The sequence below is a fragment of the Cydia pomonella genome, chromosome 1 (genome assembly GCF_033807575.1).
Source record: "Cydia pomonella isolate Wapato2018A chromosome 1, ilCydPomo1, whole genome shotgun sequence".
Classification (NCBI taxonomy): Eukaryota; Metazoa; Arthropoda; class Insecta; order Lepidoptera; family Tortricidae; genus Cydia; species Cydia pomonella.
Window position 1 is genome coordinate 19645436 of NC_084703.1, and position 288358 is coordinate 19933793.

The following is a 288358-nucleotide window of genomic DNA, read 5'->3' on the forward strand; positions in this document are numbered from 1 at the left end:
TTTTTGACGGGTTTTAAATGTCATCTCGCTGCAAGAATGAAACTCACTCGTGAAAATATTCGTGCTATGATTTTCGGCGTGGTTTAACGCAACAACAGTGCATAGATCAACTAACTTCAACTTTTAGTGATGAAGCTCCATCTAAAACTACTGTGTATCACTGGGTTAGTGAGTTCAATCGTGGACGTAGTGTGCATACGGACGAAGTTAAGGCAGGTCGCCCGAAATCGGTCGTTGTACCACAAAATATTGAGGCTGTGCGAAAACTTATAATGGACGACCGACATGTTACGTACCGCGAGATAGAGGCGACTCTGGGTATTTCTATGACTAGCATTAATAGCAAATTACATGATCATTAACTTGTAAAAAAAATTGTTCGCGTTGGATACCGCACAACTTAACTAAGGAGCAAAAAGATGCTCGCGTCGAATGGTGCAATAAAATGTTAAAAAAATATAACCGTGGTGACTCAAAGGCCGTTTATAACATCTATACAGGTGACGAATCCTGGATCTATGCATACGATCCCGAAACGAAGCAACAATCAACGGTATGGGTGTTTCAAAATGAGCCGAACCCTACGAAAGTTACTCGTGCAAAAAGTACATTGAAACAAATGGTGGCCTGCTTCTTCGGTATTAATGGCCATGTAGCTACAGTGCCACTAGAAAACCGTAAAACGGTTAATTCAGATTGATACACGACCATTTGCTTACCGGAAGTACTTGAACAAATTCGTAAAACTAACCAGCGACGAAGAATCATTCTTCATCATGACAATGCCAGCTGGCATACGTCACGCGAAACAACTCTATTTTTGGAAGGTCAAAATGTGGAATTAACGGATCATCCGCCGTACAGCCCTGACTTGGCACCCAATGATTTTTATTTATTTCCCAATATAAAAAATAAATTACGCGGTCAACGATTTTCGACCGCTGAAGATGCTGTCGACGCATTCAAACAACACGTTATGGAGGTACCTCAGGCGGAGTGGCAGAAGTGCTTCAAAAATTGGTTCACACGAATGCAAAAGTGCATAGATCATCAAGGGGAATACTTTGAAAAACAATAAAACCATTCTCAGCCATGTACGTTTGTTTGTTTTTTTGTTTCCGGATATATAAGTAGCAACCCTCGTATGTCAATGGAAACCAATTCTAGGTATAGGTAAAAAACTTAAGTTAGTCACCTGCTGTATGTAGTTGTGAAGTGTTCGAATAGACAATACATGTTTAAAAGACACACACACAAACAAAACAAATGTCTATTCGAACACGTCACAACTACATACAACAGGTGACTTACTTAAGTTTTATACCTATAGCCTCCTAAGTCCTGCGGTACCAAATTTTGTACATAATAAAACTCACCCTTCAGTCCCAGCATTAAGTAAATTACTACGAGGGCTAATCCGAAAGTTGTTAGTTGCTCCGGCTCTACTGATGCGATAAAAAATTTATTTGTACATAAACACCGATAGTACATTTTTCGGTACAAAATGTTTAGATGCCCCGCTTTCAAATTTGAATGTTCGCGGTACGGAAGGTGGATATAAGGAACGAAATCTCCATGTACCAAAAAGTGTCATCAAAAAACTTTAAACAGGTGGCGCTACAATACCTAGAGTACTTGAACAAAAAAATCAAATCATAGACAGCGCAATTCACTCCGTCAATAACGCCTAGGTTCTTAACTACTCTAGCGCTACTCTGGAGAGATTTGGAACTATTATATAGCTGACAGCTGGACACTTGCAACAGTTCTACCATAAGAGATACCACTCCTCTTAATTCCACACTCCATAGTTCGCGGGAGTATTTTGACAGTCCATAGAGTTGTCAAATACTCTTTTTAATCATTTGGCAGCTGTCAACTATCAAAGTAAACGACGTAACAGGTAAGTTTAATCTTAATAAATCTTGCGAATCTTTGTTGTTATTATTGTCGTTTTGTGAACAGTGTGTAAATTAAAGATGGAAACTTAATATAAATTGATACTTTTAAAAATTGAAAATAATTAGACGTATTGCTTGTCAGAAAAATGTTTTTGTACAATTTTTTGCACTTCCGGTCTCAATTACAAGTTTAATTTTTTTGACGATTTTAATGTTTTCTGATGTTTATTGCAGTTCTGAAAGATCAAGATATACTTGAATGTCTTGACAATTCAGAGTATGAAGACGACGATGGTGATTATATCGATGATGGTACAGATGACGATTTTGTTCCTGTTAATCGAATGGATTCCGAAACTTCCAGTAGTTCTTCATCGGAAGATGTGTTAGATATGTTGTATATCTAATCGCAATTGCTATATGTTATTTCATTAATAATGTATACTATTTCAAGTAATTTTGATCTCATTTTGAAATGCTAAATAAGTAAAATAAGCAAGATTAAAAACTAATACGTTGATTTCATAATTATGTTTAATAATGGATCTCAATATTGAATTATAAACGACTATTTTTTTTGCTAAGCGTACCAATGAAAAGGTTTTGGTTTGGTTTTCAAGTATGTTACACATTTGATTTTAATTAAGCTAAACATATTGATAAGTATGTTTTTATGAATAATTGTTAAAAACTATCATGTGATTACTGATTAAAGAAGAATGGACGGGTAATTTTATAAGAATTTATTATTTCTATTGAAGATTATGGTGAAATTTTATAGAAACATTGTTTCTAATTTAATTTTGATATAATATTATAATTAAACAAGCCTGTCTCTGATCATCTGCCTATAATTTTTCCTTACTATGTGTAAGACCCGAGATGTAACTCGAGCCCAATGTGCATTTTTTTGTACAAAAGATAGGATGATTTAATTTATGTCATCGTACTCTTTACATACCGTACCATAAAAATGATCCCAAACCTAAAACTTATCTAATTTTGATGCTATGAGGTAAAGTCTGTTCAGGACTAACAGCAAATATTTATTATGTACAAAAAAATGAACAAGAGGCCTCTAGGACTATGACGTTTAAAAAAAGCTGGGACTTAGGAGGATAGACGGTTTCATGCAGTGAACGGAAAAACATGGAATCCGCATTTGAGAACATTACCGTGCAAATTCTCGGGACAATTAGCATTTAGCACACATACACAATTACGCCTACATTTAAATAAGACGATACGTTTACAGAACCAGTAGGGCTATAATGGTCGGCTCTTTATCATTTGTCGCCATGCCTGTCACGTTCTAACAAGTATGTAAGCGCGAAAGTGATGGGCAGAGTGACAAGTGATAAAAATGGAACCATGGTTCATGGTTCCTCATGATGCCACCGCTGTAATCAAAACTGATAAACGAAATAATAGTCATCTCTATTACACTTATGTTCACAGCTAAGTGTAGATGAAATGCATATAATGTCAATAACTACCAATCGGCGACATTAATCCGCTAATAAACTTCTTGCTGTACGTACTGGCAGCTGAGAGTTCGCGGTTCATAAATTTTAATTAGAATATGACGTGGACAGTAGGGATTGCAATCCGGTCCGGCGGATCCGGTAAAATAAAATAAAAAAAACGCCTAAATACAGCACGCGCTGTGCATTTTAGATGAGGAAAAGGCGAGGGGTGAGAGGTGTGAAGTTAAACACAACAAAAAACGAATGAAAAAGTTTGAATTTAGTACGATATTTTTATATATTCATTATGACGATAAATGGGAATAGAAGAGGATTTCTTCTTCTTTCGTGTTGGTGGCACGATATGACGATTACATAAATACTGTTATAGAAGGAAAAATTCAAGGATGCAGATGCCATGGAAGGCATTTGTAATTTATGCTAAAGAGAAAGTTAATGTTGTGTCATAATGTTGTGATAGGAGATTAATAGTAAACAAATGAGCAGGATTAAGTCGGTCGTACTCTACCGACTGGACTCATCAATATGTGTGAATGAATATATGATATATTTAGTTTACTCCGATTATATATATATATATAATTATGATAAAATATTGATTCTTTACAATTTCATTCAATCTTATGCAATTTCCTTTATCTCCTGGTACATGCTACTCTACGTGTACCCAATTCTTTATTTGATCCAAGTAACTTTTCTTAGGGAGTCCCTTTCCGCGATGGTTTTCAATCCTACATTCTATTATTATTCGCATGAGATCGTCGTGTCGTGTTTTGTTCCCTATAATTTGACCAATATACGTTCCCGTAAATTAAAAAAAAAGATCAATTTTTATAATCATGCTACATTCTCGGACAAAAAATTAAAGCAAAATGATACTGGAGCACATTTAATGATTTAGGCAAGGCTAGTCATTTTCTTATTTTTCCAGTTGAGCAGTGGGACAAAAACTGATTAAGTACAATCCTTATTAGGTCAGATATGCAGTATGTCTGCTTCTGAATATGACAGCTACGGAGTACATCTAATTAAGTGCATGTCATTTCTTTTCCAAGCCGATTTCGGAGTAGGTCAGATTCGTAGCTATTTATAATAATGTGTATTTATAGATCATTAATAACATACTTGTTATATTTTATAAGAAAACAGTTTTTTTATACTATTTGAAAATGATAAGGTCTTAAAATAATCTCATCCTCGGTCTCTAAATTTTGCAGTTTTGAATTATTTGGAGAAGGAGCATTAATTAATTTATTTTTTAACATTGGTTTAGCAATATTTTATTTGCAAATCGAAATAACAGTATTATTTCACTTGATGTACAACGAATCTGACCTACTCCGAAATCGATTTAGAAAGAAAATGACGTGCACTTAATCAGCCGCATTCCGTTACTGTCACCACGGGAACATAGCGTAATAAAGTACACCCGCCATTCTGACTGTCAGGATGGCGGGTGACCTGTTTTTTGATGATAACTTTAAGTACCGTGAGGTAAAATTTTTTTTAAACGAGGTACTAAATAGTACAAATTAGGTACAAAAATATGGTAAGTATGCTTTTAATTTGATTTTATTTAGGTACACCCGCCATTATGACTCTGACTTATTTTCTTGTCATTCGATGGTTACCCAGGTTACAGTCACCTGGGTCACTGGGCTTTCAATAAACAAAATATTTTTGTAGGAGATAAGCCCTTTTCCAAAATGGGCCATCTAACAAGAATGATAATATGACTTGGTACACAAGTTCTTGTAACAAACTGTGCAACTATTGTCACCTGCCTGACGGGAATAAAGATCTTCTGAAGAAAAGTGAAGATGAAAGTTCTAGAGAGGTTTTAAAATCAACCAATCCAAGACCAAAGCAATGGTAGTAGACAGGGCAAACATACTCCCAGTTACCGACGCACTCAGCATTACGAAAAAGCGGGCTAGTTTGTATATCTTGGGTTGATAACCAGTGCCAGTGGTTGCATCGCAGAGATACGCCGCAGAGCTGGCATGGCTAAATTGGCTAAGAGTGCAATGACTAATCTCGACAAGATCTGGAAGAACAGAGGCATTCGATGTGCAACTAAAGTGCACTTGGTACGAGCTCTCGTCTTTTCAATATTCCAGTATGGTGTCGAAACGTGAAACCTCAAAAAATGTGAAGTGGCAAAGTTTGGCACTTTGAGATGTGGTATTAACGAAGACTGCATATACCTTGGACAGCTAAAAGAACAAACCCCTCCATTCCCAGAGAGCTCAATATCGCCACTCAGTTCTTCACAACATGCCATGGGTGAGCCCTTAACATTTTTCGGACATATTATGCGGTTTCAAACGCATGATGTTGAGAAACACATGAATTTAGGTCGAATGAATGGCTAACGTACTCGAGTTGGAGCATGTGTGAGATGGTCGAACGCTATGAAGAGGTCGGCTTGCGGCAGTCAGCACCGTGCATTCCACACGGCTTATGACCGCACGAAATGGGAGACAAATTGAGTGAGGAAGCAAATATATCTGACAAATTTCAAGGATACTTTAACAAAACAGACCTCCATGTTTTGTTTAAGTAACATAAGCCACCAAGTACGATAATCCATGGAAATTATAAGAAAATGGAGAGTTACAGATTGAATCGAAGGTCATTGGGACCAGGTAACCAGACTTGCATTAAGGCAAGCCAGTTACTAAGAAAATCAAGTTATTATACCTATCCTATATTCATTTACAAACCCTGTTTTACTCACAGCCTATTCAAAACTATACCTAGTTCAATCTTAGATTGCTGGTCACTAGCAATCTAAGATTGATCATATTTTCAAGAAATACCATAAAATAATGATTTTTTTAAGAAATTTGAAAGACAAGGTCACGCTGATTTCACGCTGAAAACACGCCGCCGCCGCTGATTTTTTGGAAAACGCCGCCGCCGATCATTTTTTAATCGGCGCACACATCTAAATCGGACAGACAGACGGACATGCCGAATCTATAAGGGTTCCGTTTTTTGCCATTTGGCTACTGATCAAATTAAAAATGAAAGTTTCTTAATATCAATGGATCCTTAAAATGCATAACATCATCCCTATATAATGCCTGTTGTGATCAAGAGAAATCAAAATAATATGATCCTAGCTAAACTATACGTGAAAAGTAATCCCATATTTTTTCCAGTGTTTGTTGGAACGACTAGCACATCATTTATCCGCACAATAAGGCATATTTCTTTTGTTAAAGATATAATTTGAATACTTCTTACTATGACTGTCACAACGGGCCGCCATTTGCGAACTAAATAGCTCCGCGGCACAAAGTTGACGCCCGCCCGCTTCGGCACACTGTGTGTGGGGTCATTTTGCAGAGCTAGTTCGTCATCATCTATGTTTATTATCAATCGCTGGTTTTGGAAGACTACTTGCCGCGCCGCCTTCCGTCCTCGATTACGTCTGATTCTACCCGAAACCAGAATACATTCTTAGAGGTCACGGACTGTATTAGCTATTGGGATTATTAGCATGGAAAATTATTTCTGCCACTGAAAAAATGCGCGAAATTAATGAACCAGGGGACCGCTTGATTTAGTGTGGCTCCCTTCATTACTAGGAGTACTATTTTAAATTTTACTAATAGAATTGAAAAGGAGTGGTGAATATCACTAGATGCCCAATTTCTATCGCTCGTATTTAAAATTATTTCGCAGTTTCCCACGATTTTCGAGAGCCGAAATTGAGCGCGCTCGAGATTCGAGATTCAAAAATCGGCCCCGGTGATAAATTTGTTGCGCGGCCCACGTCCGGTCTCTAATTTTTTCTAGTGGCAAAAGTGGTTGAAACAAAAAATACAAAATAATAAATTAATTTGTAATATTTGATAAAACAATCATGTAATAAAGTAGTCTAAATTCAAGTAAATATTAATTATTATCCCAATGAATAAGCGTATAAATTGTAACCGTAGGTCCATTAAATAAATAAATAGGTAAAAATCATTTATCGCATACTCTGGGTCCATAGCTTGGTTAGTACTATATAACAACAACAGAAAAAAAAAAAACAATTTAAATACAATTATTGGTTACACAGAACAAACAAACTATATAATAATAATAATAATAGAAACTTATTAACTAATATCTACGGACAGAGGCACGCACTGGAGCGTATGCTGTTGGTGCTACCCCGTACACGGCGCATTAGCGAGGCCGATCTGCTGCGCAAGATGGCGTGGAATCCTGGCACGCCTGAATTGGTTGATCTTTGGTTTAGGTTCTATCCAAAACAATTGGTAGGTACATGTTTTTATATTGACATCAATTATTATTATAGTAAAGTATACGAAATTTAGCACAGTCAAGCCATTGCTTGAACTTTAGGGCCCATATCTTGAACGGTATTAAGACTAATATTAAATAATAGTACATTATGAATATTATGATACATACAAGTGTGCTAAGTTGGTCATTAACTCACTACATACGAGGCGATATTGTGCGCGCGAGCTGCAAACGAGCGCGCAATAAGAAAGCCGATGTGTGTAATGACCATAGTACACGCATCTCATACGACGTTTTTCAACACACTTGCGAGGAAAAAATAAAACTTATAAATTAGAATAATTTTGTCAAAACAGTAAAAGTACGTACAATTTTCAAAATGGTGGCTTACAGTTTTAACATCGAATAACTGCACCAAAGCGAGCTGGGCTTGTAGGCACTTATTCACCAGTTCATTGAAGTAAGCTACCAACACGTTTTCCAATAAAGACTAAGGGTTTTTGCTGATTTTCCATTGAATAAAAGTTTCATATGCCACCAATTATTTTTCACCCGATTTTGATGGCAAAAGGCTATCGTTCTCGGCTCTTGCCTCTATTACTATTACTGGCAGCGTCAATTTTATGTGTTCTTCATTTTCAGTGCTTGAAAATGACATTTTCGTCAATATATAAACTAAAAACATGCAAAGCTATTCCAATTTTATGACAAATACGGAAAATGGCTGGCGCGTTATTTTTTTTTTACGCACGATTCCAATGCGCGCGCTAGGCAAAGGCGTGAACGAAATCGACAAACAGCCGTTTAAAAAAATGTAAAAAAGCTAATATTTTCGTATTTCTATTCGACGGATGGAGATCAAATCGATAACATGTTATGTTTACTCATTAATGAAATTTACGAGATAAAATATCCATAAAATTTTTGGTGTGATAAAACCTCTTTAAACTAACATTTGAAACATCTAATAGGTAGTTAGTTAAAAAAAAGTATTACTCGACCAAATTAAGAAGGCTCCGTTTCCATGCATATTATTAGCAATCGGTTACCTTCTTAACTCAGTCGGATAATATAATGAAAAAGCACGAGTGTTGTAATATACTGAAATAGCACGCGTGTTTAATATCTAGGATTATGAGCCAAAAATCGGTGGAATAATAACGTCGTTTAGAGCGTGTTGAAATAGTACATTACGATACAAGTGCGAAAAATAGGAAATTCGAAACGAGTGGCGATAAATTAAAACACGACCGAAGGGACTGTTTTAAATCGACACCAGTTCCCTCCGGCCGTTCTGGCAACTAAGTTTCGCAACCAGTTGTTGAAAAATAAGAAATAATCTTGTTACGCAACTAGTTGCCCAAAAAGAAAATTTATTCCTTAACCACAACTACCGTAGATGACAGTGGAGTTTAGCAACCAGTTGTCGAAAAGGAATTAAATATCTTTGTTTACAACTGGTCACCAAATAAGACTTTCTCATTTCACAGCTATTTATTATTGATAAAAAAGCGGCCAAGTGCGAGTCGGACTCGCGCATGAAGGGTTCCGTACCATAGATAAATAAATAAATTCGTACCATTTAAGACATATTAAAAAAATCTACTTACTAGATCTTGTTCAATATTTTACCACTTTGGACACACATTTTACTTTGGAAGTGTCTCTCGCGCAAACTATTCAGTATAGAAAAAAATGATATTAGGAACCTAAATATCATTTTTGAAGACCTATCCATAGATACCCCACACGTATGGGTTTGATGAAAAAAAAATTTTTTTTTTAATTTTATGACGTATTAAAAAAAAACTATTCACTAGATCTCGTTCAAATCAATTTTCGGTGGAAGTTTGCATGGTAATGTATATCATATATTTTTTTAGATTTTTCATTCTGGTATTTTAGAAGTTACAGGGGGGGGGGGGGGACACATTTTTAGGGTTCCGTAGCCAAATGGCAAAAAACGGAACCCTTATAGATTCGTCATGTCCGTCTGTCTGTCCGATTCTGTCACAGCCACTTTTTTCCGAAACTATAAAAGCTATACTGTTCAAACTTGGTAAGTAGATGTATTCTATGAACCGCATTATGATGTTTACACAAAAATAGAAAAAAAACAATAAATTTTGGAGGTTCCCCATACTTAGAACTGAAACTCAAAAAATCTTTTTTCATCAAACCAAAAATTTTTAGATTTTTCATTCTGTTATTTTAGAAGTTACGGGGGGGGGGGGGACACACTTTTTACCACTTTGGAAGTGTCTCTCGCGCAAACTATTCAGTTTAGAAAAAAATGATATTAGAAAACTCAATATCATTTTTAAAGACCTATCCATAGATACCCCACACGTATGGGTTTGATGAAAAAAGATTTTTTGGGTTTCAGTTCTAAGTATGGGGATGGGAAACCCCCAAAATTTTTTTTTCTATTTTTGTGTGAACATCTTAATGCGGTTCATAGAATACATCCACTTACTAAGTTTGAACAGTATAGCTCTTATAGTTTCGGAAAAAAGTGGCTGTGACATAATCGGACAGACAGACGGATATGACGAATCTATGATTTGTTAGACCTGTACCCCAAAAGCATAAAATTGTTGTAGTAATTCACCGAATCGCATTTCACCTTGAATGAAAAAGATATCACTGGATTTTTTTACTTGACGCACTTTTTCCCGTAGCCTTTGACATTAGTATAATTAATTTGTAGTATTTAATTTTTCGTGTAGTATGTTACCGAAGAGGCATTTCGCCGCGATCGACGTTTGTTTGGGACTCTATTTAACTTGATACGTTAATTTGATGCTTGCACTAAAATTAAGTGTTTTTTTAAACACGTTTTGTACTTGTAGGATTAAGCCTCAAGTGCTATCAAACTCATTAAAATTTTATCTATGTGACGTTGACGTTGCGTTGAATCACGTCGCCAATACAATATCGAGGTGAAATGCGACTAAAGTAATAAACGATCGAGTCACAACGCGATGTTTAAATGTACGGTCGAGGTGAAATGCGACTAAAACTTATAGCCACTAGAAAAAAAAACTATTGAGACACAATGCGAAAATTAAATATGAGATCGAGGTGAAATGCGATTCGGTGAATTACTACAACAATTTTATGCTTTTGGGGTACAGGTCTAACAAATCGAATCTATAAGGGTTCCGTTTTTTGCCATTTGGCTACGGAACCCTAAAAAATAACATGTTTGACTTATTGCTTTAAGAAGTGAGTTGTCATTGTCGCTTCGTATAATAGTAATTGAAATTGAACAAAACAGAGCAAAATGTCGAACTTCGAAACATCAAAGAAACTCTTGCAGACGCCAGAGATCGAAGGGGAGTGTATATTTCCATGCTTCAGTATCTTGAATGCTTCCGAACAGTCTTCAGACCGGTACCCAACATACTGAGGATAAATTTCTTGTGCAAGCTCAATTTTTTTATTTGACCATGATTTTATTCTTGCAAATTCTTATTCAAATAATGATTTTATTCTTGAATTCCCAACACTGTATGTAAGTACTTTTATATGTACGTTTGTTTTTGAAGCCTTGGAAACTAGCCACATTTTCTCTGACTGTCTGAGCTCTATTCTTCGTTGGTAACTGTATGTCAAACAGGAATAGATATTCTTTTTGGGCAACTAGTGGCCTAACACGATGATATTTTTTTTTTTGAGAACTGGTTACGAAACTTGGTTGCCAAAACGGCCGGAGGGCACCAGTTGCGAATTACCTATTCGCACATGTATCGTACAACGTTTTACAGTACATATGGCCCTTTAAATGTTCGACACAGTAACGTAACGTGCTAATTTTCGCACTAGTGCGGTAAAGTAGCACCATATGTACTGTAAAATATATAAATATTACTTATAGGTACATTCTTACACTATTTGACTAGTCCTACGGTAAGCTCAAGAAGGCTTGTGGTTGTAGTGTTAATAGTGTATGGTGACGCTTACGATTTGATAGTTCGTGGACTTACATATTAGTCCAGTACCTTTCGAGAAATGTGCACATGGAAGTATATTTCCTCGTTTAGTGGTCCATACCCAAAGTGACGAAAGAAACTCTATTACTATTAAATAAGTAATGCCTGGCTTAAATTTGGCTTAAGCCAACACTCTTATCAGGGGCGTAGCTACCGCCGTATATGCCGTATCAATTATACGGGGCCCTCGGGCCTCGGGGGCCCCCAACGTGCGTTTTTGTGAGAAACCTTTACCCTTCCTAAGGGCCCCCAAACAAATTTTAATACGCGGCCCCGCCAAGGCACGCTACGCCACTGACTCTTATTTTAGATTACTTAAACATTATGGTGTTAAATTGGTTTCAATTTTGTTTACTTGCTCTTGTCTATAACTAGTTAAAACATAAATCCCCGTATCAATTTTTCAAACACGGATTCACACATGCAGTTATAATTCGTAACATAAATAAAAAATATGGATTTTAACATAGAGTAAAGATATTATCAGAGGTATTTTGACTTATGACAAACTGTGACACTGGAATGGCGGATGGTTTTAAAGTGTGCGTGTAGAGTGATACCATGTAAAACATATTCTCCCTGATGTAAAAAATATTTTTAAAATAAAAAAATTGCACTGCTTTATGTTTGACAATAAATGCGTAATGTTGCATAATTACTTTGTGCAAATATTATTTAAAATAATAATATTTAGCATCGGGATGATATCAGTTCGTTTTTTTTAAATTTATACATATAACTTGCTAAGTTATACAAAAAGTACCTGGGCGACCGAGCTTTGCTCGGTTATAACTATTTATTGTAATATGGTGGTGTATAGGTGATAATCTTAACTACATTTTTTTACTAAATTAAACTTGTCTACAACAATAAAAATTAAAAAATTATATATAAACTTGAACATATAAAAAAAAAACAAAAGTTAGTCACAGGCGAGATTCGAACCCGTAACACTCGTTTAGCAGTCCTCGTCTTAACCCGCTGGACCAGACGGACAGTGGCTGGCAAGACGAAATTAGCGACCATATTCTGCGTCGAAAGAAAAACGCATGAAAACTCGAAAACACGCGTTTTCCCAAACATAAGACTCATCTAGATCGATTGTTTACCCCCAAAAACCCCCATATACCAAATTTCAGTAAAATCGTTAGAGCCGTTTCCGAGATCCCGGAAATATATATATTTATATATATACAAGAATTGCTCGTTTAAAGGTATAAGATATCGTTAAACCATAAGTTTTAAACAAAAAAAAAATGTTGCAGATCGGAAAATATGATAAATTATGATCGAAAAAGTATAAATATCGATTAAGTATTTATAAATTTATAAAAGTATAAATAGTCCTGAAATATTTTTTAATCAAATATAGACTAAATTACAAATATCTACGTAGGTATATTATAAGTCTTAACACATGCGCACCATATCTACGGACTCAAATTACTTACATGCACCGCGTGCAAACACTTATAAAATCATAATATTTAACATTAGATGAAATCAATTGTTAAAAGACATTAGAGATATCTGATTTTGAACAAAAATATAATATACATAACAAAGGTTTACTATCAAATATTAGTCATGAAAGTGTCTTTAATCTCATTATTTTCGGGAAATTACCATAGTGACTTATTTTGAAATTCGCAATCAATAATTTATCCATTTATCAAAATAATCTTTTATAAGTACACGTGATCACCCGAGGCAGAGTCAGGCCAAAAACGAGATGGCGAGACGACCTGGACTCATTTTGTGGCGACTGGTGTGAGCATGCACAAAGCCGTGACGCCCGTGACGAGTGGCGAAAGACAAGGTAGGCCTTTGCCCAGCAGTGGGACACCATGTAGGCTAATAAAATAAAATAAAGTACATAACGATTTAATAAGAAGGGCATCAATTACCCTGCTTTCGGGAAAGTACCCTATTCAACATACTGGTCATACTCCTGTTCCGCAGAAATTGAAATTGAAATATCGTGATTTTACGCACGATAACATCATAATTGATGAACTTACCTATGAAAAGTTATCCCATCTCTTTTTTCGTCCGATCTGTATAATTCTTACAACACTTGACCACGCATGTCGGCATATTTTATATTTTTCTTCCACCAATTTACTCAAATGACATGTCGATCCGACTGACGGCAAATTGGTGGATGAGGGCATAGAGATAACTGTCAATGTCTGTGTGTCACGCGTAAATACTAGGAAATTGGTGGATGATGGAATCCTAGTTGTATTTTACCGATACTCCGTCCGCAGAATTATTAGTCCAAGGATTTTAACTAATAAATATAACAAATAACATTATTGAATTATTGAGCATTAGAGATAGGGCTGTACGAATGTAACTGTACGGTAATTCTTATTTAATATTTTTCGATGCGGATCTATTATTAAGTCCTGCCCGCGTAGCAACCACACCGCCGACCACTAGTAGTACGCAGCTTATAGTCACTAGGATCGGGACTAAAATATCCACCAGTCGAAGTGGGGTCAGCAACTTTTCTTTCACCTCTTCCACGAATTCTTCTGGCAATTCCATACCCTAAAATAATATTTTGCGTTAGATCCGGGTACATTTATACTGTAGGTAGGTACTCTAGTGGATACAGTTAGTTAGTTATTTACGATAAAATGTATGTAATTATTTTTATGATCACAAGGAAAATGGGATTTTAAAGTATCATTAGCACAAGAGTACTGATTATCATGTAGACAATGACGTTTTCATTAAATGCAATAAGTACATTATTTAGTAAATCAGTGATTTTTTATTTTATTTTTTATTTGGAGATCCAACAGCTCTGACATTAACATAGAAAAATATAGTAGATACAGGAAGCCAATTATAGGAACTCGCAGGTAGTGACATAATACTAAACTAAGATTACGCACTATTGCAACCACGTATGTGAACAAAGCGAATACAAATGATACTTAATAAGGATAATGTGGGAGTTCAAAATACTAATTAACTTAGGAACATAATGAGGTCTAAGGTAAAAGTATAAATAATAAATAAGTAATTAATAGGTATTCAAGAAGGTGACAACACGCTCACTCAAAAGACTCAAAGTATTTCTGCACTAAATTACGTCTCACGCTAGGAATGCCACAGTTGAATATATCTATATCGAATTCTTTAGATAGATCATTTAGGTTACGACTGGCGCGTGGTAAAAAAGATATGTGAAGAAGTGATACGAGTATCTTGTTAAATGTCAATGTACGTAGGTTATTATGTACGTAGGCACAATATATGTATAAATGTTATACTCTTATTTAATCATAATAATAAAAAAGTGATAATTTACCTGCTCCAGCCAAAAGAGTGGTAGTAAAACATTTGGTAAGTTGTTGGTTGCGCTTATCTGTGGGATGGGCCTCAAGAACATATTAAATTGTACTCTCGCTGCTCCTCGTATTACAACACCAGTGTTCTGAAAGAAATATATATATTTTTTTAAGTATTAATTAATATATATGTTGGGATGTGCGGACTAGGGATTGCAGAATCGGTACTGTTTTGAAGAACCGGGATTTTCGGGACCAGTCACAGTCAAAAAACTTTACCTTTAAAAATCATCATGACCCAATGTATTTCCGATATTTTATTTTGGCTTGTAATTCTCACCATAAATTTAAGGAGTATTTTTTGCCTGTGCATCACCAGGAAAGGAAACGTCAGAATTGCACGCAATTAAAAACTAAGGTTTACGTTTTTTATCTACACACATTATAAACCCTCTATGATGCCTTCAAAATACGTAAATAATGGCCAACATTACGATAAACTGTTTTGTTACAACAAATTTCTTATCTGTGATAATGTTGTAATTGTTTCATAACTACATCAAAATCATAGAAATATGAGGAACAAGAACGATTGTCAAACTTCAAAAATGCTTCAAAAGTGCGACCAAAAATTAAATGCAAGTGTGTGCGTAAATTGTCTATGTGAGATCAAAAATAGTGATGTCATGTTACAACATACACATATACTAATAATCTACCGGTGTTTGACTGCTTTATCGACTACTTTTTCAAATGTTTGTTTTATGAAAAAATGTTATATGAGTATTAAATTACTACTATTAGACCCTATTAGCGCTTATAGTACCTTTAATTTTATTTATTTCTTTTCATTTGATTTTCATGTGTATACGCTGTGTACAAATATACGCTGTCTTGTGTTTCCTTGTGTTAGCGGCAAAGCCGTGGAAAAGTGGCTAAAATGTATGTAAATGTAATGTAATATACTATGTTGGAAAGTGACGTTTAAAGTTCCGCTAAACATGTAGACCTTCAAAAGTCGGTTATAAAGGTTAATATCTTAATGATGTCTTGTGAAGAAATAATTACATACTTATTAACATCCCGACGAGTTATCGAAACAGTTATATGAACATTTTGTCAAGCCCTAGCGTAAAGTAAGAGTTTAGGTTTTTAATATGATTAAATATTAGCAAACAACTGAAGAAAAACTTATAATGAACTGTATAAACCGGCTTTTTACATTTTTTATGCTGTTAATTTGACCAAAATATCGTTACGAAAACTTCGCTCGGAATATCATAATTACCTGTTAAATGAGTATTTGCCTGGGTTACTTGGCCCTATGACACTACAATCCAGCACACTACACGATACCATCTTCACTAGGTACATTACTTTATTAATAGCTTTCTTCCCTGAAAGCATCTGTTTGACATGTCTCTGGTTTGTATCGAATGATACGGAAATAGGCCCATGACTCTAGTTTGTCTCTGAATCAAAAAAAAAACTACGGAAGCGTGACATGCTTGAAAAAAGTTTCATTTACCGCCATTTGATGTACAGTTCATCTTTTAATTAGTTTTATGATTTTGTTTTGTTGTTTTTAAAGTAACTTAAGCAAAAGCACATATCCGCGAGTTCCGCCAAGAGAGCAACGTTGTTAAACTTAACTAACACAATTTTTTTTACAAAAAAGATACAGAACACTTTTTGAAAGGATCAATATTTAAAAAGATATTAAAGAGGGAAAGTTAATTAAAATCAATTCTAAGGTTCCTTTTCTTTCGTTTTTCATAAACAGTATGACCCATAGCAAAAAAATGTCTCATACATAATCAGAGATCGGACAAATTTGCGTCATTGCTCGCAATAATGTGGACATGACTCCAAAATTAATCAAATATGTAATCATTTAATTAATTTCTTACTTGACTTAAATTTTAATTCCTAGTCAATAAATACAAAATTTTGTTAAAGTATAGATTTATTAAAGAAAATAATCAGTATTTTTTCCAAATTTTCTGCAGTCATTTTTTTTTTACATCAAAAATATCCTTAAGTGGTGAAAAACTCCGCTCGCACTCCACTGATGTTAATGGGGCAAACTTAAGTAGTTTTATAGGAATATTATTATTCCAGTATAATTCAGAGTTTATTTTCTGTTCTTTGTTTAGTTTATCCCGATTTTGAGGTTATCGCCCACAACTTAGAACAGAAAATAAACTCTGAATTATACTGGAATAATAATATTCCTATAAAACTACTTAAGTTTGCCCCATTAACATCAGTGGAGTGCGAGGGGAGTTTTTCAGCACTTAAGTATATTTTTGATGTAAAAAGAAATAGACTGACTGCAGAAAATTTAAAAAAAATACTGATTATTTTCTTTAATAAATCTATACTTTAACAAACTTTTGTATTTATTGACTAGGAATTAAAATTTAAGTCAAGTAAGAAATTAATTAAATGATTACTTATTTGATTAATTTGGGAGTCATGTCCACATTATTGCGAGCAATGACGCAAATTTGTCCGATCTCTGTACATAATACATAAATTATTACCATAAAATTTTCTATAAGAAACATTTTATGTAAAACACTTCACTAGGATCCATATTTAAAAAGATACTAAAGCGGGAATATTAATAATAATCAATTTTAATGTCGCTTCTTAGTTTTTCGTAAATAATTCTTAAACGGCAGGTCATAACAAAACAGATTCTTATACATAAATAATTAACATTGCCTACAAAATAAACATTTAGAACACTTTTCTCTAGGATTAATATTTAAAAAGATACTAAAGCGGGAATATTAATAATAATCAATTTTTATTTTAAAGGGGGAAAGTAAATCACAATCAATACACGGGTCCCTATTTTTTTAGTTTTTCGTAAATAACTCTTAAATAATCTTTTTGCCTATTGCAATAAAAATGTTATCTACTGACAGGTAAATAATAATAAATAAATAAATATTATAGGACATTATTACACAAATGGACTAAGTCCCACAGTAAGCTCAATAAGGCTTGTGTTGAGGGTACTTAGACAACAATATATACAATATATAAATATTTATAAATACTTAAATACATAGAAAACACCCATGACTCAGGAACAAATATCCATGCTCATCACACGAATAAATGCCCTTACCAGGATTTGAACCCGGGACTATCAGCTTCGTAGGCAGGGTCACTACCCACTAGGCCAAACCGGTCGTCAACAGGTACATTAATGTTTTAGCTAAACTCGCAATTTTTATCTGTAAATAAATAAATAAAACTACTTATTCGTTGAAATGTTTTTTTTCACCAAGGTGTAAAAATAAAATCATGTCGTATGCAGAGAAAGCAAAATGAATACTCGTAATAATAATAATTGTTTGGCGAATTTGGCCAAAACTCACATAACATTGTTTTACTCCTTATGACCTCAGGAATGTGTAAGTAGTTAAAATCTGTCGGGTTTAATTGGCCTATGGTGTATACTCCAACTTAATAATGCAGTGGTCGAAAATTAGCTCATTGGCGGACAGAAACTAAAATATCACTACTTTTGCTTAAATAAGTTTGAACTTAAAATAGACAATATGAGCAATACAAACAAATACATTGAAGTAAGTGTACTTGAAGAATATTTTTTCGCATTTCAAGTTGGCAACTCCTATAATTGGACAGAATCTAACGCACCTACCCTAAGATGAATATATGATGGAAGTACAGTCAGTATCAAAATTAGCGTATTCGACTGTGCGTCAAATATATCTACCGTTCTCTGATAACTTATAAAATATACCTACATCTCCATATACAGAACAGTTAAACTACTAGATACCTTTGAACGCAAAATATTGAAATATATTTCTGATTGGAAAGTAATTGAGGGTGGCAGATATTTCAGGCGCGTTGTTCCATACGCAACTATTGATTCTGACTGTACATGTTACTTAATTAATAATATATCTATAAATGAACTTATAGAGGCACATACAAGAAATATAATTTATTTGTAATGATGCAATGAATTTTTTAAATGTATATTATTGAGTATTTTTCACTTTAAAAAAGCCCAACCACACTACCCACATCTCAAGAACAATAACACCATTTTTAACTGCCTCCGTCTCTACTTCAATTAAAATGGTTTAATATTGTTTTCACCACACCAACTGGTAAAGGCCCTCTTGATTGTTCAAAAACGAATGAGAAAGTTGCATTTTATCCACATGTGGGGCAAAGTAATCAGATGCAAATTTTAAATTGTTTCCGTATGTTAGCTGGTAGAATTGACTTTTAAATGATGATTTTGAATGATTATTTTTTTATTACGTTCATTTCGATTTGATTTCATTTGAATTTTTTGGTATTTCATAGTTAGTAGTTTCCTCGTGTTGGTGTGGTGAAAAATTTTGTATTTCACTCGGAGGCAAAGTTTGATTAACCCTCGTGCATTGAAACCCTCGCAACGCTCAAGATTCCACTTCTCGAACCACTCGCTACGCTCGTGGTTCAATTTTGAAATCTTTCGCTTGCTCGGGTCACAATATTAGCACGAGCGGTTAAACAACAACTTTGCCCTCTTGTAAAACAAATAACTATTTTAATACAGTTGCTCAAAAAGTGCTACTTTACGTAGCTGTTTAGCGTGCGGAAAGTTGGATTTCGCGAACTAGTGCTTTTTACTTTTCCATTTGTTCCAATTCATGACTACTTATTGATGAGTGTTAATATTAGTTTCCTTTAAAAGACGTAACCAACATAAAAACCTACTGTTAATGTAAAAATAATAAATATAAGTATATTTTCATATTTTATTACTTACCTCTTCATCATTATAACACGTTTATTTTTTAATATTGAATATTGAAAAATCGTTCTAAATAAGTTGTCTGAATGGAACGGAATAGCTGCCGAAACGCCTGTCAAAGCAGAGGCGTTTTTTCTTACTGCAAGAATGTTTTAAGTTTCCAAAGGCAACATTTGATATTGATTTCATACAATTTAAAAATACGATACACAAATAATCGTAAATAACGACACTTAGGTAATAAAAGTATAATATTTTATATTTACAATTTGTTTCTGTCTTATAGAACTTGCATAAAAAAGTACTTGGTTGTTTTTCTTATTTTTTCGCAACTGTATTAAAAAACGTCGTTCGATATACGTGCGGAAATGTCATTCTTCACTCGTCCCGAGTCTTGCCACTCGCCTACAGCTATACTTTCCGCACTAGCATCGAAATGTACTATTACTTCTATTGCTCTAATACCATGTGAGTATGAGTACTCGGTGGGTCGCGGACGTAAACAAAGGTTCGCGACTTATTTAATACTTATTGTAGAGAGAAAGATAATATCTGCCTCAGGCAATATTCTTGGTTTGTACCTACTTAATGTAATACATTCGACAGTTTAAACTACAGTTGTTGAAAAAACACACGACTTACGAGAGTATGGGAAATTTAGTTCCCTGCTGATTGCCGTCGATCAGTCCATCTATTGTGGTTGATGCAAATGGCCCTTACTCAGTTATTGTGTTACTGTACTACTTACAGGTTCTAAATCCATCCATATTCTATGCATTTCCTTGTCGGGTGTCATGCCAATTACACCGTTCCTATATGTCGGATCAGCGAACAAGAAGTGCGGATCGGTTAATACTAAGAACCCACCTGAAATAGATAGAATTTTGACGATCAGTAAAATAATACTTTAAAAGAACAGCTAGTTGCTCTAGGGCAGTGATGACCGCATGTTAATTGCAATTGACCATTAAGGTTTCGGCCAACACTGCTCTGGGTATCTGTCTAAGTATCTGGTGTATGGACTAAATATGGACATAATTTAACAATCATGTGCAGCATACGTCCAATTAGATTATTTGTGATTATTTTTAAATCCTTTTTAAGTAGTTTCTATCTTTGTTGGTAACACACAAATAGTGGACATGTTTAATGTAACATTACTTAAAAACGCATCCTTTAATTAAGTAACTTGATCTGCTAAGTTTAAATTTTCAAACATTTTAATTTAATTTAATACTTATAGGTACTTAAACCTCGCGACAAGCTTTTATGAACATATAAATTGTGTATAATGAGGTGTTGATGATTAAAATTATAAGAAAAAATTTAATTTTCTTCTTTTTAGAGCATTTAAATAAAAGCTTTTACTAAAAGATTTTTTTTACTTTTATTTTATTTTTTACTTTTTAGTTATTTTGAGTTACTCTCAACAATCCCTTTCATTTGATACCTACCCATATTGTACAAGTGCATTAAAAATAACTATTCCGCCATCTTGAATGGTCCGCCATGTTGGATTTAGAATGTCGTCAGATAATTTATCATGCATTGTCATCCAAACTAAACGTGTATACAAAATATCAGCTCAATCGGCTGAAGATATCTGCTTCAAAATTGAGTTGCAAGATTCCACTCGAAAAAATATGTGACGTTATTCTAAATCCAATATGGCGGAACATCCAAGATGGCGGAATAGTTATTTTTAATGCACTTCTACAATATGGGTATCAAATGAAAGGGATTGTTGAGAGTAACTCAAAATAACTAAAAAGTAAAAAATAAAATAAAAGTAAAAAAAATCTTTTAGTAAAAGCTTTTATTTAAATGCTCTAAAAAGAAGAAAATAAAATTTTCCTTTAAAACTTTAATCATCAACTTATAACCTCATTATACACAATTTATATGTTCATAAAAGCTTGTCGCGAGGTTTAAGTACCTATAAGTATTAAATTAAATTAAAATGATTGAAAATTTAAACTTAGCAGATCAAGTTACTTAATTAAAGAGGTACTAGTTTGTTTATACAATTAAATCGCGCGACAAGCTTATATGAACATATAAATTGTGTATAATGAGATTAATGAGGTTATAAGTTGATGATTAAAATTTTAAAGGAAAATTTTATTTTCTTCTTTTTAGAGCATTTAAACAAAAGCTTTTACTAAAAGATTTTTTTTACTTTTATTTTATTTTTCCTATATAGGGGAGAGTCGGATATATCGTACCAGTTTTTACATAAACTTGGATATTTTGTTTTTGGTGGTAGTTACAATTATGTTTTACTGTACATATAAAAGTTCAATTACTTGGCTACATTCATTATGAAGATGAGCATCCTGAGATTAAATTAACAAAGTCAAAATGCATTTCTTCGGAAGCACTGCCATCGGTACGATTTACCCGACCAGTTAGTTAAATCATACCACCCATAGTAAATTTGTATCTATGAAACGTTTTGCAAGTTTATTGCTTATTTTAGGTTTGAATAACAAATATTTATTACGGGAATCCGAAATCATCCTTACACGACTCAAAAATACTTGGCCGTTTAAATTGTACTTATGCTAGTATGCTATAGTACGATTTAAACGACTAGCAATTTTTATTAAATAATCAGTATAATAACCAAAGTATAAAAACTAGACAATTTTTAACACCTACACAGTAAACCCGTTTATATTTATAGTAATATACTTTTAATTTGGGATTTTTAACTTATCTTGACCATAAAGTTATGATATTACAAATATACATTAAAAGTTAGATCAAGTCCAACTAAAAACATATTTCTTCTCTCTTTTGTTCGATGGTAGTCTTATGCCATATCTGATTAGATTATTGCGCTTAATACCATTAGAGCACTGTTTGGTGCATTATGTGTAAATAAACTAAGTTGTTTAGTGGGAAAACTATAGGTGGTACGATTTAACCGGCGGTACGATATAGCCGACTCTCCCCTACTTACTTTACTCTTTGCTGCTATCTTTTGTTGCACAAATGTCTATGCTCATGTAGGTAAATGGAATATATAACAATCAACATACAAATGCACGCATAAGAAGTCACGGGAAACTGCTAGTGAGGGATAACAGGAATGCATCATCATCAATTCATCACTTAAAATAGGCACCAGGAGCAAGAGTTCAATATATGGATATTTGGATAATTTAAAATTAACTTTACTACCTATAGGTAGTTAGTACATTGTTAAACAACAAAGCTAAGTATGTTACCTATATTTTCATGGTTTCACCTAACGGCCTCCATGCATAATATATATGCTAATATAGCTATTGTAAAGTATTTGTAAATAAGGGCTAATCAAAAGTAGTTAAAGGATACAAGGGCAAATCATGTCAATGTCTTTTTCGAATGCACTTGCTAGTAAACGTTGTCGTTAGAGCACGCGTGCATGCTCAAAATAAATAATAAGTACCTACTAAAAGTAGGTTATTAGGTTTTTACTCCTTAAAACTCCTTCCACATCGGTACGTCAATTCCAAATTAACAAGGTTTTGTTTAAATCAGCTTAAATAATGCTAAAAACGTAAATAGGTACCTACCTAATATCCATTATGTCTGAAAACCTATTTGTAGAACCAAGATACGACTTAATGGTGTGTATAACTAGTCGATCGCAATGAGACACGAAATCTACCGGAGGTAACTTTTGTAGACACAAAAGGTAGTTTCTATAATTAATCATATTCCTTCATTAATTTGAGATTTTAATCTTAGATATTTAACATGCTGTCAAAAACAAATAGTATCACATCTATATATAGTACAAAATTGCGTTAGATCACGTTTATTGCCTACTGCTATGAGAGTAGACTTAATCTTGATTCATTATAGGGTTGCCCGAAATGATTAATAGCTAGAAGTAAAATTAAACGTAAATACGAGTATAAATTAAGATCATGTTTATACATAAGTATATACAAGGGTGAGATTACAGAGTAACAGAGGTAAACTGTTTTATATTATTTTAATTTTCTGTTGGTCCGGACTATACATATTAAGGGTTGAAATAACATCATGTCAACAGTACCCAAGTGAAAAAGTTTGGTTTAGTTTTAATTAGTCGCCCCTAGTTTACTCGTACGTATATAGATCTTTTCTGCGGGAGAAGGCTACCACGCTGCACTTCCTCCACCCTAGTGTATAAAAATAAATAGTTACAAATAGTGGTTTTGCCGGCAGTGACAGCCCTAGCAGAACCGGCCCCACTGGACCTGCGCTTGATTAACTTGCTTTCCACGGAGGTGTCTCATACACATGAATATTAATCGCGTACGTTAACTTTGGAAAATGATTGCCACGGTGAACCGAAAGGTCACCATCCATCACGCCCGATATTATGAGATACCCACCTAATACATCTAGGTAAGTTATAAGTCCATTCAAGTCGCTTATTAAATGATTTCAAATACAGAGAGGAAAATGGGGACTACGTTTGCATGGAGAAGAGGTCGTTCACTTTATACGATAAATAGTTTTAATGCTGAAAATTGCATGAATCAACATAGGTATAAACCTGAATATTTTACTATAAACAATATATCTTAATTTTTCGTTGACTTGCATGACATTTAAATGTACATCTGGTCTCCCGCGATACAGGCCTGGCCTAGTGCGTGGATTCCTGGAAACTCTGTTGTCAACCCAGTTATGCACCAACTCCTAAGAACAACTGCTATACTTTTTATGTGTCCCTTTTAATGCAATAAACATATTTTTAATTTTATCTTTACTTTTATCTTACACAGTGATTATATGCTCTTTGATTACACTGACGAACCCGCTCATAAAGCCGTTCCCATACTAAACCGACGAACATTTACTTAAGTAACATATTACTTTTGTTTGCCAAATACTGTAATACGAATAAACAGCGTGTAGATGTTTTGTATGTAATACATACGTTTAGTCGCTCTATTTTCTTTGTATTAGAATTCCTAGTGACAAAAGCTAGTACTAGACATAGATATATGTAAGGTACTTGAATGTCCGTGCCAAGTTTCACGTCATTTAAGCAAATGGTTTTAAAATGAGAGCGTAACTTGGATTTTCAAGCGGCTATGTTTGTGTGATTCTTGAGGGATAAATATGGAGGTCACTTTCTGTACGTCTATTTATTGTTTACTTTTTACATGCACCATATTATTTAACCCGACCTACTGAACGTAGTACTTACCTAATATACAAGTCAAGTACCTGGGCGACCGAGCTTTGCTCGGTTATAACTATTTATTGTAATATGGTAGTCTATAGGTGATAATCTTAACTACATTTTTTTACTAAATTAAACTTGTCTAAAACAATAAAAATTAAAAAATTATATATAAACTTGAACATATAAAAAAAAAAGCGGCCAAGTGCGAGTCGGACTCGCGCATGAAGGGTTCCGTACCATTTAAGACGTATTAAAAAAAACCTACTTGCTAGATCTTGTTCAACATTTTACCACTTTGGAACTGTCTCTCGCGCAAACTATTCAGTTAAGAAAAAAATGGTGTTAGGAACCTAAATATCATTTTTGAAGACCTATCCATAGATACCCCACACGTATGGGTTTGATGACAATTTTTTTTTTTAATTTATTGACGTATTAAAAAAAAAACTACTCACTAGATCTCGTTCAAAACCAATTTTCGGTGGAAGTTTGCATGGTAATGTATATCATATATTTTTTTTTAGATTTTTCATTCTGTTATTTTAGAAGTTACAGGGGGGGGGACACACTTTTTTTCACTTTGGAAGTGTCTCTCGCGCAAACTATTCAGCTTAGAAAAAAATGATATTAGAAACCTAAATATCATTTTTGAAGACCTATCCCTAGATACCCCACACGTATGGGTTTGATGAAAAAAAATTTTTTTTTTAATTTTTATAACGTATTAAAAAAAAACTACTTACTAGATCTCGTTCGAACCAATTTTCGGTGGAAGTTTGCATGGTAATGTACATCATATATTTTTTTTAGATTTTTCATTCTGTTATTTTAGAAGTTACAGGGGGGGGGACACACTTTTTTTCACTTTGGAAGTGTCTCTCGCGCAAACTATTCAGATTAGAAAAAAATGATATTAGAAACCTAAATATCATTTTTGAAGACCTATCCCTAGATACCCCACACGTATGGGTTTGATGAAAAAAAAAAAAAAAATTTTAATTTTTATAACGTATTAAAAAAAAACTACTTACTAGATCTCGTTCGAACCAATTTTCGGTGGAAGTTTGCATGGCAATGTATATCATATTTTTTTTTTAGATTTTTCATTCTGTTATTTTAGAAGTTACGGGGGGGGGGGGGGACACACTTTTTACCACTTTGGAAGTGTCTCTCGCGCAAACTTTTCAGTTTAGAAAAAAAATGATATTAGAAACCTCAATATCATTTTTAAAGACCTATCCATAGATACCCCACACGTATGGGTTTGATGAAAAAAGATTTTTTGAGTTTCAGTTCAAAGTATAGGGAACCCCCAAAATTTATTGTTTTTTTTTCTATTTTTGTGTAAACATCATAATGCGGTTCATAGAATACATCTACTTACCAAGTTTGAACAGTATAGCTTTTATAGTTTCGGAAAAAAGTGGCTGTGACAGAATCGGACAGACAGACGGACATGACGAATCTATAAGGGTTCCGTTTTTTGCCATTTGGCTACGGAACCCTAAAAAGTTAGTCACCGGGCGAGATTCGAACCCGTAACACTCGTTTAGCAGTCCGCGTATTAACCCGCTGGACCAGACGGACAGTGGCCGGCAACACGAAATTAGCGACCATATTCTGCATCGAAAGAAAAACGCATGAAAACTCGAAAACACGCGTTTTCCCAAACATAAGACTAATCTAGATAGATTGTATACCCCCAAAAACCCCCATATACCAAATTTCAGCGAAATCGTTAGAACCGTTTCCGAGATCACAGAAATATATATATTTATATATATACAAGAAATGCTCGTTTAAAGGTATAAGATATTTGACTTCAAACATGTAAAAATATGTATTATACTACTTTACTCGTATCATGCTCTACATGATACAACACTTATTATTATTATGTCTGTCTTTTACAAATTCTCGGGACCATGGGGTCCCGGACATTTGGAAGGCGTGCGTGGGGCCGAAGCCAACAAGTAGAGGCCCCTTGTAATAAGACAATTTACTCTAAATGTAACGTGACACCAACCGACGATTATCCCTGTTCACACTATAGCAGTGCATCCAAGGACAAGGCCCGGTTAGTGTAGGACTATTGTAAAAAAAAGGGTACCAAAATAAACCGGGCTATTGGGTTGAGTTGTAAGTGGACTGGGAACCGGGACTATGGAGAATACTATGGCATCTGCCCTGATTATATGTTTTTAAAAACACGACAAAATGGGCAGGTGGTGACTTGCCAACTCACAATATGGGTCCCCGAAAACGGCCGCTCGCACGGAGCTACAAGGGGACAACATTGCGTGAGCGGCTCAGGGTGCGGAGAGGTGTACGCCGCTTTCTACCCAGTGGCTGTAAGCAGCCACTGTGCCAACTCGCGTCTTATGCAAATTTCACTTCCACCCTGCGAGCATATAGCTCTGACACCCCACTCTGGACGGCCGGTAAAGGCAAGCCAGAGGTGAGAGTCCTGCGGCCCCTGCTCAGTGTTCACTCCAGCCGGCCAATCAAGGCAAGCCGGAGAGAGGGCCGACTCTCGGGGGTATGGGACCCAAGGGACGTCACTTCCCATTCAGCTCGCCACAAGCTGCCCTGGGGGCTTATTATTATTATTATTAAATAATAATATTAGAAGAGTTAAAAAAATTAACAAAAACGTGCCTGTTTGCCCCCATATACATAACAAGGTAATTCTGCTTGTCAAAAATTGGCGTTTGACCTTTGGGTTTAGCGTTATCACAAAATATATGTCGCAGTAAGTATATATCTTAGATCTTTCACCTCTTGTACAATCAAATCAATAAGTAACTCTGCTTCGCAAACAGGAATTGAATTTATGCTCACGAATAGGCATTATGTGCCTGAATAACAAGCTACTATCGTAATGTTAGTCCAATAAGTAAGAACCAGAAGTAGTGTGGAGTGGACGTCGCAAATGTCCACATAAATTGCTGCACACGATACGTACAAGCTACAGTCGCTACACCCTTGCCAGTCCTATCTTCTTCATTGTAGATAGTATTGTCAAATTCTTCTTCTTCTTTTAAAATAGAGCATGACGTTGTTCGATAGTTGCTTTTAGTAAAGAGATAGCTGGACTTTACTAAAAGCCACGATGGATTGCCGGATGTTGATTAAAACATGGTTAAACGCGTTTCAAGATTAGTTTTTCATTAACTGCACACTTCCGCGATAGTTCACTGCATAATAAGCTATCAATACTACACTTTGAACGACATAAATGAGCAAAACACAAAAAAATATTCTCGAAACGTCTTCGCCATCTTGAATCTCAACGAGAACCCTATTGTCAAATTGTCAGTGACTCAACTAAACAAACTGTCACTCTGTTGGCTCTGGTCAGCATTGGCTATGATAACATTAGTTACTAAAAATAACAATAGGTGATATGAATAGACTACTGTTGGGTGCTGCCTTGATTCCTTAAGGCTGCGTTTCCATCAAAGCTGTCCAAGGATGCGTAGCGAGGGATGTGTTTGACATGAACCAATATTAGCCAATATTGGCTAGTTTTTACTAACAAATACAATTTTAGAAAAGTAAAATAACCAAATATAATATAATATAGCCTGTACGTAAAATAAAAACTATACACAACACAATTTCCAGATTTGACTTGGCTAGTTTTTATTTTACGAGTACGTACAGGCTATATTATATTTGGTTATTTTACTTTTCTAAAATTGGATTTGTTAGTAAAATTAGCCTAGTCAAATATTGGAATTGAATAACGCCCCAAGTGAAATAAATGCATTGTGTAAATAATTGTCTGTTTAAATTTAAGATTAAATGTATATTTCCTATTAAGCAGCAAACATTGTGGTAATATCAAGAAACAAGAAATTGTTATATAAATTCATTTTAGAACGTTGCATATTCTTGTAACTAAAAATTTAGGATTTCAACACAGAACTTGGCATCCATATAGATCTCAATTCTTTTGTACGTGAAGACAACAATGACGCATTATCTTAATTTTATATTGAACTTGGCTCTCATTTCACATTTATGTTTTTGATGGTTTTATATTTCGTGAAACAGTAAACGACTTATACAAAAAACATCTGGCTCGAAGTCGGAACCGACATCGGCTTCGAAAGCAAGGGCCGGCGGCAGGATAGATGTAGGTAATAAGCTATTGGAAGGCATTGGAAGTTTTTTTTACAGAAATAGGTGCCCATTTTATCTGAGAGTTTATAGATTTTCGAGACAAATTTAAATTGGGTGTTTTCTTCCCTTTATACATGATAACATGTAAAATTTAGACATCAATACGATTTTTAAAAACTGTACTAGGTACCTATAAAATTACAAAGTTGGAACGCCATTGTACAGTCGGCATCAAAAGTAGGTAGATTCCTATTCTGTAACAGCTTAACAAAAAGTGACGTCTTTATATTATGTAGAACAATTAAGACTGTACATTAGCCATAATTAGCCATTAGTATGTTATATTATTTAATTGACAATTTAAATTACACCAAAGATAAATTATTCACATTTTATTATTTTTCTCATCTGGTTATGTCTGTGTTTATGATTTCTGTATGTACTAGTTAACAATAGTCTTGTAATTTATGTTGTGTTTATACTAACACTTTTATGGGCTCTGTCTGAAATAAACGATTTAATAATAATAATTTATAGAACCAAACGCGTCATCATGGGGAAAGGTAAATATATACATTCTGTCGGACGTGTTCTTCATTTTCTCACGAACGACGATTCATTTAAAAACACCGTCTGTAAGTATGTAAACACGACACGACTTTGTAAATAAAAAGTTCTTTATAAATTATTAAAGGTATTTTTGGTTCAATTATACAAAACTAAGAACCAATTAAGTCATGTATTGTATTAATTTCACTTATCTATTCTGCAGCGAGAGCACGCGGTATACTAATATCACTTTATCCTGAATTCCTGAGCACCATTGCGCTTCCAGGGCGTCGCTGGGGACGTGGTGCCGTCCGCAAAAATACGTCTTCTGTAAACACTGTCGCTTTGAGTGGTAAACCTAAGCGCTATTAACTTCGGTTGTTTTGGCTTCAAGTATAAATCAAATATAGCATTTCGTTGCGAATCTTGCGTGTCCCTGCTAGAGTCTGCAGCACTTTTAGAAGCTAAGGTTCTCCAATGCCTGGAACTACTGCTGGTTGTTGTGTTTGTATTAGTGACACTTCTCGGAGTAGTACTAAAAGTAATTGGCATTTTTAAATTGCTTGTTGTGAAACTGTTCCGAGACGTGGCTTTGTTTCGAGGTTTATTTGTATACGCGGTCGTGGTTCTACTACGACCTGTGAATGTATTTGGAGTTGTGGTCGTAATCAAACTTGTGATATTATCATGGGCTGACCTGTTTTTACTTGGCATTATAGTACTTGCAGATATTATGGCCCTTGCAGAAAAAGTCCTGCTGGTTGCAAAAGTTTTAAAACCGCCTTTAGGGATTAAAGTCGTTAGTGGCTCTGGTGTCGTAGTTAATCTGAAACTGGAAATAGGATTCTCCGTGGTTGGTATTCTACATCCATGACAGCGGAATCGCTTTTTAGAAGCGTCTTTGTCCGATAGGCCAGGCATTCCATGTAATAACTCGACAGATTTAGAATTACTTATTAATGTAGTGTGATATAAATTAGTCGTCATAATATCCAGAGGTCTTCCTGTTGTAGTAGTTTTAACAGTGCTTGACAATACAGCCTGCTTTGGCTTCGCGGTGGTGGTATTTGGCGGCGGTCGTGTGTACCAACTGCTGCTTGAAGAAGTCAATATTTTACTGGTACCCGATCCAAGTTTATTGAAAGTATTTACTGTTGTCCTTGCAGGTTTATCGGAAACAAATTTATTTCTTAATTCATCTTTATCTATTCTTTTTGATTGGTCAAACCTATGTAAGGCGAAAGTCGAAGTGGGTGGTGACTCTGTCTTTTGATATGTCTTTAGCCCGAAAACTGGGAGTGATAGATCATCGATGTTGCTAAACTGCGTTACTTGCCATTTACTTTGGTAATTTTTCTCTTGAAAGTCTATTTCATTTCTACTATGCCCGGAGTTTGAAGTCATGGAGATGTACGGTGGTAGTAATTCGTCGATGCTTTGATTTAATCGCATTGTTAAGTTTGTTCTTTTCGGAACGTTTAAAGCACGTGATTTTTCCCTTGGGTTAGTACTTGCGTTTTTTAAAGTATCGTCGCAGTCAGCAAGATATTTTTTGGTGTTATGTTTGCAGTGCTGAGGGTAGACAACCCACGCCAAGAAGCCGTCATCCTGCAGCCTGGTGTGCTCCTCGTATACGTGCAGCGCACATGCCACGTCATCGGAGATGTCATCGTCGCGCAGGTCCTCGCACGAAAGCCCGCAAGCCTTGCCGCCGCCACACCAGTACAGCTGGCTGATCTGCAGTAAGCCGTGGTCTCCGCTGTGGGGATTACGGGCGGCGGTGTCGAAGCGAGACTCGTGGAACGCGATGCAGACCCAGGTGGCAACGTGGTCAGCGCGCACACCGAGGCCGCGCAGGTCGCGCGCTAGCTCGCAGCGCTCGTAAATGCGTGCGCCGGCGCCGGCGATCCACAGCGCGAGCACCGCGTACGTCCGACACGCCGCTCTGAGCATCGCGATGCGATTGCGCTCGAAGTGCGCGAGCGCTCTTTTTTATTTTTACAGCCACCTGCGGCGACCCGCATTGGGTATAAATCGAAGGCACTATTATTAACCGTAATGTTAATCGCTCTTTGGATTAGGGTCTCGCCTTAGAGAAAAAAAAATATTGTTAGAACATTTCAATTTGTTATCTTAACTCTTACAGAGCGATGGCAGGACATTAAAAGGACGACGTGGCTGGTCACGGCGGTTCACCTTGAAAGTACGCGTCATCGAAGGCGCAGCGGTATTCATCCGATATTAATAACATGTTTGGCCGAATCGCCTAAAATACGTAATGTCTAGGTCCACTGCGTGAGTAAATAATAAGCTTCTTTACTGAAAGAAAGATTTCTCTAATTTTTAGGCATTGATGCGAAATATATGAATATCAATAGCTATCTACATTCTGCGCTTTAATACCTTATAACGAGTTAGACCGCGTGTTCTAAAATAATTTCAAACTAAGACTGTAAACTGTACAGGAAGTATCAAATGTCACAAAAAAGACGAGGTTGATGTACCTACTCGTACTATGCGTAGAGTAAACATTGCGGCTTCCGGCGCGCGCGGGTCATGCGGTGACCCGTTGGCCTCAGGTGCCTAATATTAGTAATATTACGCTTGGAAATATTAGCACAATCATAAACACGTCACGTACAAGTTAATCAATACGTCTGACAGAAGAACTTAACGCAGAAAAGTCATAATTTTTTTAAGTTCTTACGCGTTTTTAACACCATTTTGTCAACACCATTATGCACTGAAATTTTATTTAGTGTTAATTAGCCTCTTATAGGTACCTACGAGTAGAGTATACTCGTAGATAATTATATACCGCCTATTTAAAAATATTGCACATAGAGTCAGTATTGCCGTAAACAATCATAACATCTACATAAGGAAATAATTAAGATTATGTTTCTTTGCCTAGAACAGGTAATCGACATGCAATATGATCTGCTATGCATGCTAAATAACAGGAGAGCCAAGAAATTCTTCTTGTCATCAGCTTATGTGATTTTTACTTAACTCGATATCTATGAACTTCTATGCACTAAATATTAACTTTATCAAAAAATGGTTTTTGGAGACCTTTATTCGTTTTAGGACCTATCCAAATGTGGAGTATCACTATCGGGTCAAAGCGAAAAAAAAATTAAAAATATAATATTGTATGGGAGGTACCTTGGACTTTTACGCAGTTTTGATAATACACAACTAGGATTCCATCATCCACCAATTTCCTAGTACCTACTTCCGCGCGACACACGCACATTGACAATTATCTCTATGCTCTCATCCACCAATCTGCCGTCAGTCGGATCGAGACGTCATTAGGGTGAATTGTTGGAAGAAATAATTAAAATATGCAGCCATGCGTGGTTATGTTGTCAAAATTATTCCGATGGGAAGAAAAAAAAAGACGGAATAACTTTTCTTAGGTAAGTTAATCAATTATCACGTTATCGTACGTAAAATCGAGATATTTAGTTGTTTAGTTACAAATTATCAAACTACAAAACAGGAGTGTGACCAGTAAGTTCAATAGGTTAATTTCCCGGAAATTAGGGTAACTGATGCCCGGAAATTAGGGTAATTTCTAGTTAAATCATTATGTATATAAGAGACTAATTAGGTAACCATGGCTAGATTATTGATTGTCCATTTCAAACTAGGTCGGTATCGTAATTTCCCGCGGAGATTAAAGACGCTTTAATGACTAATGTTTCCTAAATTGGCTATGATTGCATTTATACTTATTTATTATACTTATAAACTTAAGCTTAATCTTAATTTCTCATTTCGCCGTAGTATGATAAAATATTATAAAATATTTTGTTATTGTAGAAGTAACGGTTGATCCATTACCAGGCATTAAACTATTATATACATAAGTGCAATTTATAGTCCAGCGGTTATCATTTCAATAAATCCTTAAGAAGTTACGACATTATCCCTTTCTCTACTTTTAGGGGGAGGACGGGAGGGAGATTACCAAAAGAAACTAGCCTATTTCCACCCAAGAAGAAGGTTGTATGTGCCGATGTGGTTTTTATGTATGTATATACCGATACCGTAGGCATTGTCAGCATTCCGCGCGCCTACGGAAGGTCCAACACATGGCTCTTTCTTTAGTTGTCCCGGTCGTGACAGTAGCAATATACGTTCCTAACTAAGTACCTCTCGGGTAAATATTATTAGTTTACAGTACATATGTCGCTACTTTCCCGCACTAATGCGAGAATAAGTACTTTCCGTGCCTATTTCGAAAATTTAAAGGGCCATATATTATATCTTATACCTTTAAACGAGCAATTCTTGTATATATATATATATATATGTATATATATTTCTGTGATCTCGGAAACGGCTCTAACGATTTCGCTGAAATTTGCTATATGGGGGTTTTTGGGGGTATACAATATATCTAGATTAGTCTTATGTTTGGGAAAACGCGTGTTTTCGAGTTTTCATGCGTTTTTCGTGTTGCCGGCCACTGTCCGTCTGGTCCAGCGGGTTAAGACGCGGACTGCTAAACGAGTGTTACGGGTTCGAATCTCGCCCGGTGACTAACTTTTTTTTATATGTTCAAGTTTATATAATAATAATAATAATAATAATTTAGCCTATATACGTCCCACTGCTGGGCACAGGCCTCCTCTCATGCGCGAGAGGGCAAGTTTATATATAATTTTTTAATTTTTATTGTTTTAGACAAGTTTAATTTAGTAAAAAAAATTAGTTAAGATACACCTATAGACCACCATATTACAATAAATAGTTATAACTGAGCAAAGCTCAGGTACTGTACTGTAAAACGCTGTATAATACACGTGCGAATAGGTAATTCGCAACTCGTGTCGATTTAACAAACTCCCTTAGGTCGTGTTTTAATTTATCACCACTCGTGGCGAATTTCCTACCTTCCAAACTTGTATCGTAAATAAGTACTTATTAAATAATGTTTGCACAAAAAAATGTTTTGAAAAGAATCTTAAACGGATATTGCTGGACATGGCGTGCTATAGTGTTGACGAATTCGTTAACTGCTACAAGTCAGTGACCCTTCTACACAATCGTTAAATCTGATGTACCTGTGATATATATTGTAATTGTATGATGTTACCTAATGTATAGAATAAGCAATTAGCAAAAATTACATGTAATTTTTTTTTTATTTTATCAATAAATGATCTATCTATCAAAGTAATTATGCAACATTACGCATTTTTAAAACCAATAAAAGAACGTACACATTTACTGTCGATCAAAAAACAGTGCTGTTTTTTTTAAAATAATCGTTTCACTATGGGGCACAATTTATGATACCTGGTATCACTCGCCTACACGCCTTTCAAACCGTATGCCATTGCAGTGTCACAGTTTGTCATAAGTCAAATTCTCTCTGTCAATATCTTAACTCTATGGGAGGTACCATAATTTTTTTTAATGTTTATATTTTACCGTTCTGTTTGATTGGCATGCATGATTTATGTAGGTATCCATGCCAAATTGCAGCTTTCTAGCACTAACGACCACGAAGCAAAGCCGAGGATAGACGGACAGACGGACATGGCGAAACTATAAGGGTTTCTAGGTGACTACGAAACCCTAAAAAGGATAAACTGCTGTGGTATGTGGGTTACCCATAATTATACATTTCGCAGCACTTCGAGAAGCTCGTATGTGCAATTGTGCCGAAATGTTGGGTACTCGTAAAACCAAATATACTTAGGCACGTGATAAATACCCCGTTTTTGGGGTTCCGTAGTCAAGTAGGAACCCTTATAGTTTCACCATGTCCGTCGGTCTGTTTATCTGTCCGATTTACCGACCAAGGTCTCGCTTACTGATCGTTAGTGCTAGACATTTGCAATTTGGCATGGGTTATGCGTCATGCATGGGTATATAATGGGCAAAAGTATTTTTCGATTAAGTTAATATTTTCGGAAATAATCGCACAGGCAGAGAAAAAAGCCCTGTTCAAGGCAGCCTATTGCGACAGGAGGGTAACTACGGAACTCTACACTGAATATCTATGGCTCGACGACGTGCTCTTGGCTGGTTTTTTAACCGTAACAGTAATGTAGTACCTACCTATTTATGAATTCGAAGCTGCTAAAGCTATCAGGTAAAATTACTTTACATTGAATGTTTATCAGAACGAAAAATGAGCCAAGAATTGCGCCGTATTTTACTTATTCCAAAAGCAACACAGCTGGCTGACTTTGACAGATGAGAATAGGTACCGTAACATCTAGGTATGAACTTGATTACAGTTCGTAGGTAAATACTCCAGAAACAATCTAGATGCGTGATGTGGAAAGCACAATGAACACCTATCATAAATTAGCATTTATGTGGTAGCTTTTAGAATGCATTATTATTGTTATTGCATTAGAACCGGACAACTCAGAATCGACGAAACGATTGCTTTTGTTTTTGGGCTTTTTGTTGTGAAGTAGCATTTTTATTGGATGAAACATCAACTGCTACATACTATTACTTATTCTATGCTGCTAAGACTTGCTAACGCTTGTTTTGCAGAACAGCCTTTAGGTACATTGAGATACATTATTTTGAAATTAATTATATATGTTAACTTGATTAACCCGGCAATATAAATAATGACCGGTCATTACGAATAATGCCCAAGAGCGTTGGGCAAGTCCATATTAATAATGCCCGACTAATCGTTATCCATTTAATAAACCAAGGTTTGAGATAGCTTGAATTTATCTCTTGGACCGGCAGTATGAATACTTCCCTACTTCTAGCCGGGCAATGTGATAAATTGGAAGCAGTTTATTTCTGTGGTGAATTGCAATTCTAACCTAACCTAAACCTACTTTTCTAAAAACAGTTCTTTTCTGCGGGGGGATTCAATTCTAACTTAACCTGAACCTACTCTTCTTTAAACAATTATTTTCTGTGGTGTATTGCAGTTCTAACCTAACCTAAACCTTCTTCTTCTTCCTAAGGGGTTGCAGTTGACAACATTTCATATTTCTGACCCTATAATTTGATTGGGTCTCTACATTTTGATTGAAACGAGGAATACGCTAATAGTTCATTTTATTCACTAGGCTTTGTATTTTTTTTTAATGTGTAATATATCTGAAGTTGAACATCTAAGAGTTGTCCCGCGCTAACCATAGCTCTCGCGACGATTGCTTATGCAATTCCAGAATCTCGGGAAAGTGTTTATAGCTACGTCTATCAGTGCATCCCAATTCTATAATAGTTACGTGTACCAGTGCTTTAATTTGTGCGCGGTCAGTGTCTACGCAAACCAACCGCGATGATCGTACGATCGCTGCTACATCAGCGGTCCAACGACGCCGAGACGCGACGACTGCCGCTCCCGCCCACACCACGGTCAATCGGGTGAGCCCGCTCCAACTCATTAGGCACCACATCACAAGTGCACAAAGGCTAGATATGCCCAGGCCCTTAGCCTAAGTTCCTACCTTGAGTAGGCAACCTGAATACTAGGCCCATAATACCACCCCGATTCACATAATAACTAGACATTTTTTGACTTGACTACTCTCTGACCCGTTAATCATAATACCCTTAGATAAGCGAATAAATAAGATAGGAAGGTACACATACCTCCAACCGACCACCAGTTGTTAGCACCCTATAAATAGTAATTGTAAAGTTCACCAATAGGTACGACAAGAATTTAACGGAATTTAAGCAACAGCATAAACTGATCTTACTGTTTATAGATAACAATAACTACACTTGTTTAGGAATTGCACATACCTTACAATCGCACCTAGGAAAACACAGTTTTTAGAATAGAAAAGTTACTAGTTTTTATTACTAACTCAGATATTAAGCACCTGCAAGCCAGTGTGGGCTATCTAGGGCGATTACATTACACTAGGTAAGGAAGGCTGATCACTTACTAGTTTATTTCAGTGAAATACCTAGTCTCATCTAATCTCGGAGCGACGCATTAAGCTTTAACCAACACCTGCAGTAAGCCAGTGCGGGCTTGCTAGCGCGATTACTAGGTAAGGAAGGCTGACCATTTACTAGTTTGTTTCAGTTAAATACCTAGTCTTATATAATCTTGTAGCGAACCATTAATTTGTTAGCTTTAACCAAAACCTTCAAGCCATTGTAGGCTTTTTAGCGCGATTACATTGCACTAGGTATAAGTACGGCTGATCACTTACTAGTTTATTTCAGTTTGAATACCTAGTTTCATCAAATCTCGTCATGACACATTGTTTTGTTAGCTTTAATTGACACCAGCCAGTGTTGGCTGCTAGCGCGATTATATTGTATTAGGTAAGGGAAGCAGAGCACACTTACTAGTTAACTTTATTTATTTACCTAGTTACATCTAATCTTGTATTCACGCCTTATGTTGCTAACCTTAATTTTAAAATACAAATCATTTATTGTTGGAAAGTGAGTAATAGAAATGATATTTACATATCTTACATATGTCATCTAGTTAGTCTACCACCTACAAGCCAGCGTTGGCTTCTACCACGATTATTACTTGGTATTAGGCAAGGGGGCAGATCACTTACTAGTTACTACTCTATTTTAGTTATATACCTGGTCGTGTCGAATCTTGTATTAGTGGCACCTTATTTTGTTGGCCTTGATTTTGTCAGCTTTTGTTTAGTTTTGCTTAATTTAGTTTGGTACCACTACTCGGCATTAAATAGTAATTTAATCTACCTTACCAAGACATCCATAGTATACAGAATAATAACACGCGGTCAACATATGACGCAAGTTTACACCGCAATATTGTATTCCAGACAATCAATGATCATAAAATACACTGTATTACGACTGAGATATAACAGTAACGATCTTTGGTACCTACCTACCTACTTTACCCATTCATAACCCGAAGCCATATTGCTCCGGGGTAATCCCTAAATGCCCCATCTGCCGCTCGAAAAAAAAGGGGTTTCTCTCTGAACTATCTTCCCTGTTTGAACAACATAAAACCATGTGCACCTACCATAAAACAAATAATAAAATTAGTAAAATTACTTTCCATAAAGAGGCGCTGACTAAAAAATCAAGATAAATTGTTTTAAAGAATACCAACGCAACCTATTTGCAAAGGAGTGCACATCTGGCACTATTCATGCTATTTCTACAAAATGCGATCATCAGCAGAAATACATTGTCCAGGGCCCTATTGAAGGCTGTCTGCTGGCCCGCAGGTACTATTGTAATGTAACGTAATGTAAACAGACGGCCACTAAATTTCGGGTTCCTCCGACAATCTCGTACTAGGTATTAGTACCATTTAGTGTCATTGTTAGCAATGAAACCGGCAATTAAGAAAGCTTCCGATAGCTCGTGCTATCGCCCCTGAGGCACAACGCCATTACAAAAAGGAAGGGGAAGTTACTACCACAGCTCTTACCTTTCTATTGCCTAAACTGTGTATTTAATATAAACACTTTATATTTGCTACTTCTACCTAAGTTGCATATCAACTAAGAGTCTAGTTAATAAGTTTAACTATAACCCATAACGTAAGTACATCAATTATAATAGGCCTTAAATTTAGTAGAAATCACTGTGACTGCTTTGAATTGAAACTCGTCTAGAAGTATTTACCAGAAATAACGCCAAATTACCTAAGTCTCACGGCTGGAACCAGCACCCCAGAGAAGATACCAGACGCCGCCCATCTCTTGCAGTTGTTAGAGAGGAAACTGAAGAACTCGATACCTATCATTCTAGGCGACTTCAATGCACACATAGACCACAAAGATACAGCCACACTTCGCGAGCGAAAGCAGATTGGTAGAAACCTGTTGCACGAGACAACTGCAATGAGATCTTATTAGACCTGATTCACCGAGAGAAATACCGACTAGACACATCGTTTGGCCGTAGTAACTGCAAACTTACCTGGAGACCAGGCAAGAAAAAGTCACAAATCGACCATGTAGTGACCGAAGCAAGAAATTAACCTATTTTCTACTTCATCAAAGGAGAGTAATCAAGCCTAAGAGCCTATGAAACTTGAAACCTAGAGAAGTCATATCCAATAAGAATTTTTCTTACCAGTCACCCAACGAGAAACTACGAGTAACAAGCGAATTCAACTACAGGACCCTAAATTACGAAACAGTACGCCGAGACCCAGTAAGCTTCGCGAGATATTAAACTGCAAAACAATAACCAAAAGGATATAATGAATGTGCTACCTAGGACATATCCAAAGACACCCAAAACCTTGTAGAAGCCGCATATAGCCAGTAAACTTAAAGTTGGCAGACCAATCTACATGTGGGAAAACTCACTAACACAGGACATGGAGTATTACACCAGGCATCCCTCTGAGTGGCTCAATATGGCAGACGACAAAGGCAAATTCATCAAAACAGCAAAATAAATATATCGGAACACCGCGAATCGACGAGCAAACGACATCTCAAGATGATAGCGACCTTGCTTGGTACAAGATTTAACGAAGACCGAAACGGATACGACGAGAAGCATATCACCAACGCTCTCCCTCGACAACATAACCTATCCCACCTACCTTCCAATATTGGCTCTAGGCTGCATAGCCGGCTGATTATAACTATCCCTTTCCCATCCCAGAGCGTGTCACTCCCCATAAAATTACGTCCCCTGGTATGCCGGCTAGACCGGAGCAGGCATGTTCCTGGCTAGGTGTGGCGTCTCTTGTCTTGTCTTGTTGTCTTGTCTTGTCTTGTCTAATGTGTAATATATCTGAAGTTGTCTGTCATTGTCAATGTTTTAAACTGGTCCGTTGTTGTTTTAAAACAATTTCCATAAAATATCAGATTTCTACGATGATTTGGATATTATAACGGATACTGATGAGTGAATACGACACCAGGCTTTCATACGGATACAACGGACCGACGGATAAACACTAACGAATGTAATGCAATTAAATGTTTGTCCGGTGTCTTCGACGAATTTTTTTGCAGTAGGTAAGCGACTAAACAGTATTTGGTACACTTTGGAGGAGTATATACCTCATTGATCTATGTATACGGCTTTGTACATTTTAAAAATGATTAGTAGATAGTAACTTAATTATGTAAATAATATTTAATTTTATTTAATTGACAATGTCAAATATTATTACAGCAAATTTTTTTTCGTAATGAATGGCAATGGCAATTCACCTATTGACCCTATTGTGTCGTAGAATCGGTAAGATCACAATCTTTTTCTATTATTTTGTATTTTATGTAATAAGCCATATTAAATTTATATTAATATCTAATATAGTGCAGTGTGCAGTGCAGGAAGCAAAATACTTCCAAATCATATGTAAAATTTCAGGTTTTATAAAACTGAAATGTTGTCAGTTCTAACCTATTTTTTGTAAGTAGGTCCATTCTGTGCGGGGTTGCAGTTATTACCTAAACTAAACCACTATAGCTCATCTGTTTTATTACATTGCCCAAGGAAGAGTGGTCATTATTCATACTGACCGGTCTAAGTGATTAATCATGTAGTTTTAATTACATTGGCTACTTGATGCGGGCATTATGCATACTGACCGGTAATTAAGCATAGTGACCGGACTTGCCTTGCCGTTGCCTGTAACATATTTATAGAAAAGCAGCTCATTTAAATGCAGTCAGACTGAACTGATCTTTCATATGTAGAAGATAATATGCATAAAGTCCAATAGATATCCAGGAAAAAGTTAACCTAATCGCAAAATTCGACAATCGTATTCCACATCGGCCTCTTGATCTATTTAATAATTGATAAATTCGCAAAATATGATACAAATAAAAAATCAAATGTCGTGAGCTTCGCATTCTTAAGTCCGTAAACAAGAAATAAAATAGACTTATTTTATTTTTAAATTCTAAACATGGAACTCGAACACACGAAGACACGATTGACGTAATTTTTTTCGTGTAATTTTGTAAATTGGTACATACGTTGTGGTGTCCAGAAGGACATACTAAAAGTCCTGGAGGGTGGGGAGTGTAAGGGGGGATTGAAGGTATCTTTTTTCAGATTTTTGCCCATATGTATCTCAAATATCTTGTACGAATAGGCCCAGGAGCGGCCTTAGCTTCTGCGAGGCTCCGGGCGCAAAATATTTGCAAGGCCCCTGTTATTAGTACTAAATAAAAAAATTGGTAGGTGGTATCAGGGAAACGCCTTGTAGACTGTCCAAAGGATCCTTCAAGATAATGGAGCTCGGTCGTGAACTAAGTACCTATGTGTTATAAAGCGAGAAGCGAGGCAGAAAGCCGAGAGCTCCGCAAAGATAAGGCCGGCAGTGCCGAATGAGTAGAGTTTCCTTCAATTATTAAGTCGAGCTGCAGAAGAGCATAACTTGGAATTGAACCAGTGGCCAAGTGTAAGCAAGACCGAAAGCCAAGCTTTGCTTAGTGTTTCAGTAAGACCTATAACTTTCCTACAGTGCATTTAGGCGTGGCCAAAGACACAGCGAGTTACAGACAAAAACCAATGGTCAAGTGTTTTAAAACGCAACGCCTAAAGCCGAGCTCCACGAGGGACCGAAGGACTTCCGCGTCGAGTAGGCTATCGAGCTATCGAGCTATGAGAGATCAGAGCTTGAAATCGGACAAACGGCTGAAGGCCCAACCGTCCGATCGAGGAGCGTTTCCATGCAAGGCCAAGTTGAAGGAGAGTATAGCCTGGACATTAATAATCAATATGATCTCGATTATTTTGCTACTCAACCTTTAGCATCGCATGGAAGCGCGACTTGCTTGGAGGTTTTGGGCCTTAAGCCGTATGCACTTTTATTAAATTTCATATTTGTGTCATAAGATCACGGCTGTGCAAGGATCGGCATTTGGCTGCGCATTTCGGGCTTTCGGCCTGTTGTGGAGCGCGGTCTTCGGCCACCTAGGGCCTTGAAGCTCATTCTCGCGATTCGCCAAACACATCATCTTTTGTTTGTGTCCGTGCTCTGTTGTCCTGCATATCGCCCTTCGGCCTTGGTTCATTACTAAACAATTAACTATTGTCATTTCCGAATTCAACCCTTCTGTGGCTCTGCCTAGGGCCTCGCACTATGGTGGTGGTTTCTCGAGGGCTGCAATCTCCCTCTCGCTGTCCGTTTTTGGCATGCCAGATTTATATCAGATACCAAATTGCATATGGTGGCGCAGCAAAACAAATTTTGACTTCAATAAAAATTATTGCATAAATATAATAAGCGACCGTGCCATGACGCTTTTTTACAACTGTTTTTTTTTGCACTTAAACCCTCGTAGATATTTTCACAGACGTTTAAGAGTCTGTCTTAGATAACTTCTGCATCGACTTTGACTGCTCATGTTTCACGTAAAAAAACGACTCGGCATGTGGTGTGAGGGCCCCCGCAAGCACGAGGCCCCCTCAAGCGCGAGGCCCCGGGCGGTTGCCCCGTTCGCCACCCCTAAAGGCCGCCCCTGCGAATAGCATTCTAAGTCCATCGGACAAAAGTTTCCAAATATATTTCCTATTAAGTTGGTCAAATTTATTTTTACTTGCGATCAATAGTTTAGGAGCTACAGGTTCTTGAAATATTTTTGGGGGCACTAAATTTTTTAATATCTACATCAATATATATTATTATATTATATATTGATGTCACTTCACTTACTAGGCCATGTTTGGTTTCGTTCTCGTATAAATCAGGGATGCCGAATTAATTCATGATATCAAATTGACACCGTTTTAAAGTAAAAACATAAAAATCTTAAAAAAATATATAATTCATACTTCACGCTTAACCGCTAAACAGCTTTAGTTGAAATTTAGTATAGATAGTCTGAACTCCAGAATAGTTTTTATCTAAGTAATTATCCTTAATCGACGACCTGTCTGGCCTAGTGGGTAGTGACACTAGTGATCCTGCCTATGAAGCCGATGGTCCCGGGTTCAAATCCTGATAAGGGCATTTATTTGTGTGATGAGCACGAATATTTGTAAAAATATTAGAAGAAAAATATAATCAAAGATGTACCTACCTCTATCTTGATAACTTTTTTTTCTATCTAATACTTTTTTAATTATCAACAATAATTTTCTAATCTTAACTTTTTTTGTGGGTGTTTATTATACTTGAAATTTACTTTAAAAAACGTTCGTAACGTCGTTCTTTCAAATTATTAAAATACGTTCAAATTAAAAAAAAAATATCCCGAAAAACCAACATAGGACACAGGTCGCGCAAGTTAGTTAGCCAATTTACTGATAGATAGCGCTGTTCACAATTAGGCATTTTTTATACTACGTCTGTGGCAAACATGCATACGGGCCGCCTGATGGTAAGCAGTCTCCGTTGCTTATGTACGCCTGTAACTCCAGAGGAGTTACATGCGCGTTGCCGGCCCTAAACCCCCCCCCCCCCCCCCCTCGTTGAGCTCTGGCAACCTTACTCACCGGCAGGAACACAACACTATGAGTAGGGCATAATGCTTAGTAAACTTATGGTCAAAAGCCTTATGTGTTTATTTTTAGTTGACAATGATTCCTAATGTAACTTGGAACCAAACTTAAGCAGTTACTATTTACTAACCACAGACGTCGCTGAAGCTTATGTTTTTGTTAACTTAAACACCCTGTAGCTCCCAAATTAATGACCATAGAGTAAAAATAAATATGACCATTCTACGCTTAGCACAGCCCTCACCCTCAAGGGCTTTTAGTATATGTTCATCTGGATTAACCACAAGGTATAACTGTATCAAAACTACACGGATTATTTACCCTGATTGCGCATATATATGTGATTGTAGTATGTTTAAAAATTCACCTCTTCTAAGATTTAAACATTCTACGTATTGTCAGTATTTAATCCGTGAAAGAGTACCCTACAGCATCTCAGTGTTTTAAACAGTAAGATTATTGTCATTTTTAGCGCAACTTATATACTGAGTAATAAAATAAATAACTGACCAACGCAAGAGTAAAGCTCCTGAGCGCCCGTGAGCAAGCAGCCGTCAGGGCCGGTAATGCCACGTGTCAGGTTCAGGCAGTAGCAGCCCTCGTGGTTGTCCAGGAACCCTTCGTTCGTCCCGTACCGCCACACCGGCACGCCGCGGTAAGTGAACGAGGATTCGTAGCGGATCTCCACGGACCTGACAAGTGTTTGCTTTTAACTAATATTTCTTAATAAATCATTCAAAATCAAACAATAACATTTACGAGCTATATAGGTACTTGCCTACAAATATCAGCGTTGAAGACATAAACCGGGCGGTCTTTTTCCAAGAAGGGCGGAAATATTCCCCCGTCAGTCCCCCGGAGCGTATTGCATATGTTAGGCTCGTGTTCATCTAGAGAGCCGTCTTCTCCCTCGGGCCACAGCCGGAGACGGTAACTGTTGTCGTAAGTGATGATACGGGCCACGTCACGGGCATCGTCGAGCCCGCGGTACACTTTGAAGTTTGCTGACGGTAAGGTATTTTTCTGAGAACATAAAAATAATTTACTCCGTATAATTGAACATACCTGCGATTCTCTGAGAGGTGTCGTGTGTACTACGCTTTACCCACACACTACACCTCTCTTTTTTTAACAAATAACAAGTACCTACATGCCATTATATGCTATATTTACGGGTAAGGCGTAGTACACACACTACAGAGGAACAACCTTACAAAATTTGTCCTGAAACATATATGAACACTAAGCACATGTACTCATCTTTGCGCATGACATTGTGAACTCACGTAGCCGAAGACAGAGAAGGTCACCGAGCCGTCAGGCTGCACGTTCATGTTGCGGTTTTCTCCGGCGAGACTGCGGATCTGGCTGCAGGCCACGCCACCCACCAGCCCCGGGTTGGTGCACAGCGACAGTCCGTCCAGGAACAGCGAGCCGATGCGCACCGACGCCACCGGCGTGTTGAGCTCACCGAACACGCCGTTCAGCGCTAGACTCAGCAAGCCCAATAGCTCTGGATACTCCACTTCTACGACGTGTAGTACAGCCTGATTCACACATTCATTTCATTTAACATACCAATAAAATATAATACTTCGCATAGCACAGGGTAGTGTGGGGTAAATCAAAAGTCCGTTTAGGATTTGTGGCCATTTTAGTAGGTATAGGTTGTGCTTGTAGGAGGTAGGTAGGTAACACCTCGATCCATTAACAGAGGTTTGGTTTTGGAAGGTCTGTGCTAGTAATGAGCACGGGTAGCGGAGCGGTAAAACGTGCAGATTCAAACCAGAGGTCGTGGACATGCAGCCGCGGAATACTTGTGTAAGAAATATAATTTGACACACTCACAAGTAATAAAAACGGGTCACTTTGTATGGAGAGTTATTAAAGAGAATAATTCTCATTGGTCGTGGTCAGTAGGTATGAGGCTTAGTTTCCCTTGGTTAAAGGGTGGAATGGTAGCCTCTTTCGTAAAAAATTGTGCCTGCATCAAAAAACAAGGATTACCTAGGATGCCAAGTGTACAATTTAAGTAGATATTCATAGTTCATAGGCTGCCCTTTAGTCTTAGCCAATTTTTATGATATTTTAAGAAAGGTAGAAAACGTAATAGAAGCCTTTAGAATGGACATTGGCCGCATTATTATTTTAAATAATCCATAGAGAATTTCTGGAACGCACGAGTGCAAAGCTACGGGCACAGCTAGTCTATCAAGGAAATTAGAACTTTCGGTAAAAAAGAAAAGCATTTAAATGTAAATTATTGAGGATGGATTATGTTCGCTAAACTAAATAGTCTAAATACGTCATTTTGCGTAGTTTTAGTCCTCCAGCAATTCAGTGTTATCTGTAGGTAGATCCGAAAACGAATAACTACTTAAAGTACATATTTTCCAGGTTATAAAATGTACGGAGATGACAGCTGTCACCATACCTACTATTTTGAGTATAGTAGAATTAGTCGGTAAGGTACTATAAGGTATAGCAAGCAGCCTACGCAGGGTCACTACACTCACTATCAAGTAATTAAGCTAATCGACAAGGATTGTTTATTTCTAATTTATTATCAGAAATTAAATACATTAATCGCGTTATAAGTAGGCATGTACGTATTTTGGTATCTTGTCAGCAGCTTACTGTCACCAGTGAATTTATGAAATCTAGTTGATAAGGTAGAAGTACTAGTGCTCGACGCTGCACTAGTACTCGACATGGGCACTTTATGTCAAAGTGACAAGGATTAAGTTCGAATACAGAAAAATCTTCGTTGTTCAAATTTAACCTATATTTCCATGAAATAAAGTGCCCATGTCGGTGACTAGTGCAGCGTCGAGCACTAGTACTTCTACCTTATAGTTCACGTATATGGCATAAGTATTGTAACAAAACTACGTTTAAGTAGGTATCACTACAGCAATGAAAAGCACTTGGCTTTTAGCAAACGCGTCAGCGTTTGATAATAGGTACAAGCCAGTGTACAAATACACGACTTTAGTTGCTGGCGCTTGTACCAGTGAGTTTCTTGTAAAATATCTGTCAATCAGGAGTAAGTGAAAAGGTAACCGTAGGTACCTTTCTTTTGCCTATTTTTACTCTAGCTTGCTCCAATTCGGTAAACAAGTTTTATCGATCGATCAATCACATATCTACGAGTATGTTACTGATAAGACGAATTAGACAAATATGAATAGGCACTTAGCATTTTACCTAATTAAGGATTTATCTAGTGAATCGTATTATTATTTTAAATATTGTTCACACATTGATCAAATTAATGAAACAAGGACTTAATAACTGTCTACTATTTTGTTTTTTGTAGCTGTACCTGGCAAAACGCTGTCGAACACGCTGTCGGAATCGGACACGGCCGCTAAACGCGTGTTTAGAGTCGGACCTAGCTAACTCTGCGTTGCATTCGCAAAGATGTATGGAAATGTGACGTTTACTATGACGCTTCCACACTGGGTTCTGTCAGAGCCGGTGCAGAGTCAGCTTAGACGGACTCTATGTTACAACACTGACCTGGCCTACTTCTATATATATAATGCACGTAGAAGTAGGCCAGGTATATATATATATATATATATATATAACAATAATAATATCTAATTCTAAAACGTATTGAGAATATGGAAGCATAGTTAAGTATTTTTTTACTCGCAAATTCGCAATGCAAAATTTGGTTTGATATTGTAAAAATGTATATACAGGCGATACAGATGCATACAAGACATACCGTTTTCGGATTCAATTTACATCAACTACTGTAATAAAAGACAAATAACTATGGTAGACAATAGGCGGTCTTATCGCTAAAGAGCGATCTCTTCCAGACAAACTTTATAGGTACGAACAAATACCCCGAATACTATGGTTCATTATGGGGCACGTATTGGGCTACATTGTGCATCTCAGGCAAATGCTGTTCAGCGGTCAGCAAGCAATAGAAATACATAATAATAAATAAGTAGGTGGGGTGATATTGAAATAATGGCTTACATTATACGCTACATTCGCGCTCGTGATGATATCGTCTTCGGTGTGCGGGAATGAGCCCTCGGTGTCAAACTCGAAGCGGTCTCTAAACCTGTACGTCAGCGTCTCCTCATCAGAGTCCAGCAGTTCCCGGATTTGATATAACCTACAAACATAAGCAGGTTATTTATTTATTTTTAACTTTATTGCACAATAAAAATAAGTACAAATGGCGGACTTAATGCCTTAAGGCATTCTGTACCAGTCAACCATAGGGCAAAACAGAAATTCTCGAATGTGGGTGCAGTGAGAAAAATAATATATATAGGTTCAGAAATTGATCCAATTAAAGTGCACTTTTTACTCGTACAACAAATACTAGGTGTTATGTAGGTAATAATAAACTGACAGCTGCGGCATACCACCAAATGAGTACGGAATACGGTAACATATTACTTGTATGTGTTATCTCTAAAAAATATATTAACCGTAGCGCATACCTATAATTATTTTTGTGAGTAGGGGAGTGTGGGGTACAGTGGATCAAGGGTAACAGTGAATCCTTTACAAAAGTTTCACTTGTACCTAGTTGGTTACTAAATTCTGTTACTGCAATAATCTTTATCTATATAAAATATACGAACGAAAGTTGAATAAACTATATATTAAAATGAAGTACACAAAATCAGGAATTACATATGACAATACCATTCAAAATCGCCTCCTGTGGCCTTGACACAGGCCCTCAAACGACGACGCCAGTCATCAATAGCGGCACGCACGATTGTCATGTCTAATTCCGTCACTGTCTTAACTATGGTCCGCTTGAGGGAGTCAAGATTTGTGTGGGGTTTAGCACAGGATTTCTCCTCAATAACCTGCCACATGGCATAATCCAGGGGGTTAAGATCCGGGCTGGAGGACGGCCAGTCTTCGTGGACAATAAAGTCAATTTTGTTCCTTCGAAACTAGGCTTGAGTTGTTTTTGCCTTATGTGCAGGAGCTGAGTCCTGTTGAAAAACCCATGGCTAGTTTTGAAATAGGGTGTTGCTTAAGGGCTTCACTATTGGTTGGAGAACGGTTTCCTGGTAAACTTTGGCCCCAGTTTTCACACCTTTTTCACAGAAATCAACCTGTGTTAGCCCTGAGTATGACACACCCAGCCAAATCATCACATAAGAGGGATGATGGCCTCGTTGCACTCTCGGAACAGCCGCAATCGCCTCTTGACTGTTTTTTGCATACACTCTGTCATTCTGGCGGTTACAACATTCTTCAATAGTAAAAAATTTTTCATCTGTAAATAGTATTTTTCGGTGGCCATTTTGTGCGTACCGCTTCAATAGCACGCGATTTCTCTCTAGCCTCATAGTCTTTAATCGTCCATTAAGCAAATGACCTTTTTGTCTGCGGTAAGCGTGTAGTCCAAGGTCTTCATTGATAACTTTATTTAGGGAGCTTCTCTTCACAGACATCTGTATTGCCAACAACTTTTGCTTCCGGACGGAGTTTCTTGCAATTCTCGCTTTCACTGCCTTTATTAGGCCTTTATCATACCTCTTGCGGTCATCGAAGCTCTGAGTACTATTGTATCTATTAATTGTGCGATAAACAAATTGTTTGTTGATTTTTAGGTTTTCAAGCAACTTCAAAATCATGTTTGGCGGGTGCCCACATTTGTGCTACGCAATTACTGCGATACGATTCTCTTTTAGGCCCCAATCCATTATATATACGACGAGATAAGCGTTATGTGTGGTATATAATTATAGCTCACAAATCCACCACATTGTCATTTTTTTATTTTTTCGTGTCATCTGTTTTAACGGAAATAAAGAGGTTGCAAATCGAGTAACAGAACTTAGTAACCAACTGGGTACAGAGGTAGGCGCTCGCTCACTACGTTACCGCTTTGAAGTCCCCCTGTGTACTCAACTAGTTGGGTGGGCTGTGAAACAACACAAAACTATGTGCACATCTTTCCTGGAGACATACCCAAAAGATAAGGACCATCTATAAAGGCTAATTTTCTTATTTAAATCTTAACACATGAAAGAGTACTCCTTTAACTATTGTCCACAGGAGAGAAAACTTTAAGATTTTGCTAAACACACAAGTTAGAAAGAATTCCTAATGAGTTTATCATTTTTATCCAAATAACAGGAATACCCTTTCATGTGGATAAGGGTTTAATAAGAAAAGCGGCCAAGTGCGAGTCGGACTCGCCCATGAAGGGTTCCGTACCATTTATGATGTATTAAAAAAAACTACTTACTAGATCTCGTTCAACATTTTACCACTTTGGACACACATTTTACCACTTTGGAAGTGTCTCTCGCGCAAACTATTCATTTTAGAAAAAAATGATATTAGAAACCTCAATATCATTTTTGAAGACCTATCCATAGATACCCCACACGTATGGGTTTGGTGAAAAAAGATTTTTTGAGTTTCAGTTCTAAGTATGGGGAACCCCCAAAATTTATTGTTTTTTTTCTATTTTTGTGTGAAAATCTTAATGCGGTTCATAGAATACATCCACTTACTAAGTTTGAACAGTACAGCTCTTATAGTTTCGGAAAAAAGTGGCTGTGACAGAATCGGACAGACAGACGACATGACGAATCTATAAGGGTTCCGTTTTTTGCCATTTGGCTACGGAACCCTAAAAATTAATCTTTATAGCCCTCAACGTTTGGGTCAACAGGGAAGACGTGAACATAGTTTTGTGTTTGATCCAGTTAGTCCAGAGTTGGGCAAAAATTAACTTGAATAAGAATAAATCATGTGACTTTTACTTTAAATGAAGAATAAAAAACGGATAATTATGCTAGAAGTGTGACTATTCTAATGAAAATGTATTCTGTTAAAATATTATTTGGAACTAAGTTGATTTTTGTAATACAATCGGTTATATTTTGGAAGTTGATTTTCACCCCTCCCTATTTACAGCTCGGATTGATTTTAAATTTGGTAAACGGAAATAGATTTTACAGTACATATGGTGCTACTTTACCGCACTAGTGCGATAAATAGCACATTACGTTACTGTGTCGAATATTTAAAGGGCCATATGTACCTACTGTAAAACGTTGTACGATACATGTGCGAATGGATAATTCGCAACTCGTGTCCATTTAAAACACTCCCTTCGGTCGTGTTTTAATTCATCGCCACTCATTTTGAATTTCCTATTTTTCGCACTTGTATCGTAATGTACTATTATGTCAATAGGTAGGTACGTTTGTTGTTGCTACCAACTTATAACCCTTGCTCTTAAGTATGCTATCTTTTTCGATAGTAAATGACTGCAGGGTGCTTAGCTAACGTGCCAATCGTTAACACTCCGTTGCGTAGAGTAGTCATCTCTATCTATCACTCTTCCCTATTACTGCGACAGTGACAGTTGCGTTTCGTTCCGTAGCGAACGAGCTTTAACGATTGGCACGTTGGCTACGCATCCAGGTATAAATAATATCATTACTCGTTAGCAATAACAAGAGGATTAAGTCGTGGATGGTGAATTATTTATTAGCACTTGCTAAACACGTGCGTCAGGCGGTGTTTCAAATGATTCTGATACTGTTCCTATGTTATCTTTCCGTCTGATATTAAATGAAAATTTAAAATAGTAAGAAAAAAAAATTTAAAACTCCATAGTTCTTAATTTGCAGATAGGTATTTTAAGTCGGAAGAAACTCGGACACTTAAAAAAATTATACTGAAAGTTTATTTCCCGATTCGTCCCCACCCCACGTGACCGCCACGATACATGAGGCATATGCCCCCATACTTATATCGAAAAGATTTGTATGAAGCGGCTATTCCCATCTGTGCCCAGCGGGGACAAATAGGATTATACCATATCGAGTACCAAGTCTCATCATACCTTGTTACTTTACTTTAGGTATAGTTTCTATTTTTCTCCGTGAGCTTCTACGGATTATCGTCTTATCTATTATTTAAAAACCGCAAAGGCACGTGCCACTATGAAAAAATGGTCCGGCCGCATAGGTAGCGTTTATTGAATTACTACTCTATTGAGCACGGAATAAGATTCATTATGAACTAATATAGAATTCTAAAAGAATAGCTGTCTGATCTCTATTGGTGCGTCTAAGGTAGGCAAATAAACGCTCTCAAACCAGCTTAACTTGTGACACTGCGATCCGAAACAAAGATACGTATTCGAAGACCTCGCTTGCACTGGTAATGCGAGCGCACGGCTAGCTAGCGCCAAGGAAGCAATGTTATGTTTCTCGAAGAGCAGGTAAAAAACAGGGCCGGATTTTCACACAAATATATTTGGGTGGTTTTACGTTCTTTAATTTAAAGAGATAAAACATAACACTATTTAAATAGTAGGTATGTACACATCTAACAGAGTGTACGTAATAACAGAATGGGTTTGTGTAATTACAATAATAACGAGATATACTCATTTTTATAATCAACTGTTTAAACAGTTGTTTGCTAATTTTAAACTTTAAACGGGCTAATTTTAAATAAACAATAAAACAATGGTAAAATAGTAATAAATATGTATATCCATTTAACAATCCCGTACTACTAATGTTAAAATAGTTTAATTTTTTTGTTGGTTGTTAAATGGATATACATATTTATTACTATTTTACCATTGTTTTATTGTTTATTTAAAATTAGCCTGTTTAAAGTTTAAAATTAGCAAACAACTGTTTAAACAGTTGATTATAAAAATGAGTATATCTCGTTATTATTGTAATTATACAAACCCATTCTGTTAGATGTGTACATACCTACTATTTAAATAGTGTTATGTTTTATCTCTTTAAATTAAAGAACGTAAAACCACCCAAATATATTTGTGTGAAAATTCGGCCCTGTTTTTTACCTGCTCTTCGAGAAACATAACATTGCTTCCTTGGCGCTAGCTAGCCGTGCGCTCGCATTACCAGTGCAAGCGAGGTCTTCGAATACGTATCTTTGTTTCGGATCGCAGTGTCACAAGTTAAGCTGGTTTGAGAGCGTTTATTTGCCTACCTTAGACGCACCAATAGAGATCAGACAGCTATTCTGTTAGAATTCTGTATTAGTTCATAATGAATCTTATTCCGTGCTCAATAGAGTAGTAATTCAATAAACGCTACCTATGCGGCCGGACCATTTTTTCATAGTGGCACGCGCCTTTGCGGTTTTTAAACAATAGATAAGACGATAATCCGTAGAAGCTCACGGAGAAAAATAGAAACTATACAGTAGCCATTGAAGAGGTCCGCTATCGACTATCTTGTTCCCTCATTCAATCAGGGTGGCTAGCCAAGATGTTAAGCGTTTATGCTACGAAAACGAAACGCTATCGGTCTCTCTATCGCATTAATGTGTAAAAGTGATAGAGAGACAGAAAGCGCTTTGCTGTCGAAGCGCAAACGATTGACATCTTGGCTAGGCCCCCAGAACAGCTAAATTGTAGCTAATGATTTGGTTATCAAATTAAAAACAATACGGGTACTAAAAATATGCGACAGTCAATTTGTAAGATTTTATTACATAAAAATAGGTATACATTAGACATGAGTCTACTATGACCACTACCTATAATACGTAATAACTTTGCGTAATACCTATCTGGAGTGGATCACAAGAAGTTGGGGCACAGTGGATGAAAGAAAAATCGGACATGAAAATTAAAAAAAATCCTTTTAGTAAAAGTCGTGAAACTGGAAACGCAACACTTATATAAATTTCCACGTAAAGAGCGAAATCCCTGTTGTTCAAATTGTAGCCAGTATGCAAATAATAATAAATCATAACACACTCCGGAAAAATATAATCAACGGATTGGTTAAATAAAACTTTTACACATATATATCACACAATTTATCACATTTTAATATTTTACTCAAACAATGCAGCAACTCTTACCCTTTCGTTTAAACGGACGGTGATCCATTGTTACCATCGAATTTTGGGTACCTAATAGTGAATCTTTCTCTACTTTTATTCAGACCGAATCTTATTTTATTCCTAAGCTTCCTTACAGCTATTTTTCGTAGGTTTAAGAATAACAGTTACTCTAGCCGTAGATAAGAAAACGATACAATTAGATGTTAAAAAGGCGCAACTACAGCTCTTACAAAAATAGGTGATCCAATGTTCCCCATTCTCCCCTACGTGTGCCAATACAAACAAGAATCGCAGCATATTGCCCAGGGTTCAATTGGGGACGTTGCACTGAATTTTAAGTACCTTTAAACCGTTACCCACACCTGTACATCGACACGGAAAAAATTAAATTCAATATGACTGTAAATATAATTGAAGTTATTTGAGATGAAAGTTTGTTTGGTTTGTTTGGCCAATTTTATCGTTATTAAACTGACGTCGCGCATTTAACAAAACGCCGTGTATTTCAGTGGGCGTTTAGTGACAATGAAATTGACCATTTTATTAGAAATTAATTTGGCTTAATCTCGCCAAGCGTCCACATGTACACAATTTAATTATAGATTTTGAATCTAACGAAATAACGGTAATTTTTCTATGAAATTTCATTCCTGGAGAAAACGGTTTCCACTAAATCTTAACAAATCACTTTGATTTTGATGTCGATCGGTTCAGCATAATTTATTCTAGGTTTTTATAGGTATCACTTTCTTGAAAAAAAAATTGTTTGAACAAAACTTCAACTTCAACATTTATTCAGCAAATAGGCTACAAGGGCTTTTACACGTCAACATGGAATTTACATACAAGCAAAAACAAGCACATCAACAATTATAAAATACAATTCAGTGAAAATATTAATGCAATCTAAAGTATTATTGTTTAAAGAAATGTATGTAAAATATTATTAGGAATACCTATAAACCTAGTTTTTTTTTATTGTGTCAATAACATACTAAAAATCATGGAGAATGAAAATATTTATAAGTGGATTAAAATTAAAAATATTCACCAAATGGCGCATACTGGTGAGTGGTGATGCTTGCCAAGTTGCCATTCTTGCGTCCGCACCTCGATTTGATCGGTCATAATACTCATAATATAATCGATTCATGTGTATTTGTTTGCGTCTACACCACCTTATAAAACTATCAATTCAATCATTGGTTGTGCAAAAATTGTTCCGTCTGGTAACTAATTTATGTAGAACAATGGCGATCTCTGATATACTAAGAAAAATAATGCTAGCAGTCAACGGAGTGTTAACGAGTAGAAGTTCGTTAAATTAAACTTTGTATAAAAACATGTTTGTCTTTGTTTAAATTCTAATACCCCGTTTTATTCCTTCTGTACAATGACATGAAATTATCTGATTTATAAAAATATCGATATTTTCGATTTTAAGGACCCCTAACACTTGAAATCATTTGCACAAAAAAATATAATGGTTTCTGAGATATTGATTAATATTTACTATAACTGTTTCGAATATCCTCATCCCACAGTGGCATACCTAGCTTAAATAACATTTTTTTAACCATGTTTCGTGCACTTACTTGTATATATACGGTCCTACTTCCTCTACAACAGGAGTAGCACCGTTTAGCACCTCGTCTGGGTTTGTAAGGTTGAATGCTCTTAAACTGAAGTTCATGGCGAATGGAATGTCTGTAAATCTTTGTAGGTTTAGTGACCCGTCAGCCAGTGCTACTTCCTGAAACATAAGTACGCGTTAATAAAAGTACCTTTTTAGATTTTTGGGATTTCGGGAACCGGAACTTTATATTCATTAAGATGGAACGACGACTTGTATGCGAATTTCGTGCACCATTTATCTGTACCTTTACTAAGCCTCATGCAAATAAACATTATCATTGCAAGAAATACTTTACACGAGTCTACTGTATACGAGTATTGTTCTAACTACATGGTGGTTTCAAATATTTGTATTTATAGCTATGTACCCCTGTTATTCTAAATCTTAACACCATTAGACTTACTCGTATCATGAGAAAGTAAATGAATTAGATAATTTCATAGGATAAGTTAGGCTGCCCCCAGGCAGGTTTCCTTGCGGTTATGGTACAGTCACCCGAGAAGTCGGACCTCTTCTAATGCATACAAGTTTCTATAAAAGCGGGAAGGGAGGAGACTACCCCACTATTTGGGATAAGAATGATTTACCTGCTACATTTTTTTTTGTTTTTACCTAATCATATCATCAAAAAACCTTATATAGGTGGCCCTAGGACACTTAGAATACTTGAAAAAAAATCAAATTATAGACAGCGCACTTCACTCCGTCAAGAGTTTCCTTATTCATGTGATAGAAGACACAAACACAAGCTTGACAGAGTGAAGTTTGTCAGAAACAAGATAATGAAAATAATTTTGACCCAGCTGTCACGTAAAATGTTTGTAAACATTTTTTGGAAATTTTGCATATTTTATTTTAGAAATGTAGGTAACATTTAATGGACTAATAATAATTCTTAAGAAAAAAAAACCGACTTCAAAGAGAGAGAACGGTGAAAGAACGATTATTGTTGATTTTGGAATTCATACAATGAAATTAAAAAGACAGCGTCTTATGCCTAATTATGTAGAAAAGGAGGTAGCATGTTTTTTTTTTGTCACTGCACCCACCTTGACACATTTCAGATTTGCCCTATGGTTGACTGGTAAGATACCCGCAATAGGGTATTCGACTGTATTTAACACCATGCATGAAATAAAGCACTAGCTAATTATTAAAAAAAAAATAGGATGGAAATATAAAAATCTGCCTTGAAAACCTAACTGCTTGATAAACATGCAAAGAGAACAAATTGCCAAACGTGAACTATGCATCATTGAAGAGTTCCGTTCTGTTCATCATCAGCAGTTCCACTTCATGAAATGTCACTTCTACAAATGTAAATACTTGATTTGTCGATGAAAATACTAAGATCACTATATATATGCCTTTAACATTTGAGGAGTTCCCTCGATTCCTCATGGACCCCATCGTCAGATCTCGAACTTGAAAAAAATCTGTCTTTAAAATCTAATTTGCTTAACAAACACAGCGAAGAGGACAAATCGCCAAACATGTACTATGTGTCGTTGAAGAGTTCCATTCTGATCATCATCAGCAGTTCCACTTCATCAAATGTCACTTTTTTAAATGTAAAGGCTTGACTTGTTAAAGAAAATACAAAAATCACTATATGCCCTTCATATTTGAAGAGTAAAAAAAAAGTAAAGTAAAAATTGTTTATTTCAAAAAATATTCACTTGGATACAGTTTTTACTGACCTCGACACTAGGTTTTGCCTATCCTGTGGAGGAGAGAATAATAATCCTAAATATCTAGTAATACAATAATGCTAATAACGAATAATAAGTTTAAATGAAATTATTAGACAAATTATTATTAGAGAATTGAACAATGGGTAGGTACATTCGTTATTACAGGGAAGACTAAATTGTAAAACTAGACAATATATATTTTACAGTACATATGGCGCTACCTTCCCGCACTAGTGCGAAAATTAGCATATTACGTTACTGTGTCGAACATTTAAAGGGCCATATGTACTGTAAAACGTTGTACGATACATGTGCGAATAGGTAATTCGCAACTCGTGTCGATTTAAAACACTCCCTTCGGTCGTGTTTTAATTTATCGCCACTCGTTTCGTATTTCCTATTTTTCGCACTTGTAACGTAATGTACTATAATATAGTGAAAGAAGATAGAGAAAAAGAGATAAAGATAAAGTAAAATAAAGTTGATAAAGTAAAATATTAGGATAGAATAAGAGTTGTGCTTGTGTTTGTATATATATGTGTGTGTGTGTGTGTTTGTGTGTGTGTGTGTGTGGGGCTGGGATGCATAGGAGAGCATATGTTTGTGTTCATATGAGTATGCAAGTGTGTATCAATATGGTATCCTTAGGAGGTTATCTGTCTCTGAACAGGATAGGTGCATCATGCACTTTATTAGTAGCTTTTTGCTTCAATTACTGAGTGTTCCTGAAATTTATAAAGCCTGATTAATCGGTTGTAGTTACGGGGATACAAGAAAATTGCAAAGCGGTGTGAAAATGAAGTGTTGACGGAAGTGACAGGTACTTTGAATATTCTGTTTGTAAGTAATGTCTTATATTCGGGGAGGTTTAAGGCTTTTTTTATGTACATGTAATGCAACCCTTATTATATATAGCTTTCGAACACTGAGCACTTGAGCGTCATGGTATAAACTAAATGTGGGATATCTCATTGGCTTTCGCAAGGCTACTTTTATAACAGCTCTTTGCGCTCGTTCAAGTTTTATAAGGTTGGTAGTTGTTGTGCCTCCCCAGGCAAGGATACAATAGTTTATTATTGACTGAGCAAGGGCCAAATAAACTGTTTTAAGTAAGGAAAGATTAGCGGACTCTCGGAGCATTTTCATTGTGTAAATCAATTTTATTATTCTTCCTGAGACAGCAATCATATGCTCCCTGAAGGTGAGCATATCATCAATTTGAATTCCTAGGTACTTGATTAAACTGGCTCTCGTCATGGTGTCACAATTGCATAGTTGGGCTGGAGCGAAAGGGGTAAAACAATTAGGGATATGGATTTTAAGATTACTTAGAGATCTTGAAGATGAAGCAGATGTTTTATGGAAACAAAGAAACTAAGTTTTTGATGTGTTCAAGGTAAGAAGATCCTGTTTCAGCCACTTTGATACTAGCGACATTCCGTGTTCGGCGGTATCTTGGACAAGCTCCCAAGAAGGACCGTGGAAAACTATTGCAGTATCGTCGGCGTAACACAAGATGTCAGCATTTTTTATTGATACAAGCGAGATATCGTTTATATATAAGAGAAATAGAGAAGGTCCTAAAATGCTGCCTTGTGGTATACTGAACGATATTGGTTTAATGTCACTAAGATATTTGCCAATGTTGATGCATTGAGTTCTATTTGTCAGGTAGCTATTGAACCAATGCAGTATTTTACCTCGAATACCGTATGCTTCCAGTTTCTTCAGCAGGATGGGAATGGAAACTGTGTCAAAAGCCTTTGCTAAATCAAGAAAGACTCCGACACAGGCCCATCCCTCATCCAAATGCTTTGAAATTGTTTTTGTAAGAGTCGATACCGCATCTTCTGTCGATAAACCTTTGCGAAAGAGTTAGTTCATATTTGGACCCCATCGTCAGAACTCGAACTTGACAAAAAATTGTCTTGAAAATCTAATTTACTTAACAAACACAGCGAAGAGGACAAATCGCCAAACGTGTACTATGCACCGTTGAAGAGTTCCATTCTGATCATCATCAGCAGTTCCACTTCATTAAATGTCACTTTTTTTAAATGTGAATGCTTGATTTGTTAAAGAAAATACAAAGATCACTATATGTATGCCTTTCACATTTGAAGAGTTCCCTCGATTCCTCATGGATCCCATCATCATAACTGAGTTTTGATAAAAACGGGACCAATATATATATATTCAAACGAAAAAAAAATTCAAAATCGGTTCAGAAATGACGGTGTTATGGAGTAACATAAAAAAAAACTACCTTCTCCTTTTGAAATCTCGAAGTCGGTTAAAAATACGATAAAATAGTACATTACGATACAAGTGCGAAAAATAGGAAATTCGAAACGAGTGGCGATAAATTAAAACACGACCGAAGGGAGTGTTTTAAATCGACACGAGTTGCGAATTACCTATTCGCACATGTATCGTACAACGTTTTACAGTACATATGGCCCTTTAAATGTTCGACACAGTAACATAATATGCTACTTCTCGCACTAGTGCTATAAAGTAGCCCCATATGTACTGTAAACATATATTTTCATTAGTTTGAACCAAAAGAGATTTAAAGGAACTGTCATAGGGACCATCATTCGACACGAATACGCTTAATTAACGCTTGTTACCTACTTATAGTTTTAGATTGCAATTTACTCACGTTTGAGATTATGCTGTTTATAATACCATCCACAAGCCCATAACCTACTATAGTAGAGCCAAGGAGGAGCGCTGCCCCAAGTACGGCTGTGGAGACCCCACAAGCTAAACCACACATTTTTTCCTAGAGACGCTAAATTAAAAAAAATAATTAACTACAATTTTGGGCACCTCGGGATCTATTGCAATCTGCCCGCATTCGTGGGGCTAACACGATTAACTGTGATTATTATTTTATTGGCATTGTATTAGATCGATAATGATAAAGAGAGTAATTAGGGTTCAGTTGTAATATTAATAAAATTATGAGTACTCACCCTGAGATACGTAGTTCTTAACCGATTTAAATCAAGGAACAGGAGATTCTGATCATTCTATGTTTGCACTGACAATTTGGAGTCCGTATGAAGTTTCTGTTTCGGCAGGTTTCCGCATAAAAATCATGTTTCGGCCGAAATCGAACCTTCGGCAGAAACATGATTTTTATGCGGAAAACTACAGAAACTTACATGATTGTATTTCTGGTAGTGTCCGATCAAAGATTCGGTTGCGGCTTCGGCATACTTAAACAATGTTTCAGCCAAAGCTTCGGTTGCGGCCGAAACTAAAGAGCAAACTCGAACCTTCAAATATATGTCTCATATATAGGAGCGCCATACTAGACGTAGCACCTGGGATGAAAACTTAGTGTGGTCTGGCTCAAGCGCTGGTGTATGTTTTTTTTTTATGTATCTATACTGATAATAAAATTCTAAGCTACCTATATAATAATATATTCATAAAATGGGTTAATATTTACTTGAATATATTTTACGTCCTACATTATTATCTATGTATATAATAATATTATCAATGTCATACTCATTACGCAATTACATTAAAAAAACTTACATCGGTTCATTTAGATCGATAGCATTAAATGAGGATTATGATTATAGAATATTTATCTTTAGTAATGCTTATTATTCACTAGTACTTAATGATTATAATAAGTAGGTAATTAGTTTTTATTTCTTATGACCTGAAAGTGGTTAATTGTTTACATGTACGTTAATTGTTTTTACGATTAGGAATTGGTGTAAGAGATCAAGTAAGGTCGTGGATAGGTTTTTCAAAATGAATAATGGTTTTCACAAAACATTTTTTCATGAAGTGAATATCTTCGGAAATAATCGCTTCGAAAGAAAACAAATATGCTCCAGCCCCCGCTCTAACTTTTGAACCATGGGTACAAAAAATATTAAAAAACTGATGGAAGCAGTGCTTAAAATAATATACACAATCAATTGATTCAATAAAAACAATAGCAAACATTTGATAAAGCGTTTATCAAAAAACTTTTCACACTTATTCGAAAAAAATCTTATTTCATGGATGTATCCTGAAGGACAAAGGCGTGTACTATTTCCACGGGAGTTACGGATTGTGAAAAAAAAGCTCGAGGGAGTTATAGCTTTTTTTTACTTTGTCACTAATTCATACAAACCAAGTAGGTATAAATAAGTTTTACTGTCAAAAAAATGATTTTAATTTATTTTTATCATAAAAAATATTCAATTTGATTAATTTAACAGCCGTTTAAAATATTTGAACAATTTTAATCGTGGCTGAATGCCGGATAGGTCTGTGCGTTCGATACCTAACCTGTCAAAGAATGACAATATGGCGGACGTATGTTTGAAATGTCACCGCATTTAAGAATAATTGCGCTATAATTTAGTTTTCTTTTTCGCAAGTGTGATGAAGAACATTGCGTGTAACTCATGGGGTAAGAATATTGCAAACTTGATTCTTTAATACACTCCATGCTGCGGCTGTCGTGCATCTAAAGACCTCGTTTGCGAAACTTTCCTTACCCCCCTCATTGCACAATGTACAGTCAGCATCAAATACTTTGTAGCAACCAAAGTAGCCAACTAGTTCGGTACACCATATACACCGTGTTTTTATTGAATTTCGTTAACTTCGGGGTATCGGTAAGTACGTTTAAGGAAACTAAATGGCATAGTTAATTTTCAAAAAAAAATCTTTTGTTTTTTTTTTACTATTTTCATTTTTATAAAAAGTAACTAAATGTTGCATATAGCGTTGTTGTAACACGGGCATTACATTTAACTCAACCAAACAATTGAAAACTGTGACATATCAATGTCATTTCGAACGTCGATCGTCCGAGATAGTACTTACGTTTAGTAGCAAATGTATGAACTCGCACTAAACACTAATCAATAAGTAAACAGGCCCTAAGGCAAGTGTACACGCTCGTAAGGGCCTTATAAGATAAAAATTAATGATTGATTATCTCCGAAATGGAGTTAATTAGAATATCGGTGTCTTTGAGAAAGTTACTTAATTTAAGCTCAGGAATGCACCCTCGAAATTAACGCAAATAAAAAAAAACACGGTGTATTTAGTATGGTGTATCAAATTACTTATATTTCTTCAATCATCGCCTCCCGGCTGATACTTTGTCAGATGATAGTTTAGATGCTGTTTTAAATAAAAATAAACCGTCATCCGGTTGTATCGCGGTGGAAATACCGTCAGCTGAAAAATGAACATGTTAAAAATACGCGTCTTACCACTTTATGTCCGCAAGGTATGCGTAATATGTAAATTACGTAATCCGCTTATGGCGTTTCACCTGATGAAATGCTACATGCAAAGTTTCATGATTTGTTATTGCTATCATAAAAAGGTATACTTAGCGGTTATTTTTTACATGTTCATGCGACCAGCTGACGTTCTTACCACCGCGATATAACCGGCTGACGATTTTTTATTTAACAATAGCATCTGAACTTTCATCTGACAATGTATCAAACGGGAAGCGATGACAATTTTTTTACGTATTTCGGTGGCTGCCATTCCTCAACCCACCAAAGGCGCGGCAGCTGACGTCCATGAGGGTTTATCATGCATAGCCGTTAACCACTATACTTACTAGTTTTCGCCCGGGGGGCGATTGGTCATGAAAATATGTTCCTGGCTCGCGGTCTAGTCATGTTTTACTCTAAAAATTTTACCAAATGCACTATTTTACGGTACTTTAGAAACAGCCCGATTTTTTATGGCTGTGCGTAATTTACTACGTGGGTCGAAGTGAAGATCAAATACATCCCAATTCGTTGGCAATATGACAAAACCTGGTCATTGGCGAGTTCCTTTCCAGTACAGAACTTCTGGCTGGTAGGCACAATGGTGTTATAGGATTGCGTGGAACTATAGCTGGGCTCTAAATCTGAAGAGATTTGATAATTGAGGGCAATATCTTCTTCTTCTTTTAAAATATGGCTTCCATCAAATCTATGATGATTTTGCCAATGTCAAGTTATGTTGTAAGTTTTAAGTGTGCTCGTAGAGCATGACGTTGTTCGGTAGTTGCTTTTAGTAGAGATAGCTGGACTTTACTAAAAGCCACGATGGATTGCCGGGTGTTGATTAAAATATGGTTAAACGCGTTTCAAGATTAGTTTTTCATAAGCTGCACACTTCTACGATAGTTCACTGCATAATAAGCTATCAATATTACACTTTAAACTACATGAATGAGCAAAACACAAAAAAATATTCTAGAGACGTGTTCGCCATCTTGAATCTCAACGACAACCCCCGAGGGCAATCAAAAACATACTTTTGGCACGCAGTTGTCAGTACCCCTAGTGTAAATAAATTCGATTTCGAAACGTGACGTACGCGTTTGCGTTAAGTCTCATTTTGTATGGGTTTTTGAACAGCGCGCCAAGCGGGGCGTTTTGGAAAGTCAAAAATCTCATACAAAATGACACTTAACGCAAACGCGTACGTCACGTTTCGCTGTCGAAAATATTTACACTAGGGGTACTGTTGTCTGTCACAACAAACGTGTGATAAACGAAAGAACATATGTTTTAACATAAAATGAGTTGATTAAAACCTGTGAAGAAGGACAAAACTTTTCAAAAGAAAGCATCATATGTATCCCCAGGAAGAGGATCACGAAGTGGGCCATCAAAACAATGATTAATGAAAAATACATTTTTTCATTGAACTTGTAACGAAACAACGACGAAGAAAATTAACCGGATAATATAAAATACACAGATAATTCTGTCAATTTTCAGTAAAGCAAAAGTCAAGTGTGTTAAACATTAAAAATGAAAAGATTCCGCACATTGGTAACTGTATTATAGTAAAAAACCGGCCAAGAGCATGTCGGGCCACGCTCAGTGTAGGGTTCCGTAGGTACTCTTCCGTCGAAATAAGCTAAACTGGAGCTTAAAGTATAGTAAATTGTTAACCAAGGGATGAAACGGTACCTTTCACCCGAGTTAAACAAATAGGCAAATTTGCATTGTCTTTTTACTATGAAGGGAAAACTTTTTGCGATAACCCAAAAACAGCTAAACTGATCATGTTTTCATTTAATGTCTTTCTTAAGATCTACTTCCACGATTTTTTTCATATTTTTTGGACCTATGGTTCAAAAGTTAGAGGGGGTGGACACATTTTTTTTTCTTTCGGAGCGATTATCTGCGTATATATTTACTTTATCAAAAAAATGTTTCTTGAAAACCCCTATTAGTTTTGAAAGACCTTTCCAACAATACTTTACCCCCACTTTACGTGTAGGGGATGTACCCTAAAAAAAAAAAAATTTTTAGATTTTATTGTACGTCTTTGTCGGCTTTATTGATTTATATATCCATGCCAAATTTCAGCTTACTAGCACTAACGACCACGGAGCAAAGCCTCGGACAGACAGACAGACAGACGGAAATGGCGAAACTACAAGGGTAGTTGACTACGGAACCCTAAAAAAATAAGGAATAATCTTTATTTTGTTGAGCTCATTATTTGACAGCTCCCCAGTAGTTGCGAACGCTATGCGGCGCTGCCATCGTGCACGCTCCCAATATCACAAAGAATGTGGGTTGGCAATATTGTTATCAAAGAAATAAAGCGGGTATTTTCTAATTGAATTTATTTACTTCAATATTTAGTACGTTTGGTAATTGGCTGTTTATTTCATTGTCAAATGCATCAAATCATTAATTATAATACAAATATTCTCCAGAACTAGGATTATTTCCCATACATCACTATCATGATAGACCAATTTCCGATTAGGATAATTATTTATTTATTTAAAGGACATTAACCATTAATTAAATTAGAATCTAATTAACAAATCAATCACAATGGAACGAAGTTATGCTTACACTAGTGTTACTCTGACGCAGACTGAGATCATGATTAGGAAGGTCACCTCGGTGTTGCACAATGCCACTGGGAATATTATAACGAATTATTAACTAAATTACAAACAATTCAGCCAACTCATACCACATGTGCCCAGCGGGCCGCTTTCGACCCTTTGGTAAAAGCTTTCCCATCATTATTAAGATAAGTAGCGGAGAGAACTTGTAGACCAAAAAATAGCATATAATATAGGTTGAGGTCTGTTCATCAGAACAGAACTTAGGTGGTGTCAGTGAGAGAAAATCAGCCTAAAAGTCATTCATCAACGTAAATATATTGTGTGCTCGTATTTGTGGCTTTGTAGCGGTAGCACTAATATACAGTCAGCATCGAATAAATAGTGACGGCCAAGTAACCTACCTTCCTTACTGCAGAAATAAGGATGTGTTTAGCCACCTTGGAGTTAACTATATATTTGACGCTGGCTGTACATATTCAATGAAGTATACCAAAGATAATTTGAAATAGAGGTGTATTGTCAAAGAAAATCTCATCTTTCGACACATAATAAAAACTTTTAGAACTCCATTTGATTTTGATCCTTATTCTTTTACTGATATGAGTTACATATCAAAAAGTGGCGCCATCTAATAGATCAAAGGCCAAAGGTATAGCAGCATCGTTTCGAGCGATGGCGCCATAGCCTTTAGGTAGTGCTCGGTAAGAAGGCGCCACTTTTTAGGGTTCCGTAGCCAAATGGCAAAAAACGGAACCCTTATAGATTCGTCATGTCCGTCTGTCTGTCCGATTCTGTCACAGCCACTTTTTTCCGAAACTATAAGAGCTGTAAGTTCAAACTTAGTAAGTGGATGTATTCTATGAACCGCATTAAGATTTTCACACAAAAATAGAAAAAAAAACAATAAATTTTGGGGGTTCCCCATACTTAGAACTGAAACTCAAAAAAATCTTTTTTCATCAAACCCATACGTGTGGGGTATCTATGGATAGGTCTTCAAAAATGATATTGAGGTTTCTAATATTATTTTTTTCTAAAATGAATAGTTTGCGCGAGAGACACTTCCAAAGTGGTAAAATGTGTGTGTGTCCCCCCCCCCCCCGTAACTTCTAAAATAACAGAATGAAAAATCTAAAAAAAAATGTATGATATACATTGCCATGTAAACTTCCACCGAAAATTGGTTTCAACGAGATCTAGTAAGTAGTTTTTTTTTAATACGTCATGAAATTAAAAAAAAAAATTTTTTTTCAACATACGCATACATGTGGGGTATCTATGGATAGGTCTTCAAAAATGATATTAAGGTTTCTAATATCATTTTTTTCTAAACTGAATAGTTTGCGCGAGAGAACCTCCCAAAGTGAAAAAAAGTGTGTCCCCCCCCTGTAACTTCTAAAATAACAGAATGAAAAATCTAAAAAAAATATATGATATACATTACGATGCAAACTTCTAACGAAAATTGGTTTGAACGAGATCTAGTGAGTGGTTTTTTTAATACGTCATAAAATTAAAAAAAATTTTTTTTTCGTCAAACCCATACGTGTGGGGTATCTATAGATAGGTCTTCAAAAATGATATTTAGGTTCCTAATATAATTTTTTTCTAAAGTGAATAGTTTGCGCGAGAGACACTACCAAAGTGGTAAAATGTGTGTCCAAAGTGGTAAAATGTTGAACGAGATCTAGTAGTTTAAGTAGTTTTTTTTAATACGTCATAAAGGAACCCTTCTTGGGCGAGTCCGACTCGCACTTGGCCGCTTTTTGATATTTAACAAATTGAACACATTTCAGTGAAATAGTAAGGAACTAAGTCAAATGGCGTTCTAAAAGTATAATTACGTGTCGAAAGATGGCAGTCAATTTACGTCCCTACAAAGATTTCTTTGACAATACACCGCTATTTCAAATTCTCATTGAGTATACGAATAACAGCAGTACACGCGATATCCTAGTAAACCATTCATGCCTACATCGGCATAAGTGAGGAACAATAACACCTTTAACGCTAGACCAACCTTGAATCACTTGCAGAGCATGAACATTGTAAAAGCACATTACGATACAAGTGCGAAAAATAGGAAATTCGAAATGAGTGGCGATAAATTAAAACACGACCGAAGGGAGTGTTTTAAATCGACACGAGTTGCGAATTACCTATTCGCACATGTATCGTACAACGTTTTACAGTACATATGGCCCTTTAAATGTTCGACACAGTAACGTAATATGCTACTTCTCGCACTAGTGCTATAAAGTAGCCCCATATGTACTGTAAAAGCAATTTCTGACCGTCATTTTAAAATTCTAGCATGAAATATTCTCGACGAAAGCATTCGTCTAGCTAGAGTGAACATACAAGTGAGTGACGGTCGAATCTTACAAAATAAAGACTCAATTATTACACGAGTTTGACGAGTTACAATAATTGTACATTTTTATTCTGATATAATGCTTTTGAAAATACTCAATGTCAATGTGCTATGTCGTAATTATGCAGGACGAGAGTGAAGTCGAGGCTGAAAACTACTTAATCGGCCCATAAGATCTGTTAAAAAGGTTTTAGCTTTTATTTTAATATTTCCGCTGAAGTAGACTTGTCGGAGAATTAAATGGTGTGAAAAAATAATGTTCTAATAAAATAGATTCATACAAATAAGCAGTTGTAATTATTTCATTAATGTGCCACTAATTTATACTTTCTTTGGTGAAGGATCATTTTTCACAATCCAGCCGCGTATTCGCGTCTGAAGACAATCAGAATCCCAATGTAACCAAGAATTTTAAATGATATATATTATGTTTTGAAAAGTAATAAACAAGCTTTCACATCATGGCTACATTATTTTATTAAAACCTTTGTATTACATTTTATCAGCCAAAAAAAAACCTTTATGACAGAACGTATGGAATGACTACGTATGTATAAAGTATTTGCTTGCATACATCGAGGAAATTACGATTAAAATTATCAATAATGCATGCGATTCGAACACATTGAACGTTAAGTACGCAGTGGCCGTATTTATTTCTTGGGTGAATCAACTTTTTTTGTTTTGTTATCCTGTCCCGTTGTCCAAGGGACAACAGTGGCACAGTTTGTTTGAAGAGACGTTGTATGCCGTTCTATTAACATGCTAAGTAGGGGGCCCATTATGGACATTGGTTATAACGACCACAAAAACGCAAGTTTAATACATTTAAGTACCATAAAATCAGTATTTCAATGAACTTTTGTCCCCTGGACAACTAATCGTAACCATAGCAACGAGTGACGCTAAAAAGTTGATTCTCCCTCTTATTTAATTTAAAGTTATGGTAGCACAATAAGTACTATGCTTATGTAATCTCTTATTACTGCCAACTTAGGTTTTTATTACTTGGAGTAATAAATAAATAATTATTTACGCAATTATTTTACTAATACTAATCAGAAAATAACAAATACTCATATGTAGGTATAGTTTAACCCTTTACCAGGCTAAGGGATATATATTTCCCACATGAAGCACTTCAAATATGTGTTCTATTTTCGATGAGTAAGACTGACATTCCATTGTCATTTTTGAATTGTCAGCCTGGTAAAGGGTTAAACTATAAGATAAATGTTCATTTGAAATTGTAACTAAAAAAACATTCAGATTGCGACCCAAACTTCACTCTGCATAGAGGCCTTTTATTATTTGCCGCGAAGACATGCTAAATCAGAATCACATACACTTTTTCCTAGGAATCTTAGATCCTGTTGCACCAAACAATCGAGGGACTGATTTACTAGAATTATGCAGCTTCCCACACAACTAAACGAACTTAGTTACGATTAGGTGCCGACGGTTAGGTGCAACCGGCCATTTATACAAGCCATTTGGATTTTCTTTACGGATCTTGAATAAAACCATTCATAAATTATCATGCTCCAAAGAACCTCGTTAACAGCAAAGATATACAAATATAATAGGTATTGATATGATTAACAAAGATATGCCTTCCAACCAATACATGAATTTGAATATATTTTTTATTATTTATTTGCTCCTAGAAACTTAAAATACAAAAATTAGTACTACAACACAGAGAAGGTTGTGCAATGGTATTCAATTAACAAAATCATTAGAAAAGAAACATTATCACATAATATTTATGTCAACAGTTAATTCAAATGCACGGTGCGAGAAGCATTATTTGAATCAATGCAATATTAAATATTGGTGTATGTTAAATGTTTATAAATTAACAAGTCCAGTTTATCATTTAATGTTCAAAATAAACATCACTTAATACAAATGTTTAAACTAATAAGAAAGTTGCATCATACCAAATTATACCCTTTATTATAAATTGAAAATTTAAAGCCCATCTTTCCATGCTACACTGATTGAATAATCTGGCATTGTCTACTTCGAAACAAAATCTATCTTAGAATTAAATTAACATACATGTAAAACCAACCTTGTATCATGATTGTCAAAACGTCCGTACTAACAGCAGCAACAGCACTTGACTGACTTGAGTGTCACTTGGAAGAGCTGTCGCGTCGTTGCAATCATAATGACGAATGTTTTATAAATTAACTATGTCAACGATGGTAAACTTTCGACGACTGTTCACTTACTCATTCTAATATTTTATTGTGATAAACGTGCTAGTCGAATTCCATTAGCACCAAGCGACAGAATTTTATCGTGTCTTTGTCATTGCTGATTATTCGAAATTCAAGAAACATTATCAACACATTCAACACACAATAATCTATTAGAACTTTTACTTTTTAAGGTGTCTTTCGGCTTCATTATCATTTCAGCTTCAAGTAGATCCACCAGGTGCCACACGCGATTTTGTTCTCCAGTGTCTATGCGACTAAAACCTGCCGAATACTTAATATAGAACACACTAAGGACGTAATGATCCTTCGATAGGTTTTCCGTCAGTGGTTATTATTTATACCGCCGCCAACTGCCACAGCAATTTTATATTCTTTTTCTATATGTTCCGACCCTGGCATTGTCAATGAACCAGCGTCTGTCCCATCTGCGTGAGAATTTTTTACTTTTAACCTTATTAAATTTAGTTATAGAAGAGTTATTTAAAGTTGTAGTAGTAGAATTGAAACGTCTCAGTATATACGCGATTTTTTAGTATTTGGTAGCCGACTTAAGCGGAAACTGTAATAGTAAATAGTTGATGTTAAAATCCATGGATCCGTACAGGGAAATACTTCACCTGACCAATTCAGGGCACAATTTATTCTTAGACTTGACAACTCTTCTACAGTCAATCATTCTTGGTTAGAGTGCGCAATGGCACTGATTAAATATGATCTTAGAATGTATATGATATGTTACAGAACATTGAAGAACACAACACTGAACAATGAGTATACAGTCAATTGTAACACCAAACATTTACCATTTATTACAATAATAGCTGATAATAGCGGTCAATATTATTATTTTGTTGAGAGCACACAAATGTTTCAACAGTTCTTAATAAGCAAATCAAAGATTACGTTAACAACGACATCACAAAGAATACTGTATTGCACATGAAACGTGTTACAGTAGCTGCGCTTACGAAATATTTACAGAAAAGTTTTAAACATAAATTTAAATCAGTTTCAAGATATTTGATTTATACAATGCTATGGATATAATCTTATATGAAATGTTAAGCGCAACTTCAGTATACATTGTAATAATGCAGGGACGCATGATGTTACGCAATGGCCTTTGTTTTATTAAGACGGAATTATTAAACAGCGCAGAGCGATTGTCCTCGTGTTAATCGTCCGCAATGAAGTCCAAATTAGCACGTATAAGTGGTTCACGACTGGTCCGGCCGGCGTCAGCGTCACAATATTGATTATGCTGTAGCGACTCTGGAGTCGCGGAACGTTATTCACATTTTCTGAGAGCTACCCGATTGTCCGAGCCCTTAGTGTCTTTTCACGTTTCGCACTATCGCAAAATTGCTTTAATAACCACAAGCTGGGCACTAACGATCGTCAATTAGTAATTAAATATTATATAGAGTGGGTATGTATTCTTAGACAGGTTCGATAGAAACATAATGGCGCGGCGACTCGTCCGCACTCGGGTGATGCAGTAACCGGCAACTAATAAGTGACCCGCTCACGGTCGCGTCGGCGCCGGCTCAGTGGTCGAACTTGAGGATGGCGTCGATGGAGAAGTCGGCCCGGCGCCGCTGCTCGAGCATGATGTAGGTCTGCACGGTGCGCAGCGCGTCGGGGTCGCGCGCCGCGCCGCTGCCTCCCGCGCCTCCCCCGCCGCCCGCGCCGCCGCCGCCGCCGCCGCCACCAGGCTGCTTTCAGCTAGGCTTCTGCTGCACTTCACGCATCATCAGCTGCAACAAGTCCGGATCGACTTCATTATTTTAATGTAATCGGATATGCCACGAAATACTTTATGCACGAAAGCGAATAACGCCCAGTTAAAACTTAGGTTGATCAAAATAAGCGAACATGTGCAAAACTCTAAAATCCGCATAAATACTTATCATGATTACCAAACTATGCAGTTTGGCAGATAAGTAACAATAATGAATGTAACTTCTCTTTTTTTATACTATTCAATTTAAAAAAGAGCATTTTTAAAAATTATTGGTTATTCACGTGCATCAAATGAGAACATTTACGACGATATTTTTGATTTTATTAACGTCATCAAACCAAAAAACATTCTAACAAAACTGTAGCCTAGCCAGTAGCCTCATCAACAAGAATTTTAATGTAATGCCGATCACCGACGTTGAACAGTTACATTTGACTTCATGACTGAAAACTATTTTGCAATTTTTGTTTAATAATCAATCACATTCAACAACACGAAATTAATCTAGGATTGTGAAATCCGTATTTTTTTTTACAGTTTTATAAAGATGTTTAAAAACGTAAAATTAAAAAAAATATATTGTACTAATGTATATTAAACACTTTTCTTGTTATAAGAAAAAAAAAAACAATGTATGACATATATCTTAAAAGCATTTTTTACGGCATAAATAGCGAAAAATTTATTCTTCATGATTTTTTTGCACACATGTTGGCGCAGCTGTGAGCGAGATGACGTCACATCACGCTGGCTTTTTGTATGGAGCGTTTTCACTCGAGGTGCGCGCGCCACATATACTTCTGCAAATTGTAAGTTTCCGGGGTATAACAGATACCAGGTTTATTAGAAACATTTGTATCTCACGGGAAGTAGACTCGATAGCTATTTTTTCCAAAAATTCATGCATGAAGCTAATTGTGCACTGTCAGTTTATACTGTCATAACTTCATAAGCGCTGGTGGCCTAGCGGTAAGAGCGTTCGACTTGCAATCCGGAGATCGCGGGTTCAAACCCCGGTTCGTACCAATGAGTTTTTAGGAACTTAGGGACGAATATAATTTGATGTTTGCCAGTCGGTGAAGGAAAACATCGTGAGGAAACCGGACTAATCCCAATAAGGACTAGTTTACCCCCTGGGTTGGGAGGTCAGATGGCAGTCGCTTTCGTAAAAACTAGTGCCTACGCCAAATCTTGGGATTAGTTGTCAAGCGGACCGCAGGCTTTCATGAGCCGTGGCAAAATGCCGGGACAACGCGAGGAGGAAGAAGAGTTTAGACTGTCATTCTTAGTATATAACATGACTGTCTTATCTTACTCATCATCAATTTGATAATTCACAATGTTCATAAAATTATAAAACATGTAATTAAATCGTGATATGTGTACCTTGGGCAGATTAAGTGTCCTAGTTTAAAATAACCATAAAATTAAAACAAAACCTCAAATCTGAATATTAAACTTGTTTTTATTTTAAGCATACTCTATATTTACAATAGTGCATTACTATAGAGGACGGTAAACGAAGGGTTGCAGGCCAAGTAGATATAGACGGCCGAGCGTAGCGAGGTCGACAGCGATACGCGGCCGGCAACCCCGTTTCCCGCCGAGATTTGTATAGTGCTTTTCTCAAACTTGCAATGAAATAATAAAAAAAAAATAGGATGATGATGATGATGATGATAGTGTCATGTCCTAATGTGATAGGTTATTCAGTGCGTGGGGTATTGAAGGGGAACAAAAATGTAATTATTTTGGCGCTACCACGCTACACGCCATTACGTTTTTTTTCTTTTCTATTTCTTTCTTTTTTCTTTTTTTTTTCGAAACGAAACGAAAATTTGATTATTTTTACGCTACGACGCACGGTTTAGGACGAGATACAGCCCTATAAAGATTTCTGCATGACTGAAAAAAAAAAACTTTTTGGGGCTGTATCTCCGTGCGTCGTAGCGCAAAAATAATGAAATTTTTGTTTCTCTTTGAATCCCTGAAACAATATTTAACAAACACAAAAAAGACAAAAAAAACACAAACAAGACAAAAAAATTAAAAAAAAAGCATACTAGCAGAATTTTGCTTATAGGTTTTTTATGGTTGAATGCCAAAACTTGCCATAATTTGACGTTTAAAAACAAAAGAAGGTTGCCTTACAGGCCTAGGTGTGTGAGGCTGTATGAAATTTCCTTTACATATCATCTTCACTCATCGCACCTGATATGTAGTATTTCCGGACCTAATTTGAAGTAAGTCATGTCAACATTTCATTACAAGTTTGAGAAAAATTAATCAATGCGCAAATCGCTCTCCTTTAACCTGTATAAATTTACGCATTCTCCCATAGAATGAGTAGCACGCGGCACGCACTACCTCAATTAGTATATCGTCCCATATCTAGACCAACCGATGCTTGAATGAATTTAAAATCATTCCCTGTGTGCTCCCAATCCTGCTGAGCATGTATCCCCATATAGAAAAGTCCAACGGATTCAAGTCTGGTAAAGATGCAGGCCATTCTTGCCACAGTATAAAACCTGTCAAATTTGTTCGACACCAGTCTTGTGTACGGTTAGCTTTGTGAGACGGAGCACTGTCTTATTGAAAGTAATAATTGTCATCTCCAAACAACTTTCGGATATTTTCTAGCATATGATCCTACAACACGTTCTGAATATAATAGTCTTGGTTAATTTTTACTCCCCAATCAATGAACAGCAGTGGTAGTTTGCCCCTAGGTGATATGGCACTCCATACCATGACTGAGCTGTAAGGCTAATTTGTCTACTGGAATATCCCTCAATGAACCACCGTAAACACGAGAATTTTGTTTGTGGCTAACTTACAATTGAAACATCTTTTCGTCGGAATAAATAATTTCAGCGCCCTCATGCCAAGCTAGCAAGTGCCTGCATTTTTTAACTCTAGCTTTTTTCTGGTCTTCTGTTAATCCATGATTTTTTTGTTTTTTGTAGGCCTTCAATCCTAGATTATGTCGTGTACTCATTGATCGTCGGGATATTTTCATATCTTTTGCGAGTTTCCTTGCACTTTGGGCTGGATTTCGCCGAATACGCTCACGAACGCTTTTTTAAATCGCTCAATGGTCCGAGATATGAACCTTACATTAATATCTATATGTTTCAGCTTCGTAAATACCTCGCACGGTCGCGGAATTTTTGCTTGTATAAGTTTACAACTAGCTGGCATTTCGCGACCATGTTGAAAACAATAGATATCAAGCTGACGTCTAGAAATCATAAAGACGCATAAATTCTCGATTAATAAAAAATAATATAGTTAAGAAAAGTTCCGCTATATTTAAGTAAAATGGAAGTACAAAACTAGGACACTTAATCTGCCCAACCCTGTATATGAAACAACATGCAATGAAATCGTGTACTTTTTGTGGAAACAGAGTGGATACAGACTAACTCGTTGCTGTTGTTTTTGTTTTAAATAAATCAGAAACCGAGAAGAAACTTAGTATAGGTATCGGCACCAGAGTTGAAATCACGTATACAAAACTGTGTGTGTGAATGTAATGAATGCAATGATTGACATCAACTCTCCTGCTGATACTAGGGGCGCGAGGGATTGCGAGGGGCGCGGCGTGTACCTGGTGGCCGCGGTCGGAGGTGATGGTCTCGGCGGGGCGCACGGGCGCGGGCGGCGCGCGCGCGCCTCCGTTTTCGCGCGCGCAGCCGCGGGGCTCCGGCGGGCCAGTAGGCACTGCGCAATCGAAAATAATAGTACATTACGATACAAGTGTGCTAAGTTGGTCATTACACACGAGGCGATATTGTGTGCGCGAGCTGCAAGCGAGCGCGCAATAAGAAAGCCGATGTATGTAATGACTATAGCACACGCGTTACATACGACGTTTTTTAACACACTTGCGAGGAAAAAACAAAACTTATAAATTAGATTTTTTTTTGTCAAAACAGTAAAGTACAATTTTCAAAATGGTGGCTTACCTACAGTTTTAAGATCGAATATTTGCACCAAAGCGTGCTGGGCTCGTAGGCACTTATTCGCCAGTTCATTGGTATAAGCTACTAACACGTTTTCCAAGAAAGACTGGACGCTTTTGCTGATTTTCCATTGAATAAAAGTTTCAAATGCCGCCAATTATTTTTCACCCGATTTTGATGGTAAAAGGCAAATATCGTTCTCGGCTCTTGCCTCTATTAGTATTACTGGCAGCGTCAATTTTATGTGTTCTTCTTTTTCAATGCTTGAAAATTACATTTTCGTCAATATATAAACTAAAAACATGCAAAACAATTCCAATTTTATGACAATTACGGAAAATGCCTAGCACTTAATTTTTTTTTAAAGCACGATTCTAATGTGAACTTAAGGCAAAGGCGCGAACGAAATCGACAAATAGCCAATGAAAAAAAAGATTAAAAAAGCTAATATTTTCGTATTTCTATTCGACGGATGGAAATCAAATCAATAAAATGTTATGTTTATTCATTAATGTAATTTTCAACACACTTGCTCAAAACGACATTTTTATTTCACCGGTTTTTGGTTCATAATCCTAGATATTAAACACGCGTGCTTTTTCAGTATATTATAATATAACACTTGGGCTTTTTCATTATATAATCCGACTGAGTTAAGAAGGTAACTGATTGCAAATAATGAAACGGAGCCTTCTTAATTTGGTCGAGTAATACTTTTTTTTAAAGAGGTTTTATCATACCAAGCATAATTTATAGATTAAATTATCTCGTAAAGTACATTAATGAATAAACGTAAAATTTTATCGATTTGATCTCCATCCGTCGAATAGAAATATAAAAATATTAGCTTTATTACATTTTTTTAATTGGCTGTTTGTCGATTTTTTTCGCCTTGCGCGCGCTTTGGAATGGTTCGTAAAAAAAAAAAATAACGCGCCAACCATTTTCCTTATTTGTCATAAAATTGGAATAGTTTTGCATGTTTTTAGTTTATATATTGACGAACATGTAATTTTCAGGCATTGAAAATGACACATAAAATTGACGCTGCCAGTAATACTAAAATAGAGGCAAGAGCCGAGATTGATAGCTTTTTACCATCAATTCGCAATCGGGTGAAAAATAATTGGCGGCATATGAAACTTTTATTCAATGGAAAATCTGCAAAAACGCCCAGTCTTTCTTGGAAAACGTGTTAGTAGCTTATTCCAATGAACTGGCGAATAAGTGCCTACAAGCCCAGCACGATTTGGTGCAATTATTCGATGTTAAAACTGTAAGCCACCATTTTGAAAATTGTAGGTACCTTTGATTTTGACAAAAAAATCTGATTTACAAGTTTTGTTTTTTCCTCGCAAGTGTGTTGAAAAACGTCGTATGAGACGCGTGTGCATTGGTCATTACCCACATCGGCTTGCTTATTGCGCGCTCGCTTACAGCTCGCGGGCACAATATCGCCTCGTGTGTAATGACCAACTTAGCACACTTGTATCATAATGTACTATTATGCGATAATTTAATCATAATGAAATATAAATTATGTTTGGTGTGATAAAACCTCTATGAACTAACATTTGAAACCTTATAGTTGTTTAAAAAAAAAAGTATTACTTGACCAAATTAAGAAGGCCCAGTTTCCATGCATATTATTAGCAATCAGTTACCTTCTTAACACAGTCGGATAATATAATGAAAAAGCACGAGCGTTATAATATACTGAAAAAGCACGCGTGTTTAATATCTAGGATTATGAAATGAGCCATAAATCGGTGGAATAAAAACGTCGTTTTGAGCAAGTGTGTTGAAAATTATTATTTATGTTTTTGCATATTTCTTTGTTAGGCTAAATCTCGACAATGATTTAATTTGTATAAGCTTGCATAATGTATAAATTTAGTTCTATTTTTTTTCTCAAATTTGACTGACTGTTTTTCTTGTATGGTGAACCGCTAGAGGTTACAGCCTAAAACCGGTTCGGCCGTCATTCTGGGCTATACTTTTAACTTTTAGGTCCCGAAAAAAACCGATTATATAAGAACTCTATGTATGACCCAAATAATTAAAATGTGCTACAACGAGTTTTCCTATAAAGCTTCTCTTATTTGGAAGTCGGTTCAGTCCACTCAGAAATTTTGGCTCGACCGCAGTTTGTTAAAAATAATTTAAGTAAGAAACTTAGAGCTCAATCAGGTGACATTTATCCAGAACGTTTCAAAGACAGGGCGGGTTATGCACTGACCAGCGGTGAGCGGGATGGCGAGGCGCGCGTTGACGGCCAGCAGGTGGTCGCGGCGCTGCAGCAGGCTTCCCACGTGTTCCTCCAGTCGCACGTTCTCAGTGCGCAGCTGGTGCAGGCACGACAGCAGCGACGCTACTGCACACACAATCACACTCGTCAGATTACAAATATGATACCTAAAAATACCTAAATTAACAATTCATTATCGAATGTCACTGCTGACCTGATATCGCGTCGCTAGGAAGCGAGGGTTTAAGTCTCGTAGCACCTGAATAGTAACCCGACAGTTTACTAGATCTGGTTTTGAGTTTATAGGGTAAATTTCTGTCTTATGCCGATTACAATAGATCCGATTGGATAATTTGTTTTTCGCCCCTTTTCACGAAGCGTCGGTTATTGAAAATTGATCAGTACCCCTAGTGTAAATAAATTCGATTTTGAAACGTGACGTACGCGTTTGCGTTTAGTCTCATTTTGTATTGGATTTAGAAAGAGCGCGCCAAGCGGGAAGTTTTGGGAACTCAAAATCCTATACAAAATGAGACAACGCAAACGCGTTCGTCAAGTTATGATGTCGATAAAATTTACACTAGGGGTACTGGTGAGACAAGATATCATCATTTAAAAACCGAAAATATAAATATAGAGGTCACATCTTATTTGATGATATTCCAACACCCGAAGTGCTTTAATGGGCCTCGTAACTGATATTCTCTCCCACAAAATTATACACTTTCCATAATAGCATTAAAACGTATAATCAAACGTCCGACTGCGTCTCTATTGTCCCAACCGTGCGGCAGTATATAGAAAAAAATTAGTGATATTTACTGTCGAAATGTTGCGCCTGCTCCATGAGGAACTGCGAGCCTTGCTCCCACTGCCGCTCCAGCAACTGGTCGAGGCTCTGCGCGCCCGACCCGCTGCGCGAGCTCGCGCCCTGGAACAAGAACTACTCACATTAACTACTGGCAACATGCACTTACAACCCGATGCTATGCAAGGTAAGTACGAGTATACTGCTCGTTACTGTTGAGAGTACGCTGCTGTTAGATATGTCCACACAACGGAGAGCGAGCGACTAGTTAAAAAAAATAAGAACCATATCGTCTTACATAAGCTTCACCGAAATCAATGTTGCAGTGCTTGTCTTAAAGCTCATTTCGTGACATCAAGCTTTTGCTAGAGAATCCGATGCTTGGTAAAATCAAATCGGATAATTGGTCCTAGGTTTAGGAAAAAATAATGATTATTTATAAATATTGTAATTCTTCTATTTCAGTGTTTTTATTTACACAAATCGACACCCTAGTATGGGACACGGACCTCAATGAGGATTGTGTTGTAGGCACTAGACGACGATACACGGTGTTTTTGTTAAGAGGCCGTTATGGATTTTATTCACAAAAATGTCAAATTGATAGATTTAGTCGCTGAAATTGTACACCTTTTGTTAACTATTGGAGATAACAAGTACTAGTTTATATTAGCACGTCTTGTTATCTTTCATTTAAATAAATATTTTTTTTGAAAACAGGCTCCCCTTGATTGGTAATGCCTTTTTTTCTGATGGGCGTTTAAGTAAACGCGCGTAAAGCACTGGTTTTGTCGATCTTATTTGTAAATTTTGTAAAGTTTGGACTGCTAAAAATGGTAATTTTGTATTACACATTTCCTGTACTTCAACTTTAATAAACTACATTTGTGTTATTATAAATTTGAAGTAGTGTAAATGAAAGTTAGACGAAATCAATGTTCTCCAGAAATTACTACAAAACAAGTGACAATTTCTCTGATAATCGACTTAATTTCAACGTCATTTTGATACTTAAATAATCTACAACATTTGCTGAAACTGTTATTATACATCATTTTGTATGATTTACCACCATAATTTTTTGATGAATTTTTAAAAACTCTCCCTTTTCGTCACATATTACCGGAGACGCACGCTTGCGACTTCATTATTAAGGCGCTACGCGCCGTTTTTGTCGAAAAACTGTTACTTTCTAGAGGCTATTTCTTCTAAATGGGTATTAAAAAAATTATGGAAAAAATATATATGAATGTTCATATCGCAACATTTGACCGTTTTCCTAAAATTTATAGATTCACCGTAAAAAAAAATACGACAGGCCGTTTTGCGGCTAACTTTGCTTATTTCTACTAAACGTCTAAATCGATTAAAATTATTTTTATACTAAAAATGTTTTAACAGGTTCTACAAATGCAACATAGCTTTTGTTAATCAGTTAATATTTTTTTAACAAATCGATCATTTTTTCAAATTTTTTGCGTATGCAGCTCGAAAAAGACGTGGCCGTCAGTCGTGTGCCAGCTTTGAGACGAGGAGACTGTGTCGCTCGTCGTTCCGGTCCTTCCTTGCACTATGAATGCTTGTGTATAGCCCAAGTGCTATAATATCGGAGTAATTGTGGCCAAAGAATAAATAACTGCAGAGCGCTGATTTGGTCGTGACGCGCTTTAGCGCGAGCAACACGGTGTTTTAAATTTAATAGACGTTTATCAATAACGCCATTAATATAATAACTGTTAAGTGCTAATTACATCCACACTTTATCAGGCTTGATATCAGACCCAATTTCGGGACCGAGAAAGAATATTTTTCCGTTTCACCAAATATCAGTATCAGTACATAGTTTACAATAAGTATTTGAAATGTAAAAAATGAAAATGATTTATTTGCAAAAATATCAAACATTGAACATTTTTGGCAATTAGAGTAGAGCAAGTATTTTTTACATTTCAAATATTATTTTATTAACGATGTGCTGATATTCCATGAAACGGAAAACGATTATCAGGCCCGAAATCGGGACTGATTTCAGGCCTGTTATCGGAAAGTGTGGATGTGATTGGCGCTATATAAATAAGAAGTATACAACTGTTACAAAAAAAAAATATGCCCCTGAATAATCTTAGTTTTTATAAACCTTGGTGGGGTTGAATTCAAAGGTTAATTCATTTTTTTTCCAAAAAGTAAAGACCATCCGAACAAATAAAGAGATATCCTAACTTTGAGGCAATTGCGGCTATATACTTTATGGCCTCTCTCTGAAAATCAAGCTTTAATCAATATAAATTTAGTTATATCGATCTCCTAGAAAATCTTGCCCAATGTAGTAAACATCTCTTCAATTATACTTTACATAATAAGGTTGGTATTCAAATTCAAACATAAGACGAACTCTTTATCTCACATACGCGAGCAGAGCCACGGGCACGTCTAGTTTTATCATATTAGTCAATAATTTAGAATATTTTGTGTAAAAACGTAAATTGTTACTTAACGCTAGTGCTTCACAAAATACTCATATGACTGTATCGAAACTCGTCGGTATATTAATAGGTATGGAATTTTTAAAGTATAAAACTGACTTAGAATAATAACAATTGTTATAATACCTTTTTATAATATAAAATTATATGTATATCGGCACTACCCGTTCAATGTTGTAAGTTTATAGTTTCCTGCTACCCAAAGGTTGTCTGGAAGAGATCGCTTCTTAGCGATAAGACCCCCTGTTGTTACCTAACTTTTACGTGTTTTTTTCATTTCCTGTCTATTTTTAACTGTATGGTGCACAATAAAGAATATTTACTTACTTACTTACTTACTTTTTTGAAGGTAAATTATGTTAATGTGTTCTTCTTCTCTCGTGTCGAGGTTCCCCTAAGCAGTAGATGCCCAATTGCCCAGAATGCAGCGGTGCTGACAGCCCGGACCGTGTTAATGGCAGGTAATGTTTAGCGGTAAATTTAAACTTCACTTTCCAACACAGTAGAGCCTGACCTCGAACCTGATATTACGGAATTTCATTGGAACTTTTTTTTTTAATTAACTGAATATTTTGTGTTGACGACCGGTTTGGCCGATTTGTGTAATAATGTCTTATAATATTTATTTATTTATTTATCTTTACATGAGAATTACAGCGCCCTCTTGACAATGACCATATATTCCTGGTCGAGCTTTATTTACATTTTAGCCACTTTTCCACGGCTTTGCCCCAAACACAAGGAAACAAGACAGCGTATACACACACAACCCGACTTGTCAGTTGAAAAGGCGCGGAAAACAAATAAAAAAATTAAAATAAAGGTACTATAGGCACCAATAGTGTCTAATAATAGTAATAGTCCGCCGGTTCCTCTCTCTGCGGCCCTATTCACCGGCAGCTTGGGCCTTGCCCCGCTGCTGGCGGCACCCTAGGTTAGGTTTTTTATAATCTTTTGTATTGTTTTGTAAGTGTTTTTATATTTTACTTTTATATACATATTGTAAAAAACCTAACGTAAGAGAAAAAATGAAATAAAGGTAATAATGCTCATATAAGTAACATTTTAAAAAAACCCATTTGGAAAAGTAGTCAATAAATCAGTCAAACGCCGATAGATTATTAATATGTTGTAACATGAAATCACTATTTTTAATCTCAGATAGACAATTTACGCACACACTTGCATTTAAATTTTGGTTGCACTTTTGAAGTTTTTATTTCTATGTTCGCTATTATACGCACATAGCGTTGTCTCGCGCAAACATCAGAGCGACGTGCGAATCAGATCCAGTGTGCCAAGCACCTTAGATCATAATACGGTTGCAAAAATGTATGGATAGCAAACTTGAGGCCTTTCTCTAGTAACTTCATCGATTCGAAACCTGATTTCTTGACTTACACTCGATACAAAAATCAGACATAAAGTTGCCTCCAGAATAAGGCGAACAGCGAGATTGATAGATAAAATTATACCAGGAATAACAAAGAAAAAATATTCACAAGTATATTTCGATAAAATGATATCGATAAGTAAGATGTTGCAAATACAACCAATGTGATAATGATAAAGGGGTCTTTAAAATCCTATTTCGTCACCTTCTTAAATCGTCCACAATGCCTGTCGTCAGTATACAATTCCTAAGTCGTGCACATTACCATTTTGATATTAGTCCCAGATCGTCCACGTTCCTATTTTGGCCACAGTGCCAGCTCGTCAACATTATTCTATAACCGTACCACCCAGAATCCCGACTGCCTTCTATAAATAAAATAACCTCTGCACTTTTCATTTACTTTTCGACTGCTTTTTTCTAACTGAAAAGTTTTGTTGGCCTGTGATTTTAACCTCCACCAATGCCAATATAGAGAACCATATTTCTACGTGGACGAGTATATATATATCAAAAGTTGTAAAATTGTAACGTTGATCGGTATCAAACCAGGAGGTGCGAACGCAAAAATGCAAATTTGAGGTACAAGTGAAGTGCATACTGGTGCATGCGTTTAGAGGAAAGTTGTTAATTGCGAGCGCTTGACTGTCACATTTGTCACCATAAATATAAAATTGGTGTTTTAATTTCATACCTGTGGACGGTAGATGCCTATTTAATTTCTGATAATATTGTTAGTTTGACTGTCCGGTCTGGAATGGCCTTTACAATCGAATCAAGTGAGATTTCGTCCTGCAAACGAGTTTCATTTTCGTGTGAGAAATTGTCCCACTATTGCAGCACGGTACAGGTAAGAAAGGTGTCTTTTTAGACCACAAGTCCAACACAGAACATTTTATAGGTCTCATTCGAAATTCAAAATCTCGGCCGCAGGGCTGTACCAAGGCATTTCTTTTATTTGTAAAATTCTTTATATTTCTATTTCGTAAATATATATGTTGCAAATAATAGGCGCCTACCATAGGCGTTATACAAGGTGTTATGAAAATTCTAATGATATATTTAAGAGCAGAATTGGTATTATATTTCATTAAGGAAAAAAGGGATTATTTATTTTTATAATCCCTTTCGGCCGCGTATGTAACCGAGTTTTGTAACCAGGTACAAAATAAGAAAATGTACTCTTTTCTCATAATCAGTCACAAACCAGTAAAAATATTTAGAGACTTGGAAATATTTTAATACGAAAGACATACATAAGTTACAATGTCATTAAAGCCAGTAGAGTCGTTGAAATTATGGATGGAAGTCATGGAAGTTGATTTTTCTGAGAAATAAACTGTTTAATGTTAAATAATTGTAATAGTTCTGAATTTTTTCCTGCTTTCAAACATATACTCAAACCAGCCATTAACTAGCAAGTTGCTTGAGCATCACTTTTTATAGGAGTTGGAAGATTTAGTAATTTTTTAGTACTTTGGGGGAGAATTTTTCCCAATAGGTTGAGTTTGGGCAGCTAAAAAAATACGTGTCTTATTTTAGACTACTCTATAACATATATATTATAAATATAAATCAAATCGGAACCGGACGGTTGGGTACCTTTCCTTGTAAGTTTGTAACTGGTAACGAGAAAAGATATAACTTTCTTCTTTTGTAACCTCACAGCGGTTACAAAACATAGTTACAAAAGCGGCCGAGAATGTTTGAGTTTGTAACTGGTTATGAGAAAAGAGTAAATTTTCTTATTTTGTATCTGGTTACAAAACTCGGTTACATACGCGGCCGAAAGGAAATAATCAATTTTTTTGCGTGGAGAAATTAACGACCTCTCCATACTGTTTTTTTGTTACGACTAAAATGTTTTTATTTTCTTTACATAGGTACATTCAGTATGCCTAACGAAGTTCATGGTTCATCATAACATTACGGACCATGTTCATTTATATACCCGAATGCAGCGCCACACCAGCCGAGTCTAAAAGCAAACTATAATCCACAAAAATTTCTTCAGTAATAACATAAAATAAATAAATGACACCTATTTTTCGATAGTCGGCTCGAAACTTGCGGAGGGCATATTACTAAAACTAAACACTAGTCAAGAAAATTTAGCCTCGACAGTAGTCACTGCAAAAAGTAATAACTCCTCAGGATCCTTTTGTATCGAGCCTACAGATCCGAACGAAGTTCAAAGTCTTATACTTAGATTAGACCTTAACAGTGCCTCTGGTCAAGATGGTATAAGTAATAGACTTTTAAGATCTATTAGTGATGTTATATCTCCTCCACTTTCGGCTATTTTTAACCTTAGTTTCTCGTCGGGTTCATTTCCTCAAGACTGGAAGACCGCTGCCGTAGTTCCAATACACAAAGTTGGGCCTACTAATACACCAAACAACTACCGGCCGATCTCACTCCTTGGAGCTTATCCTAAACTACTTGAACGGCTAGTACACAAGCGTCTTGTCCAATTCCTGGAAAAAATCAGCTCCTGTCTGACCGTCAATTTGGCTTTCGCCAAGGAAAGTCTACGGATGAGGCTGTAAAAAAATTAACAGATCTTGTCGTTTCACATCTTGATCAAGGCAAAGAATGCATTGGTGTTTTCCTCGATTTGGCAAAAGCCTTTCACACGGTGTCGATTCCCATCCTGCTTAGAAAACTGGAGGCTTTTGGAATCCATGGAAAATCGTTGGATTGGTTTTCTAGCTATCTTAAGAGTAGAAGCCAGCATATTAAAATAGGAAACGTCACTAGTGCTGCGAAGCCTGAGATATTCGGCGTACCACAAGGCAGCATACTTGGTCCTACGTTATTTGTTGCATATATCAACGACATCATGTCGCTAGACCTTAAAAATAGTGAAGTTTTGTGACTCATGGCGGGACGCCTATGATGTGGCTACAGCAGGGTTACAACGACTATCCACTTGGCTAAACCAGAATCTTTTAACCCTTAACACTGACAAATCAAAATTTATCGGATTTCATAAAACAGCGGCATCATGTCCTCCACCTGCCTTTTCTTGTCTTAAAATCCACAGTCACATTAGCATAACACCGCCTACCTCTGCCTGCTCCTGTGACGGTATAAATAGAACCAGTTCACTCAGATACTTAGGCGTTATAGTCGACGAGAACCTTAACTTTAAAAAACATATTTCAGCGACATCTGGTAGGGTTCGCAAACTTATATACACTATAAAACTTTTAGGGGAGGTTGCGGATACTCACCTGCTTAGAGTTGTATATTTGGCTCTGTGTCAGTCTATTTTAAGTTATTGTATATTCGCTTGGGGTGGTTAATCGCTGCTAAATCAACTTTAATCACTTTAGAGCGAGCACAAAGAGCAGTTCTGAAAGTCTGCCTAGGACTCCCCCGACGGTATTCTACTTCTGAACTTTTTATTAAAGCGCACGTCTTAAGTGTTCGTAGATTGTTTTTACTGCGTGCTTCCCTTTACGTACACAATATGGTCAGTCGTCAGCCTAATCTACAAGACATGATACAAAATTCCCAAGCCCCCTGTTAAAACTGCTTTTGCTATGAGATTCTCGGCTTATCTCTTTCCGCATTTATACAACAAATTAGTAAAAATCTGCGACATAAGGCACTGTAACTTAACTGAAGCAAAAAGGCATATCCAACCCCTACTACTTTCTTGGAACTATGATGAGTCAGAGGATATTTTGAAATGACTGTAGTAGACGACAATATTCAATTGCGTCTGCTCCCGAAAGATGAATAACTTCTACAGCTACTTTTCTTTTATTTTGTTTTCTCTCACATTTCGTAGTTATACACACGCACATATTCATACATACATACTCACATATATACACACATACCCTCACATAAACACTTTCACTTACATACAACTTACTGAGACCTTTTTAACTGTTTTTGTGCTTAGTTTGATAGTTAGTCATATAATAAAAAAATCTTATTTAATTTAGCTTTAACAATAATGTATTCTGTTAAAATGAGAACCGCACCATTTCGATACTTCTCTGAGATTCCCACGTGACAGGCTGAGCCTAGTGTGGGGATCAATGTACTGCTGGTCTTGTAATGCCAAATTCTTGAAATAAATATTATTCTTATTCTTATTCTTAAATAACAATTAATAAATATTATACGGACATTCATACACAAATTGAATTGATTGATTGAAAAATATTAATAACTAATGTTTGCTCGTCGGCGACGGTCTGTCCCTTAGCAAACATACTAAACCTACTTAAATTTGTCTTGTCACTTGTTTCTACCCGGGATACATAATTTTTTTGTCCGATTTTGGATACCGTGTACGTTATAACATACGAAATATTTATATTATATATATATATATATATTTAATTTAAACTTATATAAATATTTTATAAATATATATCGTTGTCTAAGTACCCTCAACACACAAGCCTTATTGAGCTTACTGTGGGACTTAGTCAATTTGTGTAATTGGGAGCATGCGCTTAGCATTCGCAACTACTGGGGAGCTGTCAAATAATGAGCTCAACAAAATAAAGATAATTCCTTAAAAATGTTTATTATTATACAGTTACCAATGTGCGGAATCTTTTCGTTTTTAATGTTAAACACACTTGACTTTTGATTACTGAACATAGTCAGAATTATCTGTGTATTTTATATTATTCGGTTAATTTTCTTCGTCGTTGTTTTGTTACAAATTCAATTAAAAATGTATGTTTCATTATGTTTTGATGGCCCACTTCGTGATCCTCTTCCTGGGGATACATATGATGCTTTCAAGTATAAAAGTTTTGCCTTCTTCACAGGTTTTAATCAATTCATTTTATGTTAAAACAGATGTTCTTTCGCTTATCACAACGTTTGTTGTGACAGACGACAGACAACTCTGCGTGCCAAAAGTATGTTTCTGACGGGCTTTCAGTAACTGTCATTATAACTAATATTACAATTACTTAATGTTGGTACACTGTATTAGCCATACTATTTTATTAACATCCAAGCAAAACTCTGCGTTGACATAGACTAGATAAAATGTTTAGCCGTTACGTTGGTAAGCCTGGAATAATACTATATGATATAAAAGCCTAATTTCTAGCTCGATGTTGGAAATACATAAAGTTTACTACTACTGTTTCGTCCAGTATTATTGCAGTTTACCATTTATCAGCTATTGTGACCTATTTTTATCGTAAATATGATTTTAACGCAAAAACGTGAACAAAATAACGGAATAGTATGGGAATTGACAGAAACATTTAGCATTTTTGCCATATTTGGTCACATCAAGCGCTGTAATCGTTCCGGCTTCCCCCACCACCCGCTTTGCACGCTTCCAATAGAGTCCTATAATGTTTATTTATTTTATAAATCGGTGTACACTGGTTGTAGTGTACGGTTCTGCCCGTTCACTTGGAGTCGGCTGTTGGTGACCGTTACATAATGATGTTACAGGTACAATTACTAGTACTGTCCACTAAAAATCATTTTGTACTTTATTTTTTAATGGTTACTTTATTTAATAATTTTTGTAACAGTATAAAAGTACTATTCGAAGTATTAGAACAAATTAAATTATTTTTATTTGTTTTTTATTTCAAGTAGAAACACTACTATATAAATTATAAACTGAAATGTCATATACTAACAAAAAGTGACCAAGGCCTCCAGTGCCCCAGGCTGGAATCGAACCAGCGTCCTCTGCTATCGCGGCAGGTGCCTGAGCCACTCGGCCACCGGGGTCACGGCAGCATTGGTCGAATATTTCCAGGTATATGCATCTCTTACTGAAGGCTTGCGGCGTCCCCTAGCCATCTCTAAGGTAGAACAGTATGGTTCGGACCTTCTAACTGGATGCAACTCAGGTGATACTGAGCTAGCGAGAGAGAGATGGCGCTGCCAATCAATACCATTAGAAGTATTAGAAAAAATTAAATTATTTTTAGAAAATATGTCAATTTGTTTTTATTTCAAGTAGAAACACTATTATATAAATTATAAACTGAAATAAATAAATATTTTTTTTTCTTAGTAAATGACATTTATTTCAGTTTAGTATAAAAGTAGTTGTAAAGCTGAGGTAGCTGAGCTGGATAAAGAGTCAGAGGGCGGGGTGGAAGCAGGCCGGGAGGTTACGGCCAACTCGAAGCGAACGGATAGTATCTATCGTGTTGTATATTACCGGGGCCGCCTTGTTGATGAGCGGCGGCGGCACGAGCGGGTCGAGGCCGGCGCCGCCCGCCGCATGCGCCGCCAGCTCGGCGCTCAGCTGCTCCTGCAGCCGCGCCGCCGCGCCGCTCTCCGGGTTCAGCTCGTTGCCCAACATGTGCGGCGCCGAGTACCCGCCACCCATTCTGGACCAATACAACATGTAAGCTAACACAGATGTTTTACACTAAGATACAAACCAGAGGTTTGAGTGCCGTCGGAATTTTATATTGACAGCTTTTGCTTCACTCATACACATCACATTTGTCTTCCTCACTTCTCTATTCCATAGTCCATAAACCTCTATTTCAAGACTTTCTAGATCATATTATAAAGGACTCAATATACTTAGGAAACTAGTTAAACTTATAAATAACTCAAAACTACTGAAAAATTTCAACTTCTACTTACTTGGACTCCAGCTTAGGTTTCAGCGGCCTTTCAGAACCTTAAAAAGAATAAATTTTATTAAACTCGTGTTTATAACTCAATTTTAATGCAAACCTATTTTAACCTACTTCAATATTTCAAAAACAAGAGGTTGTTTTTTTTTTCACGACATCAGTTTCTAAAGGCTCTTTATCTTCTTTCGTTCTCTCTCGCTCTCTTTATATTCTTTAAAAACTCAATGTAATCTGATAAAGAGATCAAGCATTTCCATTAAAAAAGTGCTATTTGACGAAGTGTAACGGTGTGAAGAACGGAACTCCTCAACGCCATGTACTTCACGCTTGACGATTTGTTTTCTCTTGTTTGTTAAGCAAGTAATGTTATAAGCAACATTTTCGTCAAGGTCCAGTCTTTTAAGCATACTTATAGCGGTTTTTATATTTTCATCTACAAATCGAGTATTAGCAATTAAACAGCTATTTGGTGAAATGGAACCGCTGATAAAGATCAGAATGGAACACCTCATCGACAAGTATTTTACATCTTTGGACTACTTGTAATTCTTCAAACTGTTTGGTGTAGTCGATAATTCAGTCTTAGGAATAGTCCCGACAGTTATGTTATTGAGAACTAAATAACTAACTGGGAGAGCTTGGCGGAGAGTCCTTTATGGTCTCCTGGTAGATAGGCGGCGGCGTGGGCTGCGGCTGCCGGCGGATGCTGGCCAGGCTTTGTGCTGCCGACTCTGCGGAAATTAAAAACCGTTGCGGTTATTACGTCTTCTGTTATTACTTATTAGATACTATGTATTTGGTCCATGTCCATTCCATGCTAACTTAGACAAGTTTATCACGCGAGGTTTATATTTGTCTCCATTACAAGATTGCCATAATACAAATAATTTCTAAATTAATTGAAGCTTGGTAACTAGAGGCGTAAGCACTTAGTCGACTTGCGAATATGTTAGAATTCATTCATTTTACGCACTTATTTTATAAATGAAATTAGGAGTTTATAGTGGTGTTACCATAGTTATTATACTGCAAAGCATAGTCGTCCGACTATGCTTGAAGCGTATGTTGTGGAAGTAGCCAGTACGATTTCAAGAAAAGTTCAGTAGCGCGGTTTTTAACAAAGATGTTTAAAACAGCAGTTACAGCTAAGGAATTTGATTTCTGTGCCGCGTGTCATAAAGACAGTGTGAATCTCATATTATTGTTACTGTAAAATCAAATTCCATGAGTGTACGTGAAGAATGCCGTAAATATTGGCAATTAAGTACTTACGTATAGTGGATGTAGTGGGGTTGCTGGCCATGGTGACGACGGAGGACGCCATGGCGGCGCGCTTCTTGTTGCGCACCGTGACGGGCGGCATGCCGCCCATGCCCGCCACCGCCAGCCCGCCGTCTTTACTGGACCCGGGCAGGCAGCTCACACTACACAGACACATTATTAGTCATACTTCCAACTTAAATCATACAGTCGGCATCAACAACGCACCACAAGTGTTTGCCATTCTCTTAGTATTACAAATGTAGGTATACAGTATCTCGTTTTGTTAAGCTATTAGAGTATGGTAGATATTTAGAAACAGTCTTTTCTGCTCGGTACAGTCATAGGTACACAGTCAGCCTTAATAGAAGCAGAGCTAGGACCTCGCTAATGCTCTACATAAATTATACATATGTGATCTTTACTAATATGAACAATCTTGCTTGCCAAATGAGTAATAAAATAAAATTAGGACAGCATTGCGCAGTCAATAGTAAAAAATCCCACTTACAAAAACTTTTTTGTACTAAGATACATCGCTGTGCGCGCTAATATGTTTGTCGTAAAACCAATAAAATATTGAAGTTTAACGTTCGCTAACTACTGCGCCAAATAAACAAAATGAAGGAATCAGTAGGCAATGGCAACCTGGATTTGGTGGGGTCCTGCTGCATCTCGTAGGCGACGTTGAGGCCGCCCCAGCTGCTGCGCGCGGGGACTCCGTGAGGAGAGTGACTCATCCCCGGCTCCATGGCGGCCTGAAACATACAACTACTTTACTGCCTTTCCTTGACAATCATTAACAACTCTTAAGCGTATAAATACTTCCAAGTTTTTACGACGGAATGCAATTAAATATAATGCATACCGTGTCATCTCGGCTAAGTATAATTAAAGGTTGTATCTTTATTTATAATTTCCTTATTATTCTAAAATTATTCATCGCTGTTTTCTCGATATTTTCAGTCTAAATGATTTATTGGGATAATTAATTGTAGCATGGCATTACCCGTTCAGCGGGCAAATATGGTTAAGATTCAATTTATTGAATTATTATTTGTAGAGTTTAAACTTTAAACGCTTACCATTCTTAATATTCAGAAGTATTATTAGGTCGCACCGGACATAGTGAGTTAGTATTCGGGAAGCACGTACACAAATTGAGTGATAACAAACAAGGTTAGAACGGCTACATGTCACAGTAAACGCGCAAGTGTGATATCCCACCGCGGAGGGAACGATAGCAGATGTGGGCCGGCATCGGCAGCGGCATCGCCGTACGACTGAATGGCGCGCCTGGCGGTCACATGGCGGCGTGCGCGCAGCGCGCGGTTCGCGCAGGTAGTCGAGGGGTTGGGGGAGCAGGTACTAAATGCCGATTAAAGGTACTTTTTCAAGGAGTATCTATTCTGCAAACATTTACGTTACGTTTTATTTTACAAAATAACACGCTCACGGAAAATACCAGGAAAACCCATAGTTATAAATATAATAATAATTAATAACCACCAATAACCTGCCCTGGCGGCATACTAGGTTAGGTTTTTTACAATGTGTTTATATGTGTTTTGTTTAGTATTTTTTAATGTTTTCATATTTTACTTTTATATCCATATTGTATAAAACATAATCCTAAGAAGAAAGAGAAATAAATGAATAACACTGGTAATTGGTCAATTTTTAAACGCTATTTATTGTTACCGACAATTGACACGTTTGACTTAAATAATTATTATAACATCATGTTATTTAGGATTGATGAGAAATAAAATATAAACAATAATATTATTTTTTAATCAAAACTAGATTAAGGTAGTTTTATTTTTCTCGCGCAATAAAAACGTATTCTAACAACAAATATGTTGACGTTTGACTAATACGTATTTAATACACTGGTGGGAGTAGCAAAGCAAAACTTTTGATAGATTGTTCACCCGTGAAAAGTTTTGTCGTATTTGCCCGTCCTTCACAATAGGCAGACTTAAAAGGGGGCTGTTTTGTAGATATCATGGGTATAAGAAAGTTTCTTACGTCATCGATTTAATATTAAATCGATGTCTTACGTTCTAAATAGCTGTGATTTTATGAAAACTCTAAAACGGCTTAAGCGATCATATTGAAATATTTTTAATGAGTTTTTTTATGAAGTTATACCTACTTTTAGCATGTTTTAAAGATTTTGTACACACGGTTCAATAGAAAGTGTTAAAAAAACACAATATTGCCATTAAATGTGTGAGATGGTTTTTCAAGACCCCTCTTGCCCCAAGAGGCATAAGGCACCCCTCACTATAGGGTTGAAGCGAAACATCCCCAATTGACAAGTACGGGAGCTAGGTACACAATGATTTTTCAAGTTTTTATTTTACCGCATCATGCTAAATTGCATTTGCATTGCTTTCTAGTACTAACTATTAATGAACATATTAAAGGTCAACCTATCAAGACTAGCAACACCGGTAAACGCAAATTCTGAGCATATGTGAGTTTCTAAGTTGTCATTAAGTTGGGTCTACAATCAGACAAACACAGGTCAAAAACACAAGCCTTCTCGAATACTTGGTTTAGTACTAAAATTATAGTTGGATTGGACAGATTCGGTAGTTGATCAGACCATCGAACTGCCATTTAAAATCTGTAAAAGCCGCACTTAAAGAAAATGGGATACACGTTAGTCGATTGGATCCATTTCGCCTTAGAACCAGAGGTGATTTGTAACTATAGTGATACTTTCTCTTTCAGTAGTAGCACAATCGGAATAGGAGCAGTCTTGAAATCTCTGGAATAGCACTGAAACTTGGTATATACACCGTGTTTTTATTGAATTGCGTTAACTCCGGGGTTTCGGTAAGTACGTTTAAGGAAACTAAATGGCATAGTTAATTTTCAAAAAAAATATTTTTTTTGTTTTTTTTTACTATTTTTATTTTTATAAAAAGTAACTAAATGTTGCATATAGCGTTGTTGTAACACGGGCATTACATTTAACTCAACCAAACAATTGAAAACTGTGACATATCAATGTCATTTCTAACATCGATCGTCCGAGATAGTACGTACGTTTAGTAGCAAATGTATGAACTCGCACTAAACACTAACTAATAAGTAAACAGGTCCTAAAGCAAGTGTACACGCTCGTAAGGGCCTTATAATATAAAAAATTATGATTGATTATCTCCGAAATGGAGTTAGTTAGAATATCGGTATCTTTGAGAAAGTTACTTAATTTAAGCTCAGGAATGCACCCTCGAAATTAACGCAAATCAAAAAAACACGGTGTATATATATATATATAAATTAAAGGCCACTTTTTCATGCCAACACCATTTGACAGTTGGGGACCTCGAGGAATCGAATCAAGAGGTGTGTCCATGAAAAAGGGGCATTTAATTTATATACATACCAAATCTCAGGACTGTACTAGACATTTCGAGGTTGGTCCTATTTCGATTGTGCTGAAGGTAATTATTTTTAAAATTATATTGGGTATCATTATATTTTAACTTTATTACTACTTGCCTGTTTTTGGGGTTGATGGAATATATGAGGCGAAGGTGCCGACATCTCTGGCGGTGCTGAAACCTTTATCGAATATAAATTGAAAATGTTTAATACAGGTAATTATTAAAATAAGTTGTTAGCAACAAACATCGAAACTACAAAAATATAATCATTACGCTGGGCAACCTGAAAGTTACGGGAATATAAAAAAATAAGGCTTTAAATGATGGAATAATAGTTATTTGTTTTACAACGGCAAAGTTGTTGTTTAACCCCTCGTGCTAATATTGATAACCAAGATTTCTAAATACGAACCACGAGCGCGATTGGTTCGATAAGTGGAATCTTGAGTGTTGCGAGGATTTTACTTTTAAAGTTTCTCATCATTTTTTGAAGGATAAAGTTTCGTGGCACCAATTGACAAGAGCGGTTTCTGGGCGTCCGACAACAAGTTAAGTATCCACGGCAAAACAATTCCGTACTCTCAATTCTTGCTGTAAAACAATTTGTATTTGACTCATTCCAATACACAAGACTGTTGGATTTCCCGATATGTTACATAATGGTCTTCCGTTATCAGTTGACGCACAATATCAGCGTTTTCATTAGTAACGGCCGATTTCGGTCCACCTTCACGCCCATCATCTATGAGGGATACACGGCCACGTTGAAATTCTGAATACCAACTGTATTTTCTCGTCTTTGAAGATGCTTGACTACTAAAAGCAGCAGTCAATCGATTACCTCATTGTTCTTGTGTTATTCCAGTTTTAAAAGTAAAAGTCCTAATAAATCATACCTCTAAAATTTTGTACACAATAATGCCATTTTCACCAGCGACTCGACGACTTGGAACACAATTTAAAAATATACCTTAGTTTTTGTTTTCTTAGTGGCAAGTGTTTCTGAATATTGAACTTTAGTCCTTTAGTTTTTGCATACTTTTGGTACAAGCTTTTATTGACTGTAATTTCCTTTCCACAAGCAACTACTTATTAAGACAATTCTAAAAACCCCAAACATAATTATTAATAATTATGTTGCTTTGTTTTATCACATAGTTCCTATGGCCATCTCTTGTATCCATTATCAGATCAGCTTGATGGTAATATTGCATTGTCACCCGACTTACATATGTACCTACGCAAATTTTCAGCTTCATCGGAAACACCGGGAAGTGGGACAAATTTAACTTGCACGATTTAACCCACACAAACAAATATAGTTAAATAAAAGCTTGTAAAGAGCTTGTATAGGGACTTATGAAAACAATAATTCGATCAAAGGGTTCATTTTTTAAATAATTAGCTTGCTCGAGTTTTCACAGTAGCCCGATGGGTATTAAATTGTAAAGTATTGATGCCATTAATTTTTTTTCCACAGGCTACCGAGAGCAAAAACTCGATCCATCTAGGTTCTATTGCTGGAAAAGTTCGCTTTTGTGTGTTTTCAATATTTATAACATACATTATTTGGTGTGTGTGAAGTCCCCAATCCGCATTGTGCTAACGTGGCTGCCTACGTTACGTTGCCAGGTGCAGTGAGTGGGTCGTAAGTGAATATATATAGCCGTGATGACCTGATGACGTGAATCGTCATTGAATTGTTTACATGATATAAAGTCGAATTATATGAATTTTCGAATGAATGCTAGCAAAAAATAACAGTATGATAGATTTTTGCCGCTACTGTAGATAAAAGAAACAATCTCAAACATTTTGTAATGGCATCGCCCTTTGCCTGTCAAGAACTTTCACCTATATCTACTTCAACAACAACATCGCCGTAAATTCATAATAGGTATTTGATGTTATGAAAATGTATTTAGGTATCGACTATAAACAAGCCAGATCCCGAAATTGAATACCGGTATCGGTATATCGGTTTATATGTATGAAAATATTAACGGTTTTTGGTACAGACCTATTAGTATTGTATATTTATAAGCATTTTCATATATCTGGGGGCACGTGCTCTAACCAAGATATAGCATTTAATACACTGAAAAGATAATCTAAGAACACATTTATAAAGTGCCTGTATCTATTTCTACGAGGGGGGTTTGAGAAGTAACTTGTTTCGCCTCTGTATGTATTGATTTAGTTTCGGCGTTAGTTTCTCTCGGCGTCAACTCTGTATGTATTGAATTAGTTTAGTAGCTAAAAATATTTTATCTCTGGCGTCAGTAGTTCAAACAAAAGTGGTCTGAGTTACGCGGCAAAATGGAGAAAATTGTAATTCGTGAAGTTATTCCGTTCTTTTTTTTTGGGAGGCAAAAATGCGAAACAAATTACCTACGTTGAGTAGCACGTGTCCTTCCTACGAAACGGTTCGACTTTGGGTAAATGAGTTTAAGCGAGACAGGATTAGCATTGAAGACCCTGGAGCTCCGAAAACGGCAGTTTTACCCGAAGTCATCGACGAGTTGCACATGAGAAAGCTTTGTGCAAGGTGGGTGCCACGATTACAGACTCCAGAACATGCGTATTCGCATGCGAATATCTGATGAAAATTTGGTGGTGTTTACAAAAATTCAACAGATTTTATTCGCCGTTTTGTCACTATTGATAAAATCTGGATCCATCACTACATCTCGGAGCCGAAACAACAATCGAAACAATGGGTTGGTCATGGTGAGCCAGTTCCAAAGAAAGCCAAATGCATTCAGTCTGCTGGTAAGGTGATGGCGTCTGTGTTTTAGGACGCAAAGGGAATACTTTTAATTGACTATCTTGCAAAGGGGATACTATAACTGCAGGTTTAGCAAAAAAGAAAGTGATATTTCACCATGACAACGCTCCAGTCGTCCATTTAAGTCGTGTCGCTGCATACAAATTGTCGAAGTTACGATATGAACTTCTTCCACACCCTGCTTATTCACCAGATTTGGCTCCGTCGGACTATCACCTCTTCCCGAAACTCAAAACATTTCTCTTAGGGCGAAAATTTATGTTCAATGAGGAGGTTAAACGGAAGGTCAATGCGTATTTCGAGGCCCTTGAAGAGACGCACTTCCGTGAAGGCATAGAGAGATTGCAGATTCGTTGGGACAAGTGCGTAGAACTTCGGGGGGATTACGTAGAGAAATAAAATAAATACATCTGCAATATTATTATTTTTTCATATCAAACCAAGTTACTTCTCAAACAACCCTCATAGCTTCACCGAATCTGATAGAAAATATAATATTATTTTCTGTCCAACATCCTATATGATTTCTTGGATATCTATTTGAATTACTCGTTTTTAGGGTTCCGTAGTCAACTAGGAACCCTTATAGTTTTGCCATGTCCGTCTGTCTATCTATCTGTCCGAGGATTTGCTCCGTGGTCGTTAGTGCTAGAAAGATGAAATTTGGCATGGACATATAAATCCATAAAGCCGACAAAGTCGTACAATATAATCTAAAATTTTTTTAGGGTACCTCTCCTACATGTACAGTGGGGGTGATTTTTTTTTACTTTAACCCTACAGTGTGATGTATGGTTGGATAGGTCTTTCAAAACTAATAGGGATCTTCAACAAACATTTTTTGATAAAGTGAATATATTCGGAGATAATCGCTCAGAAAGAAAAAAAATGTCCCCTCCCCCTCTAACTTTTGAACTATAGGTCCAAAAAATAAATTAAAAGTGGAAGTAGAGCTTAAGAAAGACATTAAATGAAAACTGTAGCGGAATTGATCAGTTTAGCTGTTTTTGAGTTATCGCAAATAGTTTCCCCTTCATAGTAAAAAGACGTAAGTACATCCACAGTTAAACGTTATTACCACATTAAATGGGTTGTTAAAGTTATTTGGCATTATTCATGTAAATAAGCTAAAATGTAAGATAAAAATTTGCTTATTTACCACATTATATTTTTATTTAATATTTAATTTGTCTAAAACAGTTTCATTGGCTGTATGAGTAAAGCCGTTGACTATTGGCAGTTTTAGAACGAAAGAGTAAATATTAAAAAGTAAGAGGCAATCCCGCTAATTTTATATTCATATTCGTTTATTGCACTCATGTACGATGCATTATGTCTAGGAGGTATTGTTATACTTTACTTTTTCATGCTTTAATGAACCAAATCATTTTAAAATTACTGCAGTTTGCAAAAAAAAAAAACTGTTTTATTCATCTATATAACAATCTAAATGTTTTACGCTATGGGATATTTATCTTTAGACATGGAGTCTCCGAATGCAAGTAAGTCTGTTAGTGATTATGCAAATTTGCCTATTTGTTTAACTAGGGTGAAAGGTACCGTTTCATCTGTTGGTTAACAATCTAGTATACTTTAAGCTCCAGTTTAGCTTATTGTGACGGAAGAGTAACTACGGAATCCACCCAACACTGAGCATGATCTGACATGCTCTTGGTCGGTTTTATGTATATATGTTACCAACCTTATTTTCTTTCTTAGTTAACGCATACGAATAAAAGTTGATTAAGTTTGAAAAGACAATTTGAATACTATCTGTTTGCCAGTAAGTACTAAACCGAGACCGTATTACATTGTTAATGTATTCATGAGTCGCGTAAGCTAGGCACCTTCAGAAATGCTCTCGATAAAGAGAACATGCATAAACAATGCTTTAGTTGTGCAACATGAAGGCAAGGCGGTTAGTATTCCTAGATACAGCTAAATAAAGTTAACCAGTCAACAGATTTTTTATAACGGGCACCATAACGAGAACCGAATATTTCACGTGCAACAAGTATTTAACATTATAAACCAAATGCCACATTATAGGAAAAGATCTGTTCACTCGGGACCACACAACCGTTATTTTAATGTGAAACGAACCAATGAAAACATAAGTCGACCCTTTGTGAACTTTTTAGCGACAGTTATCAATAACATGTGATTCAACAAGGGAGGTGAACGATTAAATACACACGTGAATCAGTTGTATTAGCACATAACCACAGTAAACAAGATTTTCAGGTTAGTACCTATTGAATGCGCTACCCTATACATCAGTGTCGATCGGGATGCGTCTGTTAATTCTACTAACATGCAACTCTAGGCACGGCATGGGCCGATTAATCGATCTTTACATAGTTAAATTTATATAATCTGCTTAATAGTCTAACAATAAGATAAGTACGTTATATATGACCAACCTTCACCGATCAGCGTGACTGATGAAACTTAATATTAGTTTATGAAAGAGAATATATTCCTGAACATAAATAAATAAGGTTGCCTAAAAAAGGCTATTTTTAATTATAAAAAAATGTTTCTTTTTTCAATTTTTTCCGACTTGCCTGATGAACTATGGAAGGTAGAGGTAAGAAATGGAATCTCCATATACCAAAAAGTGTCACCATAAAATCTTAAATAGGTGACGCTACAATACCTAGAATACTTGAAAAAAAAAAAAACAAATCATAGACAGCGCACTTCACTCCGTCAATAACGCCTAGGTTCTTAGCTACTCTAGAGAGCTGAAGAAGATTTGGAACTATTATTTATAGCTGACAACTGGATACTTTTGCATCAGTTCTGCCTATGGAGATTGCGTTCCTTACCTCTACCTTCCATATGACGAACGAACTAAGTTGCAATGTAAAGTATACAACTTGTACAGGACGAATCAATTGGGTTGCCTATTTCCGGTCACTATTATGTGGTATTCATGTATTGCAATAAAAAAATACAATTCTTCTATCAACTACAACGCATAATAGTTCGGCTATCGATGTTGAGTACGCAAAATAGTTCGCCTACCACTTAGTTGTCTCGCCTTTACTCTTAAGAACAGCCTTGATCCTCAATGGCATCGTCGCTATCAACTCGTCGCACTCCTCTGGGGTTACAGACTCCCAGACAGCGACGATTTTCTCTTTTAAATCACTTTTTGACCTCGATGGAAACTTGCATAATTTATTTTTTCCATTTTCCACCACAATGTTTCAATGGGTGACAAATCTGGACTATTCGACGGCCACTCCATAGTGGGGATTCCTTTAGACTCGAGCCAAGTCTTCGTGGTCTTCGCAGTATGGCAAGATGCCCCGTCTTGTTGAAAAGTGTAGACATTTTCATATTTCAATAGCGGAACTATCAGTGCCGGATTAACCATTAAGCAAAATAAGCACTTGCTTAGGGCACCACGTCTAGGGGGGCACCAAAATCGTTGGCAAAAAAAACGGGTAGTTTGTACATGAACCTTTGTGCGTCGTGTATAGGGCACGTAAGCGCGTCTCCAACGCAGGCCTTTGCCCCTACGAGGAGGCCCATTCCATCAGGCTTGCAATATCGTCGTTGCGCTGTCCAAAGCTGATATGTGCTCGATTTTTGATTGACAAATAGTTACCTAGCAACAATACACATAAGGTTAATTAAAATCGCGCACTAATCAGATTTGGAAAGCGCACCGACGATACTGATTTTTTCCTCATACTTTACCCATTGGTTCGTGGTTGATTTTTGATTTCCAGTATTCTGCAAATCTGTCAGCCTTTGGGCCAAAGGGCCTTACACCCAACGTAGACCTCAGTTTTAGAAAGCTACTTGTCTTCAATCCTACGTGGAGCTTGTTCTTCAGCCTTCTCGGAGAGTCGAATTTAATAGTAGATCTACTTTTGTCTTAATTTATAATTATGTTGTGTCCGAATTTCGCTCTCTTGCAACTCGGCCTTCGGCTTCGCACTGAAGTCTTAACAGATTTTCGAGGATCGGAATTTGTCACTCATGCTGCCCGAGCTCTTGCACACCAGATTGGTTTGCGACGTATTGCACACGGCCAAGCTGCAGAGCCGCGATCGTGCGAACTAATTGTCAAAGTTTTATTATAAAAAAACTGATGACGGAATCAAAGGCTAAAGTGCAGGTTTGGGGCCCCACGAAGGTCGAAAACCAAAAGCATACGGTTTTATTTGAACCAAAGGTTTCCTTTACCATAATTAATCTTTGTTTTCCTAAGATTTAATTAAAAAGTGATGCCACCCAGATTTTTGATTAAGGTTTTTTCAGCTTCGGCGAAGTCGGTCAGCCGGAGGTCAATAACTGTTTAAGTTTAGATTCTAAGTTACGTTTGGTATCATTTTCGACAAAATCTAAAATGTAGATCATACCAAATTTCATTCAAATAGGTGCAGTCGGTTATTGATTCCCCACATAAACTTCCACCCTCCTTTACACATCCTTAGCGATGATTTTTTAGATTAAAACTATCCTGTCCTTTCTTGGAACTAAACTAATTATCTCTATACCAAATTTCAATTAAATTGGTTCAGCGGTTGAAGCGTGAAGAGGAATATTAAAAAAAAATTAAAAGTTTACACGTTTCCACTTCGGAATGGTGTCAATGTTATACTATACCATACTCGTAAATGAGTTCGGCATTCCCGATTTATACGAAAACGATACCAAACATAGCCTACTAGCTTAACTGATGTAGATAACAAGATAAAGTTGAGAGCCCACCCCCTCCTCTAAAAATGTACACTACAAAACTTGGTGGCTCCACTTCTTAACGAAATCAACCCTTGGGTCCTAACTCCTAGGGGCCAATCCTGCCAAAGGAAATCTTCGGTTCGAAACGCCTATTTCATCGGCTGCAACTAACTCTAATCAAGTGCCCTCTTGAGCGAGGCCAAATGCGGAGCAGCAGGAGAGCCATGATCACATTGGTTCGATTTCGTTAGGGCTTATTCATACTCGGCTTTTTACTTTATGCAAAAGTTAGCCTTAAGCCTCACATAAATCAGGCTTTCGTCTCTCCCTCGCGGCTGAGCATTATGCCTTGTGTACAATTCGCCATTGGTTTTTTTTTTACAGCGCGCCGCCATCAGACTCTCCGGGCGTCTAACCTTGTGAGGACCTCAGCCTTCGGCCTCATTCACACAATTTATCAATTCCAAGTTCTTCTTTCTTGCAGCGTGGCCTTTGGCCTCATACGTAAAAGCGCCGATCGGACCGCGCTTTAAGCCTTATGAAGAGCTCAGCTTTCGACTTAGTTTTTTAAGACACTTGGCCATAGATTCTTGCCGGAGCTCGGCCCTGCTGAAGCTCAACCTTAGGCCTCTCATGAATGCGCTTCTCAGAAAAGCTCTCTTTTCAACCCTGTGTGGAGCTCGACCTTAGTCCTCGCTTACACTGGGTATTTTTTCAGTCACAAAACCCAGCTCTCTCGCAACTCCGCCTTTAGGTCTTGCTCGGAAGCGCCAAGTGGGCACTCCGGATCTTCAACCTTATGAGCATGGCCGTTGGATTAGTTTTTTGACTATTGCCACCATTGGTTCAATTCCAAGCACTGCTATCCTGCAGTACGGCCTTCGGCCTCGCACGATTGCCCGCCACGGTAGAAACAACTGAGGGTCAACCGCGAACCACGTTCGACGTGTTGTCTCCCTGTCGCACATACGAATGTACAATTGCCTCTGGGCCTCAGTCCTTATGTAACTTTCGGGTTACTTTTGGTCATGTTACTTCTAGGGTTTATTTGTGAAGTGAACCAAAGCAGGTTTTAATCACATAGTTAGCCGGAAAGGCAAGTACACAATCATAGATATAGGTAATTTCAGTCATTTAGTTCACGCATGCTTTGATAAAGGTGACATTAGGATGGCGACTGCACCAGCATTACTGTTGCAACGTTACTGCTGCAGCACTGTCAATTTCCTTGATAAAATAAGTAATGGATTGAAAATACAAATTGCAGCAGTAATGCGACCATGAATGTCACTTAGTTTACCAACAAAAATCAATGTTGTCAATGTAGCCTAGGCAAAGGGGGCACCAAGATCTAGAATGCTTAGGGCATCAAAATTTCTTAATCCGGCACTGGGAACTATTATGCGTTGTAGTTGATAGAAGAATTGTATTTTTTGATTGAATACATGAGTATTTTTTTGTTGTTTTATATAGGAAATAAAGTTGATTCATTTTACAACACTCTTTTTTCATTCTTGCTCCTATGCTACTAAAATTACTTACGAGATTTGACTTTGAAAAAAAGTTACTTCAATTTTAAATAGTAGCCGAATTCTTCTGCATTGGGGCTCGTAGGGTTGCCTGCGAAAATCCGGTCACAAATAAGGGCTGCCAGGATTTTAAATAAAATAAGAAGGGAAGACTTTTATCGATAACTCATAATAGTATTTTATGCAACAGTTGTATAAGAAGGGTCAAAAAAGGCGAGTGGCGTGAGTTACAATGTGAGCCGGAGCCGAAGGCGTAGGCGAACATTGTAAAGGAATACGCCACGAGCATTTTTTGACCTACTTATACAACGTTGCATACAATATTTTTCCTACGAGTCAACAAAAATAAATCTTCATTTAGGTAAACAAATTACAGCAAAAGTATATAGCCAAGACGCGCGAGCATACCTTGTTACGCGCCCGGCCCGCCCCGGGCCGCGGCCGGTCGGCGACACCTCCTCGTAACTCATGAGGCCCTGGTACTTGCTACTTGCTAAATTAAATTTTTGGACAGTTTTTTCTCAATTTTGGCCACCGTAGCCTACGGAGACTAACAAGCAACGCTAAGCGGTCTTCGTAGTCTATGGGTGTTGCTATATTACGGGTGTCACATGCGTGTTTCTGACTTATGAAGTAATTATTTTTACTATGCAACCAAATGAATATTTTGTAAGTTGGCAGCAATGCACTTAGATTAAAACTGTATTCGTTTTGGTTTTGTTAGGTTGGTAGCCATTAATCGCAGTAACGTTATAGCGATTAAAAGCACAAGAGCTGTTATGAGGAATAGACAATATAGACTTTTCTTGAAACCTTTTATGTATGTTCTTATATTCGTGTTAATGAATGCATAAATGACAGATAACAGTAGAGGAGTAGGAAAACGGGTTAACGAATCATGTTTGTTTTAAATTTATTTGAATGAGTTTTTTAAGCACTATTTTTATGATATTTTTGAACCGATGGTTCAAAAGTTACAAGGGAAAACCCTTTTTTTCTTTCTAAGTGATTATGTGTTAACCCTACAATGTGGGGTTTCGTCGGGTAGATCTTTATTTTTTTTTATGACAAAGAGAAACATTTCAGAAATAATTACTTACAAGAAAAAGGGTTTTTCCTTTTCATGTTGTACAAGTTGTATACTTTCCATTGGAACTTAGTTCGTTCGTTAGGCAAGTCGCAAAAAATCGTTTCAAAAAATAATCTAAAATTGGCTTGACTATAATTATTTCCTTAGGCAACCCTATTTATTTATGTTCAGGAACATTTTCTTTCATAAAATATAAGTTTCATCCGTCAGGCAGATCGGTGAAGGTTGGCCATATATAACGTATGCTATGAATATCTCAGGATATTATAATTAGATATTACCAGTGGCTAGTATTAAAATGAAAGCATAATAAAACGCTTATCTTACGCTTTCAGGGTACTTTTGTGTCTACAATAGCGTTCAGGCAAGTCTAACGTTTAATATAGAATGCATAAATGGGCCGATCTTTATTTTGTTCTCAACTTTCTTTTCTATCGCATTAAAAAAATGTAAGTTTGAAGTGCTCCTCATTCCGGGCTGACTAAACACGAAATCAGAACTAGGGAAAATAATAATGTATGTCATTTACCGTTGAGTTACGTAAACTCCATACGTGTTCGTAACTCTGGGGACGATTTAAGTTAGAACATACAGTGAAATTGCTCTTACAACGGGTGATAACAAAAAAAATAGAGACATTTTCTGGAGACTTATAAACAAAACTATCTACATAAACAAAAAATGCCGTTCATAAAGTTCTTTTGAGGTTCTTGAATTTCACATGTTTTATTTTTTCAAACATTTGTTTTTGTTAGAATGGAATCGAAACAAGAAAATCTGCGAAAACGTGTTGTACATTTTAAAAATTGTAATGGGAAAAGGAAACAAATACGGAATAAGAAACTATTCTAGTATTCACTAAATTTTATTGAAATCTGACGAGAAAAAAAACGACAACAAAATAAAAATCTGCCCAAATAGTATTCAAAACAAATAAGTAGCTAAAAAAATCGCAACTCACAACAAGGATAAGGCATGCGGGGAACACTGTGTTGTATAGATGTTGTTGATCTTTTCTTTTTACTAGCTTCTGATAATACTATTACGTATCATGCACCTCCAGTTATGATACAAATAATGTTGTTCTCTTTTTAAGTTAATCTTTTTACTAAAATTATTCTTTTCTAGACATGTAATTCGTTTCGATTAAATAAGGGTTGTGGTAGTGGTCTCAAAAATAACCTGTGGTTGGGCGCTGAGGTTGAGTCCGTGGCTGGTGGACGGCAAAGGCACCGACACGAGCAGGGACGCCGGCCCGTCGCGCTCGCTTTTCACGCCCTACACAACCCACGCCATCATTAGCCGTAACAACGTGCTAGCATTCAACCAAACTCTTAAGCCTCATCACACTTACCGACGTGGAATCGGCTTTAGTCTAAACACTTCCGTCAAGACATTATTAGAGCAGTTTAGGTGCCATTGAACGGGGTCTGCCGTCATCAGATACGTAGGTAATAATGCAACCGGGAATTTGGCACGAAGTCGTTGACTACAATACTAGGGTCGCGTTGTTAGAGACAAACTTCCGATCTTAAACGATTCCACGTCGGTGAAAGCGGCTTAACCTCAAATTGATAATAGAGTAACGAACAACAGAAGCGTAAGCGTAGACTGAATATATATGAAGAAATATATTTTTCTCAAACTTGTAATGAAATGATATGTTGTAAAGGAATTTCATACAGCCTTATACACCTAGGCCTGTAAGGCAACCTTCTTTTGTTTTTAAACGTCAAATTATGGCACGTCTTGACATGCAACCATAAAAAACCTGTAAGCAAAATTCTGCCATAACGTTTTTTTTGTTTTTTTTTTTTATTGTTTAATATTATACCAGGTTTTCAAAGGGTAACAAATATTTCATTATTGTTGCGCTACGACGCACGGTTTACGAGTTTTTTTTCAGTAATGGAGAATTCTTTATAGGGCTGTGAATCTCCTAAACCGTGCGTCGTAGATTAAAAATAATCAAATTTTCGTTCCCCTTTTAGTAACCCCAAAGTAATAATAAAGAAACACTAAAAAGTAAAAAAAAAAAACAAAAAAAAAACAAGCGTTGGCCTGCGTCGTAGCGCGAAAATAATTACATTTTTGTTTCCCTTCAATACCCCACGCACTGAATAACCTATCACATTAGGACATGAAACAATCATCATCATCATCATCATCCTATTTTTTTAATTATTTCATTACAAGTTTGAGAAAAGCACAATACAAATCTCGGCGAGAAACGGGGTTGCCGGCCGCGTATCCCTATGCGACCTCGCTACGCTCGGCCGTCTATATCTACTTGGCCTGCAACCCTTCATTTCCCGTCCTCTAAAGTAATGTACTACTTATATAAGGGATGGAAAAAAATACTGGGCTCTTGAGGGAAAGTGCCTTAAAACCTTAAGTACGTCATTTTACTTTAACACATTCTTTTCTTTTTTAAATACTGCATTCAATAGTTATTTGTACAACAAGAGAGCAAAGTTTGATATTTCTTAGAGTGCTTGTTTTGAGTCCCGTGCAAGCGAAAGATTCTATAATAGATTCACGAGTGTAGCGTGTGAATCTAATTTAGAATCTTGAGCGTAGTAAGGGACTCAAAAGCGCACGAGATGTAAATAACTTAGATCTCGTGATTTTTCACGTCAGTCAGCCATCAAAAAATACAACCTGAAAAAATGAAATCCAGACGGACGGATCACTATTTCACTCATGTTTTCTGAAGGTATTCTAACAATTAACTTTAATTACCGCAATAAAACAAAACGAAAGAAATTTCAATAAAATAATACGAAAATAATGAATTAACGAACATTAATTGACAGTTCAATCGACAACTTTTTTTTGTAAAATAAAAACTTTGTAAGATCCGGTCCGAATTGCGGATACTACTATTTGTCAACTATAGTAGAGATTGTTAAACGTAGTTAAGTAGAATTATTTACTGCGTAACAATTGCGTAAATTTGTATAAGTTCATTGTTTTGATTGTATAATAAAATACGTAAAATATGGTGTTTTTATTAAATTTTAAACGTTTATTTCATTGATTAATTATTACGAATGAAGACTCGTAGGGTGTTTTGGAACGATGCGGTCTGACTTATTTCGGGGGTCTATTATAAACCGTTGAATTACGTATGCACTTTTTTGTTTCTTTCTTTTTGATAATGACGTGAAAGGGATAAAGACAATAGAATCCAAATATTTCGAACTTGTATTAGGCCCCGCACGTTGATATGACATTCGAATCTAAAGGTCACTTGAATGTTATTTTGTCTCACTCGGTGAGCAAAATGCGATTTTGCTAATGCGATTTAAGCAGCAAATTACCCTTGTTCGAGCTACTGACGTGAAAAGATTGTTTGCAATTTGCTTGTCCAGAAATATTCTTGTGTACTAAATAATCGTTTTTATGGATATTTTGTACAACAGACGAGTGTAAGACCTAATGTTTCTAGGGGACATTTTAGCATTAACATTAACTGTGTCGACTAGCGAAATAAAATAGGGAGTGTTTATTTTTTTGAATTTATTGTCGGATCGATACGAGAGAAGTAAATTAAAAAAAAATATATGTGAATGCAGTTTTTAATTTTTTTAAATACTAAAGAGTTATTCCTTGAAGTAAAATAAGCTCACTTAAGGTTTTTTTAGTGCACTTTTCTTTCAGTACGGATATGATGGTCGTTTTTGTCTACGTGACAGAGTCATAAAGCGGTGTCCGACACTTTCAATATCGCAGTGTTAAAAAGTGACGGTTATTATGATTAAGGATAAAGCCATCCCCATAATACGCCTGCTGGATTTGCAACAAACTCGCTTGAGCCTAACCTACCTTCGCAACTTTTATCTAGGAACTAGCCCGACATTCTTTATGCCTAAAAACATCGTTAAATATATACTAAAATTGTAAATGCTAAAGTGTATCGGTCTTTCTGTCTGTTACCTCATCACGTTTAAACCGCTAAGCCCATTTAGTTAAAATTTGGTGTAGACATAATTTGAGTCCCACGGAAGGACATAGGATAGATTTGATTTTTCGAGAATCAAGACTCAGTAACTTCTTCAATCAGTTTTCGCCATCTTTAGTCAATGGACTTACAATACGAGCCCGGTTTATAATATGCGGCATTCTAAAATAGTATTTTGTGCAACAGGTACATAATAGGGTTGTTTCCAATTTTTCGAAACGCTTGTAATACGTTCTATATTAATCAATCGTAGCCCTAAAATTCAACTTTTACCCTAAAAACGGCTTTAAATATGTTAAATTAACAAAATACATTTTGACACATGCTTTCGCGCCCAAAACGCTGTTTGAAAATTGTGTGATGTCACAGTCTCACAGTTTACGGTTTGACACATAACTATGTACATACACACGTAACACCAAGGCCCCCCGTTGTCTGTTCTCAGTACAAAATGTGATACTCAAGTCGTAGCCATTTAGGTGGTAAGGCAAGCTGTGTATGTGTGCGTGTGGGTTTTTAACCAACTAGGAAAATATGTTTTCTGCAATAATTGAGTTATTTTATTATAACATAAAATATTCATTTTCCATTAGCATTTCTATGATGTTAATTTTTAGTGAAAATATCGAAGCTTCAATTAATTGCCCACCACCAAAATGGCTACGGCTTGAGTATTAAATTTTGTACTGAGAACCGACAACGGGGGGCCTACCGTCAAAACCGAAAATGGCATATTGGGGATCTTTCTCTTTTACTCTTACTAAGACGTAATTATCCAAGCCAAGAAAAGAATAATGAAAAAAGGAAACTAGCACCAAAAAATTCTCCGACACTCGGTAACAATAAGCAGGAAGAACGCCAACTAGCCCCTTCTAAGATGAATAAAACAAATGCATATGAGTTCATGAACCGTTCACGATCAAGCTCTCAAGCATCCACAAGTAATCTATAGCAACCAAAGAAAATAGAAACCCACCGAAAACTGAAACAAAAACAAGTAAAAAGGGAAACATGAAATACAACATTCCCCAAGCCGACTGGTCGTGGTCATCGTGGGGATTACGACCACCACCTTCAACCATCCAAACCTGTGGGGAATAAACTATCACTATTTAGCAGAGATCTATAGCACAGTTAAACCAAGAAAGTGTATACTAGAAATTTATTCAGTGTTTACATGAGAACTGTTATTGACCGACTGACATACATAAAAGTAAACAAACAATTCATAGAACCGTTGCTACACAAATACAAATTTGACAGGGTTCCGTCTACTGCCAGTACGGTGGCCCCTTAAAATAGGCGTAACCAGATTCTACAAATATCACATTAACATAATATTTCAATACGCCCCCTTAATGTGCATATTCAAAATAAACGGTAACACAAATAAAACATATAAAAACAAATCAAAGTGGTATCAAAGAACAACTATAAAAAAATAAACAATTAACAAGCAATGCCCAAACCGCGCATGCACATATAGTGCTTTTCTCTAGGCAGAGCCTTCGTTAATATGTCGGCGAGCATTGAGTCGGTCGGTAAGTACTTTAACTCAATACTCTTATTGTCCTTTAATACACTTCGTACAAAATGGTACCTTATGTCAATGTGCTTACTCCGAGAATGAAACATTGGATCGTTCGCAAGGCAAATCGCCCCCTGATTATCTACATGTAAAGATAATGGTGCAAACTTACGTAACCCAACTTCAGTAAGTAAGCTGTTCAAGTACTCTAGACTTGTGAAGCAGAAATGTGTCAGCACCTCAAGCTGTCAATCAGAGTATGTAAGTCTAGACTAGTAGGCTAGACTTACATACTCTGATTGACAGCTTGAGGTGCTGACACATTTCTGCTTCTGCGACTTCCACGACACACATCCACCTCCTAACATGAAAACATAACCGGAATAAGAACGCCTATCTATCAAACATCCTCCCCAATCAGCATCCGAGTAACCATGCAAAGATTTACCTGTCTTTTTGTAAACAAGTCCATATTGTTTTGTATGCTTTAGGTATCGCAGCACACGCTTTGCAACATTCCAACATTCCTCATTAGGGCAATCCAAGAATTAAATATAAATATAATATAATAGGACATTATAATAGGACATTATTACACAAATTGACTAAGTCCCACAGTAAGCTCAATAAGGCTTGTGTTGAGGGTACTTAGACAACGATATATATAATATAATATAAATATTTATAAATACTTAAATACATAGAAAACACCCATGACTCAGAAACAAATATCCATGCTCATCACACGAATACATGCCCTTACCAGGATTTGAACCCGGGACCATCAGCTTCGTAGGCAGGGTCACTACCCACTAGGCCAAACCGGTCGTCAAATTGACTCAATACAGCCACGGTATTCGTAATATCAGGTCTTGTTCCCGTAGAGAGATACATCAGTGAACCTATAATCTCACGATATGGGTACAGTTCACTGTCACTGCACTTATTTACAGATTTTTCAATCTTTTGCTTAACTTCCATAGGCGTAGATATTGGTTTACTTTTATCCATATTAAATAATTTGATTAATAAATCATCAATGTATTTTTCTTGTGACAATTTCATGCTTTTGTCACATCTGTCAAACTCTATGCCTAACATATATTTCACAATGCCATAATCTTTCAATTCAAACTTAGTGGCCAGTTCCTTTTTGAAATCTTCGATGCATTCTGCTCTTTGCGAAGCGACGAGAATGTCATCCACGTAAACTAATACAAAGAGTTTAGTTTGCGAATCTATATTTTTAAAATAAAGACAAGGCTCATTTAAAGATGCTTGTAATCCCATGGACTTCAGCTGCTCGTCCAGTCTGATGTTCCATTGTCGACCAGCTTGTTGAAGCCCGTACAGCGATCTTTTGAGCCTGCACACACTGCCTCCAGACCTCAGGTCACATAACATCTTGCTAGCTCTTTCATGTATAAGTGAACCTGGCTGCTCCAATCGTGTTAGATCTTGTAAACATTCATCTAGGAGATCTGGCACCTTCATATATATCTCCTCTTCTAATAATCCATTTAAATATGCCGTATTAATGTCCAACTGATGAATTTTAAGATCCAGCTCCACTGCAAGTGCAACTAACAGTCTTATCGAGTCAAGCCTAGCGACTGGCGCAAAAGTTTTCTGATAATCGATGCCGTAACGTTGGCTAAAACCTTTTGCCACTAGTCTGGCTTTCTTCTTCTCAGTTCTATCGATATTCAACTTCTTTGTTAATATATATCGGCAACCAACAACATTTCGACCCATAGGTTTCTTGACAACATCGAAAGTATCGTTTTTGATTAAACTTTGAACTTCTGAAATTATAGCGTCTTTCCATCCTTTTCGTTCGTTACCGGATAAGGCCTCCTTTAGAGTTATTTCGGCGACTCCAACGAAATCCACACAGTCTTCATACTCTCCAGTCGATTCAACGCCTTCTTCCGTGGAAACCTGTGGCTCTACATCAACCATGTTGTGTATCTTCCGTGGACGCCCAACATGACCTCGCTCCAGTCGTGGTCGCCCTGGACCTATCTTTACTATCCTCCCCCCATCAACATGAACATCGTCTTGATGATGATCGTGTTGAGATGGTTCCATGACAATATATGGATCGTCTGTCATTTGGCGGGTTTCAACGGGAACATCATCTCCTCCTTCAGGTTCTGTATCACGACTACTCGATGACTCGATGCACTCATCCTCGTGATTGGAGATATGTATTACCGGATTTTCACTAGTTTGAGTCGGATGGAACTCTACATCTACCGATACAGGTTGATTTTGAACATTTATCGATTCTCCCAAGTCGATTTCAAAGGGGTCAATCTTCAGGTTCACGTTTTCTTTAGCTTCACTTTTTGCTTCGTGAAATTTCACATCTCTTGACATGATAACTTGTCGTTGTTTTGGCATCCATACTCTGTAACCCTTGCGATCTCTAGGATAGCCTACAAAGATTCCTTCCAGGCTTCTTGGTGCGAACTTATCTTTCCCGGTTGACTTGTCCAAGACGTGTACCTTAGATCCAAACTTGTGTAAGTAGTATAACTTGACAGGTCGTTCAAACCATTTCTCAAAAGGTATCTCACCTTCAAGACTTCTGGTCGGACAACGATTTCTTACATGGCAAGCTGTTGCTACAGCATCTGCCCAGAAACCCGGAGAAAGTCCTGACGAAATCAGCATACATCTCGCCATTTCTAACAAGGTCCTGATTTTTCTTTCCGCGACCGAGTTCTGCTGGGGTACTCCAGGAATTGTCAATCTTCTTGCTATTCCTTCTTTCTTCAGGAACTCGTCGAAATCCCGATTACAGTATTCGCCTCCGTTATCTGTATGGAGATAAGTTATTTTACGTCTGAATAGATTCTCTACGTGATTTTTATATACCTTGAATGTAGTGAAGACTTCACTTTTCTTGCTAAGAAAATATACTTCACACCATCTCGTATGATCGTCGATAAAGGTTACGAAATATTTCGCTCCATTTATTGACGTATGCCGCATGGGTCTTACGAGGTCAGAATGTATGATTCTCAACTTTTCATCGCATGGCCCACTCGATCTAGAAAAAGGCAACCTACTCATTTTTCCTTTCGCACAAATATCACAATCGTACAACTCGGCTACATCTGTCATCTTTAAGTTCATGCCAGATTTGTTTAAGACTCGGACAAGATCTTTCGCATTTAAGTGACCTAAATACTCATGCCACGACCATACGTCAACCTTTCGCTCAGAAATCGCTGACACTCCATCACAATGTTCCTCGACGTAATATAGATTACCTTTACGATTCGCGACAAGTTTAGTGTTACCATAGCTATCTTGAACACTAGCTATGTTTTTCTTGAACGTAACGCTATACCCTTGATCAGTAATTTTAGCTACTGAAATTAGGTTACATCGCAAATCAGGAACAAATAGAGTATTTGGCAGTTGCACTTCAGTTTTAGAACCATTATTACATGAAGAAAATCTTACTGTCCCCTTACCTTGTACGTTTGTGCTCGAATTTGTCGCTAAATTTAGCTTACCGGGCAACGGTAGTAATGTAGTACCAAATTTATCTGTATCGTTGCACAAATGTGACGTACACCCACTGTCGACGATCCAATTTCCATTCTCGTTGCAAACAGCATTAACATCTGAAACACAATTGAATGTTACAAAATTGGAATCAACTGGTAATTCATTTAAGTTCGACACATACTTTGCACTATCATTACGTTGTACTTTCATCTTCTGTGTACACTCAGAGGCTTTATGTCCATGCTGGTGACATTTGAAACATTTATACTTAATTTTCGAATTAGCCTGCTCAGGGGCATCATATGCGTGTTGACGATGCTCTATTTGTTTCTTAGGCTTAGAAGATCTCTTTCCTTTTACAAGAAGTGCCTTATCTACACTTTCTTTAACATTTCTGGAATGTTCCTCTTCTAATATCTTAATTTTCAATGCGTCTGGTTTTGGCAATGCATCTCGAGATTCTATGGCACATCTAAAATTGTCAAAACTGGACGGCAAACTATACAGAAGCATTATAGAGATCAAATCATCATGCATTTCAATATCCATGTCCGCTAATTGGCTTACTACATCGAAAAATCGCATGACATGTTCTCTTAAGTCACCGCCTTCATCCAATTTACGCAGTAACAACTCTTTTAATAGCGTAGCCTTTTTCGCAGGTCCCTTGGAAGCATGAATGTTCTGTAACTTTAACCATACGTCACGCGATGTCTTACAACCTCTCAAATGTCGTAATTCGCTCGGGGTTATGGATAAAATTAGGTCAGACTTAGCTTTAGAATCGCCAATTTCCCATTTTGCTGCTTCGGCTACCTCAGCTGGTTTCTTGATACTCCCATTAACGTATCCCCAGGCGTCGTTTTTTATTAACACTGCTTCAACTTGGATCTTCCATGTTTCATAATTACTCTCGTTGAGTTGATCAATTTTTATAGCACTACTCATTTCCGCTGAAAATTTCTTTCTTTTACCGTTAACACTATTCTTGAATCGTGCGTAGGCTACATAACCACTGCGGGGAATAAACTATCACTATTTAGCAGAGATCTATAGCACAGTTAAACCAAGAAAGTGTATACTAGAAATTTATTCAGTGTTTACATGAGAACTGTTATTGACCGACTGACATACATAAAAGTAAACAAACAATTCATAGAACCGTTGCTACACAAATACAAATTTGACAGGGTTCCGTCTACTGCCAGTACGGTGGCCCCTTAAAATAGGCGTAACCAGATTCTACAAATATCACATTAACATAATATTTCAATAAAACCCACCAACCAACAATCCAAATCACCAACTAACGTATATAAATTAAAGATTTGTACCTATAATGTCCGATCATTATCAACTACAGAACGCCTTTTAGAACTGCTACATGCTATCAAAAATATAGACTTCGACATAATTGGACTAACAAGGAAAGGTACCCAACTGTCCGGTTCCGATTTCATTCATATTTATATATGTTATAGAGTAGTCTAAAATAACGGACACGTATTTTTTTTAGCTGCCCAAACTCAAAAACAGAAAAAAGTCCTGGATCAGACAACATTTGCAACGAACTGGTGAAAATAGGCGCTCTACTACTGATTCCTTATCTAACAAAGCTTTTTAATGAGATACTAACAACTGAAATAGTCCCTAGACAATGGTGTATCTCTGACATAATACTGCTTTATAAGAAGGGGGACCCTTTAGATATCGGCAATTATAGACCAATCAGCCTACTGTCAGGTATATACAAACTTTTTACATCAATAATATTAAGCCGCATATCACAAAAAATTTATGAAAGTCAACCAATAGAACAAGCGGGATTTCGTGCTGGATATTCAACCATGGACCATGTTCATAGGCTGGAACAAATATTGGAGAAATACAAAGAGTTTAAACGGCCTCTGTACATAGCCTTTGTTGACTACACAAAAGCTTTCGACAGTATAACAGATAGCTCGATCTGGAGTGCGCTTAGAGACTGTGGAGTGAACCAAACATATATAAACATCATAAAAAACGTCTACAAACAAAGTATCAGTAGAGTAAGACTGGAAACGATAGGAGAAGAAATACCTATAAGGAAAGGAGTGAGATAGGGGGACCCACTATCTCCAAAGCTCTTTATAGCAGTATTAGAAGGCATCTTTAAAAGAATCAACTTGAGAGACGAAGGACTCTGAATACATGGCAAGCGCCTTAGTCACCTCAGATTCGCAGACGATATCATCCTCTTTACGGAATCAGCCAAAAGACTCAAACAAATGATGCGTCACATGCAGATGAAAGCAAGAGAGTCGGTTTGTACACGAACACAGGGAAAACTAAAGTGATGACCAACAGCCAAATCAAACCATTTGAGATTACTGGGAACCTAGTAGAATATGTAAATGACTATGTTTACCTCGGGAAACAAGTCTTGTTTAACACAAAGAACAACGAGAATGAAGTAGAAAGAAGGATAAACAGTGCATGGCGGAAATACTGGGCGCAGAAAGAGGTACTTAAAGGAGACTACCCCCCAAACCTAAAAAAGGTCATAATGGACACATGCATATTGCCCAGTCTAACATATGGATGCCAGACATGGACATTCAAAGGCAGAATTGAAACAAAATTTCAATTTGCAACGTGCGATGGAGAGCAGTATGTTAAAACTCAGGAAAATACAAAAATTCTGAAACGAGGAAATAAGAAAGAGAACGAAAATTATAGATGCATTAAAACAAGCCCTACATCTAAAGTGGAAATGGGCTGGCCATTTGTACAGATATTTGGACGGAAGGTGGACCTTAAGGGTAACAGAATGGACAGGATCAAGAAAAAAAGAGGCTGAGGAAAACCTAAGAAACGATGGGCAGACGACATCATAAAACTAGCTGGAAAGAACTGGATGGAAACAGCAAAAAATAGAGAGAAATGGAAGGGTATTGAGGAGGCTTTCACCCAGTAGGGATCAGTGCAATGCACTGAGCAAATAAAACCTATAATAATAATAATAATAACCCCCCAAAGGGATCACCTTGCCGTGGTGGGCGGGCTTAAGGGTTGGCGATACTTGAAGTAAGAGATCAAAACATCAAGATCGCACCCCAATTAGGGAGATACAAAAACATTGACAATATCAACTATGTCTACCCTTCCCAAACTAAGATCCCAACTTTCCTATCTCTTCTTCTTTTCCCTCCTTTTCTTTTTCTTATATATAGATATTATGCAGTTACGTTCGAGAAGATTACGTTCAGGGCCGCTGCCCGAGGGCGAACGTCGGGGCGCATCTGGAGCCGTTGCTGGATGCCACAGCATGCGATCCAACGGCGATGTGGAGTTGAGCAGGCGGGCTCCCATCGAACAATCTGTTACAGCCGCAATCGGACCGCTACCCGAGGGCGATCGTCGGGGCGCACCTGGAGCCGCTGCTGGGTGCCACAGCATGCGAACCAGCGGCGATGCGGAGCTGAGCAGGCGGGCTTCCATCGAAGAATTTACTACAGCCGCAAACCGTGGACGTTGTGCTGCTCCCAGCAAGTACAACCTCCGCCCGCGGATCGGATACACCTCCGCGACGAATTTTTCAGATGACGACAAATCCCTTTTCTCATCGATACCTTCAACGCGACCTTCATACATGTCTAAGAAAACGTCTACTTTATCTTCCGCTAGCACGCACGACGGTGTTGTACAAGATGTCGTTCCAGACATTGAGCTTGTACCCACCTCGGAAGCTTCCAAAACGCGCAAACGATGGACGAATGAAATGAATACGTTTATAATGCGCACTTACCTATATCTTACTGCACTGGATACTGATACTAAAACATATCTCGAACCTCTTCACCTGAAATTCATTGAGAAATTCCCAAACATGCCAGTTAGTCGACAAAGAGTGGGGGACCAAAGAAGAGCAATAATCCGTAATAAGTTGCTGCCACAAAAAACACTGGATAGGATTTATGACGAAGTAAAGAGAGAATTAAATAGTCTACGAACTAGCGTACAAACTACATACACACCAGGTAATTTAAACGTACAGGATATAAATAACACACAAACACGTTTAAGATGGACGACTGAACAGAACGAATATATTATGCTTTCATATTACAGGATTACTGAACTTGAAACAAACAGAACCTCTTACAGGAAACCGTTACATGAAGCATTCATAAACAATTTCCCTACACTTGCACATCTTAGTGAACAAAGAATAGCCGATCAACGTAGAGTAATAATCAGTAATAAATATTTTAGTGAGACCAGGTTGAATGATTTAAAACAACAGATAGCTAACGAACTTTCAATAAATATCCAGAATACGAACAATCACACAGACATGCCTGTAACAGCAGACTTCAACCAACAACCCGATTCTGAAATGCCATTTTTACAAAGTATACAGTTGAATATTCCTGATGAATCTACCGACAGCACACGCCATCCCCAAAGAGACCTTTTAATCGATGAAACATTTAGACAGACATTACAGTATTTCAAAGATACCGACCCGACATGTAGATCATACATTCCTAAACAAAAAACATCTAAAAAATTAGCAAATATAGTGTACTATCTTAATAACATAACACTTCCGGAACATGTTACCAGCGATACAGATTTCAACACCCTTCAAACTGCAATATACTCTGCAGCTTGGACAGCTGCCAAAGTAAATGGAGCAAAAATATCATTGGAACCCTCAGAGAGCTCTCGATCGCGCCCTGCAAATAAAGACAGAAGACCGCAATGGCAAAAACGACTAGAGAGAAGACTATATGATATTCGAGCGAAAATAGGCAGAATAACACAATTCATGAATGGCACTAGAAGCAGAAACATCGAAAAACACGTAAATGACATAATGGAACAATACAAAATTCATTCTGTTCATGAAGAACCAAATTCACAACTCACACACACACTAGATACGCTCAAACAAAAACTTGCACTCATATCGGGCAGGCTAAATAGATATAAAACATGTACATTAAGAAAACAGCAGAATAACCAGTTTCATAATAATGAGAAACTATTTTACAGAAATGTTAGACAGGCTACAACAAACACATTAGAAAATATAGGCACTAATATAGTTAGTAGCTCTCCAGACCCGGAAGAGCTAAAAAACTTTTGGGCAGAAATATGGGAGAAACCTGTTCATCATAACGCCGAAGCTGACTGGATAAAAGCTGAAACTGCTAAAACCAATAACTCTACAACAGACATGACTTTTGAATACATCCCCTTAGATACATTTACGAAAGTTATTAGAAACACACATAACTGGAAAGCACCTGATTCAGACTATATACACAACTACTGGTACAAAAAGTTTACAAACATTCATCCCTATCTACACAGTTACCTCAATAAGTTTACTGACGATCCTACCACAATACCGCCCTACATTACTACAGGAACTACATTTATGATACCAAAAGACCAAAATGACCTTACCAACCCAGCCAAATACAGACCCATTACATGTTTGCAGACAATCTATAAGATTCTGACATCCTGTATTTCTGAACTAATTTACAAACACGTGGATAGCAATAACATCCTGGCTGAACAACAGAAAGGGTGTCGTAAGTTCAGTCAGGGTTGCAAGGAACAACTAACTATAGACGCTGTAATTCTAAGACATGTTAATAAAACCAAATCCGACTTATACTCAATGTATATTGACTACAAAAAAGCATACGATTCCGTTCCTCATTCGTGGCTGATTCAAGTCTTAGAAATATATAAAATACACCCCAAGATAATTAACCTTTTAAAGACAACAATGACAACCTGGACAACACGACTCAAACTCAACTCTCCAACGGTAAGGTTAGAAACAAACCCAATTAGAATACAGAGAGGTATATTCCAAGGTGATGCACTGAGTCCACTGTGGTTCTGCTTAGCTTTAAACCCCCTTTCCAATATATTAAATTCAACTTCTGTCGGGTACCGTTTACATTACACAGACTGCGACAGATATACTGAGAATATAAACCACTTATTTTACATGGATGACATAAAACTTTACGCTGACAATGAGACCGACCTGTACGACCTGACTAGCTTGACAGAACAATTTACGAACGACATTAAAATGGAATTCGGAATAGACAAGTGCAAAATAAACTCTATGAAAGCTGGACAGATATACCAACATAACTACACGCTAGGATCTGGGGAACAAATTGAATCACTTGACGAACAGGATACCTATAAATATTTAGGATACAATCAATCACGCCAAATACAGTATAAAGACACAAAACAAAAACTAAAACAACAGTTCCGACATAGACTTAACACAATCCTGAAATCACATCTTTATGCACGTAATACAATAAAAGCCATAAACACATTTGCTATACCCGTTCTCACATATTCTTTTGGCATAATAAACTGGACTAAATCAGAGCTCAAAGCATTACAACGTACCATTCACACCACAATGACCAGATTTCGAAAACATCACCCAAGGTCATGTGTTCAGAGATTGACGCTACCGAGGAAAGAAGGTGGAAGAGGACTTATCGACATAACAAACTTACACAACAGACAGATAACAACATTAAGACATTATTTTTTTACTAAAGCCGAATGTTCCACACTACACAAAGCAACATTACAGAATGATCGCAAGTTAACGCCACTAAACCTACAAGATAGTACAACGCAAAAAAATGAAAACCTTACAGACGACAAGACAAAAATCGCTGAATGGACTAGGAAGTCTCTCCATGGCAGACATCGTCATGACCTTTGCCAACCTAATGTCGACAAGGAGGCGTCGAACGCGTGGCTGAGGCGTGGCGAACTGTTCCCGGAGACTGAAGGGTTCATGTCGGCGATACAAGACCAGGTAATAGAAACCAGAAACTACCAGAGATACATAACAAAAACCCTGACCAACGACTCATGTAGAAAATGCAATAGCTGCCCGGAAACTATTCAGCATATTACAGGTGCGTGTAAAACAATAGCCCAGACTGACTATAAACACAGACATGACCAAGTGACAAATATTATTCACCAAAAACTCGCTCACCAACATCACTTTATTACTGCTATAGAACCCCACTATAAGTATAGACCTGAAAGTGTACTAGACAACTCTTCAACCAAGCTTTACTTTGATAGAACCATCCTCACCGACCGAACCACCCATCATAACAGGCCCGACATTACGCTCATAGACAAAACTACTAAAACCGGATTCCTCATAGACATAGCCGTCCCTAATACACACAATTTACAAAGCACTATTGCTGAAAAACTAACAAAATATATTGAACTAAAAGACGAGATATCCCGCATATGGCATTTACAGAAAGTAACAATAGTACCGATTGTCCTATCTACAACAGGCGTTATACCAAAACAACTCCACCAATCTTTAAAGACCTTAAAACTCCCGGGGAACACATACAACCTCCTCCAAAAAACAGTCATTCTTAATACATGCAGATTAGTAAGGAAATTTTTGCAAACTGATCAATCAACCGCTGCCTCAACGATACCGACACATGAAACCTCAAATATCCCTACGTCTGCACAACCAGCTACACAACAAACAAATGAAGGTGTACCATAGAGTTACCTGAGATGCACTTGGCTTCGGCCCGTGCATAGCAGTACGCCGGTGAAAACCGAGAAAAAAAAAGATAAAAATAATAAATAATAATAATACCCCTTACATTTCATTAAAGTGTCAAAAGGGCCTCTACGTGTTGGCTTCGGCTCCGCGCACGCCTCCCAAAGGTCCGGAGCACCATTGTTCCGTGATGGGAAAGACATATAATAATACGCTGTTGGGGAGTAACGACCCCACGGACCCGAGTACTCCCGAGAGTCGGTCAGGGTCTCCGTCTCCGGCGTGCCTTCGTCGGTCGGAGTGGACCTCAAGGGGACCCGCAGGGACTCTCAGCTCTGGCTCGCTTTCATTGGCCGTCCAGAGAGGAGTCGTTAGAGCTAAATGCTCCAGGGGTGGAAGTGAAAGCATAAGACGCGAGTTGGCACAGTGGCTGTTATCAGCCACTGGGTAGAAAGCGGCGTACACCTCTCGACACCCCTGAGCCGCTCACACCGGTGTTGCTCCTGGTCGTCTTCACGACGGCATTTTCAGGGGCCCATCTAGTGGGCGGCAAGTCACCGCCTGCCTCGATAACTAGTGAAAGCATTGTTATGGCAGGTGTCCGGACGTCTTTGCAATAACCCAGTCTCATTGTCCTCCCAAACTTAAATCCATAGACCGTTATATTTTTCACTTTTACTACAATAGTCCCAATGCCTGCTGCAACCGGTTCATGGGTGTCTATTGTTGCGCCTGTGAACGGGTTCCAGCAAGGGTTCTACATGACATTAAAGCTTTCAAAGGGGCCCTCTACGTGTTGGATCTATATCCCCATGCAAGCCTATCAAAAGACCGGGATTTATAGGCCCGTGAAATCCAAGGAGATACAATAATATAATAATAAAAGACGTAATTTTCGCGGTTATAGCCCAATGTCAAACCGAGAGTTGTGACGTCATCAGAATCTTCAATGTCGTTTCGATTTGGGTCACGTGACGTGTGTTAAAAGATATTTTAATTTCAATATTTACAAAAATATTCTCATTAGAGGTCCACTACAGGTAGTTTAACGTGTTATTATAATCCATAAGAATTTATTGGGATACAATTCTGCCCTAAGATTTTTACATGGAAACAACCCTATAAGGGGTCTTAAAATTATAAGGGACGAGGTTACAAAACGAGATGAAGTTGTTCCTAAAAGTAGACTAGCGCGCCACTTTAAATGAAGTTGATTTCGATATCATTCTCACTCATTTGATTGACAGATTGACTTGCTAGAGTAATACAATATCAAAGCGTAAATAATTGTTAAATACATGCTATTTTTCCGAAGATAACTAAACATATATCGATGATACAAAGCAGAGCAAACAGAAGCAAAGCTGAAATTAGAAAGTGGCATGATGAAATGAAATTCAAACAAGAGCAGTAGTATGTTTTGGGTTAATCCCACTAGTTATCAGTGTTATCACCAAGTTGTTACCAGTGGTATCTAATGGATTTTTTTTAAACATTTTACACCTGGTAACTACTGGATTTTTTTTTCCCAGTAGTTAACACCGAAATGTTGTTAAAAGTTCAATACTAATAAAAACAGTAGAAATAGTGTCGTATAAATATATCGTGATCGTCCATACAAAAAGGAAAACGTTTCTCCCACTTCTTTAGTATGTCGTTGACACGATGTAAAACTAAGTTCATAGGTTTACCTTTTTGTTTAAAAATTATCAAAACATATTTTTTAAAGGAAACGTATAAACCTAGAATATATTATGCTGAAGCGATCGACAATTCGATATCAAAATCAAAATGATTTGTTAAGATTTAGATAGTGGAAAACGTTTTCTCGCAAAATGGAATCTCATAGAAAAAATACAGTTTTCTCCAATATGCTCGGAAATGTTCACCTTATTATACCAAAAATAGTAAAGGAAGTTCTTCGTTATGGTCAAACAAAAAAAAAAATATTTAGAAAAAAAAAACGACTTCAATGACCGGTGAAAGATAGATTATTGTTGATTTTGGATTTCATACAATGAAATTAAAAAGACTGCTATAATACCCGCAATAGAGTATTCGACTTTATTTAAAATAAATTATTTCACACCATGAAATAATATTAAAAATGGCTATAAGTTTGCTTAAAAGAGTTGAGAAGTACCCTCAATTCCTCATGGAATCCATCATCAAAACTCAAGCTTGACAAAAATGTACCTTGAAAACCTAACTGTTTCACAAACATGTGAAGAGAACAAATTCCCAAACGTGAACTATGCGTCGTTGAAGAGTTACATTCGGATCACCATCAGCAGTTCTACTTCATCGTATGTTACTTTTTAAATGTAAATGCTTGATTTGTTGATGAAAATACAAAAATCACTATATGTATGCTCTTCACATTTGACGAGTTCCCTCGATTGCTCATGATCAGATCCATCATCTGAACTGAGTTTTGACAAAAACGGGACCAATCTGTATATATATATTCAAGCAAAAAAATAACATTAAAAAAAAAACATACGCACCGAATTGATAACCTCCTCCTTTTGAAATCTTGATTAAAAAATTCAAATCATTATTGTTGTGTTTTAGCGGACGGGAAGTTATTACTGTATTGTGTTTTACTTTTAAAAACATGTATCCACTAAGAAAAACGCAAACAGCCAATTAATATAGGCGCGGGCTGCGTCTACACGACCCGGTCAGCATCATTTCAAGCTATATGATAGAGTCGTGTATGATCGTGCGAATACTGCTTAATAAAATCAAAGATTATAAAACTTTTATATATAGTTGGTCAAGCAAATCTTGTCAGTAGAAAAACGCGGCAAATTTGAAAAATCGCGGGCTAGCAACACTGTGTTCGAATAATTCCAAAATCGCATGTAATCTGTGTTTTATCTGTGGAATGTGGATCGTCCATCTTGTTTGTTTACATTCCGAATCGGTGCTAATTCAAGAGAAATTTCTGCTCCTAGCATTAAAATAAATATCAATATATTAAATAATATTGTGCATGACCATAAGCAAAGTCAAGATGCCTACAATGTAAGTAAAATCATGCTCGTTGATCTTAACCATTAGAAAATGTTGAGGTTATGATAATTACTAGAAGATCCCGGATTTTTTTTAAGATAATGTGCAGTTTTTTCTGTTTCAGGGTTAAAAGGCTTAAATAAAGATAAAACGTATGCCTAAATATATCCAATAAGACCACGAATTGTGCCCTCGAAACCGCAACTGATTCGATTGTTCCCAATATCAACAGACGAAGTCCTCAAATATTTTCAAAGGTAACTTTTTTAAACAATCTTAAGACGTTTAAGAACCTTGATTATACCTACTTTCGTTCGCAACATCTACCTAATACTTATGTTTGTTGCAGGATTAAAACTCGCCCAATATAAGGCGTTCGTAAAAGTTTCTCTTCATACAAAACTTACCTACGGCGGTTTACGTACATACGTGTACAACGCAAACAACACGAAAAATAAACTTGTTAATTAAAAAAATTAAAGAAATTGGGACAATAGTTTAGATTATTACTGTAAAAGCTGTCCGTTTGTTAATCATCACGAAAATATATTATTTAGGCTGATTTGTTTCATGCACTCAGCTATTGCACATGTATACCTATGGAAAATCCTAGTTTATACTAGGGCTCCTGATATCCGTGATACACGCCGATCCGTAGCTACGGGTTCTTAAGCCCGGCGGTACTAAGATCACGAATTTCACGAACACGGCAAGGTACGTACCTCGTACCTGCGTTCGCGTCCGGATTCACGTGACACGCCGTGACCGTGACACGCCATGATACGTAGCCCGTACCTGCGTTCGTGTGCGGAGCTTCGGGCTCGGTTCCGTTGGATAGGTACTTATCGCACGTCTCGTATTAGGTTCGACACGCCCGGGAGAAAAATAAATAAGGACTAGGTATTATTGAATTGAGTTACCACTTAGTATATTGAATACGGGACGTTCGTCGGACAAACATTTACGTGTGAATTAAACTTAAATTGTATTTTTTGCATCGATTTGAATATAATGGTTATATCTAAATAATTTGGAGTTGTTCTGTTTTTTGTATAACCAGCTATTGATTTTAGTCAAAACTAGCGACCTGCTCGTTGCATTGCACTAATATAATAATAATATAATAATACTAATTTTGGACACGGCGCGTATAGTACGTCGGTTCCTCTCTCTGCGGCCCTGACCACCGGCAGCTTGGGCCCTGCCCCGCTGCTGGCGGCACCCTAGGTTAGGTTTTTTATAATGTGTTTATATCTTTTGTATTGTTTTGTAAGTGTTTTTATATTTTACTTTTATATCCATATTATAAAAATCCTAGCCTGAGAAAAGAAATGAATAAAGGAAATAATAATAAATAAATATTATAGGACATTATAACACAAATTGACTAAGTCCCACAGTAAGCTCAATAAGGCTTGTGTTGAGGGTACTTATACAACGATATATATAATATATAAATATTTATAAATACTTAAATACATAGAAAACACCCATGACTCAGGAACAAATATCCATGCTCATCACACAAATACATGCCCTTACCAGGATTTGAACCCGGGACCATCAGCTTCGTAGTAAGTATCATTATAATTATGAACTTAAGCAACGCTGTGCTACTGGTTGTCATTATTAAATCAAAAGAAGACATTTTATTCTGTTAAGTATTAATGAAATGAATGAAACATACTTGTAAAAGCTTGCTACTATCAAAGAATATAACGTAGCCTAAATATAAACAAGGCAATCCTAATTCAAAGAAACAAAAGGGTAAATTTCTGCAAATCTTCGGTAGATATGATAAAGGTAATACAGGTAAACAAATTCAACAAAAACACATGTACGGGGCCACGGAAAAAAAGTACGCAGCTGCAGTTCTTATCAGTTTCGGACTTTCGGCACATTAAAGAGTACTGTTTATTTCTAGATTGAAGGTAATAATGACATATTATTGTTAGAGTGTTTTATTGTATGACTAACAAGCTAAGCTAACATACCGGGTTTTTTTTTGTAGATAAGAAGTGCAGTTGCACGTGCAGACAAAATGAAACAAACAATATACATAAGTAGCTGTGGGCTTTACCTTTTGTTCGTGAAGTTGAAAGAAGTGACCGCGATGTTTTGTTTTACAATTCGTGGTATTTTTTATTTAATCCCGAGGGGGCAGTTCAGAATTTTGAACTCACATTCATTGTCATTAGTCCTGACATCACAGTTGATCTCCTGACACACAGTGTTGTGGTATTATTTTAGCAACCCGTTTATTAAAGTAGCTATTCATTGTAATTAATGTTTTGTTCTATTCATTTATTACTCATTAATATTTAAAAGGACTTACTATTGGAAATAAATTTTAATTCAAAAGTAATGAAACGGAATTAGAGCTATGAATAAAAAACTCACGATACATTTTTATTCGTAGCTCTTAGAGACCGCATCGTATCTTCACTCAACGTCGCGGGCGGACCGAACCGGCGTGTTCTTAAGATACGTGAAGCCGTGATCACGCCTACACGGATCTACACGGATTCACGTACCCTAATTTCACGTAGCCGAATGTCACGTGTGGAACGGACCAGAAAACCGTTGCCGTGAAACACGAAACCGGGCGCACGGCTACGGGTTCACGAATCACGGACACGACCGCGAGCCCTAGTTTATACTTTCTGAAGTCGGTATTCTACCTATTTAAGAGAAGTTTTAAGTCGCTTTACCTGTTTGTTCAATAAATTAAAATAATTTATTCAGTGTGCATAATTTTAGAAAAATATTTTAACATTTAAATCATACCTTCTTTTATCCAGAAACAATATAACTCAATATTACTCACATGAGTTGAAGTTGGTAACTTTCCATTGTCAAGGTATCTTTTATTAATATTTTGAGTACCTGAAATTGTGTCAGTTCCTGACAAGTCTTGAATAGACTAATGTGAAAGTTAATAAATTTTCTTAACAGCATTCTCCTGATATCTAAATGACTTTTTTAAATATCTACATATAAAATATGATCTAGCTGATACATGTAAATATCTAACATTTTTAGCCTGTATAAAAACAGTAGTGTGAACAAAACCTTACCAAGCTAGCATGTAAGAGAGGTCTCAGAGATATTGGAATATATCTGTACTATAAATTAGGCAAATTGCTTTAGACTAAGTTTTATGTGTAACTACTAGTATAAGAATAAATTTTGAAACTTGGAATGGAAACTTTAAACTTGAAATTACAAATTTTCAAACAGATCTGTTTTATGCTTAAGATGCAATAAGTGACTAGGTACAAAGTATTCTGATGCTTGGTTGGAGTGGACCAGTAACATTGGTAACTTAATGATATTTTTTCAATGAATGGCCTGAATTAAGTGTAAGTAAGCTAAAGTGACCCGTATCTTAATTGCCTTGAAATTAAATGAACACCAAAATATCTGCAGTTGTGTTTTTATTTATTTTTAATCTGTATATTTATATAAGTATATTGTAAAACCATTTCAAAATTACACTGGTATGTGAATGTGACATTGTTCAAGAGAAATACACTAATTTACAATTAACAAGTGGCATAATTATTTTCTTTGGGCTCCTTCAGTTTCTGAACTGATGTTAAAAACAGCTTGCTACCGTGGTGCTTATGTTCTCTTTGCTCCCTATTTGTCTTCTAAGTTTGCTAAAACAGAATAAAACCATATCAAAATGGTGTAAATAGTCCAGATATTTGATATTTAATAAGCCCTGCAATTGTCACAAGAATAGTTACAGTGATACCCTACCAGGGCTACCGCTGCCAGTGATGGCTCAGGGGTTACTATGCAGGTACCTAGGTTTTAATATTTACCTAAATAAAACAATGGATTGTTTTATTCTAGTTAAATTTAGTAGTATAGGTACCTACTAACAGCTCGTTTGGTAAAAAGTACTCAAGTGCAAATGCCTTAACCTTTACATTTATTTAGCTATGACATCTTCATGTTTAAGTTGAATATATATGTAGCAGATCTGCTCCTAAGCATACCAAAGGTTAAGAATGCGAGCGCTCGCCTTTCGCGTCCACCTTTTACTAAGCATACAAACCTTTGTTTTAATTCAATCTACTTATTGATATATATTTCGATTGTACCTACCTAAATATGTCTAATTAGCTTTTGAAGGTTGCATAAAGGAGCATTTGTATTGCATTTTATCGTGATATATCTTTAATATTGAATTCCAACCGAGAAATCTGATAATATATATATATAGCCTTATTGAGCTTACTGTGGGACTTAGTCAATTTGTGTAATAATGTCCTATAATATTTATTATATTAAAATCCAGCTACCTGCGGAAGCAATGATTTGATTCAAACATTATTTTCTCCAGCATAGTCAGTTTTTACTCCAGTTTAAATTGTCCCTCTCATAATAATAACAATTTCCAAATGCTTCAATAAACCGCGGCAATTTTAGTTGACGTACGAAGAGTGCGCTCAGTGGAAAAAAATGTTTCGGTTCGATGTACATTGCTGCTTTTCTTAGCGCAATACTGCTCTGTGAGTGTTGCCATACTTCAGTTTGCTTTACATTGCTACTGACAGACTTTGCTTGACAGACTATATTTTTAAGGATCTCATGCGTGTCAATACAGTTTATATTGCACAATTATATTGAATGAGCAAATACTGAATGGCTGAATAGTTGTGCCTTTAACTTTTAAAAAAATAATTAAATAGGGGTTTTTGACGTGTTTGATGTGGAGGTTCTATTTGAGAGCTGGTTGATGCTTAAATTATGATTATTTTATCTGATTTCCTCGCATGTTTGGAGAAAAGTACTAACGTTCGCACTGAATTTGTGTTATTAATTGTACATTGAATTTATTGTGACGTTATATATGCCTCGGCATGAACCGTCTTCTTTATTATCGTAATGTACTATATTTCGCTAGGATCACAAAGCTATTCTTCCCTCTTAATAAATAATAATTATAAGTCGATTAGTATTTCATTAAACTGCTTTAAAGTGATCAAATACATTAAAACCGTGCACCGGTTTTGCAGTGCAAAAAATAAATATTTAAGGAGGAATTAACGTTCGCATTGAATTTATGTTATTAAAATTGCATTCTACATTGAATAAATTGTGACGTTATCTATGAAACCTGGATCTTTTGTCAAGGGTGTTTACGCTTAGCGCAGCGTTGTATTTACATAGGAGCATCGATGATAATGGCGTAAGCACCATCGATAAATCCCTTTCAATAAATAATGTCACAATTATATGAACGAACAAACAAATCAGTCAAAGATCGATTATTTTTCATCACTGTAAGGCAGTTTATTGAAACAATAATCGACTTACAACTAAAGTAATAACTAATTAACTAGACTTAAATTGACCGGGATATAAACCGTGATTATCCTTTATATTGTTTTTATGGAGCTCCCGATATTTCGACGCAGTAACATGCATCTTGTTCACGGGTAGGTGAAGATAGTGGGTGGGTGTCAAAGTTAAGTGGTAGTAGAAGCCATTGAAATTCATAAATACAGAAATTTAGATAAGGCCATACGGCGGGGAACAGTTCTCAGCCGTCCCGTTGAACGGACATTTATATGTACCGTCAACATGAATGTGTTTGAAATCTAATATATTGTTTCTAACGAACATAATGATTTAAAAAAATGTATTTATACTATTTTATTAATTATTAGTATTGAACGATAACAGAATTGGGTAGTGAAAACTGGAAATAAAAGTCCCGCCTTTTGCCAGTGGTAACTACTGGGAAATAAAATTCCCAGTAGGTACATTAACAGAGTTGGTGGTAACTATTGGGATTTTTTCCCCAGTAGTTACCACTGGTAACAACTTGGTGGTAAGTAGTGGGAATAACCCAATCTTTCTCGTATTCCAAAACTTTGTTTGATTTGATATCAAATTGTTGTTTATGGAGATGTTACATGACATAATAATGTGTACACTAATTGAATTAGTTGTTAAATATCCTTGTTAAATTTTTTTATCTGGGCCGTTCAACTATTTTCTGTATAAACCAGGACGGTCATTCCGATGTTAACTGCTACTTTATATGTACCTTTTACTAAAACCAAAAACACACTTAAATAATAACAAACTTAGAATAAAATGTAACCTCCTAAAATTAAAACAACCTACAAAAAAAAAAACATAACATGTCACCCGTGTTTATATTAGTATAGTCCAATATGTTTATATTAAGCTAGATCACCCAAGTCAGATCCCTGCGGAAGGATTCCCATAAGGCTGGCTGCATTCCCCCTTTGAGTCGCTATGTCGATCCGTTGGGCGAGGAACGAGCCAGCCCTACGGTCCCCCGTGACATCAATTTTTTTCGAAAGTTACTGAAGTAATTTATGAGCGCTTGGGCACCACCGATCCTAGAGTTTCGACTGCAAAAGCTATAAATATATGCCGTTCAGTGAGAGCTATATCTTTGCGACAATTTGCCGCCTTGGCAGCTACGGCTGCCCCGCTCGCTGTCAATGATGTTGAGTCGAGGTGAGACGGTGCCAGGGTGTCCACACACGTTCCGTCCCAAATAAGGGGCCGTCCAACACTCCAGGGCACATGAGTCATTCCGTCGGGCCTCTTACCATCTTCACGTGCGAGGCCAGGTGGCTCGAGAATGGCTGGGACGTTGGCGCTGACGAAGGCCCGACGGAGGATGTCATTGAGAGAGGCGTGGCGTGATAGGCGGCCAGAACTCTTAGAACACGACAGCCCATGAGCCCAGCTTAATTTACATACATACCAAATTTCAGGACTGTCCAAGAAATTTCGAGGTTTGTTCTATTCCGATTGTGCTAGAACGAGCACGTCGTTAAATATTTAAGGGAATAAAATATTTATGTAAACTTTGTCCCTGCCGCGTTAATAAAACGCGTGTAGGCTAGGTCACAATATAAAATATTCTAGGAAATGCGAGTGTGATAGAATGTCAACCAATAGGAGCAAAATCTGCGTATCGAATGATGGCGCATGTCGTTGCTGTAGGGTACAACTGGCTGGGCCATTTTGTCTATGACGCGAGAAGTGGAAAGTTGTGTTTATTGTGTCGACTGGCTAACAATGCAATTTCGATAAGTTTAATACTATTAGAAATTAATTTTAATTCTTAACTTATATTTTAGGTCTAAAATGCCGCGGGACCATGATTTTACCGTATTTTCAATATTTTAGACCACAATATAGCCAAAATGGTTTAAAGTGACCCCACGGTCCACTGAGTCACCAAAATTGTGACCAAAACAACCTGGTTTTGTGACACAAGAGAATCTTTTAAACGTATACACAATTAAACCATTAAATACTTCGATTATTCCTTAGATCAAAGAAAGCTGATTTGGCTCGGGAGAGTCGGGAGCCACGAGATCGTACCGTCCCTACCCCCCAAAAAGAGGGTGGAAAGGGTTGGCTCACCAGGTCCAATCTATGTTATATTTCTTCCTGCTCTTAGCAACTCGTTCAACTTATACAATGTGTTTGTCCACGTATAGTCGAGCCGTTAACCACGTATATACGAGGGTTGATTGAAAAATTCGCGACCTGGCCAATTAAAAAGAAAACTTTTTTCTTTTTACTGCCGCCATTTTGAACTGTCATTATTCAACTGTCTTCCCGCGAAATTTCAATTGGCGTCTATATTTAAAAGCAATTTTACGGCATATTTAAAGTTATGTGTAAAAAAAATAGCTGACATCGTAGGCATCTCTTATGAAAGAACTCAAAATATTATAGTCAACGAATTAGGTTTTTCCAAGGTGTTAGCGAGATGGGTCCCGAGGCTTCTTTCAGTGGAACAAAAAATCGCTCGCCGTACTAATTTACGTGAATGTCTAGACCTGTATGAAGCCGATACTCAAGACTTTTTGGACAGATTTGTAACTATGGACGAGACGTGGGTCCACCACTATACACCAGAGACCAAACAGCAATCGAAGCAGTGGGTTCGTCCTTGATCTCCGCCTCCCAAAAAAGCCAAAGCAATTTTGTCGGCCAATAAAGTCATGGCATCTGTTTTCTGGGATGCAAAGGGAATAATAATGGTTGACTATCTCCAGAGAGGTAAAACTATAAATTCCGACTATTATTGCGAGTTATTACGCAGATTACACGAGGCTCTGAATTCAAAATTCAAATTCAAAAATTCAAAGTTGAGATTGCCAAATGTGGGTTTGAATTATTGCCCCACCCACCCTATTCACCCGATTTAGCACCATCGGACTTTCATCTGTTATTTAATTTTCAAGCAACGCCGAGGTCCAAACTGAGGTGGATGCCTATTTTGAAGGTCTCGAGGAAAGCTTCTTCAAAAGTGGTGTAAAGGCTCTGGAATCCAGATGGAACAAGTGCATTCAACTCGACGGGGACTATGTAGAAAAATAAAAATAAATTAAAAAACCTCTGTTTTGTTTTTAATATTCAGGCCACAAATTTTTCAATCCACCCTCGTAGTACGATGAATTTTATCGACATATCACCCCCCATACCTATGTTTTTTTCTCAACCATTTTAAAAATGCACATTTTCAAAGTTTTATGGTGCCACCGCCTCTTTTATGAACTTTAAAGGGTTTATCTCGGAAACTATTAGGTCTACAGAGACAAATAGACATCTAGTCTCGTATTGTAGCAAATTTAGTCTACTTTAAAAACGCCCGAGAAGGTAATATCAAAAACTAGTCCCTTAAGGTTATAGTCGCGGAAATCTAAAACAAAAACCGACATTTTCGCGGTTTTTTCGTTTTTTGACAAAGTTGCGTTCGACGCTCGAGTCAGAAACTCAGATTATTCATTGAGCCAATATCATAACCAAGTCTGGGAAAAATCAGAACTACGACATTTGACGCAAACGAACCCCATTACAAAATCGACCAAAGTTACTGGATTATAACACTAACTGTTTAACATGCGTTATAGCAGCCAAAACAGCAACTGTGGACGTTAAAGCTGTAAATGGATCTCTTAATAGAAGACAATGGTATTAGAGGTATCCCACTCTTGTTGCTAAGCGATTATCTTCGAAATCGCAAACAAAGGGTTAGAGTGGGGAAATACGTAAGTGACGAGTGTGACGTAGACTACGGAGTTCCTCAAGGAAGTGTCCTAGGCCCCACGCTCTTTCTTATATATATTAACCAACTATGCAACATGCCCGTTGACAAGGGCTCCATCTTTGCGTATGCTGACGATACAGCTGTTGTATTCTATGGAGATAGTTGGGAGGAAGTACGTACTTCGGCGGACAACGGCCTATCTAAAATTGCCCGCTGGCTGCAGGAAAACCTGATAACCTTAAATATGCTAAAAACCAAGTAAATTTGCTTCACGATGACTGCCGGTACACAGCCTGACACTTCGTTCAAGATCAGGATTTATAACTGTACTGACAAAAATCAATCAAAATGCGCCTGCCCAGTCATCGAGAAAGTTGAATGTGTTAAATATTTAGGAGTAATGATTGACCAGAGACTGACATGGTATATGCAAACTGAACTGATGATATCCCGAATTCGGAAACTTATATGGCCGTTTAAGCATTTAAGACACGTTGCCATAACTAAACTACTAAAACAAATTTATATTTCCCTCGCACAATCCGTCCTCTCCTACTGTATCTCTGTCTGGGGTGGTGCCACTAAAACTCAATTCCTGCAATTGGAAAGAGCTCAGCGAGCTCAGCAAGGCATGTTTTTCAAGCCCTTTAGATTTCCCACCAGTGACTTATATGAGTTATGTGGCCTATTATCGGTCAGAAAATTATATATCCTAAATGTTATTCTACGAAGACATAAAGACACTTGTTTTTCTCCCGAGTCTACAAACTTGAGGAGAAAAAAAGTCAACGTAATTCCTCTACTAACAACAAAGACCGCTCTGTAGTTTTTGATATCCAGCAGCGCCATCTACAGTATTTGTTATAATATGGAACTGTGATGTTCCAACTATGTTTTTGATATGAATTGCTGTCATGTCATTCTGTCACACAATAAATTACTCTTCGGTTAACATGCACGTATTATAATTATAGGTTATGGGCCCAGAACTCAGTGGGAAGCTCAGCATCAAATAGTAAGCATCTAGCTTTCTCACACACCACACGATTCTGGCGTTCGCACAATCCATTTTGTTCAGGCGAATAAGGGTTTGTTGACGCTGACTGGGGCAGTAATGTTCTTGATAGGAGGTCCTATTCAGGATTTTGTTTCACTTTGTCTGGGAGTGTAGTTTCATGGTGCAGTAAGAAGCAGAATAGTGTGTCCTTGAGCAGTTGTGAGTCAGAATATATTAGTATATCTGAATGTATTAAAGAAGCTATGTATTTAAGGTCATTGTACCATGAAATTACAAATAAGATGTCATTAATTACAATTTACAATGACAACCAAAGTGCCCTGAAGTTATTGGCCAACCCTGTGTTTCACAATAGATCTAAACACGTTGACATACGTTACCACTTTAGTAGAGATATTATTGCCAAAGGTATGGTAGAAACAAAATACTTAGCAACAGCTGAGATGCCAGCTGACTTATTAACAAAGAGTCTAGGATTTGTCAAGCACTTTAGATTTCTTGAAAAGTTAGGACTTGTACCTAAGTAGTAGGTATGTTTAGTTTTGTTTAATGCTGATGATGCTGATGGCTATGCTTAGATATAGTGGGGGTGTAGTTTTTGATATCCAGCAGCGCCATCTACAGTATTTGTTTAAATATGGAACTGTGATGTTCCAAATATGTTTTTGATATGAATTGCTGTCATGTCATTCTGTCACACAATAAATAGTCTTCGGTTAACATGCACGTATTTTAATTATACGCTCTTGCAAAAAGGCAATATCTCACACAATCAGCAAGATTATACAATAGTACTAATAAAGTCATTAACATTTATCCCACGACCTACAGAGAATGTAAAAAGAAAATTCTAGACTGGATCAAAACAAAAACCTATACTGAAATAGAAAACTTCCTCGTAAATTGAATCTCCTAAATTTTACCTCTTGTAGTTTTGTTAGTAATGTAATCTGCCTCAGTTTAAATATAGCTGCCCTTTCTCTTTCTTCTCACAATGGAGGAGCGGTGTCTCTTGACACAGGTAATTTTATACTTAAAAAGAGGCACCCACCTGATTTTTGTAAAATAACTTGTGCTACTGAATAAATCTTTTTTTTTTTAATAGTAGTTTATGTGACTGCTACATAATAAAATTATGTACAGTTACATACACTATTTTATCTACACACATATTATAAACTTTCTATGATATATTTACTAACCCAAATTACCGCGGTGTGGTGGCGTCACCGAAGTATCTTTATCGAGTCATTTTACACGCACTTTTTGCAATAGTTACTTTAAAAACAACAAAACATATTCATATTATACTTAAAACTAATTAAAAGATTAACTGTACGTCAAATGGCGGTAAATGAAAAAAAAAACACGCATGTCAAGCATTCGTTTTTTTAATTCACAGACAATCTAGAGTCGGAGGCCTATTTCCGTATCATTCGATACAAACTAACATGCGAGATATGTCAAAATTGTAGCAATTGACATTTCATTTCGAACAAAAAGGTCAGAATAGAGGTCAAATCGAATTGCTTTATTTTCCGAGATGTTCCAAATTTGAATGTATAACCACATTGATTTTGATGCAGTTATGAAGCAATTACAACATCATCACAGATAAGAAATTTGTTGTAACAAACCAGTATCGTAATGTTGGCCATTATTTACGGATTTTGGAGGCATCATAGAGGGTTTATAATATGTGTGTAGATAGTCTTTTAAGTCACCAGAGCCTGTAAGCTAAAAATATACAGCCGTTCTATGTCTTTAGGTGATCAAATAGGTGCTTAGTATAGCCTAATTGTTTGTCGAGTAATATGTGTACGTCATGTATAGTCAAACAAAATGTCAGTACCGGCCATGTCAACGACCAAATTCATTGGTTAATGAAACGCTACTCAATTCTGTATGCTTTTTCAGGTGTACACTTTATCGTATTAAAATACTTTTTCTTTAAATTTTGGGAATCTTTGAATGAATTTTAAATAGAGGTGGATTGTCAAAGAAAACTTTGTAGCCACAGTAAATGTACTGCCATCTTTCGACACAGGATTAAAACACTTAGAAAAAATTTGTTAATTATCAAAAAGTTGTGCCATATAATAGATCAAAGGCCAAAGGTAATTGCGGCATCGATTCGAGCGATGGCGCCACAACTTTTAGCCGATGCCCGGTAAGATGGCGCCACTTTTTGATATTTAATAAAACTATTTTCCTACTCCTCTACTGTTATCTGTCATTTATGCATTCATTAACACGAATATAAGAACATACATAAAAGATTTCAAGAAAAGTCTATATTGTCTATTCCTCATAAAAGCTCTTGTGCTTTTATAAGCTATAATGTTACTGCGATTAATGGCTACCAACCTAACAAACCCAAAACGAATACAGTTTTAAACTAAGTGCATTGATGCCAACTTACAAAATATTCATTTGGTTGCATAGTAAAAATAATTACTTCATAAGTCAGAAACACGCATGTGACACCCGTAATTATAGCAACACCCATAGACTACGAAGACCGCTTAGCGTTGCTTGTTAGTCTCCGTAGGCTACGGTGGCCAAAATTGAGAAAAAACTGTCCAAAGAATTAATTTAGCAAGTAGCAAGTACCAGGGCCTCATGAGTTACGAGGAGGTGTCGCCGACCGGCCGGCCGCGGCCCGGGGCGGGCCGCGGCCGGCCGTATTCCTTTACAATGTTCGCCTACGCCTTCGGCTCCGGCTCACATTGTAACTCACGCCACTCGCCTTTTTTGACCCTTCTTATACAACTGTTGCATAAAATACTATAAATGTACTAATTAATAATAAGGATCACAGTCAAAAGGCGTTCTAGGATTTACTGTGGCTACAAAATTTTCTTTGACAATGCACCTCTATTTCAAATTCTCTTTGACGATAGTTACAATTATACACAAACATTCAGTGACGAAGGTTACACATTAAACGTCAAGAAACAATAAGGAAGTTTCATCTATTAACATTAAATTATGAAAGTATGTTATGTATATTGTTTTTATCATAAGAATACGAGTTTAATACTATTTGGTAATACAAAGATAATTATTTTGAATGTCACGTGACCGCAAACGCCGACCGCCATTTTTGTCTCATGAGTGACGTTACTGTAGCAGAAACAAGTGTTCAATTTGCACAAAATTTGACATTTCAGTTTTTGTATTGCTATAATATTATGACGCTATAAGGTTACAAGAATGTCGGTTGCCATTTTGGCGAGATCATTTACCGTTTAAATTTTAAACAATTATTCTTCGCACAAAGCGATGTTATTTCCATGAAATAAAAACACCAGTTGGCTATCGAAGCCTTGGAGGATTCAACTGGAGACGCGTTGTCTGTAATTTTCTGTACAAAAAGTATGCCGATTTTTGCGGAGGAAGGGTACGTCAAATGTATGGGTATGAGCTCTTAAAGACGACTCCAATTGGGTACTTGACACATGTTAAATATTATAACAAAATTTAGTTAAATGGTTAGAAAATGAGCCAGTCATTATAAAAAAGTGGAATTTAAAAAAATATATTGTGATTATAAAAAAATACAAGGCACCGAATTCTCAAAAAAAAAAAATTATTTTTCTTTCTAAAATAGAAACTAAAATGGTACCATTCGACTTACATTTTATTGAAAAATAAATTGTATGACAACTATACACATAAACGCAATATTTCAGGGTCAAAATGGCAATTTCCTTGATCTTCCATACATTTAGGACAGATTTATATGATGTGACGTCACATCACCTTATCATTTTGTTAGCGGCGTTTCAATCGTCGAGTGCGAACGTCAGACTTTAACTCTCATTTCTGATCTTTGTGTTGCTTAAATGCCATGAGTCCTATATAGACATTTGATCCTCAGGAAAATCAAGATCGTTCGACATTATTTACAAAAAACAGTCAAGTAGCCAATTGTTAAATCCTCCAAGATCGAAGCTATACGAACATTTATAAATGTTTGAAAAAAAAAGTAGCCTATTGAGAGTTTGGGGAGTACGGGAGACATTTATTATCGATGGACAATACAAGTTGGAGAATTACGAATAACATCGAAAATTTAATTATAATTCATTATCATGCGTATTTGTACGTACAGCAAAAAGGTTAAATACTAATATAAAACTATTCATTTTATAAGTAGCACAATAAACTGAATCTTTTTGAAGATTATCTGATGTAAATTGAAGGATAGTACTTGTGAAAAAGATTGGAGTACATAAATCTCCAGCCTATATAATGTCGGGGTTATGGCTATATGCAAAACAATGGTGACTAGCTTGCTAGGCTTGTGGGCATATCAGTTTTAATCACATAAGGTGAATTCATATGTCACTGTTTCTCCGGATATATGGATGTCGAAGGGGTCTGTTCCCACTAGTTCTACTGGTTGAATAAATGTTTCTTCCATTAGTTCTCAATAGAACACACAGATCAAACTAAGTAGAACTCGTAAGACTCTTACATTCACCAGTTTAGCGATGTCTTTGATAGAACTAGTAGCCAATAATCCCAGTAGTTCCACCAATACAAATTGCTGAAGAACGAGTAGTGGGGATAGAGCGTACAAAGCTTAGACGAAGTACGAAAATTATACTAGCAAAACATTGTGACTGACCTGTGGATGGGAAGGGGACCTTATGTGGGTCGCCACCGGGTTCGCGCCGCTGGGGCCAGGCATGGGGCTGGGTAAATGTCTGCAATTTACGATTTACTCGTATTAATTTAGTATTCCCTATAATTAAAATTAACTGTCGGTATTGCATTATAATTTGTATAAGTATTCATTGTAGTGTAACACAGAAATCTACAAAGGTAATACAAAATTAACAACTGTCTTCAATAGTCAACAGCATTGTTCATACGTTACCAAGCGTATTTAACCTTTTCGCCGCCAAGGAAATACAAGCAATGTGACACCCCCACGCCACGCAGATGTTGCCACTTGGTGAGAAACTACACGGTTGCCAAAATACCTATCGATAAGTCAAATATAGCTACTTATTATCAATATGAAAATATAAATAAATATAAAAGTCGCCGTTCCTACTGGGTTATTCCCACTAGTTACCACCAAGTTGTTACCAGTGGTAACTATAATAAATAAATATTATAGAACATTATTACACAAATTGACTAAGGCTTGTGTTGTAGGTACCTAGACAACGATATACACCGTGTTTTTATTGAATTGCGTTAACTCCGGGGTTTCGGTAAGTACGTTTAAGGAAACTAAATGGCACAGTTAATTTTCAAAAAAAAAATTTTTTTTTGTTTTTTTTTTACAATTTTTATATTTATAAAAAGTAACTAAATGTTGCATATAGCGTTGTTGTAACATGGGCATTACATTTAACTCAACCAAACAATTGAAAACTGTGATATATCAATGTCATTTCTAACATCGATCGTCCGAGATAGTACGTACGTTTAGTAGCAAATGTATGTACTCGCACTAAACACTAATCAATAAGTAAACAGGCCCTAAGGCAAGTGTACACGCTCGTAAGGGCCTTATAATATAAAAATTTATGATTGATTATCTCCGAAATGGAGTTAATTAGAATATCGGTGTCTTTGAGAAAATTACTTAATTTAAGCTCAGGAATGCACCCTCGAAATTAACGCAAATCAAAAAAAACACGGTGTATATAATATATTATAATTATAATTACTTAAATACATAGAAACACCCATGACTCAGAAACAAATATACGTGTTCATCACACAAATATATGCTCTTACCAGGATTCGAACCCGGGACCATCAGCTTCATAGGCAGGGTCACTACCCACTAGGCCAGACCGGTCGTTAAAACTACTGGGATTTTTTTTCCCACCTTTTACCAGTGGTAACTACTGGGAAAAAAAGTCCCAGTAGTTACCACCAAATCGAGTTGGTGTTAACTAGTGGGAATGACCCTTCCTACTCGCGCCCACAGCGTCAAGGACAACTATATGTTATGGCGGACGCTGTCAAAGTAACCTTCACACTTTAAAGTAAGGTATACATTAGCTACCTTGCGCCCCGGAGCTTGGCGTTTGAGTGATGTTTGTGTTTATGACATAAAGCGTTCAAAAGGTAAATGTATCTAGAATGCTATTTAATAATTACTTTGCAAGGAAGACAAGTAATTGACTTATTCAAGCATGAATTATGACAAAGTTGCCAATACTGCAACTAAATGCGTGCCACAACACTAAGAACTTGAAATGCAGCGTATACTTACGTACGAAAGCTTTATGTTCGGGGCTATTCTAGTGGGGGCTGGGATAAAACACAATAATATCAGTCGATGGTATATAATAATCAATATGTATTGCAAAGCATTCAAACTTCATACATGTTAATAGACGATAGCGGTGCTAATGGGTCTATATTTCCTTAAAATTTGATTCTCAGTATGAAGTTTTATTGCAACATTTTTATAAAGAATACTGCCTTTAAATTCTATATTAAAAATATTACGTTTCATCGAATATCACAAGCTTAATCTTTTTGGTTACAACACTAGTGAACTGCATTTCGAGTGTTTGGCGTGTCAATACTAACAAACACAGTTTATTCTTGTAAGTGAATTTATTTATCGTAAAACAAATGTTTTCGGTGGTTATGAGAAAGTATGAATACACAGTTTGTTTAATACCTGCAGAATGCGTTAAGATCCAAAATTCTCCATCAAAATAACTGATTATGGCAATAATATTTAATGTACTGTTTAACTTCTTATGCAATTGCTGGCAGGTGCGTGGCAACATCGATGAACTTGAGTTCGAGTTACTGGCGGCGAAAGGGTTAACTAGTGTTGATTTGTTCTATATTTTAATTACATTTAAATATTCTATCTAAAACACAGAACATTTATAATGGGAGGTTATTGTGGAGTAGATACCTGGGGCTCGGCTGCGCAGCGGGACTGTGCGCGGGCGGCGGCGGCGGCGGCGGCGGCGCGGCGCTCACGCTCGAAAAGTGGGACACGCCCAAGTTCTCCGCGGCTTCCGTCTTAGCCTAGCAAAAACATTTTAAATATCTATATTTGTAAGCTAACATCAGTCCACCTTATAGCTAATTGTTTTCCATTCTTCAAATTATCTATTTCCGTACCAAATTTTACATTTGATTACGATCTACACTACACTTTCATTCAAACTATCGCCAGCTATAGCGGAGAAGCCTTGGAATAATAACAGCTAAAATCTTACATGTACAAAATTTCGGCAGCCATGAAAACGACCCATTTATCCCTTCCCCCTTTATACCCCCAATCTTCCTAATAAACCTTACCTAGACCAATCCTCCCAACCCCCCTTCCCGTCTTGATCCTCTTATCCATATCCCCCCTTTCCTGGAGAAGACAACCTCGAACCCAAAAACCCTAATCCAAGGTGTGACTCATCGTGCCGATGGATGCATGGCTGAGAGGGAGCTCAGTCGCGAACGATAGGCCTCGGGTACCAGGCGAAACCCGTTGTATATAGCCTTGTCTACGCAAGCGGGGCTCTGCGTGGAATGAACCTTTTATATCCCTAGCTACTCGTGGGAACTGAATGGCAACAATGACTAATAAAAATCGAAATAAAAAAAAACAAATAATAAACAAACGACCTCCTTAGATGAGACGGCACATGCAAATCACTAAGGAGGGCGGAACAGATACCTACCGTAACCCCAGTCCAGGTGGCTGAACCGGAGACGAAGGAGCCTTCGACAGCTGGGCCCTCTAAAGACAAACCGATGACAGCTGAGAGTGGGACACCTGTTGAACCCTCGAAGCAGGTCATAGATCCCGGCTGGGAGATCAGGTGCAAACCAAGAGGGATGCCTGCCCAGACCGAAGTAGATGCACCACTGCGGAAGAAGCTTTCGCAGAGGAAGAGGCAGCGGCTCCAAAAGCGAAGAGAAACAGATAGCCGCTCCTCTGAGAACAAGCAGGAGGTTGACGCCCCGAAGGGACAGGGCGTGGGAGCGACGAGCACTGCAAAACAAACCCAGGCAAAGAAACCAGAAGGGAAAGGCAAGAGGGCACGCCTGGATGAAACCATATCCCCCAGAGGCGACCATAAAAACCAACGAACTGACGCCTCTTCGGGGACAAAGGAACCACCCTCCACCTATGGGGTGGCAGCAGCGGCAGATCTGACGGTGGCGATCACCATCGACCGCACGGGCAGACTGACGCAGCAAGACGCTGCAGAGGTACATAGTAACGTTTCAAATCATTAAACATTTTTATGCAGCGATAACTTTTTTCACACAAAGATTTGGGATTACCTGCCATAGTAAAAGTTTTAGAACTTTGAAAAAGCTATCCAGTGACATATCGCTTGTCCTTATTGGTCAATTAGCCAATCTGACCACCCTCCTTTCCACATATTTGCCTATCAATAAGTAATTGAGTAATGTTGATTATAAATTACAAAGTAATCTTAATTGCAAGTAGTTGTACCTACATGTAATCCAAATTGTAGTTAAAATTAAACAAGTAATTGAATACGCCCAACCTGGTTTGGAGTGAGGGTGGATACATGACAGACCAATCGCACAACCGTTAAACCTTGAGTATAGCTATAAAGTGAATTTCATACCTTCTTGATAATTTTCTCTGCGTTGTCCATTTGCACGTCGTTAGACAGCTGCCCTTCCCACATACTGCTGCAACTTTGTGAGTTCATGTCCGTCACCTGTTCATACAAATTGTGAATTTGTACGGATTATAAAATGACATCTCATTAAAGAAAATAAGGAAAGTGTAGCAATCATTGAGCAGGTAGCGGTGCAAGCACATTAATCACAGCTCAGTTCACGGAAGATTGCAACTTTTAATTTTACTGGAAGTCTTATTCAACTTCTATTATTAGAAAGGGGATTCTACTTGTGTAACAAGTTACAAGCTTTCCTGAAAAGAGCTCCAGGTCATGTCAATCCTAAATCGACCTATATAGGTAAAAGCATCAGCAGTCTGGCGGTTGGTTTTTATAGCTTCGGAATCGGTCGTCGTTGTGGAATAAGCGTGTAAAATCACCGCAGTGGGAGGCGGCGTGGGCGCGTAGTCAAGCGGCGTGGGCGTGCCGGCCGCGGTCACCGCCTTGCGCTTCTTGGTCTGCTTCGTGTCCGCGGTGTCCGTGTTCGTGATCACGGACTCCTGGTATAGGGGCTTGGCGGGCGCCTGCCCCGCGGGCGTGCTCGACGACAAACTGAGGAGAACAAGACGCGTACTTACTACAAAGGTTTGTATGAAGGGTTCCGAAGCTAAACACTGGCTAAGCCACCATCAACTCCAGCCTATAGCATTCAACCTATATGAGCATTGAGATATATAGCGGGAACAGAACGGGAGGTTTATTCTCGAATGAGTTTATCGTTAGCGATGGACATGTGATACTCAGGATTATGCAAATGTTTTTTTGTGTTAAATAGTACGTCAGTACTATTATAGAAGAGATACTTGTAACTGAGGACAAATTTTCTCCATATTGTATCTTAGTTTTAAATAGGAATGGCTGGATTTAGCCGTGGCAGGAGGAGCGAATACATTCTTACGTTGTAAATTCATGGAATTCGTTTCACTCGCATGAATTTCTTGACACATACGGATATGAAAGAGTGAGTTGATATTGCTTTTGGGACATTTCATGAGCTGTCCCGTTCAAACGCACTTTATTTGGTATATTACATATATATTTTCAACGTTTTAAGTCAACGAATATTTTACTGAACATTTTTCACATCCATTGGGACTGAAAAAAAAATCTCCTATACCTGCAAATCTTTAGAATGTTCGCGTTTGTACTGGACCATGGTAGACACAATTTCTTGGTATACTCCTTTTACCAATACTTTTATATGAAGTACAATAAACTGCTGTCATAACGACCCATCGGATGACACCTTACCAAATTACCTGGGAGGAGTTGCTGTTATAGCTGGCAAAGGGACCGAGGTAGCAGACGCGACGGAGCTGATCACCCCGACTGCTTCCATAGACTTGGAACTGGGGGAGGATGCCGGCAAACTCGCTTTTGGGGTGCTGCCGGGAGTAGATCCACCAGGTGCTACAAAAACGTAAAATATGCGCGTTTTATCTGAAACGTGGTAAGCACCTAGCACTCGAATCTTTTAGCTAAAAGAGCCGCGTTTCAGCACTCGCTCTAAACTGAAGCTCTAGGTGAAGAATGTAGTTTATGGCTCGACATTCGGCTCAGCTATTCAACATGAAATATACAATGCCTATTTGAACATTACACAGTTAAAATCGTAGTTTTTTGTTTTGGCACTGCTGTAAACAGTTATAAATTCACTTCTCTGCTTAAAGCGCAAACTAAACTACCTTCTACTATGCTCTGTTTTTATTAATTAGTCACTAAAATGACATTTCGATTACCTCTGCCTGGTGTTGTACTAAAATGGCAAATGGAATTAGCAGTCTGTTTCCTAAAGCCCGACCAGAAATATATGATCATTGTCAAGAGGGCGCTGTTATTCTCATGTATAGAGTGACTGTCCAGTTTCGTATGAAAAATGTAGTTCCCATGAAATTCCGCAATATGGCGCGTGATCATATATTATATTACTGGTCAGGCTTTACCTAGATTGGCCAATTATAATTATATAATAACTTTACCAAATGAGGCCAGTGGCATATGTATGGAGGAGGCAACAGGGGCCTCCGGGGCTTGTGCTTAAGCGTCTTGGTCAAATTGAAGCCCAGTGACATTTTGCCCGCTTTGTCGCCCTAAAATCTGAGGGCCTACCGCGAACCACGTTCCACGTGTTTGCCTCTCTGTCGCACTTGTAAATTCGTACGTAAGTGTGACAGAGAGGCAACACGTCAAACATGGTTCGCGGTAGGCCCTCTGGTTTTTAGTTCCGTGGAATTCTGACGTTTCATGTACTGCCAGGCAAAAAATAGTCCTTAAATTACAAGACAAAATAAAATATTGTAAAAATGTTTTGATTTATGCGTGTATGGACTATAAGGAAACATGGCGATGTATAAAAATGTCTACTTTTAAAACATAAATTTGTCCGATTATTAGAAAGACAATATATCAAAACGTTCAAGTCTAGTCAAGTCGAAATATAAAAATGACTATTATCAAAGTATAAAAATGTCTACAATCATAGTATTGTATCATCTATCGATCATGTTTGTATACATCGTCATATTCTATTTTAGTCTATTATCGCAACATATTTATATTTCGTCTTATATACACATGGACATTTTTATACTTTGTCAAAATTATACAGCGACGAAATTATTCCAGTGGACATTTGTATACATCGCCATATTTCATTATAGTCCATACACGTATAAATCAATGTTTTGACATAATTATGTTTACACACACAATCATAATAATACTTTATTCGTGAAAACAAATATAGTTTAATTTTAAAGTGCACTATTTGGACATAAGAAAATATCAGGTATTTTCCTGGGGTAGGTATCATGATGATGACTTTCATATATTCCATATATTCATATATCCTTTGAACTAAAATTATATTCCGTTCCCTGAGACGTCAAATTATGACAGCTGTAAGAATTCCACGGATCTAAAAATTAGTTTATAGTTACGTCACAACATCTGGGATATAAAAACATCGATTAAGATACTTCAACGAACCGTATCAGTGTGGTATCAGTTAAGTGTAGGGGTGCAATAGTTACGTTTGTTAGCGGGAGGAGGGGCGTCGGAGGCTGGGTGCTGCGGTGACGGCGCCGGCGTGCTGGCCTTGCTGCCCGAGCCGCCTTCCGTCGCTGAAGATCCACGGCGCGACGGCGATGGCTTCTTCTTGTCTGCGACATACACTGTTTAATTAACTTTTTTACATGGAAAAGGGCTTTTCCTTCCCTGCTAGGAGGGACCAATGTTGCACTTTTTTACCGGCTAGGAGAGATCAAAGTGATAATTTTCTAGGACACTTTCTTTTTTGTGCACAGTTTTTTTTTTAACATCATTTCCTCATAGGTGATGTGTAAAGCAGTATGTATCACATGGTAGCAAAATTATTTTCACATTGGGTGTTAACACTTGAATCCCTCACTACATTCGGGATTCTATTTTATAATCTTTCGCTTCGTTTAGGATTCAATGCATGCTCTCGCCTTACATATATCATTTTGCTCCCTTGACACAATCTACTATTCATTATGACAAACAACTGTCGGTCAAAACTATCATCAAGTAGGCAGTGCAAGATTTTTTTCACATCTCTTCGGAAATGGGCTTTCTTCCCTGCTAGAAGGGATCAGTGGGAATTTTCTGTTCAAGGATATTTTATTGCCAGGCTAAAATTTTAACACCATGAAATATGAAATCAGTTTTTTTTAATAATCGATTACGTGCATAGTATGTATAATATTATTGTATAGTATTCTTCTAACTTAAATAATATTTTGTCATATTGTAGAAAAACAATGCAAGCATTTTTTTAAATATGCTTGCATTGTTTTTCTACAATATGACAAAATAATTAATTATTATTTCGAGCGAGTACGTTAATTAATACAATACAAATACTCTTTATTGCACACCTCAATACAGAAACAATAAAATTTTTTTTTTTTATACTACGTCGGTGGCAAACAAGCATACGGCCCGCCTGATCGTAATCAGTCTCCGTAGCCTATGTACGCCTGCCGACCCTAAACCCGCCCCCCCTCGTTGAGCTCTGGCAACCTTACTGACCGGCAGGAACACAACACTATGAGTAGGGTCTAGTGTTATTTGACTGCGGTTTTCTGTAAAGTGGAGGTACTTCCCCAGTTGGGCTCTGCTCTAGATCTGGAATGACATCCACTGGCTGTGCCCTACCACATAAAGCGAGATGAAATTCACAATGCCGATACCTCTCTTAAATACAGCACATTAAGAAGAGGTAAACAATAGGCGGTCTTCTCGCTAAAAAGCGATCTCTTCCAGACAACCTTTAGGTAGCGGAATTAAATAAATTTATGTCATGTCAATAGGTGTTCCAGATGCAATAAAAGAAGTCTAGCACAGAATAAACACAAAACAAAGCAATATATCATATACAAATGTAAATAAAAAAAGATATGTAAATACATATACATACATATATTAAAATACATATCATTTTAATAAAAGTAAATGCCAGCTATAAGTATGGAAAAGGAAGCAGATAAAAGTATTACGGAGCAGATAAAAAGAGAAGTTTAATGAGTCTCTTGAAAGAATTGGGACATTGAGCGCGCCTTAAGTCTATAGGCAGAGAATTCCATAGTCGGAGAGCTTGAAAAGTGAAAGAATTATTATAAAATTTAGAAGAGGATGATGGTACAGAAAGAAGCAAGTTCTGGGAGCACCTAGCAGAACGGAGGTAGCTGAAACGATTCTTGAGATAGCGGGGAGTTGCGGGGTTCAAAAGAATGGAATACAGAAGGGACAAAACGTGAGAGTTACGACGTAAGCGAATAGGGAGCCACTTGAGCTACGAACGGAAGTGAGAGACATGGTCATATTTGCGTAACACAAATATAGACCGTATGCAAATATTTTGGATACGCTCAAGCTTATTAAGTTGCTCATCAGTGAGATCGAGATAAGCAACGTCAGCGTAATCCAGAATAGAGTGGTGAACAGTTTGTGCCAGAGCAATTTTGGTAGAAATGGGAAGGAAGTTCCGTAATTTCCTGAGTGAGCTAACTGCCACGAACATCTTCGAGATTGTACAAAAGTTTTACAAAAGCATAATTAAGCGGGTCTGGTATTGTGTATACATTTGTAAACAGGTACTCAGGTAAAATTAAGAACTTTACATTATAATAATGGATGTGATATCTGTTTCCTAGTGGTAAATTTACTGCCATAAAAGTTTTAATCATGTGTCAAAGATGGCAACAGCATTACGTGGCTACAAAGTATTCTTTGAGATTCCACCTCTATTTCAAATTATCTTTGCTTTTGGTTCAAGAGCTAATTTGTTATCACAAAAATCTACACAAATAACTCTTTTTTTTAATTATTTAAAATAATTAATTAAAACAATAATATTAATATATGGTGATTTCAATTTTATAACTATAAATAAATTTATTTGGTAAATATACTAAAAACTAAACTACAAAACTTAAAACCTAGATCTAAAAATAAATAAAATATTTCAAAGTTTATTATTTAAGCTAAAAAATTAAATTCTCTATCCAAAATATATTTTTTTTTAAAAAGCTCAATATTCTCACAAAGAGCGTTTGCGTTTTGTTTTAATATTGTATTTTTTTAATTGAACCTAAGTGTCTTAGTGCAATACTTAAAGAACTTATGCCACGAAACTTTGTTTCTTGGGGTTAGATACTCGTAATTAAATTGAGAATTATATTTCTCCATAAAAAAAGCATAATAGGTTAGGTGCTAGCATAAGCATAATAAAAGCATTGGTTCAAGAATACGTTACTCAATGTGAAATATGATATTATTTATATCTAGAGCTGAAATTTCTTAGTGCCAAGTTTAGTATGTCTTGAATAAAGAATTAATATTCTTAAACCAACATGATTTTCGTCATTCGTTGAAAATGTATTGTCGTTCTTCTCTTCTTCCCCGCGTTGTCCCGGCATTTTGCCACGGCTCACGGAGCCTGGGTTCCGCTTGAAAACTAATCCCGAGAATTGGCGTAGGCCCTAGTTTTTACGAAAGCGACTTCCATCTGACCTTTCAACCAAGAGGGTAAACTAGAGAGGCCTTATTGGGATTAGCCCGGTTTCCTCACAATGTTTTCCTTCACCGAAAAGAGACTGGTAAATATTAAATGATACTTCGTACATAAGTTCCAAGTTAATTGGTACGAGCCGGGGTTTGAACCCGCGACCTCCGGATTGCAAGTCACACGCTCTTACCGCTAGGCCACCAACGCTTTTGTCCTCTTCATCAAATATACTGATATTATTTTATGTAAAAGTCTCAAACCAAAGTTTTGGTGCTGTTTCTTTAATTGAAAACATCAAACCAAGAATTAATAGCTCTTGTGTAAAAACTTAAGTCTCAAAGGAAAATTTTGGTGCTTCTTCTTTGAAATAGCTTTGGCTCTTGACTGTATAAACATCAAACCAAGAATTAATTGCTCTTGCCTAAAAACTTAAGTCTCAAAGGAAAATTTGGGTGCTTCTTCTTTGGAATTGGGTAATATTTTTGGTTTGAGGAAGAGATACTCGAGATAACCGTTTTTTAAGAGCGTGCTATATCTCTTGCTAAGACGTATTTTATTGCGGCGAATAATTAATATCTTAAATCACTACCATTTTATCTATGTGTAAAGATAAAACTAAATAATTTTAATTCTCCTTTAAAAAATTATGATGTTTTTAACTACTACTACTACGGACTAAGCTATTTATTATTTTCTTTGCATTAAGCATTTGCATTATTAAGCATTGTCTTTTTTGGACTAACAGCTTCTTAAGCTTGAATCCTTTTAATTTTAGAATATTCCGGAAATGCTCACTTGAAAGAAATAATACATTTAAGTTAGGGACAAAACCTTTATTTTTGCACAAATAAATAAAACTTCCAATATTTTCCCAAATATTCGTTGCATAACTCTCTTGTACGGGAAAGCATAGAACTCAATATTTTATGTACACATTGGACATCCAATGATTTTATATTTTCAATAACTTGGAAACGAATACTTCTAATACAATTATCAGCTTTGATTGCAGATCCTAATAAAGATAAACGTAATTACCTGTATTAATGTAATTGTAAGTAATTCATAAAACGATACTTACCTGTAGGCTGAGGAGTGTTTGTGGGCGTCTTCGATGAATTAGGAGTGTTCTTTCCCGAGACACCACCTGATTTTCGACCAGGCTAAAAAAAATAAGCGACGGCATTACTGTAGGTATTACATAGGGAAAACAATAAATGACTTATTATATTATTAGGTATTGTAATATTACGTCACTGAAATATTCATTTTAATAATATTTTTTTATTATTGTGGTGTTGCGGTCCTTTTGAGTGCCACGTTTTAATAATATCATTATCATCGCAATTAACACAACGCTATTCAAATTTAGATTTGGAAGAAATTTTACTTGTTTACCAACGACCAAAGCAAGAAGGTGTTGTAGACTATACGGTGAAAACCAATGTGCTCTAAAGAAAGAAGATTACCACGAAAAGCTTGCCTTAGCAAATCAAACCAAGTGCTTTTATATACATGTATATATATATCCCGTATCAAGTAACGTAACTCGACCGCATACGGGCACCTACTATGCCTTTAATAACTGGGATAAGATATACAAATATTTATATATCTAGTCCAATCTAACGGTATCGGTATTAGAAAACTTATTACTTAAGAGTCCATATACGATTTGAAATCGGAAATCACTGATGTAATGAGCATTTTCCCAAAAATATTGTTCATTTTGTCGATTGCCATGTCCTATGCCAATTTGATATTGTAATTTTTACTCGGAATCATGAGCTCTTGAGCTCCTTCGATGCTTGTTGGAGAAAGTGTCCTAAAATTACGAATACTTTCGTACCGTCCATTACGTTACCTTAATGTAAAATGAAGTATAAAAAGGCGGAACAAAATAGAAGGACAAACTTCAGATATCTATTTTCTATTAGAACCCAAAAAGCTTGTGATATTGAGTAAACATATCAGAATTCGTAGAGGACACCGCAATCATTAAAATGCTCCAACTTAATGATAAATGTCCTATTATTAGGTCATTACCTATGAAATTGGCGTTTTGTATGGAGAACTTTAACGAAATTCGATTTTTCCACAATGAATTTTGCGCATTATTTTGTGATGGCATTTTCAAACCAAACGAATTTTTGCCAGTAATCTGAGACATTTTTAAGGCACGTTTTCTATCTCATATTTTTTTTAATCTGTCCCGTCAGAAAAATATAAGTCATTTAAATACTCGAGCCGGCAGCACATTAAAAGAGCTGTTTTCAGGGCGGTATTCTGAACACATAAAACAATAAAAGAAGCAAATAATTGTAGTAAAATCGTTGTTATGAAGCACACTAATGAAATTAAAAAATACTTCGAAGTTACTATTAAAATAAATAAACTATGACATGACTAATACTTATGAACAAAAACGCCAATTTCATAGGTAATGACCCAATATTAAAAAAATGCACTGTCTGCCATTTTTAAGGTAGTCTAAATTATGTTGTTTCATAAACATACTTTTGGTAATTAAACGTTACATTTAGTGTCCAAAAAGAAAGCTTTTTTGTCATTTGGTTGTTTTATATAAGGTTGATTGTTGGATATCCGTTACCTATTTGTTTTCATCAGACTTGCTGATAAAACTCGGTATTTCACGCATGTTTAGCGAAAATAATATCTCTTTTTATTCCCTAGGGAGGCAAGGGAGTATTTTCTTTGTAATTTGGTTATTTTATGTAAGGTTGTTATTGTTGGATATTGATTAGTGTATGTTTTGTCATAAACACACTTTCTAATAAAGCGTGGTATTTAAACGCAGGACATTAGCGATAGTAATATATGCTTTAACTCCCTATAGAGTAATTTTCGTCATTTAGTTGTTTTATATAAGGTTGTTATTGGTTATATTTATATGTTTTCCACTTCCTGATAAAGCGTGGTATTTCAGGCCGATTTAGCGAGAGCAATATCCCATTTTATTCCTTAGGGAGTATTTGAGAGAAAAACATACATGTAAAGTAAATAATTAAACATTATTTTTTATTAAAACCAATAGAAGTTCATTCATTCCATCCGCATTTAAATAACCTTCCCTTGAATGAACCTTAAGCTTGAATTTAACCTAAATCCTGATATCGTTGAAGTAGAATAAAGGTTGAGCGAAATCGACACAACATCGTATACGGGCGTTTAAGTAACTATAATCGCCAGGACATCATGAATTCTATATAAATTCCAGAAAAAAAAAACATTTTAATTGCCGAGTAACGAAACCAAATTGGCTAAATATATTTAGTTGAGATGTATGAATGATTATGAAGGCTATATATTATACACATACCCCTTTGGGCTTAGCAGCATGTGTAGGGGTCCCGCTCCCGCTAGCCATGGGCGACGCGTCGCCCTCCTTCTCACAGCTGGAGTCACTGGACGGGCTGTCATGCGACACTGGCTTGTACGGAGGGATGGTCTTCACGTTCCCGCCCTTTTTCTGCACAGTCAACCATTTCGGTTCTAACTTATCCCGAATGAAAATGTAGTCTAACTTGCGCGCGGAATTATAATAAACGGATCGTACCTCAACACCAGGTTTTACGCTACTTGCTACTATTAATACGATACTACTATCGGTAATAATGTAGTGCGTGTCCAAGCATCGTAAACAGGATAAATAGTCGCTTAACATTGATATGAAGAGCGTAGGTATTGGTTAGTTGAGTTTGGTTAGGCGGTCTAGTTTTTCGTTTATAATCTGGTTTCCCGTTGTATTAGTACAAACATGTAGCTTTGCGATGATGGTGACATCATAATTAGGATACGAAGTGTGCGGTGGCCGGTTATGTGATTTACAGTATGTATACATATGAGTCTTCAAGGTCTTGTAATATACATATCTTTCCACTTTACATTCAAGTAGTTAACTTTGGATCGGAAATATTATATCCGTACTCTTTCTTTTAGTAATTCATTTCGCCTTATTTGCGCAAATACGGCCTGGCAAGTCTGCATCGTTGTTGCTTTTTTATGGAAGATGAGAATCAATACGAATTTTCAGGAAAATAAGGCAATATGAATTGCCAGCATCATAGTTATATGATGATGAACATAGGTATATAGGCCACGTTCAGGAAAGTATAGCCAGCAGCAGTAAATGGTAAATATAATTTTGGATCACATATATTATGCTGCTAACTGTACATTGCAATAACACGGTTGCTGAATACTAACCAGTTTACTGTAATGATGTTGGCAGTAGCCACAATATTTGACGTTGTCCAAGTAGTTGCCGGCCTCCTCGCAGAGTAGGCCCAGGCTCTGAGCGCAAGTCACGTGGAACTGCTGTTTGCACCCTACCAAATACACCATGTTTTGAATTTTAGTGCCTTCAGAATGAAAGGGAACAAATAGATTATTATTTGTTTCCTATCATTCTGAAGGCAATTATACAGTTCTGCCTTTCTACATTAAGATGTAGGACTGTATAATTTAGGTCTTGTTAACATCCCAAATGACTGAATGAATGAATAAATGTCTGCTTACCAGATTTGTTACACTGCATACATGCACCAGCAGTAGCTCTATGAGTTTTTCCAGATTCTTGACAAATATAGCAATTCTGAAATTAAAAAAAATCGACAAGAGTACAGAACATACAAAATCAAGATCAGGAATGAATTAGATGCAAAAGCACGACGATGCCAGTCATAACTACCTTATTGTATCTCTCGGGCGGAATCAGTCTTAAAACAATTGGCTCCATAGACGTGACATTGCCGAAGCGGACCTCGGGTATATAAAGTGCACAGACAACATGCGCCCAGCCTCCCGTATCGGCTCGTTTGAGAGCACCAGATTTAGAGGGGCACAGCTCACATCGCTAAAACACAAAAGTATCGTTACTGTTATCATATCACACTATTGTTATCACTTATTCATAACTATCAGTTTGTTATTTACCACTTTCCCTTTGGTTTCTGGACTCTCGCATTTTCTACAGTACCATGGGCCAGTTGGCACTGTCACTATACCGTAGCACGCTAGAAAATAAAACTTTTCACATGTAGACTTTACAAAGGAACCTAACAAAAACCTTTTATGTCACACTTTGGAGTATCGAGAAACAATGTATAATCATTTATTGTATAATATTAATATTACATGTCAATTATTTACAAAAAGTATTGAATAAAAATAAGAAATAAAAATCATTAGAAATTTATAATCGAATAACAAATAATAATAGATGAAATAATATAATCAATTATAATATACTCTAGGTGGGAGAATCAACTTTTTAGCGTCACTCGTTGCCATGGTTACGATTAGTTGTCCAGGGGACAAAAGTTCTTTGAAATACTGATTTTATGGTCCTTAAATGTATCAAACTTGCGTTTTTGTGGTCGTTATAACCAATGTCCATAATGGGCCCCCTACTAAGCATGTTAATAGAACGGCATACAACGTTTCTTCAAACAAACTGTGCCACTGTTGTCCCTTGGACAACGGGACAGGATAACAAAACAAAAAAAGTTTATTGACCCACGTATGTAACTCATAATTTAAGCCTTCAAAAATTCGTCGATGCTATAAAATGTGTGCTCGATAAGCCAAATTTTTAATTTGTTCTTAAAACAAGCTAGAGAAGGAGCCGAGTTGATTGACATTGGCAACTTGTTAAACACAGTAGGGCACATAACGTGAGTTATTTTTTCCAATCTCGCGAGTCGTCGCTTTATCGGCAACAGCCTGTTCGGGTGTCGAAGCAGGCGAGCCAAATCAGCGCGTTTTGGAAACTGGGACACATTTTTATAAGCATACGTGGCAATCTGCAATATTATTACAGACGGCAAGGTCAAAATACCAAGATACTTGAAGTGGGGCCTTACGGAGGTATCTTGAGACAGCTGCATCACCGCGCGTACGGCTCTTTTTTGGAGTCGGAACGCGCGTTGTCAGTCCGGGGCGCGCCCCCACAGCTCTATTATTTGGTTATTTAAAGTTTTATATGAAAGAATGAAACTCAGCCTTCCTTTTAATTGGACGTATGAATGTGTATCAAAACTAGTAGAGTTCTTAAAATTGGGTGTTGATATGAATTTCCACATTCATGATAGCTACCACAGACCCAATGAGGTTTTAGCTTGCCTGTGCCCCTTAATACAACTATTAAATTGATTTTTTTTTATAAAATCCCTACTGACGCTACTACCTACTCCTATGCTACGCTATAAGAAAAACAAACCGGACAAGTGCAAGTTCTTTTTACTCGCGCACCGAAGGTTCCGTACAAACATTGAATTATCTCGTGGAACTGTAAAGGCGAAAGACTTTTGAACAGAACCTATACTAAGTGCTAGTACCTATACTAAGTATACTTGTGTACAGTGCCATCTATTGGCATATTGTCTAACTAATTTGCGCGATGTAATGCACGTATGTTAGTTTTTCGAGGATAATTACCTAATTCTGTATCATGTAAAGCGATTTCAAAAAAAAATTTTTTTGTTTGAAATAAGGTGTATTTCATGTAATCTCATAGAAATTGCAGGTGTAATAATAAGCACACGTAAAGCTGCTTAGATTGCAAACTGAATCCGGAAAGGTTATTGTTAATTAAAAAATGTTACCAAGATAGAGGTCAGACTATATTAACACAAATTTAATTTTTCCAGGTTGTTCGACCGATACTGTCGTGGTTAATTTTGTGTTCCACTCATATGTGGTTTGTTTCGATACACTTTACCACTTTGGAAGTGTCTCTCGCGCAAACTATTCAGTTTAGAAAAAAATGATATTAGAAACCTCAATATCATTTTTGAAGACCTATCCATAGATACCCCACACGTATGGATTGGATGAAATTAAAATACTTATTTTAATGAGGCCTCTATATTACCGCATATTTAGTGACCAGTATTCATTTTTTTACGAGTTTATACCTAAGATATTCCCCTCCAAACATTACATATTTTTCAGTTTCGCACGAAATGCATAGATTTAGACAAACAAAGTTGATAACTCGTGGGATTTTTTCCCAGTAGTTAGCACTGACAAAAGGTGGGAAAAAAAATCCCAGTAGTTACCATTGTACCAATATTGTAATTATCGAATATCGTCTAGAATATCGTTCCGTGAAGTTCCTTAAAAAAGAAGGATATATTGAACTAGGTTAGGTTAGGTTAGTAGGTAAAGTGGTAAAGTGTACATAAAAAAAATAGGTTAGATGCTGTGGTTTCCACCATCAAAGAATGGAGTAGCAATTTCATTTAGAACGGGAGTCTATTAATAACGAACCACGCTCCGGCCGACATGTTGATGCACTCACCGAGGACTGCGTCAAGTTAGTGGAAGAGGAAGTCCTGAGTGATCGAAGACGTAAGACCAAAGAAATAGCGGCAAGAACGGCGGGGGCTTTCGAAAACTTCAATTCTTAGGATTCTTTATGAACAAAGTTAGTGTTAAGTGCTCGGGAGGCCAAGCTACCATATTCCGGGACTGTCATGGAATACTGATGATGGACATAACTCACGTAGTCATACCACGGCTGGGCTTTAGCTACTACGCTACCGATATAGAACAATTACGAGAGGCGTTCAAGCAAAAACGTCAGGGAGTACTGTACTTAGCAGAGGTGTGGAGGCTCCACGTCAATGCGCCCGTTCACTGCTTGCTTCATGCATGGTTGAATTACCAAGGCTACTGTTGCAAACTGTGGCGTCGAGGAAATTCGCCACCCACCGTGTTCCGACCTGGCCCCTACTGACTACTACATATTTGTTATCGAAACTTAAGACAGACAAGGGGTAGAAGATTTTCTTCAGATGATGAAGTGACCCATGCGATTTACGCCCATTTTCAGGACAAACCTTCAGAGTACTTTTATCAGGGGATATAAATGATAATTTACAGATCTGAAGTGTGTTAAAATAGAGGGGACTATATCTAATTTCAGGGGAGAAGGTAATAATGTTTACTCTCCGACGGCCAAACTGACACTGGCGGGGTTGCGACGCAAGCATTACCAGTATTATGACATCGTGTCTAGTGCAAACGCTCATACATAGCCTTTGCTGGTCTGTGGTAGCTACATATTAGATAATATGAGGTAACAATGAAATAGTAGACATTTTCGCAAAATCAGATACAACTTTGTTTCTATTCAGGCACAATAATCAAATATGGGGTGAGCCCTATAAAATTGTAGCAAATGTCTTTAATTAACACTAAAAGCATATTAATCTCATGAAAAAAGTAAAATAATCTCTATGAAGTAAATATTTGAAGTCTGGTTCAGGTATACCTAGTACCTAGTAGTGGTAGGTAGGGTCAGGGGACAAAAGGAAAAGAGGATGCCCAGATTCATACGGACTCTGGCCTAAAAACCAATAATGACAAGCCATATGTCATTTTGAAATCTTAAATCGCTGTGTGAAACAAGTTATGGCAAAATAAAAACATCCCCTCAATAAGAATTTTTTACTGATATATATGCCGTGCTAAGACCAACTTAAACCCTATGGTTTAAGTTAGTCTTAGCACGGCACTCTTTCAGCCGCCGCCTCACGTGGACAGATTTCTGACGAATCGACTAGGGAACCAGACGTTACTCTTCTGGAATCCGGTAGGAGAGATTTCTCGGACCGGATGATGAGAGACGACGTCAAGGAACCAAAGTCGATTCAGCGGAAAGTTGTCCTACGTGGGTAGGCTCGGAGGAAGCGGGCCATGAAAACGACCCATTTATCCCTTCCCCCTTTATACCCCCAATCTTCCTAATAAACCTTACCTAGACCAACCCTCCCAACCCCCTCCCCGTCTTGATCCTCTTATCCATATCCCCCCTTTCCTGGAGGAGACAACCTCGACCCCAATAACCCTAAAATCTAAGGTGTGATTCATCGTGCCGATGGATGCGTGGCTGAGAGGGTGCTCAGTGGCGAACGATAGGCCACGGGTACCGGGCGAAACCCGTTGTATATAGCTCTACGCAAGCGGGGCTCTGCGTGGAATGGACCTTTTATATCCCTAGCTACTCGTGGGAATGGCCACAATAACTAATAAAAATCTAAATAAAAAACAAATAATAAACAAACGACCTCCTTAGATGAGACGGCACATGCTGAAGCACTAATGAGGGCGAAACAGATAGGGAGTGCCATGGCCGTGGAGGAGCCATCGAAGCTGGAACGGCCACTGAAAGCCTGGGTACCTACCGGAGCCCCAGCCCAGGTGGCTGAACCGGAGACGAAGGAGCCTTCGACAGCTGGGCCCTCTAAAGACAAACCGATGACAGCTGAGAGTGGGACACCTGTTGAACCCTCGAAGCAGGTCATAGATCCCGGCTGGGAGATCAGGTGCAAACCAAGAGGGATGCCTGCTCAGACCGAAGTAGACGCACCACTGCGGAAGCTTTCGCAGAGGAAGAGGCAGCGGCTCCAAAAGCAAAGAGAAGCAGATAGCCATTCCTCTGAGAACAAGCAGGAGGTTGACACCCCGAAGGGACAGGGCGTGGGAGCGACAACCACTGCAAAACAAACCCAGGCAAAGAAACCAGAAGGGAAAGCCAAGAGGGCACGCCTGGATGAAACCATATCCCCCAGAAGCGACCATAAAAAGCAACGAACTGACGCCTCCTCGGGGACTAAGGAACATAAAAAACAAAAACATGACACAAAATCATTGACAGTAAGAAAACCTTCATTGTCTAAAGCGATATAGGAACTTAGTATCAAAAAAGGTACATAGTAAAGTTTCAAATCATTAAACATTTTTATGCAGCGATAACTTTTTTCACAAAGATTTGGGATTACCTGCCATAGTAAAAGTTTTAGAACTTTGAATAAGCTATCCAGTGACATATCGCTTGACCAATAGGTCAATAGGCCAATCTGACCACCCTCCTTTAATCACGTTAGACGCGTTAATGACATTAAATATGTGGTTTAGGTATGTATTTTAGTATTTTACCACAACACAGCTTTTTTAGAAAAATCTTAGTGAATTTAGCTTTAAGTTTGTTCATATTTATGGCATGCAAGCACGTTATTACTTAGTTTGCCAGACCGTCTAGCATGAGTTGATTTTTACCGCGCGAATCCATACTTGAAGTCGCGCTAAATGACGCTAAAAGTCGCGCGCGAGCACGCAACTCATGCTACCAGGTACGTTTCCTACACAGATATATATATAAACACCCTGTACATATACATATGTATATAATTGAGTTAGTCTTCTGTACCTTGGTGAACTGCAACTGTGCATCCGTTCCCGTCGCAGTAGACCAGCGGGTTGTCCGGCCAACCTCGCTCGTCCGAGCACACACAGCATCCTCCTACCATCTCCTTCATATTGAACTCCGCATTATTATTTCAAAACCTGCAAGAAGTTCATAACTGCTGGTAACACTGCACTTTCCTATTTAACATATTTTACAAATGACTTAATAAGAGGAATAGCATGTTGAAATGAGAACAAGAGCTAAAAAGTCACAAATGATTAATTAATAGGCAGGTCCACACAGCGCGCTTTTTCTCGCCTGAGCACACTGCCTCGGCCGAGGCACGTCTACACTGGCCGGTTTGTGCGTGAGGAAATTGCCTCGCGCGTATGCTCGCGCTGTATGGACCCGCCTAATGGCATACAACTTAAAATAAACAATGTTTCTTGGAGGAAGAATGATGACTATTCTAAAGTCAGGAATAACTGGTTCAAAAAAATGTTTAGTCTGAATTAGCACTTAGTGTCTTGCCAGTGGACAAAAAAAGGACTTAAAAGACCATTATGCTTGCTGGAACATTATAAGCATGTTAAGACCTTTTTCTTTCACTACCAAATTATTCATAGGAAAGACACCCCTTTTTGAAACATTCGTGAGCCAACAGGATGTTTGTCTAATTAAATCACAAAATAATAAGAATTATTTTTGAAGATAATCAGCACTTAGGTAAGTTATTTATTGTAATACTAATAGATGAGACTCATTAAATCAATAATTTGACACCCATGCATTGATTTATAAACTATTTATTTTATTTACCTATTACCTATTACTGTAATAATCCAACTTTTATAATGTAATGAGCAAACATTTCGTAATTATCATAAAAATCATATAGGGACCGTGCGCGTTGGAGGGTCTGCCATCTTGTGGTCCGAATCGGAACCATAAACAGGCACATTTACACGTCAAGTGTTTTCTTGTGCATAGTAGGTTCTGCCATCTTGTGGGCTACATCGGAACAAAAACCATCACATTTACGCCTCGCGCCAAAAATCTGACGGCTCCTGTGCTGCCTCCTATAGTTCATGCACGCTCCCTATAGGACCTTGTTTCTACTTCATGAGATGAAAATTCCTTTCATAATGCCCTATTTTTATACCCTTTGACCTTAAATGTGCTTAAAACTTGGGGGGTTATACATGGCATCTAGAAACTATTTTAGAAATAATTTACTTATTAGACTTGAATTAGACATACCTACATAAAACTTAAAGGGGCAAAATATAATACTCAACACTTTCACTGCCAATGTTTAAGCATATGTTAAAGTTTAATTTGTAACTGAAGAATATGGCCTTAGCAGAATCATTGCCAGTGAGTGTGTTAATGCATATTTATACTTTCAAAACTAGAAAGTGTAACACTGAACATGCAGATACACTAATGACTTTAAATATCAGATTATGGAATCCAAATGCATTGTATGAACCGATCAGAGTCAGTGACATTCATTAGTAAATCTAATCAAATTCCATAAATTACTAAATAGTCAAAGTAAGATGCCTATACACTTCATCATATTTGTACAAATAAAATAAATGTACAAAAAAAAACAGCTATGCATATCTGTATATGCATAGCTGTTTTTTTTTTCTAAAGAAAGAGATGAAACAATGCTTATAAATGAATGAAAAGTGGGAAATCTCATTGTCTTGGATGAGACTCACAACACTTGCAACTCTGGTGACAGACCATGATTTTTCCACTTTTTGTTTATTTCTAAGCATTGTGGTATAGTTTACAAATGTTTATTACTAAAAACAAAATTATTTTTTGAAAGAAATGCAACAATAATTTTTGAACAAATATTGTGAAGTAGGTAAGATAAGATAAGAACCATGAATTATTCCGGATGACTTCTGTTTATGAATGAAAAAACAATGACATGAAATACAGTCACCTCAAATTGCATTTAACTCATCTGTATATTCTTGTTGGTTTGGTAGTGACCCTGTCTATAAGTAACAGTGTTGTTCCTAAAAATATACATATATTGGCTGATATGAGTACTTTCAACAAGTGTAGGTTATTGGCTATACACAGCTGCTGTGGCTTACTTAGTATAGGTAATCCTAAGGAGACTATTGTCTTGAGATAGATTTGAAGCATTTGATAATAAGCATTAGTGACCATAGTTACCTAGTACTCAGAATATAAGCTTTGCTAAGCATTGACAACTCAAGCAACGAATGCAACTAGTTGAGAGTTGCATTGTGGCATTAGACTGCATGATTGGCTCGAATTCGTGTGCGTGACACCGCTGTACTGGCCCCATTCTTATTGCCCGTAAGCCCCGTCCTTAGATATATGTCAATGGTGCTAAGTTGATCTTTCAGTACACATCTTTAATGTTTATTTACAGTAGTTTTTTTGTATTTTATATTTAAATAACATAACGATATAATTATAGCACCGGAAATCTGTACAGTATAGAAGTTAGTTAAAAATATTTAGTGTTAGTATTCTTATAAAATTTACACTTAGACGAATTAGACAACTCCTCTGGAGAATGTAACTCCTCTGGAGTTGCAGGCGTACATAGGCTACGGAGATTGCTTACCATCAGGCGGGCCGTATGCTTGTTTGCCACCGACGTAGTATACAAAAAAAACATTACGCGATGACAATACCCTGATATAATTTATCGAAATAGGTTATTCGATATGTCGATAGATTGACGACAAATTTGATATTTTAGCATTAAATAATATTCAAGTGACATTTCACGAGCTCCATAACCAACAAGAAAAAACCGTACGTCGAGCTAATACAATTTGAAGTCAGATGGAGACCTATGTTATGAACACTAATGATATGATATACAGCTCCCATCTGATAGTTGCATATTTACCACAAGATTATTTATCCGTTCATGGTCGCAGAATATCAATATCCCGGTAATAACTCATTCATTCATCTTTACTTTTGATTATTGACAAGCGAATTCACCTCACCTGCTCCTAGCAATAATGATAAAATGAAGTCATAATGACACACAATCTAAACACATACACTAATGTTTTCTGGACGCTGAATAATAAATGATTACATTTACTACTTTTAAGCAGTAATTAAGATTAGATGCTCTACACTCGCAGCCATTAATCCAAGCAAAGCGAAGTAGCATAGGTAAAAAAGTGCATTTTGTTTTGGATGCACACCACAGATAACCATCAAACTTCGCGATTAAGTAGACTCATGATCTTCTTCGCGTTGTCCTGGCTTTTTGCCCCGGCTCATACGAGCCTGGGGCCGTCTTGGCAAGTAATCTCAAGAATTCGTGTTGGCTTTTTTTTTTACGAAATCTATTGCCAACTGATCTTCCAACTGAAAGGGGAAACTAGGCCTTATTGGGATTAGTCCGGTTTGCTCACGATGTTTTCCTTCATCGAAAAGCGTAGAGTCGCAGTCGTGTTTAATAATAAAAATAATAATAAAGCCATTTATTCCATATTTCGCATATATACATCTAAATTTTGTTAGTTGGTTGTAGTAGAAAGAGAAAAAAAAAGTACATAAATTAATTTGTTAGTCTTAATGCTAATGAAATATGGACCCCTTCTGGGTAAAGGCCTCCTCCATCCTCTTCCATGCCGCAGTCGTGTTTAAGTAGACTCAATTATTCATTAAAGGTTAAAAGTGACGATTTGCGAATTTTCTAACTATAGTCTGTCAAGCAAAGTCTGTCAGTAGCAATGTAAAGCAAACTGAAGTATGGCAACACTCACAGAGCAGTATTGCGCTAAGAAAAGCAGCAATGTACATCGAACCGAAACATATTTTTTTCCGCTGAGCGCGCTCTTCGTACGTCAACTAAAATTGCAGCTCGCGGTTTATTGAAGCATTTGGAAATTGTTATTATTATGAGAGGGACAATTTAAACTGGAGTAAAAACGATGTCAATCAATATGATAAACGAGATCAAAAAATACCTATTTGCAAACGGACTATGCTGGAGAAAATAATGTTTGAATCAAGACATTGCTTCCGCAGGTAGCTGGATTTTAATATATTAAGCTTCTGTACCGTTATTTGAAGCCTATTTAATATTTGAGAGTGCGATGCTGTTTGACAGATGACGTAGCGGTTCACTATAGGCTGACACCTACCCCCTTTGTACTCGTATTTCAAGTTTTAACCCCCTCCACCAGGCGCCCGTGGCCTGCGGCCGCGGAGCTCTTCATTGGCGTTCTGTTTGTCGGAACGTTCGGTTCACTGCAAAAAATTCTTAGAAATCCTTAGATTCTTAGAATTTTTTGTAAGTACTAATTAAAAGTATTGTAAACGGTTTTACCGTTCGATTGTTAATATTACTTCAATGATTTGATGGACAGCTTGTGTTCGTCAATGTGTTTAGCAAAGCTGACACCTCATCGATTCACATCGCGAGCGCAGCGAAGCTGTCGCGTAAGTAAGCGATTCTTATTTTATTTTGTTTACAGCGAATCGAATCATTTTAAGCACGGAGCAGGTCCTTGAAAAAGTGTAAATGTGAATGGCAGTTTATAGGCCACAGTTTTATTGTCCTCCGAAAGGGAGGTTATAGCGGTTCCTATTACAGTATAGAACTGCCTAACTTAGGAATAACTAAAAAGACTCGCTCTGCGACGTCGTAGTTTATGCTAATCAACTTGTGATTTTGCATTAAGTAACCTTAGGGTAATTACAATAATAATGATCGTAAGATATATATGACCTGATATTTTCCGTGCATTTCCAGATTTTCTGGTACTGTGCTGCTGTGATACAAATTATTTTATTTTGCATTTAAATCGAAATATCACAATAAAGGCTGGATTTGGAAGTACCCCCAATTTTAGAATGCTTGAGAGCTGGGGCTAAAACGCCTAAAATAAGCTAGAATAAGAAGCCATTAAAGAAATACCATGTTTGGTATTGCCATGGGTACCATTAAACAGTAAAGTTACTCTAGTATCATGTTGGCTACCAAATTAGGGTCCTATCCGCCTTAAAGTCGACGAAGCCCCGCTGTCGCGGGGCTTCTATTTCCGCTCTGAGGGACGAAAGGTAACTAACAAACCTACATCGAAAACCTCCTTTTCGATCTTTTTGTTTATATCCTTTGGAAAGTTTTTTCTTAATAATACCAATTTTGGATGCACAGTACCGTCAATATCTGTGTGAATTTTATTTTCAATTAAGGTATTTGTACGTAATAATAAATAGTGCAACTGCTAAAAGTGCCTTCTAGTTAAAGCAAGGGATTTAAAAGTGAAACTCTTGTATGTAAAACTGACATATCCCCATTCAGTTGTGTTATTGTGAATTTCGTTTAAGGAGTTTTATTATATTTATATACGTATAAAATTTTAGTTTTGACATGTATAACTGCATACAGGAGGGGCACTATTTACCCCTTTGCTATAACTATAACCCTTGTGAGAAAAGGAGGTTCGAAGTATCTTTTCATGACTTAAGAACGTAATTGAGACTGGGAGGTCGGGTGGTTACAGACCGCCGCTGCCTGCACAAGGCATAACACATATCCTGCTGCGTAAGCAGAGTTGAACAATATTGCATTATGTTAAATTAGCATACTGTAACCTTTCCCACCTGCGCAAGGTGTGGAGAAATTTACTACCATTGCGTAACTTATTGTACCTATACTACCTGTACCTATTATGGATATCCGCCATGGCCTACTACAATAACTATCCTGCTACTTAGCAGAAGGTTTATTAAAATATAAATATGTGCTGTTAAGCATACATACATAACGTACCTAATATTTCCCGCCTGCGTAAGGTGAGTGAATATTACTATTTAGCCAGCTGAAGACCTGCCGCCTGCGCAAGGTGTGCGATTTTCATTATCCTGCTACGCTAGCAGATGAAGCAAAATGGCTACTATAAGACCAGTATACTTAATACAATGAACATGGTTCCAAACGCCAAGACCTTTCCCGCCTGCGCAAGGCGTGTGAAAATGATTAGTCACTGGGGCTAAAAGTCAGACATGGTTTTGATACTGTTATTAGATAAAAGTATATTAAGATCATACAACATGCCTGCGCAAGGCGTGCAACATCCATTTGCCTGCTGCGCAAGCGGGTATCAATTGGTTCAAGGTATCATTAATCGAATATTGGTACTACAAAGCATTTATGATACAAGTACCTACTTAACATGTATCTATTTCTATAAGCCAAGATTTCAACTCCCATGTAAATCTCCGCCTAATTCACAATAATAATTCATAATCATTTATTTGCACATAAAAATCCTACGCAAGGCATTCGAGAAATATTTTTTACTATCGTTTTGCTGCGAAAACACACCCCACTAAACATGAGACTGGCCCAGGAAGACCATAAAACCCTAAAAAGATAAAATAAGCCTTGATACACTCACTGCCAGCGACCCGCTAGGCGTATTCCCTTTTAGTAGGCGCTTTGCGAGACATACTGTTTTCTCGCGTTATCAACTTCGCTCGTAACGCGTAGCTCACGCTAGCACTGAATGTGTTAACTGGCTTTCCGGTGAGTAATATTAAAAATCACCATAAGTGGTTCATACTTCATACGTGGCCCATTCAGTCATGCTAATAATCTTGATAATCTAGAATTCATTATACTGATCGTTGAATTAAATTTTTTAAATTTGTTTTGAATTGCCTTAATCAACCGGCCGCCCCGCCGCTACATAGTTCTAATGGTTTAAAGATATAAATATATTACCCTGGACTGGTTCAAGGTTCTTGGCCATTCATCATTTAACCCCATTTGGGTCAAACACAACAAAGGTTGGGAAAAATGTATCCCGCCCGTAGCAGCATAACAAGATTGCAGCAGCATAGCGTAGCTTGAACTCCGTTAACGTTGCGTTGTCTACAGGAAAGACGTGAAGGACTTAATAAAATGTCTATGACCCACAACTGGTATATAATCATAGCTCAATGCAACTCATCAACGCAGTTATTAATCTAGATGAATACATCAGGCGTTAAAATATATGTCCTAGATGTCGGGACGACTTCTTGTTAATAGCCAAAAGTGCTTTTTTGGATAACGGATACAAACCCATAAGGGTTGAGATACATACATTTACCTATTGGTTCGAATCTACTTTAAAAGACTGTGTGGTTATGATATTCAATATAAAACATTACAAATTTCCCGGGTGGAATTAAGCAGGCGTACATAGGCTACGGAGACTGCTTACCATCAGGCGGGCCGTATGCTTGTTTGCCACCGACGTAGTAAAAAAGGCAAGCAACCTCGAAGGTTATTTCTATACCAATGTTCATTAATTGGTGTCCTATGAAATTATTCCCATAAGTATTCAGTTTTTGGCAACAATAATGTACAAGACAAAGTTTCTGTATTGTATACTGTATGTTACAAAATATATATGTGAGAATCAGTGAGCTCACTGAGATAACATTAGAATTGCTTTAAATCACCGTTGATACAATGTAAATGCTAGACAAGTCTGCGCCATTGGGCATGGGCATGCCACAGGTTGAATTACCTACTTAAGTATATATAGTTCTCAAATCTCGTTTAAAGTAATGTAACATTAGTTTTTCTTCAAAAACATAAAAATAGGAAGGCTACTTAATGCCAAATGATTAAATACTGATTATTTTAACGAAGGTCTTTGACCTTACTATCTAACCCGTCAGTCAATAACATATCCTTGGTAAGATAAATAGTTATGTCCATACATCTCGCGCTTCCTTGAGCTTGCACCAGGTAGTACAAGTAGGTAATCCTGAAATAAGGTACGAGTATATTTGTGGACAAAGCTGGGACTACCAGTTAGCATGGCTATTACTTATATGTTTTAAATTATGCGAATTGTAATTTATTCAAACACTTTAGCGAACGTAGATCTATCATCTACGCACAGGCCTAACCTTGGCTTATCAGGAACGCAGACATTGTAATATGTGAAATACAGACGATACAAAGAACCAAGCGGGAGAGCACTCTCCTGGCAGAGTTTTCAAGATTAAATTGTAGCTCACTAACTGAAATTGACGAGCTTTTAGTGCCAATAATACAGATCTTGTTTAAGATTTTAATCAGTCACTTTATGTTTTTAATATGTATGAAACTAAAGGCCAAGTAAGTATATTCAGGTGAAAGCCTTAAATATACCTATACATCTTGCATGATGGTACATAATTTCAACATGATACTCGTAATGATGATACCTCCAAGAGGAAAAATCCTAGTATTATTTTTGCTGTATTGCAGGCATTTAATTGATAAAGGTTATGTACTTAATTACCATACTGGCCCTAATTATTGTTCATGTAATAAAATAAAACCACATTATAGGCTGGTTAAAGTATGGGCTTAGGCCCAAAAATATTTTATAATACTCTCTGGGGTAAGACTACCATCGTAGCGAATATCAAAGAAAAATTTAAATGGTTACAGCAAATAGGATTTGTTGTGTATTATGATTGAAAATTGGATATTCTACGAGCTTATTTACATTCTGAATGGCTATGCACTGTACACAACTACAACGCTGAGAATGGTAACGGGTTGAACTCTTTTGGATGAGTAACATAAAGTTGTTAATAGCGCTACCAAGTTAACCTACTATATCACTTACTGTCTATTTGTTATTTAAGAATGTTCAAAAGCGGGAAAATAAGGACAGCTAATGTTAATCCATGAATTAATTGTCCGAGAGCCTGATTACTTCTACAATATAATAGACAATATTGCACTTTGCCCTTAAGACTGTAGGATTTTTGGAAAACAAACAAGCGAAGCTCTGAAAAATGTATATAAAAATCGTTTTTGTGAGCCTATAAGTTAAATTGTATCCTGCCTCATAAGTAAATACCAATATTTGGTAACCATATCTGGGTAAAAGACACTTTAAAGTGTCAATAATCAAGTTTATTTTCTTTCTGGCAAGGTAATATAAGGTCAAATATGAGTCAGTTTGTTAGAATGTGGACCTTGAAATCAATTGAAAGTATTGAAACACATATAATGATCGCAATGTTATTTTTGGATGGATAAAATAAAAAGTATAATTATGTTTTCATAATTTATTTTAATAAACATACAGTTTTCTATATTTATAGGTCCTATCTATAAATAACATTGTAAAGTAAAATATGTCACTGCACTCTTTAAGCCTTTTCACATTCATCCATGTACCCGGATTGTTAAGTACACTTGTACTTGTTGTCTCCACCATTTTCACATATCAGTATAAATTAATCACATTGGCGTTTTCTGACCACCAGGCGATCACAGACACGTCTCAAATATTAAATAGGCTTCAAATAACGGTACAGAAGCTTAATAGCAGCGTTTTACCTTACAATAAAACGCTTATTAAGCGAAATACCTTATTTGAAGCCTATATTTTTAAATTCGCCTGTGGCTACAACACTCAGTTGCAATAAACCAAATCACTTATATAATGCCCGTCGAGGGTATTTTTAACTCACTGCGTTTTCTCCTACCATGCAGGTTGCAATAAGCAACATCTATAGTCTATACATACAAGTCAACTGGTATGTCTCTTCATATTGAAAACGAAATAATAAATAATATCAAATGCAATCCTTTTTCGAATGTGGTATATTGCAACTTCGTTTTATTTATATTTTGAGACCCAATGAAGAGCTCCGCGGCCGCAGGCCACGGGCGCCTGGTGGAGGGGGTTAAAACTTGAAATACGAGTACAAAGGGGGTAGGTGTCAGCCTATAGTGAACCGCTACGTCATCTGTCAAACAGCATCGCACTCTCAAATATTAAATAGGCTTCAAATAAGGTATTTCGCTTAATAAGCGTTTTATTGTAAGGTAAAACGCTGCTATTATCAGATTTCTCGGTTGGAATTCAATATTAAAGATATATCACGATAAAATGCAATACAAATGCTCCTTTATGCAACCTTCAAAAGCTAATTAGACATATTTAGGTAGGTACAGTCGCCATCAGATATATCGGAGCGGCCAAGGTGTCCAAATATTTCTGAGCAAGACTAAATTTCTATAAATTCTGCACTCTCCAAATGCCATTTATATCGCAACTACTGCAATGCCATAAACATCTGAGCATGCTGTTTTTCAATAATTTCTTTGCATACGTCCAGTCAAAAATATCTGATCGAACAAAATACCAAACGTATCTAAGCAACAAAGGCGTTCACAAATATCTGTTCATTTGAGAAGAATATACTGTATATTTACGCCTTACGTCGTATAATTGTTAGATTTATGTTTTTAGATTTTTATACGTTTAGTAATGAATAAACTTAAAAACTGCTGTGCCGATTTCAAAAACTCTTTCACCATTGGAAAGCTACGATCCGTGCGACGCCGGGACGGGCCGCTAGTACAGTCGCCATCAGATACATCTGAGCTATCAGGGTGCTCATAAATATCTGAACATGGACTCTAACGCTTTGGAAATAGAGACGTGTTCAGATATTTATGAGTACTTCTAAAAAAAGCTCACATATATCTAATGGCGACTGTACTATATATACTAATATTAGAAAGAAGAAAGATTTGTTTGTTTGTATTGAATAGGCTCCGAAAATACTGGACTAACTGTAGCAAGAATACTTGCCATACCTTACCAGGGTGCCATGTGATTCTATTTTTTATATTTGTAACTACTGTATGTACTGTATGTTTGCAATAAATGTTTCTATTTCTATTTCAATTTGAAAAATTCTTTCACCGTTGGTAAGCTACACTCTTTGCGAGTATCATAGGCTATACATATTAGGGCTTTTTCACTTTCAGGGTCACCCAATTAGCTTAGCTGTCAAAAAAAGGTTAAATCGGTGGTCAGTGTTGTGACGACAATTAAGCTTTAAATTTAAACTTAAACTACTTTTTTGTGCTTAATTCATAAACATTATGCGTTATTGTACTATAAATTCGTGAATAAAGTTGACCCTCATAAAGATTTCATGCTTAATTGTCGTCACACACCTGACCACCGATTTAACTTTTATTTGACAATTAAGTTGTGTGCACCTAAAATTGAAACTAATTAGAGAAATATTAGGGATCCGTACTAAAAATTGCCGTGAACCCTGCGAAGCGGGACGGGCTGCTCGTAAATAATATTTGCATTGTATGTATTCGATTGGTTATTTTTTTTTATCACACGAATGCAGTGGACAGGCATCTTTATAAGGTAGTTAGTATTTAAGTAAGAGTGGTTTCGCACTAAATTCGATACCGCTCTACATTTTGAAACTCCTAAGCCAAGGGTTAAGGGTTGGTCAAGACCAACTAACAATGGAATAAAACTATCAATTAATTTTATTGTATTAATTTTATTTATTATAATTTCTAAGTACCGAGTACTAAAACTTAATGTATACATACTCGTATTTTATTAAAATTGTCTTCAGTATTTAGTGTAACCACCATCAGCATTCCTCACCGCCCTCAGCCGGTGTTGCATGGAGCCCACAAGTTTCGCACAGTAATCGCGGCCCCTGAAAGACTCCCACACAGCGAGTGCATGTCGTCTTAATTGTTCTTTCGTCCTACACTGGTCAGTATCCCACTCCTGGACCATTTTCCCCCACAAATTCTCTATTGGGTTGAGATCTGGACTTTTCGCGGGCATTTTGATTCGTGTAATTGTCTCTCTGTGTTCATGAAGCCATGCTTGCACTAGCCGAGAGTTGTGAACAGAGCTATTGTCTTGCATAAATGTCACACGACGGTTCGGATAACATATGTCTACACTGGGCAGGAATGAATCTTCGAGTATTTCCACATAATCCTTGGCATTCATCCGCCCAGTTATTTCGACAAGCTCTCCGGGTCCTTCCTTCGACATCCAACCCCAGAAGCCAATAGTTATCCGTCCGCTACGTCTATCAGGTACTACATGTCGTGCATGGTATCGAGTATTATCTGGCCTCCATAGTGTTAACCTGCCATTGTCAGACGAACAAAACACCTTTTCGTCCATAAAAAGGACATCATCGAAGTTTTTATTGCGATTGGAGACTGCAAACTGCAGCCTTTCATCCATATGTCTTTGGGTAAGAGCTGGCTTCCGCGCAGGCACTCGGTTTTGTAAACCTCCTTTGAGCCGTCTTCGTATTGTACTACTTGAGACATTGAATTCACCAGAAAACTGGGTGGTATTAATGAAACGTTCGTTCCGGGCCTTTTCTAATATATTTACGTCTTGGAGACGCGTTGTCGACCTTGGACGCCCAAATGACACGTGGTTGCTTAGTCCAGCTTCCTGCTGGAACCTTTCTAACCATAAATAGACGGTGTTTCTCTGTAAAAAAACACATATTTTTAATACCAGTCTTCTTTATAGCGGTAGATAAAATAGAAAACGATTTCAAAGTACTTACTGCTATTCCGAGTTCGTTGGCAATATCAGTAACGGGTAAGCCATCATTTTTCAAATCTATTATTTTCTTTTTAACATCGTTGTCAATACGATACGGATATGCCATTATTCAATTTAAAATCGCAAATGTATTTCACAAAAGCTGCAGATTATTGAAATCTGACAGAAATGAAAGAAGACAATTGAATAAAATTGTCAATATTAAATATGGAAAAACGATTAGACTATTAAGAGTATGCAAAGGAGTTTTCAAATCAAAGACAAATTACTAACAGTCTTCTCTAATTGGTTAAGTCAACTTAATCCCACAGTCAAACCGTGAAAACTGTTTTGTGGGACCCTTTATTTGTGTAAGCTGTATCTTTTTCAAGCTAATAAATAAATAATAATAAAATAATAACTATATGTATAAGTCAAATGCTGGCCGCTGAAACTTAGGTGTCATTAAAGTAGCACTTATAGTAGAGCATAGTCGCAGAAATGTGTTGATTAGACACGATTTTCAAGTGCCTTTTCAGATAGGATGAAATAAACTAATACCTACTTCGTACATTCATAGTTTTGACAAGTCTAAATTGCAGGAAACTGCCCCAATCAATGTTGCCTGACCACATATATACCATACCATTCAACGTAATAACTACTCCCAATACTAGCGTCTTTGTTAAGAACTGCTTGGCGTGTTGAGTTTGACTAACTAAATTATACCAACAGCTTTTTCAAAAGCAAACCGCAGATTCGGTCTTTCCCGCCAGAGCATCATATTTTCTGAAACAAACTTTTCCTGTTTTTTGGGTACCGTAGCATAAATTGCAAAATGGAACCTAAAAATAGATTTAAATACGTTCAAAATAACTTGGCGATTTCTATACTATGACGGTGGAAAACAAGCACACGGCCCAGCTAGGCAGTCACCGTAGTCTAAGTATACACAGAAAAATATTATGATCTGTGATCAGTGATTAAAAACACATTTTTCTAACTTTATGTAAAGTAATTTAATGTCCCGGCCCTCAGTAAAATCACGCCACTTTTTCTTTATTATTTTACCTTGGTTTGGTTTAACTTGCCTCCCTCGACCTCTCCTTCACCCCAATCAGCTATTTCACATCCTAATTTTCTAAATTGGCTTCCTAAATCGGAAATGCGAAATAGTGGCTTAAGGGACTGTAGACCGGAGGGCAGGCAGCAGCACACTTCGTGGAACAAAAGCCATCTGACTGCGATTGCCAACCCGCCTGCCAAACGCGGCGATTATGCCATTTCCCTCCATAAAACTGCATGGAGGAGGCCTGTATCCATCAGTTCACGTTATTTGGCTCATGATGATGATGATAATTTCGTAGTATTTAATATTGAACCCATTTATTCGTAAATCATTTATTAATTATTTATTATTCATTAAATAATACTCGTAGTTTATCTAAACCGTTCAATACATTTCGATTATGACAAGTTTGACAACGATTGGCGGAATCACGCATATTTATCAAGTATCAATCAAATCTACTTTGCCACGCTCATAACACCCTTATGTCCACTCGATAACGAAGTGAAAACGCATAATTTCGATTTCCGAACTCTGAACAAATTTTGTATTTATAGGTGTCAAAAATTTCATTTATTGTTCTAATATTTAACCTTAACACAAAGGCTAAAGGCATGTTTTGCTTTAATGCGCAGATCTTTGTGAACGTTCTTATTGAGTTATTGCTTAGATACAATTGACATTTTACATGATCAGATATTTTTGACTGGACGTATGCTAAGAATTTATTGAAAAAATACATGCTCAAATTTTTTTGCCATTCCAACAGTTCAGATGAATATGGCATTTTGCAGTGTGCAGAATTTATTGAAATTTAGTATTGCTCAGATATATTTGGGCACCTTGGATGCATAGAAATATCTGATGGCGACTGTACAATCGAAAAATATATCAATAGATTGAATTAAAATAAAGGTTTGTATGCTTAGTAAAAGGTGGACGCAAAAGGCGAGCGCTCGCATTCTTAACCTTTGGTATGCTTAGGAGCAGATCTGCTACATATATATTCAACTTAAACATGAAGATGTCATAGCTAAATAAATGTAAAGGTTAAGGCATTTGCACTCGAGTACTTTTTACCAAACGAGCTGTTAGTAGGTACCTATACTACTGAATTTAACTAGAATAAAACAATCCATTGTTTTATATAGGTAAATATTAAAACCTAGGTAAGTAACCCCTGAGCCATCACTGGCAGCGGTAGCCCTGGTAGGGTATCACTGTAACTATTCTTGTCACAATTGCAGGACTTATTAAATATCAAATATCTGGACTATTTACATCATTTCATCATCATCATGGTTTTATTCTGTTTTAGCAAACTTAGAAGACAAATAGGGAGCAAAGAGAACATGAGCACCACGGTAGAAAGCTGTTTTTAACATCAGTTCAGAAACTGAAGAAGCCCAAAGAAAATAATTATGCCACTTGTTAATTGTAAATTAGTGTATTTCTCTTGAACAATGTCACATTCACATACCAGTGTAATTTTGAAATGGTTTTACAATATATTTATATAAAATATACAGATTAAAAATAAATAAAACACAACTGCAGATATTTTGGTGTTCATTTAATTTCAAGGCAATTAAGATACGGGTCACTTTAGCTTACTTACACTTAATTCAGGCCATTCATTGAAAAAATATCATTAAGTTACCAATGTTACTGGTCCACTCCAACCAAGCATCAGAATACTTTGTACCTAGTCACTTATTGCATCTTAAGCATAAAACAGATCTGTTTGAAAATTTGTAATTTCAAGTTTAAAGTTTCCAATCCAAGTTTCAAAATGTATTCTTATAGTAGTAGTTACACATAAAACTTAGTCTAAAGCAATTTGCCTAATTTATAGTACAGAGATATTCCAATATCTCTGAGACCACTCTTACATGCTAGCTTGGTAAGGTTTTGCTCACACTACTGTTTTTATACAGGCTAAAAATGTTAGATATTTACATGTATTGGCTAGATCATATTTTATATGTAGATATTTAAAAAAGTCATTTAGATATCAGGAGAATGCTGTTAAGAAATTTTATTAACTTTCACATTAGTCTATTCAAGACTTGTCAGGAACTGACACAATTTCAGGTACTCAAAATATTAATAAAAGATACCTTGACAATGGAAACTTAACAACTTCCACTCATGTGAGTAATATGGAGTTATATTGTTTCTGGATAAAAGAAGGTATGATTTAAATGTTAAAATATTTTTCTAAAATTATGCACACTGAATAAATTATTTTAATTTATTGAACAAACAGGTAAAGCGACTTAAAACTTCTTTTAAATAGGTACATACCGACTTCAGAAAGTATAAACTAGGATTTTCCATAGGTATACATGTGCAATAGCTGAGTGCATGAAACAAATCAGCCTAAATAATATATTTTCGTGATGATTAACAAACGGACAACTTTTACAATAATAATCTAAACTATTGTCCCAATTTTTTTAGTTTTTTTAATTAACAAGTTTATTTTTCGTCTTGTTTGCGTTGTACACGTATGTACGTAAACCGCCGTAGGTAAGTTTTGTATGAAGAGAAACTTTTACGAACGCCTTATATTGGGCGAGTTTTAATCCTGCAACAAACATATGGAAGTATTAAGGTGGCGACTGACTTGTAACATTTGCTTGTAATGTATCGTTCACGGCGATCGTTACAAGTCAGTCGCCACCTTTGTAACACTCAAAGGGATTCGCGTAAAAACCGACAGCCGAGTGGAGCACGCGGTGCTCGCGTCGAGCGGCTCGGCTCGCTGCACTGACTGTTGTAATGCTCGGGTTGTATCGCGTTACATTACACCGAAATGTTACTAGTCAGTCGCCACCTTTAGGTTGATGTTGCGAAAGAAAGTAGGTATAATCAAGGTTCTTAAACGTCTTAAGATTGTTTAAAAAAGTTACCTTTGAAAATATTTGAGGACTTCGTCTGTTGATATTGGGAACAATCGAATCAGTTGCGGTTTCGAGGGCACAATTCGTGGTCTTATTGGATATATTTAGGCATACGTTTTATCTTTATTTAAGCCTTTTAACCCTGAAACAGAAAAAACTGCACATTATCTTAAAAATTCTCCGGGATCTTGAAGTAATTATCATAACCTCAAAATTTTCTAATGGTTAAGATCAACGAGCATGATTTTACTTACATTGTAGGCATCTTGACTTTGCTTATGGTCATGCACAATATTATTTAATATATTTATATTTATTTTAATGCTGGGAGCAGAAATTTCTCTTGAATTAGCACCGATTCGGAATGTAAACAAACAAGATGGACGATCCACATTCTACAGATAAAACACAGATTACACGCGATTTTGGAATTATTCGAACACAGTGTTGCTAGCCCGCGATTTTTCAAATTTGCCGCGTTTTTCTACTGACAAGATTTGCTTGACCAACTATATTCTATATTATATACTTGGAGCTAGAAATTCTTAATTCAATTTCTTCACTCAGATCTAAGGGTATAATAAAATCTGCTTAAGTAGATTCTAAAGGGACAAAGTCAAAAAAGTATCTTAGCACCAATTACATCCACACTTCCCGATAACGGGCCCGAAATCAGTCCCGATTTCGGGCCTGATAATCGTTTTCCGTTTCACGGAGTATCAGCACATCGTAACAATATTTGAAATGTAAAAAATACTTTGTCTCTGATTGCCAAAAATGTTCAATGTTTGATAACAAACTGGAAGGCATTTTAGAATTTAAAAAAAGTGTATTTAGATTTTTAGTAAGGAATGCTAACTAAAATTCACTCACGGAATATCTGTCTGATGAATAATTTAATTGTTGTTAGTTTGTTTTATATTTATAAATTGCAATAGATTATATATGTAAGCTATAATAATTGCATGCTTCATCTTGACTTAAATATTTGTATGCCTAATGGCAAAACATGGTGATACGCTACTATAATTATAAGACCTATTATGTACCTGTGTTTACAAATAAACGTATAGGGACCGTGCGCGTTGGAGGGTCTGCCATCTTGTGGCCTGAATTGGAACAATAAAAATTTACATTTACACGTCACGTGTTTTCTTGTGCATAGTAGATTCTGCCATCTTGTGGGCTACATCGGAACAATAAACATCACATTTACGCCTCGCGCCAAAAATCTGACGGCTCCTGTGCTGCCTCCTACAGTTCATGCACGCTCCCTATTGATTGATTGATTGATTGATATTTTTGCATTATGAACCATTTTTTTACGTTTCAAATATTGTTAAAGATGTGCTGATTATTAGGCCCGAAATCGGGACTGATTTCGGTAGATAAAATATTTTTTGGTAAGTACTGTGTCTAAATAAAGCAGCACGCACAGAAACCAAATTCTCCTTTCTTTGTTCTATTTGTGGCCTGCAATTATAATAGTAACGAACCCTAAGAGCTTCCTAGCTTAAAATATAACTTGAAGCCAAACAAACGTTTAGCCGCTTTTCAACCATCTTAGGGTAACTTTTTCAAAATCGCTTCTTGCCTCGTATACACTTTATAAATGCAAGATAGTGTGCTAATTTCAACTTTCTAGCTTTTGTAGTTTTGGCTCTACGTTGATGAAGCAGTCAGTCACAGACAGACTACTGTCTGTCTTGACATTCGTAATCGAGGTTCCACTGTACTCTGTTTCTTGTAGGATTTTGTTCGTCTTCAAAAGGGTTCGAGTTACGGAGGTACTTCGTAAAACGCATGAAAAATTCGTGTTAGAGAGGCAATTATAAAAACGGCAGAAAGTACAGTCATGTCTGAAAACCTCGACACAATCGAAGTGCCAAAAATATGTATATACGACCTTATAGACCATATATTAGGCTATCGTATACATATTTTTGGCACTTTGTCCGTATCGATATTTTCAGGCGTGACCTACCTACCTACGGTCATATTGTCTTTTTTGAGTTGCAGAGGTTTGTTGATTAGTAACTTCGATATATAGAGGAGGTACAACAATACGCCTGTTTGTTCGAGTTGTAGAGGTCAAATTTCATTTTTAGTGTTATAGAGGTAAAAATGTACTGAATAGTCGTGAGGGGAATCGTTTGGTTACTTCGTCTTAGTGAGGTTAATATTTCGAGTTATGGAGGTTTTGGGCTTTGAGGGGAAGGGGATGGCATTTTATTTAGTGTTAACGAGGATTTCGCCTTATAATTCAGTAACTTTGCCGCCTGAAAGTAAGGTGAAAGTAAGTTTACGTCAAATCCGGCAGTTCTGATTTTTCCCGGATATCCAGTAGAATAAAAGTGTTATTTTGTTCCCACTACATATTTGTGAATTTTGTTATACATAGGTAATAAATACCGTAATAACTACTGTGATCCATCAATGTGGTAGGTAAATACTGAAGGATCAATCTCACATTATGTTGGCGCAATAAGGCTACTCGTGCAATATTGTAACGTGTTTCGTAGAGTTTTGCCGTCAGTCTCCATTGCTGTCGCGATGCATACTGACATATCGGAGTATTTACTGTAGGTACCTACGTATACCTAAGTCTAGTATACGATTTGAACTAATGCTCAGCGTTAGTTTAAAGAAGCTTTATCGGAAAATGTGGTTACTGTTCTCAACTTAAGAATCACCTCGTATTTATCACAAACTGCGATCCGGAATCCAGTAATCTACATTTCCGTGATAAATATTGTGATTCATCAATATATTAGACGATCAATAGATATCATGATATTTGATAAATATCAGTAAATCACAGTATTTATTGTACGTCTAGCCATCGCCTTAGGGCGTCCGGTAGCTAGCGCGGGTTAGGTATACGAATACGAAGCGGGCGCACCACGCACGCGGGTGCCATTGTAGGTAAAAAAAACCCTCGCAAGCGTACGCGTTCGCACCAGAGCGTTGTTCGTACTATTTTTCATTAACCTGAGGGTCCTGAGGGCCTACCGCAAACACCGAAGTTCGCAAATTTCGTTCGCAATCAAAAAATACTTCGTTGAGTCATTATCACAGGATTCACAGCATATTCACATAGGTTTAATGTGGCACTTAAGTCCTTTATGCCAATTTCCACCATTTTCCAAAAAATAAAACGACAGAAAAATTTGTTCTAATCTAAATGAACCTGCATACAATTTTAAGAGAATCGGTTGAGAATTGCGATAATTGCAATTTTCGGTCAATTAAATTGACAGAGATAGTTACTCAAAATTTGCGTACTTCGATTTGCGCGGTTATAGCCCTGCTCACCCGCTCCGTGCAACCGCGCCAGGTAGCTGGACGCCCTTAATATGCCTCTCGCTCTCGAATGCTGTGCCCTATGAAACTACCTTCAAATCTCTTTACTCTTTCAGGTTGTAATTAATTTAAAAAAAATGAACAATTGATTATTACTGTTTTGCTATTACTTGAGAATCCCCGGCAAGCTCGGTTGAATTTCACCTTTCCATACAAACGGAGTTACGTTCTCAATATTTCATAATTTTTCTTTGGTAAACTTGGAGGATATGGTATTTTTTCCTATTTTTCGTAAAAAAAAATTTTTTTTAGCATCGAAAAAAAATTTTTTTTTCTGAATGTTCAATTTGAGCTCTTTCAAGTGATACCCCACTTGACCTAGTCAGTTGACTTCAAATATTGCCCCCTCTTCATATTGGGCATTTACCAAGTACAAAAAGTAAAAACAAAAAATACTTTCAACATAACTATTCATAAGTATTCCAAATTTTAAAGTGGTTCTCAAGATATTTAGCGATGTGACAGATAGACAGACGGACGGACAGAGAAGCACCATAAGGGTTCCTTTTGTAGCTTTTTGGTACGGAACCCTACGCGGAGAATTTTTTTAAGTAGGAAAAAGTAAAAAATATTAATCATTAGTAAAATTTTAGTGAATCCCAGGACAAGGAGATTATAAACCAGTTTTACTAATAGTATTTACTAACACCAAAAAAATTGTCCTCCTTGGAATAACAATACTGTTTACTAAAAACAAGCAAACTTTTATTTGAATTCAATAATGTAACATACTTACTTGCTTTTAACATTAAACAAGAATAGTTTTTCATATTATACCTGTTAATAGGATATATAAAAAAAGTCATGGAATTTATTAAGCCGAGTAGTTTTATCTAGTGTTTTGTTTCATGGTTTTACTAATCCCATGACTAAAATTCACAATAGTTTGCTTGGAAACAATAAAGCAGCACTTTTATTTTCAATAATATTTTTACTAGAAATTACAAATCTATAGAATAAAACATGGGATTTAGTAAGCTGCAATTTAATTTCAAGTAACTATAATTGCAATGTACAGATGCGTCCGCACCTGAGGGCCTACCGCGAACCACGTTCGACGTGTTGCCTCCCTGTCACACTTACGTACGAATTCACAAGTGCGACAGAGAGGCAACATTTTGAACGTGGTTCGCGGTAGGCCCTCTGAGCCTGATCCAAGCGATCCAAACGCTATCGATACACACCACACATATTTAGATTCCGTAAGGAACGATCACTTCTTACGTGATCTAAATTTGCTTGGATCAGGATCAGGTACGAGTGTTTCTGTAAATTGCAATTATGGTTACTTACATGTCGCTGGCCCAATTTTAAATGTAGTTAAAATTTGACTTAGTCATAGTGACATGACAACGATCAAATTTCAAATCGTCAAAAGTGAAACCTAGAATACCCCTAGTGTAAGTTTTATCGACATCATAACGTGACGAACGCGTTTGCGTTAAGTGTCATTTTATATAGGATTTTGAGTTTCCAAAACGTCCCGCTTGGCGCGCTCTTTCTAAATCACATACAAAATGAGACTAAACGCAAACGCGTACGTCACGTTTCGAAATCGAATTTATTTACACTAGGGGTACTGTAATATTGAGCTAGTGCAGTCCAGTATGCAGTTTTACAGGGTACAAGGAGCGAATTGTTTATATTTTGACAACTACTCTTCGAATAATAGAAAATGATAAATTAAATCTAAGTAAGAACTGTATGAATGTAACAACGTGAATGCAATATGTAACTAGTAACTGTAAAAATAAATCAGGCAATTAAAGTTTAAATAAAATATCAAATATTTAGTAAATAAGTATCTTTATTTCGAGTTAAATGACAGTTTTTCATCTAGAATATATAAATAATTGAAGCAAACCTTGGCAAATTCAGATAAATCTACGGTAACGTTTGAATACAGTACTATTTATTTTTACGTATTTAATAAAGGCATCTGCCCCTCAGCGCATAATTTCTTTTTAGGGTTCCGTAGCCAAATGGCATAAAACGGAACCCTTATAGTTTCGCCATGTCCGTCTGTCTGTCTGTCTGTCTGTCTGTCCGAGGCTTTGCTCCGTGGTCGTTAGTGCTAGAAAGCTGAAATTTGCCATGGATATATAAATCAATAAAGCCGACAAAGTCGTACAATAAAATCTAAAAATTTTTTTTTTTAGGGTACCTCCCCTACACGTAAAGTGGGGGTGAATTTTTTTTTTCGCTTCAACCCTAGAGTGTGGAGTATCGTTGGAAAGGTCTTTCAAAACTAATACGGGTTTTCAAGAAACATTTTTTGTTAAAGTGCATATATTCAGAGATAATCGCTCCGAAAGAAAAAAAAAATGTGTCCCCCCCCCTCTAACTTTTGAACCATAGGTCCAAAAAATACGAAAAAAATCGTGGAAGTAGAGCTTAAGAAAGACATTAAATGAAAACTATAGCGAACATGATCAGTTTAGCTGTTTTTGAGTTATCGCAAAAAGTTTTCCCTTCATAGTAAAGAGACTTATTTTAATTAGGTACTGATTATGCAAATTTGCCTATTTGTTTAACTCAGGTGAAAGGTACTGTTTCATCCCTTGGTTAACAATTTACTATACTTTAAGCTCCAGTTTAGCTTATTGTGACGGAAGAGTAACTACGGAACCCTACACTGAGCGTGGCCCGACATGCTCTTGGCCGGTTATTTCAAGTTGTGCTTGCATTTCAGGCGCGTAAGCTCCTTTGAAACTTTGCATTTTTTTTTAATAGTTACATTTAATATAATCAGCTGATCGCACAAATATATTTTTATAAGTATATTTTTATGGGAAGTTGCAGGTAAAGGTGTCATTCCGTTGCCGAACGCAGGCAGTAACTGCATGTTTCGCCTCACTCCAAACTGAACCATAATTCTATATTACTAACTATATCTATATTGCTGTCCGATCAGCTGATTATATTTTAAATTCATTTAAGATAAAAAACCCTAAAAAACAAACACACAAAACACTTAGCAAAAAATACAGAAATTATACTGGGAGAAACCCTACGACTTTAGTAAGTCCGCCGTTAATAAGTCCATGTCAACTAACGAACGACACACCACAGCACCACACAATAATTTTTTTGCCACAACCACAATTTTTCGTCGTTTCGCCGATGAGGTTATAAGTAGTTAGTATTAGTACCTGGGCTTCCGAGCTTCGCTCGGTTATAAGTAAATATTTATTGTAATATGGTGGTGTATAGGTGATAAATCTTAACTACATTTTTTTACTAAATTAAACTTGTCTAAAACAATAAAAATTAAAAAATTATATGTAAACTTGAACATATAAAAAAAAACAAAAGTTAGTCCCCGGGCGAGATTCGAACCCGTAACACTCGTTTCTAGACGTCCGCGTTAAGACGCGGACCCGCTGGACCAGACATTAATGGCCGGCAACACAAAATTAGCGACCATATTCTGTGTCGAAAGAAAAACGCATGAAAACTCGAAAACACGCGTTTTCCCAAACATAAGACTAATCTAGATCGATTGTATACCCCCAAAAACCCCCATATACCAAATTTCAGCGAAATCGTTAGAGCCGTTTCCGAGATCACAGAAATATCTTATACCTTTAAACGAGCAATTCTGTATATTATATATATATATTTCCGGGATCTCGGAAACGGCTCTAACGATTTTGCTGAAATTTGGTTTTGTGGGGGTTTTTGGGGGTAAACAATCGATCAAGATTAGTCTTATGTTTGGGAAAACGCGTGTTTTCGAGTTTTCATGCGTTTTTCTTTCGACGCAGAATATGGTCGCTAATTTCGTGTTGCCGGCCACTGTCCGTCTAGTCCAGCGGGTTAAGACGCGAACTTCTATACGAGTGTAACGGGTTCGAATCTCGCCCGGTGACTAACTTTTTTTTTTATATGTTCAAGTTTATATATTTTTTTTTAATTTTTATTATTTTAGACAAGTTTAATTTAGTAAAAAAATTTAGTTAAGATTATCACACACCACCATATTACAATAAATAGTTATAACCGAGCAAAGCTCGGTCGCCCAGGTACTATATATATATATACAAGAATTGCTCGTTTAAATCTTATACCATTAAACGAGCAATTCTTGTATATATATTTATATATAAATATATTTCTGTGATCTCGGAAACGGCTCTAACGATTTCGCTGAAATTTGGTATATAGGGGTTTTTGGGGGTATACAATCTATCTAGATTAGTCTTATGTTTGGGAAAACGCGTGTTTTGGAGTTTTCATGCGTTTTTCTCTCGACGCAGAATATCGTCGCTAATTTCGTGTCGCCGGCCACTGTCCGTCTGGCCCAGCGGGTTAAGACGCGGACTGCTAAACGAGTGTTACGGGTTCGAATCTCGCTCGATGATTAACTTTTGTTTTTTTTTATATGTTCAAGTTTATATATAATTTTTTAATTTTTATTGTTTTAGACAAGTTTAATTTAGTAAAAAAATGTAGTTAAGATTATCACCTATACACCACCATATTACAATAAATAGTTATAACCGAGCAACGCTCGGTCGCCCAGGTACTAAGTAGTTATACAAGCAAAATGGACGAGTCAAGGATAGATACTGGGTACGCGTGCGGGGGGAGGGGCGGCCGGTGCGTTTACAAACCTTGTTATTAGTACACTTTACTAATATTTATAAAGCTATTTTACTGTTTACGGAAATAAGAATAAAACTCATAAGAATAAGAAAGGGATTTATTATTACAAGATTATAAAGTATAGAAATTAAAATTGACTTTTAATTATTAATACTCATTTGTAGCCACCGACTTTAATAATCCCATTTGCATTATCTATTTAGTAATCTTTACGTACTCGTACTGGAGCTAGTACACCATTTATAAACCCAAGGAAAGTTTTATAGAATTTGTACAACTCTGTTATTTCGAGTAAAGAATATTAATTTCATGATTAAGTAAAACCGTTTTGTATTTCCTATACTATGAAATTAATAAAATTTCCTTGAAATTATAATATTTACTATCGCCTAGAAAACAAATGTAAAATTTAATAGAGTTTGCTAATCCCGTCTTTTAGATATCAGGTTTGAGTTGATTGTTGTTCGAACAATATTTTTTCTCTCCGTGTATTAATGAACCGTCATAGGGACACCATTCGACGCTTAAGGTATAATATAAGTTTGAAAAGTAACTTTCGGAAATGGTTACCTATTATAAAAATATAAAACTTCAGCAGGCGAGAAAGAGTGCCCCGGGGTTTCAGCTCTACTTTCTCTCCGTGACGTCAGCCGGGTGTAGGAGGCAGACATAGAGGCGCCACTCTCATTGATCCGGCAGCTCATTCAATGTCAGCATCCAGGGTGCGCCCCACCCCTCCGCAATACCACCATCCTTTCAACAATTGACCTCCCACTTAGAACTCAGGTTGACTTTACTGAAGCGGCAACATTAGGTACTGAGTACTTATTATTTTTGTCCTATAAACATGATCAAAAGCTGGTATGACAATGTCCCGACCATTTAAAATCCTGTATCGTTCTTTGAAGTACCGAATAATATGTATAAGATTTTGAAGAAGTTATTGTTGGTACTAACAGATATAAATGGGTAAATTATAAACAACATATTAGTTACAAATACAATTAATAAAATAGTCTTTGTTTCACAAGTAACAGGCCTTAATGAAAGAGGCGCCAGTTTAGTTTCTTGCTTGTTAATGCCATTGAGTATTCATTTGGGGATTTTCCATCTCACTTGATGATATATGCCTGAAATAGAAGCCGTTCCCGACAATTCTGTTGGTACCAACTCGAAGAAAAAATAGAAATGTTTTTAAAACGACGCGTCGGGAATGTAGCCAAAGTAATAGAAAACAACAAAATGAGAGAACATAAATAATATGAATATGTACATATCTAACTATGTGCTATTAGAGACGAGTTGCTAAGTTTAGTGCGTACTTCATCATCGTCGTAGAGTGAAACTTTAGAGGTCCTTGTCACTCATATTATGGATATTCATTATGTAGAAATACTGACAGGTAAATAGGTATTATTGTAATAAACAGAGCTAAGAGCATGACCCTAAATGTGACTCTCGCCAATGTGACATCCATCAACTAGGGAACAAATAAAATTATATAATTTTTTTTAAAGTACCTAGTCATTTTTATTTATATAAATGTGTGGTTCCTGACTGACTGAATGATTCATCTACGCAGAGCCGAAACTACAAAAGCTAGTAAATTTAAATTTGCACATTATACAATTTTATATTTGTTGCAATATACTTGCATTTATAAAATTTACAAGAGATAAGAAGCGATTTTGATAAATCAACCCCTAAAAGGGATAAAAAAGCGGCCAAGTGCGAGTCGGACTCGCCCATGAAGGGTTCCGTACCATTTATGACGTATTAAAAAAAACTACTTACTAGATCTGGTTCAAACCAATTTTCGTTGGAAGTTTGCATGTTAATGTATATCATATATTTTTTTTAGATTTTTCATTCTGTTATTTTAGAAGTTACAGGGGGGGGGGGGAGACACATTTTTGCACTTTGGAAGTGTCTCTCGCGCAAACTATTCAGTTTAGAAAAAAATGATATTAGAAACCTAAATATCATTTTTGAAGACCTATCCTTAGATACCCCACAAGTATGGGTTTGATGAAAAAAAAATTTTTTTTTAAATTTTTATTACGTATTAAAAAAAAACTACTTACTAGATCTCGTTCGAACCAATTTTCGGTGGAAGTTTGCATGGCAATGTATATCATATATTTTTTTTTGATTTTTCATTCTGTTATTTTAGAAGTTACGGGGGGGGGGGGGGGACACACTTTTTACCACTTTGGAAGTGTCTCTCGCGCAACTATTCAGTTTAGAAAAAAATGATATTAGAAACCTCAATATCATTTTTAAAGACCTATCCATAGATACCCCACACGTATGGGTTTGATGAAAAAAGATTTTTTGAGTTTCAGTTCTAAGTATGGGGAACCCCCAAAATTCATTGTTTTTTTTTTCTATTTTTGTGTAAACATCATAATGCGGTTCATAGAATACATCTACTTACCAAGTTTGAACAGTATAGCTTTTATAGTTTCGGAAAAAAGTGGCTGTGACAGAATCGGACAGACAGACGGACATGACGAATCTATAAGGGTTCCGTCTTTTGCCATTTGGCTACGGAACCCTAAAAAGAGTTGAGCGTGTATATTGGGATCAAATTTATATTAATTTAGGGACTTGAAACTTCGTAATAAGACATTTTCATAAAATACGAGAAAAGTAATTTTAGCGTTTTTGATAATTCATCCCCTAACAAGTACGGTTAAAAAGGGTTGAAAGTTTGTAATTGGCACGATTTGAGTCTTGTAATTAGTATGAAGAGAAATAGAAAGCACGAAAACGAATTATAGGGCTTTTGAAAATTCAGCCACTAATAGGGTTAAAAAGGGGTTAAAAGTGTGTTTCGGTAAATAAATCTACGTAGATGAAGTAGTGGGCAACAGCTAGTTCGTTTATAATAGTAATTTAGGAGAATATGTGTAGAGAAATTTGTATGAAATTTGCACGAGCAGATTCACCTTAAGGTGCTTCTAATTCATTGTATTGAATATTATTAAGTTATTTACGTTTATGGCTTAGACGAATCACGACTTTGAATTTTGTAAAGAATGAACTGGTTAGTTGTTATAATCTATATGTCTCTGATGCCTGTTTTTTTTCAGCTTCTCCGTCTTCATTGGCGTTCTTGGGTCGATTTGTGACTACATGTAAAAAAACCGGCCAAGTGCGAGTCGGAACCGCACAGGAAGGGTTTCGTACTATCATCTATAAAAACGGTAACCCATCCAAGTATTGACCGCGCCTGACGTTGCTTAACTTCGGTGATTGGACGAGAACCTCGAGATTGGAAAGAAATATTTCTTTTATTTTGTTTTTAGTATTTGTTATTATAGCGGCAACAGAAATAAATAATCTGTAGAAATTTCAACTGGCTAACTATCACGGTTCATGAGATATAGCCTGGTGACAGACGGACCGACGGACGGGCAGACGGACGGACAGCGGAGTCTCAGTAATAGGATAGGGTCCCGTTTGACCCTTTGGGTACGGAACCATAAAATATGACCAAGAGCATTGTCGGGCCATACTTAGTGTAGGGTTCCCTAGTTACCATTCGCTAAACGGGGGCTATTAGTCATTACCATGTAGGTACATTACAAGCATAAATGAATGACGAGTATCTTCGCAGAGCTTTGTACGTTTTTTTCTAAGAAGGGAAGACTTTTTGCAATAAATAAATAAAATAAAATAAAAATAATTTATTTCAGACACAAAATAACAAATGGGGGTAAATAACTCATAAACTGCTAGACCGATCGTGTTCGCTATAGTTTACATTGAAAGTATTTATTAAGCTTTTGTCTTACGTTTTCGTTTCGAAAGACCTATCGAACGAACAATCGGGTTAAAGCAAAAAAAAAAAGAACATTTTGTATGGTACCCTGAAAATAGTTTTTTGTAGTGTTTTTTTACCTTTCTGTCGCCATGCATGTATCCATGCCAAATTGCAGATTTTTGGCACTCTAGCGATCACGGAGCAAAGCCGTGGATCGGTTGGACAGTTCCTAGTGGACTAAGAAACCCTAAAAAGTACGTGTTTTTAGGGTTCCGTACCAAAAAGGTACAAAAGGAACCCTTATGGCGCGACTCTGTCCGTCCGTCTGCCACAACGCTAAATCTCTCGAGAACCAATTAAGCTATCGATTTGAAATTTGGAATAGTTATGAATCTTATGAACAACGCTAACCCAGACGAAAAGATTGAAAGTATTATTTTTTTATTTAACTTTTAATAACTATGGGAAATGCGCAATATGAAGAGGGGGCAAAATTAATATTACTATACATTTTACAGGAAAAATATAATTAGACCTTTATCTTGGAACTTTTTTTTAATGATAAAAAAAACATTTAGGAATTCAGTTTGCAATTTAACCAACTATAAGTGTGTTTTTTACACTGGAAATTGCTATGAGATCACATTAAAGACACCTTCTTTCAAATAACAGAACAATTTTTGAAATCGGTTCACATGATAGAGAATTATCCTCGAAGAACTAACATACGTGCATTACATTGCGCAAATTAGTTAGACAAAATGCCGATAGATGGCGCTGTATACAAATATGCTTAGTATAGGTACTTCTTTTGCCTTTATAATTATACGAGTTAATTCAAAGTTTGTACGGAACCCTCGGTGCGCGAGTAAAACGAACTCGCACTTGACCGGTTTTTTTACAAGTATAGTTAAGCGCCCAAAAGTAGCTAGTAAGTTAGACAAGGAAAACATACATACACACGCATGGTAACGCTTGAGCGCTTGAGCGACCGCCTAGTCCGAGTTCCGTCTTGATTTTTAAAGAGGTTGTTTTGTAAATATAATTGTATGGCAGGTCCTTTCTTATGAATTGTAAGTCTTACGTAGAAAATTAATTAGCAATTACTTCCAATCATAATTTTGTTTTGTGGTGGTAGTCATTTTTAATAAGAAAACTGGAAAACTGTCACAGTTGCTGGGTTTCATTCATTAGGTGCGTGTGGCGAAATACATAAATATTACAATAATTTAATTGCTTATTCATGTCCAGTCCGACGAAAAACAATAAGTAAATTATTTTGTTATTATGTTGACATATTTAAATTTGTAATTTTTTCCATGATTTTATTGTTTAATGCTTGGTAATTTATTCGTTTTTATTTAATGCAATAATTTAAAATTAACATGTTTAACTTTATTTTCCTAATCTGATGCTTTATTTAGTAATGTCCTATTTGTAATTTTTATCATCCGATATATATATTCTAAATGTTTATATTTTAAATTTTATTGTTTGCATGTTTGCTTGACGCTTGCTTTATATTGCATGCCTTTCATAGGGTAGAACCAGAGACTTGTCATACGCTTCGCTTGACAGACAGATGAAGTGTGCGAAAGGGAAGCCATCACGTATATGAACAAGCCACGAGTGTGAAAGAGGCAGACTACATATGAGAAAACGTAACCATTTTTTTTTGAATTCGAAGGCGGCCGAGGCGGCCAAAATCATATTGCCGTATTTTTTAACGTTAAAAATATACGAGAATCAAAATCAAAAATAAATATTAAGTAAATTAGTGAAGATGGTGTCATGTTGTGTGCCGGATTGTTGTGTTTCAGGGCCAAAAAACCCAGGGAAATACTCATTTCACAGGTAATTATGATAATCGTAGCGAAATTTTCGTAACGATATTTTATCAAATTAACAGCATAAAAAGTGTAAAAAGCCAATTTATACAGTTCATTATAAGTTTTTCTTCAATTGTGTGTTAATATTTCATGATATTAGTCAATAATTTAGAATATTTTGTGTAAAAACCTAAACTGTTACTTTACGCTAGGGCTTGACAAAATGTTCATATGACTGTATCGATAACTTGTCGGTATATTAGTAGGTATGGAATTAGTTGTTTACAAGACATCATTAAGATATTAACCTTTATAACCGACTTAAAATAATAACGATTGTTATAATACCTTTTTTGAAGATGCACATGTTCAGCGATAAATTTAAACTTCACTTTCCAACACATTACTTACATTTTAACCACTTTTCCACGGCTTTGCCGCCAACACAAGGAAACACAAGACAGCGTATACACACCCAACCCAACTTGTCAGGCGGAAAAGGCGCGAAATTCAAATTTTCTTTGGTAAGTCAACTATTTGCACCTACTGTTAACACTTAGCATGTGTTTGTGTTAACGACATTGCACATGTTACATCACTCACACCCGCATACGACAGAAACCTGCTTTATCAACGCGAGTCACCTGCTTTACCGACAGCGCCGCGTTCCATAATGCTTGATCGGACTACGTTAGTAATTTAGTCAAAACGAAAAAACGTAAAAAGAGCGTACCTGGGTCGCCTAGCAGGAGGACGTCCTATCGGACGCCCTAGGTATCGCTGGAGCGACATGGTGGAGGCGGATCTGCGCGAGCTTCGAGTCGACAATTGGCGAGAGGTCGCACAGGACCGAGAAAAGTGGCGCTGTCTTGTGTCGGAGGCCACGTCTCATTTTGGGTCGCTGAGCCAACGGAGTAAGTAGTAAGTAAGTAAACGTCCCAGAACACCAAACCAGGTGAGAAAAATAAAAAATCGCAATGAGTGGCGATACGATTTTAAGTCGACACGAGTTTCGAATTAACTATTCGCAAATGTATTACAATACATATGGCCCTTAAAATTTTCGATATAGTTACGTAATGTGCTAATTATCGCACTAGTGCGGTAAAGTAGCTCCATATGTACTGTAAAATAAGTAACAATATATATTTGACCATTGTGACACATGTGTACCTATATATTTGACCATTTTGATGCTGACTGTAACGACTGTAACTGTAGCCTCGGTTATCACTATCAGTATTGTTATTTACTATGCGTCCGCTGTAAAAGAAAATTAAAGGTACTAAAGGCGCTAATAAGGTCTAATAGTAGTAATAATACTCATACCTATTACATTTTTTATAAAAACAAACACATTTGAAAAAGTAGTCGATAAAGCAGTTAAACATCGATAGATTATTAATATGTTGTAACATGACATCACTATTTTTGTTCGCACATAGACAATTTACGCACACACTTGCATTTCATTTTTGGTCACACTTTTGAAGTTTGACAGTCGTTCTATACTATCCTATTTCTATGGGTAGAACATAAGGACTTTTTATTCTAAGATCACCGATTGTATCAAAACACTATGTTCTTGCAATTAATATATTTCTATTTCTCTATTCGAATAGCGTATTTAATGCTTATTCTAACGATATATGCTTCAATATATACTTTTGTACATAGATAAGCTTAAATAGTTGAATTTGTAATATTCTCTAAATCCGCGCTGACCACCCAACTGGGCCCCGCCACTTGACTAATTTTCACGTTTCACGATATATTATAGGCCTTGACTAGTGATTCATTTCAAAATAAATTATTTTAATATATACATATTACACATACGCACCCTAATGCAAAAATGAAGAAAATATATTTTGCGAAACTTTCGATCGATTTTTCCACTTATATTTTGTATTGGCAGGAAAAATAGTAAAAGCATATCACAAAGATATAACAAGGTCCAAGGTTTTAAAGAAGAAGGTAAAATTGGTTGAGACCTGAAATTGACGGCAGACTGTCATCGAAATTTATACTTGAAAAAAGAAATAAAATGTCACCAGTTTTCATTTCATACAAAATAGAAATAGCATGGTATAAAAGTATTCAAACCCATATAATCATAACAAACTTTTACAAAGGATTTTATGTTTAACATTATCAAAAATGGAATTTAGTGACATTCTTGAATTTACAGAATAATTAACCAGTGAAATAAAAATATTGGCGAGAGGTACAAAATTACAAATATATACGAACTTCCGAACCGAGTACTTCCAAATTTTGAATGGGATTTGAAGGGTAAATATAGTTTTTTCATATGTACCTTACAAAATAAAATAATTGATAAATGTTGTAAATAAAGTCTTAAGTGTACTTATACCATATGAAAGTTAATAAACCAGAAATACCAAACAAATTCATCACTTATAACATAAATTATTACAGCCATTTGAGCACTTCCACAAAAATGCATGTAACTCGGATACTAAAAGTCGTGAAATGGTACCTTTCTCTAAGCACTATTTAAATCCCACATATTTAAATCCAGTATATCTCCTGCATCCTGTATGTGTTAAAATTGAAGCTGTTCCAATATAATGACTTATATAAATTAAACAAGCGGATTAATTTTATTTGTTTACGTTTAAAAATAGGTATTCAATTTGATTATTACTGTAATAGCTAATTACTGTAATAATATTTAAAATATTATTTTACCTAAATTGATAATTAAAAGTACCCCTCACGAAATAAATACTACTGAGTTTTATACTTAGCCGTGTTTTTTAAAATGTACATGTATTTTACCTTCCTCGTATTAAAAATGAAAAGTAGAGTGTTTAACTCAGGTGCAAGGCACCATTTCATCATTTGGTTAATCGTGGCTGTATGCCGGACAGGTGCGTGTGTAAAACTTGTCAAAAAAGATAATATGACGGACTGATGTCTGAAATGTCACCGTATTTAAGAATCAAGTAGCTTAAAAAATATTTTTTTCTTCGTAAGAGTGATGAAAACATTGTGTGTATAACATATTTGTGTATTTATAGTGTGATTATCCATTTTATGTAACGTCTGCTAAACTAGCGCAGGTCCGACGCTGACAGTGATCACGGGCGTACTGGCGTACTGACGGTATTGCCGCACAGTACCCTGTACCCCTAGTGTAACTTTGATCGACATCATAACGTGACGAACGCGTTTGCGTTAAGTGTAATTTTGTATAGGATTTTGAGTTTCCAAAACGTCCCGCTTGGCGCGCTCTTTCGAAATTCAATACAAAATGAGACTAAACGCAAACGCGTATGTCACGTTTGGAAATCGAATTTATTTACACTAGAGGTACAGTTTACGTTTCGTAGACAAAATGTTAAATTCATAATTATGAATGAAAAATTTAACGCATCGATAAACGGACAAGCAAAATGTTAGAGTTACTTAAAAGCTATCGAATGAAGTAAATTTCATATTGATATTCGTCATTGCACTTGTAAAATATCGAAATAAATACAGTTTTAAGCATATTTTCAAAGCAATAATCAATCGAGAAAAAGATGAGCCATCGTGTTTCTGACAAGCATACGGCTAGTTCAAAGACTGAAGTTATACATACTAGAAAATAATCGATGAAATCCTTGTACAAGCCTGTAAATATCGATTTAAAAATAGCGCATTTTACTATACACCGCGCCTTAAACTAGCAATGGTTGTGTATTTTTCAAACACGTTGAGTAGGGTAACATGTGTCATATCCATTTATTTTATATAATACTATACTTTATCAACCGCTTACCTACTGGCGCCCGATTGATCTAAAAGTTTTATCAAGGAAATGGCCAGATACAGCAGCAGCAACAACGAGGCCGCAACAGCACCTAGTGCAGCTGCAGTTGACATCCGAACTTCACCTTAAGAGACCTTGTTTATGCGACGGTCACAGGTAATCCATATTTGTAATCCGATTTATGCGTGTATGGATATGGACTCTAAGGAAATATAGCGATGTATAAAAATGTCTACCTGTACAACATAAATTTGTCTGATTATTAGAAAGCCAATACTTCAGAACGTTTAAGTATTGTCAAGTCGAAATATAAAAATGACTATTATCAAAGTATAAAAATGTCTACAATAAAAAAAACTATTTTTTTTTAAGACAACGTAAAATAATGTCTATTTTCTTACCCGGATCATAATAATATACAGCCTTGGCCAAAAGTATTAAGCACTCATGCGTTTTTCATATAAAATTCATAATTTAAAAGCTACATTTATATTTTCTACGATAGAAAGTGGCATATCTTTCGGAATAATTAGTGATATTTATTGACGTTAAAGGAAATTTAGCAGAAAAAATACTATTACAGCGGTTTCGCACTACGTCCGATCCGAACCCGTGAAAATATAAAAATATATGATGCTGACTGTACTCGTAACTGGTCGTCAGCTATATTTCTTTTCATTCGAGTAGTTATTTTTATACTTACTTCGATGTTTTTATATTCCATCTAACATACTCGTACATGTGGATATTTTTATACTTTGTCAAAATTATACAGGGGCGAAATTATTCAAGTGGACATTTGTATACATAAATCTGTAATCCAGTTCTGGAAAACGGATCTAGCGGGTATCTCGATGACATTTACATTTACTAGTACATTTTGTCACAAGGAAGCAAAATTACATATTTACGGTGAGGGCGAACATTGAATGAATTGAATCCTAAACGAAGCGAAGGATTCTAAAATCCTGAATCCAGAGTGTAGTGAGAGATTCAAGTGTGTTACGCCCAAGATGGAAATTAATTTGCTACCATGTAACAAATACCGCTTTTCCCATCACTGTCCCATCACCTAAAGAGCAAATTATTATGTTTCAAAATATTACTTAAGTTGAAAATGAGTATGAAAAAAAAATAGTGTCCTAGAACAGAAAAGTGTACTTTCAGGGAAGAAAAGTGCAGCTTTGATCCCTCTTACCACGATTCCACGAAAGGGAAAGCTTTCTTTTCCGAGTAGGTGATGTGAAAAATATATTTAACCCTTTACCAGGCCAAGGGATATATTCCACCCACATCTTATATCGGTGACCGTAGTCAGGTTTTGACTCCAAACCACCTACAAAATATTTTGTCAATCCCTGAAAATATTATTTTATGATCTTCATTCACAACACGCTTCTAAATTGCGAATATATCTTTGGCAGCCGTTTAAATTCACTTGAACGCTAATTTCAGTAAACTACGGAGAAATTCGAACACTTTCCATAATTTCTATGAAACAGAAGTACATAGTTCGAACAATTTTTTGATATTTTGTAGATTTTGAGTGTTGAAAGCTAATGTAATCGTAAACATTGCTAAATATTCATGCATTATTGTGTATGACCAGAATTAGGATGTGGGTTGACATTATCCCATGGCCTTATTAGAGTTTAACTGTGTGGGAGCTATTTTTCCCATGGCCCGGTAAATTGTCTTGTCATGTCATAAAAACTCACGTCAGTAAGTAGTGATTGATATAATGTTTCGTAGGAGATTTGGAGTTAAACCTTGACTATTATAACCGATATAAGATGTGGGTGGAATATATCCCTTGGCCTGATCAAGAATATAATAAGACAAAATCTAGTATGACAGTTCATTACTTAGACAGGCGATGGGATAACCGTAACCCACATTTTTATTTCTGGTTTAAAGGAAGATCTCCGACTTTCATAAATACATTTTTTACAAGGCGTTCAATACGGTTGCAACAGCATATAAAGTACGTATTAAGACACGCTGGTTCTTCGGGGCCTGGTAAAGGGTTAAGCAGATACAATTGCAGATTTAGGAACAAATGATCTAATTATGTTTTATTTATAAAAAACTTGTTTACTGAGTATTATGCTACTCATTTTATTTGTAAAATTTACGGGGGTTTTACTATCTATTTCTCGTGCGTTGTGCTCGTATCTTACCTGCTTAACTATAATTAGTCATTTTATACGTGATGACACACCCACTCACTTATGATGGCAAGTTCTATCTATAGGCTCAAAATAATATTGACACAATGATAACGGCTGATAAAACGGCGTGACATAGGAAAATCACGCCGGCAGCCTACGAAATGCACTTATTAGTTCAGTGATATTCATGGTTGATAGTAACACCATAGCGATATTCATGAATCATGATCATGAATTACCCTTGGTGACTCTAGTCCGAGGAAGCGAATGCTCATTCGGTTTCCGCGTCAGATACACCCTCAGTGCACACCCTCCCTGTTTCCTCTTTCAACCACTGAATGTAAGGACCTTATGCGCGAACTGCACAGTAGGTATAGGGAAAAGGTTACATTCGGATGACGACAGCAGCAGCGTTGTTGTAGTGACAATCTCTTTGATAAAATGATTTAGATTTATTTATTTTCATAACGATAAATTACAGTATAAATTATTCTTATGTTAATCTATTTGAATTTACATTATGATCGTCAATGATTTGGCATGCAAACATATAAATATAAAAGGTCAATAATAATTATCAAAAAAAACTACGAAACAAAGGAAACAGGAAACTAAAAAGAAATAACCTATGAATGAGAAACAACTCCACCATACATTGTGTTGTTATAGCTCAAACGGATTAGGCAGCGTTTTCGATTAAAGCTCCTAGCCAGCATGATTTTTTCCGACAACATCGTTATATTTCAAACAATTTACACAAAACCTTAACAAGTTATATACTTAAGCCTTCCTCAAGAATCACTCTATTGATAGATGAAAGTCGTTTGAAAATCCGTTCAGTAGTTTTTAGTTTTGGAGTAGTTTTATAAGATGTAGTGAATTGACGTTTTCCCCTAGAATTGCGGACACTAGGTTGCGTAACAGTCGTGCACGCTCCCAATTTCCACAAGATAAGAAGGCTGTTATATTGCAGAGGCCGGAATTATTGTACCATTTTTGAACTGTCATAAGGAGTTTTTATTATTTAGTTACATGGTAGGAGAGATTTTCTCATATTCTGTCGATTTTAAGTTACTAGTGTTGTACACTGCGATGTTTCACGCAGTATCACTGTGCAATTCGATTTATAATCGATTTTTGTGACGGCTTCGTGTTACGAAGACCTTTATGAAGTTTAAGCTTAAGTATAAAGTGTGAGATTATTTATAATATTGTTCTTTTTCATATTATAGTAAATTTCTCAAATCTGGAGTACCGACTGTACTGAAATCGCTTCGCATTTTTTGTCCATAAACTCGATTTATATTCGATATAATATCAATTATAAAAACGTCGATTTATTAATACCTACGCCTTTGAATCGGATCACCGTGGCGATAGCGTTGCACATCACAATATCGCTTGCGTGGCGTCACAGTAGGTATCAAAAAATTGACACGCTCGGTCCCCATACTATTGAGCATGTTTGCGGCGTCTAGGTGGTCTGTGGGGTAAACCGTCTATTACTAGCCACCCTCCAATTGCTGGCCACCTTATAGTAAAAGGGATTCTGTTTAATAATCACACAATCTAAGCTAATCATCAGCACGATTAGTTATTTAGTTTACTTGAATTGTGTAAGTTAATAAATAGAATTCTTATTTTAGCCATTTTAGTATAAGCTGGCCAGTAATTGGAGGGTGGCCGGTAATAGACGGTTTACCCTTATTGATATTCTACTGTAAAAGAAGTAATTTAAGCAGATAATATGGAAACCTACTTTTTTTATATGAAGAAACTACCTCATGGAATATTTGTTAGTAAAACAGACTTAGAAGTAATATTGAAAAAAAAACCACGGGATTGTTGCATATTATCTGGAAGAGATCGCTCTTTAGCGATAAGACCGCTTGCTAATTATAACTACGTTTTTTAAAATTTGTTGTAGGTATTCTACATTGTATTGTTATAGGATATAGGTATCCTGAAAGTCGATAAATGAGAAGTCCCTATTGAAGATTCAAACTGCCACAAGAATTCTGTTCCGGCTTCAGTTTTTAGGTATAGGGTGAAGTCACCAAAAGATGAACAATTAAGCGACTACCCTAACTTAAGATTTTTTTTACATATGTTGTAACTTATTAGGGTTCCGTACCCAAAGGGTCAAACGGGACTCTATTACTGAGACTTCGCTGTCCGTCCGTCCGTCCGTCCTTCTGTCACCAGGCTGTATCTCATGAACCGTGATAGGTAGCCAGTTGTGATTTCTACAGATTATGTATTTCTGTTGCCGCTATAACAACAAATACTAAAAACAGAATAAAATAAATATTTAAGGGGGGCTCCCATACAACAAACATATTTTTTTTTGCCGTTTTTATAAATAATGGTACGGAACCCTTCGTGCGCGAGTCCGACTCGCATTCGGCCGTTTTTTTTAACAACTTTCATTTATATATTTTTAATATGATGCAGCATGTAATTTAGATTTGAAATAATTATTCCGAATGCTCTCTCTGAAATTATATTAATGTAACAGGGCAATTTGCCCAGAAGATGAACACGGTGCCCTAACTCTGAACGTTTTGGCCCCCAAAGATGAACCAGTATAAAACCAAAATCAAGTAATATTGAACGACAGGATGCCAATAGATGAACTAGACGATAGAGTGTAACTTTGCCCCTTTTGTTTAATTCTGCCCTGTTCAAGAGCAATTATAATCGGCAGCGAAAAAAGTGGTTTATAAAATCTCAGTTTAAATTCTTTGTGCCAGAGAGAGGATTATTTGTGCCACAGGAAAAACGATCTCATACCTGATAGATATTTAGTCACTTACCATAGGCGTATCGCTCATCCGAGCTCAATTAATATTTTTTTACTATATTTTAAATTTACGAAATTAGCAACTTTGCTCCTTAGAAAAACAATGCCCTAGGTGGAATTTTGCTCTAAGAAGAAAATATGATCCTCAAATAAATTAAAACGATTTTCTACACTTTTTAAATTTGTTTTTGTAAATATTATAAAAAAGTAATTAAGCTACCGATTAAAGATGTAACATTAACTATTTTTACAATTAACCTGTTCAGTGTTGAAAATGCTACCCAAAACATGAACGAACAAATTACTTGGTTCAACTGTATTGAAGAAATTCATGTATTGGAATTGAGCTCAAAAGATGAATTAGTAAATTATCATAGTTTATCTTTTGGGGATAAGATTTTTAGATGAACAGCCCATACTAAAATAAATCTCGAAATAACTGGGTTAAATAAAAGAAAGCTTCGTTCATCTTTCGGTCAAAAAATCAAGGACTAGCCAGCTATCAATTTAAAACATAAATTATGCGCCTGCCTTTTCTATTAGATTATACAAGCATTTGAAAAACAAGCCCTTGCCCAAAAGTTGACCGCCGTTCATCTATTGGCTTAAGCATACAATTTTGGAACCATTACTTGAACTGTAAATATTTTAATAAAATAAGATAAAATATGCAAATCTTGATTACAAAAACTCGAGGAATTAGTCTAGAATCTTTTCTGTGTAAAATCATGCAAGTAGATGCATAATTCAATTTTATGCACAATTATTATATATATAATATTATTACACAAATTGACTACCTAAGTCCCACAGCAAGCTCAATAAGGCTTGTGTTATTATAAGCTTATACTCTGAAGTGCTAATCTTATTAAGATCTCCATACATATGGCGATTTTGATGCGGACCGGACATTTGACGATCGCTCTCAGCCACACGCACAGCACATTGTCTGGGAGTTTAAATGTCAGCGTCGGAAAAGTGTTGCCGCGTTAGGAAAAAAGTGATTGTGACATAATCGGACAGACAGACGGACATGACGAATCTATAAGGGCTCCGTTTTTTGCCATTTGGTTACGGAACCCTAAAAATACCCTCAGGTGCGTAAAATAATTCACTATTTAATTTTTTATCGATTTTAAAGCCAAATGTTTATCTTTTGGGGGCCGGTCATCTTTTGGTGCCACTACTCTATGTATCATGTTACACGAAAAATACTTATTTTAAAGGATAAGCTATGAAATACAGACGTATTTTTGTTCTAGTCATGGCTGTGACTTCGTCGATCAATTGATATACAACAAAGTTAAAGTCCTCTTCGACATTTTTTAATGCAAGCAAGTTCTTTATTTAAAATTTTAATAACACTTTTATTCTATAACAAACTATGGGTCGTATGTGACTAGAGAGCTACGTGCAAAGTTTGTACACTTTTGAGTAGCTGTGGGTACCTACTTTTAAGTATTTGGTGCGTTAAATTAATTTTCGAGCGGCGGAGGTTTGGCGTTTGTTGAAGTATTGGGCCGACCGCTCCGGCGTTTAAGACGAAAGGGGACGGCCGCTTCTCCATACAAACGTAGTCCTCATTTTCCTCGAAGGATATTGACATTATAAAAAATATTTTTACACATAATATGATGTATATTGCGAATGCTCGCGTTGATGGATTTACATAGTTTAACACCGATCAGGTTTGAGGATCGCGATACCGGTATCACCTAAAGTGAAAAACCTGGGTCTGATTATAGACAGTGGCCTTACATGGGAACCCCAGGTGTCTGATATATGTCGCAGAGTGGCGAACACGCAAAGATCGCTTTACATTAGGTTCATATTTTGCCAACTTAATTCGCTTCCTACACGTGAGCGTAGATCTTTGAGACTATTAAGTACACTTTACTTTTTCTTTTTTGATCCAACTACACCCGAATATCTAAGATCCAAATTTAAAGTATATTTCTTCGTACCTCCCGTAGCCTTAAGCTTTCCATTCCCCCTCATCGCACCGGTTTCCTGACCAACTCCTATACTGTTCAGGCGATACGCCTGTGGCACGACCTTCCACGCAATATCAGGAAAGCTCAAAGTAAATTCACTTTCAATCGCATGTTGCGCAAGCATCTATCTGACAGATGTAAGTAATGTTTCACAGTAGGTACATGTATAATGTATATATGTAGATATTTATGTACGTATATTATACAAAGTATATGTTTAAGTTAATGATTTCATTATATTATATTAATTAGTAGGTATTTAATTTGTAAATAGTGGGTAGTGATATCTTATTCTCAAGTACAAAGCCTGCACCTAACAAAAGTCTCTTTTTGACCCAGTGGTTGACTGGTAGAGAATGCCTTAACGCATTAAGTCCACCATTTGGACTTAATATTTTATGTCCAATAAAGTATAAATAAAATAAATAAATATATTAACCACAGCTAAGCCCTAACGTTTGACTTTTTCGATTATTTGATTATTGTAAAAATTAGGGAAAAAAGATTCATAAAATTTTTTAAATGCTCCTAATTCTTATAATAATTAAAAAATAGATAAAAATCATAGGTAGGGGCATAGCTATGGTTGATATATAACAAATTGTGTCAAAAAAAATCAATAATGTGTTTTAATCCAGAGAGGAAAATGAGAGGACTACGTTTGTATGAAAAGCCGATTTCGAAAGTCCTCCTCTTTCTTCTTCCTCGCGTTGTCCCGGCATTTTGCCACGGCTCGTGGGAGCCTGGGGTCCGCTTGACAACTAATCCCAAGATTTGGCGTAGGCACTAGTTTTTACGAAAGCGACTGCCATCTGACCTTCCAACCCAGAGGGTAAACTAGGCCCTGTTGGGATTAGTCCGGTTTCCTCACGATGTTTTCCTTCACCGAAAAGCGACTGGTAAATATCAAATGATATTTCGTACATAAGTTCCGAAAAACTTATTGGTACGAGCCGGGGTTTGAACCCGCGATCTCCGGATTGCAAGTCGCACGTTCTTACCGCTAGCGCACCAGCGCTTTTTTCGATTTCGAAAGTCCTCCACTTTCATCTTAATGTTTACCGCCGGCCTAGCCAAGGTGACAATGGCTATCGCTTCGACAACGAAACGCTTTGCGATCTCTATCACTCTTCTACAATTAGTGCGATAGTGACAGTTGCGTTTCGATCGCTCACGAAACGTAAGCGATTTGTACGTTGGCTACGCGGCCAGTTTTGTTAATTAATGTTATGTTAGTACATAATATACAAACGTATATTTCAGTACTCAGGAGCTCAGGACTGAATACATAAAACATAAAAATATCTCAATGAAGAATGTGTGGTATTTTATTTTATTAACCATTACTAATTCGCATAACACATACTTAGAAGGTTATGTTATTAATAATCTGATAAAACCGTTTTAGAAGGCCAAACACAGACTTTATCTTGACGTGAAAACAGTTATAAATATTTTGCTAATTTTTCAATATAGTCCAGCTTGCCAAACATGGTAGAAATATGTAGCTTAAGATATATATTCATCTCATTATTTAGGTAGTATGACAGCGAGAGCGTAAGAAAGAGATCACTGTATAAAGACAGTTACTTTTTAGCACTATAATATACTGATACTGTTATGAATCACTAGCTTGGTGCTAATGGACTTAATCATCCAGAAAACAGAGGGCCATTGCATCGACTAACCGTTTAATTTACCTGACTTTAACTGAAGCTGCCATTATCGGTGGCTGCATGCTGGCTGCATGAAGCTGACTTGTATATTAGGTCATTACCTATGAAATTGGCGTTTTTTATGGAGAACTTTAACGAAATTCGATTTTTCTTACAATGAATTTTGCGGATTATTTTGTGATGGCATTTTCAAACCAACCATTTTTTGCCAGTAATCTGAGACATTTTTAAGGCACATTTTCTATCTCATATTTTTTTTAATCTGTCCCGTAAGAAAAATATAAGTCATTTAAATACTCGAGCCGGCAGCACATGAAATGAGCTGTTTTCAGAGCGGTATTCTGAATATATAAAACAATAAAAGTAGCAAATCGTTGTTATGTAGGGCACTAATGAAATTAAAAAATACTTCGAAGTTACTATTAACATAAATAAACTATGACATGACTAATACTTATGAACAAAAACGCCAATTTCATAGGTAATGACCCAATATATTGAGTAAGTACCTTCTATTAGGATATTACCGCGATACTTCTTTACCAACCGCCTGAAATAAGTAGTATGGTCTACCACTCAAGGTATAGGTTATGTTATGGCTTCACTGAATCCATTAATTGGACTTGAAAATCAGAAAATTAGGCAATGATTAGACAATTGACAAAACACTATAGAAAGAACCTTATCCTATCTTCGGTGAAGGTACACTTGCATAAATAGGATAATCTCTTTTTAGCTCTATGGAACCCTACAAAAAGGCATCTAATTCTAAAGTCATTGGAAATCATTTATAATACATAGCTGATGCCTGGCGCTAGACCGGGAAAACGCTAGGTTGAAGAAGAAGAAGAAAAAGACATAGCTGATGTCTATAATTAAATGCGTATATCATTATTCTAAATTTCTAAAACAATCATTAACTTTTAGTAGAATGAAACCGTGAAAGCTTACCAACTTGCCCAAAAATAGTCCGCACTTATCACGATATAAGTATGTTACAATAGTATTGTTCTAGTAAAATGAGTATCACCTACCTATCATATTAGCACAATGTGAAGAGCGAGTTGTTTATTCGTTTGTTCATTGTTTTGCAAGCTAAGTAAAAATCGCGTGACATATCAATTTACATCTCATAGCATTCTATAAGGTAGGTAGTACGGAAGGTGGAGATAAGGAATGGAATCTCCATATACCAAAAAGTGTCATCAAAAAACCTTAAATAGGTGGCGCTACAATACCTAGAATACTTGAAAAGAAAATCAAATCATAGACAGCGCACTTCACTCCGTCAATAACGCCTAGGTTCTTAGCTACTCTAGCGCTACTCTGGAGAGATTTGGAACTATTATTTATAGCTGACCACTGGACACTTTTGCATAAATTCTGCCTATGGAGATTGCGTTCCTTAACTCTACCTTCCATAGTAGGTAGTCAAGTTACGTCTTTTCAGCTAAATTTTGCTATTAAACCTAGAATTCATTTAGGTATTGCGTAGATACATAAAAATATAATATTAATTCACAATAACTTGATTGCTTCAACAAAGCAGGTGTACCTAAATACAGGTAGCACTTATAAAAGTAAGTACCTAATACTGGTTGATTTACTAGGAAACCTTATGACCATCTTAATACATTTTTGTCATTCGGGACACGGCCACAAAATCACTCAGTATCTAAATTTGCTGGTATTAGATATAGTTTTGCTCATGTTGAAGTTTGGTAAACAAGTTGTCTTTTAGGTCCGAAATAGATTAAAAAAAAAAAACATTCGTTTCAGGTTGGATATGCAACCTCTTTGGAACATTGATATGTCAACTTAAGTGTATGTCAACCAAAGCTAGAGTCTGTGCGGAAAGATAACCAATACATTCTACGACTCATCTCTTTCTGCATTGACTCCAAGCCCCTTTGACTTTTATCGAACTTCTAATTATTATATAAGTTAGGAGGAATTTAAAAAAATGTGTGGAATTTGATTTTGGCTCTGTTTTATTGACAAGTTAATAAAAAAATATATATAAGTAATACAATTAACTAAACTAAAATATAAAACTAAAAATCTAAATCTAAAATGGGCCCCCGTGGCAAGGTACCGAGGATGCTGGCAGCATTTCCTCGCTGGATCGCTATGCTCAAGCGTTGGACGAGGAAGCTGCCAGCTCTCTTATCCCCGGTCCCATCCACCAGCCGTTTCGCCAATTGCCGGTATAGGCCCTGCGCTGCGGGGCCCCACGGACCAAGAGTCTCGACTCCAAATGCAACAAATTTGTAGTTGGTGTCGAGACTCCCGTATTTGCGCTTTTTGAGCGCCTCTGCCGCTTCCGCCGCCGCGCCGGCTTTGTGTGTAGTACCGTGGAGGTGGGAAGGTGCCAGCGTGTCAACACAAGTTGCGTCCCACACGAGCACACGTCCCATCCTCCACGGAATCAAAGACATCCCGTCTGGTCTCTTGCCATCGTCTCTGGCAATACCGGCAGGCTCCAGTATAGCCGGAACGTTGACGGTGGCAAGTGACCGACGGATTATGTCGTTAAGTGCAGCGTGGCGCGAAAGGCGACCCGCGCTACGTTGGCAAGCAAGTCCGTGGCGTCCCAGTTGGTCCACCTCAAAGCCACAGGAGCATTTGTGCGGTGCGCAGATTGGGGCCCCTAAGCGTAGCCCCATTGCCAATCGGAGTGTTTCGGAGTCTAGGTGGGTACCAATATTGGGCGATGGGTAGGCATTCAGCCAGTGGCCTGCCTCTCTGCAGCCGACAGCCAACAGCCGGGCTCGCTCAGCTCCTGCGCTGCTATTTAGGAGGGAGGTATATGTTAATTTGTTTACAACATCGTCCCACCCCCTTTGTGAACATGGGTTGTGTGGAATGTTTTGCCCCGGGCAGGCAGACAGCCAGGCATTTCTAGCGTCATCCAAGCCTGAGATCTCGTAGTTTGTGGGCGGAGCCCTTATGATTTTTCCTACGAGGCCAGCAGAGCTGTGGACAGACGATAGAAATGCGGGCAGCGAAACACTCGAAATTTTGCGCACTCCGAGCCCGCCGTATCGGACGGGCAGGGATGCTTGGAGCCAAGATTGTTCGGTGAGCTTTAAATTTAATATTATTTCCAAGTGGGTTTGAACTAAGGAGTCGATAGGCGTCAGTAAATTTGGATGTTTCCAGAAGGGGCTGCACCGAAGCATGTATGTTAATTTTGGCACGAAAAGACAGAATTTAAGGATAAAAAAGGCCGAATGGGGGCTAATTTCTAGTAGACGATCGGCGCAATTTTCGAAATTAGCTATGATATTGTTAATAAAGTCAGGAAAAGAATCATCAAAAATTGGTGTCCCTAGGAGGCTAAGAGTCTCTTTTGTAACAGGTTTTATATTTGGTGCTAAGAGATTAAATTTATTGGTAATATCTAAGTGGTTAATGGATGTATCGTGAATATAAAGTTCACATTTGTTATAATTTAGATCTAGGCCAATGGATTCAAATTTTGTTTTGAGGGTCGAAAGGTCAGAAAGTACAGTGTCTATGTTTCCTCCTAGGGTGCCGTCGTCCAAATACCAAACGTTAAATTTTGATCGTAAATTTTGTATGATAGGGTTTATTGCTAGGCTGAAAATAGCCGGCCCGAGGGGATCACCCTGCTGGCAACCAACTTCTGACGAGAGTTCGTGGTGACGGTACATTAATTTGGAGGGGTCTGCGTAGCAATGTAGTAGGTAATTGTAAAGCTCCGGGGTATTATTTCGAATTTCAGCCAGCAGGGTATCTCTGTTTACGGAATTGAAAGCGTTTTTTACATCGATTTTTATAAGAACTTGGCAATCGTCATTGCTGAGGAAGGTGCGAAGTGCATGAACTGCTGCTTCGCACCCCCCTCTTGTCCCGAACCCTAATTGTATTGGTTCGAATTTATGCTGTAATTTAGAAATGATATGCCGAACTGCTATTTTAGACGCCAGGCGTCTTAAGGTCGTGCCGACTGCAATCGGTCTCACGCCACCATCTTTTTTAGTAAGAGCGATTAAATTAGCTCCATAAAGGATGGGAACTATGTCAGGATTTATTCGGCCACTTAGCATTAGATTTATTATGTTACTTAGAGAAGTGACCAATTTTGTACCTGCGTCACCGACACCACGTGCTGTTAGATCTTTCAGGTGTTGAGGGGAAATGCCGTCTAGACCGGCCGCGGAGCCGGTTTTGAAACTAGCAATGGCATCGGTAATGTGCTTGTTTTCAATATGGAGGCAGTCCTGAGTGGAAGTTGGCGGGTCTAAGAAAAAAGGTATAGAGGGGGCGGGGGGATGTTTGGAGTGCAGGGCTGAGAGAGTGTCGGGAGTGTCAGGAGATAGAGTGTCGCTGCAGAACAAAATACGGGCAGCTCTTAATTATTATAATAATCAAAAAGTAAAAAAAAAATGAAGGGGCATTTAGTGTAGCTAAATAGAAAATGGGGACTACGTTTGTATGGAGAAGCAGTCGTCTCCTTTCCTCTTAAGCTAAAAATAAATAAAAAAACCTTGAAGAACCTTTTCGGTCCATCTTGCAGTTGGCGGTTCAACTTGCAATCGGTACGAAAAAAGAATACTAATTTCAAAATCTCGCTGTCACTACATGATTTTGTTGTTGTGTGCGTGACTTCATCTCTCGTGCCCATACCTATACCCTCTATATCCTATACCTACCTACTTAGCAACGCTAACTGGATATTTCGAGGGTCAGCCGTATTCATTCATTTTATAGCACAACACTCGTAATTCTAATGATTAATGACCTGTATGCCTTTTGTTTCAGTAACGACATCTACAAACAGGGAAGTGCGTCCGCCAAGTTATGAAGGTTTGTTCGCACTTTGTGCGTCTCGTGTCTCGTAGCACCAGGATGTATTTGATGTTATGAAAATTAAATATGTCGATTCTTTACATATTTATTATTGTTTATAATAAGTAGGCAGTTAACCAGAAGTACCTAATCGGCTAATTAATTTATGCATGTTGGTTTTTCAGAGATAATTCTTAATTAGGTATGTGACCTGATTTTTCTTTAATTCGAAATTTAATGCATTTAGACGGCCACCTCGACAAGTGCGAATTCATGAAGTAGTGTAGGGAAGTGACCCTTATCAAGGGCTTGTTTCCGTCTCAAGTGTATAGTGCCATCTCAGAAAAGACTCACGACCATAGATATAAGAAGTAAGGAGATTTATAACGAAGCATAATTTCAACGAGTCTCGCTGTCTCCAACTGTCCCCCACCACATCATTAAAGGCGTGGCCAGACAACCAACTCACGCGCTGTGATTGGCCAAACCGCGCGGTGTAGGAGCCTAGAGCGGCGGCACTAGAGTGAGGACAATTCGATAGAGCTATCGATATTTTACATGTTCTGAAAATGACCTTAGAGTTTTGACATATTTGTTTTAAGTAATAATTGCCATAGACTTAATTTATATTCCTTTAAACTTTTTTTTGACCTTATTTACGAGCTTAGAATTTTAAGGTACGTGTAAGGTATATTAGTTGAGCCATAAGTTCTCTCACAAAGGTTTTTACTGATAAAAAGTAATACAAAGTTTTAATTAAAAAAAAAAACATGTACCATGATGCGAAAGCTTGTTTATGCTTAACTAATCAAATTGGTTTAAATTTCAGTAATTATTTGATGGAATGTTTGTTTAAATTGTTTACTTTGGGATTGTCGTTAGACGCGAGCGCTTCATTAAAAAAAAAGTTTCAGTTTATTATAGCATATTTCGTCACCAATTGAAAGCAATTCCAGCATGTTAATAAATATATAGTAAGTATAATGCACCATTAAATAAGCTTTTATATCATATGTACGAATAATAAGGAAACAGTAATCATAATTATCAGTAAAAATCTTTCTGATAGAACTTTTGGATCGACTAAGTATACAATATACTATTATTTTAAACATATTTATATTCTATCTGTAACTGTAACTGGAAACATTTTTCTTGAAAATGATCCGAACAAATAACACTTTTCTCGCTCATAAACCAGTTAGGGCCCTCTTCCTGTAGCATCTATCCATTTTTCGTTAATACTGGGATTTTTAGGGAAACTGAAAAAAATTGCAATCATGAACATATTTCTTTTTTGACTCACTGTAAACTGTACCTCTGTAAATTCCATTCACCACCGTTTCTTTTTCAATTGTTTACTCTAAATAATTGTATATTATTATTTTCAATTGTAGTATTGTTTTTTTAACTTGTAAATCTTATTATCCACCACAGGACAGGATATGCCTAGTGTGGGGGCCAGCATAAATGTAATACTGTTATTATTTTATTTCTGAAATAAAACATTTGTACAATTGTACTTAATTAAATCAGTTTATTTTTTGGCTTACCTTTTCGATTTTTAATCCAAATTAAAAAGTATTAAATTAAACATTAGGTGCATATAAAATAATTGTAAAATTTTACTTGAAAAATAATTACTTTCGTATGAAAGTAATTATTTTTAATGTGTGTATACACTATATCCAAACATTTTTATCGATAACGCTCAAAGATCAATTATATGCACGAGCACCACTCTACTTCGCGGCGTCAATGAAGGGAGCGGTTGGCGGTCGTACCAAGAAACAATAATGTCCCTGTGAATATCGTTAGCGGTTTAATGCATTGCGCCGTTGCTAAGGAGACTACAAATAGTTTTCCATGCCAAAGCGTCAATGTAGAATGCATAGACAAATTGCCACGCGTTTGTATGACAACATGGTCTGACTCAGAAAAATCATATGTCACTGGATTTATTTGTTAAAATGTGTGGTTTTATTGACTAATACGTAAAAAAAAATGTACTATGTAACTCCATGATCCTTATAGTTTTTGGATGCACTCCTATTTCGACACAAAATAGCGCTATAATTCGGCATTTCAATAAAATTGACGCGCACATTGTTCAATGACAGCTAATTTGCTACCTACTGTCTTACGGCGGGTCGGTATGGCCACGATGTGGCCATGTCGCGGCGACACGCGCCACGCCTCCGTCAGCCATCTAGTACTTTCTATGATCTGAGCTCACGACCGTGTCCTTCTTTTAGTTTTTTTTGTTTTAATAATATTAAAACAAAAAAAACTAAAAGAAGGACACGGTCGTGAGCTCAGATGGTAAATTTTTATTCCGTCTCACCCTGCTGTCTACCCTAATTATTGCGACGCTCCTTGCCAGCTCTTAAGAATTACTTAAATAAAGTCATTGATGTTGAAGGCTTATTATAGGGACTACTTGACAGACAAACATGCACGGTCCAAACCAGAAACTGTAAAAACAAGTAGCAATCAATAAAATCATTGTATTAAGCATTCTGTCAGATACATATGTATAATGTATATTCTCATTTATTAATTTATTTTAATTTTTCTTTTTCTTTTGTAAGAATTCGATATGTTTTCTGAAAGAGCTACGTATTTGTATGATTTGATATACATATATATTTTTAGTCAAATGTATATAAAGAAAAGTAACTACTGTATGTAATTGCATGATTGCTATAGCTAGTAATCTTAAATCTATTTTTTTCTTATTTAATGCATGCTAATTATAAGATGTAATATTTTGAAAAGATGGGTCCCGCCGAGTTACTTGAAGGTCCATATTGGGATACCCTCCTCCAATTGAGGGGGGATTTAAATTTTCTCGGGTCAGAGGTGTAGGGTTAGAGCCGGTGTAGCTTTATTTGACGTTCGTAAGCGCATTGTAATATGCCTACTTGAATAATAAACTACCTTTATCTTATCACTCCCAGAGGACATAAAGGTGCTGGAGGGTAATTCTTTTAAGCGTCGCCTGATGAACTGGCTTCTAGACCAGTGCTACTACAGCGTAAAGGCGTACCTCGACCGCAGTTAGTTCAGTTTTAGGTTAATAATCTGATTTTTGTACCTCTAGATTAGAACTCAATGTATTGTTACTTAAAGATATTTATATCTTGAGATATTCAAAATGGATATTTTTAATTTATATTTAGTGTCATTGTTATGTTATTATTAGATTTAAGACTGATTTGATTTGCATACGAGCATGCAAGCAAGATACACAGATCATCTATAAATAATATTATGTAACATCAAATTACTGTATCTAAGCAAATAAACACTTCTGATTTCTGATTATGGCTGCGAAACATGGCTGAGGATCCTTCCTTCACCAATCGGTTGCAGGTGTTTATAAACAAGTGTCTGCGACGGGTCCATCGCATAGGGATTTACGGGCCACGAACTATCTCAAACGTCAGATTGTGGCAGATGGCTGACCTGACCAGAAACCCTTGAAATGACCAGAATTGAATGGCGATGGATCGGACACACGTTCCGTAGATCGGACAACCGTCTGTCCAAGCAGGGACTCTGCTGGTAATCGACTGGCAGTAGATGGTCGGGGCGGCTTCGCGTACTACATGGAGGCGATCAGTTGTGAAGGAGGCTGGCTCAACTGGACTCGGCTGGAAAGAGTTTGTAGTAACCGCTCAAAATCACGACAAATGGAAAATTATTTTGCGAGGCCTATGTCCGTAATGAGGAATAACAGGATTACATCATCATCATCTCAAGTATCTTGTGTTTAAGGTTCCTTACCAAAAAGGTACAAAAGGAACCCTTATGGTGCGACTGTCCGTTTGTCCGTCTCGAGAACTTTGAAATAGTACAACAACGCTAACCCAAATATATTGAAAGTGTTATTTCTTTTATTTTTATTAAGTGCATGCAAATGCCCAATATGAAAGAGTTCAAATTGGACATTCCTACACAATTTTTAATTGTTATTTTTCACAGTGAAAAAAAAAAAGATAAATACCTATATGAAGAAAATGAAAAAAAAAAACATTCCCCCCTCTTATCTTCGAAGTTTACCAACGAAAAATTATGAAAATTTTACATAACATTAACATTATTATCAATATTACAGGAAAAATATAACCACGCCTGTTTCTTGATAAGTTTTAATTATCAAAAACACTCAAGTACAAATTTAATTTGTGATTTGAGCTCCTTTGTGGGTGTCACTTATATTTGAAATTCGTGGTGAAAATTCTTGGGTGAAAGACTACGTTTAAAACACCTTTTTTCAAATAAAAACAATGTTGAAATCTATTCACATACTAAATAATATCCTTAGTATACATAATATACTTAGTATACTTCTGGACAAAATGTCCATCATATTTTTACATAAGTTTTTTGCTAAAATTTAATTTTTGGTACATGCTTTTATCGCTGACTATACTTTTTTCCACAGGCAACTAATACTCATCGAGACAATTCGAAAAACCCCAAACACAATTAGGTTGCGTTGTTTTATCACAGAGTTCCTATGGCTACCACCTGTCTCCATCATCAGATCAGCTTGATGGTATCATAATATTGCATTGTCACCCGACTTACATATGTATGCAAATTTTCAGCTTCATCGGAAACCAGGAAGTGGGTCAAATTTAACTTGCAAGATTTGTCCTATACATGTATATAATATATTAACAGGGCAAGTTAAAAATAAAAGCTTGTAACGAGACGGTAAAAGTTGGTATGGAACCCTCGCCTCGGTGCGCGAGTTACCAACTCGCAATTGACCTCTCTTTCTTTGCCTAGCCACATCCCATTTCAATTGGGGTTCGCTCTCCTCGTCAATCTTCGCCATACTCTTCGGATCTGGGTTGTAGTGTCATATTTGGGCTTTCTTTAGTTTATTCTTGATGACGGACATCCAAGTTTGAAGGGGTCTTCCATGCTTCCTCGGACCGGTGCTTAAACTCGCACTTGACCGGTTTTTTAAATCAAATTCATGACTGTTGAAGCCAATTTCATATACATACCGTACCCACTTGGTAAGCTAGTAATTTAGCCCTCCGTTGATAGGTCATCAAAGTATAGGTATTTTTATGGCAAACGTTACTCATGAAACTTAGTCAATCTTTGCATGCTAATGCTTGGATTTTATGGGGCCACACAAGAGAAGGATTTGACTGCGCCTGCTTGGCCGTTGGAAGTTTCCACCGCACTCACAGTAGCACTTTGCTTTAACAAGGGCAATGTGCATATCAAAATCTTATTGCTTTGTTTATCACCTATACTGCTAATCTCTAAATCTCAACTGCCTATTTTTGCCTATGAAATATAGACATGTGTTTATTTAATGTTTACATGCAGCGTACATGTACCTATGATATTTAAGACGATAAATTAAATGTACCTACTTATTTGTTCCTGAGTCAATGATGTTTTGTATGCATTTAAGTATTTATTTATTATATATATCGTTGTCCGAGTACCCACAACACAAGCTTTCTTGGGCTTACCGTGGGACGTAGTAAATTTGTGTAAGAATATCCCTATAATGTTTAATATTTGTTTATTATTAGCCGTTCTGGGGCCCATTTTTCGAAGAGTATTAGACTAATGTCATTAGTCTACGAACTGTCAGCTTGTAGGTCTGGGTTACCATGGCAAGACACAAATAATATTAGACTAAAACCGTTCGGGAAATAGGCCCCGCCCTGTCAGCCACAACTTCCGAGAAAAACAATAGTGTAAGTATTTGTATTAGAAGGGGGCAAATTGTGCTAATATTGATATTCGAGCAAGCGCAAGATTCCAAAGTTGTGAATCTTGTGTCTTGTGTGTATTCAAAAAGTAGAATCTTGAGCGTTTCGAGGGTTTCAAGGCACAAGGGCTAAACAAAGTTTGCTCCCGAGTAAAACACAAAAAATTTCATCACATCAACGCTAGGAAAATACTAACTGTAAACCATTACAAATCAAAATCAAATGAACGTTATTAAATATTTATCTTACGTTTGAATCAAATTACTTGGCCACTCTTGTGCAAAAATGCAACGTTTTTATCAACTTTTAAAGTAGTACAAAGAGATCATATAGGACGAGTTGGTGTACTGAAAAATAAAAAAATCAAATAGTTCTTTAAGTTTTATAATTATAGCCTGAACTGAATTTATAAAAAAAAGAATTTACAGGCAGATGAGTATTGTTAAAAACTCGTAATGAAGAAAAATCGTTTATTACGCCCGGTATGCCTACGTGAAATAACTCAATAAACAAGTGTTATAAAAATTTGAGTGTTATTGACTAACCTTCTCCTTTTCTACACAATTAGGCGTAGGAAGCTGTATTTTTAATTTCATTGTATGAAATCCCAAATCAACAATAATCTTTCTTTCACCGGTATCCCACATTAAAGTCGTTTTTATTTTCTTGTAAATTATTGTCTACTGAGATTTATACTTACTTTAGTATCTCAGTAGACAAAAATGTAGAGAAAAGACATAAACGCGTGAGCACGAGTATAGATACCACATGTGTAAAATGAGGCTGATAGAAAATGAAATCGATAATAACACAAATTGACCTGTAGGGCTAAGATGGTCGACTCTTTATCATTTGTCGCCATGCCTGTCACGTTCTAACAAGTATGTAAGCGCGAAAGTGACGGGCATAGTGACAAGTGATAAAAAAGGAACCATGATACCGCCGCTGGCTGTATGTCACCTTAATTAAGGTGACATACGCCCGCCATTACAAGTGCACACCATCACTTATTTACACGTCGGGTTTCACCTATATTGTGTACAACAAATAAAAATCGACTTTAAGAATATTATTCGTTTAATACGGTATATAAACATACATACATGTCAAAAAACCTAAGAGGGTTAAAAGGGGATAAAATACTTGTACTTATGAGACACAAATTTTATTTTAAGCTAGGAACTTGAAACTACTTAATACAGTAATAGGGTTGTTTCCAATTTTTTGAAACGCTTGTATTACGTTCTATATTAACTAAAAGTTGCCCTAAAATTCAACTTTATACTAAAAACGGCTTTAAATATGTTAAATTAACAAAATATATTTTGACATATGCTTTCGCGCCCAAAACGCTCTTTGAAAATTGTGTGACGTCACAGTTTACGGTTTGACACATAACTACATACACACGTAGAAGATACGAACTGTCAACTGATATTTGTCATTTGTTCTTTATCGCCTAACTGTCAACAGTGTCAATCCGAGAGTTGTGACGTCATCAGAATCTTCAAAGACGTTTCGAGTTTGGTCACGTGATGTGTGCCAAAAGATATTTTAAATTCAATATTTACAAAAATATGGTCATTACAGGTCCCGTAAAAGTAGTTTAACATGTTCTTATAATCCAAAATAATTTATTGGGATACAATTTCTGCCCTAAGATTTGTAGATGGAAACAACCCTATTTCAGCGTTTTGAAAATTCATTTCCTAAGGTATGAACAAGGTATTTTTATCACCTTAGCAATATAAAATAGGTTGAAAAATTGTAACGGGGACGAAAATGTTCGTGAGTGAGGGACTTCGTAGAAAGACAGTACCCAAAAAGTAACTAAACGTTTTTTTTTATTCTTAAGTTAAAAAAATACTTTTTAAGGACGATGGAAGAAATAATATTCAGCAAGAAGAGTAATGTGCTTTTGAAAATTGTAAAAAAGGAGTTGTTGTAGTATGTAGTAGTAGTAAACACTTTATTGCACAAAATAAGTACATAACACGGAGAGAATACAGTAAATGTGTACAAAGGCGAACTTATTCCCTTAAGGGATCTCTTCCAGCTAACCTTTAAGCAACTGAGAGAGATACATACTTATATACGAAATGGTAATGGTAGTCAAACTAAGAAAAACTAAGTTTGTATCGGAAATAACTTTTTATAGGGACTTGAAACTTGAAAAAGAGAAATAATTTCAGTGTTATGTGTGTTGAAAACTCATCTTCTAAGGGGGGCTAAAAAGTGTTAAAACTTAGTATCGAGAAATAAAATGTTTTTAATTGGTTTTGGAAAAGTCTGCCTGAACAGCAGTTGAGAGGAGATTGACTGTTTGTACGAGTATCGAGAACAAATATTTTTTTCGATTGAGGGAGTTGAAACTTTGGATGAAACATTGTGACACAAATGTAATGTGTTTTAAACTGTTTTTTGGTTTTAAGCTGCACAAATTCACGTAGAATTACAATCAGCAACATAAAAAGCGGCCAAGTGCGAGTAGGACTCGCCCATGAAGGGTTCCGTACCATTTATGACGTATTAAAATAAATACGTATAAAACTACTTACTAGATCTCGTTCAAACCAATTTTCGGTGGAAATTTGCATGGTAATGTACATCATATATTTTTTTTAGTTTCATCATCCTCTTATTTTAGAAGTTACAGGGGGAAAGGGGGCACACATTTTACCACTTTGGAAGTGTCTCTCGCGCAAACTAGTCAGTTTAGAAAAAAAATATTAGAAGCCATTTGGCTACGGAACCTTAAAAATCCACGCCAATTCGTGGGCAACAGTACTACTTGTAAGTACATATACAAACTATGTCGGAAAACATATGAAAACTCAAAAATGCTCGTTTTGCTAAAGAAAAGACCTAGCTACATCGACTTTTCGCCTCCGAAAACGCCCACACAGCAAAAAACTTTTTACAATGAATGAATTTTAAAAATATATGGAGCAGAAAAGGCAATTCATCTGGAGTAGGTGTTTTGCGCCAGGAAGGCAGGAATTGAGCGTACTGTGGGACAATTTGTCAATTTGTGTAATGTAATAAATGTATTAATGTTCTATTACTTATTTTTCCCAGAGATAAGCAAATATGTACCTATTAATTATCGAAATCGTTAGAGCCGCTGCCGAGGTAATATATATATATATATATATTATTGTATAATTTTGACGACCAGTTTGGCCTAGTGGATAGTGACCCTGCCTACGAAGCCGATGGTCCCGGGTTCAAATCCTGGTAAGGGCATTTATTCGTGTGATGAGCATGGATATTTGTTCCTGAGTCATGGGTGTTTTCTATGAATTTAAGTATTTATAAATATTTATATATTATATATATCGTTGTCTAAGTACCCTCAACACAAGCCTTATTGAGCTTACTGTGGGACTCAGTCAATTTGTGTAATAATGTCCTATAATATTTAAATATATGTACTTACTTAGATAAAAATAGAAACTTGTTGTTGAAATATACAATATAGGCAAAGTAACCTAACTTGAAACTTAATAAACAAAGGATCATTGAGGTCAATGATTTGATATGACATATTTTTTTTTTTATCAAATTTCTATAAAGCAAAGTAGCTACTGTATGTAATTGCATGATTTCTATAGTAATCTTAATTGTATTTTGTTCTTATTTAATGCATGTTAATTATAAGAAGTAATGTTTTGAAAAGATGTGTCCCGCCGAATTTTTTGCCGGTCCATATTGGGATACCCTTCTTCTCCAATTGAGGGGGGATTTAAATCTTCTTGGGTCAGAGGTGTAGGGTTAGAGCCGGTGTAGCTTTATTTGACGTTCATAAACGCATTGTAATATGCCTAATTGAATAATAAACTATCTTTATCTTTATCTCTTTAAAATATTTATTTCCCGAGTACTTTTTGGCTGAGGTATGTACTTCCATTAAAGATATCCGAGCAAATGTTTGAAATGTACCGTATTGATTGACACACTAGGTGCTAGAAGACAACGATGGTCGATTGTAAATAGAACACCTCTTGTATGTTTTCACTAAACTGACTATAAAAGCGCAAAGGGCTTTAAATCTCAAAGGGGTGTTTACGCCACCCCATTTCGCTAAGTGCATTGCATGCAGTCGGTGTACCTATAACCTACAACCCGTTATCGAGCGTTTGTTGAATTGGTGACATAGGTAGTACCTAGTCAACTCAATACGTGGCTTCGAAGCTTAGAGCTGCTGCTGAATACAGGCTTACCTAAAATTTAATACAAGGCTATAGCCACGTATGGTGCGAGTTGTGTTTTGTGGGCTAGATTGTAAGGGGCAGCTGTCGACGATGGGCCGCCGCCGCTGCGGCCGGCGCTCGGCGTTCGGCGTTCAGAGCTCGGCGCTTAGCGGTCGGCGGTCGGCGGTCGGCGGTCGGCGATCGGCGCGTGGTTGGGCTGCGCACCGCGGTCGCCGTCAACACGACTCATTCTACTTGGCGCGCTCAGACGAACGGCGCGCCCCTCCATTCATTGCCGATCAGTTCGCAACACTGGCACGACGTTGCCGCCGCGTTTATTCTCTTACTTTTTATTTCCAGTCAACTTTTCTTTTATTTCAAGTGAAAGTCTCGAATATTCATATTGAAAACTCGAGCACAGTTAAATTATTTAAACCTTAAAATTTGCACTTTGATAAACAAATCTCGGAATAGTAGGCACGGGAAATTGTTGAAACAGCTCTCGCTTGCAATAAATTCATATTCTTCATACATAGGGATTTATGAGAGGATCGTGAAGATTGCAACATCACTTTCAAATAGAAGACGACGTCTAAGGAACGAAAATGTCGAAAAAACATCTCCACAATCAAGCCGCTATACCGTTAGCTCCTGCGGTATTCAAGGTAAGAGTTTTTTATACCTTTTCACCTATAATTATTGCGAATTAAGTTTTTTTCTCTTTGTTTTCTTTTTTACTAATATTTGTGATTTGTAAAATATCTATATAAATCAATTTAAAATGGAACTTGTACAACACGTAGATGCCTACATAATTTACAGCATAACCAGTAGCAATAAGCACAGTCAACAGCTTTGCGATAATCATGTACTAAAATAAGTTTGCCAAGGTATGTTCGGATATGATTTTGAATACTGACTGTCAAATAACTTTTCTGGAACATCGAACGAATAGTAAGTAAGGGAATTAACCGACATTGTTATTTTATTATTATTTGTATACCTCACTAATTGAGAAAAACATGTTAAATTGGTATGGAAAATGGAGGAACGGGTACATATTTAGTTATTAGTATAATTACTTAACTATACGACTTTAAAATACACGAATAATTATAACGTACCGTACAGCGCGTGGTTTTTCCTTGAATATAGTTTGAAACTACAGCCGTAAGCGGAAAATAATGTATTTCTTGCCTGGTACTGTAACGCTACGTACTCTACTGTTTCGATTACGTTGACAAAAATACTATAACAATATTTATAGTATTTACTTATGAACAGCAAGTAAATAAAAAAATAGGACATGGGGTTACGGTGGGTTGGTTATTGTAGGTACCTAATGGTGAAAGAACCATAAGATAAGGTAATCGTCCCCATATTTGAAGCCCTGATTCCATTAATTGCCATCCTGTTGGTGATCCCGATACTAAATAATGGTGCAGTGCGAGTACCTAAAGACTGAGACATTTAACCTTGTATATTTATTTACAAAGGTAAACAATCCATAACAGGCAGTTTTCATGCCATGCTAAGCGATTGTTGGGAATTGTCTTTTGTGCCAAGTACCTACTGGGCAATGACAGCTAGTGTCACATAACTATACATTTTTAGCAATAATAAAGTTCTTTGTGCTTACTGAATACTTCAAAGCTGGTATCTACTTTCAATTATCAGTTTGATTAATCATGCTCTTAACTAATTTATGACTATGTATTTATAAACTGTAAAACTGTCATGCCAGTCGGTGCAATTATAGCAAAATTCTAAATTACAATCAATACTGATTAGTTTTTACAATAATCGTAAAACAGTAAATTATTAATCTGACAAAATTACGTCAGTTAGGTCACACACCGTGTTAAAGGCGAGGCATTTATTTTACTTGCACCACATCGTTTTTAGTTATTAACAGGAATTATGTTATTGTTATACATCGCATTAAATATTTGACTCTTTTTTGTCTACATATTTTACATATGTTGCTTTAAATTACTATAATGAGCGAAACAATCGATCGTTTTAGGTACATACTTACGTACATACATACTAAAGCAGCGCTTACAGAACAATAAAATGAATCCATAGGGTAGGTATGACAGTAAATCAACTATTTATTTAGAAATAATCACCTATTGTATTGTATACAAGTACCTACTTACAAAAGTTTACTAACCTAATTAGTTTGAAACGTCTGTCGATTATTGTAGAACTTTTCACTTAACATTATCAAAATAATAATAACAAAGTTTACAGTACATATGGTGCTTCTTTACCGCACTAGTGCGAAAATTAGCACATTACGTTACTGTGTCGAACATTTAAAGGGCCATGTACTGTAAAACGTTGTACGATACATGTGCGAATAGGTAATTCGCAACTCGTGTCGATTTAAAACACTTCCTTCGGTCGTGTTTTAATTTATCGCCACTCGTTTCGAATTTCCTTTTTTTCGCACTTGTATCGTAATGTACCTACTATTACAGTACATATGGTACTACTCTACCGCATTAGTGCGAAAATTTGCATATTTCGTTACTGTGTCCAACATTTAAAGGGCCATATTTACTATGTACTGTTAAACGTTGTACGATACATGTGCGAATAGGTAATTCGCAACTCGTGTCGATTTAAAACACTCCCTTCGGTCGTGTTTTAATTTATCGTCACTCGTTTCGAATTTCCTATTTTACGCACTTGTATCGTTAATGTACTATTGCAAACTTTTATACCCGATGACCACAATCCACGGAGCATATTAGATAAATTGGACTTTCTTTTCGAGGATCGGAAGGGATCCCGGGTCTGCTGCGACCAGAGTCGTATTTTCGGAAACCCCTTATCTAACCCGTGAACCCGTATTTTTTCACATTTTCCTCCATAAATCTTTTTTTCTACTATTAAACGTTAATAAAAAAATATTTTGGAATGGTCAATTTGAGCTCTTTCAATTGATACCCCACTTGACCTAGTCACTAGACTTTGATCAGCTTAAGTGGTTCTCGAGATTTTTAGCGATATGACAGACGGACGGACAGAGTCGCACCATAAGGGTTCCTTTTTAACAATTTTGGTACGGAACCCTAAAAACGATTGTCAGAAATACTTGAGAAGTTAGATTAATGTACGGAACCCTAAAAACGATTGTCAGAAATACTTGAGAAGTTAGATTAAATTATTGATGTAATGGATTAAGTAATTACTTGTTAAAAAGTGTCCAATTCAATAAACGGACCATTTCAGTGATCCTTAAGCGAGTGGCAGCATCACAAATTTGGAAAAATAGAACGTTACCTTGACTTACTTGAGCGCGGTCTAATGATTTTTTATATTGAAGGGAATAAAGCAAGAATTACGCAATAAAAATCCATCGATTTGGAAAGCCGAAGTAGCAAAAGTCGATAATGATTTCTTGTTAGTGATATTGAGGCTAAATCTAATATAGTTGATGTGCAATACAAGTATACTTCCTCGGATGAGGATGACAATTTTAATAAATTAGAAAATTGATGACCTGCAGGCCATTTTTGAACTTTCCTCTATTTTAGAATGAAATCTCTTGAACGCGATGATAGATTTTGGTCTACTTTACGCATTCAACGCAGTTTCTTATGCACAAACAAGTATCTAAATAAAAAATAATATTCGTCAAGAATTAGAAAAATATCTTGAAACATAGAAAAAAAAAATTCAAACCGTCAGAATAAAGATACTGCTCCACGTTATCGACAGATTTAGGTTTAACACAAATGGGGTATAAATCGGAACCTTCTGTATATTATCTGATACGCTCGAGAATTTCCGAATCGTCAGTATTTTGAATGGGAGCATTTGTAGGTTACCACCACATCTTTAAATATCTGACGTACTCGAGTAAATTATATATATATATCTTCCGTATGACCACCCCACCACCACCACCACCATGTAAACCGGCAGATTAACATTCAGATTCTTTTTTTTTAATTTTCAAAAATCTGTAGACGCTTCTCTGACTACTGAAAAAGAAAACATTATTAAGTATAACCTTTTATTCTTCTTATCATCTAATCTTACGATTCCAATAGGTCTATAAGTTAACTACAAATTATAGCAAATAATAGCATTTCCGGCTCCCTTTCTATAACATATAAGTTATTATGAAATACAGTATAAACTGCTCTACACACACCTCTGTATAGCGACACCCGAGGGTCAGGACGTTTTTTGACGCTATAGAGAGTTTTCGTTGTAAAGAGAGAAATTATTATTAAAGTACCTAAAGTAACATCAAATATCGACGTTATATAGTAAACATTCCTATAATGTAACAGGCACCAGTAATTGGATGGTATGGACAAATCCTGTAAAACAAATATTTACCATCAGTTTTTAATCGCTGGCAACATTTTACCGTAAAAAAGAGCCAAAGAGCTGCTTAAGTTTAATTTTTCATTGATATTTTTTAGTTTGAAAATTAATGGCGCACATACATCCCATGACTGGAGCAAAAAACCGTACTTTTAATTAGTTAATAATATTCAAATCAATTGCAGTCGCTTTCATTCAATACATAGAAAACATAAAGGATGAATTGGACATTCAACTTTTAAAGCATAAAGTGGTAGAAATTTTACTCATGTCGGTGAAATATCAAAAATACCCTAAATTTTCTCTTAAATGACCCATGATTGCTGCCGTTAACATAGGGAGTGAATCGTTATATCGTTATTTGGAGTTTACACTGTATCATTTTCTGTATTAAAAACATCGTCACTTAAAAATAATATATAAATTGTCTATAAACTATGTTTTCTGCAAGAAATATAAAGATTGGTCAATTAAATTAAATTATGTTTTGTGCCAACTATGTTTATATACGAGGCAATGTTTACTTTAACGATCACATGGTCAACAATATCCATTTTGGCGATCCATCATAAATTAGATACCTGCATGTAATGTAACCTAAGAAACGCGCTACAGAAATAGCTCAGCATGCCGCGGCGTAGTAGATATCTTATGAATACAGCGCCGATAGAGTTTAATAAATACTAAATCAATGTCATACTAAACATTGTTTTTGTTCTAAACACGTATAATGGATGTACCTAGAGTTAGACCGAGAAAAGTGTGCAAAGATTTAATAAGAGTAGCATAAGCAGTGCAAGTGTTACTTATATGTCATAATTTCATATAAGTTTGATATTTAAAACAACATTTGCACTGCGTATGCTATCAAAGTCGTTGCAAACTTTAAGATACGTCAAAAAAATGTAAATATTCGATATGGATTGGATATGTCAGTGTTAATAGTGACGTTCTTGTTTGAAGAAAAGTCACTTTTAACACTGATATATCTAATCCATATCGTATCTTTAGCAAATGTTTCACGTATCTTAAAGTTCGAATCGGGCCTGACTCTACGTATTTGCGATAAAATTAGGATCATGCAAAATGTATTTTCTTAATTAGAAATATATTTACTTATTGTAATTCAAAAACTGCATTGAAAATATTAATTTGTTGCAGTTTCGCAATTGCAGATTTTTTTAACTGCAAATTCATAAAACTTGCTTAATTTATCTGTGCATTTCAAAAGCACTTCATTTTTCGAGGTCCTTAGTCAAATGGGCAAAACTGCTCTTAATTTAAGATCGTTTAATAAACGTGTCAATGAGGAGATATAGTAAACAAACACCCCTATAATGGACGTCGCACCAGTAATAGGATATATACCATAAAACCTGTATAATAAGTAATTATCATGTTTTTAAACAATGGCAACATTTTACCATAAACAACACATTTCATCATTTTTAGTTTGTTTTAAAATAAATGGTGCCATACTGCCCATGACTATGTAGTGTGGAATTAAGAGGAGTGGCATCTCTTATGGTAGAACTGTTGCAAAAGTGTCCAGCTGTCAGCTATAAATAATAGTTCCAAATCTCTCCAGAGTAGCGCTAGAGTAGCTAAGAACCTAGGCGTTATTGACGGAGTGAATTGCGCTGTCTATGATTTGATTTTTTTGTTCAAGTACTCTAGGTATTGTAGCGCCACCTATTTAAAGTTTTTTGATGACACTTTTTGGTACATGGAGATTTCGTTCCTTATCTCCACCTTCCGTAGCCCACGCCTGCAGAAAAATAAATCATAGTTTTAATTTGTAAATTATGTTTAACATAAAGGGCGAATAGAACTTTTAACTTTGGTACCGTCACTATAGAGCAGTCAGATGAAAGTGTATCCTCTTAAGAAAATACCTCCGAAGATTTTTTTATCAAAGGTAGGAATAGGATTATAAATATTATAATGCATATTACTGTTCCTACACTAGCTTCTTTAGATTAGAACATAATATTATTAAGGTAGGGCACTCAAGGTCTATGAACACATTACTTATTATTACATTATTTTTTGTATAACACTGTTATTTGCCTAAGAACAATCGTCTTGGACAGGAGAGAGCGAGCATACATCATAATAGTACATTACGATACAAGTGCGAAAAATAGGAAATTCGAAACGAGTGGCGATAAATTAAAAGACGACCGAAGGGAGTGTTTTAAATCGACACGAGTTGCGAATTACCTATTCGTACATGTATCGTACAACGTTTTACAGTACATATGGCCCTTTAAATGTTCGACACAGTAACGTAATATGCTACTTCTCGCACTAGTGCTATAAAGTAGCTCCATATGTACTGTAAATATGTTTTTCATTTCTCATGCTCGGAAAGAGGGTAATTGTTGTTCTAAAAAGTGTCCAGAAAATAATAAGCAATTGAAATAAGATTTAAAATGGATTACGTATACAATTTCTTTAACTCCCCATTCCATAAATAACGATACTTTTACCTAAATGTTTGCTTGAAAGTACCTACCCTCAAGAAATGATAAAAAAAATATAGTTAATCGTGTTAAAAAAAACATGTATTTTACTTTCCTCGTATTCGAAATAAAAAGTAGAGTGCTTAATTCAGGTGAAAGACATCATTTCAACCTCTCGAGTTCGAGCGCCAGACTACTTCGGCAGAAGCAAGTGCTTTCCATCCCTCGGTTAAACTATTCTTCTAAACATAGTTTAAGGCCTCAAGCTTAGGCCCTACCTGTGTAATAACTAAAATAAGCTATGAATATTTCTCCTATGAAATAATTTTTTTGATTCGTTTCGTAATTTGATTTCCTTTAGTAGTTTTAAATATTTGGAGAACCCTGAGGAATAAAACCTTCGTCATTATTTCGCCAATGGAATTTCAGTTAGTGTAACAATCTTTATGCAAACAGGAAAACTGAACTGCACGTATAGCTGTGAAGTGACAACGCGTAGTAAATTAAATAATTACAGGATGACTATAGGTATGTTGCGTCAAGGTTGACGCTTGGGGGTTTTCGCTCTACCTTCTTTAAACTTAACAAACTTTTATCCTTAAATTTTATTAAGTACACCTATTGTATTGCCTTAATTTTTGAGATATTATATTGATATAAATAGTATTTATTGATGAATGTCATACTATATAAATATGTCATAAGTTGGCAAATATAAATAATCGTTGCTATCAAACGAAACGTCTTCAAGAGGTATACATTAATTACATTTCACAATTAACCTTAATCAACCGGACGTTGACTGTATGCTACTAAATGGAATAAATATGTAACACTTTGACGTTTTTCGATATCATTACGAGAAGGTATATCTAGGTAGGCATTTGTGACCGTGGCCAGCAAAACGTTACACTTTGTCGCTTGCCATAAGGACCCCTTATCAGCTTATATATACACTCAAAACATAAGTCTTATTGGGCTTACTGTGGGAGTAGCTCCATTTATGTAAGGTTGCCCACTTAAAAATTCACTGAATAATAAATGCTTTTAGGTTTTTCCAATAAGCCGATGATTACTTAAGTACGAATTACAATATTAAAATTAAAATTAATGAGTTAGCTGCATCCATGAAAGAACAAGTAAATTGTAATTAAATAGTGCAGGAGTGATTGAGCGTGGTTAATGATACCGACCGCGTGACACCCGTCGGCCGCTGCACAGGTACACTTCACGTGTCCATCATTCTGTCGCGGCGTCGGGTGGCGCATTGTTCTTGCGATACACGACCACGAGTGTGTTATTGTTCAGGAAACATTATTGGCGTACTTACTATGTCTGTGGAAAATCTAAAATAAACAACATAGCTGAAGAAACATACCGTTCCTTTTATTATTGCTCTGAATAAACGGCCTGATATAAACACAACCTAATTATTTTTTAAACAGTTTCTCAAAAGTACTCATTTACGTGCCATTTTACGTTTGCAGAGTTAGGTTTTGCGCACTTGAACAAAAACTTTATATAACTGACATTTATATATTACTATAAAACATACTACACTATTTAAACTAAATATTTATTTGTTATTATATATTTATAATACTAGCTGTTGCCCGCGACTTCATACGCGTGGATTTTTATTTTGGCCTTTATATATTCTACGTGAACATAATATTCTATAATTTGTAGGTATAACATTGTGCAACAAAAGATAGCAGTAGGGTTCATAATTTGTTAATAATTTTGGAACGCATGACATTTGTACTCGTATGTCGCAACCTACGAAGTTTCAAGTCCATTAATCGAACTCAAAGCAACTAGTTTGAAAATAGTTATTTGTACAACAAGAGAGCAAAGTTTGATATTTCTTCGAGTGCTTATTCTGAGTCCCGTGCAAGCGAAATTTAGAATCTTGAGCGTAGTAAGGGACTCAATAGCGCACGAGATGTAAATAACTTTGATCTCGTGTAGTACATAAAAATTTTCACGTCGACAGTGGGAACATATTTGGAAGATAAAAATACAACTTGAAATAATTTAATCCGTCTTCATCACTACCTATTTCACTCATGTTTTTTGAAGGTATTCTAACAATTAAGTTTAATTACCGCAATAAAACAAAACGAAGGAAATTTCAATAAAATAATTCGAAAATAATGAAATAACAAACATCAATTGACAGTTCCATCGATAACTTTTTTTTGTAAAAAAAAACTTTGTAAGATACGGTCCGAATTATGGATACCACTTTTGTCAACTATAGGAGTGATCGTTAAAAGTACAATTATTTACTTTGCGTAACAATTGAGTAATTTTTTATAAGTTCATTGTTTTTATTGTATAATTAAATACGTAAAATATGGTGTTTTATTTAATTTTAAACTTTTATTTCATTAATTAATTATTACGAACTCGTAAGGGTGTTTTGGAACAATGCATTCTGACTTATTTCGGGGGTCTATTATTAACCGTTAATATACTGTTGAATTACGTGTGAACTTTTTTGTCTCTTTCTTTTTGCTAACGACGTGAAAGGGACAAAGACAATAGAATCCAAATATTAGGAATTTGTAGACCGACAACGGTGGAAGAGGTTGGAGGAGGCCTATACCCGAAAGGGGTCCTAACACTTTATTAGATTAGTATAGAATAGTATTTAGTTTAAAAATAGTTTGCGAAGTGGTTATGGAATAAAAAGGCTTTTTATTTATTTATTAGGCTCCGCACGTTGAAATGACATTCGAATATAAAGGTGGCTCGAATGTTATTTTGTCTCACTCAGTGAGCAAAATGCGATTTCACTCACTGTTTATAAGCTGCAAATTACCCTTGTACGAGCTGTTGACGTGAAAAATATTTTTGAACACATTTGCTCAAAAAGACCTTTTTATTCCACCGATTTTTGGCTCATAATCCTAGATATTAAACATGCTTTTTCAGTATATTATAGCACTCGTGCTTTTTCATTATATTATCCGACTGTGTTAAGAAGGTAACTGATTGCTAATAATATGCATGGAAACAGAGCCTTCTTAATTTGGTCGAGTAATACATTTTTTTAAAATCAACTATAAGATTTCAAATGTTAGTTCAAAGAGGTTTTATCACATCAAACATAATTCATAGATTAAAGTATCTCGTAAATTACATTAATGAATAAACATAACATTTTATCGATTTGATCTCCATCCGTCGAATAGAAATATTAACCAAAATATTAGCTGTTTTTTTTTATTGGCTGTTTGTCGATTTCGTTCGCGCCTTTGCCTTGCGCGCGCATTGGAATACTGCGTAAAAAAAAATAACCAGCCATTTTCCGTATTTGTAAAATTGGAATAGTTTTGCATGTTTTTAGTTTATATGTTGACGAAAATGTCATTTTCAAGTATTGAAAATGAAGAACACATAAAATTGACGCTGCCAGTAATACTAATAGAGGCAAATGCCGAAAACGATAGCCTTTTACCATCAAAATCGGGTGAAAAATAAACTTAGCACACACACGTGTGCGGGAATGAGCACTTTCCGTGCATATGTCGATTTTTTAAAGAGCCATATGTAATGTAAAACGTTATACGATACACGTGCAAATTCGCAACGAGTTGCGTATTTCCTATTTTCTGCACTTGTACCGTAAAAACTATTTTATCTCCTTTAACTCCCTCAAGGAAAGAATATTAAAAAACGCTGGAATCTTTTTCTTGTTGACAATATTATGATTTACAAAGATGTTTCAAGTCTTTTTCTTGTATTCTTAAACATGCTTTTAAACAAAGTTTCAAAACTTGTTCAATCCAAAAAGTTCAATGGGCCAACAAGTCCACCTTTTTACGAAGTTCCAAGTTCCTAATAGCTTAAAGTAAAACTTATACCACATACAATTTTTCGTTCCCTATTTTACCCCCTTAAGGGTTGATTTTTTCAAATTATTCACACTATAAATGTAGGTAATATGACGTGTAAATTTCAACATTCTAGCTTTTGTAGTTTCGGCTGTGTTGATAAGTAAGTTTGTCTGTCAGTGAGGACCTGGACACTACTATTTTACATATACCGGGTGTGGCCTGTAATACCAGCAAATAATTAAAACATATGCCTACGCCTCAACGATAAAACTTTTATCAACTTCTTAAACAAAGAGCATAAGGCTTAAAAAAATTGTATAAAGCACTGCTAAAACCTATTATGGCAAACGAACTAATAATTTTTTGATACCCAAATTGTATAATGAAATAAGCCTGCTAAGGGAAGAAAATAAATGCAGTATAAATGAATTTAAGAAAAGGTTAAAAAAATGTTACTGGAAAATTTACCCTTGAAATTAACCTGAATTAGTTGTTAAAGTACCAGTGACTATTTGGTTTTTGTTTGTTTTTATATTCATAAAAGCTTGCGTGTTCGCTTTACACATAGTACCTAAGCTTAGTATTAAGTGCATAGCATGGATATTAAAATGTATAAATGAGCGCTATCTCGCCAACAAACTGCGACCGCAGGAATAAAGTAGTGTCACAATGTTATGTACCTTTATGATAAATACCTAAACTAAAAAAAAATATTTGAAACCTTTAGACTTTCTATTTATCATACAAAATAAATATTGTCTTAGGTGTTACCCTTTAAACTTTTAAACATAACAAAATTCGCAATAGGTAATTTATTCGACTATAGATACTTACATAAAATATGAAATACAGTGTTTTAATTATGGCGATAAAGGCTATAATGTCTGTCATAAGAAACAACAATTTGACTTCAAGGTTAGTTGTTTCTACAAAGAAAAAGGAAGTTTCAAATGGCAGACTCGTATAAAAACTTGTGTGCCAAAAAGTGCGGTGCGCGTGCGGTGCGGTGGTCGCCAAGGAGTTTTCTTACAAGGGGAGCAAGTACTGTCAAAAACTCGATAAATAAAATGTACCCTATTTTTGATTGATTTAAAGTTTAATTTCGCATGGTAAAGAGGAAAGAGGACAACGTGCCGAGCGAGATGCACGAGGGGAACGTCTGTTCCCCTTTTTAAGTATTTTGCATGTAACTTAAGAGCAATTTATTTATTTAACATATTTTAATACGTTTCGTAAATCCCACTTACTGCTGCTTAATGAGAATATTTTATATGTAAGTAGTAGAGTCAGACCAAGATAAGTTGTCAGCGATTTTGATAGCCCAGACGGTCCAAGTGTTAAGTAAACGTCATAATTTCATAGAAGTTTGACGTTTAAAATAACTCGTGCCCCGTCTGAGCTATTAAAATTGCTCCCAACTTAGCTTGGTCTGAAACAGTAAATATGTCCGGTTTAGCTGTCGCAACATTAATTAAATTATACTTGGTATAGTAGCCCTAAAGAAAGATTGGGACTCTCCCTCGAGCTACGTCACAGAGCATGTTTTTTCGAGGCGAGAGCGCATTTTACTATAATAGTTATGCTAAGTCTGAGCTGGTTGCTGGCAGCCGGCGCGTGGCCCCGGTTACGGCGCCGCCGCTGGCGGCCTCGCGCGGCGGGCGCGTGAGAGTAGAGGAGGAGGCGGTCGCGGCCGCGAATCGCTCGCTTACTCACCGACATAGCCCTCTTAAGACGTATTTACATTGATGACAAATTAAAGTAAAACATTTGTCTAATAAAGAGGTAGACAACACTTGTCTTTATGCAAATATCTTTTCAGTTTTTTTTTTTCATATATGATATGTGAAGAGCGCTTGAAAGTATCCTTTATCTATTTGTAAATAAGAAAGGCAGATCTCCTTTTTATTTATTTGTTATAACAGAATCTGAAAGTTATTATTTCTTAGAACCGTATTCTTGCGTTAACAAACCGGTTTAGCAATGTACACGCGGTTTTATTCGTGCGAGCGTCGCGCTTGGCCAACGGAAATTTCCACAGCGCTCGGGTCGTCGCGGGCGCCGCGCGCGCCCTCTCCCCTCACCCCGCAACCCGTCTCGCCACTCCGCGGTTCTGAATACCATTCTTATGGCGTTCTCCCCACTAGTCGCCAGATTTAAATTTTGAATAAAGAATGAACTCAACTTTACAGTGGGGGCGATTGTCTCCGCTCTAGCTTGTAAACCGCACCCATAATATGTAGCGCTGGCAGAAATTATAGTTTGAAGTACATGAACAACCGAATTTCTGGAAAACTGATAAGTAAACAAATTTCATGAAATATCATGCGAAAACAAGTAAAAACAGGTTTGGTTCTAAATCAATTCCATTAAAAAATATTTCGTAAATTCAATGAGAACTATTGAAATGCGGCTATTGTATTCATTGCTACCTGAGGCCCCAATCACATTCCCGGTATTATAACAATACCAGAGGATTTAGTTTCTCAGAATGGTACGACCTATTTGCACTTTATTTGTGAGATCTATTAAAAAGTTTAAAACACAACTGTCTTTTTGATAAAGCGGTAGAAATGAGCCTCTCAGAATAATCCGCCGAGAAGCTTATCACTTGACCAGTTGGTAGAGCCGAATCATAAATATTATAATCTGATTATATTCAAACGTACTTAATTCATTCAGAATAATTTTATGGTTTAATCGTCGTCCATTTAACTTAGCTATAATTGTATCTTAGTGCTTAAATTGAATGCAATTTGTCGAAGCGATGAAGTGTTTAATATTATGCAGTAGGTATTACATACATAATAATTATATCGGCAACATCATCCGCGTAAACTTATTTCCCGAAACAGACTTTCAACTTATTTTTAGCCCTAATTAGCTGAATTTACAGAAGGAATAAAAATATTTTTCGTACTGTCTAATATTTTCTCTCCCTACTAATTTCAAGTCCCTATCAAAATCGTTCCCGTTACAACCCTTTTTTAATCCTATTAGGGGAATCATTTTTAAAAACGCTGTAATTCCTTTTTTCGTATCTAACTTAATATAAAACTTGACCCCCATACAAACTTTCATTCCCTCTTTAACCCCCTTAGGGAATGAATTTCCCGAAAATGCTGAAATTACTTTCTTCTATTTAACTATAATGCCTTTTCACGAAGTTTCAAGTTTGTAGCTTATAATAAAACCTAAACGCCATACAAACGTATTAAATGACCGATGAGTTATGAGATAGGTGAAAGTACAGGCATTTCAGACAAACGGGTGCGTAATATTTTACACAATCATTTAGACATTAAAAAACTAGGTATATCGGCGCGCTGGGTGCTACGTTTGCTATTTTGTATTCACAGATTAGGCCCCTGCGTTTATCTCCTGTTTCCAAACCTGAAAAATGGCTAGACAGAAAAGGTTTGGTTTAAATGAAGAAATTGTAGAAGCAACGAACGCATATGCTTAAGGGTTTGAGAAAACGTACTAAGTATACAAAGGGAATGGGAACGTTAAAAACAGTGGGATAAAAGCATTGAGCTCAAAGGAGACTACCTCGAAAATTAATTACGTACTTTGAACAAAAATATCTCTGCGTCCTCGTATTTAAGGATTCCTTTCCTGAAACATGATAATTGGAGCTCTATTACTGAGCTTACGCTGTCATTCCGACCGGTCATCTCATTTAATTCTTATTACAGTTATAACCGGTAGACAATTAAAAAATACACAAATTAATATGGTTACATTGCCACTACAAATAATACAAATAAAGTAAAATGAATTAGGGGCACCCATACAAGAAAAGCGTAGGTATTTATTGTTTTTTTTTTTTTTTGTATCTTAAAAACGGTCAAAATATGAAACACAAACTCGGTAGATAATAAAGATTGACAAATAGTAATAAAAAAATTGACAATTTTGAACGCAAGCGCTGGTGGCCTTAGCGTTGGTCGCAGGTTCAAGTTTAAATCTCGGCTCGAGTTTTTCGGAACTTACTTATGTACCTACGAAATAACATTTTATATTTAGCAGTCGCTTTTTGGTGAAGGGAAACATCGTGAGGAGACCGGCCTAATCCCAATAAGGCCTATTTTATCCTCTCGGTTCGAAGGTAAGATGGCAATCGCCTTCGTAAAAACTAATTCCTGCGCCAATTCTTGGGATTAGTTGTCAAGCGGACCCCAGGCTACCACGAGCCATGGCAAAATGCCGGGACAACGCGAGGAAGAAAGATGATGGTCAATTTTGAACGCGCAGGGAACCCCGGGACGCGTGTCCGATTCAGACGTCGCCAGTTTTTCATAAGTTTAACGCGATGCAATATTTTACTTAAAATATAAACCGTAAAAAACTGCAAGTCACGTAGCCAAAAAAGTTATATTTAGATCTTATTTTAGGGATGACCAAGTGCTATTATTCATTGGAGCCTCATACATTGGTACCTTATTAGTTAAGTAACAACATGCTAACTATAGTGTCATAATCAACTTAAGACATTTTAAAATAAATATTACCTTTTGTTAGTTGGACAGACAGTGTTCACTAGTGGGGTTCCTTGCGTTACCCTTTAAAGGGGGGGTTAACTTCAAATTGAACATTTAATTTTTTTGTGTAGTTTTTACAAAGGCAAGTGCTATGTAAAAAATAACACAGAAATTGGACTATATTTTCAAGGACAGACTCTAATCAAAACCTACCAAACAAGTCGGTCTAATTTTTATTTATCTCTTGAAAACTACAGTAATATAATTTTAGCATAAAATAGCGAGTGATAGAGCCGAGGGATTCGACTAGCAAAATTTTAAACAATATTTATAGCATTGATTTTCAGAGTTATTGAGGTAAAACTTTAAAACCCGCGTATAAATTTCGCGCAGCGCGCCGTATTTTTGTTCCTTTCTAATTTCCTGGCTGTAAGCCTCCTCTAATTATGGAAACTGTAATAAAAATGAAACATTAAAATCAATTCATTTTGTGTCAAGCAGAAACTAGTTATAAGCTTAGAAATAAATTTAAAGTAGAAATTGGATGAAACTTGAACCCACGACCACTATTTCGCTGTTTTGGCAGCTCAGATGGCAGAGCACTGTACTATTGATCCACTGGTCATAGGTTCAAGTCCCACCCAAGGCAGTGAAGTTTCCACTTTTAATTTTGTTCAAATTCATTCCTACGCTACGCATAAAGGTGACATTGGGATTGGAAAGCAGCCGCACTACTGTTGCGGCATTACTGCTGCGGGTTGAACCCCCTGCGTTCACTATCAATTTCCTTGATAAACTGAGTGACGGATTGAACGTTCAAATCGCGACAGTAATAACGAACGTCACTCATTTTATCAAAAAAATTGAGTTACAGCGCTCGCATTAAGGCCGCAACAGTAATGCCGCTGCATTTGCTATCCGAATTGTCATCTTTTATTAAGAAAACATGTTTACATTTAGGTACATAATTGATAAAAATGCGTTGATGTCTTTTATTTATACTTGTTTGTTTAAAAAAGTTTTCTTTACTTTATGTATAAGAATTATTAAGAATCAAGAAAGTGCTGTTTTAGTGAGATTAAGTTGAAGGCACTAGTTTTGACATAACGTACATTATTAATATTCGATTAAAATGGACTAGTTTTGACATAACGTACATTATTAAGATTCGATTAAAATGGACTAGTTTTACTGGAACTTAATCCCAAGCAATACTAACTTTAGAACCTTATCACATAGAAATCAATCACGAAAGACACGAAAGTATACTTACCTATTAAAAATCATAATACAATCAAAATAATAAAGCGCTAAAATATATCTTCGCAGCGGTAATAAATTCAATGTAAAGATATTTTTGAATAGTTATTTTAGTAGCTGATTGTATGCATTAGGTACGAACATTGAATTAAGTTGAAGTCAAGAGCGCAGCGCATCGTGGGTGGGACGCAGACGCAGCGCAGGCGCACTGGCTGCGTTCTCCGGCTTTCACTGACCATTGTTCCGACGTACTTGAAATACTAATTACTTAAATCTGAGCAAACTAATATTCTTTATAATTATTTTGTTTTAAAAACCGCAAGCAGAAGCCGTGCTACATAATAGCAAAAAATATAGTAAAAAATGGTTTTGTTTTGTAACTAAGTTCCTTATTGGGCGGTTGGCGGATGCTTAGATTTTTCCGTCACGGCCCTCTTTTGTTTAAATACTTTCTCGAGGATAAGTAGCCTATTTTATATGCTATAGTATAGTGGCCATGTCGCTAAGACGCATAGTTACCGAGATATAATCTAAAAACCAAAGAATGGGACCTTCAAAAGGGCTACGGCCGGGGAATTTTACCTCCTAACTAGTCCAAACAAATTTAAGAAATCAAATACTTAGTTCCGAGCATTTTGCTCTATCTTGAGCATTCGTTGCCTGGTCTATATTATTATGCGAGCGTGAATCGCGAGCTAAGCGTATCAGTTTTATTTGTACAAAAATGTTTTCTTATGTTTGGTTGTTCTCACTGCCTGTAAGTCGCATTTATGAACGAATTTGTGAATTTTAGTGAGCAGATTCGACCCGTACCGTACCGTTCTTTTCTTTTTTTTTACGATAAGCAATTAAATTTTGGTCTAAATGGATTTGTTGTACATCTTTTCTGATAGTTAACTCCCCATTCCATAAATAACGATATATTGAGCTAAATTGTTCATTGAAAATACCGTCAAGAAATACTACTGAGGTTTATACTTAGCCGTGTTTTTAAATGCACATGTATTTTACTTTCCTTGTGTCCGAAACGAAAAGTAAAGTGTTGAACTCGGCTGAAAGGCATCATTTTATCCCTTGGTTAGCAATCTACTATTGTCGATTAAGTGTTTTTTTTTTGTATTTGTTAATCAATAATATAATCCGTTTATCAATAATAAAATAATATACTCCGTTCCAACCGAGTGTTCTACGACTCTCACGGATTTTCTATAAATTTGGCGGCCAGGCTATTTTATTGACCACTTGACCGCGGACTAACGCAAAATTGTAGTGTTTTTATTAAATAGTGACACGTTCGGGCCATGTCACGAGCAGAATTTTAAACAGAAGTATATTTTCAGAGTTATTGAGGAAAAATTTTCAATCCCTATTTCTCGTCGCAAGTACTGCGCGGCGAGCCTTACATATATTTTATTCCCTTCTAATCAGTCTTTCCCTGGCATTACATAAATTTTTAAAGAAAAACGACTATATTTTGTGGCTATCATTTTGACACATGAACCCTTTACACCAAATTTTTTATGGGTCCCTTTACACCAAAATTTACTATTAAAGGAAGATTATAACAAACCAACCAGTCAACTACAGTCCCCGTGAATAAGTAGTAACATGTCCTCGCTGAGAGCTGAATCAACCATGTAGACAGTCAAGGTAAAGAATAAACATACGTATGTAATACTCGTACAACAGACGACTCTAGTAACACATTAACGATTTCAAATGGTAAAAATTACCACCCTATAACAATGATTACTTCATTTCCAAATGACAGGGTTCAATTTTCCGTAATTTCTGATACTCTTCTTAGGGCAAAATGTTGTTGTACACTGTACACATATTTTTGGCAAATAGGTCGCATCGATATTTTAACCGTAGACTGTACCGTGATGTCACGATGTTGCAAATAATGGAGCAACGTCTGACATAATCAGATAAAAGATGGCTTTGAGTTATGTTACGCCGAGCCAAGCGCCTCTGAATCTTTTGCATTTGATACCTTCAAGCACTTTAAAAATTGGTGCATTATGTTAAAGAAAGATACTTTTGACGCATAGTTATTAAAGAAAGATACTTTTGACGCGTAATCTGATCCACTACTTTTGACGCTAACTGTACCATCAGATTTAATTGAAATTCGCTTTAAGAAAGGCCGGTGACAATGTAATTATGACCAAAGAGTAAACTATGTATATAGGTAATTATGATGACAGCTTCAACCTCATAGAGTTTTGGTTTGCTGTCAATGACCGTTGAAATAAAAGTACGGTTGGCGGCATTACACAACATTAGAACATTATTACACAAATTGACTAAGTCCCACAGTAAGCTCAATAAGGCCTGTGTTGAGGGTATTAAAAGTTTGAACTTATCAAAACATTTTTTAAAGCAGCGGATCCCCATCAAAGGGGTGGGGTCGATAAATATAAAATTTTATAGGTATTTATACTTACTGTCTTGATCAAAAAATCCGTACTGACATTGCTTTACCATCGATTAAACCGCACACACACCGTATAAGTTACTGATAAGATAAGAAAAACCGCGTCCTTGACGCTGGTTTGTTCGTTTATGCCCGGTCGCAGTTATGATTTGTTCCTGTATGCACTGTAGATAATAAAAAAATAATTTTATTTTCATTTAAAAAGTATCACTGAGTTGTCCATGTGTTTATAATTATATTCCACTCAAGGTAGAAGTGCTAGTGCTCGACGCTGCACTAGTCACCGACAGGCACTTTATTTCATGGAAATATAGGTTAAATTTGAGCAACGAAGATTTTTCTGTATTCGATCTTAATCCTTATCACTTTAACATAAAGTGCCCATATCGAGTACCAGTGCAGCGTCGAGCACTAGTACTTCTACCTTACATATTAACATTAGTTATTATATTTGTTCATTTAGTAGATTCGTTTGATAAACGAAAGTTCAAGTTTATGTCGTACCAACAAGATGAAACTCATTGTTCAGCAATAATTCCCTAGTTATAAGTGTGAATTGCAATAAAATTGTACATAATTAAACGTAGTCAAATAAGAAGCTGTGATAAGTAAGTTAATCAATTAATTTGTATTACGGAAATTAAATTGTACAATACAAAATTAAATACTCTTTATTGCACACCTCAATACAGAAACAATACAAATAATACAACACATTAAGAAGAGGTAAACAACAGGCGATTGTATTGTATTTATTGTACTTAATTTATACATATATAAGAATATAGCACACGCTTACACACTTTCTTAGTTTTCATACATATAACTTAAATATAAATTGCTCAATAGGGTTGTTTCCATCTACAAATCTTAGGGCAGAATTGTATCCCAATAAATTCTTTTGGATTATAAGAACATGTTAAACAACTTTTAGGGGACCTGTAATGACAATATTTTTGTAAATATTGAATTTAAAATATCTTTTGGCACACGTCACGTGACCAAACTCGAAACATCATTGAAGTTTCTGATGACGTCACAACTCTCGGATTGACACTGTTGACAGTTAGGCGATAAACAACAAATGACAAATGTCAGTTGACAGTTCGTATCTTCTACGTGTGTATGTAGTTATGTGTCAAACCGTAAACTGTGACGTCACACAATTTTCAAAGAGCGTTTTGGGCGCGAAAGCATCTGTCAAAATATATTTTGTTAATTTAACATATTTAAAGCCGTTTTTAGTATAAAAGTTGAATTTTAGGGCAACTTTTAGTTAATATAGAACGTAATACAAGCATTTCAAAAAATTGGAAACAACCCTATTGTCGTAACGTAACACAATAGAATAAATTAACTTTTGACTAATTAAAGGCCCTTAACTATGTAAAAAAATGCAATTTACTCATAAAGAGACTTAATAGATAAGTATGCATAATTTGTATTTCCGGATTATTTTGTCCATGGTATATTCCATTATATAGAGGTAGGAAATTTTGATTGCACGTACTCGTATCACAGTTACATATTTTTGCATTAGTCGAATTTAAATATTTGTAGATGGGTATAGTTTTGATAGACAGGTTACTGGAGTGAAACTAGGTTTGGCTGTCGTGTTTTACGATACTTAAAACGCTATTCCAAATGGCGCAGCCCACCGCACCCAGGTGCCAAGCCTACGTTGATGTTGGCTGCTGGAAAACTATTATGTTTGGTTACTGATATATTCCCTAATGTATAAACCAGTGCACACATGTTACGAGTACCTACCAGCGTCTCGTACATGTGGGTAGAGCTTCAAGTTATGATAATTTTCCTTATTCATCGTTATTTCGAACCCGTACCATTGTACGATAATTTAATTAGGACATTAGCGCAGGTACATATTGGGTTTGAAATAATACATACGTGCTCTTCAAGCTATTGTAGTGATTGGCAAACAATGATGTAGACTTGTAAAATAAATTGGCTTCATGGTGTAGGCTTAGGCTTCACAGAAAATTACTTGCAAAAATATTAAAAACTAGGTTACAAAATGCAATATACAGTGTAAAATGTCACACGATATAATGATTCACTCTCTATAACTTCGACATGTTGGCTAGTTGCTTTACTTTAATACCTATTAATTTATTTCTATGTAATGAAAACTCTCTATAGCGTCAAAAAACGCCTGGTCCCTTGAGTTTTTTTAATTTATTTGGAAATCAAACAGAAATAAGTAAGCAGGAGATAAGGTTTCAAAATACACACAAAGGACATTCATTTATTTATTTCCTTAACAGCTCTCACTAAAAACATGTATAACAGAAATATTACTACACTTAACTACTCTTAAGGTACTAAATACAATGATTAAATTTACTAACACTAGATGCTAAGCTAATCAATCAGCATCTATTGCCAATTTCAGTACTTTTTTTTAAATTGCAGTTTACTGTTATTAAAGATTGATTGGTATAAAATTTACGGCTACGGTTTTTGTGTTCATTTGTGGTTTTCAGTCACTTACTTAAAATGACAGCTGAATTATCTTTTTGCGTTAATATGTAGCGCTAATTCAGAATTTACCTACGCTTAACACAGGATTTCGACAAAAATGTTATGCGGTTGATCTTTTTTATACCATTTAAAACACGTATTTTCCCAAACAATCTGATAAAATGAAATATCACAGAATTTATCGATGAATGTAATTGCGGAAATATGTTTGACGGCGATGAGTAGATGACTCAATTCATGTGAACGTTATTGTCTAGATTGCTAGTAATTGATATCATAGGTAAGAACACTCTGCCAGCCATGCGATCGTATCCAGAATCAATTTATAGGGTCCAAGTTCAGTTTATAACTGTTTGTGTGCTGTTCATGGACGTTTAATCATATAGGTACTTATTTTTTAGTGACAAAATGCTTGGACACAAACACGATGTAAGTATATGTAGATTTTTGTTTTAATATTATCATAAAGTGTTAAACAATATTCAGTCTCTTAAAAACTTTCATTATCTATCTACATTTGACTGTTTTATAGCAACCCGTCACATCGCAAATCGTTATATGGCCGCTTATATGTATAGACTCTTCACGCTCACCCGCCAAGTTTCAAGTGAAGTATGGTTCGGCCAAGAGTGCCAAGTTGGCGCAAATTAGCGTGGTTGGAGTCGTGTATGTTCAATTCGAATTCAGTGAATACATATCTGACAGTTGACACTGAGCCGGTGGCATCGCCACACTAGCCGCATAAAAACTACTTATATAGAGGTGTATTGTCAAAGAAAACTTTGTACTTAGCCATGAAAATTTACTGCCATCTTTCGACACATGATTAAAACTTTTAGAACGCCATTTGACTTTGATCCTTATTCTTTCACTGATATGTGTTAAATTTGTTAAATATTAAAAAGTGGCGCCATCTTACCGGGCACAACCTAAAGATTATGGCGCTATCGCTCGAGAAACGTTGCTGCCATACCTTTGGCCTTTGATCTATTAGATGGGCGCCACTTTTTGATATGCAAAAAATTTAACACATATCAGTAAAAGAATAAGGATGAAAGCCAAATGACTTTCTAAAAGTTCTAATCATGTGTCAAAATATGGCAGTAAATTTACTGTGGCTACAAAGTTTTCTTTGACAATCCACCTCTATTTCAAATTCTCTTTGCTAAGTGTAAGTAGTCACAAACTGTAAATAGAAACTAAATCAAGTATAAAGAATCCATAATATGCTTATGTACGAAATTAAAATGAAAGGTAAAGCTCGATGTGTTCACGGGATTCCAGTGAAAATTAAGCCATTGATGTTTAACGAATGTCAATATTGAACGAGACACATTAAGAAAACAGTGAACATGTGTATCAACTATCAAACATTAATGAATAATGCTGTTACAGCACTTCGCTCACCGGTTTGAAGCGGTTGTAGACCGCAATATGTGTCAACATGCGCTGCGTTTGATTTATAAACACGCCGCGTTGTAGTAGTGAGAGCGCTGCGACTGGGTGGCGGACACTGCTTACCTTCATTTATGCCGATATGGTAAAATTTGATTCAATACACTTACCCCCTTATTCATAAACGTCTACTAAAGTTGATAAGCCGCTAATAATCGTATGTCCCTTTCCGACGTATTGGTATGATGGAAAGGGACAAACGATTATTAGCAGCTTGTCAACTTTAGTTGACGTTTATGAATAAGGGGGTTAATCCGTATTGCGTGTTCAGCGGCGGCATCATGGTTCCACTTTTATCACTTGTCACTATGCCCGTCACTTTCGCGCTTACATACTTGTTAGAACGTGACAGGCATGGTGACAAATGATAAAGAGCCAACCATCTTAGCCCTACAGACTTGTTAGTATACACTGACAGTAGCACGTATAAAAATAGTTAAGCACTACATATAACATAGCAACATTGCGTGCTGTATATCATACGAGTATGCGATATACCTTCAGGCAGATGTCACACTGACGCTGCATTTCGTTGCTACGTACGGAGCGACGAATTCGCGTGCGGCGATGACGCATAACCGGACGAATTTTCTTCGTATATTCGTCCGGAGTTACGGTGCACGATGAACCACGTTCATTTCTCTTTTATGTTCATTTGAAATTCGAACGTCGAAGTGATAATTTGTTAGTACGGTCACGTCTGAAAATATCGAAACTAAAAAGTGCCAAAATATGTATACATTATTACAATAAAATACAATACTCTTTATTGAACACCTCACATAGTTGACAATAAATGTACAGAAACAAAGAAAGACAATTTGATAGAGGTAACAACAGGCGGTCTTATCGCTTAAGAGCGATCTCTTCCAGACAACCTTTGTGTATCGGAGACATTTTTCGTACCGATATTTTCAGACGTGACTGTACAATGAAAACGGAACTCATTCAAAACACTGCGGCGAATTTTAGTTTGGGTTTTATATAATCAACTCAAAAAACGCAGAAGATACTGGGTACATCCCTATTTACAAGCCAGGCCCATGAATGGATCTTTTGTAAGAGATTTTGAAGATTAAGGCAACAAGAAGAATTGTTTTTTAACTGCACCCGAATGTCAATTTTTTTATTATTATCATCTATTGAGTCATCTGGGTCGCTAAATATATTTACCACCTCCTCCCATTGTCTTGCTTTTTACATAAGATCACTGTACGCTTCTCGTTTCATGTTTCAAAATGCTGGACGGCTTTTAATTTCAAAAATAATCTTATCTATATCGAAAACCATTCCGATCACGTCCTATATCCACAAAAATCCGGACGGAATTGCGGAGTTCGGTGTGGCATACCCCCCGTCCCGCACCGCATCGCCGTCCGAAGCCACCTTCGCACGGCGACGCGGAGCCACTATGTTATACCATGCGGTTTTTGTATACAAATATAGATACTGCAGTACTTAACTAAAAACCGCAGCACGGGGCGTTGCTGCGAAGTGCGGAGCAGTGTAACATCCGCCTTATAGGATAATATTTTAAGAGGATAATAGACCACCGCTTCTCCATACAAACGTAGTCCCCATTTTTCTCTCCGGATGTGAACATTATGGAAAATAATTTTACACAATTTGATGTAGGTATCTATCTATTACCCTATGCCTCACCGTTTTTTGATTATTACAAGAATTAGAAGCGAAAACAAATTCCATACAAATGTTTAAAAGCTCATATGTCTTAAAAAATAGAAAACAATCAAACGAAGGGGTAGCTAGCTAGGGTAGATAGCTTTGGTTAATATGCAGTCAGAGGAAAATGGGGACAATGTTTGTATGCAGAAGCGGTTATACCCTTTCCTCTTAAGCATTTAAAAGAGTACATATATGGACATGTGTTTCAAGGTATGGCGGTTTCATGGAAATGCAAGGAAATAGTCGTCGGCGTGCCTTCAATTTGGGCTTAAATTTACGACCAGGGGCTGATTTTTGAATTTCGGGCGCTCGATTTTGTCACTCAAAAATCTGTGGAAAATGGCAAATAGTTATTTTAGAAATACGCGCAATAGAAATTGAGAATCTAGTGGTATTGACCACTCGTTTTCAATTTTATTAGTAGAATTTAAATGCTAGTAGTGGAGATAAATTGAAGCGAGTCACACGAAATCGAGCTCTCGAAATTCAAAAATCGGCCCCCTGGATGCATTTCTCAGCAACTGGACGGATACTGGAAGAAGATCGGAAGTCTGGGGGGTGGCGTTTGTTGGTTTTACCTAGCAGTGGGACAGATTATATTACTTTCAAAAATGTTTGACCGTCCTCTCTCAATCAGGCAATGCGGTCCTAGCCGCCCTGGGTAGTAATTTTTAAAGTTCTACTTATTAATATTTTTTCAAATGAATTTCCGCACTTTCTTCAAAGATAATGACCTCATGATATGTTACTAAGTTTATAAAACGACATAAGGTACAGAAAAAAATAGTTGTAGGCCCATTTAGGTATATGTATAGATATTATGAGGTTGTGTTGTAATATATATTCCTACGTAATCAATTCCTATTAATTTATATCTATTAAGTAAGTATAGTCTAATTGTTTCTAAAGCGTGAGCTAATTATGGTTTTACAGTAGTTTGTTCTCAAAGATCTGACCATTGAAGCGATGTAACATCAACATTACCTTCCGGATTTTTCCTAGATAGGTAGGTATCTCAAGGAAATAAATACTCTACCTAGAGAAAAACAAGATAGATGTTTGTGGTTTAGCTAATAAACAACATACCTTGACGACCGGTCTGGCCTAGTGGGTAGTGACCCTGCCTACGAAGCCGATGGTCCCGGGTTCAAATCCTGGTAAGGGCATTTATTCGTGTGATGAGCATGGATATTTGTTCCTGAGTCATGGGTGTTTTCTATGTATTTAAGTATTTATAAACATTTATATATTATATATATCGTTGTCTAAGTACCCTCAACACAAGCCTTATTGAGCTTACTGTGGGACTTAGTCAATTTGTGTAATAATGTCCTATAATATTTATACCTAATAGTAGGTAACAATAGAACCGTTACTTACAAAAATCTGTAGTTTTCTATAAGTCATCATATATCAAATACGTAATAATAGTCATAATTAGCTACTTTAACGAACACTTTCGCGCTCTTGAATATAAAGATAAATAAACCACTTCTCGCATCAAGGAAAGATCTAATCACGAGGCCCTTCACTATAATGATCATCTAACTTATTCAGAGTGACGTCTTATACCTAATACATCTAATGATGTAGGATAAAGAGATGGGTTTCTGTATCAGAAACTCAGATTCGCTAACTCGCTGACGGATTCTATTCTACATCATATTTGAAATGAAAACATTTACTTACCTAATCTGATAAGTGTGCTCTCTAGAAAAGGTTTTAAGTAGAAAGATTTATTTATTAAGATTAAGATATTAACCATTATTATTCCAGTTACCAAAGTTAACTTATCTAAGTAAAGATGCAACAGCGTCAACAGCGTCATCGCTGCAATTTCCTGGATACAATGAGTGAAGTTCGCCGTCGCATTATCAACTGCCGCGATTATGACACTCAATCCGTCACTCATTTTATCAAGGAAATTGACAGATACAGCGGCGGCATTAACCCCGCAGCAGTAATGTTGCAACAGTAATGCGGCTACAGTTGACATCCGAATGTAGGTGAAGTACGTACGTAGTAGTTTTCGTTTCAATACATTTTCGTTTATAAGGAAAATGCTGCAATAAGTAAGAGCTCTGTTGCGTTTATGTATAAAGAAAAAAAATCGGCTAAGAACATGTCGGGCCATGCTCAGTGTAGGGCTCCGTAGTTAGTAGCAAGTATTAATAAGTAACAAGTATAAGAGAGTACCTTCGCAGCGCTTTGTACGTCTTTTTACTAAGAAGAGAAGACTTTTTGCAATAAGTCAAAAACATCTGGACCGATCATGTTGCTATAGTTTTATTAAGCTTTTGTGTTACGATTATTTTCATATTTTTCGGATCCAAGGTTCAAAAGTTAGAGCACATGTACACTTTTTTTTTCTTTCGGAGCGAATATTTCCGTGAATATTAATTTTATAAAAAAAAGTTGTTGGCAACCCTTATTAGTTTGAAAGTCCTATCGAACACAAAAAACATTGATGTACATTTATTTTACCGTTCTGTCACCGTGCATGATTTATGTACTTATCCATGTCAAATTGCAGATTTCTAGCACTAACGATTACGGAGCAAAGCCGCGGACAGAAAGACGGACGGTCATGGCGAAACTATAAGGTTTCCTATGAAACCCTAAAAAAGGGTATGCGCTTCAGTACTGTACAAAAAATATTTTGTAAGGGAAGTTGAAAAAAGTTGCGCTTTTTACTTTTTATTTTACCGTTCTGCCGCCATGCTTGATTTATGTATCAATGACAAATTGCAGCTTTCTAGCACTAACGACATTACGAAACTATAAGGGTACCTAGTGGACTACGGAACCCTAAAAAGGAATGCGCCTCAGTACTGTACCTACCTCTGCATAGAAATTTGTTCGTGTGCGCATAAAATAAGGAGGACCTTTGAAACAGCAACTTATATGAGCTTTGGTAGGGAGGCTATTAAAGCAGCTCAATTGGCGGGTCAATAAAATCAGTGACAGTCGAAGCTTAGTTTTTGTTAGTGTGTGTAATAGCGAATACAAGCGTCGACAACACCGCAACGTACCCCCTCCCCCCCCCCGTCACCCCGCCGCCGTCGGCGCGCGCGCATGCGGCGATCACGTGCTCGCTGCGTGCTCCGCGCTCCTGGCCCCGAAACACGTTCCGAACTGTGCGGAAGACACATTCTAGCTGCTATCTAGCGGCCTGCTTAGGGCTCTATTCTTGTATGCATTTTAGCACCCGAGCACTTCCCAAGATAATCAAGAGCAAACAATCAGATGGAAATTGGATCAAATTAGTATTAAACTATGCTGCTAAATGCATGCTTTCTTTCCATGGGACATGCTATGAAATATTTTTATTTATAAATACTCGTATGGACACAAGAGGTGATAAAGTTGCTAAAATAATGGAGATGATAATTGTTATAAAGTAATTGAATTAAATTTTTCAGTAAATTATGGATATCTACTACGAATAGGTGTTACTTTTACTAACTTGTGGCGCAGTGATCCAAAGAGGGTCTTGGCCTCCAAAACGAGAGAACGCCACCTGTCCCGATCCTGTGCCACTTCCTGCCAGTTATCGACTTTAACTGAATATAAAAATATTCTGTTATCACCGTAACAGTCCTAAATGGCAACAACAAATAAATCAAGACGAATAAGATAATTCCTAATTCCTATCCATCCAGTGACGTGTTTTTTTTAATTCCTAGAATAGTTGCAATGTTGAATTGCATCATACGATGATGGGTTTAATTGTTACATTGTTTGGATTTGTCTGAATGCGCTGCAACGCAATGTTGTTCAACATATCGCATATAAGTGCATAGGGATATCTCGGTACTACAGTTCTTCGGGTTAATACTCGAAATATCAATCCTATAATTTTCTGAAACTTTTCTTTAATATACCAATTACTGTTTTTTTTATACACACTTTTATTGCTGACTGTAGTTCCTCCTCTATGCATTTCTAACGATTCCTCCTCGAGACCTTACTAATAAGCCTATACTCAAAATGTTAGTTTTTTTCCATCGAGCTCCATGTTAGTAGGTGTATTATTGCATTGTCATCGCAATAATGGGCGGACGCCAAATTTCAACTCAATCAGATATTTACTTAGGTATCGGAAAGTGGTTCTTAGATTTGACTAACTAGATTTGAATAATGTATATTATAATTTTTAAGAAAAAACACCGACTTTAATGAGGTAGACAGGTGAAGGAACGATTATTGTTGATTTTGGATTTCATACAATGAAATTAAACAGACAGCGTCCTTCGCCTAATTATGTAGAAAAGGAGTAACATGTTTTTTTGTCATTGCACCCACCTTGACACATTTCAGATTTACCCTATGGTTGACTGGTGGCAATAAGGTATTCGACTGTATTTAAAATAAAATAAATTTCACTTCTACAAATGTAAATACTTGATTTGTTTTGATTTGCCTTTAACATTTGAGGAGTTCCCTCGATTCGTCATGGAACCCATCGTCAGCACTCGAACTTGACAAACAATTGTCTTGAAAATCTAATTTGCTTAACAAACACAGCGAAGAGGGCAAATCGCCAAACGTGTACTATGCGTCGTTGAAGAGTTCATCATCAGCAGTTTCACTTCATCAAATGTCACTTTTTTAAATGCAAATGTTTTTTTTTTAAAGTAAATTCACATTTGAAGAGTTCCCTCGATTCCTCATGGATCCCATCACCAAAACTGAGTTTTGACAAACCGGGACCAATCTGTATACATATATATAATATATACTTTGACGTTTTACTATGTAATTTACATTATTTAAGTTATACAACTTATTTATAAATATACTAAAAACTAAACTACAAAACTTAAAACCTAGATCTAAAAATAAATAAAAATAGACTTAAAATAAAATAAAACTATCCCCCTGCGGCACGGTGCCGTAGATGCTAGCAGCATTTCCTCGCTGTATCGCAAGACTAATTTTATGAGATAAACTAATTCACTGGCTTAACGGAGTCTTAAAAACGCCTGGTCCATTGCCTGCCCGGGTAAGGATTTTTCCGAAAATCTAAATTCACAAAAGACCTGGGACGACATTCAATGTAAAATAATTTACGACGCTCTCTTAAGCCGCAGCACAGGTTCAGCACGCGCCAGACTGCTAGCAGCAGGTTCCAGGGAGTCCGGCGCCTGGCTGCACGCCTTCCCGTCGGTACATACCGGAACCTTCCTGGAACCGCACACTCTGCGCGTTGCTGCCTGTCTGCGTCTCGGCGTCCGGGTTTGCGCTCCACATAGGTGCCCCTGCGGCACTGACGTCGACGTCCTCGGACACCACGGACTCTCCTGCCAAAGGAGCGCCGGCCGCTTCTCTAGACACGCCGCGCTCAACGACATTCTCCGCCGGTCTCTTGCCAGCGTCAATGTGCCAGCTCTACTCGAGCCCCCCGGCATTATAAGAGATGATGGCAAGAGACCGGATGGAATGACACTAATTCCGTGGAAGTTGGGACGGGTGCTGGTGTGGGACGCCACCTGTGTAGACACCCTAGCCCCGTCTCATCTCCACGGCACTTCTGCTAAGGCTGGCGCGGCGGCAGAGGCGGCCGAAAAATTAAAAAAGACTAAATATAGGGGTCTCGGCACCGAATATAATTTCGTACCATTTGGCGTCGAGACCCTTGGTCCGTGGGGTCCGAGCGCCTTTAACCTTTTTAAGGAACTTTCGAAAAGGATTAGAGAGGTCACCGGTGACCGCAGAGCTGGCAGCTTCCTCGCTCAAAGAATTAGTCTTGCGATACAGCGAGGAAATGCTGCTAGCATCTACGGCACCATGCCGCAGGGGGATAGTTTTATTTTATTTTAAGTCTATTTTTATTTATTTTTTAATAATATATATATATAAATTCAAACAAAAAATAATTTTCAAAATCGGTTCAGAAATGACGGAGTTATGGAGTAATAAACATTAAAAAAAAAACATAACCGAATTGATAATCTCCTCCTTTTAAAATCTTGAAGTCGGTTATAAAAAGAACATAAATCAAAAATAAATCATTAGAATTTAAAAATATAAAAAAGCATAGAAATAAACATTTTCTAAAAAGGTGCGTCGCCCACAAAATATATATACTTAAATGTACGAAGTTAAGTTAAAGAAAGGGTAGTATTTAATAATGAAAATTGGGTTTTTATACTGCAATACTTCTTAAGATAAATGCTGCATTGCCTGTTTTCAGAGATGCATCAACTCATACAAGGTGTTCATCCTTTGGAGGGCCAACTCTAGTTTCAGAATTAGTCCTATATACTATGTGCTACGTGCAGGTACTATAAATTAAATAGTCATAACATAATACAATCTCAGCTATAACGCGAACGCACTGAAAAATAGTTTAATTATAGGTATATTTGCTGCTAACTGTAAGTGTGGGGATCCCACAGCAATGCTTATTTGCATTTGTACCTATTTTAAAACTCGATGTTTCAAGAACTCGGTCAAGGAAGCCCCGTGGAAGCCCCTGTTGAATACCTACTTTTAAAACGGGACGATATTAAGGTGCCCGTGGGTTCACAGAGCGGAAAAATCTTTCCGTATTTTTTAAATCATCGTCACATATTTACGTATCGCAATCAGGTTGCGAAAAATTTAATTAGCAATCTTGAGGATTTACTCTAGTGACTCTATCGATTCGAATCTTGTTTTTTTTTTGACGTTCACTCGATAGAAATAAACAACGAACATAGGTCTAAAACGCACTTTAAAAATGAGTAACAATTTATGCACTAAGCTAAAAATATGAACATTGCTTCTAAAAAAGCTCAATTTTTTTTGAGGGAATCCATTGATTACTTTTTTTGATAAAACTTGCAACATATTAAAATTCAAAAACATGGTATCCGCGGTCCAAGGCACGCGCATCCATCTCGCTCACGCTGTCGCTCAGTGAGTGTGAGAGAAAAACAGGATCCCACGGGGCCGCAAGGAGTACGCAGTTCCCTAAAGGCAGCAGCAGCCAGGCACTGCTGCTCCCTAAAGGCAGCAGCAGCCAGGCACTGCAACGCACTCACTGTTCGAATATGTTGCTTTTCCCTTCGTTCATTTGGCTATTTTGGCACTAGTTCTGCTTTATTCTTTCGGACCATTACCTGAGCGGGCGGACGGTAACCCCACCTCACTGTTACTCGTACGTACATAATAAATAAGTAATAATAACCTTCTAACCCAGAGGGTAAACTACTAGGTCTGGTTAGGATTAGTCCAGTTTCTTCACGATGTTACATGATTTATTTTTGCTTAATAATAACATCAACTTTGATAACATTTATAACCACATTTATTTGAAATGAAATGTTAATTGCAGACAGTGTGATCAACCGCTGGCGGTCGTACCATGCGCTAGGTATATGTGTACATAAAACAGCATGTAACTGTACATAATTAGGCTTTAACTCTTGTGATCTTATTATGAAACCCACACTCGTATTTTTATGCCATAGATAATGTTTTTTTCATAATTACTACAAGTTTCACTTTATGATTGTTTTGTATCAATAAAACACATTAACTACCCTTGTATAATAGCAGTGCACATTATAGTCGTACCGCGGGGTTGGCATGCCGGGCTGGCGCCAGAGTGGGGAGCCGGCACGTAGCGGCAGACGGTGACGTCACGGGGAAAAACGACCGGTCCTCTCCCTCACCTACATATAGGAATGGACGACTCAACTGATCCACCGCGTAAGGTTTCCTAAAAACTTACCTAGACTACCTAGAGCCATTGACTGACGTATTAAATACTAGCTGTTGCCCGCGACTTCGTCGTCGTGGAATCTTGAACATTTTACATATTTAGTAGGTACCTATAATTTTCATGTGCAAAATATTTATTACAATACTAATTTAACAATTTCAGTAGCGGCTTTGCATTTATTCAAACTTTCAAAGTATTCTTAAGTAATTAAGGGGATATTAACATTTTGAAAACATGTTAAGGTTTGGTACCCAAAAACGGGACCGTATTACTAAGACTCCACTATCCGTCTGTCCGTCTGTTTGCCACCAGACTCATGAACCGTTATAGATAGACAGTTGAAATTTTCACAGAAAATGTATTTCTGTTGCTGCTATAACAACAAATACTAAGAACAAAACAAATTAATATTTAAGTGGGGCTCCCATACGACAAACGTGTTATTTTTGCCGTTTCTTGCGTAATGGTACGGAACCCTTCGTGCGCAAGTCCGACTAACTACCTCTTCTACTACTACTAACGTAACCTAACTTCAAGTTTCTGGCCATAGCAGCTCCCGCTTTGCGTTACTTAAAAATTTCAACTTATTACTCCTTCAGGGGATGAATTTTTAAAAACGCTGAAATTAATTTTCTTGTGTTCTAACAATATGCAAATATACAAAGTTTCAATAAGTTCCGCACTCGAAAAACATTTTGATTTCCATACAAACTTTCAACTCCCTTTTCACCACCTTAGGGGACGAATTTTTAAAAACGCTGAAATTACTTTTCTTGTATTCTAACAATATGCAAATATACAAAGTTTCAAGTTCCGCACTCGAAAAACATTTTGATCTTCATCCAAACTTTCAACCCCTTTTTCACCATCTCGAGAGATGAATGTTCAAAAACGCAAGCCAATTTTTCGATGATTTCGTTATTATCCCACATCGCAAAGTTTTGGTATAGCTTCTTAGGTCGTGGAACTTTTGGATAACGTGCTTTAAGGTATGCAGAATTTTATCTGCCATTTAGTCTGTCCTCTAAGCCATAAGTAATATCTCCTTGTTATGTTACGGCAGTCAAATAATCTGGACGTCACCGAGCGATGCAAATTAAAGTACTTGGAACTGATTGCGTAAATAAACAGAATAATTAGACGCTTTGCGTCGTTCCAGATCAGTTCCACATAGGTGCGCGTAAGTAAATTGTCAGCTTACATTCCCAGTATGAGATGATGAGAGGGGACTGACATCCGCACTGATTGGATTGGCCTTGGTCGTGCTATCATCGGTAGGAAGGGACTACTACTGCTTGACTAACCCTGTTGACGTAACGCGCTGTTCTCGCTAGTGTAACCGTGTGAAAATTGTACGGTATGCAATTAAAAACATCGCTGTCGATGTGTTAAAAATGTCTAACGCACTTTATACCTTGTGATGAACGATGTAACAGGCTTACATCAACTTCATTGACACTAATCTGATAAAACTACATTTAACAAGAGGCTGCAACAAAATCAGCATTCTTGTTTTGATGTTGGTATATTCCCTATAAACATGTAAGAATTACTATTTAGATATGCTTCCGGCGTCTCTTTTCGGAGATTCGGCTGGCAGCAGCCAGATGCAGTGGAATTAATGTAAAAATCTGTCGCAGCTGTAAGTATTAACTTCCGGCAAAACAAGGCCGCGTTATTCAGCTACCGTGACGTGCTATTGTGCCCTCGGGCTCAATCTTCATTCACGGCCCACAAACAGTTCGATCTACTCACCGTATCCCTCTTCACTCACACTTAAATGAACCCGTACCCCATACAATTTAAAGGGAAACTTGCTTGCGTACATACATTTTAATCCAGGTATACTTACATACAAATGGATTGCATATTTAATATCTTCAGTACAACATCATCAAGATCGATATTGAAAATATAGGTAAGTAAGTTCCTGATGCTTTCCACTTTCCCCAAATAAGAAAAAAAAAAAAGCATATATTACATTGCCATTGGCATTGCCTTTTTTTTTTTTTCTTATTTGGGGGAAGGGGAAAGCATTAGGAACTTACCTACATATATGTATTTTCAATACTCGATGGGCAAGGTCATATCGGTCTTGATGATGCTGCACAGATGCAACCTCATCAAGACCGTTCTTCCGTCCGATCCTTTATTGTGGCCGAGGAGAGAAGCTAAACCTTCTGTCAAAGTATCTTGTTCAGTTTTTATTAGTTCAAGATATAGTTTTTAACAAAAAAAATGTCGATACAGTTGAAACTCATTCAACCCTTAAGCGACACATACTACATACTATGTAGGATATTTTTAGTATTGGCAGCGTCACGTGCACGTGCGTTTGTGATCGGCGCGGTGCTAGGGCACCTCTAATAGTAGCGCCCGTCCGTTGGCAAGACGACTGCTAGTAAATAGTTCGCTGGAACTTTGTATACAAACATTTTAACCGAACCCTTCGACGAGTCGTTAAAATATATTAAATTGCAAGATTTTACTAGTAACAAAAATTTATTTTTATTGGCATTTGAAGAGAAGTTATTCTAGTTCCACAAAGGATGTATTTCAGTAGTAATTCACAAATAATGTCGTTATTAAACTCGCGCGGTGCTTGTGACTTTGATTATTTTGGTGTCCTCCATGTGCAGGTACTTTGTCAAATTACATAAGCGGAATCGCTCTGTTATCAGTGTCGAGGTATGGTACAGTCAGCGACGGTGATGTCACGATGAACCACATACAAGGATGTTAAACATTGTGTTATCCTATGTGGTCATGGTCACGCCCGGTCCTGTAAAATGTAGTCAATGTGTCTACTATTAGTACAAGGATTGAAACCGTTGCACAGTGTACTTACAAATACATCCTCCAAATGTTTTATTTCGATTACTGCAACTTTGTAGTACTGCAAAATGTTCTGCGCTACCCCAACCCTAAACACTTAAGAAAATGTAGATATACCCCACACCAGCCAAACCTTATTGATTCCACTGTGGGATTTTATCGAACAAGCGAGAAAAGCGAAGCAATGTTCTTACATTAAACACTGGGCTGGCTAGAAGCACCTCCCGGATGTTCGTTTTTTTTTTACATTTGGGATTGTAAAAAACTTTAGAAAATCTATTCTAATTTAAATGTAATAAGGTAAACGAATCCATAGTCAAATTAGTAAAAATGAAAACTCATGAACGTAGGTTTCGTTTTAGTTCAACTCACACTTGTCCGGATTTGAATAATTCAATCGCGTCGAAAGTCATCCAGATCTCTATGAATTCACTTTCAGTTCAGTGTCATTCAGTTTTTGGTGAATAGCGAGTTCTCAATTCGAGGCGAACTACTTAGTATATTGAGTTGTGCCCTATTTATTTTATTTTGAATTATTCATGGCTTTCCACAGAGAAGGGTCATTAAATGGTTCCTGTACATAGGGAACCTTTCCTAATGGAAAGGCTTCTCTAATGAGAAGGGTCCTTATGCATATGGAACATAAGGACCCTCTGATGGAAAGTCACATTTTGTTTTTAATATAAATAGTAGTATCAGTAAGGAGGAACCTCGTTTAATAATTAAGTAGGATTATTACGATTTCATTTAACCTTTTCCGTTCTGTCACTAAGTGGGGGCATTGGAAGCGAATATATCCTTAACGTGGGCCAGCTTGTCTCCTGTCAAAAACATTTTGCTCCTTGATTGAATTCTGCAAAAGGAAATTCCATCACTATTATTGATCGTATACACCATGGACTATTCTGAAAGTCCAATAACAAAAAAAAAAATGCTCTTGTTTACAAAAATGAAACGTTAGGTAAGTACTATGTAGTTTGTTCGGTCGCGTCCCTAGTCAACTGGGCTACCAGTGATTTATATTAATATCCTACACCTTACCAAAGATTTAAGGCATTATTTACATTGCCACCAAACCCAAAAAACTATCACCATTTGTACAAGTAAATTGCACATGCATCGTATTGATCATTTGCCCCATCAGCATTTAGTTTATATAAAAGTGTGGTAATTAGTCAATAAGTACCTATTCATTCACTAAATATTCACGTTCGCTATTATATAAGTGTGCACACCTATCAAGTTATAATAAAACAAGTTTATCTCAAGAATCCGTCTTTCGTGTTTCACATTACTATCAAGATATCTATCAAGTAAATGTCTTTAACATTTACTTAGCAAGTACTCTAACATTAATGGTCCTTCGATAACCGTCTTCTGTGCTCATTCGTTTGTCAGTTCGACTCAGTTGGCTTCCCACAAGCGGGTCTCACCGACTGGATTGAGTAGGCAGATAGCGAAGTGCACGAAGAATATTAACCAGCAAGTGAGGAAGAAATAATCAAGACATCAAGTAAGACAACAAGGTCAACCAACTAAGCAACAAGGCAGACATACATACGCGAACAATCAAGAAAGCAAGAAAAGTGAACACGATTTATCAAGAAAGGTGACCAAGCAAGTCTACCACCACCCAATATCAAGTTATTTTCTTTATAATACTGATTATCAAGAAACCGTTATATGGAGGATCTGTATCAAAATCAGATTCAGCTTCAAACTGTAATCAAACAAGTGAGGATCAACTTTAAGAAGTTCTTGTCATTTTTGGAGGGCAAGTTTACCGTTATGGAGTCGTCACGGCGCAAGCAAGAAGCCGCTGTTAATCGAACAAGTTTGAATACACCATCTACATCAAGTAATCAATACCTACAAGTCAAGCCGTCTAAATCAGTATTTTACAAGCAACAAGACTCCAACCAGTAAGCCAGGCCTCGAATACAGGCGCAAGTGCCCAGTTTGCCAGCAAGATCATGGTATATATTTCTGTACCGAGTTCAAAAACATGGCCCTAGGACTTAAACGAAAAACAATTACAAAACTTAATCTTTGTAGTAATTGTTTATACAATCATAACGGCAAACCTTGCCATTCTACTAAACGATGTCAAGAATGCGGCGGGTATCATAATACACTTTTGCACGATACATTTCACAATCAAAATGCAGCGTCGGTAAATACGGTCGGAAATCAAAGTCGTCAACAAGGATTTGGGACTCACGTGGCACAGCAACGTGAAGACAACAATCAAGACCCAAATATCCTTTTAGCTACAGCTATGATCAAAATCCTGGGAAATGATGGAGTACCCCGCACGATGCGTGCCTTAATAGATCCTGGGGCCCAGATGTGTTTGATTTCTGAAAACGCCGCTCAACAGCTAGGGTTACCACGACAGCAAGAAAAAGGAGTGATCACAGGAGTGGGCCTTAGAGATAGCAAATGTAAAGGCATGCTGTATGTGATCTGTTTATCATCAGATGAAAAATATTCCTTCAACACCGAAGCCTTTATTATGAAGGATTTAACAAGAAAATTACCCAATTTCACCTTCCCCAAAGCAAGATGGGATATTTTGGATACTTTACCTCTGGCAGACTACAATTGTAATGTCAACAACTCGATCGATATATTATTGGGTGATGAAATTTACGCAACTATTTTGATGCATGGAATGTACAAGCATGAAAACTTATCCTTTGTTGTACAAGAGACGCACTTAGGATTGATTATATGTGGGAGAGTACCACAAAGCTTTCAATGTAATTTGGTGTTAAATAACATCGAAGACATACAGACATTTTGGAGATATATTTAATTTCGAAACAAAAATGGAAATCGTTTCGGACGTACAGCAAAACACTACCAAGCGTCAGTTGTTATCAGAAATCTCCAAACTATTTGAGCCCTTGGGTTGGCTCACACCCATATCCACCAACTTGAAGCCGCTTTTCCAACTTTTGTGGAAAACCCCTCTGAAATGGGATGACAATATACCAAGTGATATGCATAAAGAATGGTTAATTATTAAACAAGATATAAATAATAATATAAACACATTTAAAATACACCGATACGCTACCAAGAGCAGAGTTGTGTGGAGCCCATCTTCTTGCAAAATTAACGATCAAGGTAAAACAATGTTTAACCAACTATAATATCAAGATCTATGGTTGGGTAGATTCGACCGCAGTCTTGGGATGGCTGCAAGGTGATCCTAACCGCTGGAATACATTCGTCGCCAACAGGGTGCGACAAATCACAGAAGTCATCCCTCCCGAGTGCTGGGGCTACGTTAACTTCGGATTGCGCAAGCAGAGGACTTACCGCGTCACAATTAAAACAACATTCTTTATGGTGGCAAGGGCCCACCTGGCTACCGACGTTTCAAGCAAAGAGTCAAGATAAAACCATTATTTACACTACGAACGAAGAACAAAAAATCATGCAAGTTAACGTCGCCGTTAACACTGAAACTGAAGATAATATCATCGACCAGCTAATTGACAAATATAGTTCGTTATCAAAACTAGTGCACGTAGTAGCCTGGGTCCGAAGATTCATCACGAAACAACAAGACAGAAAAACTGGAAATTATCTTCATTTATCGGAAATAAGAGAAGTAAAGGCCTTAATTATCAAGCGGGTCCAAAAAGCAGAATTTCAAGATGAATATCATGATTTGAAAAAGGGTCGACCTATTTCGACTAAAAGAAAAAATACTTGATTTGTGTCCATTCTTAGATGAAGACGACATCCTGCGAGTCAAGGGGAGATTGAGAAGCGCGTACATCGCGTATGACATGAAACAACCAATCATTTTGCCACACAAGCATCGATTGACTAGCCTTATCATTGATAACGCACATAAAATGGTTCTTCATGGCGGCGCCCGACTAACCCTAAATTTCTTAAGAAACAAATATTGGGACGTCGGAGGCAACAGCGTCACTAAGCAATTTATTCGGCACTGCGTGACATGCAAAAAACAAAAAGAAAACCTGCAAAATCAAATCATGGGAGACTTACCTGCATCAAGAAGCAATTCATCTCGTCCTTTTGAACACACTGGCGTAGACTTCACGGGGCACGTATTCCTCAAGGCCAACAAGGGTCGTGGTATCAAGACTACTAAAGGATACGTGTGCGTGTTTGTCTGCATGGCTACAAAAGCGGTCCATCTCGAACTGGTATCGGACATGACAGCATCCGCTTTCATAGCGGCGTTGCGGAGAATGGCTGCGCGAAGAGGTACTCCATTACACATGTACAGCGACAATGGAACAAACTTCCTTAAAGCCAGCAAGACACTTCAGCAAGAATACCTCGAAATCCAGAACATAGTAAATCCAGAGTGCCTGGGTACGATATCCGACATGGGAATCTCCTGGCACTTCAATGCACCCGCATGGCCAACAGCCGAGGCTTGTGGGAAAGTTGAGCCAAAGCGTTCAAATACCATCTAAAACGGGTCATTGGAGATCAAAAGCTCACTTATGAAGAATTCAGCAGTTTTTTAGCACAGATCGAAGGTTGTATGAACTCAAGACCACTGTGCGCTATATCAGAAGACCCTGATGACATCAACTATTTGACCCCTTCTCACTTTCTAAGGAGCGGTCCAACTCTAACATTGATAGAGACAGAAAGAGACTTACGTACAAGATGGCAACTCACTCAGAAAATATTTCAAGACTTATGGAAAAGATGGCGTTCTGAGTACCTAGCACTATTAAACTCTAGAAGTAAATGGAAAAAACCTTTAACCAACATCAGCCTTAACGACGTTGTGCTCATTCATGATGATAACCTGCCACCAGGCAAATGGGCAATGGGCAGAGTTATAGAGCTACATCCGGGACAAGACGGATATGTAAGGGTTGTGACCCTTAAAACGAAAAACGGCATATTAAAGCGTCCAGTACTCAAGCTCTCTATTTTGTTGAAACACCCCGAAGAAGAACTTCCTAAAATGCATCAGAAGAGGCCGCTACATGACAAAGAACTCGAAAAGCAAAACTCAACAAGAAATCCTCAAAAACTAAAGGCAAACAAGGCCAGGTTTTCACTGTCATCAATGTTCACAGCACTGTTATAATTTTTATCATGCCTCTCAACCGGTCAGTGCGATGTCAACATAATACAATTTCGTGAAACACAGGGGCTATACTTCGATAAATTAGCAGACATGATGTTAATTCTAGATAAATGGAAACTAGTCGTCTATTATAACATGGAACCTTATTGGGACGCAACGAACGCATTACAAACATACTCCCGATTCTTAAAAGATACCTGTGAAACTATCAAAACACAAGTCCACTGTGACATAATAATACTACAACTGCGTCATGGATTCTCAGAACTCGAATACTATAACCAGCTGTTGCTCAGTCAGCATTCGAGCACGCGACAAACCTCACTACGAGTACTACGAACCCGACGCGGCCTTGTCGATGGTGTCGGTTACGTCACTAACAGCCTATTCGGCGTATTGGATGAAAGGTTCGCCGAACAATATAAAAAAAAAGATATAACACTTTTACGAGACAACGCTAAACATATGGCTTCCCTTTGGAAAAATCAAACATCCATTGTTGAAGCGGAATATAATTTATTAAAACGTACCGAAGACACTATGAATCAACAACATAAAATGATACATCAACATAATATTATATTATAAACCATCTGGACGAAGCTTTCAAGAACTTGCAACAAAAGGTAGAAACTAACAACATTATCAACGACTTCAACTTAGGAGCCACTATAGCAAATAATATGACATATGAATATAGCAAGTTTGACGACCGGTTTGGCCTAGTGGGTAGTGACCCTGCCTACGAAGCTGATGGTCCCGGGTTCAAATCCTGGTAAGGGCATGTATTCGTGTGATGAGCATGGATATTTGTTCCTGAGTCATGGGTGTTTTCTATGTATTTAAGTATTTATAAATATTTATATATTATATATATCGTTGTCTAAGTACCCTCAATACAAGCCTTATTGAGCTTAGTGTGGGACTTAGTCAATTTGTGTAATAATGTCCTATAATATTTAAAAAAAATATATATATGCTCCACAACCATGCAAGAGGAATGCAAGACATGTTATTAGACACCATCACCGATATACATCAAGGACGTTTTAACTTACACATGTCAACTCCGGAACAACTTATTAATGAGTTAAGCACCATAGCAAGCACCCTACCCAGAGATGTTTCCCTGCCAATCGACAACTTACATACAGATCTCCGTAAGATATATAACCTGCTACAAGTAAAGACAAGGATGATGGAAGACGTCCTTATTTTCGAGATAAGGCTGCCTCTCGTTAGCAGAGATGTTTAATGTTTATGAACTGCTAAAGGTCATTCCGATACCCAAAAAGCTGGTAACAGAGAGAGACCGGTGAAAGAACGATTATTGTTGATCTGAGATTTTATACAATGAAATTAAAAAGACAGCGTCCTACGCCTAATTATGTAGAAAAGGAGGTAACATGTTTTTTTTTTGCCACTGCACCCACCTTGACACATTTCAGATTTGCCCTATGGTTAACTGGTAAGATACCTACCCGCAATAGGGTATTCGACTGTATTTAAGAAAAATGATTTCAAATTATGCGTGAAATAAATAAATAAAAATAATTAATAAATAAATATTATAGGACATTATTACATGAATTGACTAAGTCCCACAGTAAGCTCAATAAGGCACCAGTAATTATTAAAAAAACGAAATAGGATAAACCATATACACCTACCACACGAAATACTAGGAGAAACGGTAACATACTTCCAACCACTTCAATAAATACCACATACGCTAGTAGACAGTTTGTCTTTAAATCCGGCAAATTATGGGCATTTCTCAGAGGTGACGTTCGGTGCCTGACTTCGGTGCCGATTTTTTTTTTTTACTTTATAGACATGTGATGTTAAAATTAACAATTAGGCTTAAATTTAAAAAATATTGGTAGTGAAGGCCTCCTTATAGACGTAAAGGTTCGCAAGATATTTGAGTTTTTCAAAACACTGAAATCAAACACACTCACCGAAATCAATATTAATAAAAAGTGTGCCACTGAATTCAAAACTTACCAAGATTGTAATAAAACAATATTATTTTAGCACTAAAATAGTTTTATTATCAATTTAAAGACATCATAATGAAAATATAATTATGTTATTATTGTGATTCATCATAAAACAAAGTTATGCTCTGATACAAACTATGGATTTATGATTATAAAAGTAAATGGCTTCAAAAACTAAAAGTCAAATCAAAATCAAGATAGAACGGTAAAATAATCATTATTTTAAATAAGCAGTTAAAATCAATAACAAATTAAAGTTGAAATCTCAAAAAATAAACTAATTAGATCGTTAAAAAGCAAGGCAAAATTGTCCTGCTCGCAAGCAAACACTTGACAATCAACAACAAAATCAGAAAAAATCTTAGGAAGAAAATAACAGTTATGCTTTAACCTTTAACATAAAATTGAAAAGAAAAAACTGCGTAATACCCTGCTTAAACTTAATTTCAACTATTTAATGTCTATATCTATTAATATAATATTCAGTCGGTTTCTCTGACAATGTGCAGACACATCACAAATATCACAATACTCATTAAATTCTAAAGTTATCTTAAACAAAATACTCTTTTGTCATTGACTATTTTTAAATTAAAATAATAAATGGTAGGAAATTATCAGTTTCTTTGACAGTCTTTTTTCATTAAGATTTTAATTATTTTTAAGAGACGTTAACATTTTAGTTTTAGCTACATAAAAAATAACAAAAGGCGACATTTCCCGTCTAATAACACTTAACATATACACATAAAAATATTTCTTAAAAATAAATCAACATATTTGAGATCAATGAGTTATTGAGATCTGCTATTAATCAAATATATTTAAATCATCGTCTGATTCAATGACATTATCTGAATCAAATGTAGGAAGTGAAATGTCATGCTGTGCTAAAGATGGAGTTATCAGGTTTTCCAAGTCAGGTATATCTTTCCAGAAGCTGTAATTTTCCTTTACATTTATACTATTAAAGTAACTGCTTTTTGTATGCATGTTCATATAAGATTACAGATTGTACTGTAAATAAAAACCAATAAATATGGCACCGGCTTAACAATCGAAATTATATATTTATTTGGCCATATATAATAAGCACATGTTAACATATAATTTAAGTATATAATTGTTGTATATAATTTAATAATAACACATGTTAGTATATAATTTAAATTATCATTGTATGTAAAGTAAAAAAATAACGAACAATATAGAAAAGATTGACAACGGTGGACTATTTTTTGATTTCGGTGGTCAAAAAACCCACCGAATCCACGGTAATCGCGCCCACTGAATTCAATTTTAATCGCTTTTAAATAATTACAGAAAACATAATCATAGTATGTAAAAGAGTTTGTAATGTCCAAATCACATACCTCTGAGGGTGGCTTACGCACTATTTAACTGAAAAAAGCATAAGCACTTAAACAATTAATGGCTTCACCGAATTCAAAAAATCACGTAACCAAACCCACCGAATGCCGAACACACCTTTACGAAATCCGCTTACAGACTGGGAGCCGACGTCCGCTCTCGCCGGTAAACGTGGCGGGACTGAAGCTAAGCTACCTGCGCACGCGGCGTGGCGTTCCTGGTATATTCCTTTGTGAAATGCCGACAAGGTTTATAAATTCCAGTGAAATCACGTGTTGCCGCGGGACAAGTCGAATAATTGGATTTATTTTGTAATATTAATGCGTAAATTATTTTGAGTCTAATAATATAAATGATAGGCTTATGTAGAATACGTGGACCAACTTTAAAAATTAAAATAAAACTCCAGTCTTAAGTTATGATTTTTTGTTTCAACAAATCTGGGTGCGGGACATACCCACTGTTCGTCAATTTTAGCACTTGACATTTATTTTCTTATAATATATATACTACATGGAATGTTTTACCAGTTGTCCAGGTGTATCAGATGCTGATGGATTTGCATGATTTAATTGAGATTTTATAGGCAACAAATTCACGTGTTTATGCCCCCGGACACGTAAAAACGCCACCTCTGAGAAATGCCCTTATACAATTTCTTAAATAAGCACTTAAATATACATCATTTACCATTTTATGAATGTAAAATAATTATAACAGATTGGCTTAAATGTAAGAGTTATTATGATACAGAAAACTTAATTCAAAATATTTTAGGACTTTAAACACACACACACACACACATACACGCACACACGCACACACGCACGCGCACGCACGCGCACACACACACACACACACACACACACACACACACACACACACACACATATATATGGACTTGCAAGTCCATCTTCTCATTAGGTTAAATTAATCTATAAGCAATTACTTTTGTTAGTGTCTGATATGTTAATTTTATCTTTTTATTTCTATTTAAATTTTAAAAAATTTGTTCTATTACTAATTAAGGAAGAGCGGTGCCTCTTAACACAGGTATTTGTTACTTAAAAAGAGGCGCCAACACTTACAACTGTATAAGTAATTCTTAAACAGAATATACATTTTTTCATTTTCATTTTTTTCATTTTCATTTTCAGGATATAAATATTAAAATGTGCCTTGAAAACAAATTGCCAAACGTGAACTATGCATCATTGAAGAGTTCCGTTCTGTTCATCATCAGCAATTCCACTTCATCAAATGTCACTTCTACAAATGTAAATACTTGATTTGTTAATGATAATACAAATCACTATATATATATATATATGCCTTTAGCATTTGAGGAGTTCCCTCGAGTCCTCATGGACCCCACCGCCAGAACTCGAACTTGACAAAAATTTGTCTTGAAAATCTAATTTGCTTAACAAACACAGCGAAGAGGACAAATCGCCAAACGTGTACTATGCGTCGTTGAAGAGTTCCATTCTGATCATCATCAGCAGTTCCACTTCATCAAATGTCACTTTTTTAAATGTAAATGCTTGATTTGTCAAAGAAAATACAAAAATCACTATATGTATGCCTTTCATATTTGAAGAGTTCCCTCGATTCCTCATAGACCCCATCGTCAGAACTCGAACCTGACAAAAAATTGTTTTGAAAATTTAATTTACTTAACAAACACAGCGAAGAGGAGAAATCGCCAAACGTGTACTATGCGTCGTTGAAGAGTTCCATTCTGACCATCATCAGCAGTTCCACTTCATCAAATGTCACTTTTTAAAATGTAAATGCTTGATTTGTTACAGAAAATACAAAAATCACTATATGTATGCCTTTCACATTTCAAGAGTTCCCTCGATTCCTCATGGATCCCATCATCAGAACTCAGTTTTGACAAAAACGGGACCAATCTGTATATATATATATGTATATATAATGAAATAATAATGTTCAAAATCGGTTCAGAAATGACGGAGTTATGGAGTAACAAATATTTAAAAAAAAACTAGCAAGTACTCTAACACCATTACTTGTACAACCATACTATCGTCGTGATTTCGTGAAGTTGCTTATTTCGTTATTTCGAAATTCCTATAAGCCGTGATAGCTCTTGTTTTTATCGTACTTTTTCTTCCATTGCATCGGTCGATTGTATTGTAAAATTTGCAGGAGATTCATTTTCTGTTTTAATCAGTCGTATGCCAATATTGATTATAATATATATGTAGTGATGTATGTGTTTATAAGATGCCCGATCATTAGACATCGATGAAGTATTCTGACTGTATTCAGTTCTCGGTTATCTTTATGGCAACATGTGCCCCCGGGCTGTTAGAAATGAAATTTTGGCAAATTAAGCATATTTTTTTCGGAAGTTCTCCTTAGGTTACTCAAGGCTTCTATGTCACACCCGTTCAAATAGACGGTTAAGGAATTTATGTGTAGTGAGCCTCTTAATTATCTATTTTTTCACCCAATTACCCCTACCCCTCCAGCAAGCGAGTCAACTAGTGTAAATATTATAACGTGGGATTCGTTTTCTGACATCTTCCTTTGAGGTAATTTTTGTTGACTTCGAATTCAAAACGTGTAACTAGTGACACTCAATAACCCAGTACCCCTAGTGTAAATAAATTTGATTTCGAAACGTGACGTACGCGTTTGCGTTTAGTTTCATTTTGTATGTGATTTAGAAAGAGCGCGCCAAGCGGGACGTTTTGGAAACTCAAAATCCTATACAAAATGAGACTTAACGCAAACGCGTTCGTCACGTTATGATGTCGATTAAATTTACACTAGGGGTACAGCGCTAATAGTCACTGACGGTAGATATCAGACGGTAGATATATTGCCTCCATCTGTTGTTAGAGTTGTCACAAACTTTGCCCCGCAATCTGAAACCTAAGTGCATAATCATTCTAATCCGGCTGGATCAATTTCGCGTCATAAGATGGGGTCTTCCTGATTCGCTAATCGAGGATGTAGTTATCGTTCGCGTAACACATGGGTATCTACATAGGTATATAGGTACTTATTTAGGTACGAGTATATGTATGCATAACGTTTTTATTTTCGGTTATGACGTCAGTCGAATACGCTATGCACTTTTTAGCGATTTACAGTAAGCTACAGAGATAACTGACACCCCCCCCCCCCGTACACCGCATAGAAGCTTGTAAGCAGGGGGGTCAATTATCTCTGCAGCTCACTGTCCATAAGTTTAAAGCTACCTGTCAATTTATCACTGCTTTATTGAACGTGCGAGCGAAGCGAAGCGAAGTTTTTACTATCAACATAAATTTCTCAGCGAAGTGGCAAGGGATTGCATTTTAAAGTCTTTTTAAGTGTTTGATATGTAGTTTGTTCCGCAATCAATTACTTGTATGATGTAATTCAAGTTTTTACGATCTTTATGAAATAAAGATAAATATTTTCATTGCTCATGCTCTGAAAGTCGGTCGTTGTTGTTCTGAAAAGTGTGCAGAAATTGGTAGTTTATGCTCTAGAACACTGTACTTTCTAAATGGATTTGTTGTATAATTTCCATTCTGATAATTAATTGTCCTTTCCATAAATACCTAAGCCGTGTTTTTTAAATACACATGTATTTTACTTTCCTCACGTACAAAATGAGAAGTAGAGTGTTTAACTCGGGTGAAAGGCACTATTTCAGTCTCGGACACTTTGGAAACGCCCTCGGAAACTACCTCGTCAGAAATGGGTGCCTTTCATCCCTTGGTCAATAATCTACTATTTATTTAATCGTATGGCATTACATAATACAGAAGCATATAATAACCAATTTTTTTTAAATGTCAACACAAAGACCAGTCAGCCATTTGATGGCTTCGTCGCACAGGGATATCAGGTCTTCTGCAGGACCGGCAATATAGCGCAATATGGGGCAATCTTGCTGGGTAGTCTGGGTTTCAGCACCGCAAGCGCAAGCAGGAGAGTCCACCCATCCACAGCGTTGTTTATATTGAGCGCAACGTCCGTGGCCGGTACGAAGCCTGTTGAGTTTGCGCCAGTGTCGCCTCGGAAGGTCCGATCCTTTTATTTTGGAGCCAGGTGTAATTTCGGAGCCTAGTTTTTCCGCCATTAAGGAGTACCACGTCCTGGACCATTCATGTTGCAAGTCGAATTGGCCATCCACTAGTTCCTTAGCGATGTTGTACGGGGGCTTCCTTGATTTTAGGCGGTGGTAAGCGGGTGCTATAAACTCTGCATAATAAATAGGGAGACGAGGGTCGTTTCGAATCTTGGCGGCTTCCCTAAGAATGCCAATGCCCATCTTTCCTTAGTTTTAATACTTCATGATAAGTTTTAAGATGTAATAAAAGATTACAATAACGATTATATTTGTATTAGGAATAAGTTAGTTTAAGTATTTGTCTTGTCGGCGAAATGATGCAGGCTCAATAATGGTCTGGGGCGCGATATCATACAACGGACCGATTGGCGATTAATTAAGTGGTGATACAAGGTAGACAAACTTCTAAAAGCTACATTAACCTTCTAAAAACAAAAATATCTAAGTTTAGCAGTATCACAGATGGCGAAAACTTTACTTTCCGACATGATAATGCTAGCATTCATAGAGCACATGATGTTCGTAAATGGTTTCAAGAAAATAATAGCGATGTTCTCGATCGGCCATCGATCTCGCCCGCCTTAAACATAATAGAAAATGTATGGGGATGGTTGTCACGTGAACTTTATAATAACGGGAAACAATAACAACAAGCAAGAACTCGACAAGGGTGTAAAAAATGTCTTGGAGCTATCTGTCGATTAAGTAGATACGATATAGCGAGAATACGATAAGAATTCTTTATGATTAAATGCCATCTCGGATTTTTTATTTAATTCAGAAGAAGGGAACAAATCTTGTTTATTTTATTTCATATCTTAAATAATAATAAAAAATATGATGGTCCTATTCATGTGACGCGGTGTGTATAAATCAATAAAGCTGACAAAGTCGGACAATTAAATCTAAAAAAAATATTTTTTTAGGGTACCTCCCCTACACGTAAAGTAGGAGTGATTTTTTTTTTGCTTCAACCCTACAGTGTGGGGTATCGTTAGAAAGGTCTTGGAAGGAAGATAATAAAGGTCTTCAACAAACATTTTTTGATAAAGTGAACATATTCAGAGATAATCGCTTCTAAAGTAAAAAAATGTGTTGTTCCCCTCTAACTTTTGAACCATAGGTCCAAAAAATATGAAAAAATCGTGTAAGTAGAGTTAAAAAAAGACATTAAATTAAAACTATAGCGGACATGATCAGTTAAGCTGTTTTTGAATTATCGCAACAAGTTTCCCCTTTATAGTAAAAGTACGTAGATCCACAGTTAAACGTTATTACGACCTTAAATGGGTTGTTAAAGTTATTTGGCATTATTCATGTAAATAAGCTAAAATTTAAGATAAAAATATGCTTCTTTTATTCATTCTATTTTTATTCAATATTTAATTTGTATAAAACAGTTTCATTGGATGTATGTAAAGCCCTTGACTATTGGTAGTTTTAGAACAAAACAGTAAAAATGAAAAAGTAAGAGGCAATCCCGCTAATTTTATATTCATATTCGTTTATTGCGCTCATGTACGATGCATTATTGTTCTTAGAGTGATACTCGCAAAATTATAACTTTATATACACATTTTAGGAAATTTTAGGAAATTTCCCAGGTTTCAGTTACTATTTTTCTTTTCTTATACTCTTTTTCTTTGTATTTTAAAGATCTACAATTTAATTTATGTTTACAATTCTTGTACAGCACAAGTCACAAGTCTGCCCACAGATGATATTTTATTTTGTGTAAATTCCAGGGAATTCTGTTATTGACTATGCTTATAAGTACTCATGTTTTTTGTATATTATTCAGTGTAAACGCTGTAGAACTTCTCAATAAATAAATTTAATTATGTTAAGGACTTATTGTTATACTTAACTTTTTCATGCTTTAAGGCTTTAATGCCTTTAATTAATCATTTTAAAATTACTGCAGTTTGCTAAAATATTTGTGTTTTATTCATCAATATAGCAATCTAAATGTTTTTCGCTATGGGATATTTATCTTTAGACATGCAAAGTCTCCGATTGCAAGTAAGTCTGTTACTTTAATTAGGTACTGATTATGCAAATGTCTATTTGTTTCACTCGGGTGAAAAGTACCGTTTCATCCCTTGGTTAACAATCTACTATACTTTAAGCTCCAATTTAGCTTAATGTGACAAAAGAGTAACTACGGAACCCTACACTGAGCATGGCCCGACATGCTCTTGGCCGGTTTTTAACATCTATAAAGACTACATCCCAAAGTAGTAACATCGCCATCAAAAAGGCGGTTAATAAAAATATGTTTTTTTTTTCAATGGGCATTAACTCTGAAACTAGGCGAATTCCAGAAAAGTTTATAGGACATATTAGTTTTTAAAATGATCAGGAATACACAGTTAAAATCTTTCAGGTTCCTCGTAAAACACCGTATATAATCTGTGGTAAGTATAAGTCATATACAATATTAAGATTGTATGTACCCAATTTACAGTGTGTTACCAAGAAATAATTGAGCTATAGATTTACTTCAAATATGCCAGCCTTAACTTTGACCAATTTACCTGCATATCAGTCTGTCTCAGTAGGTATACCGTTGACTCATTTTTACACCTTCTTACTGTATGTTGCAGATATGTAACTAACATGTTTGATTTGTTCGTTTGAACTAAAGTAATTTTAATGACGCCGCACTTGCTAAATATGACCTCATTGTTTGGAATGATTTTATATGTATACAAGTTGAAAACCGGCTATGAGCATGCCGGGCCATGCTCAGTGTAGGGTTCCGTAGTTATCCATCTATCACAATAGCTGCCGTAAACGGGGCCTATTATAGTATTTTTTTAACTCGATGGGTACTCGATAGGTGTCATTTCAATACAGTTTTGCGAAATTTGGCATGAGATGACACCTTTCACCCTACCCATCGAGTTTGAAAAGAACTATGCAAGTCTCATGTACATAAAAACAAGCAAAAGGGAGTAGGTACTTACGCAACAGCGCTTGAACGTCTTTTTAGTAAGAAGGGAAAACTTTTTGCGATAACTCAAAAATGGCACCCGAGTTAAACACGAATCGAATACGAGGAAAGTAAAATACATGTGTATTAAAAAAACAAGACTTTAAGTATAAACTTATATAGTATTTCTTGAGGAACCTTTTAGTTTACAATTTAAGTAAATATCGTTATTTATGGAATGAGAAGTTAAATATCAACATGGAAACTGTAAAATAAATCCTTATAAAACCAAAATTTAATTGCTTATTGCTTATCGAAAAAAAGTACTTACAGAAACGTATCACTTTCTGCACACTTTATAGAACAACAATGATCCACTTTCAGAGAATATTCTTCATGTTTTTATTTTGCCACTTTGTCGGCATGATTGATTTATCCACGCCAAATTGATGCTTTATTACACTAACGATCACGGAGTAAGAGCGAGAGGAGCCTCAGATGGACAGACGCGTCAGACAAACGGACATGGCGAAACTAAGAGTTGACTACGCAAGTACGGAACCCTGAAAAGGAGGAGGTTATATTCCTACATTTTATGGACGTTTGCTGATTTTAAAAATTACGTTTTTAAAATGCATCAATTAAACTAATTCCTATTATGTTCATATCATAATTATAACTCTACCCTCGCATATTAATCGATTATGATATAAGAAATAGTTTAGCAAGAATACGGTCAATAATTGAATGAATCTTCTAAGAAGTAATTAATGTAAAACTAACATGATGTTCATGATGGTTGAAACTCCTTGCCCTGTCTTATAAACGCTGATGAGAATTTGTAATAGTTGTAATGCATGCGGAAGTCATTCTAATATGCTTCTTTTTTGCGGTCGGGGAATTATTGAATACGACGAGCTACTACAACTTTTATGAAAGTTATAAGACTTATTTAGTTACAGAGTAACGAATAAATATGCTGCTGTAAATTATGAACGGAACCCCTGTGGGGATGGGATCGTCTGTGACTTGTTGCTCAACAGTGGTCATCAGCGAATGTTGTATGTCGACTTGTCGAGCATGAATTTGCCTAGAGAGTTTATGACGGTTTATGTGTTTTTATTGTTTTCTATTTTATAAACGTTTTTCTATACCTATAACGTTTTTACTAACAAGCTATGGACCCATTAAGTTGTCTGAAAATAAAGTTTTTTCAATATAATTTAGTTAAATTTGTAAAATTAATAACAGGTTGTCTTAATACAAAAAGCTCAAAGTTTAAAGCTCAAAAAAAGTGCATCAGAGCATTAAGCGGTATTGGTACAAGGCAATCGTGTAAACCCATGTTTAAAAAACTTAAAATTCTTCCTTTGGCATGTATATACATAGCAGAAATATGCATTTTTGTAAAAAAACATTACCAATACTTTACTTTTATTTTATAGCTCAAGTAAATCCGAATGCTAGAGCTAATCGACTGAACAAACTTCTTGGAACAAAAAACAATTTGGCGCTTTATCGAAATAATGTCGATGGGATGACATACACAATATATAATAAACTGCCACAATCGTTAAGAGACATGCCACTTATTAAATTTAAACGAGCGATTATAATATTTTTAAGCCAGCACAATTTTTATAGCGTTAAGGAATATTTAAATATAGATTTCTATTGATATTGTGACATTTTATTATTTATTAATTCTATTCTTGGCTCTATTTTCATTGTTAATATTTAATAATAATAATTTATTAAAATGTAATGTTATTGTAATTGATTATGTAAATTTGTAATTTAATGTAATATAATGTAAATAGGTTTTTAAAATATTTTGCATGCCTACTAGTATAAGGTATTGACATTATCTGGACATAATATTATTGACTATACCATCCTATCTGTACATAATGTTAAGCAAATAAACACATTTCATTTCATTTCATTACAACTAGGGAACCAGTCAAATTATTCCATAAATTATCAGTGTTGCTTTAACTAATCACACTACTACCTATGTATTTATTTTATTTATTTATTTTTATTTTTTTATAGGACATTATTACACAAATTGACTAAGTCTCACAGTAAGCTCAATAAGGCTTGTGTTGAGGGTACTTAGACAACGATATATATAATATATAAATATTTATAAATACTTAAATACATAGAAAACACCCATGACTCAGGAACAAATATCCATGCTCATCACACGAACAAATGCCCTTACCAGGATTTGAACCCGGGACCATCAGCTTCGTAGGCAGGGTCACTACTCACTACCGACTAGGCCAAACCGGTCGTCAAAAAAATAAATATGTATAAATAAATTAAAGAAACGGTGCCCGCCCTCTCCAGTCGTCGAGGTGGCATTATTTCTGTTAAGATATTAAATGTCTTTAATCTCTTATAAACGGAAGCTATGGGTGGTGTGATTAAAATTAAAAAAATACAAAGTTCATAAGTATAAATTTTTCAATTACTTTTTGTGGAGTTAAAGAAAGTTGATTTTGAGCCTGACTATTAAAACTTTATTTTTGATGCCATGAAAATAACACGCAAAAATTTAACTGAAATATTGCCAAGAAAACACACTAACTTATTAAAAACCTGGTCAAGTGCCAATATAGACATATTAGTTGCGCAAAGGTTCCATAAATTTGAAATTTATTGATAATAATACAATACCGATACATGCAAATTCATAATTTTTAAATTTATTGATAATAATACAATACCGAACCAGTTTTTAAATAGGCAAGTTGGTGAAAATTGAGTTCAACTGCCGTGCCCCAAAATGTTCGCTTTGTCGGCTTTGTCGCGTGGATAGCCACGTCTATCATACGTCTACTTCCATTAAAATTTGATTAGACTAAATCAATTTTGATAAACTATAACAATATTACACAATTATTACGCACTACAAAATAAAAGTTACAGAGAATTCATAGAACTAAAACAGTGTAGATAACAACAGGCGGACTTATCGCTAAACAGCGATCTCTTCCAGACAACCGAGACTATCTTATTAACAGAAATAACGGCACTTCAGCAGAGGCTTAACTGTAAAATGAAAACTGGTTTTTATAGTGTCACTTTAAATGGCAATGTTTTCCTAATAATCATAAGAACAAGGTGAAAATTTTTCAGTAATGTGATGAGGGCTTACGTCCTGATCACATTATAAATAATTATGATTAAATATTTCAGTCACGATGCTCAATTGTCGTGACTAGGTATGTGATAACTACAAAATTATATATCGCACAATTTATTTTTGTTATGACGAGATGACGGGAGGCGTGTCACTCATCGACAAATAATTTGCACAGTAGTTCTTCAGCTACAGCGACCTTCACAATTGATTTAGACAAACTGCGCACATTGACTGCCCGCCTAACGTGTGTCGTCATACTTCTTGACTATATTTCTTGTTAGCGCTCGTGACGATAAGCTTTGTTATTATTGAAAACGCCAACAAATGTAGGTAGATACCTACCAATATCAGTCTGATCTCCATTTGAGTGTACGCTTGTTACAACTATCGGAGTCGAGTTATACAAACTAGAATTGGTCTAAAATTGATTCTGGGCTTGGCCTGAATGAAGATATTGTGGAGTAAACAGTGGACAATTTTCACTATGACGATGTCGTGCTTTTGATTGTGGACATTCACCTATATGTAGCAAATATTGACACAGCCACGATGACAGGCTTGGCCACAGGCGTGACAGCAATAGGATTAATGATATAATTTGTAATTGTATTAAATGAAATAGAGTACGGGCTTATAAACAACATGTTCGGTCCGATCAGGCACTCACTTTCATTCAGCCCATTTCCGCGACTGAAGTGTACTAAACCATAGTTTAAAATGGTTCGATTCAAGTTTATTTTCTAAAGCGCCAACAGCGGGAAAATAATAGAGTTATATGTAGGTACCTACCTACATATCAAATAATGTACCCTGTTAAAAATGGGTGCCTAGTTACAATGTAAATATGATTTTATCGAAGTAAATGATTCAAGGAGAGTGAGTTATATCACCTTCTTATTAGTGTCTCTGTATTAGTGTCGAATGGAGCATCCAGAATGTAACGCAACAAAATAGCTTTAGAGTTTAATGTTAATAGTACCATCGACAAGTTTTTAATTTCTAATCATCAGTGGCATTGATTTAGGCATTGCCAATTGATAAAACACCCACGTTTAGTTTACATGTTTACCTTCTTTAGAGCGATTTCGCACTACGTGCGATCCGAATCCGATCCGAACCCGTGAAAATATTGGTCCGTAGTAGCCGTAGAACTATTTCTATGGTAAGTTACGCACTGGATCCAAAAGAAATCGGATGACGGAGATCGGATCTAGTGCGTAATTTACCATAGAAATAGTTCTACGGCTACTACGGACCACATTTTCACGGGTTCGGATCGGATTCGGATCGGACGTAGTGCGAAACCGCTCTTAGGCTGAAAATTTTCAACTCCGTTATATAGAATGGATTAGAAAATCAACGAGTTAAGGAGCCATAAAATTAGGACATCAATAATTACGCGGATCAGAAAGGGCTGGCTTGAAGCATAAGCCGCAAATGTAAATAGTTTCATCTGTTCACGGTACAGGTATGTAGTTTGGACGCCGGGGGATATATTTGCAAGTTTGCCTCATGCGCTCACGCGTACGTGCTATTTATAAAAGAGCCGAAATAGCCACGACATGGTAGCGTAGCGCTAACCACGGCATGGAGCGAGCCCCCGCTCCGCTTGCCAATCGGGACGTCATCAGCTCCGTGACGTCTCCAGCGCTGGATGGAGGTCGAATAACACATATAACCTACAATAGTTGATTTGTTTGTTTCAGAAACCTCAAATGCGGCCGATGATAGCCGAGTATGACCCAAAGAAAAAAGGAGTCAGGACTGACTTATCAGATGTCGTTATGGTCAAGTAAGTTAAACTGTTCCTCTACAGACTTGAACCTTAAATTTTCATAAATGATTCATTCTTTTGCAAGTAATAATCTACTTTTTGTTGAAGATGATTTCACTAGTATCACTTAGTGATTTTAATACTACTACATGCTTTACCGTCACCAGACTACTAATTACAACTCATTGAAGTTTATGACTGAATACTTGTATTTAGGAAGTGAATAAAAAATGGCATGCTTCATAGCTTAACCTCATTCTTGGCCAAACATCACGATGGAGTTGAGTTTTAAAACTTAATAATATTTAAATTTTTGTTCAACAGGACAATGAAAAGAAAATTTTATTTTGAAAATTATAATATCGAGATATCATTCATTTAGTTAACTGGGCAATAGTTATTACAGAATTAGAGCTATAATAACTACGCCTTGGTGTAATCGTAGAGCACAAGGCATGCAATGCGCGGGCTTATAATTTTCATCTTTAATGATTTCAATGAATGTTTTGTTGTTAAAATGGTATTTTATATTGTATGTTGATTGTTAAGTACTTGCTCCTTAAAACGAGCTAATAATGCTCGACGCCGTTCGGAGACGTTCCGGGAAGACGTGCGCTGCTTCACGAGGTTAAAGTCGGTCACCGACCTTGACCATCTCGCAATGGACTCTTACACCGGTACATCATTCCATTTTATGGTTTCGATTTTGTTTTTCTAATTTGTTTTGTTTGGTAATGGTAAAATTTTGATATTTAACGATGGGAATGGCCGCCTCTGGCGCGCCTGCGCAGGTGCATACGGTGGCGCGGCCGCGCCGGCGCGCTGTGGGCAGACAATCAGCTCTCATACATATACAATCTGAGGTTATCAATTTTAGGTCTTTTGATTGAATGGCTTGAGCCCTGCATTGTTATACTAACCTCATGATTTTACGACGATATAGAATGATAATGGTCGAATTAAGAGTTTTTCGGAAAAAGATTCAGAAACCCGAAATAAAGATTATACTTAAATTAGAACGTCCAGAGAATATAACACTCTAGAATTTTGACTATTGAGGACGTTCTCGACAGCTTCTTTTATCGTATTTTACCCTTAATTACAACAATGAGACCGACGGGAATGCCAGAAAATAGCAAGCAGTTTTACTGAGACTTAGGAGTCTGGTTCAGAGTTACAGTATGAGACAAGTAAAGGCTTGTGGAGTAGAAATACGATTACATTTCTTTTAATAATGTAATTGTGTGTATTATTTATTTTTTCCATTTACATTCTACCCGCAAATGTTTGTAGGATTCCTGCGTATATTATACGTATGAGAATATTTTATTAAAATAACAGGTTATTATAAATTAATGTTTTGTACAACCGTATCTTTCTAGGGTGCCTAGCCAAGTTGACAACCGCTGGAGCTACGATAACGAATTGTGTCTTTCTGTCACTCTTACATATTAGTGCGACAGTGACAGTTGCGTTTCGTTCGCTACGGAGCGTAAACGATTGGCATGTTGGCTACGCATCCTGGGCTACTAATGAACACTGCTGTTTCATAGTTTAGATATCCAGAAAACAATAAGTCTTAAATACATGAAAAGTATTTATGCTTTAAATATATCGCCTATATGTTTTAAATATATAAGTATAATATATAAAACATACACTTAGGAGCAACACTGTCCCAATAGTAAGTAGCATATTAGTAGAATGTGGAGAAGTTGATGTCGATCAAGGGGAGTGGCACATGGTTAATACATAACAGTACTTCTTAAATGTTTCTAAAAATCGGCCTAACATATTATTCGTTTTCGTTATATTAACCATTGCAAGGATAATACGGTTAGTGTCGGCTAGTTGGTGGTTATAGAGATGTCAAGAATCGCAAGTTAGAATTACCTACAATGCTAAGTAAAAGCCATTACAATTAGAAAATGATAACTTCAATTTGTAGGTATATGAGAGTCGATTTTTAGTCCGCAATGGCGGCCCTCCGTGCGCCATCTCTATTCAGGCTCGGGATTGGCTCTAACAAGAGATTTGTACAAATTTGATTTAGCTTTATAATCTGTCTTTTCATTATTTTATTTCCATCCGAGATAAATAATTTAAAATAACTAATAGTAAGCTTCGGCCTGTCTCAATAAAACAACCTTTTATTTTACACCTCGATATCAAAATAATGTACCTAATTCATAATGTAAAGCTGTATTGAATTTAATGTTGGAGCCACATGTCTGTAAATGCCGAGTCTTAACAGAGTGAAACGCATACGAAAAGTAATTAATATTATTATATTAGAGACCATAATGAATGTATCACACTATACACAACAACACTGACACACAATAACGCAGCTCTAGTGAGGCATTTTTTTCCGACTGTATATATTTTTAAATTCAAGTAATAGCCACAATAGCCAGTAACAGATCTCTCGATGTATAGTAGACACGCGGTCGCGACAGCACACCGTCCTACATTCTTACCGATCACAAATCAGCTTCAAAATGTGGCGCTTTACTTGTTCTAGCTATCACATTATATTCCTATGATTACTTGTATTTCATTTGTATCGTTAAATACTACACTCTTATACTCACTCCTAACGTCATCAACTCGCATACAGTATTATTTAAGCATGACATATTCAATAAAACTGGCTATAACAGAATTGTGGAATGTTTGACAGGTATAAAGTTGACCCTAATGAAATCCCGGTGGAACAACAGGCGGGGTCCACCCTGCCTCTTATGGAAATACCAGGACGGGACATAGAGGCTGATGAAGACTACAATCCGTTTGAACACCGAAAACTGGCGCACCCTACATCGTAAGTTTGCAGCTTGTGGTTCTTCTTTTTTTTATATAGCACGGCGGTGGCAAACAAGTATACGATGGTAAGCAGTCACCGCACCCTATGGACGCCTGCAACTCCAGAGGTGTTACATGCGCGTTGCCGACCTTTTAAAAACCTGTACACTCCTTTTTTGAAGAACCCTATACAGTAGACCCTCGGGAAAACCTCGGAAGGGAGCTCATTCCACAGCCGGAATACGCCAATTTAAGAATAAGACGTACCCAATGGGTGACAAAGATATCTGTCAGTCCGTATATCTATATTTGTTATACATTTTATCGAATTGTTGTTCCTATATTGCTGTCTATTGAAACTATAATTACATAAATTAAAAAGTTTTTTAGATCTGTCATTCAGCAGGCTTTATCTATTTCCTATATGCTTAATTGAAAACATAATGTACGAAATATGGTTTTACCGTATTTTTATTACTCAACTGTAACATTTCTAAATAAATTAATCTGATAAACTTCAAAAAAACATTTACATACATTTTAGGTGACGAGATGACAACTACTCCACATAAAATAGTTATTTGTACAACAAGAGAGCAAAGTTTGATAATTTAGAATCTTGAGCGTAGTAAGGGACTCAAAAGCGCACGAGATGTAAATAACTTTGATCTCGTGTAGTACACAAAATTTTTCACGTCAGTCAGCCATCAAAAAATACAACCTGAAAAAATGTAATCCAGACGGACGGATCACTATTTCACTCATGTTTTCTGAAGGTATTCTAACAATCAACTTTAATTACCGCAATAAAACAAAACGAAAGAAATTTCAATAAAATAATACGAAAATAATGAATTAACGAACATCAATTGACAGTTCAATCGACAACTTTTTTTTGTAAAAAAAAAACTTTGTAAGATCCGGTCCGAATTGCGGATACTACTATTTGTCAACTATAGTAGAGATCGTTAGAAGTAGTTAAGTAGAATTATTTACTGCGTAACAATTGCGTAAATTTGTATAAGTTCAGTGTTTTGATTGTATAATAAAATACGTAAAATATGGTGTTTTTATTAAATTTTAAACTTTTATTTCATTAATTAATTATTACGAATGAAGACTCGTAGGGTGTTTTGGAACGATGCGGTCTGACTTATTTCGGGGGTCTCTTATAAACCGTCAATATAACGTTGAATTACGTATGCACTTTTTTTACTCTTTCTTTTTGCTAATGACGTGAAAGGGATAAAGACAATAGAATCCAAATATTTCGAACTTGTATTAGGCCCCGCACGTTGAATGACATTCGATTCTAAAGGTAACTTGAATGTTATTTTGTCTCAATCGGTGAGCAAAATGCGATTTTGCTCACTGTTTTTAAGCAGCAAATTACCCTTGTTCGAGCTGCTGACGTGAAAAATTATTTATTTATTTATTATTAAATAAATGAACTATATAGATCGTGTCATTCATGACGACGCGTGCCTTGACTCGTATTATCATAATATTGAAGGTTAGATTTGACAAATCTGCGCGTCATCGTGGATGACACGAATAGGGAGCATCATTCGACGCGTGGTATAATCATATTTTCACAGAAATTTCACATTTATGATGTCACTTAAACACTGTCATTGCAAAGTCTACAGAGCTTGCGTGGTCCACCTCTAAACATGAACCCTTGGAGCGCGACTTCATCTCGGCCAGTTTTTAGGGTAGGGTAGGAAAATACGAAACCTTAGACCGCGGACTGGATGTACGAAGTGTGCGGAGACCAGTAAATCAAGGCCTTTTTATAATTTTTAATAAATAGTTTCGAAGTTCACCCCTTATCTCCCAGCTGCTGATAATCGTTTGTCACTATCCGTCACTATGCGATTTGAGTTTATCAGAACAAAAAAAAAGAAAAAATTGCTTAGTTTTATGAATAAGAAGGTAATTGAATTGTTATTTTTCATTTTCAGAGATCTGGATACACTTATTCATTTACTGAAAGGGTCGCTTGGAAGCGGAATTTTAGCTATGCCCATGGCGTTTTTGCACGCCGGCCTGTACGTCGGGCTGTTCGCCACGTTCCTCGTGGGAGGCATCTGCACGTACTGCGTGCACGTGCTGGTGAAGACCGCGCATGAGCTGTGCCACAGGATGCAGAAGCCATCGCTCGGCTTCGCCGAGACGGCTGAGGCGGCTTTCTTGGCCGGCCCTCCGGCGGCACACAAGTTTTCGAGACTAGCGAAGTAGGTTATACTCGTGTACTTAATATACCATATCAATATTATCAAGACAGTTCATATAAATCAGGATTTCATGTCGTGTCTGTCGAACAGTCTAGTTAACCTAAGTATAGATATTAAATCCCTTTCTTATTCAACCTATACATATGAAGCTCCTTGCGCCGCTAAAACCTCATTTAAGATCGTAATTAGTTAAAAATTTGATGACGGTTGAAGGTAAAAGTAAGGTCAAGCGCCCACTACGATTTTTTGCCGTGCGATGATTATGCCACATAAATGCAATGTATGTGTTTATATATCAGTGCGCGGTGCGTGCATATACGAGAAAAAATCGCACCGATTTTAAAATTGTGATTTTTCACATTTTGCCGCGACTGCTCACGACGCGATTGTCGCAAAAGTGAATTGCAGAATACGGAGTTGTATGGCCGCACGCGCACTGCGATAATAAATTCCGACATCTTGTATTTTTATATTCAATATTATTTCCAACAATTTTCAGTAATTTTCCAAACGTTTGAATCTACATTCTATAATAGAAGATTTTTATGGGATATAGGCGAAAATCAATGTATTTCGGATTTTAAAAAAACCTTTGAGTTCTTTCAGCTGTAAAAGGATGAGTCCAATATTTATAATTTATTTTTTTCTTTTTTCTACTCCTCCGAAGGATAAGGCAAGACAAGCGACTGTGACTCGTACGAAACCTATGTTGAGAATGAACAAATCGTCGACTTTTTCATCGCGTGTGCGCAGTGAATTTTCTGGGACATATTACAACGCGATTCTAAAATCGTATCGCAGAAATTAAAATCGTGGTGCGCGCTTAGGCTACAAGTAACAACGATAACTAGTTCATAAATCTAGTACTACTTATATTATAATACACGTGCCATACGCGGTTGCCTGTGTGAGGGACAGAACTTACGCAATGCGACAAAATCAAAAATACGTTCTTTTACATTTCTAACAACATACTAAAAACAACTTAGGTAATTGGGTCGGGTTCATATTACCCACCATAAAAACGGTGGGCAACAAACAACATCTACGTCACTTGGGACGTTTTAGAAGTAGGCAGAAAGGAAAAGTGAGACTATGACAAGGACCAACAATAATGTCTACTTTCTCTGCTACTCCTACTGAAAGTTCCATTAGAGCATCTCTATTTTATTGTACCTACCTCTATGACCTAGTTTTATTTATTTACGGCTAGAATTGTAGCCAAACCATGTATTCTATAGACATAAAAAGGTAATTACAGAACGAGATGATCGTATCGTATGTAACTTTCAACGTTTAACATATTGTATAAAATCAATGTAACTTTGCTCAATACTAATTCAAATAGTAGAACCGAATACAAAAAAATTGTGATTTTACATTTTATTAAATAGGTATTTGTTTTTTATTTTTCAGAGCCATGGTGAATTGGTTCCTTGTGGTGGACTTATTAGGATGTTGCTGCGTATACATAGTATTTGTGGCAACGAATGTAAAGCAAGTAGCCGATTTTTATGCAAAGGACACAGAATGGCATGATATGGATGTACGACTCTACATGCTTGCGACTCTACCTTTTCTAATTCTTATCAATCTGATCAGAAATCTAAAGTACTTGGCTCCGTTTTCTATGATTGCGAACTTATTGGTTGGCTGTGGAATGGGTATCACATTTTATTACCTGTTTCAAGAAATGCCAGAAACCAGTGTACGCGAAAATTTCGCTGGATTCGACAAGCTACCGACATTCTTTGGTACCGCTATTTTCGCACTAGAGGGCATCGGTGTCGTGATGCCTCTGGAAAACAACATGAAAACTCCCACTCACTTCATCGGCTGTCCCGGCGTGCTAAACATTGGCATGTTCTTTGTCGTGTCTCTGTATGCTACCACTGGATTTTTCGGATATCTGAAATATGGACCCGAGACTCAAGGAAGCATCACGCTTAATCTTCCTCAGCATGAATTGTAAGTATTAATTATATCTTTCTTTTAAAATATGGCCTCCATCAAATCTATGATGATTTTGTCAATGTCAAGTTCGTTGTTCACTAGTAACTTTTAAAGTGTGCTCCTAGAGCATGGCGTTGTTCGGTAGTTGCTTTTAGTAAAGAGATAGCTGGACTTTACTAAAAGCCACGATGGATGACCGGGTGTTGATTAAAACATGGTTAAACGCGTTTCAAGATTAGTTTTTCATTAGCTGCACATTTCCACGATAGTTCACTGCATTATAAGCTATCAATATTACACTTTAAACAACATTAATGAGCGAACACAAAAAAATATTCTCGAAACGTCTTCGTCATCTTGAATCTCAATAACAACCATTAATTATATCCAAAATAATTTACAAAACAGTGATTTTACTTGCACTTAGCAAGTCTACATCGAGTTTGACTTGACAGTGCCATAATAAACGTCAGATTATCATAGAAAATTGACTTCACCATTAAGGTCTTTCTCATTGCAAAGTGTGTGAAAAGTTAGCTTTACTTGATTCTTTTACATACTCTTAGATGTTAACTACTAATAGGTTCATATTCTTCTCACACTCTCACTGAGCGTAAGCGTGAGCGGATATCATGTTCTTATATTTTATTAATTTGTTGTACGATTTAAAAAAGTAATCGACGAGTTCCCTCCAAAATAAAATTGCGTATGTTTACCAGCAATTTATATATTTTTAGCATCGAGTTATTATTACTATAGAGAATCCATACCAAACAATCAAATTGTCGCAATCGCAAGCAGTACCACGCGACTAAAACGTAAGCACCGTGATTTTCATGGCGCCTATACGTTTAGGGCGCGAGATTTACGCTCTGCTTCCACGGTTTGTTGCCAAGACATCAATAACTCATGGCGCAAAATACTGTTTCTCTGTGCCGGTTCTATACGTAGTAATTATTGTTCAATGATTTTTAACTTTTGCGCATAACTTGTTACATTTTTTTAAAGTGCGTTTTAGACCTATGTTATCTATTGATTTTATTTCAATCGAGCGAAAGTCAATAAATCAGGATTCGAATCGATGAAATCACATTTTTGACAACCGAATTTAGATCTAAAAAAGCGGTACGATCTTTCAAAACTCTGTTTTCTGAACCTATGGCACCTTATCATATTATGTTTGTTATCTTTCCAGATTGGGCCAGAGCGTGAAACTGATGATCGCCGTAGCTATTTTCTTTACATACAGTCTGCAGTTTTACGTGCCTATGGAAATCATCTGGAAGAACGTTCGCCATCTGTTTGGCGCCAGGAAAAACCTCGCCGAGTACAGTATAAGAATAGGGATTGTACTTATGACACTAGGCATTGCTATTGCCATTCCTAAATTATCACCTTTCATATCACTTGTTGGTGCGGTATGCCTATCTTTCCTTGGTCTAATATTTCCGGCTGTTATCGAAACCGTCACTTTTTGGGATAGACCTAATGGACTTGGCTTTTGCAAGTGGGTTCTGTGGAAAAATATGTTTTTGGTTTCATTTGGCATCCTCGGATTTTTAACTGGTTCCTATGTTAGCATTTTAGAAATTATCAACGGTTGAGATTAATATTCTAATTAGGAAGTATATTATATAAAACTTACTCGGTCCCACAATCGAGAAGTAGAAGTATTTGTATGTATAAAATGTAGTTGGATAAGGACCATTTGAATCACTTTTTGCTTTTAGTTTCATAACTATAGTTTTATAATCGCAGTCTTAGCAAGTAAAAATACGAGTAGAGTCAGACCAAGCTAATTGGGCAGCGATTTAAATAGTATAGTACAGACTGTGCAAGGGTTATTTTAAATGTCAAACTTCTATGAAATTACGGCGTTTAAAGTAACACTTGCACAGTCTGTGCTATCAAAATCGCTGCCGCGTTAGCTTAGTCTGACTCTATTCGAAAGCAGATGTCTGTTCACGCAAAACAAAGCGACATAGGGAACATGATTAAAATATAACGTTACCTAGTAATCCTAGGAAATGAAAGTTGTCAAGCACCGGAGGGTTGTTAAAAGAGCCCGACCTTCTTGATATAATGTAATTGGCGATAGGAGTTTATACAATTCGCAAATGTATTTTTTGATAAATATAATTATTAAACATCCTTCTTGTAGAGACAAGGTAAAAAACAATCGAATGCAGGACTGAACACAATGGTCTCTAGATCCATAATATATGGAAGTATTGAGATATTTTTCACCTCAGCATCTCGAACAAGCCTACTTTCGTCACTCCAGGGAGTGAGGTAAGTGCGACTTTCGCCAATCCAGGGAGTGAGGAAAGAGCGATTTTCGTCACTCCAGGGAGTGAGACAAAGTAGCTTTTTATTATTATTAATTTAGTGAAGGCCATACATACAGGAATATTTCTAGAAGCTTTCGTCATTATGATGATGCCTTTCATTCATGAATTTTACAGGTGTGGTTAACTTTACTTGATGTTGAATTTTTTTAACCTTTAATATGTTCTCACTACTGAGGTGAAAAGTTGTATGTGTCACACGAGAGCAAAGTTATTTTACATCTCGTGTTTTTAAGTCCTGAGTAAGCGAAAGATTCTAAGTTAGAATCTTGAGCATAGCGAGGGAATCAAAAACACTCGCAAGAAAAAACAACTTTCCTCTCTTGTTGCACAAATTACTATTAACACGTTCACTGTCTTCATATAACATAATATGTAAAGTCACACGTCCAAGTGTGCTTTAACTTTTAAGTTGTGAACCCACAAAAAAGCTTCATGAGCCCACATTGGAGGCACCCGGACAGGGAACGTGTTAAGACCGTATTAGTGCATTTGACCACACTGCCCGAGTTTCGCTGGACTACGGAGTACCATGGTTGACACAGATAACCGATCGTTTAGTAGTCCTTACTGCAACAATAAAGGATTCCCAATGGTCAGTTACGTAGTGTCGCTGTAAGTATGGCACGGAGTCTTGTGTTTACATGAAGTATTATTCCTTAGCCCCGAATCTCTGTAGCCATGTAGGTTTAAAACAACTGTAGATAACTTTATATGAACGTGTGAGAATTTTCTAGTGCATTAATGAAATGTGATACATTTAGGTTAATGATAACCCATTATTAAACTTGCTTTAACAAGCAAAATATATATTTTCGGATGTAGATAAAAACAAGTAGGTGATGATACCACTGAATTGCCTTTTTAGATGATCCAAATTGTGCAAAATATAATTAGATATTGCTATTAGATTAAAAATCATAATTCAAAGTATTTTGTGATAGTGTGAATGCATTTTCATTAGAGTACAATGAGTGCTTTCCAAACTAGAGATTTATAAGGCGATTGAAAGCATTTAAATAATAGCTTACCAAGCTAATATCTAAGATGGTGTTGAAACTACCAGTAACATTAGATATTATTAAGACCCAGGGCCGGATTTAGGGGAGGGCAACCGAGGCTACAGCCCCGGGGCCGCCTCAAAAGAGGGGCCCCCACAATAGAGACTTCGGAAAATGTACCATTTTATTTGAAAAATAATTTGGGGCCTTGGGGCCTCTACTCCTTTATTTCCCGATGCCTCCAGACCTCTAAATCCGGCATTAGGAAGACCATCATACATAGGGCAAGAATTCTCGTATTTTTATACGAACCAGGCACGAGCTTCTGTTCTACCAACCTTCTGTAAGTAGAGTATGTGTAAAAACGCAAGAGTTAAAGTGACGTAAGAGCTTGTAGACAGTCTTCACCACATTGACCTTAATTCCGTTGAAATAAGTCCAGAATCATACGCCATCTACTGTAGTACACTTTAGAGAATATCTCTCGCCGTTTAACGTTTTAACTTAAGTATTTAACTCTTATGGTGCGAGTCTGCCTAATAGGCCACTTCTAAATAATCGACGTACGCCTACAACGGAGCACAAAGCTAGATAACATTTTGATAAGAGATAGATTCAATACGTACGGAACACTCGAAGTCCGAGTTTGACTCGCGCTTGCCACTGGGCAATATTGTATTTTTTAAAGTGGTAGGGTCAAATGTAGTTTATACTTGTATTTATTATTAGTTTGATAAAATATATTTAATTTCAGAATATTATTGACATGTTCCTAATAATCAGCAGATTTAAGCACATGTACCGTTTATAACCGGCATAAGTTTTAACAGGTTGATACGGTCACGTCTGAAAATATAGATACGGACGAAAAAGTGCCAAAAATTTGTGTACACCTTAATGGCCAATAAGGTCGTGTATACATGTTTTTGAGACTTTGCTCGTATCGATATTTCCAGACGTGACTATACCTACTCCAAATAGGCATGTCTTGTTACTATTCACATTATCAAAAATACGAGGACCGGTCTGAAAGTTGTTAGTTACTCCGGCTCTACTCATGTGATTGCCATATTATTTTCATTTCTCATGCTCTGAAAGTGGTTCGTTGTTGTTCTAAAAAGTGTGTAGAAAATTATAACTCCCCGTTCCATAAATAACGATACCAATATTGTAAATTGAAAGCACCCTCAAGATATACTACTGAAGCTTATGCTTGGCCTTGTTTGTGGTTATCGTGCATCGTATATCGTACTTACTCAAAATGAATAGAAGAGGGTTTAACTCAGATCAAAGGCACCATTTTAGTTTCGGACTATTGGCGCTCGAACGCAGTGAGCAACTACCTCGGCAGAAATAAGTGGCTTAAACATCTTGTACCATTGTGTGAATTTCGATGCTAAAGTACCTATTGAGCATGAAAAATATTTTAACTAATGACAATTGTATTTTTTTACGAAAGCTTTTTAGAAATTATTTAGACTAGTTCGCCCCGAACTGAGAGCTCCCGGTTCGCCAAAAACTATATAAAGTGGATTCATAGAGCAGCTATTTCATTTTTGCCGCGAATGAATAAAACATGTGGAAATACAAGGTGGCTGCCGTTTTTTTATAATTTCGGTGACGGATTTATATTAAGGGGCCTTTCTAATTTTCATACATACATTTTCATCATGATCAGGCAGAAATAAAGAACTTCAAGATGGCGGCCATTTTTTTGCAATTTTGACTACGGAATCCTATTAAGGAGCCTTTCGAATCGTCAGATATAAATGTTATGACATTATGCGGCCTTCTAGGTCCTCAGTTATCAATTATTGTCAAGATCAGACCACTGAATCAAAATAAATAGGTAGTTTAAGCGATTTTACACCACCTTAATCAGTACCGAAAGATCCCTCACAATGGTATAAATTATATATATCTCAGACCGGCACTCGTAAAAGTAGCACTAGGATGTTGGTGATAAACAGTGTTTTGCTGTCCCTGTAGGTTGTGTGTAAATAAATTGTACTTTATATCCTACCGAGGCAGTCTTTTATGGTGATTTTAGTGCGTAGCCTTTCTGACATACAGATGATACAGATTGATTCACAAGAGCAAGTGCCGAATGTCTATGAAAACATTGACAATTATTTCTACATTTGTATATTTTATATTAGATTAGTATCGCGCGCCAGGTCTTATATTTATATCCTATTTCTGGTAGAGAAAGTAATTAGGTTTATTACGTACAGCGAGCTACAAATGTGCATAATCACTTTTTGAATGAATTCCATTCATACTTTTGCAGCTGTGTGTCCATCCCAAGTGAGTAGTAACAAATTTTGTAATTTATTATAGGTACCTACACGACTTTATCATTATTTTGAATGCTAACTATTAGATATTTCCAACCTTTTATTATCATCCCCTGTCAAATCAAAATTAAAATTAATTTCTTATGAGTTTGTATAATCATCATCTTCCTGGCGTTATCCCGGTTTTTTGCCATTCTTATGAGTCTGGTATAATAATTAACAATCTAACTGTACTTAATAGCAATTTTGTATCGTTCTTCGCGCATATGTTAATGTTCGCTAACGACTAATGAAAATAGATTAAATCAACAGTCCGTGGTAATGTTTCCTGTGTAGGTATAGGTAAATGAGAAGATGTAATCTTGTATGTGTATTGTCGGAAGCATAGGCACCTAAACATCTGTTTTCCCATCATGCTGTTTTATTTTTTCTTTAAGTTTATCATTGAGTTAACTTTTATTATTACTTTAGAAAATTTAAAGCATATTGGCAATTTATTTTTGTGTATTGTAGACTCATTTTGATACATGTCAAATGTATACCTAATAGTTATCTGTAAAGGAAATCATTCCTAAGATCATTGGTATGAATTACCGATTTTAGATTATAATGGTTGTTTTGTTACAGTATTAAAATATACGAGATTTAAGGAATAAGGAGTAGTTTTACTTGTTCTCATTTATTTAAACCTACTGTTAATGTAAAATTTAAAACCTCATACAAAATTATAAACTCGACATCGACTTCATGACATGACATAATATATAATCCATACAAAATTCGATTTTGTATGGATTTAGAAACAGTGCGCCAAGCGGAACGTTTTGGAAACACAAAAAGTCATGCGCTCATAAGAGACTACTAAAAATACACGTACAAAATTTAAAAAAAGATAATTCGATACCAAAAACACACTACAAACTATACAGTAAACTATTGAAAAAAAGTGTAAATTTGTCAAAAAAGCTACATTATGCTAAGAAAATGCGAAAATCAAAAAATAAAACAAAAACCGCCTGGAAAATAATAAATGAAGTTCATAGTAAGGTAAAGAAAATAAAAAATATTCAACTAAAAGACAAGACACAAAACACAATCATGGAATTACCAAGTGCATTAGCTCAAACATTCAACAACTAAGTACTTTGCTAGTGTCTATAAAAACACCATGTCGCCAACGCCAGGTGGACACAGTCAGCGGCCGCGCGGACGGCCGGTACACGCGACGCGACGCTTGCCCACTCAATGTATCTACAACCAGTCAACGAATATGAAGTATATAAAACTATACAAGGTCTCAAAAGTAAACATAGTAATGGCGTGGACGAAATACCTCCAACCTTATTAAAAGCTTGTGCCAAGGAGCTAACCCGACCTTTATACATACCTATTAATAAACCAATCGTTTGACCAGGGCATCTTCCCTGACAAACTCCTGCCGGCGATATCAAAAGTTTGTGAAAAGATAATGCGTAACCGGATCTGTAAATTCTTCGAGAAACATCAATTATTAGATGATAGCCAGTACGGATTTAGGAAAAAGCGATCCACAACCCTAGCTGTTTTCAAATATACTAACGAAATCCTCAATATTATGCAATCTAAACAACATGCAATAGGCCTACTACTCGATCTAAGCAAAGCTTACGATCGAGTATCCCATAACATCCTTTTAAATAAAATGTACGGACTGGGAATCAGAGGCGTCGTCAACGATTGGTTCCGGTCCTACCTAACTCATCGCACCCAAAAGGTAGTAATTGAATACTACAACAAGAACACCAATGAATACGAATCGATCCACTTGGCAAAAAGAGAAATTAAAGGTACCTAATAACAGTTAAAAGTATACTATTTGCAGATGATATCTCCCTTTTATTTAATTTCAGCACAAACGTTATACATAATGATACACTTGAACACACATTAAATTTTCTAATTGACTGGCTTAGTGACCACAATCTAATTATTCATTTAAGAAGCCGTAGTAAACAGCTTTAAAGAAAACTAAACTAATCCAATTCCATCCACATCAAAAGCGCTCACTTGATCTACGTTTATAAATTAAAGATGTCGCAATAGACGAAGTAAATAATTTTATTCTATTAGGTATAACAATAGATAAATACATGAATTGGAAGGAACACGTTCTACGTATTAAAACAAAACTTTCCCGATTTACATATTTGCTAGCTACACTTCGAAAAACAACAACTTTAAAGACTGCGCTCTCAGCTTACTATGCGGCGTATGCGCACGCGTGGATAAAATACGGTATTATTAATTATTACGGCTAAGAAAAACCTTAGCGCACAAGTCCACATCACAACTGGGCTCCCTGCGGAAACCCGACGGCACATACACATCCTCCCCTGCAGAGACACCGCTGCTGTGCTTGCCCCATTTTTATTGTCTGTAAGGCCCGTCCTTAGATATTATGCCAATGGTTATGACTTGGATGTCACAAATTGACGTCCAAGGTTCTCAGCAATTAAGCTGCTTCAGGAGTGAGTGAGAACAGGTCTTCGGGGCTTCCAGGGTAGGCTCTGAGGGGGCACTCCTGTACTACGTGTTGGACAGTCTGCGATTCAGCGCTACAAGTTGATCCAGCCATAAATATGTTTAAAGTGTGCAGTACGGCAGAACCCTATCCGCCCCTTTACTTTCACACCGGATGAGATATACACCGTGTTTTTTTTGATTTGCGTTAATTTCGAGGGTGCATTCCTGAGCTTAAATTAAGTAACTTTCTCAAAGATACCGATATTCTAACTAACTCCATTTCGGAGATAATCAATCATAAATTTTTATATTATAAGGCCCTTACGAGCGTGTACACTTGCTTTAGGACCTGTTTACTTATTAGTTAGTGTTTAGTGCGAGTTCATACATTTGCTACTAAACGTACGTACTATCTCGGACGATCGATGTTAGAAATGACATTGATATGTCACAGTTTTCAATTGTTTGGTTGAGTTAAATGTAATGCCCGTGTTACAACAACGCTATATGCAACATTTAGTTACTTTTTATAAAAATAAAAAAAAACAAAAAAAAACAAAAAAAAATTTTTTTTTTGAAAATTAACTATGCCATTTAGTTTCCTTAAACGTACTTACCGAAACCCCGGAGTTAACACAATTCAATAAAAACACGGTGTATATACATAGCTATAGTAATAGATCGATCCGTCTTTGACTGTCAGTCAGAAGTCCGTTTTTTAGGGTTCCGTGGTCAACTAGGAACCCTTATAGTTTCGCCATGTCCGTCTGTCTGTCTGTCTGTCTGTCTGTCCGAGGCTTTGCTCCGTGGTCGTTAGTGCTAGAAAGCTGAAATTCGGCGTGGATATATAAATCAATAAAGCCGACAAAGTCGTACAATAAAATCTAAAAAAATATTTTTTTTGAGGGTACCTCCCCTACACGTAAAGTGGGGGTGATTTTTTTTTTGCTTCAACCCTACAGTGTGAGGTATCGTTGGAAAGGTCTTTCAAAACTAATAGGGGTCTTCAACAAACATTTTTTGATAAAGTGAATATATTCGAAGATAATCGCTCCGAAAGAAAAAAAAAATGTATCCCCCCCCTCTAACTTTTGAACCATAGGTCCAAAAATTATGAAAAAAATTGTAGAAGTAGAGCTTAAGAAAGATATTAAATGAAAACTATAGCGGACATGATCAGTTTAGCTGTTTTTGAGTTATCGCAAAAAGTTCCCCCTTCATAGTAAAAAGACTAACTTTACCTAATTAGGTACTGATTATGCAAATTTGCCTATTTGTTTAACTCGCGTGAAAGGTACCGTTTCATCCCTTGGTTAACAATTTACTATACTTTAAGCTCCAGTTTAGCTTATTGTGACGGAAGAGTAACTACGGAACCCTACACTGAGCGAGGCCCGACATGCTCTTGGCCGGTTTATCTTTAATACTGAGGCCGGGTTCAATTACGGCCTTAGAGCTTACCTACGTGGTGGGTGAGGTGATTTGAGTCGGTGATTACTTACTGGGGTTAAGGAAATCTTGGGGGCCGGGGAGGTCCACTCTCGTTATGTTTCTGGGTTACCCTTTCAAGTGCATCTTCTCTTCTCAGTCTGGGAGGTGCGATGTTGCATAGGACCGGGAGCCAGTAAATTGCTATTCCTCCCTTTCCCACCCTTAAGGTATTATTTTTGGAATACAAACTATGCTATGCTCTTCCCGGTATTCAAACTATCACCAAATACTAAATTTTAACTAAATTGGTTCAGGGGTTTAAGCACGAATTAATAAACTAGTACTCCTACTCTGTGGGTCTAAGCGTGCAGAGGAATTTAAAAAATCAGCGCAGAGCGTGTAGGCCCATGCTCAGTGTAGGGTTTCGTAGTTACCATTCTGTCAGAGAACGCTAAACGAGGGCTATTAGTAAGTATCATGTACATTATAACCATAAGGTAGTACCTTCGCAGCGCTTTGTACCTACGTCTTTTTACTAATAGAAGACTTTATGGCAATAATAAATAACCGGCCAAGAGCATGTCGGACCACGCTCAGTGTAGGGTTCCGTAGTTACTCTTCCGTCACAATAAGCTAAACTGGAGCTTAAAGTATAGTAAATTGTTAACCAAGGGATGAAACGGTACCTTTCACCCGAGTTAAACAAATAGGCAAATTTGCATAATCAGTACCTAATTAAAGTAAGTCTTTTTACTATGAAGGGAAAACTTTTTGCGATAACTCAAAAACAGCTAAACTGATCGTATCCGCTATAGTTTTCATTTAATGTCTTTCTTAAGCTCTACTTTCACGATTTTTTTCATATTTTTTGGACCTATGGTTCAAAAGTTAGAGGGGGGG

The 288358-nt window shown here is 36.5% G+C and overlaps 5 protein-coding genes and 3 long non-coding RNA genes across 19 annotated transcripts; 2 read left to right on the forward strand and 6 right to left on the reverse strand.

Moving 5' to 3' along the window:
• Positions 1 to 12795: 12795 nt before the first annotated feature.
• LOC133526962 (sensory neuron membrane protein 2-like) lies at positions 12796 to 69603 on the reverse strand. Of its 2 annotated transcripts, none has more exons than XM_061863830.1 (9): positions 59853 to 60294; positions 55453 to 55610; positions 47996 to 48137; positions 45283 to 45543; positions 44775 to 45019; positions 44507 to 44688; positions 20498 to 20616; positions 14975 to 15100; positions 12796 to 14205 (listed from the first exon to the last, which is right to left on the reverse strand). In XM_061863830.1, the coding sequence occupies exons 1-9, from the start codon at positions 59967 to 59969 to the stop codon at positions 14023 to 14025; spliced, it is 1533 nt and encodes a 510-aa protein (XP_061719814.1). In that variant the 5' UTR covers positions 59970 to 60294; the 3' UTR covers positions 12796 to 14022. The 2 variants fall into 2 exon arrangements, with proteins under 2 accessions (XP_061719814.1, XP_061719822.1); XM_061863838.1 differs by lacking the exon at positions 59853 to 60294 and adding an exon at positions 69503 to 69603 and having other exon boundaries at positions 13344 to 14205.
• Positions 29572 to 31574, reverse strand: LOC133526956 (mucin-2-like). The gene has a single exon (XM_061863816.1). The coding sequence runs from the start codon at positions 31553 to 31555 to the stop codon at positions 29849 to 29851; it is 1707 nt and encodes a 568-aa protein (XP_061719800.1). The 5' UTR covers positions 31556 to 31574; the 3' UTR covers positions 29572 to 29848.
• LOC133526851 (protein AF-10-like) lies at positions 64798 to 161640 on the reverse strand. Of its 11 annotated transcripts, none has more exons than XM_061863755.1 (25): positions 161319 to 161504; positions 158323 to 158459; positions 153042 to 153121; positions 152797 to 152961; positions 152625 to 152700; positions 152313 to 152434; positions 151426 to 151575; positions 149167 to 149248; positions 145087 to 145215; positions 143314 to 143464; positions 142435 to 142606; positions 141998 to 142093; positions 140305 to 140420; positions 138031 to 138109; positions 104860 to 104955; positions 93685 to 93747; positions 90814 to 90923; positions 90178 to 90329; positions 89535 to 89636; positions 88913 to 88949; positions 88476 to 88647; positions 78439 to 78547; positions 77608 to 77742; positions 75014 to 75126; positions 64798 to 71413 (listed from the first exon to the last, which is right to left on the reverse strand). In XM_061863755.1, exons 2-25 carry the CDS (start codon positions 158429 to 158431, stop codon positions 71378 to 71380), a joined length of 2652 nt encoding a protein of 883 aa, XP_061719739.1. In that variant the 5' UTR covers positions 158432 to 158459; positions 161319 to 161504; the 3' UTR covers positions 64798 to 71377. The 11 variants fall into 11 exon arrangements, with proteins under 11 accessions (XP_061719739.1, XP_061719722.1, XP_061719715.1 ...); XM_061863738.1 differs by having other exon boundaries at positions 78439 to 78559; XM_061863698.1 differs by lacking the exons at positions 64798 to 71413; positions 161319 to 161504 and adding an exon at positions 161526 to 161640 and having other exon boundaries at positions 74791 to 75126; positions 78439 to 78559.
• LOC133527129 (uncharacterized) lies at positions 112614 to 115869 on the reverse strand. The gene is made up of 2 exons (XM_061864017.1): positions 112876 to 115869; positions 112614 to 112810 (listed from the first exon to the last, which is right to left on the reverse strand). The coding sequence occupies exons 1-2, from the start codon at positions 113640 to 113642 to the stop codon at positions 112804 to 112806; spliced, it is 774 nt and encodes a 257-aa protein (XP_061720001.1). The 5' UTR covers positions 113643 to 115869; the 3' UTR covers positions 112614 to 112803.
• Positions 122079 to 123820, forward strand: LOC133527164 (uncharacterized). Its single transcript, XR_009800833.1, has 3 exons — positions 122079 to 123321; positions 123434 to 123566; positions 123659 to 123820. It is a non-coding gene; the product is annotated as an uncharacterized LOC133527164 (long non-coding RNA).
• On the reverse strand, positions 126734 to 128687 carry LOC133527169 (uncharacterized). The gene is made up of 2 exons (XR_009800834.1): positions 127623 to 128687; positions 126734 to 126971 (listed from the first exon to the last, which is right to left on the reverse strand). It is a non-coding gene; the product is annotated as an uncharacterized LOC133527169 (long non-coding RNA).
• A 12428-nt stretch (positions 161641 to 174068) lies between the features above and the next one.
• LOC133527160 (uncharacterized) lies at positions 174069 to 175182 on the reverse strand. Its single transcript, XR_009800832.1, has 3 exons — positions 174917 to 175182; positions 174672 to 174804; positions 174069 to 174346 (listed from the first exon to the last, which is right to left on the reverse strand). It is a non-coding gene; the product is annotated as an uncharacterized LOC133527160 (long non-coding RNA).
• Positions 175183 to 215662: 40480 nt separating this feature from the next.
• LOC133517658 (proton-coupled amino acid transporter-like protein CG1139) lies at positions 215663 to 284181 on the forward strand. The gene is made up of 6 exons (XM_061851018.1): positions 215663 to 216082; positions 270817 to 270902; positions 273568 to 273708; positions 275654 to 275926; positions 277343 to 277894; positions 279075 to 284181. Exons 1-6 carry the CDS (start codon positions 216023 to 216025, stop codon positions 279481 to 279483), a joined length of 1521 nt encoding a protein of 506 aa, XP_061707002.1. The 5' UTR covers positions 215663 to 216022; the 3' UTR covers positions 279484 to 284181.
• Positions 284182 to 288358: the final 4177 nt, after the last annotated feature.

What these genes read in the sequence shown, in the direction of transcription:
- LOC133526956 (XM_061863816.1), bottom strand. Translation starts at nt 31,555, where the DNA reads ATGCTCAGAGCGGCGTGTCGGACGTACGCGGTGCTCGCGCTGTGGATC.
- LOC133526962 (XM_061863830.1), bottom strand. Translation starts at nt 59,969, where the DNA reads ATGTGTGGTTTAGCTTGTGGGGTCTCCACAGCCGTACTTGGGGCAGCG. An exon ending in TAAACAGCATAATCTCAAAC is followed by an intron (nt 55,611 to 59,852) that starts GTGAGTAAATTG and finishes CTTATGTTTCAG; the next exon opens with GAAGTAGCACTGGCTGACGG. An exon ending in CACTCTTTTGGCTGGAGCAG is followed by an intron (nt 14,206 to 14,974) that starts GTAAATTATCAC and finishes ATATTATTTTAG; the next exon opens with GGTATGGAATTGCCAGAAGA.
- LOC133527129 (XM_061864017.1), bottom strand. Translation starts at nt 113,642, where the DNA reads ATGAGTAGTGCTATAAAAATTGATCAACTCAACGAGAGTAATTATGAA.
- LOC133526851 (XM_061863698.1), bottom strand. Translation starts at nt 158,431, where the DNA reads ATGAAGGAGATGGTAGGAGGATGCTGTGTGTGCTCGGACGAGCGAGGT. An exon ending in CCACGCCGCCTCCCACTGCG is followed by an intron (nt 142,094 to 142,434) that starts GTGATTTTACAC and finishes TTGTATGAACAG; the next exon opens with GTGACGGACATGAACTCACA. An exon ending in TCATCAACAAGGCGGCCCCG is followed by an intron (nt 78,560 to 88,475) that starts GTAATATACAAC and finishes TAATGTGAGTAG; the next exon opens with TTCTTGTTCCAGGGCGCGAG.
- LOC133517658 (XM_061851018.1), top strand. Translation starts at nt 216,023, where the DNA reads ATGTCGAAAAAACATCTCCACAATCAAGCCGCTATACCGTTAGCTCCT. An exon ending in TCAGATGTCGTTATGGTCAA is followed by an intron (nt 270,903 to 273,567) that starts GTAAGTTAAACT and finishes AATGTTTGACAG; the next exon opens with GTATAAAGTTGACCCTAATG. An exon ending in AAGTTTTCGAGACTAGCGAA is followed by an intron (nt 275,927 to 277,342) that starts GTAGGTTATACT and finishes TTTATTTTTCAG; the next exon opens with AGCCATGGTGAATTGGTTCC.